Source organism: Patella vulgata, chromosome 3 (assembly GCF_932274485.2).
Source record: "Patella vulgata chromosome 3, xgPatVulg1.2, whole genome shotgun sequence".
In the NCBI taxonomy this organism is placed as follows: Eukaryota; Metazoa; Mollusca; class Gastropoda; family Patellidae; genus Patella; species Patella vulgata.
The window spans coordinates 8595348-8840806 of NC_065881.2; the positions used below are offsets into that span (position 1 = coordinate 8595348).

General features: G+C 37.5%; 11 protein-coding genes and 1 non-coding gene across 14 annotated transcripts; 4 read left to right on the top strand and 8 right to left on the bottom strand.

Moving 5' to 3' along the window:
* Positions 1–24917: 24917 nt before the first annotated feature.
* Positions 24918–29682, bottom strand: LOC126815906 (uncharacterized). The gene is made up of 3 exons (XM_050542002.2): positions 29503–29682; positions 28713–28882; positions 24918–27488 (listed from the first exon to the last, which is right to left on the bottom strand). The coding sequence occupies exons 1-3, from the start codon at positions 29651–29653 to the stop codon at positions 26289–26291; spliced, it is 1521 nt and encodes a 506-aa protein (XP_050397959.2). The 5' UTR covers positions 29654–29682; the 3' UTR covers positions 24918–26288.
* Positions 29683–32595: 2913 nt separating this feature from the next.
* On the top strand, positions 32596–41907 carry LOC126815944 (poly [ADP-ribose] polymerase tankyrase-1). The gene is made up of 5 exons (XM_050542066.2): positions 32596–32802; positions 35833–36100; positions 36850–36964; positions 37744–37870; positions 39338–41907. Exons 2-5 carry the CDS (start codon positions 35870–35872, stop codon positions 39834–39836), a joined length of 972 nt encoding a protein of 323 aa, XP_050398023.1. The 5' UTR covers positions 32596–32802; positions 35833–35869; the 3' UTR covers positions 39837–41907.
* A 6198-nt stretch (positions 41908–48105) lies between these two features.
* On the bottom strand, positions 48106–54902 carry LOC126815946 (acyl-carrier-protein phosphodiesterase PptH). Its single transcript, XM_050542068.2, has 3 exons — positions 54730–54902; positions 50453–50682; positions 48106–49219 (listed from the first exon to the last, which is right to left on the bottom strand). Exons 2-3 carry the CDS (start codon positions 50670–50672, stop codon positions 48504–48506), a joined length of 936 nt encoding a protein of 311 aa, XP_050398025.2. The 5' UTR covers positions 50673–50682; positions 54730–54902; the 3' UTR covers positions 48106–48503.
* Positions 54903–66104: 11202 nt separating this feature from the next.
* On the bottom strand, positions 66105–94210 carry LOC126815893 (V-type proton ATPase subunit B). The gene is made up of 14 exons (XM_050541931.2): positions 94057–94210; positions 84471–84526; positions 83570–83668; positions 82069–82162; positions 81584–81661; positions 80426–80565; positions 79878–79982; positions 79347–79444; positions 78456–78579; positions 77673–77823; positions 77154–77236; positions 76707–76811; positions 75536–75665; positions 66105–75184 (listed from the first exon to the last, which is right to left on the bottom strand). Exons 1-14 carry the CDS (start codon positions 94175–94177, stop codon positions 75006–75008), a joined length of 1563 nt encoding a protein of 520 aa, XP_050397888.1. The 5' UTR covers positions 94178–94210; the 3' UTR covers positions 66105–75005.
* Positions 94211–107746: 13536 nt separating this feature from the next.
* LOC126815915 (uncharacterized) lies at positions 107747–115402 on the bottom strand. Of its 2 annotated transcripts, none has more exons than XM_050542015.2 (2): positions 115303–115402; positions 107747–109667 (listed from the first exon to the last, which is right to left on the bottom strand). In XM_050542015.2, exon 2 carries the CDS (start codon positions 109658–109660, stop codon positions 108239–108241), a length of 1422 nt encoding a protein of 473 aa, XP_050397972.2. In that variant the 5' UTR covers positions 109661–109667; positions 115303–115402; the 3' UTR covers positions 107747–108238. The 2 variants fall into 2 exon arrangements, with proteins under 2 accessions (XP_050397972.2, XP_050397974.2); XM_050542017.2 differs by lacking the exon at positions 115303–115402 and adding an exon at positions 110878–110958.
* A 4829-nt stretch (positions 115403–120231) lies between these two features.
* Positions 120232–134388, bottom strand: LOC126815949 (polycomb group RING finger protein 6). 2 transcript variants are annotated; one of them, XM_050542072.2, is made up of 10 exons: positions 134339–134388; positions 132377–132604; positions 131134–131230; positions 130338–130393; positions 129808–129861; positions 129127–129244; positions 126830–126854; positions 125979–126077; positions 124345–124437; positions 120232–123577 (listed from the first exon to the last, which is right to left on the bottom strand). In XM_050542072.2, exons 2-10 carry the CDS (start codon positions 132552–132554, stop codon positions 123530–123532), a joined length of 768 nt encoding a protein of 255 aa, XP_050398029.1. In that variant the 5' UTR covers positions 132555–132604; positions 134339–134388; the 3' UTR covers positions 120232–123529. The 2 variants fall into 2 exon arrangements, with proteins under 2 accessions (XP_050398029.1, XP_050398028.1); XM_050542071.2 differs by having other exon boundaries at positions 134252–134364.
* A 73-nt stretch (positions 134389–134461) lies between these two features.
* On the top strand, positions 134462–143981 carry LOC126815892 (nucleolar protein 56). The gene is made up of 10 exons (XM_050541930.2): positions 134462–134506; positions 135327–135534; positions 135873–136040; positions 136696–136894; positions 137943–138130; positions 138489–138640; positions 139084–139184; positions 139816–139964; positions 140733–140854; positions 141863–143981. Exons 1-10 carry the CDS (start codon positions 134504–134506, stop codon positions 142130–142132), a joined length of 1560 nt encoding a protein of 519 aa, XP_050397887.1. The 5' UTR covers positions 134462–134503; the 3' UTR covers positions 142133–143981.
* Positions 143982–145539: 1558 nt separating this feature from the next.
* On the bottom strand, positions 145540–150655 carry LOC126815957 (probable 28S ribosomal protein S26, mitochondrial). Its single transcript, XM_050542081.2, has 4 exons — positions 150318–150655; positions 148091–148234; positions 146796–146919; positions 145540–145757 (listed from the first exon to the last, which is right to left on the bottom strand). The coding sequence occupies exons 1-4, from the start codon at positions 150554–150556 to the stop codon at positions 145644–145646; spliced, it is 621 nt and encodes a 206-aa protein (XP_050398038.1). The 5' UTR covers positions 150557–150655; the 3' UTR covers positions 145540–145643.
* Positions 150656–150881: 226 nt separating this feature from the next.
* LOC126815358 (exonuclease 3'-5' domain-containing protein 2) lies at positions 150882–163628 on the top strand. Its single transcript, XM_056099962.1, has 11 exons — positions 150882–151011; positions 152028–152185; positions 153137–153303; positions 154375–154500; positions 155270–155381; positions 156543–156755; positions 158013–158181; positions 158943–159108; positions 160134–160331; positions 161722–161853; positions 162871–163628. Exons 1-11 carry the CDS (start codon positions 150960–150962, stop codon positions 163079–163081), a joined length of 1704 nt encoding a protein of 567 aa, XP_055955937.1. The 5' UTR covers positions 150882–150959; the 3' UTR covers positions 163082–163628.
* Positions 163629–166047: 2419 nt separating this feature from the next.
* LOC126815874 (pyruvate dehydrogenase phosphatase regulatory subunit, mitochondrial) lies at positions 166048–199618 on the bottom strand. The gene is made up of 18 exons (XM_056099602.1): positions 199312–199618; positions 190473–191154; positions 186291–186421; positions 185475–185556; positions 183951–184032; positions 182577–182658; positions 182035–182156; positions 180969–181083; positions 179929–180081; positions 178186–178310; positions 177251–177443; positions 176221–176376; positions 175378–175517; positions 173859–174007; positions 171832–172039; positions 171217–171306; positions 170311–170493; positions 166048–169723 (listed from the first exon to the last, which is right to left on the bottom strand). Exons 2-18 carry the CDS (start codon positions 190775–190777, stop codon positions 169325–169327), a joined length of 2715 nt encoding a protein of 904 aa, XP_055955577.1. The 5' UTR covers positions 190778–191154; positions 199312–199618; the 3' UTR covers positions 166048–169324.
* Positions 199619–202784: 3166 nt separating this feature from the next.
* On the bottom strand, positions 202785–205212 carry LOC126815966 (uncharacterized). Its single transcript, XM_050542091.2, has 2 exons — positions 204809–205212; positions 202785–203498 (listed from the first exon to the last, which is right to left on the bottom strand). The coding sequence occupies exons 1-2, from the start codon at positions 205008–205010 to the stop codon at positions 203086–203088; spliced, it is 615 nt and encodes a 204-aa protein (XP_050398048.1). The 5' UTR covers positions 205011–205212; the 3' UTR covers positions 202785–203085.
* Positions 205213–231471: 26259 nt separating this feature from the next.
* LOC126815952 (uncharacterized) lies at positions 231472–233983 on the top strand. Its single transcript, XR_008787743.1, has 2 exons — positions 231472–231706; positions 233551–233983. It is a non-coding gene; the product is annotated as an uncharacterized LOC126815952 (transcript).
* Positions 233984–245459: the final 11476 nt, after the last annotated feature.

Here is a 245459-nt window from a genome sequence, read left to right on the forward strand (position 1 = left end):
TTACACACAGGAATAACAATACCACAGTTCGTTTCTACATTTTATGTCACGCACTGGATACAAAGGTTACAAGCATAGATTAAAATAAAGTCATTCTCTACTCTCTCAACCCCACCATTTCGTAGAACGTGTTTACTGACGGATCCCACTGCATCAAATGGCTCTCCTACGACTTAACGGGGCATTCTGAATCTAGACGGTGTCTCTTTAACCTCAACAGTCTCTTGCAACGAGCCTACATAGTTTTTGTTTTCTCAAAATCTACATGGTGTCCGATAATCGCTCACGGCTCTGGTGGGTTTCTACCCCGGGTTTCGGCTTTCAATTATCTAATTGGTGAATTAATTATAATGATTGGTTACTAAGCCTAGTGGTATAATGACATTTTTTCTATCACGTGTTTTTAAACCATAGAATTGATCCTTGGCCTTGGGCCGCTTTTCCTGTTATTCTCACAATATTTTATAAACAATTTAATTTGCATTTTCAAATAAACTCATATCATAGCTAAAAATTTGACGATGGAGAAGACAGATAAATAATAATTATGTATCATATTATCACAGATTTCCGTTGTTTCACGTGCTGTTTTGTTTGACTCTGAATCTGTAAACAATAATTAGTCAAGGTCATAATTTTTTTTATTTTTTCTTTTCAATATGGCGCTTTGAGTGTGGCAGCCAGGTTTATCGTCTCTTTCGTAAAGCATTTCTTTAACGTTTGTGTAAGACTTTGTGAAGCGCCATTGAATGCATGGCAGTAATGTGCGCTATATCAAATGTAATATGTTATGTTATGTTATTATACATATGTGTCATTTTGCACAAATCCCGCCATCAATATTATTACAGGAGTCGCGGTGGCTCAGTGAGTAAGACATTGGCTCAATTAGATGGGGGCCGTGTTCGATCCCGGTGTTGGCCCAGAAAGTTAATTGGATTTTTCCGGCATGCTTCCACCTTGTCAGCGGTGCAGGACAGAGGATATGGCAAGGGGCAATGAAATGAAATGAAATGGGGTTTAACGTCCTACTGTTCTGCTCATATACTGGGCTAATGAAGACGGGCATACGCCATACAGTGTGCTATGAGGGGAAATTTTGCCCGGGCAGCGGCACTATCGCCTTCTCTTATATCGAATTCCAACTGCCAATGGATCTTTTACGTGCATTCCAATGTATACACGGGACCTCGGTTTTTCGTCTCATCCGAAGGACTAGACCCGTCCTGCATCACTGACAAGGGGGAACCACGCCGAAAAATCTGGATGAACTTTCTCGGCCAATGCAGGGATCGAACACCCGACCTCCAGGCTAGCGAGCCAGCGTCTTACCCACTTAGCCACGTGATCCCCTCAAGGGGCAATGTATATTCGTTCGGATGGTAAGAAAACCCACGGTTCCATGTACAGCACGTAAACAAAATCCCTTGGCAGTTTGAATTTGTTATAAGAGTAGGCTGTAGCCAAACTTTCCCTCATAGCACACTAAGACGTATGCCGATCTTTGTTAGCCCGGTCGGGGCAGAACAGTGGATCCTTAAAACCAATTTAATTTCATTTCATTTCTACTAACTCGGATCATGTATTGGCTGTAGACTATTGTCTTGTAATGAAAGATCGGATAGATACGACTCCCACGCCGTGGGTTAGTGCTAAATGATAAGGCCAGCTCAATTTTTCGTCATTGGTCACGAAATGTAAACAGGGCTAGAGCTAATCCCAACCCTAACCGTAACCCTGGACCTAGCCCAAATGCTTACCCTAACCCTAACCTACAATCTCGCGAACATTCACGTGCCCTAACCTCGTTTACATGACCTTGACAAAAATTGACCTGGCCTTAAATAGATTTAACCCACGCCGAGGTGAGCAGGGGCGAATCTATGAATTTTGAAAAGGGGGGGGGCGCCACAAAAGGAAGGCACTGGCCTCGGAGTGGGGGGGAGGGTCCCCCCAAGAAAATTATCCGGCATTTCCTTGCATATGTAGCCATTCCAAGAGCTATTTGGCTGATATTTTCGTCTAAGTAAACGTTCGCAAATCGTTGAAATAGAGCCTTAAAATCGAGCAAAAAAGCCATTTGAACATGCGACTCGAAAATTGTCAAGGCGAGCGAGGCATTATGATGGGAAAAAAGACGAATCTATTCCCTAGCCACTTCACTATTTAAGCCTTGTAACTTGTACTGTGTAGTGTCCACACATGAAACAATGCTACATCAAGTTGCACTCATGCGCATCGGTGATGGGCCTGAGTGTATACGCGCCGATTCCACAAGATGCTATCATTGATGTCTGTCTATAGTCACTCTATAGGATTAGGGCACCGTCACTTAAACAACAAGAATTCGTTTGAAAGTGGAAGCATTAATTAGACTGGTGTGTTTGAGTCGATGGTTTGAGTCATTTGGGAACGGACATATTTGGGTCTGAGAAAAGGCACTTTCAGCAGTAAAAAAGGGCATTGTCGAAAATTAGGGGGGGGGGCCCTCGCCCCCCCCCCTTGGATCCGCCTCTGGCAAGGACATTCAGCTATAAACCTGTCGCTAATCAAGCAGGTGTTTATTTCTGTTGTAATTGGGTATTCATTGGCGATAAAGATTTTTCCTGGAGTCGTTAATTGTAATGTATTAAGAGTGTTAATAATGAGACCAGACTTTGTAATGAGGGTATCACTGTAACTATTGATTTATCTGGCTATAATCAGAAGTAAATTATACGTGTACACGGTCAGTCGTGGGAGTCATTGGATTGTCAACTTCGCCATTATAACGAAATGAAATGGGGTTTAACGTCCTACTGTTTTGCTCCGAACTCGGCTAATGAAGACGGGCATACGCCACACAGTGTGCTATGAGGGAAATTTTGCCCGAACAGCGGCACTATGGTCTACACTTATTTCGAATTCCAACTGTTGAGGGATCTTTTACGTGCACGCCAATGTGTACACGGGGCCTCGATTTTTCGTATCATCCGAATGACTAGACAGCTGTCCTTGTCAGACCCTCTGTCGTACATCACTGACAATTAGGGGGAACCACGCCGGAAAATCTGGGTGAACTTTCTCGGCCAATGCAGAGATCGAACACCCGACCTCCAGGCTAGCGAGCCAGCGTCTTACCCACCGTGACCCTCGCTATTATAACGAAGAAATGAAATGAAGTGGGATTTTTAGTTCAACTTTTTTCTGCACAGACTAGAGCAGAACAGAAGTTCTTTAACACCCATTTTGTTCTCTATTTCAAAATGTTCTACTTGACCCTGGGCATCATAAAATGGGATCGCGCTCCATCCTTGTAACATCCATTTATGAAGCTCCCCTCCCACTAAAATTCTGCGGAGACCCCAGGGCTCACACTGCCGGTCGCCAAAGTCGCAATTTGCGATAAAAATATGAAAGTGGCGATTAAAATTACAATTTCATATTTTCTAAGAAAGTCTACTACTACTTGTTAGTTGTGTTTTACGTCCGCTTCCACCGAGGTGATATCGCAGACAATTAAGAAAGTCAAAACATAATTATTTTTATGTCTTTTGCTCAATAGGTTGTCAACTCACTATTATACGATCATAGGTGTCATTCTCACACTTAAAACTCATTTACACTGGAAATAATAACACAATTACCTCCCAATTACCTCCCTTGTTTTCTATTCTCCACCATGGAGTAGCTTTTTACAAACGTTTGAATTTGAAGAGGAAAATGATATTTTTGCCAATTTCTCAACTGGCAATAGTGAATTATAGGATTAATAGGATTATTCTTTAACAAGGAAGGACTGTTTATAGATACCATCTATTTTAAGGCTTTATTTTAATAAATTTTAAAAATATAACGTAAAAATATGAAATTGCAACTTTAAAATTTGATTTTGGCGACAATGTTTTGCGGTACTGGCGATTCTTTTTGAGAACTGGTGGAATTTTTGTTTAAAACTAATCGTATCCTAGATTAACCATTATGGCGGGATACTATAAATTAATCAACTGGCTAATAATCCGGATGGCATCAATGAGTAATAGAGAGAGAGAGAGAAATGGGGTTTAACGTCCACTCGACACAACTAGGTCATTTCGGGACTCAATGAGTAATACTAATCAGTTGTCTTAGATTAATGATTAGTTGATTGATAATTGCCAAAGCCTATCTCAAGTCAATAGATTGTAGTTAATATCATATTATAGTAATACTGTAATGTTTAATTCGTTTGTTTGCTCTCTATTCACTGTGTATATTGTATATATACTATTCAAAAAAAGTAGGGGATATTTGATTTTTAAGTGTTATTAAAGTCACCTAATGAAACTGACGAAGAAACAAATGACAAAATGAAATGAAGTTCACATTCATCGATTTATTCCAAATGATCGTTAGACTAAGTAAGGCACAGACTGACCATTATAAGGGTAAAATGATACCCGGGGTCAAACAGCAAAGTTACCACAGCATCACAACCAAGTCAGTAACGGGTAAATCCTCCTCTGTTTGCCAAACAAGCATTGATCCGACGTGGCATACTCCTAATGAGACGTCTAAGGTCATTTTGGTCCAGATTGTCCCATTCCTGTTGCAACGCAGCAGCAAGTTCTTGGACATTGGCAGGACGTTGTTGACGTTGACGTAACCTCTGTCCAAGCATGTCCCAGACATGCTCGATGGGGGAGAGGTCGGGACTCAGTGCTGGCCAAGGTAATGTGATGATGTTCTGTTGTTGGAGGTAACCTGTAACGATCCTGGCCCTGTGACATCTTGCGTTGTCATCCTGGAAGATGAAACGGCGGCCATGACGTCGTGCGAACGGCACAACATGGACTGCCAAGATGTTGTCCCGGTAGTACTGGCCTGTAACACGCCCTGCAACAACATGTAAAGCCGTTCTTCCAGCAACAGTGATGCCTCCCCACACCATAACAGAATCACCCCCAAATCGATCATGTCTGATGACGTTAACGTCTTGGAAGCGCTCGTTTCGACGACGCCACACCCTCCTACGTCTGTCCAAAAAATCAACAGTGAACCTTGACTCATCTGAAAATATCACATTGCTCCAGCGTCGATTATCCCAGTGTTGACGATCCCTACACCAACGACGTCTTGCCTGAATGTGATGATCGCTCAAACAAGGGATCACGCTAGGACGTCGGGCGCGAAGGTGACCCCTATGCAGTCGATTCCGAATCGTCTGGCCACTCACTCTCACACTAGTGTCTGTTTGAAGACGAGCGCTGATCTGATTTGCTGTGATGACACGATTTCTCAAGGCCAAGGTACGGATAAATCGATCCTGGGCTTGAGTTGTCGCCCTTGGTCGACCTGAGCGTGGTCTGTCCTGTACAGATTGTGTATCACGGTATCTGGACCATAGCCTGCTTATGACAGACTGAGAAACATTCATCGTCCGCGCCACAACCGCCTGTGTTGTGCCGATCTGTAGCATGCCAAGGGCACGTAACCTTTCATTTTGGGTAAGCCGACGCATATCAAAATTTGTTTTCTGGTCACTAAAACAATTAAACTGATGTTTCCACCCTGGAATTCAATGCCACAATGACTGTAACATTCAAAGTCAGAGTCGTGCAAATCTTGGGTTGGACCCCCATGATGATCCCAAGCATCACCTGCATTCCATGCGGTAGCTATTGGTGCGTTTGGGCGTCACATGTAACTGGAAATGTTTCTTCTGTTAGGTTCTATAGTGACTTTTTTCGTAGTCATTTGCATATTTTAGTATTATGCCCCCAAAATCAAATATCCCCTACTTTTTTTGAATAGTATAATTGCATTCTTATGTTACTATGTTTACCGATGAACCAGTGGTTCAAGGTTAATAAAGATTTGATTTGATTTTATTTACTCCTAATGATTAATCCAAGCGGTGATTATTTGATGCTTCGTTTCGTCTTTAACAAAAATGGTAATACATGTAATCAAAATGGCCGACAGTTCCTTTCGAAGAGAATTAAATATTTTGATAGCCGAATTCCGTTTACAGTGGCTTGATATACGGCATGTAAAATATACAAGCATGCCTATCGGATATCATTATTTCAAATTATATTATCACCACTGATCGATAATTGTGACGATTCTTGAGAGAGAAAAGTTCGCTATTTGTATAGACTAAAATCACCAAAAATAAAATCTGATCTTATGAAATCCAAACATTGCTAATCGATTTTGTAACGACATATTTTTAAAGTTGTTGTATATTGTATTGTATATATCGGTAATTGTTTTATAATCAACCTAGCTCAGACATAAAATTGTTAGATGTTGTCTTTTTATCACACATTTTTTGCAGATAAACTATTCCAGTTGGAGCAAAAAAGATATGAACATTTTTTTATATAAAAATTATCATCCAGTTTGGCGGAAAAAAAATTTGAAAGCCAGTGTGAGCCCTAGGAGGCCCCATACACTCACTACCCCTTCAGGAAAATCTTGGTGTATAGGGGTAGCTCATTTAAGTTTTGGATATGATGTACAGATATGTTGGTTACTTGGGGATCACGTGGCTAAGTGGGTAAGACGCTGGCTCGCTAGCCTGGAGGTCGGGTGTTCGATCTCTGCATTGGCCAAGAAAGTTCATCCAGATTTTCCGGCGTGGTTCCCCCTTGTCAGTGATGCAGGACGGAGAGCCTGACAAGGATGAGACGAAAAACCGTGTATACATTGGAATGCACGTAAAAGATCCCTTGGCAGTTGGAATTCGATATAAGAGTAGGCGATAGTGCCGCTGCCCGGGCAAAATGTCCCTCATAGCACACTGTATGGCGTATGCTCGTCTTCATTAGCCCAGCATAGGAGCAGAACAGTAGGACGTTAAACCCCATTTCATTTCATTTCATGTTGGTTACTTTTGGCGAGAGGGAGAAATGGGGTTTAACGTCCAGCATAGGAGCAGAACAGTAGGACGTTAAACCCCATTTCATTTCATTTCATGTTGGTTACTTTTGGCGAGAGGGAGAAATGGGGTTTAACGTCCAGCATAGGAGCAGAACAGTAGGACGTTAAACCCCATTTCATTTCATTTCATGTTGGTTACTTTTGGCGAGAGGGAGAAATGGGGTTTAACGTCCAGCATAGGAGCAGAACAGTAGGATGTTAAACCCCATTTCATTTCATTTCATGTTGGTTACTTTTGGCGAGAGGGAGAAATGGGGTTTAACGTCCAGCATAGGAGCAGAACAGTAGGACGTTAAACCCCATTTCATTTCATTTCATGTTGGTTACTTTTGGCGAGAGGGAGAAATGGGGTTTAACGTCCACTCGACTCAAACTAGGTCATTTCAGGACTAATGTATGGTTTAATTAGACCGGCGAACTTACTCCTTTTCATGTCGAACCGGGGAATCAAAACCAAGCCAGTTGACTCAATGACAGACCTTATGATACAACGCACACGTATAACCATTTAGTCATCCAACACTGCGATTACCCTTGGTAATACCTTGGGTACTATTGACCACACAGAAAGAAGGAGAGAGAGAGAGAAATGGGGTTTAACGTCCACTCGACACAAACTAGGTCATTTCGGGACTAACATATGGTTCAATTTTATTTCCATAATTCGCTTGCACGTAGGGGTCTTTATCTTTAGCAGTGGGAGGAAAACGGAGGGCCCGGAGAAAACCCAAGAGGTTGGACAGGCGACCCTACTCTTTGTCACGTACAACTCGGGAATCGAAACCACGCCAGTTGACTCAATGGCAGACCTTACGATACAATGCGCACACGATAACCATTCAACCATCCAACCCCCAGGTTACTTTTGGCAATACTTTGGGTACCATTGACCAAAAACAACTGGGGAATCGAAACCACGTCAATTGACTCAATGGCAGACCTTACGATAGATACAACGCGCACACGATAACCATTCAACCCCCCGGTTACTTTTGGTAATACCTTGGGTACCATTGACCAAAAACCGCTCTTGACGGTGATTAAAAGGACACATTTAAAACAGAGATAAATAAGCACATTTCACATGAGTTTCTTTAATGTCATCATCAATGAACAGATTACAATATAAATATATAGATGCAACAATGATATAAATAACAACTGGCATTATAATACATAATAATATACAGCATGGTATGGCATGCAGGCACATTCAATTATCAGAGACAATCGCAAAATTTCAACACTTCCGGCCAAACGAATAAGTCGAGCATAGATCTCGAACCACTAACTATCTTCAATAAAAGGCTTGGTCTCACTTTTAACTCCAGACATCTTAGATATTGTAAAACTGATTAAAATAATGATCTATATTTAGTTTCGGGTCAGGGGCCATAGGGCGGCTTTTGACCCTATGACGTCAGACATTGATTAATCAATCAGCGTTGACGTTTCTAGGGGTTTACCCACTGTTCCTTGGAGAGCCGGCCAAGACCTCGCCGTAACAGACTGTTTCACTGGCTAATTCCTCACATCAACTAGGCGACCCTACTCCCTGTCACGTATAACTGGGGATTAGAAACCCCGTCAGTTGACTCAATGACAGGCCTTATGATACAGCGCGCACGCTCTAACCATTCGGCCATCCAACCCCCTCTACGGGGGAGATTTTAGTAATCCCGTGTGTGACAACTGCGCGTAACTTGCGTGCATTCGGCACCCATTTTCTATCCGCTAAGTCTTTCAACCCACTCCCCCAATGCCGCGGGTAAATCGTTTGGACGCATGTGTTGAAAATTTGCGATGTACTCTTAAGCTTAGACTTTGGTCAAGGACAGTACGACAGTGCATTTGTACAAATAATAACACTTAAATATGCACATCAATATTAATTGGAAAATAAGTTTAAAAGAACATCTTAACAAAATAAACAACAGTTCTATGGAAAACAACTTGAATCAAGCTTGAAAACGACAAAAGAATCACTGTAGAAAAGTAAAGTCCCGCTTTAAATACAGTAATTGTTTTAAAAAAAAACTGTTACATTTATTTTAATGTGTCCAATTACTATGCAGTTTTAAACAGTCTAACATATCTTATGATTGCCCTAAATATCTAAAGACAGATTTCAGCAGTTTTAAACAGGAGTATAATTGTATTAATTCTATTTTGATCGTTTAACATAAAGTGACAACACTGAGCGGTATTTCTATTGTACCATTTCTGCCACCGCCACCCCACGAGAATTGACAAAAGACAACAGCTTGTGAGAGCCTGGCCATAACTCACTGGTGGTTGAAATTTGAAAGTCACTAATGAAAACATCATACGGGCATCTATAAATTTAAAAAAGATCTGATGATGAATGTAGTCTTTACAATGTACATACAAAATTGTGGACAGGGGTGGTCCCTTTACAATGATTTACTTTAATTTGTTAAAGAAAACATTCATTCAGGAAATGGTTGACACGATTATTAAACAGATTGTAGCAAGTAGTAGGTTTTACCAGCTATGATAGATCCTGAATAGTTAAAGATACATTATGTAAGATTTAGATAAAGAGCTAGCCATTCTTGCTATAATAGTTCAAAAATAGATAATGTAAAATGAATAATTCAAATTACTCTATTGCGAGTGAAGATGTTAGCCATTGCAGGTTTGACAAGACGTGCTATAATTTCAACCATCGTACTGGCTGTTCGAAGCTAAGTCTCGCTCCTCCATTTTTAAATTAAATCCAAATATGGCTGAACCGTTCTAATCTATTTAATATCGGTGAAATCCGATGCCATCGGGTGTTGATTATGGCCTGGATCAGTTAATTAATGTCTAATTAATAATTTAGAAAACATTTCAGGCCTAAAGAATGATCTACAATAGGCAGATTTAGCTCTTGCATAATGTATGTTTAATTAAACCATAATACCGATAGATTAGCTTAAAATTATGCATTAGACGCACCCTGTCTAAAAATCAAAATATTTAGTAGAAAAATGTGTGTATATTCCGCCGAAAAATCCCATTCGACTCTGTCTTTGTGACATCCGTTTATAGAACTCATCTCCTACTAAAATCTATCAATGACAAGTACACCTGTGGTCCTTTTGACGTAGCTTTTGTATAATCTATAGTCTATTTCTAGCTAGTTTATTATAGTTACTGTTGATCGATTGTCAAGTGATACAGATTGGTAAGGAGTAAAAACGGTGTGTGGAATTCGTTGTATTCGATTCTATAATTCAGCAAATGTTCTAATACATGAAGAAGACTTTTATTTATCTGTACGCTTTAAAGATGCATTATGTACGATCTTGATAAAAGTGTGATCGTGTTTAAATCCATTGAATATCGCGACCATCCAATTATGTACGATCTTGATAAAAGTGTGATCGTGTTTAAATCCATTGAAAATTGCAACCATCCAATTATGTGCGATCTTGATAAAAGTGTGATCGTGTTTAAATCCATTGAAAATCGCAACCATCCAATTATGTACGATCTTGATAAAAGTGTGATCGTGTTTAAATCCATTGAAAATCGCTACCATCCAATGGTCTAGAGAGTTAAATATGGGCTTGTCATGTGAATAAATGTCTAATTAATCATTTAGACATCATTTGAGGCCTAAATTAAGAACTACAAATAGGCAGATTTATCTGTTACATAATGCATCTTTAAAATATGTCAATGAACAAGAATGGGGGCTTACACGATTCCTTTTTTTTTTTTTACAATAACTTACAATAATTCCCTGAAACAGTTATATATAGGCTAAATCTATTTATTAAGGCCAGCTCAATTTTTGTCAAGGTCGTTGAGATGTAAATAAGGTTAGGGTACGTGATTATTGGCGAGATTCTAGGTCAGGGTTAGGGTAAGCATTGTGGCTAGGTTCATTGAGACTACATGAATTGGTACGCGGCCGAATGGTTAGCACGTGCGTGTTGTATCATAAGGTCTGTCATTGAGTAATTGAAACAGGAGAAAACCCAAGAGGTTGGACAGGCGACCCTACTCCTTGAGTCCTTGTCATGCAGGGAGTCGAAACCACGCCAGTTGACTCAATGCCAGACCTTATGATTTCATGCGTACACTTTAAACCATTCGGCCACCCAACACCGCCCCGCCCTCTTTGCACAAAGCAATGTTATCATTAATATCAACATTCTGTACAAAACATTAAAAGCAATACTGGAAGATTGAATTAAAAATAATATATTGAGCAATATGATCGGTATAGCAAGGAACATTAAATCTTTGCGATAAACCAGAGATTATGAGACAAAATAAAATAACAGGGCCCTGTTTCTCGAAATCTTAACTAAATATAAAATCCAAATTTTAGTAGATACTTCAATTTTGATTGGTTAAGCACTAAAATCAGTCTAACATTATCCAATCAAATTACTAAAATTTGGATTTTATCTTAGTTAAAATCTCGTGAAACAGGATCCAGTTCATTAACTAAAACAAAGTTACATCAAGAACTAAAATATTGTGGTCCATTTAACCAATCTGATTAAAAATACAGATCTATATTTCAGTTCAGATTTTTTTTTTATACTTTGAAATTCAAAGTATAAAAAAAAATCTACACTATGATGATCACGTCAGATGTCATATGAGCGCCTTTTGACCATATGACGTCAGACATTAATTAATCAATCAGCCTTGACGTTTCTAGTGGTTTACCTACAGTTCCGTGCATTGCACGCCAAGAAGTCAAACAAAATTTTGAACTATAAAAACGAAACAAAATAGGATTATGAGACTAAATAAAATAACAGTTTATTTACTAAAACAAAGTTAATTGGCCCATTTAACCAATCAATCTGATTAAAATACACATCTATATTTCGTTTCAGATTTTTTAAAATACTTTCAATGGCTACAATACATGCTGATCTGACTGGTTGTAGTGAAATATATCAGATTCGTCGATTCGCGAGAAACGTGACGATACAAGCATCTTTTGAACCTATGACGTCAGACATTGATTAATCAATCAGTGTTGACGTTTCTAGTGGTTTACCCACCAATCAGAACGCGGGTTATATAACAACTCTTCCAGATGCTAGTGTAGTAAAGACAAGTAAAACGAAATTTTGAACTATAAAAAACGAAACGAAATAGGATCTGTATTTTAATCAGATTGCCATTTAAAAAAAACAAAAGTTAGATTAACAAAAAGGTATATTAAAAAAAAAAAATAACAACAATGTCAAAATCTGTCTAGGAGACGACTAGCAGTGGGAGGAAACCGGAGGACCAGGCCCAGAGTTTATAAAGCATTCCCAGATTTAAGTTAAGAAAACTGTTTGACTTATTTTACGTAAAATATAGCCCTTTATAAAACTTTTGTTTTTTAATGTATTAAATACATCAATAAGAAACTATATGCAAAGTTCCGTGTTTCTGGATCAAAGATATTTCACATTAATTGTGATTGAAGTTGAGTAAATTCTTAACTTAAATAATTGGTGGAGATACCCTGGCCCCACCCCCACCTCTTCCTTAATCCTGGTGCCACCACTATGAGATATTTCTGCTTTCTAAAAAATACTTTTTGATCTTACAAAGACAAGTAGGTAATGCTGACGAGTTAACATCGCATATAAAACAATGACAATAATTGTGTATATAAAGCATAAAGTTCACACTAAAACAACTTACACTGCAACTCTGGGGCCTGTTTCACGAAATTTTAACTAAGATAAAATCTAAATTTTAGTAATTTGATTGGATAATATTAGATTGATTTTAGTGCTTAGCCAATCAAACTTGAAGTATCTACTAAAATTTAGATTTTATCTTTAGTTAAGATTTCGAGAAATGGGGCTCTGAGTTGTAGTGTTCGGTATACTAAGACAAAAACAGATGAAAATAGAATTAACATATATTCATTGATGATTCACCAGCAGTAAAATACAGATATAATTATCATTCTAATAGAATAGTTAACAAGATAATCAAACGCTCATACAACAAGTATTTTACAATGTAAATTACGAGGAGAAAAAAAACTCTGCCTCTTTGAGATTACAAACAGCCCTGGAAATAACGGTTTTAGATGTATCTGACAATTTCAACTTAGTGCCGGACATGTATTAATAATATCAATAAAAAAGACAAATCAGTGCAGGACAAAATGACAGGCACTAGAGGTTTTGTGCCTGACAAAGCCTGAATCTATGCCTGACATTGTCTGTGACAGGTGCCTTATTTCCAGGCTTGAATTACAAAGTTGAAAATTATGAATTTTCAGCAATCATGCTGTGTAAATACGAATAAACTATTTATATATAACAAGTGACGACAATGTCATAAACACGATATCGCAAGACGATTTACCCAATACGACCAAATACCACCTCGTTATTGTGAAAATCTAACAGAATGGTTGAAATGAAATGAAATGGGGTTTAACGTCCTACTGTTCTGCTCCAATTTGGCTAATGAAGATGGGAATACGCCATACAGTTTGCTATGAGGGCAATTTTGCCCAGATATTGGCACTATGGCCTACTCTTATATTGAATTCCAACTGCCAAGTGATCTTTTACGTGCACGCTAATGTGTACATGAGACCTTGTTTTTTTTGCCCATCTGAATGACTAGACAGATGTCCATGTCAGGTCCTTTGTCCTGCACCACTGACAAGGGGAAACCAAGCCGGAAAATCCAAGGATAGCGAGCCAGCGTCTTACTCACTTAGCCACTGTGGCTCCATATAGAATTGAAGTGTTCTGTTTATCACAATTTTGAGGTAGTATTGGGTGAGTACTGGGTGATATTTGGTAGTATTGGGTAAATCTGTCTCGAAATGAACGAAAAGCATCCTTTCATACAACTGAAATGATTTCTTGAAGTCAGAAATATGTTTTTGACCGACAAAAAAAAAAAAGTTACTGGACTGTTAAAAAAAATTATGATTTTTTGGGGGGGTTGTTAAAATACACTACATATTAATTAGAATGAATTTCTTATACATTTCTAACAATGATATGTAATTTGTCATAGCGATATTTACACTCATCGCTTTAGTGCCTAATACAGACACATGCTAAGGGGCTGTCACCAAATTTCAACACTTGCATCCAAACAAATAACAGATATATCTCGAGCCACCCACCCACCTGTCCATCCGCACCAACAGAGTAAGATACTGTTGATATAATTTCATTCATGATTCAATATATTAAATAACCGACATTAAATTTATCATTTTCTATCCGCGATGTCGTTCAACCCATCCACCCAGTTTTGCTGGTTATTTCTTTGTACTCAAGTGTTGAAATTTTGCGGCCACCCAGTCTTGCGGAGAATGCTAGATCGAAGACGGTCTAGCACAAATGACGTCATATGTGGATTTTGGGTTAGGGTAAGGGTATGGGCTAGGGTTAGGGTTAGCGCTAGCCCTGTTATATCTCAAGATCATAACGAAATCTGCAGTCATAATCCTTACCTTATCCCACACTCCACATATAACATAATGTGCTAGATCGTCTCCGATCTACCGTTCTCCCAGTCTTGCGGGTTATTCGTGTTGACATTTTGAGTTGGTCTCTCATAATAAACATTTATAGAAATAATCAATGAGGGGTTTTATTCATTAACAATACATCTTCTGCTGACACCTACTGGATTTTTAACAGTATATACAAGAATCTAGGTAGTCTCTATTAACAATATCAATGTGGATGGAGGGAAACTCACTTTTATAATTAGGCCTCACAGTTATTCCTAGAGAGATCACAGGCACTAGTAAAATGGAAAATTTCTTTGAAACCATTAGACGAAATCTCGGTAAAATAGCGTAATTGGCCAATGAGTGTTCCGTATGCAAAATGCACATGATGAACAATGTTAACGTATGTCATAGACATAATCAAGAAGATAGTATACGTGTCAATTAAATATATCTAGAATAATAGCTGAAAGAGACAATCAAGTCAATACGACGGCCATAAAACTTTTTGTTATTATTGTGGAAGAGATTCTCCATTTTACAAGTTCCTCTGGCACTGATGTCACCTGGAAGCCATTCAGTCATTGACGACTCTAATCAACATGATAAACTCAATATCATAAAAAATACATCCTTTTCTAATGTTAATAAAAAATATTCACTGGTCATACAATCTACTCTTCTTGTAAGTAAATCATGTATAAATTCTCATATATCACAAAAGGATATTGTGGACTTCAATACAACATAAATGCAATTGCCTGATCCCGTTGATCCATCCATTAAAAAATAACTTTTCTCTATAAACTGCTTACAAATAATGTCAACAGACTAATGGACATTGGGGATAACAATTATACACTAAAATATAGGTACATCAAATTGAATTTTATGTAAATGGTCCAAATGGGGTTTTGAATAACATCTAAAAATGAAATTTGCCATAAAACTTCATTAAAATACTAGCAGTTAAATAAAACTTTAGAATTATGATAAATGTATGTAAATATTTTAAAGACATAAAAAATCATTTTTTACACAAAAATAAAACAATCAAATACTGTATCAGTCCATGATGAGCAATAATTCTAATCAAAGAATAAAAAGAAATAAAATGTTCTTCATGAACAAAAAATACCTTATCACCAAAAAAAATAAAATTGGTTTAAAACAAAATCTATAGTAATATCTCCCGGTAGATATTAATAGTAATATCACCCGGTAAATATTATAGTAATATCACCCGGTAGATATTATAGTAATATCTCCCAGTAGATATTATAGTAATATCTCCTGGTAGATATTATAGTAATATCACTCGGTAGATATTATAGTAATATCTCCCAGTAGACATTATAGTAATATCTCCCGGTAGATATATAGTAATATCTCCCAGTAGATATTATAGTAATATCTCCCAGTAGATATTAATAGTAATATCGCCTGGTAGACATTATAGTAATATCTCCCAGTAGATATTTATAGTAATATCTCCCGGTAGATATTATAACTTGATTATATTTTTGATTGATCACTCTGACTCTGTTCTCTTTCTCCAATTCAAGAAAGATAAATAAAACATTTTGTTGATATCAATATCAATGTATGAGATTCTATGTATGATCATCTGTTTTAGTAATTCAAGTAAACATCTTGAACTTGTGTTGATATAGTACCCTTAAGTAAAATATCAAAGATGAATATATGAGATTCAATTTAATCATCTTTTTTGAAATCAAATACTGGTATATCATTCATAATGAATCAGGGGCGGATCCTGGAATTTTTGCAGGAGAGGGTTTGCCCAGCCAGTACCTGAGACAATATATCTTTTGTATTTTATTATGAATTAATACGATGACATTGTGATGCATTAATTTTGATATCACATATGCCTATATCACTATCTCGCATTTTAAATGCCCATCCCACCCCACCATCTGATGATAAAAGGATAAAGCACACAACTGTGACACTTTTCTCATAAAAAGTATTGTTTTACAAATTCTTTTGATGTAACTGAGCAGAGGAGTTTGAACCCCTCAAACCTCCCCGCCCTGGATCTGCCCCTGTTAATTAAATCATTCAAATAAACATCCTGAACATGATCGCCTTTTTTCCAGATCATTCAAGTAAACATCCTAAAGTTGTGTTGATATAGTATTTAATATCAAAATGAAATGAAATGGGGTTAAATGTCCTACTGTTCTGCAATATATTTAAAGGGACAATAACACTCTTGCTGGCTTGACAGCTCCAGAAAATAAAAAATAGCCTTATTCTAAGTACTAGATGTGTTAGTGTCCTACCTGTTGTGTAAATTATCCATTAAATCCTATTTTACATGTCCAGAGGTTTCAAAAATATTTTTAAATCCAAGTCACATTTGAAAAGCTTTATGTCAGGCTTTTCAAATCATTTAGTTGAATTTTTCCAATTTTCTAAATTAGGTGTGTTAAGATGAAATTTGTATCATCAATTAATTGGAATATTGTAAAATAGAACAATTTGTTGACCAGAATAAAGAGTGGGACATATTATTCAGTTACAACAAGAGTGGTATTGAGCCTTTAATATTAAAGATGATGAGTATGAGATTCCAGTTACAAGCCACACAATGTAAACCATAGCTAGTTGATCTATTGGCACTTAATGCGATGATACCCTGCTTAATCCAACCTCAAAATATATCTTAATTATTAATACAGGTGTGATCAAGAGCTTATAAATATATATGTCTACTAATGTATGTTTAATACAGGTGTGATCAAAAGCTTATAAATATATAATATACCTTGATTAATCATATCTACACCTGTACCATCTGTGTTCTTATTTACCCAATATACTATAGAAATAATTATGCATAAATTATTCTATTATCATTGTTCTTTTCTCTCAAACTTTTACATTAGGCCACACAAACATATGGTTCAAAAATGGGTCTTTAGCAGTGGGAGGAAATTGGGGGATCCGGGGAAAACCTACGAGGTTAGACAGGCGACCCTACTCCTTGTCACGTACAACCGGGTAATCATTATGCTAACACTGTAATCAGAGTATCATTTAATTTTGTGTATCTAGCACTAATTATTTTTACATTAGCCGAATGGGAGGACACACTAGGCAAATGCTTCGCCTGATTAAATATGGCGGTGACCATGTCTTCAAACAATCACATGACTTCTTGATAAGAGTGGATGATGAGTGGTGATTGGCTAATGAAATTTACATTCGGACGAATGCTATGGCAAAGCGGACACACTAGTCGAATATATCAAACATGTGGACACACTAGGCGAATTTCGATGCAGATTGATTCCGCAGAATCCTTCGGCTAGTGTGTCCACCACAGAATAACAATCATTGTGCTAATGAGAGGATAAATACATGATCATATTTCCATATACGCTCATCTATCTATAATGGCGTATTAATACCTCTATAATAATATGAAATCTACCATAATCCACTGTTGCTACGACAATACCCTGTCATAATTAATTATAATTAATATACATGTATCATTAAATCTACCATGATCCAGTTCCAAACTGATTCTATGTAATTACAGTATCTTTGGTAATAACAAGTAACTACTATTAGATAGGTTTACTAGAGATATGAATACGATAAACGAGACAAGTTTTTAACTGATCTATCAATCTGATTAAAATATATAGAGGATATTTGTCGTTTTGTCGTGAATAACATATTTTATTTCAAGAAGCAAGAAAACTTATATTTTCACGAATGCGTAGCATGAGTGAAAATATAAAGTTTTCTTGCTTAGAGATGAAATAATATATGTTATTCACGACAAAACGACAAATGTTCTATTTATTTTATGATTTTAAATCATTTTAGGTAAAAACAACATGGACTACTGCTAGCCAGTGGAATAACACTTTTATTTCACTGATAAAACGCGGTATTCCACTACTGATCATAAAATAAAGATTTATATTTTGTTTCTTTTTTTTATACTTTTGATGGCCTACACTACATGAAGATCTGACTGGTTGTACTGGAAGGTTGCGTCAGGGGTCATATGAGCAGTTTTTGACCCTATGACGTCAGCCATTGATTAATCAATCAGTGTTGACGTTTCTAGTGGTTTACCCACAGTTCCGTGCATCACACGCCAAGAAATCGCCGTAACAGACCGTTTCATTGGCTAATTCCTCACTTCAACTAGTACGCAGGTAATATAACAACTCTTCCAATTCCTGGGCCCTTATTCACGAAAACTTAAACTAAGATACAATCGAAATTTTAAGAAATACTGCAATTCGATTGGCTGACCAGTAAAATCAATTTGCATATATCCAATTTGCATATTGGTCAGCCAATCGAATTGCAGTATTTCTTAAAATTTCTATTGTTTCTTAGTTTAAGTTTTCGTGAATAAGGGCCCAGGTGTAGTAAAGACAAGTAAAACGAAATTTTAAACTATTAAAAACGAAACAAAATAGGATCTGTGTTTTGATCAGATTGCTGTTCTATTAAATATCTTCTTCTATCAGTCTCTTTCTTTGGTAAAGATTGTGCTGTACCTTCCATCTTCTATAGCTGACTAATGCTGTCAAACCGTAACAAAACATACAAACATAGCCCAGAATCTACAGACAGAAATTGTTACATTCATAATTCTTGTGTTCAGAAGAGAGAGAGAGAGGGGAGAAGAGAGAGAGAGAGGGGGAGAGAGAGAGAGAGAGAGAGATGAGGTTCAACTCCAATCGACAAAACTAGGTCATTTCGGGACTAAAATATGGTTCAATTTTATTTCAAGTAGGGGCCTTTAGCTGTGGCAGGAAACTGGAGAGGGGTTTAAGGTCTACTCGACACAAATTAGGTCATTTTGGGACTAACATATGGTTCAAAAAGGGATTTTTAGCAGTGGGAGGAAACCGGAAGATCCTGAGAAAACCCACGAGGTTGGACAGGCGACCCTACTCCTTGTCACGTACAACCAGGGAATCGAAACCACACCAGCTGACTCAATGACAGACCTTACGATACAACGCGCACACACTAACCAATCGACCATACTACGCCCCGTGTTCAGAATAGACCTGTATTTCAATGTCATAATTATTTAAATTACTATTTTATTTCTTTTAAGAAGAAGTTTAAATCTACTTACCACACATACAAGTAACTGATTAATGGTATCCTTGTCAACGTTTGAATTCATTTTCTCATAAAAATCAAATGCACTTGCTACAAGGGATGTTCCGACCAGATATAAGAAAGAAAATACTGAATAAAGCACCAAATCCTAAATAAAATGAAATGAAAATGAAATGAAATGGGAGTTTAACGTCCTACTGTTCTGCTCCTATACAGTGTGCTATGAGGGAAATTTTGCCCGAACAGCAACACTACGGCCTACTCTTATATCGAATTCCAACCGTCAAGGGATCTTTTACGTGCACGCCAATGTGTCCACAGGACCTCGGTTTTTCGTCCCATTCGATTAAAATCTTTGAAATTAGCCATTTATTGCTTTGCCTAGCCCAATTACAATAATTTACAATCAAATTTTTTCAAAAATCCCAATTTTTTCCCCCCAGACTTACCTATATTTAGTTTCATCTTATATGGCCGAGTTCGTAAATTTGTGTGTTACCCTATATTTAGATTTCAATGACGTCGATCAAGTCATATTGAAGACGGGGAAGTATTTTTTTACCAGCGTGTTGTGTGGCTCATACTGGTTCTATCGAGGTAAGCAAGGTGTTATTTTCTCACTAAGATGTTCATTTACATTGTTCAGGCATTCACAGGGACTGACACGCGACCGTTTAGCAGTGAAAAGTTGCCCAGTAAAATTGACTGGGAAGCGATATTATTTTCGACAATGATTCAGTAGGATGGTACCTGAATGTACAGGGCGAGTGTAATAAGACCTACGTTCAGAGCTGAACTAGCGCCTAAGTGTCTCTTGGTTTTGGTTGTGGGGGTAAACTAGAAGACCAGGTGAAAGCCCTCGATTCAGCACCCCCCACCCCCTTCTCAGATGCTAACAAAACAAAACTGGATAATTATACAGGTCTACAAAATAAAAGTTTTACTTACAAATACTATCCAATCTATAGGAAGCAGACTAACAATGTTAGTCAAGTGGGCAAGAAGTGATGTAATACTGGACAATATGGTTAAAATCAAAACAAACAACATAATGCGAAAATGCCAGTTTAAAGGCAGATGAAGGATACCACCATCTTTCTGTCCAGCTGTCGCTAATGAAATCAACATAACTAAGGACAGAATCTGAAAATAAAATTATAGATCTTTTTATTTTTTTTGCTTGAATCTTACACTGTAACCCGGGTATCATTTAATCTTGTGTATTTAGTAGGCTACTAATTTCTTTCACATTTGTTTAATATCAAATCTTTGTTTAAAAATTCGTAAAAATCATTTAAAATCACCCCAAATCATCTACATGTAATTTGTACTTGTGTCAAGTTTAAAGCCGACTGATTAATTTTGATAATTAGTGTTCAATTTACAAGTATTTAACTTCCTGACCACTGTTCAAAAATTAGTCATTATACGTCAATAATCAATTGGGTTGTTTATTTTTTAACAGTGATCGAGAAATTAAACACTTGTAAATTGGACACTCATCATCAAAATTGAATGGTCAGCTTTGAGCTGGCCACAAATACAATTTAGATGATTTTTGGTGAATTTAAACAATTTTTACGAATTTTTAAACAAAGATTTGATATTGAATGAATGTGAAAGAAATTAGTGCTAAATACACAAGATTAAATGATACCTGGGTTACAGTGTTATAAAAGATACATTATGTGAGAAGATTTAGATAAAGAGCTAACCATTCTTGCTATAATATTTAATAATAGCTCAAAAATAGATAATGTAAAATGAAAATATTGAAAATTTCATTCAAATTACTTCATTCTGAGCCAGGTTATCACTGTTTGTAGTTATGACAAGATGTGTGCATTTTGGTAACCAGGGCACTGGTATATTCGAGACTTAGCCTTGCCTTCCCATTTTCATATTAAATTTTTAGATGGAGAATCGTTCTAATCTAGTTAAAATCTTCAGTATCCGATGCCATCGAGAGTTGATTATGGTCTTGTTTTGTTAATAAATGTCTAATTAATAATTTATATAACATTTCAGGTCTAAAGTAAAACCTGCGATAGGAAGATTTAGTTCATAATGTACATGTAGGTTTAATTATACCCAAACCAAATATACATAAACAAATTAAAACAACAAAATTCCCATTAGAAAATAGTGTTGGATTTTTATAAATTTGTGGCAAATGTTGATAAATTATTCCCTTTGATGAACAAAGAAAAACTGTGAAAAATAGGCTGAGTTTTTTCACTTGTGTATCATGTATGATACCCATCATTACTTCACACAGGTAGCATGATTTTAATACCCAAATGCACCATTATTTCAACATGCATTATGCAAGAGGTAAATCTGCCTATCGCAGGTCTTTCTTTAGTCCTGAATTGTTATCTAAATTATTAATTAGACATTAATTAACTTGTCAAGACCATAATCAAATCTTGATGCCATCGTTACCCTGCAATATGTAGTGGATATGAATACCTTTTATGATGGATGATTTAACGTAAAAATGGATAAACGAGAACTTGTTTATTATTATACGGCAGTTATGATGTTTGAGGCGTACCTAAAATTGAATCGCTAATATCTCGGTTCAGAGTGAAGAAATTTGACTGAAATTTTCAGCATATTCTGTTTTCATTATCTATTTTCTAACTATTATAACGAGAACTGACAGCTCTTTATCTAATCTTCCATAATGCCCCTTTCAACATATAATAATCCATAAATTCATTATAGGCCTATATGTATAGAATATTTGATAAAATATACCAGTAGGCCTACTGGTCTTTATGCCTAATAATTGTCATTTATAACATGTAACGTTTCTGTGTCAAAATGATATTTCATAGCAAGTTTAAAAGTTGTAACCAAAACCACCATTATTTCAAAATTTTAAATCATATCGTAATACTTAAATCAAAATTTGATAATACACCATTTTTCTTATGCTAAATAGTCATTTTTAATTGAAAATCGTAGGCCTACAGTTATCGTTTTTCCATTAAAAATGCCTTTCAAAATGAAATTTTGAAGTAAGTATTGAAGTTATTACCAAGAGAAATAATTTGTGTATTTCACGAAACCGTTTGCCGGTGAATTGCATTTTGAGGGGATTTTTTAAAACAAAAACGTTACCTTTTTAAATTAAAAATGCCAATTTGGGTTAAATATACATGAAACTTCTGGCGCTGCCATGGTAATGTGCATACTATTATTTTACAATTATTATACTGTTACTTACTATTTGAATAATTTTAACAATCCCATCACACTTTTTTAAATAACTTGTATCAACTATAAAAATAAGTTCATCTTCATATTGTTTTTCTTTATCTTTCAACCTTGACTTCACATATAATTTACATTTTGGTGAGTTCCCTTCATTCAGTGGACATTCGGCATCATGACACAGGCTTTGCCTTTCACGCTGACCCTGTGAATCATTTTCGTTGGTTGGTCTTCTCGGGGACGTCGTCTGCTTGTTATATCCCTCGAAATCAAAATTTGGATTTGTTATGCTTGAACGACCTCTTTTCTGCGTAAAGTTAGGAGAGGTTTCTTCATGGTTTACATAATATTTTGCACCTTCTAAGCTTTCATTGACCTCTGGAATACCATCATAATCGTCCATGTTCTCTTTGCATGAAGTGTTGTCTAATTTCCTTCAAGTAATAGTGGTGTGAAATCACACTCGAGCAGAGTCTTTTGTTTATTTTCCATTTTTTCCCCAGGCCGACAAAACTGTACCGGAAGTAAGCATGGAGGCCAGATTCGGGCGGTCGCCTGAAAAAATCGATTGAGTGAAACGAACCGGTATCGGAAAGAATCTGATATTTTGAAGTGTTTAGACATTGCAAAGATGGAATAAGTCGGTCATACTTAGATAACATATGATATAAACACTGTCCAAAAATACAGACTGGTTTCAATCATATCAGATTACCTAACCACCTGTAATTAAAGAGAGAGAGAGAGAGAGAGAGAGAGAGAGAGAGGTTTAACATCCACTCGACACAAACTAGGTCATTTCGGGACAAAGTATGGTTCAAATCTTTTTCAATAATTCTCTTGCGTGTAGGGTCTTCAGCAGTGGGAGGAAACCTGAGAAAATCCACCAGGTTGGGCAGGCGACCCTACTCGACCCTTGTCACATATAACCGGTGAATCGAAACCACGCCAGTTGACTCAATGACAGACCGCATGATACAGCGCAGCGTGCACATACTAACCATTCGGCCATCCAACCCAAAGTATGGTTCAAATTTATTTCAATAATTCTCTTGCGCGTAGGGGTCTTCAGCAGTGGGAGGTTTAACGTCCACTCGACACAAAATAGGTCATTTCAGGACTAACGTATGATTCAATTTTATTTCAATAATTCTCTTGCGCATAGGGGTCTTCAGCAGTGAGAGAAAACTGGAGAACCCAGAGAAACCCACAAAGTTGGACAGGCGACCCTACTCCTTGTCACATATAAGCGGGGAATCGAAACCACGCCAGTTGAATCAATGACAGACTTTATGATACAACGCACACATGCTAACCATTCGGCCATCCACTTCCCCTGGAATTAAAGAGAAAGAAATAGTTTGGGTGTATGGCATGGGATGTCTAAGGCCGATTTATACTCCACAAGGCGAAGAGAGGAATTTTCTTCGCACTTCAAAACACACCGCTGCCAAACAGCCAATCAGCAACAAGACGCCTGCTGCTGCAATCATGTGATCCATCTAAGACCAGCTTACCTTTGCTTACAGTACAAGTAATCGACAGCTTTTGAATTTTTTCCCTTAGCTTAGCAAGTAAAGCTGCACTTGGCGGCTTAGCTTAGCATGCAAAGCTAGCTGTACTTGGCAGCTTAGTTTACCAAGTAAAGTTGTACTTGGTGGCTTAGCTTAGATGCTGTGTCTTATGGGTCTTAAAGGTCTATTATCAGGACCATCTTAACAGTATTTGTGCCCCCAGGCAAAGCAGTGCACTGGAGTTTCGACCACTCACATGAATAAAAATATAAATGGTTACTAAACATATATTTATTGTATTGGTGCGTATGGGAAACTGCCCAGTTCATTGGGATTTTCCGAGGTTGTTTTCCCTTGTCAGTGGTGCAGGATGGAAGGCCTGACAAGGACAGCTGTCTAGTCGTTTGGATGGGACGCAAAACTGAGGTTCCATGTATACACTGGCCTGCATGTAAAGATCCATCAGCAGTTGGAATTCGATATAAAAGAAGGCTATAGTGCCACTGGCCGGGCAAAATTTTCCTCATAGCACACTGTATGTTGTATGCCCGTCTTCATTAGCCCAGTCCGAGCAGAACAGTATTTGCATCAGATTGTCGGAAAACAGATATAATTTATTATTTCAAATTGAATACATATACAAAATGTCTGCTTTTATAAAGTTTTTTAACTGAAAAGAACTGGGAAATGATCAACCAAAATGTATGGCACAAATGATTTTGTAACTATCAAAATATATCATATTTTTAATAATCTGTCAACAGATATGGCCAAACCCACCACAAATTGAAATGACACATTATATCAAACTGATCAACACTTTATTGTGATTATATCAAAACAACTTCTTCAGTCATATATTTCAATAATATATTTTGATCTACATCAAAGAAAACCAGTTTCCTCTGTACATGTACATATAAAATAATATATTATATATATAAAATTCAAAAAGTTAAATGCTTGTATATATATGGCATATAATTAAAATCAATATACTACCAGATATTGTATATAAATAAAACAAGCCAACTAAATCGCTTCAATACAGGGGAGAGAGAGAGAGAGAGAGGGGAAGAAGAGAAGAGAAGAGAGAGTTTAATGTCCGACAGACTAGGTCATTTCGGGACTAACATGTGGTTTTTAATTTTATTTCACTCAATTCGCTTGCGCGTAGGGATCAGGGGTCTTTAGCAGTGGGAGGACTGGGGGACCCGGAGAAAACCTAGGAGGTTGGACAGGCAACTCTACTCCTTGTCACGTACAACCGGGGATTCGAAACCACGCCAGTTGACTCGATGACAGGCCTTACGATACAGCGCGTGCACGTGCTAACCATTCGGCCATCCAACTCCCCAGGGGGAGAGAGAGAGAGAGAGAGACTTGGTAATTTTGCATTTTGCACTTATAATATAGCCTAAGCAGAAAATGCTCATCATCAAACTCAAGCAAGACCTTCTCCTAATAAACTCCTGAACAAAATTTGAACATTGTACCTCAATTAGAAACAGAGTCTCATTTTGTTACAAAAGATGTGTTTGACAGACAGGCTGACAAACCTATTGTAATAGTCCCCCCCTCCCCCTCCCCTCCCCATTCTTTAAAAGGTGTGAGAAAAATAAATAAGTTCAATCTACTCAAATTAAAGGAGCATTATGGAAGATTAGATAAAGAGCTGGAAGTTTTCACTATAATAGTTAAAAACTAGATAATGTAAAGGGAACATGCTGAAAGTTTCAGTCAAATTGCTCCACTCTGAACTGAGATATTAGCAATTGAATTTTAGGCCTAGCCTTGATCATCATTACTAATGTGAGTACAATAAAAAAGATAGTTTTGATTATCCATTTTTAGATTTAATCATCAATGAGCTTCGAGCAGCAGCTCGGATTCAAATCCAGTGAAAATTGATTAAGAGTTGATTAAGGTCTTTTCATTTTAATAAATTTCTAATTAATAGTTTGTATAACATTTCAGGGTAAAAGAAAGACCTGCAATAGACAGATTTAGCTCTTACATAATGCCAGTTTATATAAATCATGTTACAATATATTCCCATATATTGACAAATTTAGATTTTGTGCTTTGCTAAATTTTTTGAATTGATCAAGATTTTGTCGAGTTATTTCATGGCAGCCAGTTAGGGTTAACTGTTTTAAAGGACTTTGGCAAGCTATCAGCTGCCAGACAGAATCTTCAGTAATATGATGGCATGTCTCTAGTTCTATTTGATCGATGTGGACGAGAGGATTTAATAATAATATTCTCTTTAATAAATTATCCGTTAAACACTGCGTATTAATCAAATGCAACTTCTCCAATTTCAAAGCATTCTCTAAAACAAAATAAAGATCAGACGACTTTAAAATGGCGTCATCTTCTCCTATCACTAGCATAAATTCTTTTAAATGTCTAAATGCACCAGATTTGGGGTTAGTTATATAGTTTGTGGAAGAATTAAATTTAACAGGATTAAACATCGGCATAAATATCTTCAGACGCTCTAAGTTCGAACAATAAAATCCTAATTTACATAAATCTATATCGTCTATATCATATAATCCTAAATATTTGAGATTATCTCCCTTGGATTTTAAAACAGGAAGTAGTCCATCATCAAATGTTACATCGCCAGCTTTATCACTGGTAATTTTTAAATTTCTTAAAAACTTTAAATTTAATAAATATTGCACGTTTTCGTTCGTTGCACCCCGATAAAGAGTCAGGTCTGTTACAAACGGACAACACAGGACAGACATGACGATACTCTCTGAGCTAATTCCACGACATTTTACACCGGTAGCTGACAAATAACACAGTTTTAATGCATTTTCACCATTTTTAGTTTGATTATTGTTACTTTCGACTATCTGTTTCACAGCTTCGACAACATCCGCAAATTTAAACATCTGCAATTTTTCAAAAGTCTTGATAATCATCATAGCCCCATTTATTCCAATTTTTGTAGCTTTGACGTCCAGTTTCACTAAAGATTTACATTTTGGTCCGTTTGCTAATTTCCCACCACATAAACTTTGAGCACCATTGTCGGTGATTTGGCATGCTGAAATTTCTAAATTAATCAGATGACTGCAAGACTCGGCAATAGCGGACATAACAAGGTCATTTGATTTTGTTCGTTGTAGGCCGAGGTGTTTTAATAAAGGCAAGTTTCTGATGACATCGGCAATGGAAGCAGCAGGAATCCAAGAACAATTTGAAATATTCAACGCTGTCAATTTCTGAAAATAATACAATATGATATCAGTAAAATTATAATAAGAATGATAAAACTTTTATTTAGTGTGTTTACATTGAACTTTTCTGATTGTCTCCCTTACTTTTCTTCATCAATGGGGTTAATGAAGATGGAAACACCAGAGAGAGAGAGAGAGAGAGAGAGAGAGAGGGGGAGGCTTAACTAGGTCATTTCGGGACTAACATATGCTTCAATTTTTTTTCCATAATTCGCTTGCGCGTAGGGGTCTTTAGCAGTGGGAGGAAACCGGAGGACACGGAGAAAACCCACGAGGTTGCACATGCAACTCTACTCCTTGTCATGTACAAACAGGGAATCTAAACCCTGCTAACTGACTCAATGACAGACCTTATGATACAACTCGCACCTGCTAACCATTCTGGCTTCCAACCCCCCCATTTGGGACTAACATGGTTCAAATTTTATTTCAAGTATTCGCTTGTGCGTATGTTTCTTTAGCAGTAGGATGATAACAGGAGGATTCGGAGAAAACTCACGAGGTTGGACAGGCAAATCTACTCCTTGTCACGTTTAAACAGGGAATTGAAACCACACCACTTGACTCAATGACAGATCATTCGACGACCCAACCGCACAAAAGTAGCAAGGCTTGTCCGAGATAAATGAAAATACGCCTTGCAGTGTACTATGAGGGACATTTTGCCCCAAAAGCTGTGGTACGCAGCCTACGACCAATTATGATTTCTATTGCCAACTGTCAAGGGATCTTTAAAGAGGCTATTTAAACCTCTCTAGCTCAGTATTTTCCATACAATTCAAAATTAAAATCATGAATTAGAATTCAATCTTGGTCCATTTCAATCAATGTCGATATTATCTTGCCGTGATATTCAATATTAAATACACAATGAACATTTTAATGTCCACTCAACACAAACTAGGTCATTTCGGGACTAACATATGGTTCAATTTTTATTTCAATAATTCGCATGCGCGTAGGGGTCTTTTGCAGTGGGAGTAAACCGGAGGACCCAGAGAAAACTCACAAGATTGGACAGGTGACCCTACTCCTTGTCATGTACAACCGGGGATATCAAACTACATTTGTGACTCAATGTCAGACCTTATATATAACGCGTACATGCTAACCATTCGGACATCCAACCCCCGTCCAAAAAATGGGGTCGGTCAGGTAACTGTAAAGACAGGTAATTTTATTTTGGCCTAAAAGACAAGTTTGTTTTACCTTACAGCGATAACCAATTGATTTTAAGATGAGTCCATTGTTGGCAATGATGACTGACTGGCTGAGGTCCAATGATCTTAAGTTCTGGGAAATAAGAACGTGAAGATGTTGTCGTCGTAATAGTTTAAATGATGATAAGATGTAAATCAGTTGCTGTATTTGTTCACCAGCTGAAATACAAAGTGAAATGAAATGAGGTTTGATGTTCTAATTTACTGAACCTACTGGGGTAATGAATGAAGACAGGCATATGCCATACAGTGTGCTATAAGTATGAGAAAGATTTTGTTCTACGGCCTACTCAACTGCTAAGGGATCTTTTACGTGCACACCAATGTATATCGAATTCCAGCTGTCAAGGGTTCTTTTAGGTGTATGCCAATGTGTACACTTGGCCTTAATTTGTCGTCCCATCCAAACAACTAGACAGCTGTCCTTGTCAGGCCAATGTGTACACAGGGCCATGATTTTTCGTTCCATGAAGCTTTTTTCATGCCAGTATCTCTGTATGCACAACTGACATGGGAGAAATCATGCTGACAATTCTGACAAACTTTCTCTGTCTCTATACCAGGATCAAACTCGAAATCTCTTGATTTGTCAAATACGTTGTGGACGGACAGAAGAACAGACTATCCTTATTATGACATAATTACAATGTTGGCGTATAAAATACACCTCTCAATACCTCAATGATTTTCTATAGAATGGTTTAGAATAGTAGAAAGGCTAATAAATAATACATTACATACAGACAATACATCATAGCCTACAGTACATGTATACTCACACAGGCACTCAAACGGGCCAACTATATATAAAAAATGTGGATTTTCTCCAAAATCTCGGTCCACATCAGCAAACCAATATTTGTCGATGTTCTTGGCAATATTTTTCAAGCAAATCGTAGTAAGACAGTCGGTTGATTTGGTCCGAGGCATTCTCTACTCGATAAAAATTGCACCATCGTTGGGTCATTGAGAGTTGTGTCCCTTGGGAGACGTTTCGTCCATTTAAAAAAATTGATAGTTCATTATGATTACCATTTCGTTCCATCACAGGTCTTGCTCTTATAAATAAGAAAGAGAGAGAGAGAGAAATGGGGTTTAACGTCCACTCGACACAAACTAGGTCATTTCGGGACTAACATATGGTTTAATTTTATTTCAATAATTCGCTTGCGCGTAAGGGTCTTTAGCAGTGGGAGGAAACCGGAGGACCCAGAGAAAACCCACGAGGTTGGACAGGCGACCCCACTCCTTGTCACATACAACCGGGGATTCGAAACCACGCCAGTTGACTCAATGACAGACTTTATGATACAGCGCGCGCCTGCTAACCATTCAGCCATCCACACCCCCTAAAATAAGAAACGTGAAAGGTGTTTTGGTAGTTGTTAAACAGAACATAACAGTTTCAGAAACATAAATTTTCGGTACAAAAAAAGAATGAACATTTAATTTGTTGTTTTATTCGGTCGTGGAGAGAGCTTATAACATCTGCTTATTAACAAGGCCAAATGCATATTTCCCCAAGGTCACAAGATGTAAACAGGGTTAAGGTACGTGATTGTTACCGAGGCGTAGGGCTGGGTCAGGGTTAGGGTAAAGCACTAGCCTTGTTTGTGACCTCGAGGAAAGTAGGTGTTTAGCCTTTTCAAATAGATATAACCGATCTACAATAGCACCATTAGCTGTGTAACCATGAAGGTCCAGGTTCGTGTAGAAATATTGTCGTTGCGATATTGCTTTTAAATTTATAGACAAGGAATAGAGAAAAATGATGGCATTATATTCTATTAATCAATGTCTTTGGCAAGTTGTGGGATTGAAAGATATTGTCTAATATGTACTTAAATCAAATTAGTGAATGAGTGACAGATTGGTATATAAAAAAGAGTTATAATTTGGTAAACATTAGCTGGTTCCGTGGGAATGAGAATATCATGTCTAACACGTGATAGGAAAATTACGATTGCATCATTTGGCTTAATTAACCAATCTCTATAATTATTTACATCATATTTGACCAATTAGATAATTGAAGGTCCAAAACCAAAAGCTACAAAACTATCATATTTGTGAGAATTCGTCAGACAGCAGACAGATTCTAGAAGAGAAAAGATGTAGCAATTTCTATCAGCAGACTTGTTCCAGCTTGTCTGGCTGGATGGGGTTTGAGTGAATGACTTTATTCTATTATGCATTGTATCATATGTAAGCCGCTTGATATATAAAATTTAAAAGGGAACTGTTGCATTGTTATTCCTGGTAAGACAAACGTCTTAACTAACTGAGATAAATAAGAAAAAGAATACAATACACAACGTGAAGTGGAAGCAAAGGCGACAAGTGAAAATGCTAGACGGTCACAAGGCTATTAAGATATGTAGTAAGAAAAGATGCATGGGTCATATGTAGGATGTGGCGACCGGTTTGGCGTGGTCCGCTCTCCAATGGTACTACATTCCATCGGCCTGGTGCAGAACGGAGTACGTGGCATTTTTTCGTTCAGTTAGGACGACAAACCGATGTCGCGTACCCCCTGACAGTTGGAAATCTGAATCCCAATTCGTGCCGGAAAGTAAGACGTTTAATTTGTATGATGGCTGATTATAGAATTAAATTAAACAGTAATACTAACGCGTTTTATTGTAAATATAATATATAAGAGCAGACCGAGAGAAAGAAGAAAGGGTATCTATTACGTAGTTTTATATAGTAGAAAATGTGGTTTTATAAATATTGTTAAATATATGATGACATTTGTAAACTTACCATAATTACAAATGTATTTAGAAACTCTCTATTATAAATAAATTAAAGAGACCTAGGCTGCTTCTGTTCACGACAAAATAAGAATAATAGCCTGCATAACATGTCATTATTTTTTCTCTCTCTCTTTATCTCTCTCTCTCTCTCTCTCACACACACACACACACACACACACACACACATTTTCATTTACAAAAGAGAACAACTCTGTCTCTGAGTCTTACAGTGCTCGAGATAGAAAGAAGGGAGAGAACAAGTGGATGAAGGTGAACCACATAGTGATAATTTAGACCACACAGTGGTAGTTTCCAGTTTCCATAGATGTTAACTCACTCACTAATCAAGACGTCCCAAGCTCAATTCGAGGAATTTCTTCGGAGTTTTCCGAGGTGGTATCTCCTTAGCAGTGGTGAATACGGAACAGCGTCTAGTTATTCGGATAATACGTTAGCGTGTATTAAAATACATTTTACTCCTAGCACACCGCATGGCGTGCGTCCGGATACCGCAGAAAAGTAGGTCGTTAAACAACATAATTCATTCTTTTTATTATTATTTTCAACAACAAAAATCTTTCAAAGGTTCGAAATGTCTTATCGTATTGGCGCAATTGGTATGAAACGTCTTCCATGCACTAAATGACCTTTGGTAGTCTCGATTAGTTCAGTACACAGAATGCTGTATTTGATTTTAAAAAAATACTTCTAGATTTAATATTTACAAATGCTAGGCATCATTCATCAACATTAATACCCAATTTGGTATATCATAATTGAATTGTTTTCATGTGCCGACTGGTAGCTGAAAAACGGCAAGACAAAAACGGGCACTTGCAAGATTGTACGTCACGTGTTTGTCTTTTTTATTTTGACAGATGTGACAAAATACCCGGGAGTGCTTATTATTTTCATATTTTCATACTGTTTATTGATTAGTCGGTCTTTGAAGTGACTGCTACATTTGTGATTTGTTGTGAGTCTTGTGTACTACATATTATAACAAAATATAAGACTGCCGTGAAAAGTCAAATATTATCATTTGAAGTCAATTGTATCTATGAATTACGGCCATGCTCTGGAAAATTAACTTAATGCTCCTTTCATCCGGGACATCATTTGCATATGAAAAGGGAAAATCGCCTGAATCGTAAAATTATTACGACGATATTATTTACATATTTCACCAACAAAATTGAAATTGAAACAGGATTTGAACAAACACTCATTATTCAGAAACAACTGCCCCCAAATAATTTGTTTTCCTGGAGTTGAAGGGCACAAAAAGTGGAACAGACTGGAGTCGTTACAGGTCTGCATGTAAGTCGTGTATGTTGTTAAGCCGTAAATTAAGGAAATGAAATGAAATGGTGTTTAACGTCCTACTGTTCTGCTCCGAACTGGGCTAATGAAGACGGAGACATACGCCATACAGTGTGCTATGAGGGAAATTTTGCCCGGACAGTGGCAGTATGGACTACTTTTATATCAAATTCCAACTGTCAAGGGATCTTTTACATGCACGCCAAATTTGTACACGGGACCTCAGTTTTCTGTCCCATCTGAATGACTAGACAGCTGTCCTTGTCAGGCGCTCCGTCCTGCATCACTGACAAGGGGGAACCATGCTGGAAAATCTGAATGAACTTTCTCGGCCAATGCCGGATCGAACACCCGACCTCCAGGCTAGCGAGACAGCGTCTTAGCTACTAACTAAGCCACTGTGACCGCCTGTAAATTAAGGGTTCTGTTTAAATTCCTGTAGTTCCTTTAGGAACAGTCTCTGAACGGACGATGTCAACTGTTGGTTTGTATTAATTATAAGCTGCAATATGAAAACACCACTTTATCCCCACCTCTGTTCCACCAAAGCTATTTTGGAACCATTACCTTTCACTGTGATTCTGTTTTGTTCGCCAAAAGGAATCATTTCTCGTCACAGACACAAATTTATAATAATTCAACATGTATTTTCCAGTAGAATTTTACGATTTATATGTTGAAATATATGTTCGCTTGTTTACCATTCTTTATTAGGACACAAGTTGCGATTGTCTTTTCAGAATATGCCAGGGTAAATCTATACGACAACTTTAAACTCAATTTTCACGTCAGTTACTGAGTTAGAAATCTCGCGTCAACAGTATGAGATTGAGAGTTTTTAATAATCGTGCCTATTGCGAGTGGTAAAGGAAATCATATTCATTTATAACAACATGAAATATAGTCATTTTCACAAATCTGACAGGCCAAGAGTTTACTGAACGGTCGATTGGTGAAATTTTTTTTTTTTTTTTTTTTACATTTCTTTCAACTCTATAAAAAAGATGTAAATAGTGTCGGGGTTTTGTGATGGGTTCCCGGAAACAGAACTCTTTTTTTTTCGCCTAAGTGGTAGGACTATGTGTCAATGAATTTTGAGTCCATATTTTAATACGTACTGGTAGACTTCAACCAGGTTATCAAACTCGAGATCGACATATTGCACTTTTACACTGTACAGAGTCACGTTTTCTCGGATGCATGGTAAGGATAGATTGGTGATAATTCGTCAACTTTTGTTTCTAACATTGCATCCAGTACTCAACAAATATCCAAATCACTAGTACAGTCTCCAATAGTTCCTTTCGAAGCTGTCTCTAATTATAAACAAACACAGTTCCTGTCCGCCATTCTAGGCACATAGAATGACTCAAACTAAATAAGAAAAACACAGATATGAACTTACTTTATTGCAGTGTTTCGAATTTTATCTGTCAAATAACTGGCTTCTTTAGTGAGAAATTTTCTTAGTGTGCCGTTCAAAATTTCGCGGCACACTTGACTTAGGAAGATCTCGTGGCACACTGATCTTAGTGTTAAAATTATATTTGGAATATGTTTAACCAGTACTGTCACATGGTATCACGTCATTTGGGACTCACGTCATTTGGGACTCAACATAAACGACATTTGGGACTCAGTTGACGACGTTTGGGACTTGATTGGCGTCAATTGGGACAGTCGGACTCAACACAAACGACATTTGGGACTCAATATAAACGACAGTTGGGACTATTTATTTATGTACTTGTCTGCGATATCACCTCGGTGGAAGCGGACGTAAAATACAACTAACTAACAACAACAACTATTTATTTATGAGATATACATGTATAGTAACAGCTGTCTTAGTTGTCTTTCGTTTTATTTAGTTGATCGGCGATTGTTGAGACCGCGATTAACACTGCTAGTTCTCCTTTGTTTTGTTTTATCTGCGAGTATAAAACTTCTCCTTTGTTTTGTTTTATCTGCGAGTATAAAACTTGACAATAATATATTGTTGAAAATTTGTGTATATTTAGTAATACTTTGTTGGGGTTTTTTTATCAAATAGTAAACGAGCTTGATTGACCGACTACTGCTCATGTTTTTTTCGTGAAACGGTATAACTGCAATCAACACACGGACGCCATTCTCGATGATTGACAACTCACGCTTTTCCTCATCCACCAAAGAACCATTAGGTTTCTTTGAACATACTGCAATAACATCGGGATTATCAGTTAATCAGCTTTAATTATCCCGCTTTGATCGTTGCCATTTCTTATATTTTCCACAAAAAAACTTTGCCTTGTACGCACTAATTTATCGATTGGTATTGCCATCTACGACAAGCATGTCAACGTGCAGCTCACGGATTATCGTTAACAATTTCTAGGGGCTTGTAAAAAGATTGCATGTCGTGTAAATATTTATATTGTTTTTTTTTGTGTAGGTCATTTTCAAATAAATTCATCAGCATATTATTAGTTTTAAATAAATATATAACTTTTATGAGAATCGATGATTATCAAAGAACCGTAAGTGCAACTAATGTTTTATCGTTTGGTTTAGCCTTTTACTAACCACGTGTTTCATGTTAATAAATATTTTCTTTCATGTTTTGAATTGGCCTATTTCTAATAAATTATCCCGATACGAGTCCCAAACGTCGTATACCCGAGTCCCAAACGACGTATACCAAAGTCCCAAACGTCGTATACCCGAGTCCCAAATGTCGTGGTCATATTTTTTTGAGTCTCAAATGACACGAGTCCCAAATGACATGTAATCCTGTCACATATACATGTATAATAATGGCTGACACCAATATTGTCCTTTAAACTTGGTGTAACTTCGTACATGTAATTATTGAAATAAAATTGAACCATGTGTTAGTCCCGAATCTCTCATATAATTTATGGCCAAATTTCCCTATTGCCTGTGACATTAAGTGTCATTGAATTGGCCTTTTGGGGATTTTGACCAATAAGGATAGCCCCTCTTTTAAATTAATTTGCAATTTCTTATCTCAGTTCTTATTTTCAGGAAAGCATGTAAAGTCCTGTGGTAGACCATTGGTGCTATGGGTAACTCAAAATCAACCCGGGCAGAATGTCACTCCCTGGGTATGCCCCAGAGGGAAAGGGATCTGCATTTAGCGGTGATGGCTAATGATAAGGAGAGTGTCCGACAGATGATTTCTCAGGGTGCTGATATCAATTATCCATGGAATAATCCTGCTGTACCTAGTGTGAAAGATAGCACCACTCCACTGTTAGCTGCTGTCTCTCTTAATCATGTAGAAATTACAAAGGTAGCTTTTTGAATATTAGTAATTGAACACATTAAATTAAATGCAAGAGTTCTATGGAAAACGGAGGGGGTTGGATGGCCGAATGGTTACAACATGCAGGTTGTATCATAAGGTCTTGTCATTGAGTCAATTGGCGAGGTTTCTATTCCCCAGTTGTACATGACAAGGAGTAGGATCGCCTGTCCAACCTTATAGGATATACTGTTTAAACAACATTTAATTTATTAATTTAACAAATAAATTAAACGCAAGAGTTCTATGCAAAACAGGGCGGTTGGATGGCCGAATGGTTAGCACGTGCAGGTTGTATCATAAGGTCTTGTCATTGAGTCAACTGAGGTGGTTTCGATTCCTCGGTAGGGTTGCATGTCCAACCTCGTGGGTTTTCTCCCGGTCCTCCGGTTTCCTTCCACTGCTAAAGACCCCTACGCGAAAGCGAATTATTGAAATAAAATTAAACCATATGTTAGTCCCGAAATGAGCTAGTTTGTGTTGAGTGGACGTTAAACCCCATTTCTCTCTATAGAAAACAATTACTAATTGGAGCTACATGTAGGTTTCTACAATGAATGAATGAATCCTACCGATATGACTTGTATTTGTGTGGAGTTGAGTGGGAGTGGAGTGAAGGTTAAATTTTGCTACTTATTTCCTCCCTCTCTCTCTTTCTCTCTCTCCCTCTCTCACCTGAGCCATGTCCCCTCCCCCTAAATGGCAAATGTAATTTGTATATTTTATTTATTATTCAGATGTTGATCCGAGCTGGAGCTTCTGTTAATTTAACGGATCGTAATGGTTGTTCACCGTTATATAAAGCTGCTTATCATGGTCGGCCGGTTCTTATAGATATTCTAGTTAAAGAAGGTGATATTTAAAACATCTTTTCTTACATATCATTAATTTTGCTCAAATTGCTAAACAGTCTTGGTAAACCATTTTACCGATTAATTATCCAATCCATTATTCAATATCTAAGCCATCCGATGATCTAGAGAGTTGATTGTGAGCTTGTCATGTCAATGAATGTCTCAATAATGATTTATATAACGTTTAAAACTAGAAAAAGACCTGAAATAAGCAGATTTAGCTCTTACAATATGCATCTTTAAAAGAAATTCTCCGGGTCGTCCGGTTTCCTCCCACTGTTAAAGACACCTACGTGTGAAACCAATTATTAATTATTATTAATGACTATTGATAATAATTTTAAACAACTGTCTCAATCTCTATTATTGATTATTAATGACTATTGATGATGATTTTAAAAAACTATCTCTATTTTTGATTATTAATGATTATTGATGATGATTTTAAACAACTATCTGTATTATTGATTATTGATGACTATTGATTAACAACTATCTGTATTATTGATTATAAATGACTATTGATTAACAACTATATCTATTATTAATGACTATTGATTAACAACTATATCTATTATTGATGACTATTGATTAACAACTATCGCTATTATTAATTATTGATGACTATTGATTAACAACTATCTCTATTATTGATTATTAATGACTATTGATTAACAACTATATCTATTATTGATGACTATTGATTATTGATGACTATTGATTAACAACTATCTCTATTATTATTTATTGACTTTTTGACTTTATATACTAATACAGATGCTGATGTAAATTTAGCCAACAAGGAAGACCAGACACCACTATATATCTGTGTACAAAATGCAATTGTTCATTCTAATTTCAATGCTGTGGTTCGAATACTAGATGCAGGAGCCTCCGTTGATTTGTAAGTAAATATAGAAATATGGACATGTTCGTGGGAGGGGTTAGTGACGGAATGGTTTTAAGCGAGTGCTTTAGTAGATCATAAAGTCTGTGGCTTGGTTTCAATTCCTCGATTGTACACGACAGACCATGCTAAATATGGACAATTTAAAGGGTGGAGGGGGTAGACAAGTGCTTTAGATCATAAGAGTTTTTTTAAGAGACCCATTTCCTGTTTCTCTTCTACGCCCACATTTTCATGTAGACAAATATTGTTGTCGCCTCTATCCGTCCATCCGCCCGTCCGTCCACAATTTGTTTGTGAACACTTTACAGGTCACAATTCTTATCCGATTTTGACGAAACTGGAAGTATAGGTTTATCTCCCAAAGATCTTGGTTCATATCGATATTCGCACATATCGGGCCACAACTTCCTGGATTTTGGCCCCTGATTGTCTGAAAAATCACGTTTTTAGGTTGTGGTCGGCCTAGAGGTCACTGTTACACCATAATGATGATTGTGTTTGAATTTCGTGTATAGTGTTAAAGTATGTAGTACCAAGGTTTTGGACCCACTAGCGGTCACAATTTTTGTCCGATTTTTATGAAACTTTAAATATATGCTTATATCCCAAAGATCTCGGTTCCTTTCGATATTTGAGGGATCGCGTGGCTAAGTGGGTAAGACACTGGCTCGCTAGCCTGGAGGTCGGCTGTTCGATCCCTGCATTGGCCGAGAAAGTTCATCAAGATTTTCCGGCGTGGTTCCCCCTTGTCAGCGATGCAGGACGGAGGGCCTGACAAGGACAGCTGTCTAGTCCTTCGGATGTGACGAAAAACCGAGGTCCCGTGACACATTGGCGTGCACGTAAAAGATCCCTTGACAGTTGGAATTCGATATAAGAGAAGTCCGTAGTGCCGCTGTCCGGTCAAAATTTCCCTCATAGCACACTGTATGGCGTATGCCAGTCTTCATTAGCCCAGTTCGGAGCAGAACAGTAGGACGTTAAACTCCATTTCATTTCATTTATTTCCACTGTCTAGCCAAAGTTTCCCTCATAGCACACTGTATGGCATATGACAGTCTTTATTAGTCCAGTCTGAGTAGGACAATAAACCCCATCTCATTTTATGGGGGGTTGGATGGCTGAATGGTTAGCGTGCGCGCGCTGTATCATAAAGTCTGTCATTGAGTCGACTGGCGTGGTTTCAAATCCCCGGTTGTACGTGGCAAGGAGTAGGGTCGCCTGTTCAACCTCGTGGGTTTTCTCCGGGAACTCTGGTTTCCACCCACTGCTAAAGACCCCTACGCGCAAGCGAATTATGTAAATAAAATTAAACCATATTTTAGTCCCGAAATGACCTAGTTTGTGTCGAGTGGACGTTAAACCCCATTTCTCTCTCTCTCTCTCTCTCATTTTATGAACTGCTTGGGCCTATGTTTTGTTACACTCGCCCTAATCTATATTCATATTTTATCGTTACAGCCGGGATAAGTCAGGAAAAGCACCTATTCATATCGCAGCTCACTGGAAACTGAAGGACATGATTAGTTTATTGATTCGAGCTAAAACTGACATCAATATTATAGATCACAAGGGGAGAACACCCCTGTATGTGTGTGTTAGCTCCCTTTCCACTGGTCTCTACAAAGAAGATTTAAAATACCAGGTCCCATGTATTAAAGTTTTATTCGCAGCTGGCTGCGATATGATGAACCTCTCCGATTGGCTAAAATGGAAAGGGCCTGGAATTCCACAAGAACTATTGGAGGATGACGAACAGTTCTATCATTGGTACAATAACAACATCAAATCCCCGCACTCCTTGATGAATTTGTGTCGGAAAGTCATCCAACACAATATATGTGATAGAGACATTTTGAAAATAGTTCCGAGATTACCTGTTCCACCTAAACTCAAAATCTACTTATCACGTAAAGTGTTTCACCTTCCTTCTCCACTCTTCACTATATATCCATGTTGAGCATGGTGTTTGTTTTATTGTTTTAGTTATTATTATTATTATTATTTCTAGTTATTATTATTATTATTATTATTCATTCTCACTTATTGCTGGTCAAACAAATGTTATATGATACGTAATTACATATTCTTTGAATGATATTTAGATTAACAGATTATTTATGGATAACAATTACTGTGGTCTATTACTCTGCAACATTTCAAAGTGGGGATGGATGGCTGAAGGGTTAGTGCGTGCTCGTTGTGTCATAAGGTCTGTCATTGAGCATTGAGTCAGCTGGTGTGGTTTCGATTCCCCCAGTTGTACGTGACAACCTCGTGTGGGTTTTTCTTTGGGTTCTCCGGTTTTCTCCCACTGCTAAAATTGAACCATATATTAGTCCCAAAATGACCTGGTTTGTGTAGAATGAACCTCTCTCTCTCTCTCTCTCTCTCTCTCTCCTTGCAGTGTAATAAAGGATAGTAATTGTTATTCCATAAATATTGTTTTATTTGTTTGTATGAAAAATGTTTCTGTAATGAAACAACTCTTGAAGCTTTGTTATAACTAGTCATCTTTACTGCCTTTTCATAAAATAATATACAAGTTGGGTTAGATATCCTTACATGTATATAGCTTGTTGATTTCACAGACTACAGAGACACATAATACATAGGCCAGGGCACTCCTTTCGCAGACTACAGAGACACATAATACATAGGCCAGGGCACACCTTTCACTCACTACAGAGACACGTAATACATAGGCCAGGGCTCTCCTTTAACTCACTACAGAGACACGTAATACATAGGCCAGGGCTCTCCACGGAGACACATAATACATAGGGCTCTCCTTTCATAAACTGCAGGGACATGTAATACATAGGCCAGGGCTTGCCTTTCACTCACAACAGAGACATGTAATACATAGGCCAGGGCTCTCCTTTCACTCACCACAGGGAGACATAATACATAGGGCTCTCCTTTCACATACTGCAGGGACACGTAATACATAGGCCAGGGCTCGCCTTTCACTCACTACAGAGACATGTAATACATAGGCCAGGGCTCTCCTTCCACAAAGTATAGAGACACGTAATACATAGGCCAGGTCTCTCATTTCCCTCGACTAACTGGCACTGAAATTGACTAGCTGGAGAACTTGCCAATTAGACAATTTATATGCAATAAAATCAGAATTCTACTAAATTGTACCTTCGTACACAATAAATACAGTGAAATTTATAGTTCTTCTTTCAAAATATATTTTTAAAAAACTTTGGATTATGTTAAAAAATTGTGTTATACATGTACTTTGGAAAAAAGTCTTGTTAATCCGAGGTAAACAATATACGTGGACCACCTGACAAAATTTAGAAAACCCTGATTTAGTTATTATCAAATACTTGTTTTCTACTTATGTTCGTAATGCCCTTAACATGTATAATAATAATAATATCATTAAAGGAGAAGTCACCAATTTCATAGGGTACGCGATGACACATTGACAAAATATATTTAAAAACATAAAAGTTTTGAAAAAAAAAATCTCTGAAAATTTAGCTCAATTTAAGAAGTGATTTCTAGATTCCCTTTAAATAGAAATTGAAGAATAGCATAGCAGCACATTGTATATTGAGATTTGCAGGATTTGATTTTGAGACTAAAAGGTTTAATCATTGTGTGCTTCTGAGTGAAATTGACGAAAATATTAAAGATACATTATCATAAAAGGTAAATCTGTATATTGCTGGCTTCAAATGTTCAAATATTATATAAATTATTAAACATTTCTTAACATAACGACCCTATAATCAATTCTCTAGACCATTAGATGGCCAAGATATTAAATGGATTAGAGATAAATCTGCCTATTGCAGGTGTTCTTTTGCTGGCTTCGATATGTTACGGTATATAAATTACTATTTAAAGTGATAATTTCATATTTTCTAAGAAAGTCAAAACAATTATTTCTATGTCTTTTGCTCAATAGGTTGTCAACTCACTATTATACGATTATAGGTATTATTCTCCCTCTTAAAAATCCTTTGACCCCGGAAATAATAACACAATTACCTCCCTTGTTTTTCTCTTCCCCCCCCCCCCCCCCCCCCCCCATGGAATGGCTATCTTCAAACGTTTGAATTTAAAGTTGATAATGATATTTTTGCCAATTTCTCAACTGGCAATAGTGAATTATAGGATTAATAGGATTATACTTTAACAAGGTAGGACTGTTTATAGATACCATCTATTTAAAGGCTTTATTTTAATAAATTTTAAAAATATAACTTAAAAATATGAAATTGCAGCTTTAAACATTTTTTAACATGAGGAGCCTATAATCAATTCTCTAGACCATTGAATGGCCAGAATATTAAATGGATTAGATCATAAAAATCAAGACTCGAGGCTAAATCTTGTCAAAACTTCAAACATTCATAACTTCATTCAGAATAAAGTAATTTGGATGAAATTTTCAATATATTCATTTTTTATTATCTATTTTTAAAATTTTATAACAAGGAATGTCTGCACTTTATCTAAATCTTACGTAATGCATCTAGGGGGTTGGATGGCTGAATGGTTAGCGTGCGCGCGCTGTATCATAAAATCTGTCTTTGAGTCTACTGGCGTGGTTTGAATCCCCGGTTGTATGTGACAAGGAGTAGGGATCGCCTGTCCAACCTCGTGGGTTTTCTCCGGGTCCCTCCACTGCTAAAGACCCTATGCGCAAGCGAATTATTGAAATAAAATTAAACCATATGTTTGTCCCGAAATGGCCTAGTTTGTGTCGAGTGGACGTTAAACCCCATTTCTCTCTCCCTAATGCATCTTTAAACCTGTAGAATGATTTGTTTTAAAGGCTCAATACCACTCTTGTTGTAACTGAATAATATGTCCCAATCTTTATTCTGGCCAACAAATTGTACTATTTTACAATATTCCAATTAATTGGTGATATAAATTTCATTTTAACACGCCTAATTTAAAAAATTGGAAAAATTCAACTAAATGATTTGAAAAGCCTGACGTAAAGCTTTTCAAATGTGACTTGGATTTAAAAATATTTTTGAACCCTCTGGACAGGTAAGACACTAACACATCTAGTACTTAGAATAAGGCTATTTTTTAATTTTCTGGAGCTGTCAAGCCAGCCAGAGTGTAATTGTCCCTTTAAATTAAAAAGATATATTTCAGGCCTGTAGTCGGCAAGGGGGGGGGGCAATAACCCCTGATAAAATGTTTTGCCCCCCCCCACCCGAAAAAAAAAGTTGCTGACCATAGCTCTAAAATACCTACTGTAGACTGTGCCCCCCCCCCCACACACACAAACCTAAAAACTTCACTACCCCTCCGCAGCCAACTAGCTGGCTACAGGCCTGATATATTTGAAATAGATATATATGAGGGCATATTATATTTATTAATAGTATCAGCATTGTTGTTCATTTTTTAATCAATGCAAAGTTGCAAATTATACCTTTATCTGTTATTGTATATGTATGACTATTAGCACTCTTAGTTATATTGTTTCAAGGATATTACTACTTCCGCGAACCTGCTTATCATTAACTGTTTTGGGTAAAGCGGTGGACACATTAGTCGAATCATTTGGAAGGATCAATCGGTGCTGAATTTTATTCGGTCAAATGGGTGGACACAGTAGGTGAATCCTTCACCCCATTCACCAGGCGATTGCATCACCTTTCATATCACATGATTAAACATGGCGGCGACCATGTCTTCAAACAATCATATGACTTCTCGATATGAGTGGATGATGAGTAGGCTTAGTGATTGGCTAATGAAGTCTACAATCGGGCGTATGCTACGCCAAAGCGGACACACTAGGCAAAGGTATCAAACCTGTTTGATTTGAGCGAACATTCGGCCAGTTTTGATTGATTCGTCCGATTCATTTGACTAGTGTGTCCACCGCTTTAGGGAATTCCTGCACTTTTCTTTAAAATCAAAATTGTTGTGTATTCACATTTTTATTCTCTTTTTATTGTTGAATAACTTGTTGACCTTATTCTAAAATATTGTTATATGGTAACCGATAGCGATGAACAGATCGTGGATTGCGCTATCGATCCTTATTCCCTACCTGCCTTTAATTTCTTGTTTAAGTGACATTTAGTAACTGAATGAGACGTGGATACAATTATGTGGAATACAAGTTACTTAAAAGCAGGCCTGGAAATAACGGTTTTAGATGTACACGACAAAATGTCAGTCACTAATGAAATAGTACCTGACATTTTCAACTTAGTGCCCGACATGTATTAATAATATCAATAATAAAAGACAAATCAATACCGGACAAAATGACAGGCACCAGAGGTTTTGTGCCTGACATTGTCTGTGACAGGTGCCTTATTTCCAGGCTTGCTTAAAAGGTTTATTTCTGGGAATGGTTCATTGCTTAATTAAAGGCAAGAGAACCCTCCTCGAAACGTTGGTAGAAGTAAACTTTAAAGTATCATGTACTTCATATAATTGTGTCCATGTGTTGGTTTCCAGACAGGCATGCTGGAAACTTACAGCTTTGTGCCATATCTCAGGTAAGAGGTCTTTGGCACCTAGCAAGAGCTGGCAACAAATATATGGACGTCCAAATTAACCTATACCAATATCTTACTAGTATTTAAATATCTTTATAATTTCTCCTTTTCACTTTGAAAAGCCTATAGGGGGGGGGGGGGGGGCGGGCGATCGGATGGCCAAATGGTTAGCACATACGCATTGTATCATAAGGTCTGTTATTGAGTCAACTGGCGCGGTTTCACTTCCCCAGTTGTACGTGACAAGGGAGTAGGGTCGCCTGTCCGTCCTCGTGGGTTTTCTCCTGTTTCTTCCCACAGCTAAAGACCCCTACGCGCAAGAGAATTATTGAAATAAAAATTGAACCATGTTAGTCCCGAAATGACCTAGTTTGTGTTGTGTGGACGTTAAACCACATTTCTCTCTCTCCCTTTCTTTAGGCCTGAAATGTTATGTAAACTGTAAACTTTTATTAACATGACAAGACCATAATCAACTCTCAATGTCATCGGATATCTCCGATATTAAGTAGACATTAAGCTAGTATCTTCGCTTGCAATAAATTCATTTTGTATTATCTATTTTCGATCTATTATAGTAAAAATGGCCAGCTCTTTATCTAAATCTTATATAATGTATCTTTAAATACTAGTAAGTTACTATTAAGTTATTGGGATAGTTAATTTTGGACCTACATATATTAGCGATCAACACTTGCTAGTTGTCTCAGGCCCCTTACCTGATATATGGCACGAGATTGTGATTTCCCAGCATACCTTTCTTCAAAATGGCTATTTTTAAGTCTCCAGCGGCCATAGGCAAAAACTTTTAAAAGTTGCACAAAATTTGTTGTTTTGGTTGTTAATCAGCTTTGTTAGTTTTAGCCATTTTCAATGGCTTTTTTCTGTGTTACTCAAACTAAATTTCTCAGCTATTCATTAAAATGAAATGGGATTGAATGTCCTACTGTTCTGCTCCGACTGGGCTAATGAAGACGGGACAATTTAAATACAAAAATGAAATTTATGCATAGCTGTGTTTTGATTTTTCTGACCCATGTGTCTCATTTATTCAGAGCCAGTCATATTTATACTCTCAGAGCCAGTCATATATAAACTCTGGCTCAAGGTTAAATTCATCAGCAAGCTGACTTGTCCCCACGACTGATCTCATGCAGCAGGCGGACAAAATCCATTTAAAATTATAACCTAATATGGTTCTCATTTTCGTATATCTTTTTCCAGACATGATGATGTGAATTCAAATCAGGAATTTTTTTTTTTTTTTTCTCATTTACAGAGAATGACTATATGCTGTATGTATTAATCTGTTGTTTATAAGGTTACCCACCTAGAGCTGTATGGATCACTCTAATTTTAGCTGAAGTTCGACATCGTAATTTTTAAGCTGCAATATTTCAGAATGAACGACAAATATAGAATTTCAGACCAGGCCTATATGGCAGCCATTTTTATCATCTTAGATGCAACATTGAAAAAATGAAGGATAATTGATTTTGATGTATAAACAGGCCAGGAAATAACGGTTTTAGATGTACCTGACAAAATGTCAGACATTAATGAAATAGTAACTGACATTTTCAACTTAGTGCCGGACATGTATTGATAATATCAATAAAAAAGACAAGTCAGTGCCGGACAAAATGACAGGCACCAGAGGGGTTGACCGGGTTGTGCCTGACAAAGCCTGAATCTGTGCCTGACATTGTCTATGACAGGTACCTTATTTCCAGGCTTGTCTTTGAATATGAAGCTCGTTAGAATTTAATCTAGGGTGTTTGTTTTCATCATCTTAAATTAGGCTGGGGGGATTGGCTGAATGGTAAAATGCACGTGGTTTAGATCATTAGGTCTGTCATTCAGTTAACTCCCATCATTGTATATGGCAAGGAGATGACTCGTCTGTCCAAACTCGTGGGTTTTGTCCGGTTCCTCAAGTTTCCTCCCTCAGTCAAAGACCCCTACATGCAAACCCCATTTCTCTCTCTCTTTCACAAAATGATTTTGAACCTTGCTGCTTTAATTTAGTCTGTGATATTTCTGTTCAAACCAAAAGTCATATTATACTAAAATACAGAGGTCTTCAGCTACAAAATGAAATGAAATGGGGTTTAACGTCCTACTGTTCTGCTCCGACTGGGCTAATGAAGACGGCAGCTACAATTAGAGCAATGAATACAGCAGTCCTTTGATATTAAAAAGAAAGTCTTCAGCTTAAATTAGAGTGTTGAATTACAGTTCTTTGATAATAAAGTTGTTGAAATGACGTTTTAAATTTTAGGATGTTTTATAATGTTACTTATTTATCTAGTTCTCAGTTGGTGCCAAAGAGAAATATTTACGATGCATTATGAAAGATCTAAATCTGTCTATTGCAGGTCTTTTTTTTTGGCTTTAAATCTTATATAGGCCTAAACTATATTTTAAACATTTATTCTCATGACAAGCCTATTATCAACTCTCTAGACCATCAGAGATTTAAAGAAATTGCCATTTAATGATTTAATTTAAAAATGACGTTTTGAGGCTACGTCTCGATTAAGAAGTTCCATTGTTACGATAATAAACAATCCATGCCACATCTTGTCAAAACTTCAAATCGTGATAACTTGACTCAGAATAAAGTAACATGAATGAAATTTTAAATATATTAAAGTAGCTAAGTCCGTAACTTAATATCATCCAAAATCTTCAACATTGAAAACACGATTTTTTTTGTAATTTAAATCAGCATTGGTGTTGTGATCTTACCTGGAAAAGATGGGCTTCTGATATCCAATATTTAACACAAAATAAACATTTTACCATTGGTACACGAATCGTGTATCATAATGCGTTTCAGCGCCATTTGTAACAAGGTGCTCAAAGAATGAGGCTAGACATATTCCACAAGTCATGTCAAACGGTGATATCATATTCTTATTTGGAAAGCATGCGCAGTAAATAATATCGGCGTTGACTGGAATAACCAGACGCTAGAAACTGACTTGCGGTTTAGACTTCTGGCGTATTTCGCCGAACATAACTGATGACAATTCACAGTAAAACGGACACAACTGAATGTAAAACAGTTTATATAAATTCATATTACATTATTATATGTGTTGCGACCCATTTGTGCCAATTTCTAGGTCCAAAATATTAGCGATTTAGCTCCTTTAAGTTGTCATTATAGCAAGAGTGACCAGCTGTTTATCTAATCTTCGTTGATTATCATATGGCCGAATGGTGTGCATGTTGCATCATAAGGTCTGACATTGAGTCAACTGACATGGTTTCAGTTCCCCAATTGGACGTGACAAGGAGTAGGGTTATTTGTCCAACCTCGTGAGTTTTCTCTGGGTCCTCCATTTCCTCCCACTGCTAAAGATACCTATGCGCCAGCAAATTATTGAAATAAAATTGAACCATATGTTAGTCCCAAAATGACCTAGTTTGTGTGGAGTGGACATTAAACCCCATTTCTCTCTCCCTCGCTATCTATTATCGTAACAATGGCAGCAATGACAATCAAGGCTATACTGTTCTCCATACGGAAACAACTTCGCTCAGAATAAAGTAATATAAATGAAATTTTAAATATATTTATTGTTTGTTAACTATTTTTGAACTGTTATAGGAAGAATGGTCAGCTGTCTATATAAATCTTACATAATGCATCTGTAAGATATTATTATTAAACTGTAGTTATTAATGAAATGTGTTTGTTAAGGAGGCTGGAACTCGATTTTAAATATTTTATTGAAATTGATCGTCACTTTATGAATTATTATAACATATATAAATATAAATATATATATATATATATAGAAATAAAGCAAATTTCTCTTCATTTCTCATTTTTTTTTCTAGGGGGGTTCGATGGCCAAAAAGTTAGCATGTCCACGCTGTCATCGAGTCGACTGGTGTGGTTACATTTCCCTGGTTATACGTGACAAGGAGTAGGGGTGCCTGTCTAAAATTGTGGGATTTCTCCGGGTCCTCCAGTTTCCTCCTACTGCTAAAGACCCCAACACGCAAGCCAATTATTGAAATAAAATTGAGCCATGTGTTAGCCCTGACATGACTTAGTTTGAGTTGAGTGGATGTTAAACCCCAATTCTCTCTCTCTGGTTTTTTTTTTAAGCTGATGATGGCGGCCATATTAATTTTGGACCATTCCATTCATCTATTCCCCACATAAAACCTGCATCTCTCTCTTTTTTATATCCCAAACAATGTGATATATAATTAACTCCATCGATATTTCTATCTCTCTGTCGATGCTGATGGCCATACACATGTATAACTGGATTAATCTCCCTTATTTGTTTTTCGATTCGTTTGCACCCCGCATACATAGAAAAATTAAAGTTAACTTTTGAGTTTTCATTCTTTTTTACCGCCAGTCCTAATCTCTCGCACTCTGCATTAAGCTTTTCTTTCTCTTTCTCATTTGGTAGAATGAGATCCTGCCGAGGGACAAAATGGCTGAAAGATATCACAGGAGAATCCATTGTGGGAGGTATTTGTTTTGAATTATATTTCTCAAAATATTCTGATCGGGTTGACGGAAGTTTTGACCAAATACACAAATGATTGTCCATCCACATATCTCTAGCATTTTTATCGGATTCAGGATTTGTAGCTGTGATATATAGAGAATTGTCCGAATCGTCATCGGGTGTTGAGTACCAAGAAAAGAGAGGACACACCCACACAGAATCACTGTCTGTCACTTGTATCTTTTCTGGTCTTGTGCAGATGCCAATAGAATCACAAAGGGAGATAATTTCATGAAATTTGACAATAGAATCGGCAACTTCTTCTGGTCTTCGTATCCATAATTCATGGTTGCCTAGAACGAAAATTAAAAAGATGTATTTGGTTAGAATAAGTAAAACCTATTTTCGACCTACCATCATCCCTCAAATACAAACCTGAACATAAGGCGCCTGTCACAGACTTTAGCAGACACAAATTATGGCACACCGTATATATTTTGTCTAGCCTTGATTATATATGAAGAACGATCAAAGTCAATTTGTCAACGAACCCCAGTTAATGGCGCCATCTGGTAGCAAATTGGATAAGCTTTCTGTGGAACAATCAATTTCTGGTAAAAACAATCGGAGTCACATCGAACCAAGGCCCTTCTGAAATGGCCTACCGGACAAATAAGAGTCCATCATATTTATTTCACCTTCATTTTGCTGAAACGTGGAAGTCAGTTGTTGTACTGGTAATTATGATTCGTATTAAACATCATTTTGAAGTTGTAATTAAACCCACTCGTTGTTCTGTTCGCGGCAAGCATTCTCCTCCCTAAGTCTGTTTTGCCTTTTATGCGAAACGAAAAAAATGTGACTTAGATCGTTCTTCCCCTAGACTCTTCATATACATTGTTTGATAATTTGTGTCCACCCTTCTTCAACTACTGGTTCGCCGTGGGTTTTCTCTGGGTCATCCGGTTTCCTCCCACAGCTAAACACCCCTACGCGCAAGCAAATTATTGAAATAAAATTGAACCATGTGTTAGTCCCGAAATGACCAAGTTTGTGTTGAATGGATGTTAAACCTCTCTCCCTTTCTTTAGGCCTGAAATGTTATGTAAACTGTAAACTTTTATTAACATGACAAGACCATAATCAAATACATCAATATGAAATAATGTGCAGATTTTTGTGTTTCTGAATCAAAGATATTTCTTATAAACAGTGATTAAAGGCTCAATACCACTCTTGTTGTAACTGAATAATATGTCCCAATCTTTATTTTAGTCAACAAATTGTACTATTTTACAATATTCCAATTAATTGATGATACAAATTTCATCTTAACACTCCTAATTTAAAAAATTGGAAAAATTCAACTAAATGATTTGAAAAGCCTAACGTAAACCTTTTCAAATGTGACTTGGATTTAAAAATATTTTCGAAACCTCTGGACAAGTAAAATAGGATGTAATGGATAATTCACACAACAGGTAGGACACTTAAACATCTAGTACTTAGATAGAGATATTATTTATTTTCTGGAGCTTTCAAGCCAGCAAGAGTGTTATTGTCCCTTTAAATAACAGATAACCTACCACTGACATAAAAGACTTTGTAAAATGTTTTACTCAAATGTTGAAGGGTTTCTTTCAGTAAGCTCGTAAGATCTGTGACATCACCAGCTAGAATTAAAACATCTTCTCCATATCTGTCATGTGACCAACTATTCACATATTCGCGATTTTCTTTAAAATCAACATGGATATCCGATATTGCAAATATTCTCCTCATTTTACTGATCAGGCTTCGGGACATTATTTAATTTCTGGAAATAATAAAACACATCGTTATCTTTAAAGATACGTCCCCAGAAAAGTATTTATCGGGTGGTTATTTCCAATAAAAGTATAGCAATTTTGTTATATATGGTAAGTAGAGATATCCAATCTTACTAGAAAAATACTGGATTCCCTGAAAAAAACCATGGAGCGTATACAGGACAAAAATGTCAGGGTTCCCCTAATCGCCAGCCAGACGATTAGGAATTTCTGCACGCATGACGTCAAAGGTTGCACACAGAGATTGAGCGCTTGATGTACATGTTGATAAACTTTATGAAGAGTTAGACGTACAACACTTTCTGAGATAAAAATCACGGAAAAAGACGCGGGCAGTGGATAATCCTAGAATTTAATTAGGTTTCGATATTTGTAATTAATAGTCAGCGATTAAAGACAACATCGTCTTGTGTATGCAATGAATTTTCCTCAAACTTCGCACCCGTAAGTCACTTGACATAAACATGACCTCTTTTGATCGATTTTTTATAGCAAGAGTATTCCTTGACAATTAAAATGTTTTGAGAAGGATTTGAAGCAAATTTATGATAAATTAATTGGTTTGAATATGTTTTTAGGCCAAATTAACACAAGAACAGGCTTCAGTTACAAGAAAATTAGAGACCCATTTCTTATAACAGAACTGAAATGAAATGTAACGGCATTAAACGTCCCACTTTTCTGCAAAATGAAATTAAAATGAAATTAAATGGGTTTAACGTCCTACTGTTCTGCTCCTAAACTGGGCTAATGAAGACGGGCATACGCCATACAGTGTGCTATGGGGGAAATTTTGCCCGGGCAGCGGCGCTACGGCCTACTCTTATATCAAATTTCAACTGCCAAGGGATCTTTTACGTGCACGCCAATATGTACACGGGACCTCGGTTTTTCATCCCATCTCAACGACTAGATAGCTGTCCTTGTCAGGCCCTCCGTCCTGCATCACTGTCAAGGGGAAACCACGCCGGAAAATCTGGATGAACTTTCTCGGCCAATGCAGGGATCGAACACCCGACCTCCAGGCTAGCGAGCCAGCGCCTTACCCACTTAGCCGCGTGATCCCCCCCACTTTTCTGCACCTACTGGGCTAATGAAGATGACGGGCATATGTCAGTGTGCTATGAGAGAAATCTTGCCCGAACGGCGGCAGTACAATCTACTCTTGTATAGAATTCCAACTGTCAAGGGATCTTTTACTATACTTATGAAATGAAGTGAAATGAAATGGGGTTTAACATCCTACTTTTCTGCTCCTAACCTGGGCTAATGAAGACAGGCATACACCATACAGTGTGCTATGGGGTAAATTTTGCCTGGGCAGCGACGCTATGGCCTACTCTTATATCGAATTCCAACTGCCAAGGGATCTTTTACGTGCACGCCAATGTGTACACGGGACCTTGATTTTTCGTCCCATCCGATTGACTAAACAGCTGTCCTTGTCAGGCCCTTCATCCTGCATGACTGACAAGGGGAAACCACGCCGTAAAATCTGAAAAACTTTCTCGGCCAATGCAGGGATCGAACACCCGACCTCCAGGCTAGCGAGCCAGGGTCTTACCCACTTAGCCACGTGATCCCCCCCCCACCCCGTATACATATGAAGACAGGTTATAAGAGATGAATGGGAAGAGAAGTGTATGAACAGTTGTCTGAAACTGGGTTCAATCAAATCATCCAGTTTGAAAGAGTAATAGTAATTCTTTTTGTTTACTACTCGGGGGGGGGGGATGGCTGATTGGCTCTCATGTGCGTGTTGTATCATAAAGTCTATCATTGAGTCAACAGGCGTGGCGTCAATTCTCTGGTTGTACGTGACAAGGAGTATAGGGTCACCTGTCCATCCTCGTGGGTTTTCTCCGTGTCCTCCGGTTTCCTGCCACTGCTAAAGATGCCTACGCGCAAGCAAATTATGAAAATAAAATTTAACCATGTGTAAGTTCCAAAATGACCTAGTTTGTGTAGAGTGGACGTTAAACCACTGGTATCCCCAGAAAATTAATCAGTCTTAAAATACAGATGTGATGTCATCCTTTGATGTTGGCGTACCATTATTTCAACTAATCGTATAAGCAACTTGCCAATCGTACATTATTTATACTAGTGAAATATTGGACTCGCGTGACGTATTTCACTGTAAAAGCACTTGCGGAGTGTCTGTATTTTAAGTTATTTAATGGTTTCGAGCTTAAGACATTGCATAATTCTAAAAACACTCGGACCTACGGCCCTCTTGTTGTTACAATATATTACTTAAAGTAGCCAAGTCTCTAACTCAATATCATCCAAATTCTTCAACATTGAAAACACAAATTATTTGTCGATTTAAATCAACATTAATGTTGTGATCTTACCGGGAAAATATGGGCTTCTGATATCCAATATTCAAGATAAAATAAACATTTTACCATTGGTAGACGAATCATGTACCACAATGCTTTTCAGCGTCATTTGTAACAAGGGACTCGAAAAACGAGGCTAGGCATATTCCACAAGTCATGTCAAATGGTGACGTCATATTCTTATCTGGAGAGCATGCGCAATAAATACTATCGGTGAAGAATGGAATAACAAGACGCTAGAGATTGCCATTTGATCAATACTTCTTGCGGATTTCGCTGAATATAACTGATTAGAAATTACAGTAAAAACAGAAACGATTGAATGTAAATCAGTTTATATACATTCATATTACATTATTATATGCGTTGTGGCCCATTTGTGTCAATTTCTAGATCGCAACAATGGGCGACTTAGTTCTTTTATTGTCTTGCTCTCGACCATTAATTAACGATACATATATTATGCACGCCTTGATAACTGTTTGTGTCATTGTTTATTTATAGTAGGGAGCAGCGGTGACTCACTGGCTTGCTATCAGGGAAGTCTTGGATTCTCTCCCATGCACTGTTGGCCGAGAAACTTCCCAAGGATTTTTGGGCATGGGTGGGAGCAGAACAGACGATCTGGCAAGCAACAAAGCATAGTCGTTCGTGTAGGCCTACACAAGCATTGGCTGTTGGAATTCGATATAAGAATAGAGCGCTGCTGTCCCGGCAAAATCATACCACACTTATATTAATATCGGTATAACTGTCTTCATTAGCCCAGTCCAAGCAGAATAGAATTTTTAAGAGAGAGAGAGAGAAATGGGGTTTAACGTCCACTCGACACAAACTAGGTCATTCAGGGAGTAACACATGGTTTAATTTTTTATTTCCATAATCAACCTGTGCGTAGGGGTCTTTAGCAGTGGGAGGAAACCGGAGGACCCGAAGAAAACCCACGAGGTTGGACAGGCAACCCTACTTCTTGTCACGTACAACCAGGGATTCGAAACCACACCAGTTGACTCAATGACAGGCCTTATGATACAGCGCCCAAGTGCTAACTATTGGGCCATCCAACCCCCCTGATGTTAAATCTAAAGTAGCTAAGTCTCTTAACTCAGTATCATCCAACCAAAGTCTTCGACATTGACAACACCAATTATATGTCAATTTAAATCAACAATCAACATTGATGTTGTGATTTTTATTTACCGGGAAAAGATGGGCATACTGATCATCCAATATTTAAGACAAAATAAACATTTTACCATTGGTAAACAAATCTTGTATGGCATGACTCGAGTCATGTCAAACGTTGACGCAATATTCTTATCTTTACAGCATTCGCAATAAATACTATCGGTGTAGACTGGCATAACCAGACGCTAGAGTCTGAATCTGAAGGGTTACGTTGAAGCGACCAATTCTGGCTTTCATTCAACGGGAGATTGCCATTCGACTGAGTAGACTTCGCCATGGCATATTTCGACGAACATAACTGGTTAGAAATTACCGTAAAACAGAAACGATTTTAATGTAAATCAGTTTATATACATTCACATTACATTATTATATGCGTAGCGACCCATTTCATTTCCCAATCTGCTGTTTAATCACGTGAGTAATATATCAGGGTTGATTTCGGTGTTGCACCACAACACAAGCATTGAATTTTATACAGTGAAAAAATGAACAACTTACAATGGCCTGTGTTATAAAACTTCAGTTCTGTCTGAACTACATCAACATAACCGTTATTACTTGAACTTTCTCAAACTTATAAATACTAACTGACATCACCTCAACTGTAATCACCTGGCCCTCTTTCATAATATCCGTTAGAAGAGTTCACGAACTCGTTGTCAATGCCATGAATTGTGTTGTAAGGGAGACAAATCCAATTTTATAAGTGCATGGATGCAGACCACCAAACTTTTCCTAACGGGCGGGGGTTTAGCATGGAAAAACGTCTAGTAGTTTGGGTGGGACAAAAAACCGAGGCCTGTGTTCACGTTAGCGTGCGTGTGAAGGAACCCTTGGCAGTTGGAATTCAATGGAAAAACGTCTAGTCGTTTGGATGGGACAAAAAACCGAGGCCCGTGTTCGCGTTAGCGTGCGTGTGAAGGAACCCTTGGCAGTTGGAATTCAATGAAAGTGGGTGGAAACGCCCCTGTGTATGCACAATCTCATTCTTGAATGTCATTAGATAAGAGAACACGAGAAAAATAGAAATAGTCCGTACATTTCCTTGTTTTTATTCATTCTATACCTTATAAAAACATGGTAATGCACGGACTTTTTCTGTTTTTCTTTCGTGTTCTTATATCTAGTGGCAGTCAATTCTTTTTATGGATTGTCAGATATCCTCTCACAGTCTCACACAACAACTTTTGGTCTTGGAATGAATTATTAGTGAGCAGAAATTCGGCCGTAACTTCAGTCAGTTATACAGGAGGATAACTCGTGTTTTCCTTTGGCGTTCGTCATTTCCGATTCATGACACTTGTATTACTCATCTATCGTAGCAATGATCTCTGTGTTAAAATTATATTTGGAATGTGTTTAAACAGTTCTATCACATATGTGATAATGACTGGCACCAATATTGTCCTTTAAACCCTAGAAATGGTTCCACTACTGATGTCTTCCGTCTTGCTCCAGCCACAGTAGTGGACCGCCCTAAGGCCTGCCTTTGAGGAAGTTTTGTAGTCATTTGACTCCAAAAAAAGTTACTGGCCTATAACTTCCTTAATTTCCAATTACATTGACCCCAAACTGTACTATACATAGCTTAACATAAAATAAACCAATTCCCATTGAAATTGCATGATTTGATTAACCCCAACCGCTATGCGAAATTTCTGTTCATTCTAAAATGGACGCCGAACCAGCGGAACCCGAATCACGTGATTTCATGTCACTCGAAAATATATAAAAATTGTTCGGTAAGATAAAATTAAGATTTCAGTGTTCCACTCTTCACTGTAACATAATTACTTATTTCCATGCAAACCGCGATGATATGTAATTTGCTATTGAACCTAATTTTACTCGCGCAAAGCCTCGAATAGTGTATCGGATAAGACAGAACGCGGGTACAATATTTTACAGTGCCGGGCTGGGCCCACCTGTCCACCTGTTCATGGGCCTAAGAAGAAGAAAAAAGAAAAAAGAAAAAAAGAGAAAGAAAAAAGAAAAAAGAAAAAAAGAAAAGAGAAAGAAAGGAGAGGGGGAGGAAAAAAAAGAAAGAAGGAAGGAGAGGACAGTACAGGACAGGACACAGGACAGGAGAAAGAAAAGATAGGAAAAAAATGACTGACAAACAACACAAAAAAAGAAGTGTACTACAAGGAAAGAACTTTATGAGTTTGACCTCATTATACAGAGAACCGTGTAATTCATCTTTTAACCACTTTTGACACTAAAGAGAATTCTCAAATTCATCTAATGCTAGTGCTCTCATGTCATTCTGTTATCTAATTGTATCAGGAAATCAAAAATTTGCCTTCTTCTGCTTTGGTCTGAAATGCTTGGAAAATTTTCAAAATTTTCATGGGGGGAGACACCCCCCCCCCCCCAACCCCCCTCGGACGCTCGCGCGCCTTCGGCGCGTACTCGTGTGGGCCTTGGCCAATAACCTGACAGGTGGGCCTTCGGCGCACCAGTCCGGCAATGATATTGTAGCTAGTTAAACCCCATTTCTATTCATTTATTATTTACAATACGGGGTTAAAATGGCGAATAGGAGGAAAGGTTATAACTGTGAATCGGAAGAAACGTTAAAATGATGGATCGTGAACAGTGGGGAAAACAAATTGGTTGACAGAAGATCAAGATAGTGTAATGAGAGGGCGGTGGTTTACTATCGGGAAGATCAAGACAGTGTAATGAGAGGTTTACCATCGGGAAGATCAAGACAGTGTAATGAGAGGTTTACCATCGGGAAGATCAAGATAGTGTAATGAGAGGGCGGTGGTTTACCTTCCCCACGGTAAACCATCGTGTCTGCCCTCTCGTTCCCAACTGTAAACCATCGTGTCTTCTCCCTCGCCCCCTTTAGGAATAGAAAGGGCATCAAAAACGTACTCATATCTGTTCTCAATTCAGACTGCGTTTCATCTTATTTATTAGTGTACAGTATATATCATTTAGAATTTCATTGTTCCGATAAATAATTCGGTTTACGGCTTTGAAGGTATTTCGCTCAATGACATAAATGACTAATATATACAAGCGCAATGTTTTTGTGTACAGCGTATCTGCTTGTCCGGTTTCTAGTGTGTTCTCCAGATGGTCCAACAGGTGGTCCAACACTATCTACTCCGTCGTACTGAGAAATCTCCACTGGTCTACTTATCTGGTGACTAGCATGCCCCCCAGGTGGCCCAACACTATCTAATCCGTCGTATTTACAAGCCTTCGATGGTCTGCTTATTTGGTTTGTAGCGTACACCCCTGGTTGCCCTGGTGGCCCACCACTATATTGAGAATCTTTAGCTGGTCTGATTATCTGGTTTGTAGCGTACACCCCGGGTGATCCAGGTGGCGCACCACTATATTGAGAATCCTTAGATGGTCCGCTTATCTGGTTTGTAGCGTACACCCCGGGTGATCCAGGTGGCGCACCACTATATTGAGAATCTTTAGCTGGTCTGCTTATCTGGTTTGTAGCGTACACCCCGGGTGACCCAGGTGGAGCACCAATATATTGAGAATCCTTAGCTGGTCTGCTTACCTGGTTTGTAGCGTAAACTCCGGGTGATCCAGGTGGCGCACCACTATATTGAGAATCTTTACCTGGTCTGCTTATCTGGTTTGTAGCGTACACCCCGGGTGACCCAGGTGGAGCACCAATATATTGAGAATCCTTAGCTGGTCTGCTTATCTGGTTTGTAGCGTAAACTCCGGGTGATCCAGGTGGCGCACCACTATATTGAGCATCTTTAGCTGGTCTGCTTATCTGCTTTGTAGCGTACACCCCGGGTGATCCAGGTGGCGCACCAATATATTGAGAATCCTTAGCTGGTCTGCTTACCTGGTTTGTAGCGTAAACTCCGGGTGATCCAGGTGGCGCACCACTATATTGAGCATCTTTAGCTGGTCTGCTTATCTGCTTTGTAGCGTACACCCCGGGTGATCCAGGTGGCGCACCAATATATTGAGAATCCTTAGCTGGTCTGCTTACCTGGTTTGTAGCGTAAACTCCGGGAGATCCAGGTGGCGCACCACTATATCGAGAATCTTTAGCTGGTCTGCTTATCTGGTTTGTAGCGTACACCCCGGGTGATCCAGGTGGCGCAGCACTATATTGAGAATCTTTAGCTGGTCTGCTTATTTGGTTTGTAGCGTACACCCCTGGTGGCCCTGGTGGCCCACCACTAAATTGAGAATCTTTAGCTGGTCTGCTTATCTGGTTTGTAGCGTACACCCCGGGTGATCCAGGTGGCGCACCACTATATTGAGAATCCTTAGATGGTCCGCTTCTCTGGTTTGTAGCGTACACCCCGGGTGATCCAGGTGGCCCACCACTATATTGAGAATCTTTAGCGTAAACTCCGGGTGATCCAGGTGGCGCACCACTATATTGAGCATCTTTACCTGGTCTGCTTATCTGGTTTGTAGCGTACACCCCGGGTGACCCAGGTGGAGCACCAATATATTGAGAATCCTTAGCTGGTCTGCTTACCTGGTTTGTAGCGTAAACTCCGGGTGATCCAGGTGGCGCACCACTATATTGAGCATCTTTAGCTGGTCTGCTTATCTGCTTTGTAGCGTACACCCCGGGTGATCCAGGTGGCGCACCACTATATTGAGAATCCTTAGATGGTCCGCTTATCTGGTTTGTAGCGTACACCCCGGGTGATCCAGGTGGCGCACCACTATATTGAGAATCTTTAGCTGGTCTGCTTATCTGGTTTGTAGCGTACACCCCGGGTGACCCAGGTGGAGCACCAATATATTGAGAATCCTTAGCTGGTCTGCTTACCTGGTTTGTAGCGTAAACTCCGGGTGATCCAGGTGGCGCACCACTATATTGAGAATCTTTACCTGGTCTGCTTATCTGGTTTGTAGCGTACACCCCGGGTGACCCAGGTGGAGCACCAATATATTGAGAATCCTTAGCTGGTCTGCTTACCTGGTTTGTAGCGTAAACTCCGGGTGATCCAGGTGGCGCACCACTATATTGAGCATCTTTAGCTGGTCTGCTTATCTGCTTTGTAGCGTACACCCCGGGTGATCCAGGTGGCGCACCAATATATTGAGAATCCTTAGCTGGTCTGCTTACCTGGTTTGTAGCGTAAACTCCTGGAGATCCAGGTGGCGCACCACTATATCGAGAATCTTTAGCTGGTCTGCTTATCTGGTTTGTAGCGTACACCCCGGGTGATCCAGGTGGCGCAGCACTATATTGAGAATCTTTAGCTGGTCTGCTTATTTGGTTTGTAGCGTACACCCCTGGTGGCCCTGGTGGCCCACCACTAAATTGAGAATCTTTAGCTGGTCTGCTTATCTGGTTTGTAGCGTACACCCCGGGTGATCCAGGTGGCGCACCACTATATTGAGAATCCTTAGATGGTCCGCTTATCTGGTTTGTAGCGTACACCCCGGGTGATCCAGGTGGCCCACCACTATATTGAGAATCTTTAGCGTAAACTCCGGGTGATCCAGGTGGCGCACCACTATATTGAGAATCTTTACCTGGTCTGCTTATCTGGTTTGTAGCGTACACCCCGGGTGACCCAGGTGGAGCACCAATATATTGAGAATCCTTAGCTGGTCTGCTTACCTGGTTTGTAGCGTAAACTCCGGGTGATCCAGGTGGCGCACCACTATATTGAGCATCTTTAGCTGGTCTGCTTATCTGCTTTGTAGCGTACACCCCGGGTGATCCAGGTGGCGCACCAATATATTGAGAATCCTTAGCTGGTCTGCTTACCTGGTTTGTAGCGTAAACTCCGGGTGATCCAGGTGGTGCAGCACTATATTGAGAATCTTTAGCTGGTCTGCTTATTTGGTTTGTAGCGTACACCCCTGGTGGCCCTGGTGGCCCACCACTATATTGAGAATCTTTAGCTGGTCTGCTTATCTGGTTTGTAGCGTACACCCCGGGTGATCCAGGTGGCGCACCACTATATTGAGAATCCTTAGATGGTCCGCTTACCTGGTTTGTAGCGTAAACTCCGGGTGATCCAGGTGGCGCACCACTATATTGAGCATCTTTAGCTGGTCTGCTTATCTGCTTTGTAGCGTACACCCCGGGTGATCCAGGTGGCGCACCAATATATTGAGAATCCTTAGCTGGTCTGCTTACCTGGTTTGTAGCGTAAACTCCGGGTGATCCAGGTGGCGCACCACTATATTGAGCATCTTTAGCTGGTCTGCTTATCTGCTTTGTAGCGTACACCCCGGGTGATCCAGGTGGCGCACCAGTATATTGAGAATCTTTAGCTGGTCTGCTTATTTGGTTTGTAGCGTACACCCCTGGTGGCCCTGGTGGCCCACCACTATATTGAGAATCTTTAGCTGGTCTGCTTATCTGGTTTGTACCGTACACCCCGGGTGATCCAGGTGGCGCACCACTATATTGAGAATCCTTAGATGGTCCGCTTATCTGGTTTGTAGCGTACACCCCGGGTGATCCAGGTGGCGCACCACTATATTGAGAATCTTTAGCTGGTCTGCTTATCTGGTTTGTACCGTACACCCCGGGTGATCCAGGTGGCGCACCACTATATTGAGAATCCTTAGATAGTCCGCTTATCTGGTTTGTAGCGTACACCCCGGGTGATCCAGGTGGCCCACCACTATATTGAGAATCCTTAGCTGGTCTGCTTACCTGGTTTGTAGCGTAAACTCCGGGTGATCCAGGTGGCGCACCACTATATTGAGCATCTTTAGCTGGTCTGCTTATCTGCTTTGTAGCGTACACCCCGGGTGATCCAGGTGGCGCACCAATATATTGAGAATCCTTAGCTGGTCTGCTTACCTGGTTTGTAGCGTAAACTCCGGGAGATCCAGGTGGCGCACCACTATATCGAGAATCTTTAGCTGGTCTGCTTATCTGGTTTGTAGCGTACACCCCGGGTGATCCAGGTGGCGCAGCACTATATTGAGAATCTTTAGCTGGTCTGCTTATCTGGTTTGTACCGTACACCCCGGGTGATCCAGGTGGCGCACCACTATATTGAGAATCCTTAGATGGTCCGCTTATCTGGTTTGTAGCGTACACCCCGGGTGATCCAGGTGGCGCACCACTATATTGAGTATCTTTAGCTGGTCTGCTTATCTGGTTTGCAGCGTACACCCCGGGTGATCCAGGTGGCGCACCACTATATCGAGAATCTTTAGCTGGTCCGCTTATCTGGTTTGTAGTGTACACCCCGGGTGATCCTGGATTACCACCACCATCCACTCCATCGTACTGAGAATCCTTAGATGGTCCGCTCATTTGGTCTGTAGCGTACAGCCTGGGTGATCCAGGTGGCGGTGGTGCACCAGTATACTGAGAATCCTTAGCTTGTCTGCTTATCTGGTTTCTATCGTACACCTCGGGTGGTCCTGGATTCCCACCACCATCCACTCCGTCGTACCGAGAATCCTCAGATGGTCCGCTTATCTGGTCTATAGAAAACTTCGCCGGTCTGCTTATCTGGTTTCTAGCGTTTACCTCTGCGCCCAACTTGTCTCCTAATCTAGTTCTGATCTGGTGTTTTGGGTGCAATCCCGGTGGTGGCCCAGCATTATCCACTCCCTCATTCTGGGAAGAATTCGCCGGTCTGCTTATCTGGTTTCTGACGTATCTAATCTGTATCAAGTAAAGTAGATTATGTAAGAAATCTCGGATGTTGTCCACCATGTTCTCAATCTCGATGTCGATCTCTTCCTTTTCAGATATGTTATCATCTTGTCCCAGAAAATCATCTACCCCAGGGTACTGATCACCATCTGGAGCTTTTGGGCCCTGATAGTCGTCGTCCGGCGCTAACTTACTCAGACGTAGAAAAGGTTTATAGTCGATTGGTTTACTAACCAACTCATCTATCTTCGCAAACCGTAGATTTGACTTCAGACCACCTCCTAGACACTGTTGAAAGGCACTGAAATAGAAACAAAATATCAGAATTTTAAACATCCTGACTCTCGGTAGGATGAATATCTGCCCGAACAAGGGACTGAACTCGGTTTATATCATCTACTTTCTATCTGTTATCGGACAGGTAGCAGCAGGTGGCCATGGAGATAACTGACCATCCATATTCATTTGATTGGCATTTAGTAATCAACATATTAACCCAGGTTAGTATTAGTATTAACCTCAGTAATTGTGTATCCATAAAATTGTACCTTGTGATTTACATTACTATTCAAGTGGAGGATTAAAGTGAAGGTCCCTTATACATTCCACCGCGACGTAAATTCGACATCATTGATGTCACAAGTTTCTACCACGAACTTGCAATTCACGATATACCTCTTGCAGAACGGTTTAAATTTCAGCATTTGCTGTTTTCATTGTCTATTTCTTAAAGTAGCTAAGTCCGTAACTCAATATCATCCAAAATCTTCGACATTGGAACACGATTTTTTTGCAATTTAAATCAGCATTGGTGTTGTGATCTTACCTGGAAAATATGGGCTTCTGATATCCAATATTTAAGACAAAATAAACATTTTACCATTGGTACACGAATCGTGTACCATAATGCGTTTCAGCACCATTTGTAACAAGGTGCTCAAAGAATGAGGTTAGACATATTCCACAAGTCATGTCAAACGGTGATATCATGTTCTTATTTGGAGAGCATGCGCAATAAATAATATCGGTGTTGACTGGAATAACCAGACGCTAGAAACTGACTTGCTTTTCAGACTTCTGGCGTATTTCGCCGAACATAACTGATGACAATTCACAGTAAAACGGACACGATTGAATGTAAAACAGTTTATATAAATTCATATTACATTATTATGTGTTGCGACCCATTTGTGCCAATTTCTGGGGCCCAAAATATTAGCGATTTAGCTCCTTTAACTATAACTGTCAGCTCTTTATCTAATCTTACCTAATTCCCCTTTAATAATGCCGTGTTGAAATATCGGGAAGGAACTTTTTTAATGAAACAAACTGAGTTTATTGTATTTTTATACATGTGGACGTATATTGTCGTCGCCCCTGTCCATCTGGACGTCCGTTCAAAATTTGTTTGTGGACACTCTACTGGTCACAATTTTTATCCGATTTTGACGAATTTAAAATATAGGTTTATCCCCAAAGATCTCAGTTCCTTTCGAAACTAGCATGTACCAGACCGTAACGTCATGGTTTAGGGCCCTGGATTGTAGGAAAAGTCACGTTTTTAGCTTGTTGACATTCTAGAGGTCCGATTTTGATGAAACTTGAAATGTATGTTTATAACCCAAAGACCCTTCGACATTCGCGCATATCAGACTGTAACTTCCTGGGGCCTGTTTCACGAAATTTTAACTAAGATAAAATCCAAATTTTACTAATTTGATTGGATAATATTAGATTGATTTTAGTGCTTAGTCAATCAAAATTAAAGTATCTACTAAAATTGGATTTTATCTTTAGTTAAAATTTCGAGAAACAGGGCCCTGGATTATGGCCCCTGATTGTACCAATCGCTTTTTTATTATAATATAGCTTGTTCTATTGCAAAATGTGGGTATATCTTGCATGGCAACCACTTGTTTTTATCCAAATGAAATATGGTTTATCATTCTACTTGTCGATAATGAAGACAGAATTGTAGATTATACCTAAACATTCATATTTCTGAGAAGGCTTAAACATACACTATGTGTATTGCAGGTCTTTCTTTAGGCCTGAAATGTTATATAAACTATTAATTACACATTTATTAACAAAACAAGACCATAATCGACTCTCGATGGCATCGGATACTCGAGATTTTAACTAGATTAAAACGGTTCGCCATTTAAAAATTTAATTTAAAAGTGGGAAAGCGAGGCTAAGTCTCGAACATACCAGTGCCTTGGTTACCACTGTACATACATCTTGTCAAAACTACAAACAATGATAACTTGGCTGAGAATGAAGTTATTTGATCGAAATTTTCAATATTTTCTTTTTTCATCATCTATTTTTTAATTATTATAGCAAAAATGACAAACTCTTTATTAAACTCTTAACGGATGTATCTTTAAAAATTAAAATGAATTGAAATGGGGTTTATTGGTACCTCAAGCTGTAAACAAGGGAACAGCTTGTTATCAGTTAGACCACAGAAAAAATATACCAATATCTATATATATTTACGGTCCGGCAAGTCTATAAACTATTGTTTAAAAGAGTTTAATTTGAGTATAAAATGTTATCAGTTGTAGGTCAACCAACAAATAATCGATTATTCGGACTGAGTCGTGTCATACAATGTATATCCAAATTACACAAACTAAAAGTACAACCCAAACTGTCTTCTTAAACATACATTATGCAAGAGAAATTTCTGCCTATTGCAGGTCTTTCTTTAGGCCTGAAATGTTGTCTAAACTATTTAAACAAACATTATGTAAGAGCTAAATCTGCCTAATGCAACTCTCGCCAGCCTGCGATATTTACTGGATTATTATCCGATTTGCTGCTCAAGTTTTATTTATGATTTAATCATAAAATGGATAATCGAGCCTATTTTTTTTTTTATTGTACCGCCTTTAGCAATGATGATCGAGGCTAGACTGAAAATTCAATCGCTAAAATCTTGTTTCAGGGTGGATCCATTTGACAGAAATTTTCGGCAAATTCCCTTTACATTATCTAGTTTTTAACTATTATAGAACTGCCAGCTCGTTATCTAATCTTCCATTATGCCCCTGTAGTATTCCGGACCTAGGGGAGAGAGGGAGAGAAATGGGGTTTAACGTCCACTCGACACAAACTAGGTCATTTCGGGACTAACACATGGTTCAATTTTATTTCAATAATTCACTTGCGCACAGGGGTCTTTAGCAGTGGGAGGAAACCGGACGACCCGGAGAAAACCCGTGAGGTTGGACAGGTGACCTACCTCCTTGTCACGTACACCCAAGGAATCGAAACCCCGCCAGTTGACTCAATGACAGACCGTATGATACAGTGTGCACATGCTAACCATTCGGCCATCCAACCCCTCGGACCTAGGGTATGTAAGGATATTATACATTGATATTCAGTTGTCTAAATCCTATAAAACTTACCAAAAAGTTTTTTACCTTTATGTACTCAGAAGGTCGACTTTGGGTCAGCATTAGCTACGAGAACAACTAAAAACGCAGAGATATACTGATGTGCTTGTTTTTAGCTACGATTGGATGCCTTTAGTTCCAAGTAGCAAACTCAATTTCTTTATTAAGGCATGTAGGCCTACCATTTTTACAATTAGTAGTTATTACACATACGCAGTCCAATCTACTGAAACAACATTCATTTATCAGCAAATATTGACAATAAAGTAAATCAAGCGTTGTTTTTATCAAAATTGATTTGGACGTTCATAATTACGGCGTATTACTGCGCAACTCTGATCAGATTAATAGTTCTTTGATTGGATATTGCACACGAGGCCCCGCCTTTATGTGTTACAGACGTAAATTTAAAAGTTAGGATATGCTTAATTGTAGTTGGGTGTGGCAGAAATATTATAAATAACAATAATAAATCGTTGTTTTGATTAAAATATTACTCCGTGGCACTGGGAGGAAATGCAACCCCACCCACATATAAATATCGTTTTTTGGACAGCTAAGTCCTCAGACCTTTAACAGATATTAACTTTAGCCTCTACTGCGATCAAAAGCAATTGTGGATGACGGACGGACAGATGACAATATACCACCATATTTCAGTGTGGGCTAATAAAAAAAAAACACTAAGACTAATTCCTTCCGATAACAGCTAAGTCCTCGGACCTTTAAACACTGTGTATAAATTTAATCTCAATCAGACATTAACTATAGCCTCTACAGCGACCAAAAGCAATTGTGGATGATAGACGAACAGATGACAATATACCACCATATTTCAATGTGGGCTAATAAAAAAACACTAAGACTAATTCCTTCATATTATTTTATTATTCTAATGATCTAATGTAAATTTACATTGGACACAAGGTTATACACATATATCACACTTATTCTTAGGTCTATCTGATTTCAAAATGAATATAACATATAACTAGACACACTGTATACATCATTGGACAGAAGGTCATACATGTGAAGAGTCCATGGGAAGAACGATCCAAGTCACAGTTTTGTCTTTTCGCATAAAAGGCAAAACAGACTTTTGGACGAGAACTTGTCTGCGATATCACCTCGGTGGAAGCGGACGTAAAATACAACTAACTCATCATTTGGACGAGAATGCTTGACGCGAACAGAACAACGAGTGGGTTAAATTACAACTTCAAAATGATGTTTAATACGACTCATAATTACCAGTTCAACAACTGACTTCCACTTTTCAGCCAAATTAAGGTCAAATAAAGTGCACGATGGACCTATTTGTCCGGGGGCCATTTCAGAAAGGTCTTGGTTCGATGTGACTCCGATCGTTTTTACCTGAAATTGATTGTTCCACAGAAAGCTTATACAATTTGCTACCTGATGGTGCCATTACCTGGGGTTCGTTGAAAAAGTGACTTAGATCGTTCTTCTCCGGGGTCTTATTGTTAGATATATGTACTGTTTCAATAATCTACATCACGATTTGAATATAAATATAACTAAATATAGTGTATACATCATTAAAGGGAGACAATAACACTCTTGCTGGCTTGAAAGCTCCAGAAAATAAATATCTCTATCTAAGTACTAGATGTTTAAGTGTCCTACCTGTTGTGTAAATTATCCATTACATCCTATTTTACTTGTCCAGAGGGTTCGAAAATATTTTTAAATCGAAGTTTCATTTGAAAAGGTTTACGTTAGACGTTTCAAACCATTATGTTGAATTTTTCAAAAATTTTAAATAAGGTGTGTTAAGATGAAATTTGTATCATCAATTAATTGAAATATTCTAAAATAGTACAATTTGTTGACCAGAATAAAGATTGGGACATATTATTCAGTTACAACAAGAGTGGTATGGAGCCTTTAAATGTATAATATGAATCAAACAAACCATTATAAATAGACTACTATATATTAAGCCTAGAAATAGAGAACATGTCACAGACAATGTCAGACACAATTTCTCTAGTACCGGTCATTTATCTATTGTATAGGAGGCAGAGAGAGATGGGGTTTTCTGGACGCTTGTGCGTAGGGGTCTTTAGCAGTGGGAGGAAACTGGAGGGCCCGGAGAAAACCCACGAGGTTGGACAGGCGACCCTACTCCTTGTGACATACAACCCGGGAATCGAAACCAAGCCAGCTGACTCAATGACAGACCTTATGATACAATGCGCATTAGTATTTAACACGAAGATAAAAATATCAGGTACTAGTTCAGTGGTGCCTGACATTTTGACAGGTGCAACTAAAAGCCTTTATTTCAAGGCCTACCTACTGTTAATATTCATCAACTATAGAAAGTGACATTATTAGACCCACCCACATACCACAATCCAGGTCACTAATTTATATACAAGTAATAAGGAGTATAGAAAGTTTTATATATATATATATGATAAAGGCAAAAAAATATGGTTAGTGCTAAATGATAAGGCCAACTCAATTTTTTTCGTCATAGGTCACGCCCAACCCTCGCCCCAATGCTTACCCTAACCCACAATCTCGCCAACAATCACGTGCCCTAACCTTATTTACATCTTAAGGACCTTGACAAAAATTGAGCTGGCCTTAACAAATAGCTTTAGCCGAAAAATATGCTAAACAATTTACCCTCTAGTTTTTAGTAGTCGGATTCGAGCATGCGTGCAAAATCTGATGGTGTGTATATTTTAGTCCAACAACAATTATTGTCTATGCACAAGATATTTGTACAGATATTCCAATGAAATTGATTTATGATAATATTTTGGCACAGCCCATCTCAAATACCTTAAAAAAAACTGTACTGACAACTTAAAAACAGATCATGTGCCCCTTTTTAAACAATGTGGCCCTTTTTTACAATGTTGCCATTTTTAAAGTGACAGTATTTCGAAACCAGAATATTGTTTTTTTATGACCTAAAATTTTCTGTGAACATTAATTTTCTTTGTACGTGCATAGTGCAAAATGGGTATGCATCTGCATACCTGTACAGTTTAGAGGGAACAATGATGCTAAACTAAAGATAGAACTTTCCAGGGATCAAGAAACATTTGGTGGGATATATGTAGTTACTCTGATCTACAAATATAAGGTAATATGATTTATAAAACGATCCATCAACAAATCATTAGAAACATTCATTCATGATGCGAACCCCAATAATTTGATAAATGCAATATAAAACAAAAATTCTTAATTCAACAAATCAAGCACACGATAAATGGTAAGTGCTAAATGATAAGGCCAGCTCAATTTTTTGTCATAGGTCATGAGATGGAAACAGGGCTAGTGCTAATCCTAACCCTAACCGTGGACCTAGCTCCAATGCTTACCCTAACCAACATTCTCGCTAACAATCACGTGCCCTAACCTTATTTACAGCTCACCGACCTTGACAAAAATTAAGCTGGCCTTAACAAATAGATTTATCCCACGATAAATGCATTATTATGTAATACTCATCATCAGTGATGTGACACATATTTTCATTTGTTTATGTTTGTCTTCATGAGTCCAGGAAGCATTCTCAGACTTATGTTCAGAATTTACTCAAAATTGTTCACCTTATTTTAACTAAAATACAACCGGTTATAAAACTTTTGTTGTTTTAATGTATCAAATATATCAATAAGAAACCATGTGCAAAGTCTTGTGTTTCTGGATCAAAGATATTTCTCATAAACAGTGATTGAAATTTGAGTAAATTCTGAACTTATGTCTGTGTGTAGAACTGTAGAAGGTTAATCCCCATTCATTTATTCATTGTCGAGGTTGTGTTTGTTCAAATATTATTGAGGTAATTTATCAAGTAAATATGGACGAAAGCATTTTTGGCATTATCAATAACATAAGCATTTACCTATCATATACAATCTGATTAAAATACAGATCTATATTTTGTTTCGTTTTTTTATACTTTCGATGGCCTACACTACATGAAGATCTGACCAGTTGTAGTGGAAGGTCGCATCAGATGTACGAGCAGCTTTTGACCCTATGACATCAGACATTGATAAATCAATCAGTGTTGACGTTTCTAGTGGTTTACCCAAAGCTCCCTGCACCTCCCGCCACAAACTCACCATAACAGACCATTTCATTGGCCAATCCCTTATATCATCCAGAACGCAGGTTATTCTAGTGTAGTAAAGACAAGTTAAACGAAATATTGAACTATAAAAAAACAAAGTAAAATAGGATCTGTGTTTTAAACAGATTGTTATCTTATACCAAACAAAATATTATAATGCTAGGTTTCCACTGTCAAGAGAGAGAGAGAGTTTAACGTCCACTCGACACAAACTAGGTCATTTCGGGACTAACATATGGTTTTAATTTTATTTAAATAATTCGCTTGCGCGTAGAGGTCTTTAGCAGTGGGAGGAAACCGGAGGACCCAGAGAAAACCCACGAAGTTGGACAGGCGACCCTACTCCTTGTCACGTACAACTGGGGATTCAAAACCATGCAAGTTGACTCAATGACAGGCCTTATGATACAGCACGCGTGTGCTAATCATTCGCCCATCCAACCCCCCACGAATGACCTCGATATATGATAACACTTGATAGAATCTCCACGATTACTTCGCGACTAAAACCACAATTTCAATCGTAGCGCGAACAGTGCGAACCTAGCATAATGAAACAGTGTGTTCGAACAAGCAACATCATTTACACATAACTTAGCATAAAACAAAATATACATAATTTTAATAGATTTTTGATAGTTATGGGTATTTATTTTTACTAAGATGTTAAGAGATGAGAATAGCCAGATATAACTACCAGTTAGTCTTAATTTTTTGTTTACCTTTAGGTTTTTTTCCTGTCAACTCTATCGAACAATTAACATTTGCAGGCCTGTAAATAGCGAGGGGGTGGGGCAGCCCAACCAATGTCACTTGACATTATGCGGCGCCCATACTGATATGGGCACATTGGTCGTTGGCTTCATATTGCGTCTAATGGAAAGGGCGCAGTTCAGCACCCAGGGGGACAGGTGCCCCCCTTGCCTCCCCGCTAGCTTCGGGGTTGATTTGAAGCTCACAAAAATGGCCTGCTCAAGTCCTCAAAATTAAAACAACATAAATTGAAGACAGCTTTTACTCTCTTTATTTGACGACCAACTACCGTCGTCCCTTTTTCTATATTCTTGATTCAAACAAGTCAACTTTTTCTCTCTGTGTTTGCAGTAAATCGGCATGTTTAACTACTGGTTCATTAATCTCATTCAGACCATTTTGATAAAATCAGAATAATTTAACAAAATAACAAATTTAAATAAAATAAATTTAAAAAATAAAAATGGAGACAATATATGGGACTTATAATAATTTATTTGATACAAGAAAAAAAAATATACAGAAAAAAAAAAGTTTTTAAATTAAAATCTTAATGCATCTTTAAGAAAGACCAAGAGATACAAGTTAGAAGTCAATGTTATATAATTATGACTAGTTAATCAATTGAAAAAGAAACACTAAATTTGAAATGTTATAAACATATTGCAAGTCAGCCAAATGATTCACAAGATTTTTTGTTATAGCAAATAAAGCAATATTCAGGTAGTTTTCCTCTGTTATTGATTAACCTTGATACCATTACCATATAGATATGTTTTGTATGTATGTGTGTGAATAATCTTACAACAGTGGGAGGAAACTGGTGGACCCAGAGAAAACCCACGAGATTGGACAGGCGACCCTACTCCTTGTCAAGTACAACCACGCCACTTGTCTCATTAACTGACATTACAATACAACACGCACCCCATAACCATTCGGCCACCCAATCCCTGCAACAAGTGCTTGGAGTTCTGATGTTCTGAATGCAGTTTATATTCATTGAAATAACCGCCGACGCATTCCACTCTCTGTGTACCATGTGTATATGCACCAAAGTGCACAGGGGCCTGATTCACGAAATTTTAACTTACGATAAAATCCAAATTTTAGTAGATACCTCAATTTTGATTGGCTAAGCACTAAAATCAATCTAATATTATCCAATCAAATTACTAAAATTTGGATTTTATCTCAGTTAAGTTTTCGTGAATATGGGCCCAGAAATATTGTGTCAAATCGTCTGATATAGGGGATGCTCGATTCAAAGTCCAAAACGTCCCAAATTGACAGAATTGCAATCGAGTAACGCGGAATTCAGTTCTGTCATAATTCTGTCAGTCCCGACAACCTAGGTGGTGTGAGTAGAATCGTGACGTAATTAAATGGTTTCGGCTGCATGGATGGTTGAGATATTTACTTATTCAGTCGACGCATGCGTTGTAGCCCGAAATCCACCTTTTCACTCGATTGTCACTATTTTTGGGATTGAGAGAATTCAATTCCGGAACGTGCAATCGAGTACCCCCTTTATAAAACACCTTACGCCAAATTTGAAGTTGTCTCCCATACCTGAATGATATCACACGTTTTTTTTTTTTTAGATTGAGTCGATCCTACTGATAGATATGTAACATTTCTCATCTTATAAACCAAATCCTATTAATACTGTAATTATATACACCATAAATAGATATGCGACCCACGATGGCAAGATGAGTCGGAAGTCTCGACAAACCTCAGCGGATTTCGTTACTCTACATCTAGCCTCGACTGTATGGCGGTAAGTGATATGTACCTAAGCCTATACAATTGCGATGCGGCATCAGTTTACTTATTAGGAAAACTTGCCACTTTTAAAAAGAAGTTATCAAAATTGCGTCGTTCGAAGCGTGTGTAGAAATTTTAGTGCAAAGTTGTCCTTGTTTGAAGAAAATCGGATAACTTGAAAGAAAAACAGCTTCAGACTTTGAAATATTTGTATGATGAAACATTCTTCAAAGGCGTCATTATGAGCAAGGCCGTTGGTAATCCGTGAACTTGAAAGTAGTTCCAATAGCGGACTTCGTCATACAGTCGAGACTAGATGTAGGGTACTGGAATCTGCTGAGGTTTGCAGAGTGAAGTCTCAAGTCATTGTCCACGATATATGAATAAAACCATCGAAATAGACTAAAAATACGAAAAAAAATTAGTTTGCTTTATTTTTCAAATCTAAACTTTTACCTTTAGTCTTATATCAAAAAAAAGAAGATATTTTCAGACGATTTTTAACTTTTTTGCGACTTCCAACTCAATTTGTTATCACAGGTTACATATAGGTACCCAATTTACACACATAACATCTCTCACAGCCTCAATAACTATTTGATTATGTACATAACTTGTCATGACACATTATCTTATACAATTACAAAAAACAAAAACAAAACAAACAGAGAAAAAAAAAAAGGGAATGTTGTATTTGTTCCTTGTTGATCATATAGTCAGGCTTCATTTAGGGCAAACAGATCATCAACAAAGCATTTAATTAAACATACATTATGCAAGAGCTAAATCTACCTATTGCAGGTCTTTCTTTAGGACTGAAATGTTAGACATTTATTAACATGAAAAGAACATAATCAACTCTCAATGCCATCTCATGTGTCTGATTTTCATTGGATTTGAATCCGATCTGCTGTTTAACACCCATTGATAATTAACTGCAAAAATTATTGTGACAGTAGTGACAATTACAATGACAATTTGACTGAAGTTTTCAGCATATTCCCTTTACATTACCTAGTTTTTAACTGTTACAGTGAGAACTGTTAGCTCTTTATCTAATCTCCCATAACTCCCCTTTAAGTAGGCCTAAAATTTAATCGATAATATCTTGGTTCAGAGTGGATCAATTTGACTGAAATTTTCAGCATATTCCTTTTACATTATCTTGTTTTTAACTATTATAGTGAGAACTGCCAGCTCTTTATCTAATCTCCCATAATGTATCTTTAAGAATATTTTCAACTTTAATACCTTGACAGATGCCCGTAGTTGATCAATAAGATATTTAACGTGGTCAATGTCTTGATAGCATTTGAAAGATGCCAATCGTGGAACCGTAAGATATTTAAAGTAGGTCCAACCACAAATGGACCCAACCACTTCTGTTTCTTTGTTCTTGGTTAATGGATGTTTGTATTAGCAATATTAATAATGTGTGTCTATGTATATATAGATATATAACTATTTATAAATATTTCAAACACGATCACTACTTACTTATAGGCTCGATGGGTCATTTGCATTTTCACTAAAATATCAACTTTCTCACTGCTTAATACACACTAATATTTAATATTTAATTAAACATGCATTATGCAAGAGCTAAATCTGCCTCTTGTAGATCATTCTTTAAGTCTGAAATGTTTTCTAATCAAATATGGAGGACCGAGACTTAGCTTCGATCAATTTCAATCTATCAAAACTTTGTAAATACTAAGCAGAATTGAACCGTTTTTGGACTGATATTCACAATATTATAGCTTGCAAGGGATTCTTATAGCACTAAAATATGCATCAATATTGTTGTTTACAAAGGATTCTTATAGAGCTGAACAACACATCAATAATGTTGTTTACAAGGGATTCTTATAGCACTGAACAACGCATCGAGCCTTTAACATATATATAACTAATATAACAATCGTATGTTATTGTTATTCTTTTGATTGACACTTTAAGATTTTAATACTAAATCTACATAGCTAATTAATACTCAATTACAACTACAAATACAACGGTTAGATCTATTTGATAAGGCTAACTTCAGGTTTGGTCAAAGGTCACGAGATGTAAACAGGGCTAGAACTAATTCCAACCCTAACCCTGGACCTAGCTCGAATGTTTACCCGAATTCTTAAACCTAACCTACAATCTCACCAACAATCACGTGCCCTAACCTTATTTACGTCTCAGCGACAGTGACGAAAATTGAGCTGGCCATAACAAATAGATTCAGCCTCTTCCTAGATTACATCTTTGTCTATTTATAGGACTTGGAGTCTTCTATATGTCCAATGCAACAGCATTCTGTACAAGTTAGCGTAATTACCTCTTTAAAACTATCAACTAAAATATTGCAAATAGTGTTGTACAGAAACCAGTTCCTTACTTTTAACATTTTTATGTAGATATAAAATTATACAGAATCCTGAAACTTTCAAAGTTTCAAATATGTTTACATTTTCATACTTTTTCAATATTTTGTTTTGGCGAAATATTCGATTGTCAATTCAAATATAATACTACTAAGTACTTGTAGTAGTCATTAAAGCCAAATTCGCTTATTTATACTTTTTCAATAGATTTTTTGGCTAACAATAGGACTTGACATGATGAATTCTTCACATCAATACCATTATGGCACATAGAAATCTAAGTACTTGTAGTGAGAGAGAGAGAAATGGGGTTTAACGCCCTTGACACAAACTAGGTCATTTTGGGACTAACATATGGTTCAATTTTATTTCAATAATTCGTTTGCATGTAGGGGTCTTTAGCAGTGGGAGGAAACTGGAGGACCAGGAGAAAACCCACAAGGTTTTTGTTATGTTTTTTATTGTTTCTATTTTAAATTACATATATATATATATATATATATATATATATATATATATATATATGTGGGCACTAAAATCTTTAATGTGCTTAGGTTCTCTAAGGGCCTTAATCTGATCCTGCTCCAGGAAACCTAATCATACTGATAAAGCATATTGTCTGAATTGTACTGTACATTATAAAACAATGATCACCATGGTTACTTTATGTCTTTTTAAGCAATGAAACTGGTTTATGTATCAAGACATACGATTGGTTTATCTTATCGACTAATAAGGTAATGATTTTATAATGATGTCACTTCCTTTGCAGCTGCAGCTGCAGCTTGTGTTCTCTGGGCATCACGTGGATAGTATTTGGTTAAAGTACTCTGTGGAATTCTTTTCAACATTTCTTTAGGGAAAATTCGTAACAACTGCCAACCTTTATCCAGAGATTCAAAAATTGTTCGATTTTCGTAATGACCTTAAAAAAAGGATAAATCATCAATTAAACATACATTATTCAAGAGCTAAATCGGCCTGAAACGTTATCTAAATTATTAATTAGACATTAATTAACTTTCAGACCATAATCAACTCTCGATGTCATTGCTAGCCTGCAATATTTACTGGATTATGATCCCATTTGTTGCTCAACTTTCATTCATGATTTAATCATGAAATGGATAATCAAGACTATGTTTTTATCGTACCAACTTTAATAATGATGATCGAGGCTAGCGTCATTCCTCCCAACCACTAAATTCTGCAGATTATTGGTTTGGATGCAAGTGTTGAAAATTTATGAGGTCCCTAAATATAACTATAAACCCACCTTGTGAAATAAAGTTTTTCTCAAATTTAGTTAAAAATTCTAAGTATAGTAAATCTTCTGGTGTTAAAGCCTCTTCTCCTACTACAGCTTTCATAGCTTGTACATCTTTACCAATAGCATAACAAGCATACTGTAATAATAATATTACGGTTGTAATAAAATATGGCATGAAATGAAATGAAATGGGGTTTAATGTTCTACTCCGAGCAGGCTAATGAAGACGGAAATTATAGCATAACAATCATACTGTAACAATGAAATCAAATGAAATGGAGTTTAAAGTCCTACTGTTTTGCTCCTAAACTGGGCTAATGAAGACGGGCATATGCCATACAGTGTGCTATGAGGGAAATTTTGCCCCGGCAGCGGCGCTACAGCCTACTCATACATCGAATTCCAACTGCCAAGGGATCTTTTACGTGCCCGCCAATATGTACACGGGACCTCGGTTTTTCGTCCCATCCGAACAACTAGACAGCTGTCCTTGTCAGGCCCTCCGTCCTGCATCACTGACAAGGGGAAACCACAACGGAAAATCTGGATGAACTTTCGTGGCCAATGCCACTGTGATCCCCATATATAGCATAACAAGCATATTGTAACAATAATATTACAGTTGAAATAAACCAGTGGTTGCCAGACAATATACACCCACATTTTGCAAGAGATGGATAGAGAACAAGCTATAAAAAAAAAAGCGATATGTGCAAATATCGAAAGGAACCAAGATCTTTGGGTTATAAACATGCATTTCCAGTTTCATTAATTCTGATGAAAATAGTGACCTCTCGTGTGACCACAAGCTAAAAACTTGAGTTTTCACACAATTAGGAGCCATAATCCATGAAGTTACAGTCCGATACATGCCAAGATCTTTGGGAGATAGACCTTTATTTCAAGTTTCGGCAAAATCGGATAAAAATTGTGACCTGTAGAGTTTCCACAACGGACATCCAGATGGACAGGGGCAACAACAATATACGTCCACATGAAACTGTGGGCATATATAAATGGCAAGATTAACGGAAAAACCCATGAGGTTAGACAGATGGCCCTACTATACAGGTTGGGAATTGAAACTATGCGACTTGACTCAATGGCCGACTCCATATGATCTAAAGCACATGCCTTGGATCATTCGGCTCCCCCCCATTTAAAAAGATGTACTTACCAATTGATTAGAAACATCAGCATGATCTTCTCTTGTCATACCTTCACCAATAGCAGATTTCATCAATCGAGATAAAGATGGTAATACATTGATTGGTGGATAGATCTAAAATAAAACAATGTTTACAACCTATTTTAAACTCAACCTGTCAAAGGATCTCTTATTTATACATAAATGTGTACAGGGGACCTTGATTTATTGTCCCATCCTAATGACTAGACAATGTTATTGCCATGCCTTCTGTACTGCACCATTGACTAGGGGAAACTGAATCAGATACCTACTGGTTAGTGAGCCAGTGCCTTACGCATAAAGTTTGCTAGTATATATAGCCTCCCAATACAACGCGCACCTGCTAACCATTCGGCCAACCAACACCTTTTTTTACCAATGAATAAAGTTTGCTAGTATGTATAATCACCCCATGATTTTTCGTGATTTGCATACCTGTCTGTTGTGAAGTTGTCGATCAACATATATTTGACCCTCTGTGATATAACCTGTTAAATCAGGAATAGGATGTGTTATATCTGAAATAAATAACATACAAGATGTTACAATAAACTACACGACCCAAATAAAATACAGGATATATAGGATGTGTTATATTAGTCTCAAGTTATAGGAGTGGGGTGAGGGATATAGGAAATCTTCGGTTGGCCTGGCAATCCAATGAGAGTGAGAGAGAAGTGGGGTTTAATGTCCACTCGACATAAGCCAAGTCACTTTGGGACAAACATAAGGTTCAAATTTATTGTGCTTGTGCAAAGGGGTCTTTAGCAAGGTACTCCTCATCACGTACAAGCTGTTTTTTAAACCACAACTCAATGACATACCTCAATAATTTCACGTGCACGAGTTAACCATTACGCTCACCACCATGTAATACAAGAATTGGGAAGGATATAATAAAGATGGAAAGGAGGAGGCAACTCATCAATTCACAAGGTTTTATTTGTTACCTACCATCATTAGGCATAGTTAAAATAGGGATTTGTGTAATTGAGCCATTTCTTCCTTCAACCCGACCAGCTCTTTCATATATAGTAGCTAAATCAGTGTACATGTAACCTGGGAAACCACGACGACCAGGTACTTCCTCTCTAGCAGCTGATACCTATATAATTATATAAACATTCATAATAACAAACAGAAATACGAGGAATTACATACTATACCAATCTGATTAAAACACAGATCCTAATTTGTTTCTTTTTAATAGTTCAAAATTTCGTTTTATTTGTCTTTACTACACTAGGATCTGAAGAGTTGTTATATAACCCGTGTTCTGGATGATGTGAGGGATAAGACAATAAAACCAGCTGTTGCATGGAGTTTTTAGGGTGAGGTTCACAGAACATTAATCAATGTCTGATGTACGACTTAGTAATCGGATCAGTGACATAAATGGTTTCATTGGATGTTTGGATTGTACATAGTATATACATTTCGTACCTTCTGTCTGTATCAGTATTAAGCTACAGATAGAAGGTACGAAATATATATACTATGTACAATCCAAACATCACTGTCCCTGCATCTGATTGCTAAGTCGTACTGCCTCATCTCCATATTGATGTCTGATATATTGTTTGAATGGCTTGATAACGACAAGAGAATCATTGTTGAAATGTAGCTTTAATAGAAATACAGTAATTGTTAACCATAGAACTGTTGTGTTTATTTTTTAACTTCCTACCCGACTGGAATATTGTAAATGGTTGAATAACACAGTGAACCATGACTCACCTCTCTTAAAGCCTCAGCATAAGAACTCATATCAGTTAGAATAACCAGTACGTGTTTTTCACATTGATAAGCCATATATTCAGCTGTTGTCAGGGCAATACGTGGGGTAATAATTCTTTCAATACTGTAAAAATAAAATATTCAGTCAGTGAATTATCATCAATATTTTTTTTTACAAAATTTACCTATTTAATTCCACTATCCTCATTTATGGATCAGAGAGGGCGAGAAATGGGGTTTAACCCCCACTCAACACAAATCAGAAAGGGAGAAATATTGTGTTTGAAACAAACTAGGTCTTTTCAGGACTAAATAGAGGAGGAAAACCAGGTGATCCAAGAAAACCCACAGGGTTATACAGGCTACCCTACTCCTTGTCAAGTTTAAGCAGGAAATCGAGATCATGCCACTTGACTCAATGACAGAAATGATATCAAATGGGGTTTAATGTCCTACTGATCTGCTACAACTGGGCTAATGAAGACGGGCATATGCCATACAGTGTGCTATGAGGGCAATTTTGCCCGGGCAGTGGCCCTATCCCAGATTCTTATATCAAATTCCAACTGCAAAGGGATCTTTTATGTGCATGCTAATGTATACACAGGACATGGGTTTTTTGTCCCATCCAAATGACTAGGCAGCTGTCCTTGTAAGGCCCGTTGTCCTGCATCACTGACAAGGGGAATCCACGTCGGAAAATCCTGACAAACTTTCTCAGCCAATGCAGGGATCCAACACGCGACCTCAATGCTAGCAAGCCAGCATCTTACCCATCGTGGCTTCCAACTCAATGACAGGCCTTGTTATTTCACGCACACACGTTAAACCACCAGACCACCCAACCCCGCATGTATTTAGAAATGGATATGAAAACCAATTTCAGCTTACGTAGGATCATTGGCTAAATTCAAGAACAGACAGACATTTTCCATGGAACCATTTTCTTCAAAATCTTGTTTAAAGAATCTAGCTGTTTCCATATTAACCTGTAAAATAACATGACATGAAATATGTTAAAAAATTGAATGGGGTTTAGAGAGAGAGAGAGAGAAATGGGGTTTAACGTCCACCCGACACAAACTAGGTCATTTCAGGACTAACATATGGTTTAATTTTATTTCAATAAATCGCTTGCGCATAGGGGTCTTTAGCAGTGGGAGGATACCTGATGACCCGGAGACATCCCACGAGGTTGGACAGGCGACCCTACTGGTGTATCGAAACCACGCCAGTTGACTCAATGACAGACATTATGATACAACATGCTAACCATTCGGCCATCCAACCATCAGCAGTGGAAGGTGATTAGCTTGCATGTAGTGGCTTCTAGCAGTGGAAGGAAACCGGAGGATCTGTCATAGAAAATAGATTCTACAAATTTTAACCTGATCATTAAAATAAACATAATTGAAAACTTACTCCCATAGCAGCAAAAACAATAGCAAAGTTGTCTTCGTGATCATCCATGACACTTTTACCAGGTAATTTGACCAAACCAGCTTGTCTACAAATTTGAGCAGCAATCTGAAGAAAATAAGTTGGTAACATTTTCATAAACAAAACACAGGTAGTAATAACATGTCATCAAACGAAAGAAAAGAAAGAAATGGGGTTTACGTCCATTCAACACTAACTAGGTCATTTCGGGACTAACATATGGCTCAATTTTATTTCAACAATTTGCTGGCTCGTTGGGGTCTTTGTCTTTAGCAGTGGGGGGAAACAGGAGGACCCAGAGCAAGCCACGAGGATAGATAAATAGCCCTAATCCTTGTCACATTCAAACGGGGAGTCAAAACCAAGCCATTTGACTCAATGACAAACCCTATAATCTAACACGCACATGTTAATCATTCAGCCACGCCAGTTGACTCAATGACAGACCTTATGATACAGCGCACATGCTTACCATTCAGCCACCCACATCCCCCGTTCATTGAACAAGTGTTATTTATTTCTATACTTACTTCATTATGTGGTAAACCGGCAGCTGAGAATATAGGGATTTTTTGACCTCTAGCGATAGAGTTCATGGTATCTATAGCTGATATACCTGTCTGTATCATCTCTTCAGGATAAATACGAGACCACGGATTAATAGGTTGACCTACACGTAAAATAAAAAAATAATATTAAAATAAATCCTGTGCTAAACAACCTTATGAAAGTTTTACAATCTGGTTAAAATACAGATCCTATTTCGTTTCATTTTTATAGTTCAAAATTTCGTTTTACTTGTCTTTACTACACTAGGATCTGGAAGAGTTGTTATATAATCTGCATTCTGGATGATGTAAAGGATTAGCCAATGAAACGGTCAGTTACGGTGTGTGTTTGGAGTGAGGTGCACGGAACTGTGGATATCCCACTAGAAACATTAACGCTGATTGGTTAATCAAATGTCTGACTTCATACGGTCAAAAGCCGCTCGTATGACCCCTGACACGACTTTCCACTACAACCGGCCAGATCTTCGTGTAGTAGAGGCCACGAAAATATAAAAAACAAAACAAAATATAGATCTGTATTTTAATCAGATTGGAAAGAATATTGAAATGGTCTCCGTCCTTTAGTTCTGTTGGTCTACCAATTAAAGGGAAATTAGTTAAGATTAGATAAAGAGCTGACAGTTCTCGCTATAATAGTTAAAAATAAGATAACGTAAAAATAATATGCGGAAAATTTCAGTCAAATTGTATTACTCTGAACCGAGATATCGTCGATTCAATTTAAGACTAGCCTCGATCGTCATTACAAACATTGGTACGATAATAAACAAAGTCTCAATTATCCATTTTTACGTTAAAATTATCCATCACAAAATCTGTTCAAATCCAGTAAATATCGCAGGCTAACGATGGCATCGAGAGTTGATTATGGTCTGGATAAGTTAAATAATGTCTAATTATTAATTCAGATAACATTTTAGGCCTAAAGAAAGACCTGCAATAGGCAGATTTAGCTCTTGCATAATGTATGTTTAATACCAGTACGTAATTATCTTATTACACTGGGCAGCATTAAAACTTATTCAACGCAATTTCTACAAAATAGAACTAAAAGACAAAGCACTTACTTTGAAAGTCATTCAACTTAATTCTACAAACAGATTGTAAGTAACTTACCCTGAATATCTAAATAATCTTCAGCTAAAACTGATGGTCCTTTATCAATAGGTTTACCAGATCCATTAAATACTCGACCTGTACGTAAAATATAAATCAATTGAATAAATATAGTTCTTTTTGCAATTTTGGGACTAACATATGGCTCAATTTTTTTTAGCAGGGGGAGGAAACTGGAGCACCGGGAGAAAACCCACGAGGATGAACAGGTGACCATACTTCTTGTCACATACAATCGGGGAATCGAAACCATGCCAGTTGACTCAATGACAGACCTTATGATACAGCACACACGCGCCAACCACTCAGCCACAGCCCACCCCACCCCACCCCCAGTACCGGGAGTAAATCTACGAGGTAAAACAGATAGCCCGACTCCTTGTCACGATCAATGACAATTGACTCAACAACGCCCATTGACTCAAAGACAGACCTCGTTCGGCCTTCCATCCCCCAAGTGTTGTATAAAGAACAAGATAACTTACCCAACATGTCTTCTGAGACAGGCATTCTTAAAATATCGGCTGTAAATTCACATGTTGTATGTTTAGCATCAATACCTGATGTACCCTCAAATACCTACAACACAAAAACAATACTTAACATTTTATAAAAATAATAATTAATGATTACAACAATTAGTCTTAACCCCTTAACTGTGTAATTAATTTGACGTCAACTACCCCCTATTGCGTAATTGATTTGACAAAAAACGTCATATTTGGGCCTATTTTTTCCTGAATACAAATTTGAGTGGTCTTAAACCAAAAAAAAACTAACAGTAAATAGAGTTGTCTCCCTTAATTAGATTCATCGACCAGGCGTAATAATACGTCTTTTCCGCATGGTATGATTGTGTTCTAAGAATAGGTTGGGGAAAATACCTTCAGGGCGTTATATTACGTCCTACACACGGTGAGTGGCAGTTGTCCAGGACGTTATATAACGTCCTACGCAGTTAAGGGGTTAAAGACAATTAACAAATCAATATCTAAAATTAAGCTAAGGGCAGTATCAAATATCATTCAATTATGTGGAACACAACCTTGAAGAATTCATTTTATATGGACTAATTATTTATAATAAAATGCAAATCATTTATATGGATTATTTGCATTATATTATTTTCTAGCGTCGTTTCCCCTTGTCAGTGGTGCAGGATGGAGGGCCCGACAAGGACAGGTGTCTAGTCAATTGGATTGTACAAAAAAAAACAAGGTCCTATGTACACACTGGCGTGCATGTAAAAGACCCCTTGACAGTTGGAATTCGATATAAATAAGAGTGGGTCGTAGCGCAGCTGCCCTGGCAAAATTACCCTCATAGCACACTGCATGGCATTTGCCCATCTTCATTAGCCAATCGGAACAGAACAGTAGGACATTAAACCCTATTTCATTTCATTGCATTATTATTATGAAACAAAATGAAATGGGGTGTAACATCCTACTTTTTGGCACCTAATGGGTTAAAAGAGTGTACTATGAGGAAAAATTTGAGCTGACAGCATCACTACAGCCTACTCTTTATATTGATTGAATTCTAACTGTCAAGGGGTCTTTTACATGCACACAGGGCCTTGGTTATTCGTTCACCTCAAACGACTAGACAGTCTCCCTTTTTTTTTTTATTTATTTTCCAAGAAGCAGTCCTTTTGAGTTATAAGTATACACAATAATCTTCTGATCAATACATATATATATGATTTATAATAAATACCTCAACCAGGGGCGGATCCAGGATTTTCAGAAGGGGGGGGGGGGTGCTGCCACCACTTGGGAGTGCGAAGCCCGACTCTCTGTGGGCAGACTGACGGGCAATCAACCAAGTCACCAACTGGTTCGTTACGGAGTAAATTACGACGGTGATCACCACCGCCAAATATGGGGGGCGTGCACCGGATGTGCATCCCCCTCCCCCTGTACCCACACCTATGTACAACAGCCTTTGATCAATAAATATATATATATGATTTATAATATATACCTGTACAACAGCCTTTGAGCCACTAACTTCCAGTACCTGTCCACTTCGTTGACTTCCATCAGCTAACGTTAAGTTAACAATCTCAGCATATTTAGGGAACTAAAAGTAAAGAATTTATATCTATATATATTGCTTAAAGATATATTATGGAAGATTAGATAAAGAGCTGGTAGTTCTCACTATAATAGTTACAAACTAGATAATGTAAAGGGAATAAGCTGAAAATTTCAGTCAAATTGTTCCACCCTGTATTTAGCGATTGAGTTTTGGACCTAGCCTCGATCATCATTACTAAAGTCGGTACGATAAGAAACATAGTCTCGATTATCCATTTTTTTAAATTTAGTCAGAAGCAGCTGACCAGGTTCTAATCCAGTAAATATGGCAGGCTAACGATGCCATCTAGAGTTGATTATGGTCTTGATAAGTTAAATAATGTCTAATTAATAATTTAGATAACATTTCAGACATAAAGAAAGACCTTGCAACAGACAGATTTAGCTCCTGCATAATGTATGTTTAAATAATAGGCTGTCAAATCACCATTACACAATCATAGGAATCATTCTATAACAATCACAGAAAAAATTAAATATATTCTGGAAAACTAAGTATGAAGAAATTTTCTTGATTGTTATGGGTTGTGGTCAAACAGAAAAGGATAATGATGCCAGATTGACCGAGACAACCCACACAAGTCATATTGTTCTAATAATAACACTGCTCCATAGAATTGGCAAAACTTAATAAATGAAATTGAAGAAGATAAAAGTCAATTTTCGCAACTGGCAATAATGAAAAATATAGAATTAATAGGATTATCTTCTACTCCATTCATCAATCTCTCAATTAATTTAAATATTTTACAAATAATGTTGATAGAAAATCATTAAAATAATACCTTCACATCATCCAATATAACTAAAGGTCCATTCACACCAGACACTGTCTTATATGCTGAAATAAAAACACATCAAACAGATTAAAATCTAAACTATAAATCCAAACAAACATTCTATAAACAAATCTAAATTATCTATAAATCAAAACATAGTTTCTGTAAACATATTTAAATTATCTATAAATCAAAACATAGTTTCTGTAAGCAAATTTAAATTATCTATAAATCCAAACATAGATTCTGTAAACATCTAAATTATCTATAAATCAACACATAGTTTCCGTAAACAAATCTAAATTATCTATAAATCCAAACATAGTCTCTGTAAACAAATCCAAATTATCTATAAATCCAAACATAGATTCTGTAAACAAATCTAAATTATCTATAAATCCAAACAAAAATTCTGTAAACAAATTTAAGTTTTATCAAATATCAAGATTTGGATATTAGCCTTGAGGATTTCAAATCGCTTGCAAACTACAATATTATGAACTTCAAATGAATGCGGAACAGGTATATCCATTGAAATATGGTTCAATCATATTCAGTATTTACAAAGATATCATCAATTGAAAATTTAACAGCATGGTCTAAAGTGTGCGCTTTAGATAATAAGGTCTGTCATTGAATCAAGTAGTGTAGTTTCGATTCTACCCGACATAGAGTAGGATCACCTTTCCAGTCTCGCCGGTTACTACTGCTAAACACCTCTAAGCGCAAGCAAATATTGAAATAAAATTGAACCATTAGTTACACCTGAAATGACCTAGATGTCTCGAGTGGGCATTAAAACCCCATTTCTTTCTCTCTCTGTAATTGACACTGAATAACTAATTACAAAACAAAACAGCATCTTGATTATTAAATCTTATGAACACATCTAAATCATTTAAAAAAATAGCTCTTTTTTTGTGAATTGAAATGAAATGGGGTTTAACATCCTACTGCTCCAACTGGGCTAATGAAGACAGACATTTTTTTGTACTGTGCATGTAAATATCGTGTAACGCATGAATAAACTGAAAGAAATACTGAATAATGAAACAAAGTGTGACAGATGGTGAATTGAGTAGTTCAATATCTCGTACCCGCATAAAACAACATATATAATTATGGAAGCAGGTATGTTGTAGTACAATAAAACAAAAACTATTGAGAATTATGAATAAGAACAAAAGAGTTACATTAGTCCAAACGAATTCAATTTTCAGTTCCTCAGGGTACAGGAATCTGACCTGCTATCCATATAATATGCATACACCATGTCCAACCAGACAATATTTAATAAAAAAGAACTGGAATGCAATGCCTTTTGAAGCCTCGATTTTACCTGCTCTAGGCTCGGTTTTATTCAACAATTCGTAATGTCAGGCAATTTAACCTCTGTCGATTCACTCATATGTTTTTTCTTCAATCTAGTCATTTTGATTTGCATAAATGCTGCAAAAAATGGTATCAGAGCCACTTGTTTCCAATATTTACATTATTTTCACCCATTACCATTTTGTCATCGACACAAACTAGGTCATTTCAGTACTAAAATATGGTTTAAATTTACTTCAATATTTTGCTTGCGCATAGGTGTCTTTAGCAGTGGGATGAAAACAGAGGACCCAGAGGAAACCCACGAGGTTGAAAAGGCGACCCTACTGCTTGTCACGTACAACCGGGAATCGAAACCACGCTCGTTGGTATAAGTATATTGATGTCAATTGTAATTTGTTCTATAACAGAATCATACGAAAAAAGTCACTTGTGTCAAGAAAAGCCAAAGCCTAACTTTATTCAACACAAATTTAATAGACGAATTATTCAATTGGTATAATATGATGTCCCTTTCTCTCTGACAAGGTTAATTAATACAGTCCTATATTGAAGAGAAGTAAAGTGATCGCAGTCAGACTTGAAGCAAAACAGATCAATAATTCCTGAATTCTACACTAACCCAGCTACTGACATTATACCACAGAATATGTTCCCAGTTTTTATATGCCAAATCTAGTCATAGTTTTCAACTCTTTTGGTTTGAGTATTTATATGGCAAAAGTAATCATAGTGTTCAACTCTTTTTGTTTGAGTATTTATATGGCAAATCTAATCATAGAATTCAACCCTTTTGGTTTGAGTATTTATATGGCAAAAGTAATGATAGTGTTCAATTCTTCTTGTTTGAGTTTTTTTTATGGCATTGTATATTCACCCTTTCTGTATCAGTTTTTATATGACATCAATAATCTACCCTTTTTGCATGAGGTTTTATATGGTACCATTTTTTACTTTAAATATTTATATGATAAATGGAATTCACCATTTCTACTTTAGTTTTTATACTAATCAATCAACGTTTTTTGCTTTAGTTTTTATATGACATTAGTGATTCATCTTTTTAACTTTAGTTTTTATATATATTGTAACCGTAATTCATCTTTTTTCTTTAAGTTTTCAAGCAATATTCTATTTTTTGTCAAGCTTAAAGTTGCAATTTCATATTTTTAAGTTATAATTTTAAAATTTATTAAAATAAAGCCTTTAAATAGATGGTATCTATAACAGTCATACCATGTTAAATAATAATCCTAGTAATCCTATAATTCACTATTGCCAGTTGAGAAATTGGCAAAAATATCATTTTCAACTTCAAATTCAAACGTTTGAAGATAGCTATGCCATGGGGGGGGGGGGGGAAATAGGAAAACAAGGGAGGTAATTGTGTTATTATTTCCTGTGTCAATGATTTTTAAGTGTGGGAAATAATGCCTATGATCGTATAATAGTGAGTTGACAACCTATTGAGCAAAAGACATAGAAATAATTATGTTTTGACTTTCTTAGAAAATATGAAATTATCGCTTTAACATGGCACTGTGAATCCACTATTCTGGTTTGGGTTTTGTACGGTCATTAATATTAATCCACCCATTCTGCTTATAGTTTTCATATGGCACTAACAGTATTAAATACATTGTAGGTCTATATTAAAAATAGGTTCGTCTATTCTCTGTAGGAACCAAATGGCTGAACATATAAATTTAAAAATGAGTTCATAATAATAGTCAGTTCTATTTATTTTGTATTTGGTGTAGTATTTAATGACGAAATTGACAATTCGTTGTATTATGGATGTTACAAAAAATAGAGATAAACCCAACACATGCAACATCAGGTAACAGAGATAACACATAATCCACAGGTAAAAACAAGCAACTTAGGTCACTTAGGATACAATTTACCCAAATTTGCATAGTAGTAATTAAAGATGCATTATGTAAGAGCTAATATTCCTATTGCATGTCTTTATCTTGGCTTCAAATGTTATTTATATAAGAGAGAGAGAGAGAAATTGGGTTTAATGTCCGCTCGACACAAACTGGGTCCTTTCGGGACTAACATATGGTTTAATTTTATTTCAATAATTCGCGTAGGGGTCTTTTTTAGCAGTGGGAGGAAAACGGGAGGACCCGGAGAAAAGCCACAAGGTTGGACAGAGATTTACAAGAATTAGAATGCCCTTGAGATTTAAAAATTTTACAATACAATGGATAATTGAGTTTTAGTCTTGTTTGTGCTGTACCATTGCTACACTCTACATCTTCAAACACTCACCACTTCGCTCAGAACAAAATAATTTGAATCAAATTTTCAATATGTCCATTTTTCATTATTTATCTATTTTTGAACTATTACTATTATAGCCAGGGGCGTACATAACGATTTTGTTTGGGGGGGTGTTTAGCGAAAATGCGACCGACTGATGCCCATACCCCTAGTACGAGTGACGCAGTCAGGAACTGAGCACCACAGGTGCGAGTTTTGTAGGGGCCATGTGAAGTAGAGGATCTAGATAGGGGTGAGGGTGGGTTCCAAATCTAGGGCGCAACCTCAGCCACAATCCCACCCCACAATGAATGTCAACAAAATACTGGCTATAACATTAAGCGTCCCGGTAGAACATAGATGGTATTGTATAATTATATAGTTGTTTGCCGATCGTTGTCTCGCTGGAAAGCAGTTTTATTTAAGTTGACATAAAGTTTATGTCATATATGATTGTGCCTATAACACTGAGCAACCTGAGAAAATTTTGAAAAATTGAGTCAATATCTTGGCATTTGAGGTCATTGCTGGGAGAAATTCTTGTGGACGATGGGGCCAGAAATGTGAGTCAATTAGACAAAATCTCGAGATCTGCCCCCTGTCAATTCCGCCTGTTTTGCAAGAGTTGACAGAACTTTTGTATAGTCTGACGCCCCACACACCAGTGCCAGTGGTACTACTAACATAACTAGGCAGTTCAGTATAACCGTGAATATGATAGTGCCGAGACAGTACAAGACAACAGAGGAGTGGAAGAATGATGTTATAATGGAATCGAGCACCGCAGACGCGAAAAAATTTGAGATGTGTAACCGAGCTTTTAATTTTTGGGACTGGGCCTGACAATTTTAGTCAATGTCATGGCAAATGGATCCAAATTCTCGTTAACGAGAGGATAAGAAATGGGACAGAATCTTGAGGACTATCTGTCAATGTCGCCTGTTTTGTGAGAGTAGAACTAACAATTCTACAGTCTTTTGACCCACGACTCACTCACTAGTGTTACAACTAACTGGGCGATTCACTGTAACTGTGAATATGATAGTGAAGAGATAGTAAAAGTCAGAGAAGGAGTTGAAGAATGATGGCATAATGGAATTGAGACCGACTATTTTTTTGCCATGGGTTGAAAAACATTTTTTTCAAACATGATAAGTCGACAAGGTTATTTTATACTAAAGTTTTGCGTGAGTAGTGTGGCGTGTGCAGTGAGCATTTATTTTGATACCGGCTGCTCATATCTTACGACCGACTGCACTGATTTTGCGACCGACTAGTATTTGGGATCTATTCTGGCATTATTTGTTTACCTCATTAATTCATTAAGACGGCAATGCATAATTTTGAGACCGACTGCAGTGACTGCCTTATTTTGAGACCGACTATTTTTCTCCCTAAGGGAAATTTTGTTCTAAGACCTACATACTCACAACAGAATAAGAGTGAAACACATTAAGTTGACAAGGTTATTTTATACTAAAGTTTTGCGTGAGTAGCGTGACGTGTGCAGTCAGCACTTATTTTGATACCGACTGCTCTTATTTTGCGACCGACTGTACTGATTTTGCCACTGCTCTTATTTTGCGACCGACTGCACTGATTTTGCGACCGACTATTTTTTTTCCTACCCCCCCACATTTACGCCCCTGATTATAGCAAGAACAGTCTGCTCTTTATCTAAATCTTACAGAATGTATCGTTAACATGACAAGTCTATAATCAACACCATTGGTTGGCAAAGAATTACAAGAATTAGAATGCTCACGAGATTTAGAAATTTAACGATAGAACGGATAATCAAGTTTTAGTCTTGTTTGTCCAGTGCCTTCGCTATGATAATACACAATGTACGCTACATCTTGGGACCCTAATTACTTCGCTCAAAATAATGTAATTTGATAATATTCATTTTTTATTACCTAGTTTTGAGCTATTATAGCAAAAATGGCCAGCTCTTTATCTAAATCTTACATAGAGCATCTATAAAATAGTTCTATTGCGCCCTCACCCCACTATCAAACAATTCATAACTAAATAAAATAGTTCTATTGCACCCTCACCCCACTATCAAACAATTCATAACTAAATAAAATAGTTCTATTGCACCCTCATCCCATTATCAAATAATTCATAACTAAATAAAATAGTTCTATTGCACCCTCATCCCATTATCAAATAATTTATAACTAAATAAAATAGTTCTATTGCGCCCTCACCCCACTATCAAACAATTCATAACTAAATAAAATAGTTCTATTGCACCCTCACCCCACTATCAAACAATTCATAACTAAATAAAATAGTTCTATTGCACCCTCATCCCATTATCAAATAATTCATAACTAAATAAAATAGTTCTATTGCACCCTCATCCCACTATCAAATAATTCATAACTAAATAAAATAGTTCTATTGCACCCTCATCCCATTATCAAACAATTCATAACTAAATAAAATAATTCTATTGCACCCTCATCCCATTATCAAACAATTCATAACTAAATAAAATAGTTCTATTGCACCCTCATCCCATTATCAAACAATTCATAACTAAATAAAATAGTTCTATTGCACCCTCATCCCATTATCTAATAATTCATAACTAAATAAAATAGTTCTATTGCACCCTCATCCCATTATCAAATAATTCATAACTAAATAAAATAGTTCTATTGCACCCTCATCCCATTATCAAATAATTCATAACTAAATAAAATAGTTCTATTGCACCCTCATCCCATTATCAAATAATTCATAACTAAATAAAATAGTTCTATTGCACCCTCATCCCATTATCAAATAATTCATAACTAAATAAAATAGTTCTATTGCACCCTCATCCCATTATCTAATAATTCATAACTAAATAAAATAGTTCTATTGCACCCTCACCCCATTATCAAATAATTCATAACTAAATAAAATAGTTCTATTGCACCCTCATCCCATTATCAAATAATTTATAACTAAATAAAATAGTTCTATTGCGCCCTCACCCCACTATCAAACAATTCATAACTAAATAAAATAGTTCTATTGCACCCTCATCCCATTATCAAATAATTTATAACTTAATATAAACCTATATAGGTTATCTAACTGCAGTTATATCAGGATGAAATTCATTATCTAACATTGTATCATTGTATAAATGTGTTTTTTTACATATAATAAATACTTGAACTGCTGTTCCTTTGAAGTTTTTCACAGCTTAAAGATACATTATGAAAGGTTTACATATAGAGCTGACAGTTATTGCTATAAAAGTTCAAAATTAGATAATGACAAGGGAATATGTTGAAAATTTCAGACAAATTACTTCATTTTTTTGGCTATAAAATAAACGTGTAGCCTCGATTGTCATTGATGCCGCTGTTACGACAATAAACAAAGTCTTGATTTTCCATTTACGGCAAATCATCAACAGCAAATTGTATTTAAATCTACTTAATATCAGAGCTATCCGATGGCATCGAGAGTTGATTGATGATTATGGTCTTGGTATATTAATTTTAATTAAAATGTCTAATTTATAATTTATATAACATTTAAGGCCTAAAGTAAGACCTGCAAAAAGACAGATTTAGCTCTTACAAATGCCTGTTTAATTTCTGGTAAAATGTACTTAAAGATGCATTCCCACTAAAGTATCTATCTCGTAGTTATTGGTAATAGAAGTATGACAATTTCAGTATGGAAAATAGACACCTAATCTCACTAGAAAAATACTGGATTCCCTGAATTTCTTACAGACTATATACCTGTCACAATTCTATGGAATACAATTACTGCTTATTACTGAACGACGTTTCTACTAGGCTTCTCTAGTCATTATCAAGCAATGATAAAATATTGTCTTGTTATATTTACATATTTTATCATTGCTTGATAATGACTAGATAATCCTAGTGGAAACGTCGTTCAGTAATAAGCAGTAATTGTATTCCATAGAATTGTGACCTGTATATAGACTAACATTCATTTTTTTTTTTATTTCCAAAATATCCTCAAATCAAAAACCAAATAATTTTATTTTCAAAATTTTATTAAATCAAAAACCAGATATAGCATAAATAACTGTTAAAACTGCCCTTTAACTGACTGTAAGCCGATATCATATCTTGGTACATTCATCTGAAATGAATTGACAGACACATACATGCATCTGACCTATTTTGACCCACACATAATTATACTCATACTAGCATTGAGTAAAGACACTGTTCATGACAGAATGTAAGATAAATATTATTACTCTACATAAGTAAATAAATTAAACAAAAGAAAAAGTAAACAATATGAACACGGATGTCGAGAAAAAGCTCTCGTGCACACATGACAAATAGACTAATGAAGAGATTAAGCAATGACATCCAAGTTTTTAAAACAAGTTAAAATTAATATATTAATTACTACAACATTTTAAATTTGAATTACTTAGGCCTCACCAATTTGATTACAAATTCTGCCTCCAATTTCTTTGAGAGAAAAACTTATTTAAAGTTTAAAAGTACTGTATTTTGTTGTAGGGTTCTAAACCTTTTAGTTACAAAATTTAAGTCTTGAAATACATTTTTCACATGATTCAAGTGACTATATATTTATCAACTCGGGAGATTTGATGGCCGGATGGTTTGCATGTCCGTGTTGTATCATTGGGTGTCATTGAGTAAACTGGCAAGGTTTCGATCCCCCGGTTGTACGTGACAAGGAATAGGGTCACCTATCCAACCTTGTGGGTTTTCTCTGAGTCTTCAAGTTTCCACCCACTGCTAAAGACCCCTACGCGCAAGCCAATTATTGAAATAGAATTGAACCATATGTTAGTCCCGAAATGACCTTTTTTTGTGTCAAGTGGACATTAAACCCCATTTCCCTCTCTCTGCCTCAAGACAAAAGTCAGTGTTGAGACATTCAATATGAAACTAAAATTAGTAAACAAACCGAATTGTTATCAAAACAAAATTTTAATTGTATCTCCCTCCATTTATTATGAATTGTAATTAACACATCAGATCAGCCAATTGAATTATTCATTTTTACTTAAATCACAGAGGTTTAACTTGCTATTTAAAAAGATTGAATTAATGTCAAACTTACTCCACTTTTTAACAAATTTATTCAGTACCAGTAGACTTATTTATATTTAATATTAACTGATCAGTGATCACTACAACAGAGTTATGGCAAGTTTAGACCTAGTGGTGGGCTAATTCAATCGAGTAACTTCACTTGTCTTTACCTATAGACCATGAGTGTCAAAAATACAAAGTATACCTAAACGTTATCAAATGATGTCTCTTGCCTAGATACCCTGGTATTCCAGCACAAGAATACCTCTCTTAAATGTACAATGAATCTAAATAAAGGTTATCTCAAGGTGGATTGGCTGAATTTTACCCTGGTCAAAATTAATTAAATCAATATTAATAATAAACGAAACACACAATTAAATAAAGACGCTCAAGAAAAACGTTTATGTACAAATATAACACTATTAAAGCTAAAATGCTGCATTTACTATAAGTATGTTATAAATATTTTTGGGGGAATTATTACTTGTAGGTCCACTCATTGATAAGCAGAAAAAAACCTCAAAATAAGCAATTTTTCCATTTAGAATCAAGCTCCAACCGAATATTTATTTATTTATCACCAATGTCATCAATGACATTGTTATTGATTACCTCGTATTCCAGTCTACTCAACACAAGTTCAACATCTCAAATCAAATTTGGGCTATCTGTAGCCATATAGCGTACGACATCCTCGCAGATAATCATATATTCATACACGAGGCGTGACTTTACATTCAGGTAAGTATTCTGCACTGAACCCGGATTGTCCTAAAAACGTAACCGGCACCAAAACCTTTTAGTAACATGACATGCCAAAATTTATTCAATTTTTTTCAAGTGCTGCTATTCGTTGTTTATTTTTAAGTCTAGCGGCGATGTCAAATTCAATGGAACCTTCGAAGTTTACTTACTGATACGGGGTTGTGATATATAATCTCTGGTGATTGCCAACTTTTGTATATTTCGGCCGGCAACATCATTTAACGGACCATTAAGCGAGTTCATGTCCATTCTTCCTCCAGTTTTCGCCATCTTGCTGTCAGCGTGTCATGTGACTTCAGTGTCACGAGTTCACACCAAGTTAGATAACTCTTTAGATCTTTCCATAAAGTTTCCGGTAATTATTGCCGAGCAAAGTGATAATCGCATAAAGTTAGACTTATCAGTTAAATTAAGGTCCATTATTTAGAATCTACATTTACAAAAAATAAAGTTTTAAGGTCTTTTGTTTTCGGCTATTGGGACAAGAGCGTTTTATTAACTATAATAGCGCCCAAAGTATTGGACAAAAAAAAAACGTGACGACACGTCATATCCAAAATTAAATGATTTTCTAAAAAAATAAATAATATATGCAGTTTAAGCCTCAGCTCCTCCTTGTTAGAATTACGTTGCTTTGTCAAAATTTCAGATATATATATATATTTTTTTTTTTTTTATAAAATCATAAAAAAATCCACAGGCACAGGGGCTAATTGTGAAATGGACACACTTCCCATAATGCGCTTAGGGTTTTTGCGCGCCTTTGTTGCTCTTCCTTTGGATTTTTTGACAATATCCTCCATGCTCAGATTCTGATCTCAATTGGGTTATTTAATACATACTTCTTGGCAAGATATGCTACTATACACACTAGCATGTTTCACCCAGCACAGTTACATATAATTTCCATATGGCATGCAAGTAAATGGATGGACATATCGTATTAATCAGAGTGGGTGGGGGGTGAACGTGTGTGTTTTAGATCATCAGGTCTGTCATTGAGTCAAGTGCATGCATAGTTTCGATTCCCCACTAGTACGTGACGTGACAATGAGTAGGGTCGCCTGTCCAACCCCCCCACGTAGGTTTAATGAGTAGGGTCGCCTGTCCAAACCCGTGGGTTTTCTCCGGGTCTTCCGATTTCCTCTGCTAAAGACCCCTAAGCACAAGCGATTTATTGAAATAAAATTGAACTATATGTTAGTTCCGAAATGGCATATATTGTGTCAAAAGGACATTACCCAATTTCTCTCTCTCCTGTCCCGGTTTCATAAAACATTCTCAGACTTACGGTAAGAATTTACTCAACTTTCAATCACTGTTTATGAGAAATGTCTTTGATCCAGAAACACAAAAATTGCATATAGTTTCTTATTGATGTATTTGATATGTTAAGACAACAAAAGATTTACAAAGGGCTATATTTTAGTTAAAATAAGACGACCAGAGAGAGAGAGAGAGGGGGGGGGGGGTTAACGTCCACTCGACACAAACTAGGTCATTTCTGGACTAACATATGGTTTAATTTTATTTCAATAATTCGCTTGCGCGTAGGGGTCTTTAGCAGTGGGAGGAAACCGGAGGACCCGGAGAAAACCCACGAGGTTGGACAGGCGACCCTACTCCTTGTCACGTACAACCGGGGATTCGAAACCATGCCGGTCGACTCAATGACAGGCATAAGGCAACCAATTTTGCGTAAATTCTTATTTAAAATCAGAGAATGTTTTGTGAAAACGCATGTTCCTAAAGCAACGACTGCGAGTTCTACAACACCTGTACGTTGTTATAGATTACTTTGCAATTTTGAACTTATAGCTACGTTTTCTCTCTTTTCTGCAAACACGTGAACAGTAGCGTCCAATCAGAAGTTGTGACACTAAGACAATTAAATCAACTATAGCGACCTCCAAGGAAACATTGACATTGAACGAACTTTGAACTTTGCAACTCGATCATCACAGGGAGACATTTTAGCTGGAAAGCGCGAGACCCGGTATTCGCGATGATCGAGGAATCTGATTGGCCCACAAGCTGGGTGAATACCAAATCGAAATTAGTGCCGAAATATGCAGGGTATTACGGAGTTTAGCTCTGTACACACTGTCAACATTTCCGGTAACATCTCGGCAACACACCTGTTCTTTTTTCTGTGTGAAATCCAATCTTTTGTCGAACATAAAGTCAGTAGATAAGACTTAAAAAAAGTTTTTTCGGAAAACAAATATTATGTGAAATGGACAGGAGGTGGAGACAACCCTAATATATACCCAGGGGAGTGTCGGGGGTATTTTACGTACACGCCACTGTGTACACAAGACCTCGGTTTTTCGTCTCATCCGAACGACTATACGTTGTCCCTTGTCAGACCCTCTGCCCTACTCACTGAACCACCGTGGCTCCGGTCGGCACAGAACAATAGGACGTTAAACCCAGGCCCGTAACTAAAGGGGGCGCCCCCCCCCCCCCTGCAAAAAAATTCACCCCACCCCACCCTGTGAAAATAGTGTCGACCAATAAAAAAAAACTCTACATATACAGTGTCCGTCAATTTTACAGCACCCCTGGGAACACTTACCGCACCCCCCCCCCCCCCTCTCGTTGCTCTGAGCTAGTTACGGCCCTGGTTAAACCCCATTTCATCTCATTTCTAATTAGGTGCACGCTAATAAGTACTATCAGTTTTTTCTCCCATCCGAAGGACTAGATTATGATCCTCCTTTTTTACCCGTAATAAATCTGTTTGAATGATTGACACAGGGGACCTCGCCGGAAAATTCCGATAAACTTTCTTGGCCAACGCAGGGATCGAACACGGGGCTCTCGTCTTCATTAGCTTTCTTTTTACACGCGTTATAATTCTGGTTGAATGCATAACCATAATCCTTGCTTGGTGTAAAAAAAAACAACAAACAAAGCTAATAAAAAAGAATAAATACAGTTTTAATTTCATAAAATATAACAAAAATAATCTTTTTGTTGTTGACATTTTTTCATCGGTCAATTATTCTTTGCCCACGAAAAATATTCCCACATTTCGGCAGACCGTTTCATTTGTTTGGGGGTTTTATCGTGACGTTCTTTTCGTTTATTTCTACGATATTTCTTGAAGACATTTCCGCACAAAATATATAAAATATCGAAAATTCGGTCGTTTCTGAATATCCCTGAATATTAATTAAGCTTCCCAAATATTTTTGGAGATGTTGTTTCGGGGCCATAGAAGGGTCCAGATATACCATGGGAGAATGCTGCATCGGAGACGGTCCTGCGCATTTTAGGGTAAGGGTTAGGGTTGGCCCAGGGTTAGGGTTAGGGTTAGCCCTGTCTACATCTCGAGACTCTGACGAAATCTGCTGATCCTAGCCCTTACCCTAACCCTTATCCTAACACACAATCCACATATGACGTCATAAAATGCGCAGGACCGTCTCCGATCTAGCCTTCTCCCATACCATGATCCTATGATAATGTCCTTTTCCACATTCTCTACGCCAGGAAGACATATGTCACCAGGGGGCGGGGAAAATATACTTTGTGTACAATCTGATTAAAACACAGATCCTATTTCGTTTCGTTTTTTATAGTTCAAAATTTCGTTTTACTTTTCATTACTACACCAGGATCTGGAAGAGTGTTATCATTGACGTGTTCTGAATGATGTGAGAGATTAGTCAATGAAATGGTCTGTTACGGCGAGTTCTTGGCCTTTTAATGCACGGTACTGAGGGTAAACCACTAGAAACGTCAACGCTGATTGATTAATCAATGTCTGACGTCATAGGGTCAAAAGTCGCTCGTTTGACCCCTGACGTGAACTCCCACTATAACTTGTCAGATCTTCATGTAGTGTAGGGCATCGAAAGTATAAAAAAACGAAACGAAACATAGATCTGTATATTAATCAGATTGCTTTTTTTGTGTATTTATTAGCGTGTTATGGTGAACCTGACATCTTCATGTCTAAAAGTACCAAGCCGCCAGTAGCTATATATAGAATACCACTAAATGTAGTTAAGCCGAAGGAATATCCATAATTTACTGATGCATTATTTCCACTATATTTAGAAGTCATTGATTTGTAGTGATCCAAATACGTACTGTAAATTATAACTGCTATAAATACAAGAACACCTGAAAAAGAAAACTGATTTTGAGAAAAAGTGAGTTAATTCAAGTAGCATTCGACAAAACTCTGTAGATTCTGTAGGGAACAGGAATCTGACGAGGTTTGCCGAGTGATTCAAGTAGTAGACCACTAAGACCAGGGAACGGTTCCTAGAAAATTCTTAAAGTAAGCACAAAGTCATGCTTCACTTTTGCTTACGTAAGAAACTTATAAAAAATACCGTCCCTAGAAAATTCTCAAGACCATCTTACGAAAGCATAAGTCAAGTATAAGTCTAAGCACATTGTGACAGGTAAAGTTTACCATAAACTTTGGTATGCGAATTACGTCTTAAATTTGTCGTCTGCTTCATTGACGTCATATATAATGGTTCATTTCGATGCATTTGGCATACCACGAGATAAAAAAACGCAGACACATACAAACTAACTGAATAATTGTGAGAGCGTCTGATCTTAAAGTAGCCTGTGTGTTTGTAGCCTATTGTTTACTAATTGGCAAATAAATAAAATGGTTTCAGGGTAGGCCTAGAACTAGAAGCGAAATTTTCTATAGGCCTAGCATTCTTAATTTGAAATTTCTTCTGACTTCTGGAGAAGGATTTCTCTGCCTTGTAATTGTCTCTTTGATATCAAAAGGTGTCTGAATTGCCGTCGAATAACTCTACGGTCAGCCATCTTTTTGAAGCAGAAACAGACTTAAGGTTGGTAAGCCAAACGATTTTAGTGAAATAAATCAAATTCTCTTTATGTTGATATTTTTGTATATCCCCCGCCCACTTGATGTAAAAAAATTTAGTTCATGTAGCCCGTGAATCGAAATGAGTTTGACACCCCTGTCGTAGACCATTGTCGCAGATTTTAGAATGAAATAATTTATTGTCCAGGTAGCAACTAACAGTTCGAGATGTTATAAGGCCACGAGAAACGCCCACCAAACCATTTTGGTTATGGACGACTTTTTTTTTAGATCTATATCGAATTATTGGTAGTTGGTGGGGTGTGGGACAAAGGCCTTGTAGCGTAGAGTGAGGAGAGATTTTGGATTCGATTATCTCCCTTATATAAAAATGAAATGAAATGGAATGGGGTTTAACGTCCTATTGTTCTGCTCCGAACTGGGCTAATCAAGACGGGATACGACGGACAGTGTGCTATGGGGGAAATTCTGCCCATGCAGCGGCGCTACTGCTCACCCTTACACCGAATTCCAACTTCCAAGGGATCTTTTTAATGCACGCCAATATATGTACACGGGCCTCGGCTTTTCGTACCAGCCGAACGACAGCTGTCCTGTACCACTGACAAGGGGAAACCACGCCAGAAAATCTCGTGGAGCTTTGTCGGCCAACACTGGAAATCGAACCCGCGACCTCAAGGCTAGCGAGCTAATGTCTAACTCTCTTAGCCACCGTGGCTCCTCTCTTCTGACTGTCCCTGATTGTTCCTATTCGGAAGTAATTTGAAAATTATGAAAATAACGCCCTGTTTCACTTCTGTATAATGGTCATAATTCTTCTTTGTTTGCCAAAAGAAATCATTTCTCGCTCGCCCCATCTAACACAAATTTATAATAATCCAACTCTATTTTGAAGTAAAGAATTTCAATTCAAGCGTTATTTCCATATTACTAGTTATTAGGAACGGTCAGGAACGGTCACAGAACTACACTATGAACCGTCGCAAATTTTTAAACGGATTATGAACAAACTACTTAATTATGGTTACTAAATACTTGCCCGTTTGTTGAAATCACCTCCGGTTAAATTAAATCCAAAGTACAATTAAATATCCCAAGTTCGTGGTGCTAACGCATTCGTGCAATATCAATATATTACTTAATGTCTCGCACTCGACCATTAAACTACAAACACTGACCAAATCTCCCAAACAGAGTTGTCTTCCCTTGCAGTCGAATGCTGTTTAGCGAGACTTGTGTGGAGAGTGATACTGACCGGCTGACCGGCGTCCATACGGCACAAACGATCTAATTCATTCAATATCCCAGCCATCTGATGGTCTAGAGAGTTAATTTGGGGTTTGTTATGTAAATAAATGTTAAAATGATAATTTATATAACATTTAAAGTCCGGAAAAGTACTTGCAGTAGGCAGATTTAGTTCTTAAACCATGTATCTTTCAACTATATTTACAATCTGATTAAAACACTGATCCTATTTCGTTTCGTTTTTATAGTTCAAAATTTCGTATTTTTTGTCTGTACTACGGTAGGATCGGGAAGAGTTGTTAATTGGCGTGTTCTAAATGATGTGAGCTATTAGCTAATGAAATGGTCTGTTACGGCGAGCTTTAGGTGTGTTTTGCACGGAACTGTGGGTAATCCACTAGGAACACCAATGCTGATTGGTTAATCAAATGCCTGACGTCATAGGGTCAAAAGCCACTGGTATGACCTCTGACGCGACCTATCGCTACAACCGGTCAGATCTTCATGTAGTGCAGGCCATCGAAAGAATAAAAAAACGAAACTAAATATAGATCAGGGCCCTTATTCACGAAAACTTAAACTAAGATACAATCGAAATTTTAAGAAATACTGCAATTCGAATGGCTGACCAATATGCAAATTGGATATATGCAAATTGATTTTACTGGTCAGCCAATCGAATTGCAGTATTTCTTAAAATTTCGATTGTATCTTAGTTTAAGTTTTCGTGAATAAGGGCCCAGGATTTTAATCAGATTGCTAGATTTAACACCAAGTAACATACCAGCTCCAACACCAGTGGCGGCCCCCAATATTCTTATCAAAGATAACTGTTTAACAAACAGGAATAGTACAATTAAAGCAGTACATGCCATGCCTGCTAACATTCCCAATGCACCAAATGCTCTGGTTGCCTTTAGTTTACCATCTGAAAAAACAAACCAACAGAATCTGAGATAGTCAATTGTTACTTGATTCCACCAATAGAAAGTCGAATGCCGAAAAGTAGGGAAAATATTACTTGATGATCGGGAAATGATAATGAAATGGGGTTTAACCTCCTACTGGGCTAACGAAGACGGGCACAAGTCACACAGTGTGATATGAGGGAAATTTTACCTGGACAGCGGCACTACAGCCCACTCTTATACTGAGTTCCAACAGTCAAATGTTCATTTACGTGCACACCAACGTGTACACGGAACCTCCGAACGACTATACTTTGTCAATTACCAGGTCCTCTGTCCTGCACGAGTGACAACGGGAATCAGGTCGGAAAGTCCCGAAGAACTTTCTGGGCTAACACTTGGAGCGAATCCGTGACCTCCTGGTCATCGAGCCTACGTCTAACTCACTAAGCCACCGCGGCTTCCCCGGATGAAGGCAAACGCTTTATGTTAGAAAATAGTTACGTAACAAATCGTGAATCGTCGTGTACCGGTGGTGGATTGGGGATGACAAATACAATGTAATTCTTAAAGTAGCTAAGTCTCTAACTCAGTATCATCCAAAATCTTCAACATTGAAAACACGAATTATTTGTCAATTTAAATCAACATTGATGTTGTGATCTTACTGGGAAAATATGGGCTTCTGATATCCAATATTTAAGACAAAATGAACATTTTACCATTGGTACACGAATCGTGTACCGTAATGCGTTTCAGTGCCTTTTGTAACAAGGGACTCGAAGAACGAGGCTAGACATATTCCACAAGTCATGTCAAACGGTGACGCTATATTTTCATCTGGAAAGCATGCGCAATAAATACTATCGGTGTAGATTGGAATAACCAGACGCTAGAGATTGCCATTCGATTGAGACTTCTGGTATATATCTCCGAAAATAACTGATTAGAAATTACAGTAAAACAGAAACGATTGAATGTAAATCAGTTTATATACATTCATATTACATTATTATATGCGTTGCGAGCCATTTGTGTCAATTTCTAGGTCCCAAATATTAGCGATTTAGCTCCTTTAAAGTCAATCCATAATCCATCTATATAAATAAAATCAAAGATATTTGTATGTGTGTATGTTCGCCCACCACGCTTCATCGCCACGCACCAACCCTACAAATGTGGTATCAAATTAACCAACATAGCCCCGTGAACGTTTTAAGCCAACGAAATTGGACCACGGGCGAATTGGGCCTGAGCCTCAAGCGAACTATCCTTCGTCGCCGCGTTATACATGTGGTATCAAATAAACCAGCATGATCCCGTGAGTGTTTTAGGCCATCGAAATTGGGCCCGGACGAATTTAGGCCCCGGGCGAATCCGGATATCCTGCTAGTTCATAATTAAAGTGAAACATGTTTGACGGACCCCTTGTTCAAATGAACAACCAAACTTATATATTGTCTTAGCATAAATGTTTGATGTGACTCCCATTTTTGTATCTCAATATTCCATTGTTGTTGAAGATTTTGTCTTACTCATTGGTTTTAATCTTAACCCCCCAACCCTGAATTTATAGGTTTTAATCTTAAATATTTGACCCTAACCCTAACCCTAACCCTAAAATGTAAAAGTGATGGAATGTAAAAGTGATGGGAAATAGAAAAGGGAGAATGAACAAACATGATCGCCATTGTTTTCAAAATTACAAGACAAGAGAACATACCGATTAAGTCATCTGTAAGATCGCCATCAGTGGCTAAATGCATCTTCCACAGACCAATGTGATAAGAATAGTCAACTCCTGATATGTCTATTGTAATCCAATAACTGGTACCATATCCCACAACAAAAAACAGAAAGGCCAAACCAGAAATCAGCAAGGCAATTTTGAGAAATTTAGAAGTATCAAGCAGCCCCATGTCTATTGTCTAAGATTTAGATGTAGCGCTTGATTCCCTTCTCACAGTATCATGTGCAAGTTGAAATTGTGGGGTGTTGTTTTGTCAAAGTCGTATTTATACCATGTGAATTAGATGATTAAATTGTGAAATTTGACGGCGGAGTCGTTTGTTTTCGTTCAGGGGAGTCGCCAAGTAGCAGTGGTTTGTAAGTCGATATAAATCGTGAATCGAGCTTATCGCGCATTTGGACTTGATAGCGTGTGTGTTTTCCCAATCTGATTAAAATACAGATCTATATTTCGTTTCGTTTTTTTATACTTTCGATCTGACCAGTCGTACTGTGAGATCGCGTCAGGAGTTATATGAGCGGCTTTTGAACCTATGACCTCAGGCATTGATTAATCAATCAGCGTTGACGTTTCTAGGGATTTACCCACAGTTCCGTGCAGAGCACACCAAGAACTCACCGTAACAGACCGTTTCATTGGCTAATTCCACAAATCAACTAGAACGCCTGTTATGTAACAACCCTTCAAGATCCTAGTGTTATAAAACAAGTAAAACGAAATTTAGAATTATAAAAATAACGGAATAGGGTCTGTGTTTTAACCGGATTGGTGTTTTCCCAACCGAAGGCACCGGGGCATATTCTAACAGGAGATATCTATACCTACCACGGTAGTATTCCATTGCATGAAGTCACCCTCTCCCTACCCCCAACATCACAACTCGCCTTTCACAAACACACCCAACTCCCTTCCCGCCACCCCGGTTGTACGTGACAAGGAGTAGGGTCGCCTGTCCAACCTCGTGGGTTTTCTCCGGGTCCTCCGGTTCCCTCCCACTGCTAAAGACCCCTATGCGCAAGCGAATTATTGAAATAAAATTGAACCATGTTAGTCCCGAAATGACCTAGTTTGTGTCGAGTGGACGTTAAACCCCATTTCTCTCTCTCTCTCTCTCTCTCTCTCTCTCTCTCTCCCTTCCTTCCCGCCCTTTGACTCCCCATCAGTAATTTGATCGGGCGATGTTGAAATAAGTGATCGTTATACTTCGACCAGTTTCGAAATCTATATGATAACCTATGACCTTTAATCGGTGATCAGCGATGTTGCAATAATCCCTGAACACGAATTCTGCATAATAATATTCAACTTTCCCAAGTAGCCATTTGGTTAATCGCATATCAAAGATCAAACGAAATCCAATTTCATATTGTCTTCTTTTGAGACACTCGACTAAGATCTGTTTAAATATTGTTTTGAAATTTGCATGGATAACGAATTGAAACAATCTGATTAAAACACAGATCCAATTTCGTTTCGTTTTTATAGTTCAAAATTTCGATTTTACTTGTCTTTACTCATGTAGTGTAGGCCATCGAAAGTATAAAAAACGAAACGAAATATAGATCTATATTTTAATTAGATTGGAATTGAAATTAAATGAAATTGGATTTAAAGTCCCTCTTTCCTGCGCCGCCATGGCCCAATAAGGGAATTTTGCCCGGACAGCGCCGCTCCGGCCTGCTCCTATATTGAATTCCAACTGTCAAGGATTCTCTTACGTTCAAACCAATGTGTACATACGACCTCGGCTTTTTGTCCCACCCAAACGACTAGATACTCTTTTGTATTTCCATGGATCGCTGAAAAGTTTGAGAAATCACACGTAAATGACGTCATAAGAAGTGTACACGCGTAAATGAAAAACAAGCCTAAGACTGCCAAAGATTAAAGGTGAAGCCCCAGCCTTATAACGACTACACCCTACTTCGAATGGAGGTGCCCACTTACTGTAATATTTGTTGTTTAACTACATCCCTTATTTCGAGCGGAAGTGTTCTCTTATGCAATGATCAGCTTTCGAGCACAAGTGCTCGCTTTATGCAATTCCCTGTTTTCGAGCGGAGGTGCCAACCTAGTGCTACGCCCCTGTATTCGAGTGAAATTTTGATGGAACCTACAAATGGATATTCGTTGTCAGTGTAATGTACTGAACATCCTACCGTTCCGACTGGGCTAATGAAGACGAGCATACGCCATACAGTGTGCTTATAATATGAGGGAAATTTGCCCGGGCGCAGCGGCACTATGGCCTACTCTTATATTAAATTCCAACTGCCAAGGGATCTTTTACGTGCACGCCAATCTGTACACGGGACCTCGGCTTTTCGTAACCATCCGAACGACTAAACAGTTGTCCTTGTCAGCCCCTCCTTCCTGCACCACTGTCAAGGGGAAACCACGTCGGCAATGTATTAAACCATTAACACTTGGTTGTTTTAACTAAAATATTAACTTTGTTGTTTATACAAAAGATCAAGAGAGAGAGAGAGAGAGAAATGGGGGTTAACGTCCACTCGACACAAACTAGGTCATTTCGGGACTAACATATGGTAATTTTATTTCAATAATTCGCTTGCGCGAAGGGGTCTTTAGAAGTGGGAGGAAACCGGAGGACCCGGAGAAAACCCACGAGGTTGGACAGGCGACCCTACTCCTTGTCACGTACAACCGGGGATTCGAAACCACACAAAAGATCAATACAATGCAATTTGATCAAATACAGATCTATATTTCGTTTCGTATCTTATACTTTCGATGACCTACACTACATGAAGATCTGACCAGTTGTACTACAAGGTCGTGTCAGGGGTCGTACGAGCGGCTTTTGACGCTATGAAGTCAGACATCGATTAATCAATCAGCGTTGACGTTTAAAGTGGTTTACCCACAGTTCCGTGCATGGCACGCCAAGAAGTCGCCGTAACAGACCGTTTCATTGGTTTATCCCTCACTTCAACCAAAACGCCGGTAATATAACAACTCTTCCAGATCCTAGTAAGACAAGTAAAACGAAATTTTTGAACTATAAAAAACGAAACGAAATAGGATCTGTGTTTTAATCAGACTGAATACAAAGAAAATATGGAGATAGAAAAAGCAGGTGATACGTAAATGTAGTGATCCGAATAACATAATCTCAATTGCTCCATTTCCATGTTGGTTTTCTTGATACACAATAACCGTGGTCTGTCTGATCCATACAAATTATAGAAGAGTTATGTCCCTTCCGTAGGGCTATCGGGTGAGAGCGATGTAAGTCCGATTTTGTCATAAATGAAATGAAATGAAATGGGGTTTAACGTCCTACTGTTCTGCTCCTAAACTGGGCTAATGAAAACGGGCATACGCCATATAGTGTGCTATGAGGGAAATTTTGCCCGGGCAGCGGCGCTACGGCCTACTCTTATATCAAATTCCAGCTGGCAAGGGATCTTTTACGTGCACGCCAATATGTACACGGTTTTTCGTCCCATCCGAACGGCTAAACAGCTGTTCTTGTCAGGCCCTCCTGATTTTGTCATAAACAAAAACATCTAATTCAACCGAAAGTGACATATTTGGCATCAGGAATGTTGAAATTTGAAATAAGGAAAAATGGTAATAATAAATGTGACATAAAATGAAATATGGATGGATCGGGGTAAAACGTGATACCTAATTAGGTGCTCTTGTTCTTTTAAAAGAATTTGACTGGCCAAGTGTTTAATTGAAACCCAGGAACTCGGCTAAATCTATTTGTTAAGGCGAGTTCAATTTTTGTCAAAGTTGCTGAGGTGTAAATAAGGTTAGGGCACGTGATTGTTGGTGAGATTGTAGGTTAGGGTTAGGGTAAGCATTTGGGCTAGGTCCAGGGTTAGGGTTAGGGTTGGGATTAGCGCTTACCCTGTTTCCATCTCGTGATCTTTGACCAAACTTGAAGCCGGCCTTATCAATAAAAAATTAGATCTGTATGATTATCACGGTAAGAGATTGTAGGTTAGGGTTAGGGTTGGGATTAGCGATAGCCATGTTTACATCTCGTCACCTATGACGAAAACTTCAGTTGGCCTTATCATTTAGCACTAACCGCCGCAGATAGAAAATGATAAATTAAGTGTTGAATCACGAACGGAGATCCATCCACAGGTTATTAGCGCGACCTTGACAAAAATTGAGCTGGTCTTAACAAATAGATTAACCATCTGCGGCGTTGTTCAACAAACCCATCCCGTGCTGCGGGTTATTCATTTGGACGCTCGTCTTCTTCATCCGCCCATTCAGTGCATAAAAGTAGGACGTTAAACCCAATTTAATTTCATTTGGAAGCAAGTGTTGAAATTTCCAGTGGTCCCTTACACCTGTATTGTTTAATCGATATAGACCTACATGGATGTATAATCTTACAGATTTGGTATTTATGAACGACATAATCTCTCATTCAATTCTCTTATTTCACGACATTGCTTTCAACACACTTTGTTTTTTCCTGTTGGTTCACACCAACGTCATCACCACGAGGTGATTGCTCAAATCGGACGTAATACGCCACCATAACAAATCAATCATTAAATACAGATCTATTCGTTTCGTGTTTTAATACTCTCGTTGGCGGTCTGGTTCGTTCTAAATATTAAGGCCATCTGCAGATTTAGTCAAGTTTGACGAGAGGTCTGGGGGATTAACCGAGAATTTTATAAAATCAGTATATATTATTTCTACTCATTGAGCGAGGCCGACACGGCGGCAATGGCTACGCACGTTTGTTTGTTTGACTTCATATCGATAAATGTCTAGGAGAATAAAAATGCTCTGCGCTAGCAAGGGAGGGTCCAGACTCCCCAGACCCCCATCAGAACACGCGCCTGATACGATAACTACCCAATCCTTTTAAAGGCATTATTTGTACACACAGTTTCAGTATTATAAATACAGCTTGTATATGTCTCGAACAAGCACTCATATCGGCGTCGCCTTAACGCATGGAGGAGTCCGGGGTCCCACAAGCATATGGTCCCTATGCTAATCTATATATTATATATATGTTGTGACTTGCTGTTCAAACACTGATTTTATTGGAAGTATATATACCAATACAATAAAAAATATATGTTTAATTTCATCGACCATTTACATTTTTATTCATTTAGGTAAGGGCCCAAGTGCACCGCTTTGCTCGGGGCCTATATTGCTGTAAAGGCGGCCCTGACTCACACATTTTCCAACTTTAAAATGCAGTATGCTCTCTTCGTTGTGCAATCTGATTAAAACGCAGATCCTATTTCGTTTCGTTTCTTATAGTTCAAAATTTCGTTTTACTTGTCTTCACAATACTAGGATCTGGAAGAGTTGTTATATTATAACATGCGTTCTGGTTGAAGTGAGGGATCAGCCAATGAAATGGTCTGTTACGGCGAGTTCTTGGCGTGCGATGCACTGAACTGCGGGTAAACCACTCGAAACGTCAACGCTGATTGATCAATCAATGTCTGACGTCATAGGATCAAAAGCCGCTGGTGCGACCCCTGACGCGACCTTCCACTAGAACCGGTCAGATCTTCATGTAGTGTAGGCAATCGAAAGTATAAAAAAACGAAAAGAAATATAGATCTGTATTTTATTCAGATTGTTCGTTGTGCTGAAAGTGGTTTAAATGCTGGCTCATCTACAGAGTCGACATGGACAAAACCACAACCGTCTGAATTTGGTGTGGACAAATCATCTCTGACGCCAGATTCTATATCGGAGTCAAATTTATCTTCTTGTAGACTGTGTAACCAATTAAATACTTTTAAATTTCGATGGGAACGATTTAACTGTTGACCGCGATCCCATATTTGGACATCTTGTTTTCGGATTTCATGATAACGCGGTCTGCCCATGCGCATTCGAATATCTTGTTGGATGACGCTACTCAATTCAGGAGATATTCGAATGTTTTGGGGATGGTTGATGATTGTACGCTTGTTAGTGAGGGTGGTGTTCGGTCGAGTTCCTGTCACGCGACTGACTCTTTCCAGAGCGATGTTCGTTGATGCAATTCGTTTTTTGACTTTATCAGACACGCCCCCTTTCAGATCGACGTCCATTATCTGTTCATCAACTTGCCACATTCTAACTTTCTCCTTAAACGGCGGAGTGACCGTTCTTATGGTCGGTGTGTTGAAGGTTGGAATATCTCTACCAGCAGACGTAACGGATTGTTTCGAGTGATTGGAGGCGTTCAGGGACCTATTACTGCCTGGTGAACTTTTCTTCGCCAGCAAAATGTTATTTTGACGTGCGGCTTGTTTCTGGAGTTCCTTAAAGTCAGATTTCTTGCCATAAGTGGGCACAACATCAAAGTGAGAAAACCTTCTGATCTCAGCTTGGCTAATTCTATTGATATTGGTACTGCTATCGCTTTTCTTTAATCCTGGGGCCATATTGAGTCCGGCCTCCAACCCACATCGAAACAAAAGCTTCTTTTCATCTTCGTCCATCATATCAAAAGCGATATTGTGTCCGTCTCCTAGCCCCGGTGCCGCAGCATGAGAGGTTTGCTGCCTTAGCATTTTATCGAACATGCCTTGTCTTCGATTGGCAAGTGCAATCCACTTACTTCCCGAGGAGTTGCAAGTTACGGGTCGACTTCCTTTGCTCTTTCTTTTTCGCCGCTTCCTTTCATTAGAGTGGTCATTTTTACCGTAAGTCGAACAACTTAGGAGAGACAACTGAGTAACGATTGATTCACAACTAGGAATTCTTTTGACACGCGGCTCTTTGCCCAATTTAGCACTATATAGAGGTTCTTTTTCTGAGCGAGCATGTGGTTCGATTGGGGTGACAGTATAGTCTGGCATCCAGCCCTGGAGGATATGCGAGAGCCGATCTCCCTCAGTGAAAAATACCTCCTCATCCTCAGCTTCGAATGTCTTGGAGATTTCAGATTCACTTTCGGAGTCTGCTAGGTCATCTGTTCCGTCTGTTTCTCCATCAGAAGTATCTTGCCACTGAACTTGGTAACGGTCGTCCTCACCGGTGTCGTTGTTTGCTTCATTCATAGTTAATCTGAAATACACAATTTAAAAACAATATGAACGTTGTGGCTTTTTTCAAATTTCTGATCGAAGTACCAGTTTTAAAGGGGGGGGGGGGAAGGCTGGATATTGTTACCTTTTTTGTGCCCAGGTGATGGGTTTTGGTTTTGTAATGTGCCAAGTATCGCGTAATTGTGGATTACTACTTTGTAGTGTTCAATTTGGGTGTTTTGGCGCGGTGTTGCTATTCTAAACCAAAAGGTAATGTGTTTACTCCAGTACTATGTCATTTCGAGACTAACATATGGTTCAATTTTATTTCAATAATTGGCTTGAGCGTAGGGGTCTTTAGTAGTAGGGGGGAACCGGAGGACCCACAGAAAACCCACGAGGCTACCTAATCACCCTTATTCTATACCACACACATCATCAGATGATTCAACAAGTGGTGTCATCACACCATTCAATATATAACTGGGGGCGTGTCATCACATCCTTCAATATACCACTGGTATCATCAGACTATTCAATATGATACTGGTAGCAATATACCATTCAATATACCACTGGTATCATCACAACATTCAATATACCACTAATATCACCACACCATTCAATATACCACCGATATCATCACAGCATTCAATATACCACTGGTATCATCACATTCAATATACCAACGATATCATCACATCATTCAATATACCACTGGTATCATCACAACATTCAATATACCAACGATATCATCACATCATTCAATATACCACTGATATCATCACATCATTCAATATACCACTGATATCATCACATCATTCAATATACCACTGATATCATCACATCATTCATATACACTGGTATCATCACATCATTCAATATACAACTGGTATCATCACACCATTCAATATACCAACGATATCATCACATCATTCATATACACTGGTATCATCACATCATTCAATATACAACTGGTATCATCACACCATTCAATATAAGACTAATCGTCAAACCATCAAATATAGGCATATCATTGACATCACATATCAATATACATGTACCACGTACATCATCAATATAGGAATATCATTGAAATCGTCACATCATTCAATATACCACGTACATCATCAAACCATTCAATAAAGGAATATCATTGAAATCATCACCATTTAATATACCACGTACATCACACCATTCAATATAGGAATATCATTGAAATCATCACATAGTTCAATATTACCACGTACATCACACCATTCAATAACGGAATATCATTGAAATCGTCACATCATTCAATATACCACGTGCATCACACCATTCAATATAGGAATATCATTGAAATCGTCTCATCATTCAATATATCACGTACATCACGCCATTCTATGTATAACTTACATCAATCATTCCACATACTCCTACAAGTTATAGCTGTAATAATAAGACTTAACGTGAGTCGCATTATGACGTATACATCGAGGTAACAAGCCGTTTATATAGCCCTCCTTTGATGTATGAATTATTTAATCATTACATAATATTATATACGTGTACAAGTAAGATCAGAGGACTGTTAACAGGGCGGTAATCATATGGATTACGGCCCTGGATGAATTTCAGCACAACATAATGAATTGAGCAGAATATAGCACCAGCAATCCTAAACGGCAACCAAATTTCACTATAGAATAGATTTTCTTTAAAGAACTAAAGTCTCGGAAACAATTATAAGAGTAAGGATAATTGTAAAGAAAGGCTCGCTTGTCAGTGATGCAGGACGTGGGGGGTGGGCGGTGGTACGGAATATGTCCTTATCTGGATAAGAAACCCTGATAGAGGCAATTCACTGAAGAAGGCTCGGAAAAGCCGCTGTCCAAGCAAAGTTTCCCAATAGCACAGCACGGCTAAATCTATTTGTTAAGGCCAGCTGAATTTTCGTCAAGGTCGCTGCGATGTAAATAAGGTTAGGGCCCGTGATTGTTGGCGAGATTGTAGGTAAGGTTAGGGTAAGCATTGGGGCTAGGTTCAAACTTGAAGTTGGCCTTATCAAATAGATCTAATCCCTATAGCACAGAACATGGTGTATATCCATTTTCATTAGCCCGACTAGTGCATCCTGACAAGAACAGCTGTCTAGTCGTTCGGATGGTACGGAAAACCGAGGTCTCGTGTATACATTGACTTGCACGTAAAAGATCTCTTGACAGTTGGAATTCGATATAAGAGTGGGTCCTAGTGCCGCTGTACGGGCAAAATTTTCCTCGTAGCATATGGTGTATGCCCCGGAGCACAACAGTATGACGTTAAACCCCATTTCATGACCCATTAGTGCAGAATGGTAGGATGTTAAATTCATTTCATTCTGTAGACAAAGATATCGATAATCTAGAATCTTGATTGGCCTGTTAGGCCCAGTCATCATATAATAAATAAATATATTGCCATATCATGTACCAATCTGTAAAAGTCAATCAGCCGGATCAATAAATCAATATCTGTTTGTTATCATTAGACAATACAGATCCATTAACAGTACTATACAGGTCTAAATTTTTATTAATTATTTATTTAAAGATAAATTATGGGAGATTAGTTAAAGAGCGGGCAGTTCTCACTATAATTGTTAAAAACTAGATAATGTAAAGGGAATAAGCTGAAGATTTCAGTCGAATTGCTCCAATCTGAACCGAGATATTAGTGATTGATTTCTTAGGCCTAGCAACGATCATCTTTACTAAAGTCTCGATTATCGGCTTTTGGATATAATTATCAATGACCGTTGAGCAGTGATCCAGTGGCAATCCGACGCATAAGATGGCATTGAGAGTTGACTAAGGTCTTTTCATGTTAATAAATGTCTTATTAATAGTCTATATAACATTTCGGGCCTAAAGAAAGACCTGCAATAGGCAGATTTACCTCTTGCATAATGTATGTTTAACCTCAACAGTCTCGGGAAGCCGCGGTGGCTCAGCGAGTTATACGCTGGCTCGCTAACTAAGAAGTCTCGGCCGCGCACACCGTGTTCCTCGAAATTGTTGGGTGTGGTTTCCCCTTGTCTATGATGAAGGAGGTAATGCCTGGCACAAACAGTGTCTACTCGCTCAGACGGAACGATAAGTCTCATGTACACGTTGTCATGCACGTTAAAGAACCTCTATACAGTTTGAATTAGAAATGGCCTGTAGTGCCGCTGTCCGGGTAATATTTCCCCCATGACATATGTCCGTCTTCATTATGGCGAAATCTATTTGTTAAGGCCAACTCAATTTTCGCACGTGATTGTTGGCGAGATTGTAGGTTAGGGCTATGTAAGCATTAGGGCTAGGTCAAGGGATGGGATTAGCGCTAGCCCTGTTTACATTTCGTGACCTTTGACCAAACTTGAAGTTGGCGTTAAGCGGCCCATACACATTCAATTAATATCAATTAATTGTCGAAATTGACCTTGCCCACACACGATCAATGTTTTAGCGTCAGTTTTCATTCTGATCGAAAACTTCGAGATGAAAGCATCTCTGGCACTAGTACACACGGTATATTTAATTGACGAGCCATCAATAAATACCAAAGGAATTTCGATCCGTCAATTAATTGATTCGATTAAATTGTTTTATTTTATGATCAGTAGTGGAATACCGCGTTTTATCAGTGAAATAAAAGTGTTATTCCACTGGCTAGCAGTAGTCCGTGTTGTTTTTACCTAAAATCAAAAAATAAATAGACCATTTGTCGTTTTGTCGTGAATAACATATTTTATTTCATCTCTAAGCAAGAAAACGTTTATATTTTCATTCATGCTACGCATTCGTGAAAATATAAGTTTTCTTGCTTCTCGATGAAATAAAATATGTTATTCACTCTAAAACGACAAATATCCTCTATTTAATTAATTCGCCGTCAATGCCCTCCATACGCGAAAAAATTGAACGTGTATATATGGCGGCTTTACCGATTAGATCTAAGGCCTTATCAATTATCCCGGTAAGTGCAGAAAATCAAGACGTTAAACTCCATTTCATTTGGCTTCGTATTACTCAACATGTTTTAAAGTTACAGTTTCATATTTTCTAAGAAAGTCAAAACATAATTATTTCTATGTCTTTTGCTCAATAGGTTGTCAACTCACTATTATACGATCATAGGTATCATTCACACACTTAAAAATCATTCACCCCAGAAATAATAACACCATTACCTCCCTTGTTTTTCTATTCCCCCCATGGAATAGCTATCTTCAAACGTTTGAATTTGAAGTTGAAAATGATATTTTTGCCAATTTCTCAACTGGCAATAGTGAATTATAGGATTATTCTTTAACAAGGTAGGACTGTTTATGGATACCATCTATTTTAGGGCTTTATTTTAATACATTTTAAAAATATAAGTTAAAAATATGAAATTGTAACTTTAATGTAATTGATATTTAAATATATCAAAGGGTTTAGCACTTTAATATGCGTGATGGTTTCAATTGTTAAATAGTATTATCTATGTCGTAAATTTGTTTATTTAGAAGTTACCTTGGAGCGAGGTAAAATATACTTATATTTAACACTTGACATGGATCGCATACCTGTTCAAATCTACTTATCTTAATTCAAATACAGGTGTCTTACGTTGTATTATTTACAATGTCGCGTATAAGTATCCGGAGGTGGAGGGGAAGGGGTACACAAAGCATTTAGACGTCCTGATAGAATAGGCGCGAACCATCAATTTCATGAGCAATGTATTTCCGTTTTTCGGGCACAAACATTAGAGAATGGGGAACATTGATTTGTTTTTTTTTTTTGCTTTATATTGTTGTGTAATTAATTTAAAATAAACGACCATCTCAGCTTTGTGGAAAATTCGTTTTGTTTAATGATTGATTCCTTCTGAAAATTCGTGTGACAAAGAAAATTTTCGGGTAAATAGCCCCAGCCTCCCCCATTCCCAACTGAGATTTGCCTCCTATGCCAATACCCATCATAGCAGTGCTTTATTAATAAACTTTATTAATTCTTTCTGGAAATCCACATATTAACAACTGAAAAACGGCAGACTAACTGAACGCCAAGCGCGGCGAGGCACAAATTTTATTAGATCTCCCCCTCCCCCTCTTTAAAACGCATGGGAAAACACAGTTTGCCCGTCTTTCCGCTATTTCTTCTTTTTTTTTTTAAAGTGTTGCGTTACTTTTGTTTTTAGAATACGGGATAGTAAAAAAATAGTCCACGACTTGTGCCCCCCCCCCCTCAGTCTCTAGGACCGTCTCAACGCATGGACGCGCTGGTCTATAGTTGCCGGGCGGGTTCACGTGAACTGCTTTGTCTAGGGGCCTATAATGCTGCATTAAAGCGGTCTAGTCTAGTCCAAGACTCAAGCAAGAAGTCTAAGCAGAACAACCTGGTCCAAGTTCATCAAGATATTACTATCGGCATATTTCAGTTCTAAAGATACCTTGCATTTAAAAATTTTGTACGTCTAGGCTACATTATTTTCAGCTATTGATATCATGGGTATATCTAAATAATCAAAAAAAAAAACCACAAAAAAAATACTTACTGTACGTGAATTTCGTTTTAGATATCGGGGAGTTAATAAACTTGGTAATTAGCCTATTGCTTACTCATATTAGAACCAGTCCTCGTCAATATAATAATTTAAAAAAAAAAAAAAAAAATACTTACTTTAAGTGGATTTTGTTTTAGATAGCCATATGCTAATAAACTTGGTAATTATTCCCTGCTCAAATTAGCTCTTATAACCGGCAATAAACACTGACATATATCCCTCCGTATATAGCGATATAAATTTTATGGTATCGTTTTACATATCTTAAGAGTCAGAAAATTATAGGTTTGATTTGAACAAACAATGAGGTTGTACGATCCGTGATATAAAAGAGCGGCGGTATACACAGTGGAAACTATAAATCCTGCTGGTTCAACTATAGGCCTAATAGCTTAAGTGGTAACATAATCTACCTTACGTGACTTCTGCCAAGAGTCAATCAATCGGAACTATTCAATATTTATCGCTGTGGAGTAATCCCAGACCAATTGTTGAGCTTCGTTGAGTAAATAAAATAGACTAATATTAATTATTTATTGACTAGCTATTGTACTCAAACCAAATCCTGCTGCTCGTTAACTATTGTGCAAGGTCGAGGAAACTGATCTCCTTGAAGTGGCCTACAAACTTTACAATCAGACCCAAGGAGAGGGGGTCGAATCGGTACATGTTTCCGGGGCTCATGATTATTGGATGGCTAGATCTATTTGATAAGGCCAACATCAAGTTTGGTCAAAGGTCACGGGATGAAAACAGGGCTAGTGATAATCCCAACCCTAACCCTAACCCTGGACCTAGCCCTAATGCTTAGCCTACCCTAACCCTAGTCTACAATCTTGCCAACAATCACATGCCCGAACTGTATTTACATATCAGCAACCTTGTCTAAAATTGAGCTGACTTAACAAATAGATTTAGACCCCGCCCTCCCCCCAGCCCCCATGATGAAATTTAACATATACAATGTAAGGATCTAAAGATCTTGGAGGAGTTAGATTTTTGTGCATCGCAGCTTCTTGGGTCAGGGCATTCTCTTTTTCGCAAAATCTGAATTGTATAGAAATTGTGGACCCTCTAGAGTCCACCATCTTTGGTGAGATTCGGGTGAAACTTCACATTAAGGATCAACAGATCTTGGGGGAGTGGTTATGGCCCTTGCTGTTTGTGCAAAATGTGAATTGCACAAGGTGCGTGAACCCTCTCAAGATCATAATAATTGTCCAATTTAGATGAACATGTGTTAAGGATTAATAAAATAGGTATTTCGTTGCCCGAAAATCGACCATCTTTAAAATTGTCGCCATCTTGGATTTTTGAATGGCTAATGGACCTTTTCAAGAGTAGTCCCCAAGGAATATTTGTGCCAATTTTGATGTAGGCATGCTGTTAATTTTGTCTATTTTTTGATGGTGAAAGGACGCCCTTCTTATCAATCTGATTATAATACAGATCTATATTTCGTTTTTTATACTTTCGATGGCCTACACTACATAAAGATCTGACCTGTTGCAGTAGAAGGTTGCGCCAGGTGTCATACAAACGGCTTTTGACCTTATGACATCAGACATTGATTAATCAATCAGCGTTGACGTTTCTAGTGGTTTACCCAGTTCCGTGCACCTCATGCCAAAAACTCGCCGTAACAGACCATTTCATTGGCTAATCCCTCACATCATCCAGAACACGGAACACAGGTTATGGTTATATAACAACTCCTCCAGATCCTAGTGTAGTAAAGAAAAGTAAAACGAAATTTTGAACTATAAAATACGAAACGAAATAGGATCTGTGCTTTACCCACAGTTCTGTGCACCTCACTCCAAAAACTCGCCGTAACAGACCGTTTCATTGGCTAGTCCCTCACATCAATCAGAACGTGGGTTATATAACAACTCATCCAGATCCTAGTGTAGTAAAGACAAGTAAAACGTAACTTTGAACAATAAAAAATCAAACGAAATAGGATTTGTGTTTTAATCAGATTGCTCTTCTTTTCACATCATATCCGATTTTAGAAAATCCAAGTAAAGGACGATAAAAACCCCACACCCGAAAAAAAGGAGGGCGGAAGATTCCCTAATACAGTGCAGGCAAGCCTGGATCTCAGTGATACATCCAGGGATAAGCAGGAACCGATCCGTGAAAAATATCAAAAATAGAGTATCCCCGGCAACAAACTTCACAACACTGTGTAGATGGTTTAAAAAATTATAATCTAGGTCTGATTTTATTCAACTTCCACCTGTGAATATCAACATGTCACATACATTTGTTTTAAATATTTATTTCATAACAAAATATTAATTCAATTAAAATCAATTCACCTGTTGAAAACAATATACAACAAATCGGATTAACGACAAATCTGACAAATAAAACATGGGTACTGTATTACATGTAGTATTAACTTAGGTACTAAGTCAATCTGATTACAACACAGACCCTATTTCATTTCGTTTTTTATAGTTCAAAATTTCGTTTTACTTGTACTACACTACAGAGAACGCTAGGTCAGAGACGGTCCTGCATATTTTAGCACATATGACGTCATGTGTGGATTGTGGGTAAGGGTTAGGACCTGCAGATTTCTTCAAAGACTCGAGATGTAAACAGGGCTAGCGCTAACCCAAACCCTGGACCAAGCCTATCCTTTATGACGTCATATGTGCAGGACCGTCTCTGATGTAGCGTTCCCCCTTTTCTACATGTAGGATAGGCCATCGAAAGTATAAAAAAAAAACGAAACGAAATCTAGATTTGTATTTTAGTCAGATTAGGTACTGAGTACAATAAAGATATGATTTGACTGTTTACAACAAACCCAGATCCAATCAAACCTATAAAACATTGGTTTCCAAGGCAACAAATTTATATTCACCAGCAGATAAATTGCTAAACAGAAATTTCAAAAGGATCAGATCATTATTTAAAGCCCATAAGGTGCTAAAAAAAGAGAAAGAGAGAGAGAGAAAGAGGGTTTAACGTCCACTCGACACAAACTAGGACATTTTGGGACTAACATATGCTTCAATTTTATTTAAATAATTTGCTTGGGCATAGGGGTCTTTATCAGTGGGAGGAAACCGGACTACCCGGAGAAAACCCTCAAGGTTGGAGAGGTGACCCTACTCCTTGTCACGTACAACCGAGGAATTGAAACCACGCCAGTTGACTCAATGACAGACCATATGATACAACGCGCATGCGCTAACCATTCGGCCATCCAACCCCCAGTGACCCTACTCCTTGAGATGTTCACCAAGGGAATAGAAACCAGGGTGGACTGGGTAGACGGCAATATACGACCACCTTAAAAAAGAAGCATCTAAAAATTGATTTAAATCCTTCATGGGAATACCATTCCTGAAATACAATTTGTAATTGCTGTTTCCGATGTGCTTTCTCCTCAGTGGTGCAGAAAGGAGGGCCCTGACAAGGACAGCTGTCTAGTTGTTCGGATGGGACGAAAAAAACAAAGTCCCATGTACACATTGGCGTGCATGTAAAAGATCCCTTAGCAGTTGGAATGTGATGCAAGAGAAGGCCATAGTGCAGCTACCCAGGAAAAATTTCCCTCATAGCACATTGTATGGCGTACGCCCGTCTTCATTAGCCCAGTTGAAGCAGAACAGTAGGACGATAAACCCAATTTCATTTCATTTTTGTAATTGCTGGCATTTATTGTAAAATTGTACTTCCATTTTTAAAACTGAAAACTATAAACAACATTTTAATATCAAACAAAAATAAAATAATAAACATATTTAGGCCCTATAATGCATCTAGGTAATTTATTCAGAATGGACTGAGAATTAAACCCCAAATTGATAATCATTCAATTACAATGAATGTTTTTTTCTCTATTTTTAAAATAGTATTTGCTAAATGAATTATGTCCGTCTATAATTCAGTGGAGCCACGGTAGCTAAGTGGGTAAGACGCTGGGTCGCTAGTCTGGAGGTCGCGTGTTCGATCCCTGCATTGGCAGAGAAAGTTCATCAGGATTTCCTGGCGTGGTTTTCCCCTTGTCAGTGGTGCAGGATGGAGGACCTGACAAGGACAGCTATCTAGTAGTTCAGATAGGATGAAAAACAGAGGACACATGTATACATTTACATGCACATAAAAGATCCCCTGGCAGTTGGAATTCGATATTGTGCTCCTGCCCGGGCAAAATTTCTCTCATAGCGCACTGTATGGCAAACGCCCGTCTTCATTAGCGCAGTCGAAGCAGAACAGTAGGACGTTAAACCTTATTTCATTTCATTTCTATACCGTAATTCAGTGTAAACTATCCATAAATTTATTATCTATTAATAAAATAATATTCCTTGGATAATACTACTTTGTCCTTATATAATAATTTACATTAAATTATACATAAATGACTGTCTATTATCTGTTAATGAAGAGTCAATTAAACATTGTTCTTACATAGATAATAACTTTAATTAAATTAAACATAAATGACTGTTTATTATCTGTTAACAAAATGATATTCTTTATATAATTAAACATTGTCCTTATGTAATAACCTTAATTAAATTAAATTATACATAAATAACTGTTTATTATTTGTTAATAAAATAGTCTTCTTTAGATAATTAAACATTGTTCTTATGTAATTTATTAAATTATACATAAATGGCTGTTTATTGATAATTAAACATTGTCATTATGTAATAACTATAATTAGATTATACATAAATGGCTGTTTATTGATAATTAAACATTGTCATTATGTAATAACTGTAATTAAATTATACATAAATGGCTGTTTATTGATATTTAAACATTGTCATTACGTAATAACTGTAATTAAATTATACATAAATGACTTACTGACCAATGATTGTTTGTGTACTAAAATACAATTCTTAAATAAATATTTATTTATAAAATAATGTCTTCATTTATGTAATTAAAATTATGTATATGCATAAATGACTGTTTATTTACTAAAATATACATACTGCTGTACAATTAGGTCCAAAAAACTGTGTTTACAGTTAACGCCAACTGACCCTATTTTCTTTTGCTCAACCTCCTGTCCTATAAATCCGTATTGCGGCATTGGCAAGGTTTTCTGCACACACTGGAATTTTGGTATTTATTACGGCCGAAATCAGCATTATTTTAAAGAACCTTACTCAGTAATTAAGCTAGAAAATAATTCAAAATGACATCACAACGGCTATAGACTGCAAGCATTGATGAGAGAGTGAGAGAGATGGGGTTTAATGTCCACTCGACACAAACTAGGTCATTTCGGGACAAACATATAGTTTAATTTTATTTCAATAATTCGCTTGCGCGTAGGGGTCTTTAGCAGTGGGAGGAAACCGGAGGACCCGGAGAAAACCCACGAGGTTGGACAGGCGACTCTACTCCTTGTCACGTACAACCGGGGAATCGAAACCACCCTAGTTGACTCAAAGACAGACCTTATGATACAGCGCGCACATTCTAACCATTCGGCCATCCACCCCCCACCTTCAAGCATTGATGGGGGTTATTAAAAGATATATTCCATCTGATCCCACAAAGCCAACGAAAAAAAAGGGGGCAATAAGATTCTCTGATCGACCCTATTTTTGTTACCAAGTAACCGTAAACAAAGGTATTTGTTTATTTGGCCTAAAGAAAAAAAAAGAAAAGTGAAACTACAATTATGTAAACCAACATGTTATAATATAAACACAAAATAATCAGTTAAAAACAAATTTTAAGATTAAACAACAATAACCAACTGATACAAACATTAACAATAACATAACAAGATAAGAATATTTATTTGGGAGATTCTTATTGCAGGCTGGTCAGGGAGGTTCGAGTGTTTCTGGAGATCAAAATGGCCGCTTTATATAAATGAGAATTATGGGGTAATATTAGGCCTAACCCTAACCCTTTTTAGAAGACTGAACTTGGATCCAATTTATCTTTTATCCCTCTTAAAAGGGTTAGGGTTAGGGTTAGTATTCCCCAAAATACTCATTTATATAAAGCGGCCATTTTGGACTCCCGGAAATACCCGAACCTCCCCAACCGGCCTACAATTAGAATCTCCCTATTTATTTAAACATTTTAGTAACTTAAAAACAATAATAAACAATATATATTATTACTCTAATATCAGCTGGAATTATCTGCCCTTGTTTTAACCAAACATCTATTACAGCCTGAGGCCTGTTTCATGTAATTTTAACTAAGAAAATCCAAATTTTAGTAAATGTGATTGGATAATATTAGACTGATTTAAGTGCTTAGCCAATCAAAATTTTGGATTTTATCTTTAGTTAAGATTTCAAGAAACAGGACCCTGTACAGATATTGGGTTTTTCTATTAAAGGGTCCAATCATATAAAATCAACGTCAAACAAAGTGGTAATAATAATGAAATAAAAAGCATGGTTTACCATAGTAACCAACTACTTTGTACTTTTAAATACAATTTAAAGGCTTGATGCATCACTAGCACTTTTGCTAAAATATCAAATTTCTCACCATTAAACATACATTATGCAAGAGCTAAATCTGCCTATTGTGGGTCTTTCTTTAAGCCTAAAATGTTATATAAACTATCAGTCAGACATTAATTATTAATATGAAAAGACTATAATCAACTCTTGATGCCGTCTTATCTGTCTGATTTTCATTGGATTTGAATCTGATCTGCTGTTTAACGCCCTTAGATGATTAACGTAACAACGGATAATCAAGACTTTGTTAATTATCGTGACTCGGTAACAATGACAATCAAGTCTACAGTGATTTTAAAATAAGGTTTTCTTGGCTTAGTGAAGCAATTTGACTGAAATTTTCAGCATATTCCCTTTACATTATCTAGTTATTAACTATTATAGTGAGAACTGTCAGCTCTTTATATAAACTTCCATAATACCCCTTTAAGCAAACCTAAAATTTAATCGATAAAATCTGGGTTCAGAGTGGATCAATTTGACTGAAATTTTCAGCATATTCCCTTTACATTATCTAGTTTCTAACTATTATATTGAGAACTGCCAGCTCTTTATCTAATCTTCCATAATGCATGTTTAAACAAAATCATATAACAATACTAGATAATTTCCCAAATTGGATTCAATCAGATTTAAACTAGACCCATTCGGTTTCTCCGCTACCGTCAAATGGCGACGTCTTGTTATGCTCCAGCAGCATAGATTGATTAAATTCCAGTTCTTCATAACTCGTAAATACTGAACGGACTTGAACCATTTTGGACTGATATTGAACTTTCACAATATTGTAGTTAGCAAGGAATTCTTCTAGAGCTAAATATATCAATGAAATTTCAACTTATCATAACTTTGTAAATATTGAACAGAATTGAACCATTTTTGGACTAATATTCCTATTAGAGATTTAACTTTTACAATATCTGTCGTTTGAAAGGAATTCTTATAGAGCTAAATTTATCAATGTAATTTCAATTCCACATGATACCTTTGTACATATTGAATTGAATTGAGCCATTTTTGGATTGATATTCACAATATTGTAGCTTGCCAGGGAATCTTATAGCACTAAATGGCGCATCAATATTGTTTACAAGGGATCTTTATAGAGCTAAATATATTAATTTATCATATCTTTGTAAATACTGAATGGAACTGAACAATTTTTAGTCTAATATTCTTATAAGTGATTGAACTTTTACAATATTGTAGATTTCAAGGGATTCCTAAAGCTCCAAATGATGCATCGAGCCTTTAAAATGTGTTTTAAATACTATTCAACAGAAAAACTTGAATATTTCATTAAACACCTTCATGGTCAATTGAAATGTACAGTTCAAACCACGTTTACTTAAACCTATCTAATATTTACTGGAATTGTTAACTTAGCAGGTGCTTTAAATATTCGCCTTGTAGAAACCTTGAACACCTTTAATGCCCAATAACCGGTAAAATATACAGTTTGATTGATTAATGTACAATATAACATATCTGTTGGATGATTGTCTTTTTATCCTAGACTACAGGATATATAATTGTCTTTTTATCTTAAGACTGTTGGATAATTGTCTTTTTATCCTAGACTGTAGGATGAATGTCTCTTTTTATCCTAGACTGTAGGATGATTGTCTTTCTTTATTTTAGACTGTAGGATGATTGTCTTTTTATCCTAGACTGTAGGATAATTGTCTTTTTATCCTAGACTGCTGGATGATTGTCTTTTCATCCTAGACTTTAGGATGATTGTCTTAATATCCTAGACTATAGAATGATTGTCTTTTTATCCTGTCTTTTTATCTTACGACTATTGGATAATTGTTTTTTTATCGTAGACTGTAGGATATTTTTATATCCAAGATAACAATGTCTACATCACACAGGTAGATAAAACATGATACTCAAGCTCCAAAATATCCTACAAATAAAAAAATTTGACAAGACTGTATTGTAAAGTTAGTTGACTGGGGAATTTTACCTATACTTTATTAATATGCATGGTGCAGGGATTCTTCTACCCATTGGCAGTAGTTTCAGTGACGAGGAGCCATAGTGGCTAAGTGAGTAACACACTGGCTCGCTAGCCTGGACGTCGCAGGATCGATCCCAGTGTTGGCCGAGAAAGTTCATCAGGATTTTCCAGCATGGTTTCTCCTTGTCAGTGGTTCAGATGGAGGGCCTGACAATGACAGCTGTCTAGTCATTTGGATGGGACGAAAAACCAAGGTCCCATGTACATATTGGCATGCACATAAAAGATCCCTTGGCCGTTGGAATACAATATAAAAGTAGGCCGTAGTGCCGCTGTCTGGGCAAAATTTCTCTTATAGCACACTGTATGGCATATGCCCATCTTCATTAGCCCAGTCGGAGTAAAACAGTAGGACATTAAACCCCATTACATTACATAACATTACATTACATTACATTACATTACATTACATTACATTACATTACATTACATTACATTACATTACATTACATTACATTACATTACATTACATTACAGTAACAAGTTATATTGTCTTTGATTTTATTTTTTACTTTTGTTATGTGTAACTTTAAAGCCGTGTAACTTCTTCTGGCGATAAACTTACAACACTACATTTTTCAGAACCATACTAATATAACCAGCGGTTACCAGGCAAGATATGCCCACATACTAATATAAAATTAAACTCTAACCTTTGTACTTGAATAGAGATCTTTAACAGCTTGTAATGTTCTAGTACCGTCTAAACATATATTACTCGAACCACAACTACAGTATAAATTTACCTACAAATATATATTAACTTGATCAAGTCTAACAAAATCAAATAATCAGTAATCTCAGTCGACTGTATCGTATCTGGCTTCTGTGAAATCCTTCATAATTTTCATGTCCCGATTTATTTCCTTATTACTTCAACAAAAAAGTTTTGAGTAATCTGAATATTACGGATTATGACATCACATGGTTTGCATTAAATTAACATTGTATAATCCAGCCTTCAATCAGTTGGTTTTCACTCCCAAAAATTAACAAGCAATCACCAATCATTATCTGTGAGATTAATGCTAGTGTCGGTTATTGTTGATTATTACCTTGAGATCAACAGAATAATGCACAAGTGGTTTCAACATCAAAGCCTTTAAACATTTGGCACACCTCGGCCGATTCAACGAATCTAGAGTACCGGAGTCTGCAGAGGTTTGTGACATCATAGGGCCAAAAGCCGCTTGTATGACCCCTGACACGACCTTCCACTACAACCGGTCAAATCTTCATGTAGTAGAGGCCATCGAAAGTATAAACAAGCCAAAAGTGAGGCTGATGTCCCCCTGTCGAAATTCCAAAATAAATAGATGACACATATTAATTAATCGCACATTTATTTTTTTCAAAAGTATCGAGCAATCGAACCATACACTAAGTTTCATCACTCTTTATCAGATAGAATCAAGATTATCTTGTCCCAAACCATTGACAAATGAAATCGATTAGCTCTGCTTAGCTTCAGCTCGAAATGTTAATCATTGAACTCAGTCAAGACATTCACCTAATGTACATCTACATCAAGTTTAAACATTCACCTAATAGACACCTATGCCAAGTTTAAACATTCTACCTCAATTAGAGAGAGAGAGAGAGAGAGAGAGATGGAGTTTAACGTCCACTCGACACAGGCTAGGTCATTTCGGGACTAACATATGGTTTAATTATATTTCAATAATTCGCTTTTCGTAGCAGTGGGAGGAAACCGGAGGACCCAGAGAAAACCCACGAGGTTGGACAGGCAACCCTACTCCTTGTCACGTACAACCGGGGATTCGAAACCACGCCAGTTGACTCAATGACAGGCCTTATGATATAGCGCGCGAGTGCTAACCATTCGGCCATTCAACCCCCCACCTCAATTAGAAGGAGAGTTATTGTGTTCCAAAGTCTCGACCAATCAAATTGCTTATCACCCTGCTTACCCTGAGCAGAAAATGCTCATTATTGAACTTAGTCAAGGTATTGATGTAATGAAACTATACACAAAGTTTCATCACTCTCATTTAATTAGAATTAAAGTTATCGTGTCCCAAAGCATTAACCAATCAAATTGCTTATCTCTGCTTACCCTAAGCAAAAAATGCTCATCTTCGAGATCTCCATCAAGGCATCGACCTAATAAACACCTACACCAAGTTTGAACATTCTAGCTCAATTAGAAATAGAGTTATTGTGTCCCAAAAAGTGTGACGGACAGACAGACAGACGAACGAAACCATTTTGATAGTCCCCTGCTTTCTTCGAAAGGCGGGGGACAAAAAAACAAAATGAAATATACCTGGTGATAGTCTTTCAGGGTTAATTTCTTTCTTAAAAACTGTACCACATGACAAATGGTAGCACCACCAGTCACCCGTAAATATCTTTTTTCTAAGGCCTGAAAATAAAAACAAAATGAAATAAAATGGGGTTTAATGTCCTGGGGCTAATGAAAACAGGCATACTTAATACAGTGTGTTAAAGAGGGAAATTTTGCCCTGACAACGGTGCTACAGCCTAATCTTGTATCAAATTCCAACTTCCAAGGGATCTTTAACATGCACGCTACAGCCTACTCTTACTTTTTGAATTCCATCTGTCAAGGGTTCGTTTATGGGCACGCCAATATGTAGTCAAACCACTAGTCACTGTTTCTTGTAAGTATCTCCTTCCGACACCACTGACAAGAGGGAACCACGCCAGAAAATCATGACGAACATTCTCGACTAACACCTAGGTAGAACCCAAGACGTGTGTCTTAAAGCAAATGACCGACAGAACACATGCTATCTATTACCATGCTCTAACAAATGTTAGTTTAATTAGTCGCAAAACTACTTATATTTGTAAGCAGTTGACTCCACTTTGTTTTAATAATGTTCAAGATGGGAAGAGCCTAAAAATTAGCCAATTTTCACAAGAACTATGGAATGTAATATTTGAATCTTGAACAATTTAGTTGGAATTTTGAACATTTGCTAAAATATTTAATAATCTTAAAGAGTTATAACCATCGTTTAAAAACTGTGTCATATTGCTGTTTCTGGGGCTGTGGCTGCCCTTAGTCAGTCCAGTTTGGCTGTAAATGTTTAAATCAATATTGTGCAGAATTTATCAAATCTGTGAGATAAAGAGACACTGATGACTTACCTTCAAAATGATACCAGAAGAACATCTGCAAGAAAAAAAAAAGTAAAATAAAGGTTGTTAGCGGATTTATTTTCCGGTGTGGTTCTCCCTTGTCAGTGATGCAGGACGGAGGGGCTGACAAGGAAAGCTGTCTAGTCGTTCGGATGGGACGGAAAACCGAGGTCCCGTGTACACATTGGCGTGCACGTAAAAAATCCCTTGGCAGTTGGAATTCGATATAAGAGTAGGTCGTAGTGCCGCTGTCCGGGCAAAATTTCCCTCATAGCACACTGTATGGCGTATGCCCGTCTTCATTAGCCCGGGTTAGGAGCAGAACAGTAGGACGTTAAACCCCATTTCATTTCATTTCATTTTGAAGAACCTGGTAATTTTAAGTTCATTGACTGGAATCACTTAAGACTTGTAAACTACCTTCATTAGCCCAGTTCGGAGCAAAACAGTAGGATGTTAAACCCCATTTCATTTCATTTCATGTTAGCGGATTTGTGGTGATCAAAGATTTATATTACCAGGTGTGTGTGAGAGAGAGATAGAGAGAGAGAGAGAGAGAGAGGCCCACTAGACACAAACTAGGTCATTTCGGGACTAACATACGGTTCAATTTTATTTCAATAATTTGCTTGCGAGTAGGGGTGTTTAGCAGTGGGAGGGAACTAGAGGACCCACGAGGTTGGATAAGCGACCCTACTCCTTGTCATATACAACAGGGGAATACAAACCACGCCAGTTGACTGAATGACAGACATTATGATACAACATGCACACGCTAACCATTCGGCCATCCAACCCCCTTACCAGTTGAAATAACATAGGAAAAAACAGTCATGCATAGCGTTGCCACCGTTTTTGGCCTCACTACACTCCAATCCTATACAAGTACGTATATAAATTAGTATAAATATTGTCTTAGTTTATAAAATTGTCCCCATCTTGGATCCCCAACCGCTGCTAAAATTCCTATACATGTATACTCTTATTACTGACAGACTTGTATTACACTAAAGGGCTTGGCCAGCTTTATTTTAATATAAATGTTAGATTATGATTGTGTATTGTAGAGATAGCTATATGATGTGTATTGTAGAGGTGCTATTTGATGTGTATTGTAGTGATAGCTATATGATGTGTATTGTAGAGGTGCTATATGATGTGTATTGTAGAGATAGAGGAGCTATATGATGTGTATTGTAGAGGTGCTATATGATGTGTATTGTAGAGATAGCTATATGATGTGTATTGTAGAGGTGCTATATGATGTGTATTGTAGAGATACAGGTGCTATATGATGTGTATTTTAGAGGTGCTATATGATGTGTATTGTAGAGGTGCTATATGATGTGTATTGTAGAGGTGCTATATGATGTGTATTGTAGAGATAGAGGAGCTATATGATGTGTATTGTAGAGGTGCTATATGATGTGTATTGTAGAGGTGCTATTTGATGTGTATTGTAGAGATAGCTATATGATGTGTATTGTAGAGGTGCTATATGATGTGTATTGTAGAGATACAGGTGCTATATGATGTGTATTTTAGAGGTGCTATATGATGTGTATTGTAGAGGTGCTATGTGATGTGTATTGTAGAGATAGAGGAGCTATATGATGTGTATTGTAGAGGTGCTATATGATGTGTATTGTAGAGGTGCTATTTGATGTGTATTGTAGAGATAGCTATATGATGTGTATTGTAGAGGTGCTATATGATGTGTATTGTAGAGGTGCTATATGATGTGTATTTTAGAGGTGCTATATGATGTGTATTTTAGAGGTGCTATATGATGTGTATTGTAGAGATAGAGGAGCTATATGATGTGTATTGTAGAGGTGCTATATGATGTGTATTGTAGAGGTGCTATATGATGTGTATTGTAGAGGTGCTATTTGATGTGTATTGTAGAGATAGCTATATGATGTGTATTGTAGAGATAGCTATATGATGTGTATTGTAGAGGTGCTATTTGATGTGTATTGTAGAGATAGCTATATGATGTGTATTGTAGAGGTGCTATATGATGTGTATTGTAGTGATAGCTATATGATGTGTATTGTAGTGATAGCTATATGATGTGTATTGTAGAGGTGCTATTTGATGTGTATTGTAGAGATAGCTATATGATGTGTATTGTAGAGGTGCTATATGATGTGTATTGTAGAGATACAGGTGCTATATGATGTGTATTGTAGAGGTGCTATATGATGTGTATTGTAGAGGTGCTATATGATGTGTATTGTAGAGATAGAGGAGCTATATGATGTGTATTGTAATCTAAAAGAGTGAATATATTGAATACAAACCCTCCATAATTTAAAAGAAGAGAAACTGGGGGGATAACTTCTGGTTTTACATCAAACTTATGTTCAACATCGTGTTTTATAGTTGGTTTAATACATGGAGTGATGTAGGCAGGAACATCTAGACAAAAACATGAATATATCGTTAAATACACCTGATTGATGGACCTGTAGACAGGAACATCTAGACAAAAACATGAATATATATCATTAAATATGCCTGATTGATGGACCTGTAGACAGGAACATCTAGACAAAATACGAAACTATCATTAAATACTCTATGCCTGATTTTAGCGCTATGTAACAAAAAGTCCTACTTTTCTGCACCAACTGGGCTAATGAAGACAATCATATGCCATACAGCATACCTATGCGGCGAATTTTGCTCGGACAGCAGTACAGCAGACTACTTTTATTTTGAATTCCAACTGTTAAGGGTTTTTTTTACATGCACTCCAATGTGTAAATGACACTTCATTTTTTTTTTGTCCCATCCGAACAACTAGACACTGTCCTTGCCAGGCCCTCCATTCTGCACCAGTGAAAAGGGTCATATATCCTGAGGAAATTTTCGGAGCCAACACCATGAGCGAACCGAAGACCCTCCTGCGTAGTGAGCCAGAGTCTTACGCACTGAACCATCGCGGCTCCTTCAAAGATAAAGAAGTAATGTACACCTACATTTTTTTTCTATACCATGTATTTCATAGAATTTTTTCTCTCTTTCTTGTTCCTCTGAAAAACCCAAAAAAATTATTGAAAATCATTTTGTAATGCGAGTCTCATTAAAACCCTGAAAATGGAAACTGGAAACTCAAAGTTCCTAAAACATAGAGAGACAGATTTTCATCTAGGCTCTGGCCTATAATACCAATTAATCAATAATTCTGTGGTCCCACTTTTTTTCTGGTCTATATTTCTTGCTCAAATATATACAGTAGAGAGAGAGAGAAAGAGAGAGGTTTAAGGTCTACTTGACACAAACTAGATCATTTTGGGACTAAGATAAAGTTAATTTTTTTCTTCAATAAATTGCTTGAGCGTAAGGGGGTCTTTAGCAGTGGGAGGTTTCCAGAGCATAAAATTTCTCGGCCAATGCAGGGATTAAACACATGACTTCCACACTAGCGAGCCTGCGTCTTACCCACTTAGCCACTGTGGCTCCCTTATCAAAATAACCATGGTAACTAATTTGTTTCCACTGATCTTACCTTGAGCAACATGTGGTAAAAGACTGTATAAAATATCTTGTAATGTTCTATCTAACCTGAAACAAAGACCATATATCTCATTCCATCTAATATTCTACATGACAACCACACCACACACAAACAATTACACAAGACAAACCTATGGACACAATATACCCTCATTTCAAATAACAACAATTTGATTAAAATACAGATCTATATTTCGTTTTGATTTTTTAAATCTGTCGATGGCCTACACTACATGAAGATCTGACCGGTTGTAGTGGAAGGTCACGTCAGGGGTCATACGAACGGCGTTTGACCCTATGATGTCAGACATTTGATTAACCAATCAGCGTTGATGTTTCTAGTGGGTTACCCACAGTTCCAAAACCTTGCCGTAACAGACTGTTTCATTAGCTAATTTCTCACATCATTCAGAACGTGGGTTATATAACAACTCTTCAAGATCCTAGTGTAGTAAAGACAAGTAAAACGAAATTTTGAACTATAAAAAACGAAACGAAATAGGATCTTTGTTTTAATCACATTGAAATAACACACCTATATTTCAAAATCAAGTCCCAGACCAGTAATGATAAAGGCTTGACTTCAAATGGAAAACAAAACAATGATTGACAAGAAAATACTGAGAAACATTCTCCCATCAACACAGGGGACAAACCCGAGATCTCCAGCATCTTACTCACTGAGCCACCACGGCTCTGTATAAAAGGAAAGAATAAAGTCAAAACATTCTGTCAGAGGAGCAAGTGTATGGGAGCTTGGCCCCTCAAAAATTGAATCCAAAACTTACTTTATATTTATGAGAGGTTCTGTTGGGTGAATGACTATATTACAGGTTGGACAGTGGACATTCTTCTCTGTAAACTTGACTATACAGCTTTTACAGACTGAAATACAGCAATTTACACAATAATTCAAGTCAAAATACATCTAAATTACATCAATTTACATAATAATTCAAGTCAATATACATCAATTTACACAATAATTCAAGTCCAAATACATCAATTTACACAATAATTCAAGTCAAAATACATCAATTACACATTAATTCAAGTCAAAATACATCAATTAACACAATAATTCAAGTCAAAATACATTAATTTACTCAATAAAGTCAAAATACATGTTCAATTCAACTGATCTGATGGGACAAGCACTATATTATTACATATTTTTCATAAGTGACAGTCAATTTGTTTGACAATTTTAGTTTCACTTTTGGCTTAAACTATCAACTGGTGAACTTTTTAAAATACAGGTAATGTTTGCTCGGACAGTGGGGCTATGGCCAATTCTTCTTCTTGTATATCGAATTCCAACTGTCAAGGGATCTTTTACGCGCACACCAATGTGTACAAGGGACCTCAGTTTTTTGTCTCATCCAAACGACTAGACAGCTGCCCTTGTCAGGCAATCCGTCCTGCATCACTAACAAGGGAGATCCAACACAGCTCACAATTTTAAATGTAGACAGGTAACAACTTTGCTAAAGAAATAAGAGGGGTTGAATGGTCTAGTGGGGTATAATGTCTGCTCGACACAGACTAGGTCATTACGGGACTAAAATATGATTCAATTTTATTTCAATAATTCACTTGCAGTTGCACGTTGGGGTCTTTAACAGTGGCAGGAAACCTGAGGACAATGAGAGGTTGAACTGGTGACTCCATTCCTTGTCATGTACAACCGGGGAATCGAAACCACGCAAGTTGACTCAATGACGGCCCTTATGATACAGCACACACATTTTAAACCACTAGACCACCAATCCCCCCTCGCTAGTCTGGAGGGGGGATGGTTAGCACGTGCATATTGCATCATAAGGTCTGTCATTGCATGGTTTCGATTCCCCGGTTGTACGTGTTTTTTCTCCTGGTCCTTCGGTTTCCTCCCACTGCTAAAGACACCTATGCACAAGCGAATCATTAAAATAAAATTGAACCATATGTTAGTCCTGATATGACCTAGCGGACATTAAATCCCAATTCTCTCTTTTTAAGCAACTGGTACCAAATAAAAAAAAATCTTACATGTATGCATACAATCTGTAATAGTTGATGCCTCATATAAATATCCTTTACAAATTCCACACGTTAAATAACAGTTTATATTCGCAATGGGAACCAGGACATTATTTTTAGACTCTGGATCTTCATCCACTGATGAGTTCAGTTTCTGTTTCACATTGATTCTGTTGGTTTCCTCCATTATCGGTTGATCTACACGATCATCCCCTCTTTCTCTTCATTTTTCACATTCTACAATTTAAACATACATTATGTAAGAGTAAAGTCTGCCTATTACAGGTCTTTCTTTAGGCCTGAAATGTTATATTTATAAACTATTAATTAGACATTTATTAAACATACATCATGCAAGAGCTAAATCTACCTATTACAGGTCTTTCTTTAGGCCTGAAATGTTATCTAAATTATTAATTAGACATTAATTAACTTGTGCAGACCGTAATCAACCCTCGATGCCACCTTATCTGTCCGATTTTCAAGGATTTGAATCCGATCTGCTTTTCAACATCCATTGATGATTAAATGCAAAAATGGATAATCAAGACTTTGTTACGGTACTTATCGTGACAGTGCTAACAGTGACAATCAAGGCTACAAAGATTTTAAAATAAGTTTTTTTTCGGCTCAGGTATCACACTGAAATTGTCAGCATATTCCCTTTATATCATCTAGTTCTTAACTATTATAATGAGAACTGCCAGCTCTTTATCTAACCTCCCATAATGTGTCTTTAAAAATAACCATGGTTAAAATCAGTACAATTTTATGGATACACAATTACTGAGTTCAATACTCTTCAGCATTTTGATAAGAATTTAATCAAAGGTATTAAGTTTTAATTGTATTTGATTGCTATTTTTGTTGCATATTCGGTAGGTATTTGTCCACTATTCACATACCTGTATCATTTGCTTGATAAAGGGAGAGTATCCTAGTCGAAATCTCGCATAGTATTAAACTCAGTAATTGTGTATCCATAAAATTGTACTTTATGTTAATTAAACCTATTAGAGAAGTTATTTGGTTAAAATCATCTAAATGATAATGGCATTATATAGGTCTATTATCCCGACCTATACAGTTTAGTTAATGGAAATCTTATTAATCTATCTATTTAATAAACTGTTGAATCGGATTATGAAACTTATGCCTTACAAGTTAGTACAAGTGTAAAATCATTAATATTGGTTTTAACAGATTTTGTGCTTTAAAAATAGGCTTAATTGGCTCTCCCTTGATAGAATTACTGTTCCACAAAAGATTTTGATTCCTGAAAAGCAACAAAGTTTTTACAAAAACTAAATTTTTAAGCTTGTTCTAATTCAAAAAGGGCATGTGTAGTCTAGCCAGTGAATGTTAAAACATTATGTAGCCAATATGTAGGCCTTGTGTTTTCTATTTCATTTAAAAAAAAATGCATAAGCTTTTTCTAAAATTAACTTAATAAGAATATAAATGGTTAATTTTAGTTCATAAACCTCCAAAAAAGCACACAGATTCCGAATATGGTTATAAATGAAATAGTTTCCCTGGCTAACAACATAAAACTCTACTTTCAATTTCCAACATCTTCTTATTAGCAAACATTTAGCCGTCCTGAATAATTCTATGTTTTGAAGAAAGAAAATGGTTTTCATGGAAAATACACTTGTATTATCTTAAAATTCACAAACATGTTTTCATCCTGAGGTTTTTCTTCACAAAACAACCTAAAAAACGAGGCTCTTCGAAAACAAGGAACTATTCCTTTCCAAGAAAGATCAACATGGCATGAATTGAATGACGAATTTACGTTTCACATCTATAAAATTTCAATGTCAAATATTTATACAAGTATTGAATTGTTCACAATAAATGACACCGTGATGAAAAGCTTACACAAAATTGTATCAAAGTAACCCATAAATTAGAAATAAAAACTTCACAATATACTGTTATCTCAGTAAATACATTTATCACTTTTACCGACTTAATCGTGGGTATGATTGACTCCCGCCACAGCCATTACATTGCCGATACATATCTAAAAATAGTAACATAACTGTTTCCTACGTTAGATTTGATTGGTTCATTTTATAATTCACACCAATCAGATGAGTTGTACATAAACAGTATTGTGAAGAATTAAACATGGTTGGTACACGTGGTTTTGTATTTTTACGAAAACATTAACTTTTGATGATATAACGGGTGTTTTAAGTTAATAGAGTTTGTTGAATATGTATGCAAATTAAACATAACACCGTTATGGAACAAAATGTTTCAAACTCTGCTTAAATTAATTCTATTTTAACCAAAAGCACAACGAAATATACCAGTGCCTGTGTGTGTGTTCATTTTCTCATTCTACTACTCACTGACCTCAGACTCCCAACCAAGTCCCCGCGTTAAACTTAAAGATGAAAGGCTTCAGAAACCCCAATGTACATCAAATATAATTGTGGAATTCCTTGTATTTTTAACAATTGACAAGTTACCCGTACATTATTTAATGTCAGTGATGAATAACACCTCTTTATATAGCCACAATATTTTGTGTTTTTTTGTACTGCAGCCCTGTAGGCCTATCAATTTTGTATCATAACTTAGGTTATACTTTATTTCCTGGGCTGCAAACGGAGTTGGGTGGCCGAATGGATCAATCATGCACTTTAAGGTTATAAGGTCTGTCAGTGAGTCAAGTAGCATGGTTTTGATTCCCCGGTTGTACATGACAAGGAGTAGGGTCGCCTGTCCAACCGCATGGGTTTTCTCTGATTCCTTCGGTTTCTTCCCACTGCTAAAGACCCCTACGTGCCAGCAAATTATTGAAATAAGTTTGAACCATATGTTAGTCCCAAAATAACCTAGTTTATGTTGAGTGGCATGTAATGTCAGATGAACATACTGTGGTAGCAACAATATTTTGTGTTTTTTATATCTCATAACCTAAACATTTTATTTTATTTCCCAGGCTGCGAGTTTATATGTTCTGTATGAACATGCCTCTGGTTATGGATTATTCCGAGTCAAAGAGTTTGAAGAAGTGGCAATGTTACAACCACAGGTGGAAGCCAGTGTTACTGATGTCAGTAAATTTAACTCTGTTGTTAAACTGATTGCCTTTTCACCATTTAAAAGTGGTACTAATGCTTTAGATAATATGAATAGCGTATCGGAAGGTGAGTAAACCCTAAATGACCCATATCTTGTCCGAATGGTTAGCGTGTGTGCACTGTCATAAGGTCTGTCATTGAGTCAACTGGCGTGGTTTCGATTCCCCAGTTGTACGTGACAAGGAGTAGGGTCGTCTGTCCAACCTCGGGGGGGGGGGGGGGGGGGGGTCTCCGGGCCCTCTAGTTTCCTCCCACCGCTAAAGACCTTTACTCGCAAGCGAATTATTGACACAAAATTGAACCATATGTTAGTCCCGATTGGACGTCAAATTCCATCTCTCTCTCTCTATCTCATCTCCCATTATACCCCGTTAATATTGTAAATGTATAATTTGTTTATTCAGGAATACTTCACGATGATTTACGAGTGTTTTTAGAAACCAATGTACCTAAATCTACTAAGAAGGAGAAGGTATTGCTAGGTGTTGGTGATCCTAGAATAGGTGCTGCTTCTTCTGAAGAACTTGGTATTAAATGTCAACATGTAGGAGTTGTACAAGAAATAATAAGAGGTTAGTTTGTCCTTCACCCTTCATTCCAGTGCTAGGTTTAGTTAAAGAGAGGCCCTAGAGGCTATTTCACTTATGAATCATATCCATATTCACCACCCGTGTGGTCAGAGGAAGATAAAAGTGAAAATTCTCCCATGGCACATGGCGTATTCAGGAGGGTATATCGAAAATTTTGAGAGGTTTTGATCCCAAATTATTAAGTCCTAGCTGCTTGAGTGGGGGACCGGAGGCCGCAGGTCGATGGAGCACTTTGGGTTGCAAAATCGCAAACGATTTAAGGCATAGTATTGTGTGTTTAAATGAGATTTGAGGCAGACTTGAACCCTGTTGCTGTCATTTCTTATAAAAGCAAATTTTGGTAATAAATAAAGAATAGACATCTCTATTCTTGACTTTAGTCAGCATAGAATTTGGGCAAAAAATAATTTGGATGCCCATATATTTTACGAAAGCAAATTGACCCAAGATACTCCCGATATTATGCCCATCTTTATTAACAAGTTGTTAATAAAGCAAGTTGTTCAACATCCATTGAGAGTACCTGAAGTTTAGAATTCTGCAGTGGAGAATCATAATCTCGATACAACTCTTGACGTGAGATCAGCCATTTTTGAGCAAACTTGATATTAGATTTGTTGATTTATTTGAATTTCAGGCATAAGAGTCCATTTTGCAAAATTGGTAAAAGGATTAACAGAGAAATCAGCTGGTAAAGCCCAGCTTGGATTAGGACACAGTTATTCTCGTGCTAAAGTCAAGTTTAACGTAAATCGAGTAGATAATATGATCATACAGAGTATCAGTTTATTGGATCAGTTAGATAAAGATGTCAACACTTTCTCCATGAGAATCAGGTACGAATATAACTAGATACAAATAAATCATCCTGGTCCCGATCTTCACAAAACATTCTCAGATTTGAGTTAAGAATTTACTCGACTTTCAATCACTGTTTATGAGAAATATCTTTGATCCAGAAACACAAACCATCTACGTGCAAGCGAATTATTGAAATAAAATTGAACCATATGTTAGTCCCAAAATGACCTAGTTTGTGTGAAGTGGACATTAATCTCTCTCTCTCTCTCTCAGATAAGTAACTTAAGCCTGATAATGCTTTGTGAACTCTGGGCATGTACACCATCTGAAAGGGCATTAGCTGGAACCAGGGTGACTCAGTAAGAAAGCTGCTGGCTCACAAACCAGGCAGTCAGGGTTCGAACCTAATGTTGACCAAAAAAAGTTTCCAATGATTTTTAGTGTGGTTTCTCCTAGTCAGTGGTGCAGGACAAAATCCATGGCTAAAGACCCCTATATGCATGCAAATTATTGAAATAAAATTGTATCTTATGTTAATCCGAAATGAGTAGTGTGGGTGTTAAACTCTCCAACACTCATGTCAATTATTTTGATATAAATGTAGGCAAAAATTACCTTGATATTTAAATTTACGAGAACTAAATTGACACATTGCATGATATGTTTTAAATCAGGGATCACGATGGCTAAGTGGGTAGGATGCTGGCTCGCTAGTCTGGAGGTCGGGTGTTTGATTCCTGCATTGGCCGAGAAAGTTCATCCAGATTTTCCGGCGTGGTTCCCCCTTGTCAGTGATGCAGGACGGGGGGCCTGACAAGGACAACTGTCTAGTCGTTCGGATGGGATGAAATACCAAGGTCCCGTGTACACATTGGCGTGCACGTAAAAGGTCCCTTGACAGTTGGAATTCGATATAAGAGTAGGCCGTAGTGCCGCTGTCCGGGCAAAATTTCAGCCCAGTTCAGAGCAGAACAGTAGGACGTTAAACCCCATTTCATTTCATTTCTGTTTTAAATCGTAAAGTTTTCCAAATGTTGTCCTTGATTTGATATGTATAGAGTATAATTTTATATTTTGTTTTAGAGAGTGGTATTCCTATCATTTCCCAGAATTGGCCAGAATTGTTTCAGATCATTTCAAATATGCCAAACTTGCTAAACTTATCCGAAATAGAAAAGAAATGACACAAGAAATGGAAGACGAAATTGAAGAAATTACGATGGACAGTTCTGTTACTCAAGCTATTTTTGATGCAGCCAAATCATCCATGGGTACAAAAATTATATATAGTTCTTTGTTGGGGAGGGAAAGGGAATAGTCAAGCTGTCATATATAGTTAGTGGGGTTGGTTGGCCGAATGGTTAGCGTGTGCACTGTATCATAAGGTATGTCATTGAGTCAACTGGTGGGTTTTGACTCCCCGGTTGTACGTGACAAGGAGCAGGGTCGCCTGTCAAGCCTCTTGGGTTTTCTCCGGGTCCTCCAGTTTCCTCCCACTGCTAAAGACCATATGTTAGTCCCAAATTGACTTGGTTTGTGTCGAATGGACGCTAAACCCTCACTCTCTCTCTCTCTCTCTCTCTCTCTCATTCAAGTGTTGAATTATAAATAGAACTATTGTTGTTACAGGAATGGATATATCACCGATAGATCTATTAAATATAGAGATGTTTGCTACTCGTGTTATTGGTTTATCAGAATACAGGAAGAAATTAACCGAATATTTACAGGTTAAAATGCAGCAAGTTGCTCCTAACTTAGCTACATTAATTGGTGATCAGGTAACCATGACTTATAATATTACTTAGTTGTAATAGCTAGCATCATTTCTCTGGAGCCGCAGTGGCTAAATTAATAAAGCGCTGACTCGCTTCCTAGGTCACAGGTTTGATCCCAGTGTTTGCAGAAAAAAATTCTCAGATTTTGCGTTGTGCTTTTTATTAAAGGACAATATTGGTGTCAGTCATTATCACATATGTGATAGAACTGGTTAAACACGTTCCAAATATAATTTTAACACAGAGATCATTGCTACGATAGATGCGTAATGAAGGTTTCAAGAAACAAGTGTCGAAGGCAAAAGGAAAACACAAGTTGTTATATGAGACTGTGGGAGGATAACTGACAATTCAAAAAAAATTAATTTGATATTGAACCTCTAGTTTTCTGAGTAGCCCATTGTCTTTGAAGTGTAAACTGATTAATAATTTAAACTTTATTTTAGATTGGTGCTCGTCTCATAGCTCATTCTGGAAGTTTGACAAATTTAGCTAAATATCCAGCTTCTACAGTACAGATTCTTGGAGCAGAAAAAGCTTTATTCAGGTATATATTGTATTCAGTAGAAATCAAATTACATGGTAACTGGCCATATTAAAGTTAGAACCACGAAATGTTATTCTTCTAAAAATAATGGGGGGTTGGATGGCTGAATGGTTAGCATATGCGCGCTGTATCATAAGGTCAACTGGCGTGGTTTCGATTCCCCGCTTGTATGTGACAAGGAGTAGGGTCGCCTGTCCAACCTCGTGGGTTTTCTCTGGGTCCTCCCACTGCGAAGGACCCCTACGCACAAGCAAATTATTGAACCATATGTTAGTCCTGAATTGACCTAGTTTGTGTTGAATGGACTTCAACCCCATCTCTGTCTGTCTGTCTGTTCAGGGTTGGCGGTTACACTAATGATTCTCGTCTTCCATACTTCTGGCTTTAAATTCACATATTTGATAGATATTCAACTTTTAAGTATCGTTAATTATGTTATGTTACTTATTACGGAAACAGTTTTATATGCCGCAATCATTTTATGGTTGTTAATGTTTACTATTCAGTTATATTTTCAATTAAATTATAAATATTAATCTTCTTGAAAAAAACAAGTGGATAAGCTACAGGGACATCGTTGTCGTAGGGTTTAATAAAATAATATCTGTTTAATGTGGAATTTGTATTTCAGGGCTTTAAAGACAAAAGGAAATACACCCAAATATGGTCTTATATTTCATTCCACATTTATTGGTCGAGCTCTAGCCAGGAATAAAGGAAGGATTTCACGTTATTTAGCTAATAAATGTTCTATTGCATCAAGAATTGATTGCTTTGCAGGTTAGTCAAATGTCTTCTGTTAGTTTTATTCATTAACGTAATGAAATGGCGTTTAACGTCCTGCTGTTCTGCTTCGACTGGGATAATAATACGGGTGTACAAAGTATAGTGTGCTATGAGGGAAATTTTGCCCGGTCAGCGGAACTCTTATATTGAATTCCAACTGTCAAGGGATCTTTTACATGCATGCCAATGTGTACACATGACCTCGGTTTTACATCCCATCCAAACAACTAGACAGCTGTTCTTGTCAGGCCCTCCTTCCTGCACCACTGTCAAGGGGAAAACACTGCTAAAGACCCTAAGCGCAAGCGAATTATTGAAATAAAATTGAACCATATGTTAGTCCCAAAATGACCTAGTTTGTGTTTAGTTGAGGTTAAACCCTTGACATGAATTCAAAATAATAGTATACTGTAGCCACAGGGTATGGCATTAGCCTGCTTCATTCACCAAGTCAGTGCAGGAAAGTAGGATGTTAAACCTCATTTCATTAGCCCTGGGGGGTGTTGGATGGTCGAATGGTTAGCACATGCGTGCTGTATCATAAGGCCTGTCATTGAGTCAACTGGCGTGGTTTCGAATCCCCGGTTGTATGTGACAAGGAGTAGGGTCGCCTGTCTAACCTTGTGGGTTTTCTCCGGGCTCTCCAGTTTCCTCCCACTGCTAAAGACTCCTATGCACAAGCGAATTACTGAAATAGAATTGAACCATATGTTAGTCCCAAAATGACCTAGATTTTTGTTTACCAATATTATCTTTTTGCAGAATATCCGACAACTGTTTTTGGAGAACACTTAAAGACACAGGTTGAAGATCGATTAAAATTCTATGAAAGCGGAGATGTACCAACTAAAAATGTTGATGTTATGAAAGTAGCTGTAGATGAGGTAATTCATTATTTAATGTTGGTCAGTTTTATACAATAAGAAATTTGCATTTTGAAATTAGAATTCTGTGAAATTTTTTTGCTAAAGGGGTATTTTTTAAGATTTAGATAAAGATCTGTCCGTTCTTGCTATAATATTTCAAAACTAGAAAATGCAAAATGAATTTTGGAAATTTCATTCAAATTACGTTATTCTGAGCAAAGTTATCAATGGTTGTAGTTTTGACATGATATGTGCATTGATCGTAACCACTGTACTGGTCATTCAAGTCTTAGCCTCACTTATCCATTCTTGAATTAAATCATTAAATGGCCGAACCATTCTAATCTACTTAAAATTGGAGCCAAAGATCTGCAATAATAAAAGTATTATAAATCCTTTGTGGTTACGGTGAGGGGGGCGCTGGGTCACTAACCTTGATATACCATATTTTTACGCTATTTGAGAACGAACGGCGGCCATTTTGTCTGTCAAGAGGCACCTTGTCGTAGGACAAAAAATCAAATGCTAGGGATCCTCTGACTGCACATGCTACAGATCCTCTGATAGTGCGGAATAGATCACAAGATCTGTCATTGAGTCAAATGACATGGTTTTGATTCCCTGCTTGTACGTGACAAGGAATAGGGTCGCCTGTCCAACCTTGTGGGTTTTTTCTGGGTCTACCGGTTTCCTCCCACTGCTGGGGGGTTGGATGGCCGAATGGTTAGGACGCGCGGGCTGTATCATGAGGCCTGTCATTGAGTCGACTGGCGTGGTTTCGAATCCCCGGTTGTACGTGGCAAAGAGTAGGGTCGCCTGTCCAACCTCGTGGGTTTTCTCCGGGGCCTCCGGTTTCCTCCCACTGCTAAAGACCCCTACGCGCAAGCGAATTATGTAAATAAAATTAAACCATATGTTAGTCCCGAAATGACCTAGTTTGTGTCGAGCGTACGTTAAACCCCATTTCTCTCTTTCTCTCATTTCATTTGTGTATTTAGTGTCATAATGTTTAATATTTGTTGATAGGCTGTTATTGTTCAAAAGAAACTTGCTAAGAAAGAACGAAAGAGAAGGAGAAGTGAAGCTGCCATGGAAACGACCCTGAATACAACAATGGAAACAACCGTGGAAGAGGAAGAACCAACTAAAAAGAAGAAGAAGAAAAAGAAGAAGAAGGCTGATGATGAAGAAGAGATGGAGACTAGTGTTGCTATGGATACCACAGCTGACCTTGAGGAAGAAACACCATCTAAAAAACCCAAAAAGAAGAAGAAAAAGAAGCAGTCTGATGATTAGAAAAAGCCAAGATTGAAAATAAACTTTAAAGCCTTCTAATTCTATATTATTGTTTTATGAGGGACGATTTATTTCATTAATGCATGTTTACATGCTAAACTGTATGTAGGGCCATATAAGAAGAATGATAGGGGTCTGACATAGACATTTTACCTGTTCCCCAATCTCCCATTCATTTATAGTGAATAAAATATGTATTAATTAAAAAAAATAAGAAAAATATTATGGCTCTCAGGCAATCGTCAAAAAAAAAATTGATGCAGAAGGGAGGTTTTTATTTTTGTTTTGTTAAATATTTGTGTTACTAAATGACTTATCACAAACATCATATTTAACCAGAGTCAACTTTAGAGGGTTTTTTTTTTTAAACAATTGTGTTACTAAATGATTTATTACAAACATCACATTTAAGCAGAGAGATGGAGACAAGGTTAGATTGTCTGGTGCCATTTATGATTGCCAATAACATTTATTAGGTGTGTGTAACACCTGAGAAATATTAAAGCATGGCAACCAGAATATTTTTTTATATGGCCTAGAATAAATTATTAGAGAAATTGTATCAGTCTTGATTAAAACGCAGATCCTATGTAATATTTTATAGTTGAAAGCCTGGCCCCCGAGTTCACAAAGCATTCTCAGACTGAAGTTAAAAATTTACTCAAAATTCTAAGCCTTTTTTTAACTAAAAAATAGTCCTGATATATAGTCCTTTATAAAACATTTGTTGTTTTAATGTATCAAATACATCAATAAGAAAGTATGTGCAAAGATTTTTCTCATAAACAGTCTGAGAATGTCTTCTTTGATTGGCATTTAGTAATTGAACATATTAACACACGGTACAATTTTATGGATACACAATTACAGAGTTTAATATCATTTGCTTGATAAAGACGAGAGTATCCTCCCTTAAACATCTCTTAATATTAAATTCAGTAATTGTGTATCCATAAAATTGTACCTTGTGTTAGTCTGAGAATGCTTTGTGAACTCCGGGGACCTGATTGATAAAAGAAAAAAAGTGTTGTATGAAAATAGTGCTTTATATTTGTTAATAGAAACTAGCGAAGAAAAAAACCCAGCAATTATGAAGCAAAGATAAGAAAACAGATTTGTATGGTAGTTTGATCAGACTGTATTTGTATGTGAAAAGATTTTATTCCGAAAAGTGGAATATGAAATCTGTAAATAATAATAATGCATTTTATAGTTTAAACATACATTATGTAAGAGATAAATCTGCCTATTGCAGGTCTTTCTTTAGGCCTGAAATGTTATCTAAATTATTTATTAGACATTAATTAACTTATCCAGACCATAATCAACTCTCGATGGCATCAGATTTCTCCGATATTAAATAAATGAGAACAGTTCAGCCATATTTTGATTTAAGATAAAAATGGAGAAGTGCGGCTTAGCTCCGAACAACTAGTATGGTGGTTGAAATTATTGCACACATCTTGTCAAGGCTAATATCTTCGCTCGCAATAAAGTAATTTGATTGAAATTTTCAAATTATTCATTTTACATTATTTATTTTCAAACTATTATAAAAAGAATGGCTAGCCTCTATCTAAATCTTACATAATGTATCTTATTAAAAATCCAGTAGAGGATTTTGATATTGTTTTAGATGATGAAACAATAATTTAATAATTCATACAAATGAATTAATTTTATAACTGGTAGAAATTGTATTCTTTCAAAATTTGACTACTAGTTAAATTTTAAAAATGTACATTATTTCATCAGACACATTAATGTCATGTAGTCAAGAGATATCATCAAAGAATCATACCGTCAAAATGTATATGACAAAAATAGTGACAATAAATTATAATGTCAATTATGATTGTTAAGGATCTTTAATTTATTAAAGAGTTTTGAGTTTTCCTAGTAGAATGGACAATATACCTCAGTTCCTCACAGGTGTCAGATTGCAACCAATCTGATTAAAACCCAGATCATATTTGGTTTAGACTAGTCAAAAATTATTACACTACATATATGTTATAATATTTATATATGTTGTGTGATAATTTCATTTTGATTAAAACACAGATCCTATTTCGTTTCGTTAAAATTGCATTTTACTTGTTTTTACTACACTAGGATCTGAAAGAGTTGTTATATAACCCGTGTTCTGGATGATGTGAGGGATTAGCCGATTAGCCAATGAAACGGTCTGTTACGGGAAGTTCTTGGCGTGCGATGTATGGAACTGGGTAAACCACTAGAAATGCCAACGCTGATTGATTAATCGATGTCTGATGTCATAGACTCAAAAGCCATTTGTATGACCCCTGACGCAACCCTCCACTACAACCGGTCAGATTTTCATATAGTAGAGACCATCGAAAGTATAAAAAAAACGAAGCGAAAAATCTCCCTCATAGCACACTGTATGCCGTATGCCTGTCTTCATAAGCCCAGCGGAAGCAGAACAGTAGGACGTTAAACACCATTTCATTTTCCAGGCCGTTTGTACTTTCTCAACCAACAAACGGGTTGAACCCAATACCTCGAGTGACAATGGGAATTTGTGCTAGAACGCATGCTCCTACTGCATGAGAAAATATCTCAACCAACCATGACAGCTGAAACATATTCATTAGGTTTAATTACGTCACGATTCTACTCACACCACTTCCGTTGTCGGGATGGACAGAACTGTGCCAGGACTGAAACATATTCATTAGGTTTAATTACGATTCTACTCACACCACTTCCGTTGTCGGGATGGACAGAACTGTGCCAGGACTGAATTCTGCGTCACTCGATTGCAATTCCGTCAATTCGGACTGACAATCGAGCATCCCTAGATCTCTGCCCTAAATGGCCGCATATCCAATAATTACCGTTTTGTTATGCGGTCCTACTCCAGTTAACATCTGTTATACACATAAAGACTAATTAAACTTTTCTAATTTTATTAAATAAAAGTGGAATATATTATTCTCAAGATTCTTGAAATATACTTAAGTGTTTTCGACTAAAATTGTCGAATTAGGACTTAAAATGTAGTCAACTAGTTTAGTGTCTTTTCTCAAGTGGAGCTAACAAGTTTAGTATGACTGCACCAGTGCCATATTCACTCATCTTGGCTCCGGGTTAGCACACAAAGGGATAGGCTAAAACGTGTAAGTGCATTGTAGCGTATAATGGCTATGGAAACAACAGGCACTTGAACCATAGCTAAATGACAGGGCTATTTGGCAGACTGGCCGTCTCCTGCACCCTTGACAAGGGCAAAACACCACAGAAAACCCTGTGAACTTTCTCCATCAACACCATTATCGAACCCCTGACCTTATATTTACTGAGCATGCACCTTACCCACTGAGCCACCGCATGTCCCTGCAAGAAAAGGGGAGTTAACACAGTTAAAAGACTTGAAGAATTAGTTTCTGTAGTTTAAGAAAACTAAATACATATTTATTTCCAATAATGTCACATGATCACACTGCTAAGGAAAGACAACCAATAACTACACTTCTATCACAAGCAGTTATCGTTTTTGATTTTTATTCCTGAATCCAATATTATAGTCACTTTTAGAGTTCAATAATTTCTCAATCTCTTCATCTAAATTCTCCATTGTAATAAACTTTTCCGATGATTCCTAAAAAAATAAAAAATAGTAAATAGATTTATATTTCTTTCTTCATCAAAGAAGTATATCAATATCCAACATAAATGAGAGCTTACATTAGGCCATGCATATAAAAAAAAATATTCTAGTTCAAAGATAATCCATGGTCACTGAAATGAAAATGAAATGGGGTTTAACGTCCTACTGTTCTGCTCCGAACTGGGCTAATGAAGACGGGCATACGCCATATAATGTGCTATGAGGGAAATTTTGCCCAGACAGCGGCACTATGGCCTACTCAAATATAGAATTCCAACTGTCGAGGGATCTTTTACATGCACACCAATGTGTACACGGGACCTCGGTTTTATGTACCATCAGAACGACTAGACAGCTGTCCTTGTCAGGCCCTCTTTTCTGCATCACTGACAAATGCCAGTTGACTCAATGACAGACCTTATGATACAGCGTACACAGGCTAACCATTCGGCCATCCAACCCCCCACTTACTAATGACGGCGTAACAAAGGCATCAAGAATGTGTGTTGATTAATTAATATTGTATATGCAACCAATACTTACTAATTACTGAGCAATAAAAACGTCAAGAATGTGTGTTTATTTATGAAAATAATGTATATTCAGCCAATACCTAGGCCTAATAATGACTGCACAAAGCAATCTGATTAAAATATAGATCTATATTTCGTTTCATTTTTTTATACTTCCGATGGCCTACACTACACGAAGATCTGATCGGTCGTAGTAAAAGGTCGCGTCAGAGGTTGTACGTACGGCTATTGACCCTATGACGTCAGACATTGATTAATCAATCAGTGTTGACTTTTCTAGTGGCTTACCCACAGTTCTGTGCATCTCACGCCAAGAAGTCGCCGTAATAATAGATGATTTCATTGGCTAATCCAGAACGCAAGTTATATAACAACCCTTCTAGATCCTAGTGTAGTACAGACAAATAAAACGAAAGTTTGAACTATAAAAAATGAAACGAAATAGGATCTGTGTTTTAATCAGACTGTGAATATTGTATATTCAGCCAGAACTTACTAGTGACTGTGCAACAAAAGATTCGGTTTCAGTTTTTATTTTTTGATCTTCTTGTTGTTTCTTTAGCTGTTTGTGATATTCAATTTCTTCCCGTTTCTCTCGTTCTTTTTGGAGTCTTTCCTCTCTGAAATTCAATATATCAACATTTGAAAATTAAATAAGGCCAAATAAAAAAATATTTCTGCTTCTTCGATACTACTGCGTCACTTTAAAAAGAGCTTTTTTTTATGGCTAAATCTATTTGTTAAGGCCAGCTCAATTTTTGTCAAGGTTGCCGAGATGTAAACAAGGTTAGGGCACGTGACTGTTGGCGAGATTGTGGGTTACGGTTAGGGTAAGCATTGGAGCTAGGTCCAGGGTTAGGGATAGGGTTTAGATTAGTGCTAGCCCTGTTTACATCTCGTGACCTATGATGGAAAATTGAGCTGGCCTTATCATTTAGTACTAACCCTGCATGACCTGTTTTTATTTCAAAAAATAAAAATCGGTCTCATTAATTACCGCATGTAAATATTTTCCCTGATTTACAGGAAGTAACTCTATAAAAGAATTCAAATGAATACAGAAATGTACTGTAAGCTCTGAGACAATATTTCTGTTCATTTAGGTGCATACATGCATAGTATTAGATTTAGAGTGGTGAGGCCAAAACGGCGGCAATGCTTCCCATGTTAGTTTGTTTTTTTTTGTCGAAGAACGATGGAGGAAAAAAATATGCTCTGCACTTGCAGTGGAGGGTCTGGCATATGCTTTTAAAAGGAGATGTCCATGGGCTGCAAATCATTTACCGGTATATGTAATCTATTAGTATTATCTAGTATTAAAATAATATTCTCTATGTAAGGACTGTGTCTAGTCTTTTGGATAGGATGGCAAACCAAGGTCCTGTGTACACATTGGCATGACAGATAGAATTCGAAATAAGAGCAGACTTTAGCACTGCTGTCTAGACAAAATTTTCCTCATACATGTAGCACACTGTATGACATATATGTCCTTCTTCAACAGACCTGTCGATCCAGAGAGAGAGAGAAACATATGGTTCAATTTTATTTCAATAATTCGCTTGCATGTAGGGTCTTTAGCAGTGGGAGGAAACCGGAGGACACAGAGAAAAAAAAGAGGATGGACAGGAGACCCTACTCCTTGTCATGTACAACCGGGGGAATCGAAACCACGCCAGTTGACTCAATGACAGACCTTATGATACAGTGTGCACGTGCTAACCATTCGGCCATCCAACAGCCCTGTTAATGCAGAAAAGTAGAATGTTAAACCCATTAATTTAACATTACCTGAGTCTGGCACATTCTTCATTCCAACGCCTGTTTATTTCTAATGCTTTTCTATGTTGAACTTCATCTTTTTTCGCATCAATACCTTCTGTGCGAGCAATCTCTTGCTGCCGTTCTGCTTTATTGGCTTGTTGGAAAAAATATCTGAAAGTACATGTATTCTTCATGTAACTATGAATCACTACTCTTTAATCATGAAACATGGACTAAAAACATAACAAATCAAACACTGGTCTGTGCATTGGTTTAAAAATATGAGAAGTTCAGAATTTTTTAGCCCAATGCCATAACTTTCAGTGACGGTCCACTGTCCTCAGTGTTATCAATTATACATTTTTGACTTCTTTGGAACATCTAATGATTTTGACAAAATCTCAGATGTCGGTAGGCTAATAGTTTCTATTTTTCAAGTAGAATTTTGAGATTCACAGGACTTCATTCATTTAGAGACTGCTCCGAATAGTACTGATGTCAATATAGCTGTATTTCTCATTTCATTGTGATCTGATGTATTTACATGCATCCCTAAAGGTTTTTTTTTATGTATCTTGTAATATCTTATCAGTGGATAAAATATGAATCCTTCACTAGAGGGGGGGATTGAATGGTGGCTAAGTGGGTAAGACGCTGGCTCGTTAGCCTGGAGGTCGGGTGTTTGATCCCTGCATTGGCCGAGAAAGTTCATCCAGATTTTCCGGCATGGTTCTCCCTTGTCAGTGATGCAGAATGGAGGGCCTGACAGCTGTCTAGTCGTTCAGATGGGATGAAAAACCGAGGTCCTGTGTACACATTGGCGTGCACGTAAAAGATCCCTTAACAGTTGGAATTCGATATAAGAGTAGGCCGTAGTGCCGCTGTTCGGGCAAAATTTCCCTCATAGCACACTGTATGGCGTATACCTGTCTTCATTAGCCCAGTTCAGAACAGAAAAGTAGAACGATAAACCCCATTTCATTTCATTTCCTTTACTAGAGACAGGGAGAGTTGTGACTACAGTACAGGTATGTACTCTCGTTTTCCCCTATATGTCACTCATACAAATGGCAATAAAATAAGTCATGCACAAATACGTTCAGCACAATCAGCATAATGCAGGACAGAGTATCATCAGGGGTGCCAGTGAAGTCGTCCACAAGCAAAGTCGTCCACAGTGAAGTCGTCCACACCCATTGGTGGAGTCGTCCACAAGGCATTTGTGATGTCGTCCACAACTATTGGTGATGTCGTCCACAACTAAGAATAAGACTCGTACACAATTTACTCGTACTCAAAACGCTGATGTTATTGTTTGTTTTGTTAGTTTGTTGTTCACCGATGTTTTTGCAATGAAGTATACTTGTATTTTGTATTGTTTGTTAATTGGCGTTATGGTTTTAGCATTTTTGATTGATTGATTAGTATTAACAATGTTTTTTTAATAAAGTATATTCATTTTTAATTGATGTTATGATTGTAACATTTTTGATTAGTATTAACAATGTTTTTGTAATAAAGTTTATTGTATTGTTTGTTAATTGGCATTATGATTTTAGCATTTTTGTTTGTTTGATTAGTATTATCAATGTTTTTGTAATAAAGTATTGATTATTATTTGGTGTTATGATTATAGCCACGATTTGTCTGAAGTTTAAACACGCCGCCCATTGAAGATTAGCTAACTGCAACTCACTGTCATAATAATTGTAAAACGGCTTTATCAGAAGTTGGGTCTATATTGACCGTAAAATTTAACATTCATTACCTTCATTAGTTCTTACTGATTTATATCATAAGCTCTAATTATTTACTATGGCTAGTTTCTGTGTAGTATGCTCCAAGGACGTGCGTCCCCGACAAGAGGCATTGCAATGCGATAGTTGTGATCGCTGGCAACATCGCATTTGCAATACGGCCATGAGTCGGGAGGCGTATCGTCAGATCGTTCGTGGATTACTAAATCCAGAAATTATAGTTTTGCCGGGAGAAAGGGTGACCACGCAGAAAAACTATACTAATTAAAAATACATTATGTGTCCCGAAAGTCGTGTGGACGACTCCACTAACGTATTACTATATCCAGAAATTATACTAAGTCGTGTGGACGACTCCACCAACGGGTGTAGACGACTTAACCAGATTTTTCGTGTGGACGACTTTGCTTGTGGACGACTTGACTGGCATTTATCATCAGTATGCTTTGATATCTTTAATTATCTTTATCTATTTAATGTATGATAATACTGTTAACCTCAATGCTTTCATTTCTGTTCTGTATGCGTCGTATTTTGGTTTCAACAGTTCATATTCTTCGGGTAATATCTCTGTGGGTTCCCGAACATAAAAGAGTTTACTTTGTGATTTTGGAACCCATCTCGGTTTCCGCCATCGTATGGACAAAACCGTTACATTATGCAATTTTAAGCACGGTGGAAATTCTGTGATTAGAAATTTTACTGCTTTAGACGCTCTTACTAGTTGAGAAGACATTGTAAATGTTATTTGATCAAGTTTGTTTCTTCTACAAGGGTGACATTGTTTTTATTTGCAAGATAGAGATAAAAACCAGTCACTTGTCGGCCATGCTGCTTCCGGTGTAGCAGGTTTGGATTAGCCAGGAGTTGAGATTACAACATTGTAATATATTTGCTTCATTTTTGGATGATACTGTAAGATAAAACATTTTAAAGACTTTATTTTATACGAAGGATATCATTTTCTGCTAAAATACACTTGAGCCCAAGAGACATTTTTTTTTATCGAACGGGGTGGTGCTATCTCAAATACTATACAGCATTAAACCGCTACACATCATCCAAAACTGGTTGCACCACGAAACGTCAACATGAACGTGGTACAATAACCGAAGATACATTCAATATATTATTAAAAGATGAGTCTTAGAAATCGTGTTGCAATGGCAGTACCAATGGCTGTGATAGGAGGTAATACAAAGATTCTTTTTAATATGAAGTTTAACGTGCCACGGTGTTTTCTGATCCAACCGGGCTAAAAAAAAATCATATTCATTGAAGACACATGCAGTGTAGTATTATGAAGGAAATTTTGGCGACACTTATTTCGAATTCGAAATGTCAAGGGTTCTTTTACGTGTAGTCCAACATATTGATGGTCATCACTATTTTCGTCCTATCCGAATTACAAGATGCTGTGAGTTCTTAAGCCAGGACTCCAAGCTGTAGGCCTATGTCACTGTGTAATGACAAGGGGAAGTAGGCCAGAGGAACTTTCTCGATCAACACAGCCCTTCTGGTTAGCGATCTGATTATGTTCGGTATGTCTAGGTCTAGGCCTACATCCAATTAATTACAAGTGGGATGGGGGGGGATCCTATATATATAATATAATCCTGTCTGTATATTTTCCCTGTTTCACAAGAGGTTCCAATTCCAAATATGTCGTTTTTGGTTTTGGGACAAGTCTAAGCACAGACATTCATGGGTATTTCATGTTTCATTTTCGTGTTTCATCACCTAGAATGTATTGAACTGTAACTATATGAAGAACTAGCCCATTAATGCTAATAAAAATTGTCGTAAACATTCCGTAGTTTCTTCTCTTTAAAGTGTGGCACATACACTCTACAGTTACAACCTCGTGGGTTTTCTCCGGGTCCTCCGGCTTCTTCCCACTGCTAAAGACCCCTACGCACAAGCCCCTATGCACAAGCAAATTATTGAAATAAAAATGAACCATATGCTTGTCCCGAAATTACCTAGTTTGTGTCAAGAGGACGTTAAACCACATTTCTCTCGCTCGCTCTCTAAAATAATTCTAGTCTAAATGTCACTCAATAATAAATTTTATTTCATTGAACTTTGACCAGGCCCTGTATATTATCAGTTCAATTACTAAATGCCATTGAATTATGACCCTGAGTATACCAGTTCAATTACTAAATGCCTTTGAAACAATTTAATGTAATATTTCATTATTTCAGGATATGCCGTTTGGCAATTATGTAGTTCTATTAAACATGAAATAACTAAAAGAAAACTAAAATCTGGTAGACAACCAGATAAAATACATATTGTGACAACAGCTGCTGAATGGGAAGAAATCTGTCCTATAATACTTGACCACACAACATATACAAAGGTAAGGCTGTAACACTTTTATTTTCTGTTCTACTAGAATATCTGTTAAAATTTGCTTCTTATTTCTAATTTAAAAAAACAAAAGTACTTGGTTGTACTGCTTAAAGGTCACCGGAAAAGCTTCATAATTTTTTTTAAATAATGCAAGTAATTATGTCAACATATCCTTTCCATAAATATAACATGGTCCCGAATGTCAATGTTACCTGCTACAGTTAAGTTTCAATGTGAGTGGTTGTAACTTTCCGTCAATACACAAGCCGTGATGTCATTTTAGTCCTGCTGTTCTTCTCCTATACTGGGGGGTTGGATGGTCGAATAGTTAACATGTGCATGCTGTATCACAAGGCCTGTCATTGAGTCAATTGGCGTGGTTTCGAATCCCTGGTTGTACGTGACAAGGAGAAGGGTCGCCTGTCCAACCTCGTGGGTTTTCTCTGGGTCCTCCGGTTTCCTCCCACTGCTAAAGACCCCTATGCGCAAGCGAATTATTGAAATAAAATTAAACCATATGTTAGTCCCGAAAAGCCTAGTTTGTGTCGAGTGGACGTTAAACCCAATCTCTCTCTCTCTCTTTCTCCTATACTGGGCTAGTGAAGACGAGCATACTCCATACAGTGTGCTAAAAGGAAAATTTTGCCTGGGCAGCAGCACTATTGCCTACTCTTATATCGAATTCCAACTGCCAAGGGATCTTTTGTGTGCACGCCAATGTATACATGGGACTTCAGTTTTTTGTCCCCTCCTAACAACTAGACAGCTGTCCTTGTCAGGCCCGCCGTCCTGCGCCATTGACAAGGGGAAACCACGTCGGAAAATCCTGATGAACTGTCTTGGCCAATGGAGGGATCAAACACGCCACCTCCAGACTAGCAAGCCAGCATCTTACTCACTTAGCCACCGTGACTCCAGAAAACTAAGATTTATAATATTGTTATTTTTATTATTCTAGATTATTGGTTTAGATTGTGAATGGGTAATAGATAAAGCCAAGGGTATAGTTCATCCAGTAGCTTTACTTCAACTTGCTACATATAAAGGATTATGTGTACTGGTGAGATTGTGCTGTATGAAATCAAGTATTCCAAAATCTTTATTAAAACTTCTTTCTGATAGAAGGTAAGATATATAACAGTACGAATTTAGACGACATATTATAGTGCCGGGAGGGGGGATGGTCAAATTGTCTAACACTTGCCATTTAGATCATACGGTCTGTCATTGTAATAAACTGGCGTGGTTTGATCCCAGCGTGTATGTGACAAGGAGAAGTGTCGCCTGTCCAACTTCGTGAGTTTCCTTTCCCTGCTAAAAACACCTACGTGCAATTGAATTATGGTATTAGAATAAAATTGACTATTATCTTAGTCTCAAATTGACTGCTAGTAAGACTTAACTGCTGTGGCCGTATGATTTGTAGCCGGGAAACCTATCTTATCTATACCAGTACATATTTTTGTATATTACCAGTACATATTTTTGTATATTATCAGTACATATTCTTGTATATTACAACCAGTACATATTTTTGTGTATTACAACAAGCATATACTTTTGTATATTACAACCAGTACATATTTTTGTATATTACAACCAGTACATATTTGTATGAAATGAAATGAAATGAAATGGGGTTTAACGTCCTACTGTTCTGCTCCTATGCTGGGCTAATGAAGACGGGCATACGCCATACAGTACAGTACATATTTGTATGAAATGAAATGAAATGAAATGGGGTTTAACGTCCTACTGTTCTGCTCCTATGCTGGGCTAATGAAGACGGGCATACGCCATACAGTGCACTATGAGGGAAATTTTGCCCGGGCAGCAGCACTATCGCCTACTCTTATATCGAATTCCAACTGCCAAGGGATCTTTTACGTGCATTCCAATGTATACACGGGACCTCGGTTTTTCGTCTCATCCGAAGGACTAGACGACTGTCCTTGTCAGGCCCTCCGTCCTGCATCACTGACAAGGGGGAACCATGCCGGAAAATCTGGATGAACTTTCTCGGCCAATGTAGGGATCGAACACCCGACCTCCAGGCTAGCGAGCCAGCGTCTTACCCACTTAGCCACGTGATCCCCCACATATTTTTGTATATGGTAACCAGTATATATTTTTGTATATGACAATCAGTACATATTTTTGTATATTACAACCGGTATATATTTTTGTATATTACAGTATATTAAAGGTAGGAGTAGCAGTAAAAGATGATGGAAAGAAATTATTAAATGATTATAGAATACCTGTACAAGGATGTGTTGATCTTCGTCATGTCTTATCACGGGTTAGAGGATACTATCACTGGTAATCATATATCTCTTCATAAAAGGGGAGGGGGGAGGGGGGAGGGGGGTCACAGTAGCCCAATGAGTAAGATGTTGGCTTGCTGACTTGAAGGTTCCATGTTCCATACTTTTGTTGGCTGAGAAAGTTTATCATGATTTTCCAGTGGTAGGGCTGTGTATTTTGGCCAAAAATCATATTGCAATATATTGCGATACTTGACAAAAAGTATTGCGATATATTACAGTATTGTAATACTTCAATAAAGTCAGTGCAAAACCTATAATATGACTGATTACGTGAATACACATTTCACTTTATTTGTTTTTACAACTTTACACTTGTCTTTGGACAATTATTCTTTACTGCAAATCCTAAATAATATGACTGATTATGTAATCGAGTGCCCGGTGAATATAAAACAAAAGTAGAACAATATTGATACAGCAAAAATGTTTCCATAAAGTGTATCGCGGACGATCATATTGCAATATATCGATATATAGCAGTATTTTTTGACAGCCCTATGCAGTAGTGTAGGACGGAGGACCAGGCAGTGGACGACGTATAGTCGTTCAGATGGGATGAAAACCTGAGGTCCTGTGTACAGATTGGCATGTCCGTAAAATATCCCCTGACAATAGGAATTCAAAAAAAGAGTAGACCGTAGCGCTGCTATCCGAGCAAAATTACCCTCATAGCATACTAAATGCTGTATGCCCGTCTCCATTAGCTAAGCCGTTTCAGAAAAGTAGGACATTAACCACATTCCATTCATTTGATTTTCTAGTAAAACAAGGGGGTTAAAAGGATTAGCTGAGGGTGTGTTAGGTTTTACTCTTCAAAAAGATTCATTAATAAGATGTGGTAACTGGGAAGCAGACGTGTTATCAGATAAACAGGTAGGAACTGAATAACCATCTCTTAAATTAAAGCACCTGTCTTCGGTTTCCTCCCACTGCTAAAGACCCCTATGCGCAAGTGAATTATTGAAATAAAATTAAACCATATGTTATTCCTGAAATGACCTAGTTTGTGTGTCGAGTGGACGTTAAACCCCATTGCTCTCTCTCGCTCTTAAATTAAAGTAAATTCCACTCTAATATGTACTGAGATTGATTATTTAAAATTTATTTGGTATACACGTAAAACAAGTCTTGACAGTTGGAATTTGAATTAAGGATAGGGCCATTGCCAGGGAAAAATTTGTCTCAGCATATTGCATGGCCTGTGCCCATCTTCGCTATCCCAGTTGGTCCAGAAATATATTCAGAATATATTCCTGCTTTTATATGCTTGCTGAGTTAAACGTATAATGTTGTGAAGTACTGTAATTATAGGCACAGATGCTTGATGTCCGCCCTCGTCCCTTCCTACTCAAGCTCAAGCCAGAGATAGTCAAAAATGGCATCTACAGTGTTGGATTTTTTGTAAATTTTCGGGGGGGGTAGGCTGTTGTGTGCTTTTCACACCTTTAGCGCTCGCAAATTGTAACTACAATACTTCAATATAGAGTTCTACTATTGCTGGACACTCTCGCCCCACCACAACCCCCACGCCCCCACGCCCCCAACCCCCTGCTAAAAATCATGAAGTAGTCTCAAAAGGGGAATTTTAATTCATTTGCAAGTTGTTAGAATATATTCCTGTTGTTATATTACGGGGGGTTGGATGGCTGAATGGTTAGCATGTGCGCGCTGTGTCATAAAGTCTGTCATTGAGTCAACTGGCGTTGTTTCGATTCCCCGGCTGTACGTGACAAGGAGTAGGTTCGCCTGTCGGACCTCGTGAGTTTACTCCGGGTCCTCCGGGTTTCCTCCCACTGCTAAAGACCCTTATGCGCAAACCAATTATGGGAATAAAATTGAACCATATGTTAGTCCCGAAATGACCTAGTTTGTGTCGAGTGGACGTTAAACCCCATTTCTCTCTTTCTCTGGTGTTATATTACAGATAGAATGTATTCCTCTTGTTATATATATAATATATTCCACTTGTTATATTACAGATAGAATGTATTCCTCTTGTTATATATATAATATATTCCACTTGTTATATTACAGATAGAATATGCTGCATTAGACGCTTTAGTTGGAATAGATATTTATACCAAGCTTGTTATAACCAAATTATTAGGTTATATACCTAGTAGAACAGAACTGGATAAACCAATCTACTCACAAGCTGATTTTAACAGGGTATCAACATCATTATGTCAGGGACTGGTTGATATTGCCTATAAAAGAAATGTGGATGATACTTCTAATAGTAAACAGGTAAGGAGCCATCTTCGATAAAAACATCTTCAGATATCCCAGATTCCAGATGCTCACTATAATTAATAATTAGAGGCAGTCCTGATTATGAGGGGAAGTCCTAATTGTAAGCGGGGCTGGGTTGCCTGTCCAACCTCGTGGGTTTTCTCTGGGTCCTCTTGTTTCCTCCCCCCTGCTAAAGACCCCTACGTGCCCGAAATGACCTGGTTTGTGTTGAGTGGATGTTTAACCCCATTTCTCTCTCTCTCTTTGGAGTAGGGTCGCCTGTCCAACCTCGTGGGTTTTCTCTGGGTTCTACGGTTTCCTCCCACTGCTAAAGACCCCTACGCGCAAGCGAATTATTGAAAGAAAATTTAACTATATGTTAGTCCCAAAATGACCTAGTTTGTGTCGAGTGGAGGTTAAACCCCATCTCTATCTCTCTCTCTCTCTCTCTCTCTCTCTCTCTTTTTATACAACTGAATAAAATTTCTGGATGTTTAACCTAGCAGCAGATATCCTTTGACTAAGTCATGGATCTTATTGAATTAGGACTTAAAGGGATATTATTGGAGATTAGATAAAGAGTTGACAGTTCTTGCTATAATTATTAATAGTTATAAAATAGTTAACGTAAATAGAATATGCTGAAAATTTTAGTCAAATTGCTCCACTCTGTACCAAGATATTAGCTTTTGAATTTTAGGCTAGCCTCAATCATCATTATTAAAGTCTTGATTAGCCATTTTCACGTTTAATTACTTTTCTGAAAAAATATTCCAATCCCCTAAATATCGCCGGCTAGTGATGGCATCTAGAGTTGATTATGGTCTGGATAAGTTAATTAATGTCTAATAAATAATTTAGATAACATTTCAGGAAAAAATAAAGCGAGAGAGAGAAATATGGGATTTAATGTCCACTCGACACAAACCAGGTCATTTCGGGACTAACATATGTTTCAATTTTATTTCAATAATTCGCTTGCGTGTAGGGGTCTTCAGCAGTGGGAGGAAACCAGAGGACCCATAGAAAACCCACGAGGTTGGGCAGGCGACCCTACTCCTTGTCACTTACAACCAGGGAATCGAAACCACGCCAGTTGACTCAATGACAGACCTTATGATACAACACGCACATGCTAACCATTCAGCCATCCAACCCCCCCCCCCCCCCCCCCCCGGCCTAAATAAAGATCTGCAGTAGGCAGACTTACCTCTTGCATAATGTATGTTTAAATCTAGTATTTTTTATCAATAAATGTGATGTTTTTTCCAGTCAGTAAATGGTGTAAGTAATAAGAAAAATAAAACGAGCATGGTACGAGCGTATTCATCACGGATTCGTCCATTATATCATAATTGTCATCTAGAAGCACCTGATGGTCAGATGTTATGTACATGTGATTTAAGTAAAGCTAGATGGTATTTACAGAAAGGTTTGGGAGGTAAGTTATATTGATAGGCCCGGTGGGACGATTTACCCAATACTACCCAATACCACCCAATACCACCACACCAATCAGTATCACCACTATTGAAGCGAAATTGATATTTAAAACATAGGGCTTGGCAAGGAAATGTGTTTAGTCGATTAGAAGGGATAATTATACCATTAGCTTAACATCCACTTGACACAAACTAGGTCATTTAGGGACTAATATATGGTTCAATTTTATTTCAATAATTCACTTGTACGTAGGGGTCTTTAGCAGTGGTAGGAAACTGTAAGACCCGGAGAAAACACATGACGCTGGATAGACAACCCTACTCCTTGTCACGTACACCTTGCATTGCACTTATAACAATAGACAATAGATTTTAGTATTTTGTTTATGTGCTCTTTGCACCAATGGTATAAAATATTACTATTATATAAAATATTACTTTATGTATAATATTACTTGTATAAAATGTTATTTGTATAAAATATTATTTGTATAAAATATTATTTGTATAAAATATTATTTGTATAAAATATTATTTGTATAAAATAGTTATTACTTGTATAAAATATTACTTTCATAAAATATTACTTTATGTATAAAATATTACTTTATGTATAATATTACTTTATGTATAATATTACTTGTATGAAATATTACTTTATGTATAATATTACTTTATGTATGAAATATTACTTGATTAAAATATTACTTTATGTATATTACTTGTATAAAATTAATAATGATTTTCTTCTATTTTCTAGACAAAGTAAATGATGATCCATTAACAATAAGATTAAGATTTGAACCATCCGGCCGACCAGAAACAGAAGAGAATTATTATTTACAATATAAAGATAATGTGTGTGTTGTTTGTGGCAAATCAGAATCATATATCAGGAAATTTATTGTACCTCAAGAATACAGAAAGTACGTTGTTTTTTTGTGCTAAAATTTACAAGAATAGAATACAAATAATTTCATTTATGAACATTGGTCCAGTCGGAGCAGAACATTACTGTAATCTGGGTATCATTTAATCTTGTATATTTAGCTAAATTTCTTTTACATTCATTCAATTCATTCTCGATCACTGTTAAGAAATAAACAACCCAATTGATTATTAAATTAAATGCTTGTAAATTAGACACTCATTATCAAAATTAAATGGTCAGCTTTAAACTGGACACAAGTACAATTTAGATGATTTGGGGTGATTTTAAATGATTTTTAATGGAGTTTTAAACAAGGTTTGATATTGAATGAATGTAAATGAAATTAGTGACCCTGGTTACAGTGACAGAAGGACGATAAACTCCATTTCATTTTCATTTCTATTGTTTGGAATGATCTTTTAATTTTGTATAATTTTTTTGTTTTCTAGATATTTTCCGTAATTTGATGAAAGCTCATACATCCCACAATGTGTTACTATTATTTTTTTTTCTAGATATTTTCTGTATTTGATGAAAGTTCATACATCTCACAATGTGTTACTATTATTTTATTTTTCTAGATATTTTCCGTTCTTGATGAAAGTTCATTTTTTTCTAGATATTTTCCGTATTTGAAAGCTCATACATTTCTCGATGTGTTACTATTATTTTATTTTTCTAGATATTTTCCGTTCTTGATGAAAGTTCATTTTTTTTCTAGATATTTTCCGTATCTGATGAAAGCTCATACATCTCACAATGTGTTACTATTATTTTATTTTTCTAGATATTTTCCGTATTTGAAAGCTCATACATTTCTCGATGTGTTACTATTATTTTATTTTTCTAGATATTTTCCATTCTTGATGAAAGTTCTTTTTTTTTTCTAGATATTTTCCGTATCTGATGAAAGCTCATACATCTCACAATGTGTTACTATTATTTTATTTTTCTAGATATTTTCCGTATTTGAAAGCTCATACATTTCTCGATGTGTTACTATTATTTTATTTTTTCTAGATATTTTCCGTATTTGATGAAAGCTCATACATCTCACGATGTGTTATTATTATGTCCACCTTGTCATCAGATTAGTTCCCAGTACGATACCGATGTTAGATTACAACTAGCAGCTGAATGTGACGCACCATTAGAGTCGGGGATTTCTTCAAAATCGATACAAGATCAGGGTTTACAGAAAATAAAAGCAGCTGCAAGGTAAATCTGAGAGAGAGAGAAATAGGGTTTAACGTCCACTCGACACAACTAGGTCATTTCGGGACTATCATATGGTTTAATTTTATTTCAATAATTCGCTTGCGCATAGGGGTCTTTAGCAGTGGGAGGAAACCGGAGGACCCGGAGAAAACCCACGAGGTTGGACAGGCGACCCTACTCCTTGTCACATACAACTGGGGATTCGAAACCACGCCAGTCGACTCAATGACAGACCTTATGATACAGCGCGCGCACGCTAACCATTCAGCCATCCAACCCCCCCTGCAAGGTAAATCTATTCTGTTACTTTAACATTTTGTTCTTCTCTGGGGGGTTGGATGGCTGAATGGTTAGCGTGCGCGCGCTGTATCATAAAGTCTGTCATTGAGTCGACTGGCTTGGTTTCGAATCCCTGGTTGTACGTGGCAAGGAGTAGGATCGCCTGTCCAACCTCGTGGGTTTTCTCTGGGTCCTCCGGTATCCTCCCACTTCTAAAGACCCCTACGCGCAAGCGAAATATGAAAATAAAATTAAACCACATGTTAGTCCCGAAATGACCTAGTTTGTGTCGAGTGGACGTTAAACCCCATTTCTCTCTCTCTCTCTCTTGTTCTTCTCTGTTTTTATATGCCCATATTTTCATGTGGACGTATGTTGTCGTTTCCCCTGTGGAACTGTGGAATTTTAATGATTTTCCTAGCACTGTGCATCAATTGACAGTTTTAAAAGGAATCTTAAAACCCATCTTTTTAGAAACGTTTTCTTTTAACTGTTGATAGCGTACTCCTTTTAACTAGTGTTTTTCTTTTAATTTACCATAATGTTACCAAACAGCAACTTTGGTTGGATTTGAGGACATCTATCTATACTAATATTTGTTTGTCTGTCTGTCTGTCTGTTCGGGTTTGGAGGCTACACTAGGTCTGCCCCGAGTCTGAAATTTGGGGTATAGGGGTAGCTCGGACCGGGGAGTAACATAGACCAGGTGGCGTTAGTCTACCACTTCCGGTTTCGGAATTATGACCCCCTTGCGAAGCCGATCTGTTCGGGGTTGGCGGCTACACTATGTCTGCCCCGAGTCTGAAATTTGGGGTATAGGGGTAGCTCGGACCGGGGAGTAACATAGGCCAGGTGGCGTTAGTCTACCACTTCCGGTTTCGGAGTTATGACCCCCGTGCGAAGCCGGGTATCCTGCTAGTTATTATTATTAGTTGTAATCTATTTCTGTTACTATAATGTTTTGTTCTTTTCTGATATGAATTTGTTTCTTTTACTTTTATAATTTATGGACAGGCTTTAAGATGTTTAAAAAGGAGTTGTTCAGTAATATTTATATTTTAATTTCCCCAAATTGTGGAATATATATTTGAATATTATTTTTCTCTTTCAGGGCACTAACTTTAAGTAGAGCTAAAATACCCGAGAAAAGATTAAAAGAATTAGAAGAAACAGTTATGACATATTTTGGTGTTGATGTTTTAACGGATGAATTAATACAAGAAGTTCTAGATATGGATATTAGGTATAACTTCTCTTCCTATATTCGGGTGGTTGAATGGCCAAGTGGTTAGCGTGTGCGCGTTCTATCATGAGGTCTGTCATTGAGTCAACTGGCGTGGTTTCGATTTTCCAGTTGTACGTGACAACAAGTAGGGTCGACTGTCCAACCTTGTGGGTTTTATCCAGGTCCTCCCACTGCTAAAGACCCCTACGTGCAAGCAAATTATTGAAATAAAATTGAACACTGTGTTAGTCTGGAAATGACCTAGTTTGTGTCGAGTGGACGTTAAACCCCATCTCTCTCTCTCTATCTCTCTCTCTCTACCTATATTCACTGGCTCACTGAGTAATATGCTGGCTGGATAACTGTGGACAGTTTCTACTTGAAATGAAATGAAATGGGGTTTAGCCTCCTACTGTTCTGCTCCGACCGGGCTAATGAAGACGGGGCGTACGCCATACAGTGTGCTATGAGATACATTTTGCCCAGACAGCGGCACTATGGCCTACTCTTATATCGTATTCCAACTGCCAAGGAATCTTTTACGTGCCCGCCAATGTGTACATGTGACCTCATTTCGAGACTAACATATGGTTCAATTTTATTTCAGTAATTCGCTTGCGCGTAGGGGTTTTTAGCAGTGGGAGGAAACCGGAGGACCCATAGAAAAGCCACGAGGTTGGACAGGTGACCCTACTCCTTGTCACTTACAACCGGGGAATCGAAAACCATGCCAGTTGATTCAATGACAGACCTTATGATACAATGTGCATGCGCTAACCATTCGGTCATCCAAACCCCTTATAAAAAAACGAGTGGGGTTGTATGGCCGAATTATTGACATGAAACTGAAACATGTGACCTAGTTTGTGTCGAGTGGACGTTAAACGCCATTTCTCTCTCTCTATAAAAAACGAAACGAAATAGGATCTGTGTTTTAAACAGATTGTGTCATAACCAGTGGCAAAGACACTTTTGGCACATAGTCAGAATTTCAGCCAATTTTTACAAATTTTGTTATATATTTTTATCTTTCAGGGTATATAATTCCGAATACATTCCACATGCTCAAAAAGTTGTAAATTATAAAAATAAACATGGTGGATTACTGGCCTTTGAGCGAATGTGGCGTAAACATTTTGTAGATATGATGAATCCCGAGTTTCTACCTCCACTTTGGTCTGTTGATCACACCCATCAACAAATCGCTAAACTTAATAAAACTTCGGGAGAACCTCACTACACGTAAAACATAACCATCAAGACAAACCCGCGGACAAGACAAACTTCTAGAGAACGTCACTACACGTGAAACAAAACCGATAAGACCAACCAGCGGACAAGATAAACTTCAGGAGAACATCACTACACGTGAAACAAAACCGATAAGACCAACCAGTGGACAAGATAAACTTCAGGAGAACCTCATGATCACTACACGTAAAACAAAACCCACAAGACTAACCCGCGGACAAGACAAACTACACACACATTGCAAGAAATAAACAATAACTATCAAATCATATTAGGAAGCTAGTATGAATGCCTTCTGATAGCTATCTGTCTTTCTGCAAGTGCAGGAGAACCACACTAAACTACACAAAACTGACAAGACCAACCTGTGGACATGATAAACTGGTTGAGACATTATAAGAAATAAACAACGGATATCAAATCAAGTGAATGGATCCACTGCGCTGTACAATCCTGGCCTGTAATGATACCAGCTTTACTCAGAATTATAAAAAAATCCATGATTTATGTTGACGCAAAAATATAAAAGCTTATTGTGATAATTTTGTATTTATTAACAATCTCATTTGTTATTTGGGGGGGGGGGGGGGGTCACGGTGGGTAAGATGCTGGCTCGCTAGCCTGGAGGTCGGGTGTTCGATCCCTGCATTGGCTGAGAAAGTTCATTCAGATTTTCAGATTGTCAGTGATGCAGGACGGAGGGCCTGACAAGGACAGCTGTCTAGTCCTTTGGATGATACAAAAAACCGAGGTCCCGTGTATACATTGGAATGCACGTAAAAGATCCCTTGACAGTTGGAATTCGATATAAGAGTAAGCCGTAGTGCCACTGTCTGGGCAAAATTTCCCTCATGTCACACTGTATGGCGTATACCCTTCTTCATTAGCCCAGTATAGGAGCAGAACAGTAGGATGTTAAACCCCATTTCATTTCATTTCATTTCATTTGTTATTTATTAGGCCACATCAATTTGGTTTTCTGTTCTTTGGGATCTTGATAAATAAATAACCACTTGAATCATGTGAAAGATGTTTAGTTTATAATTTCACAACTTAATAATTTAGAACTAAAAGTTTTTAAACAGCACAACCAAGTACTTTTGGTTTTTAAATTAGTCCTTCGCCTCAACGGGGGTTGGATACGCCAAATTTTTAGCGCTGTATCATAAGGTCTGTCATTGACTCAACTGGCGTGGTTGTATGAGACAAGGAGTATATGGTCGCCTGTCAAACCTCTGGGGTTTCCTCCCACTGCTAAAGACTAGAAACTGTCCTTGCTAGGATAAAAGATATTGCATAGAGAATATTATTTTAATACTAGATAATGGATGTCTCCTTTTAAAAGCATATGCCAGGCCCTCCTCTGCTTGCACATTAGGGGGTGGATGGCCGAATGGTTAGCGTGTGGGCATTGTATCGTAAGGTCTGTCATTGAGTCAACTGGCGTGGTTTCGAATCCCCAGTTTATGTGACAAGGAGTAGGGTCGCCTGTGCAACCTTGGGGTTTTTTCCGAATCCTTCGGTTTTCTACCACTGCTAAAGAACCCTATGCACAAGCAAATTATTGAAATAAAATTGAACCATGTGTTAGTCCCGAACTGACCTAGTTTATGTGGAGTGGACTTGAAACCCAATTCTTGGGGGGTTGGATGGCTGAATGGTTAGCGTATGCGCGCTGTATCATAAAGTCTGTCATTGAGTCGACTGGCCTGGTTTCGAATCCCCGGTTGTACGTGACAAGGAGTAGGGTCGTCTGTCCAACCTCGTGGGTTTTCTCCGGGTCCTCCGGTTTCCTCCCACTGCTAAAGACCACTACGCGCAAGCGAATTATGTAAATAAAATTAAACCATGTGTTAGTCCCGAAATGACCTAGTTTATGTGGAGTGGACTTGAAACCCAATTTCTCTCTCTTACTCTCTCCTTTGTCTCAAGAAATAAGAAGCAAAATTTAAACAGGTGTTTCCATAGAACCAAAAATTTAAATTAGTGTTGCCTTAATTTGCTTCTAAGCTTTTGACAACCTTCATTATCATTTGTGGGTTATTACTCCATCAGTGGAAAAAGATTAAATTCAACACAATCTTTCTACATGTATCAAGCGAAAAACACAAAACAAGAATCCATGTTGCTTTTATATGGTGGTTGTTTTTGGGAGTCATGGTGGCCTGGAGAGCATGGCGCTTGCTTACTAACCAGGAGGTCCAGGTGTTGGTCACAAAAGTTCCTCTGGATTCCTGAAGGAAATTCATCTTGTGATTTGAATGTCACAAAAAACTGTGTATATCACTGGCAGAAATGAAAAGGGGTTTAAAGTCCTACTGTTCTGCTCCGACTGGGTTAATGAAGACGGGCATAAGCCATACAGTGTGCTATGAGAGAAGTTTTGCCTGGACAGCAGCGTTACAGCCTACTCTTATATCGAATTCCAACTGCCAAGGGATCTTTAACATGAACGCCAATGTGTACATAGGACCTCAGTTTTTTGTGCCATCCGAACGACTATACGACTATACGTTGTCTGTTGAAATTTGGTGTATGTCATGTTAGCCAAGTAAATACACAAAATAAAAAACTTTTTCTGTAAGGATTGTCTGAGAAGCTGCTTTTTTGTATGGCCTTAATTTCAGAGAGAGAAATGGGGTTTAAAGTTCACTCGACACAAACTAGGCCATTTCAGGACTAACATATGGTTCAATTTTATTTCAATAATTCGCTAGCACATTGGGGTCTTTAGCATACGGAGAAAAACGGAGGGCCTGGAGAAAACTCACAAGGTTGGACAGGCGACCCTACTCCTTGTCATGTACAAGTGGGGAATTGAAACCAATCCACTTGACTCAATGACAGACCTTATAATACAATGCACATGCGCTAACCATTTGGCCATCCAACCCCCTCCCCTGCTTAATTTCAGTGAACAGTGTGCTAACAAGAGAAAGGATCAACAAATAAAAACTCGTGTTACAGAAAATCAACAATTTATTCAAAGTTAATACAGTTATTAATTAAATTAGAAAATCAGAAAACCAAGCAAATCTTTTGACACGTTATAAAATTCATACAAACATTAAAGATAGGTTGCCAGGCAACGAAACATACGCCCACAGCAACTAAATCGTCCGGGCAGTCAACAAGGGTTGTCGCATATTTTTACTTTTTTCGGTAATGAAACATTTATAATACACTAAAATCTGATTAAGAGCAACAATTCACGAAGTAATTATCAGAAAACTATTAGAATTTGTTTGCCCCATGCTAACGTTTTGTATGCAAAGCTTTTAATATCATAGATTTAACTGTTCAAGTCATAAAAATTCATTGAAAATCAATATACTTGTTCGTCTCAAGATCTTAAACTCTGTATATCAATCTGAAGTCAATCGGATGATAACTTAAGGGCCATAACTTTGGCAGTAATTATCGGAAATCGATGAAAATCAATAGGAATCTTTGTCTCATGACCTCAAACACTGTGTATAAATTTAAACTCAATCGGATATGAACTTTAGCCTCTAGAGCATCCACAAGATTTTTTGAAGTGATCAAGGGCCATAACTCTGGCAGTAATTTAATGGAAATCATTGAAAATCAATAGGTTTCTTCGTCTCATGACCTTAAACATTGTGTATAAATTTAACGTCAATCGGATATTAACTTTGGCCATTAGAGCATCCACAAGATTTTTTTGAAGTGATCAAGGGCCATAACTCTGGCAGTAATTATCGGAAATCGCTGAAAATCAGTAGGCTTCTTTGTCTCATGACCTCAAACACTGTGTATAAATTTAAGGTCAATTGGATATTCACTTTGGCCTCTAGAGCGTCCACAAGATTTTTCAAAGTGATCAAGGGCCATAACTCTGGCAGTAATTATTGGAAATCGCTGAAAATCAATAGGCTTCTTCATCTCAAGACCTTAAACACGGTGTATAAATTTAAAGTCAACCAGATATTAACTTTAGCCTCTAGAGCGTCCGCAAGCAATTGTGGACGCCGGACCGCCAGACCAACGGACGGACGGGGGCGACGACAATATACGACCACATTTCAATGTGGGCGTATAAAAAGAATTTTACATTCATGTCACATAGATTAACTCTCACAATTTAAATACAAACACATCACCGTATTTATACAAATCGAAAACATCTTCAATCATATCGACTTTCACATGTCCAGGCATTATGCACACAGAGAACTACTACTTCGAGAAAAAATCTCTGCCCTGAATGGCTGCCATAACCAAAAATTAGTATCATATTTTGTAATTCGGTCCTATTCCGTTTCACATCTGTCATACACACATATAAACATTTAAACTATCTATAAACTATCTACTTCGAGAAAAGATCTCTGCCATGAATGGCCGACATATCCCAAAATTAGTATCCTAATTTGTAATGTGGTCCTATTCCGTTTCACATCTGTCATACACACAAATATTAAATAAACATTTAAACTATCTACTTCGAGAAAAGATCTCTGTCCAGAATGGCCGCCATATCCAAAAATTAGTACCCTATTTTGTAATTCGGTCCTATTCCGTTTTACACCCGTTATACACACAAAGACCAATCTGGTTAAAACATAGGATCTATTTCGTTTCGCTTTGTCTGTACTACACAGTAGATCAGTATTTTAATCAGAATGCACAAAAACTAAACATTTTCAATTTTATTAAATAGAAAAAGAATAAATACTTAGTGTTTTTGACTTCTATCGTAGATGTAGGAATTAAAATGTCGGTCAATTAGCTTAAACATGCATTATGCAAGAGCGAAATCTGCCTATTGCAGGTCTTTCTTTAGGCCTGAAATGTTTTCTAAATTATTAATTAGACATTTATTAACATAACAAGATCATAATCAACTCTCGATGCCATCAGATTTCTCCGATATTAAATAGATTAGAACAGTTCAGCCATATTTTGATTTAATCTAAAAATGGAGGAGCAAGACTTAGCTTCGAACAACCAGTACGGTGATTGAAATTATTGCACACATATTGTCAAACCTTCAAAGGCTAATATCTTCGCTCTCAATAGAGTAATTTGAATGAAATTTATAAAATTATTCATTTTACATGATCTATTTTCGAACTATTATAGCAAGAATGTTTAGCTCTTTATCTAAATCTTACATAATGTATCTTTAATGTCTGTTCTCAAGCAGAGCTAATTGTAGACAGACAGTGTTAGTTTAGTATGATGGTGAATGGGGCAGAAAACCATCTGTGTACATATTTGCATGCACATGAATGAGGTGTTTAAAACCTCAGTTGGATGAAAATTCTTTCACATGTAAGCATAGAGAGAAATATGGGGATTAACGTCCACTCGACACAAACTATGTCATTTTGGGACTAACATGGTTCAATTTTATTTCAATAATTTGCTTGCGTATAGGGGTCTTTAGCAGTGGGAGAAAACCAGAGGACCCGGAGAAAACCCACGATTCATGTAAATGTAAATGAAATGAAATGGGGTTTAAACGTCCTACTGTTCTGCTCCGACTGGGCTAATGAAGATGGGTTTACACCATACAGTGTGCTATGAGGGAATTTTGCCCGGACAACGGCACTATGGCGTACTCTTATATCGAATTCTAACTGTCAAGGGATCTTTTACATGTACGTCCATGTATACAGCTGTCCACTGACAAGGGGAAACCACGTCGGAAAATCCTGATGAACTTTCTCGGCCAATGCAGGGATCGAACATGTGACCTTGAGGCTAGCGAGCCAGCGTCTTACCCACTCAGTCACTGTAGCTCCCCCAATTGAAAAAGGTGAACTATGTGAAATATAATTTCTAATCAGTTATGTTCGGTGAAATATGCCAGAAGTCTCAATCGAATGGTACTCTCTAGTGTCTGATTATTCCAGTCTACACCGATAGTATTTATTGCTCATACTCTACAGATAAGAATATGTCTAGCCTCATTCTTCGAGTCGCTTGTTACAAATGGCACTGAAACGCATTATGATATACGATTCGTGTACCAATGGTAAACATAACAAAATCAATGCCCATCCTTACCAACATTCAAAACCATATTGAAGACATATTTATTTAGATGTTATCTTTAGTAGTTCCTTTGAGTTGGAACTTTTATTGTACAGAACTGAATCACAAGCGCTTTGAACATACTCTCTGTGTGGAATAGCGCTATATAAATGACATTATTATTATTATTTATTATTGAAGAACAAAAATCAAATTATTGGTCTATGAAACTATTTTATCTGTGTAAAGAAGCTAATAAAGAAGGATCAACACTAGACAACGCCAATTTAGGCGTATGAATACCCGGCTTGGCGGAATATTTTGTACCCGCGATATCTATTTCATAAATAGCGTTTTTATCCATCACATAATCGTTCATATTTGGGTTAATTTTTGGTTGTCCATTTTCATCATAGTCACTGATGAAACCTAGACATATCATTCTGTCTAGGGTAAAGCCGTATCCACAGGTAGAGGTATTACCAACATATCGGCCATTTCTAAATATAGGTTCTTCACCCCATGGCCATACGTCATTATCAACATCAAAGTTTTCTAGCATAAACTGAACAAACTTTTGACTGACACCTTCCTTTCGCTGTTTAATCAGAGCGTCTTTACCGATAAAATCTTTCTGTAAAAATAAAAAAAATTCAAAATCAATTAAACTTCATGAAATGTAATAAAATGGGGTTTAATGTCCTACTGTTGAGCACAGACTGGGTCACACTGTTCAGCAGTGAATATTCGCTAGGCCGCGACAATCACTGCTGCGACTTAATGAGTCCCAAATATTAACTTTTTTCCTTCGACAAATTAAATTCTAAAACATTTTTTTTTGATGTATTAGAAAAATAAATAAAGACGTTTGAAGTATTTGTAGGTAAAAATTATTTCCTATTTTAGTGTAAATGGGTATTTAAATGAATAAAAGACACCATTCTGCTCGAATCAGTAACGTCTTATGTAGACAATGCACGCGCCATTGAGCCAATGATTGACGCCGCGTAATATGACGTCGTGTGTTGAGGGCAGTATTATTAATACATACCTTATCAAATTTAACTATTCATATATACATATAGATTATGAATATTCATATATACATATAGGTCATGAATATTCATATATACTAGGTCATGAATATTCATATATACATATAGGTCATGAATATTCATGTTTGGTTGATTATACAGAGATTATAATGTGAATAATACATACCCCATCAAATTTAACTCGGAATTCACGGCCACACTCTAGAGGAGTTGTATGTGCATCAAGATCTAATCCCCAATAGGCAAATGATTTCTCTATACGGAGATGTCGTATAGCATAATATCCAGCGTTTCTAATTCCATAATCTTTACCTGCATTCATCAAGGTGTCATACACATGAAGAGCATACTGAAAATAAAATCCATTAAAATTCTTAAAGCATTTATCTAGAACATCCTCAGTATCCCCAGTGGTCTCATTCCATTCTACTCAACTATACCCTGGGTTATCTGCCCTTGATCGTAGCTTGATTCTACAAACTAATCAAGAAACAGTTTACAAACCAGTCTTAGCCTCAATGTTTACGTTCACAACAATATGGTGGCTTAATATAAAAGAAGTGACAAGCACACAAAAAGATGTCCTAAAACATCTTTTTGATGGAAACGATGATTTTAGTGGCAAGTATTGGTTGACAAAATTAGCATAATCATCAAGGGTAGATAACTTGTATACATGTCTCCCCCATGGATGGACCCAGGGTATAATGGAGTGGAATGGATACATAGTTTATTGTGCTAATGAGAAATTATTTACGACAGACAAAGGGAAGGGGACAGACGTGATGGCAATATATGGACGGCAAAGGGACGTACAGAGGTGATCTTTAAGTGCCATTTAGAGATTGGGAAACACATTAACAGAACACAATTTTTATGGGAAACAGAACACAATTTTTATGAGAAACCAAGACGGGTGATTTCAACAACACAACATTAGAATGTGAGCGTATAATAAAATTACGTTTACCTCTGATGGAATATAAAGAATAAATCCATCTTCTCCTGCTTGTGGATGGACAGGGGTGAATGTGCGTGTATAATAAAGACAATATGATAAACTGAAACTTACCTCGGATGGAATATAAAGAATAAATCCATCTTCTCCTGCATGAGTTAATCTCATAGCTGTTATACCACCAGCATGGCCGACATCTATTATCTAATAATTATAAATAATTTCATTTTAACAATTTCTCCATGTGTTGCATTTATACTAAATAGAAAGAGAGAAATGGGGTTTAATGTCCACTCAACACAAACTAGGTCATTTCGGTACCAACATATGGTTCAATTTTATTTCAATAATTCACTTGCGTGTAGGGATCTTTAATGGTGGGAGGAAACCAGAGGACCCAGAGAAAACCCACGAGGTTGGACAGGCGACCCTACTCCTTGCCACGTACAACCAGGGATTCGAAACCACGCCAGTTGCAGTTAAGCCAGCACGACGAAAAAAGATGATTATCGGCGACCCCAGACTTTCACAACATGACAGTTGCCGTTAAGCTGATTACTAACTTTCAACTTCTGAGACGATAGTCGCCATTAAGCCAGCACAACAAATAAGGCGACGTTCGGCGGCTTTTTCATCATATTGGCTTGTCAGCGACCCTCCAATTTCAAAACACAAGAGTCACGGTTAAGCCAGAGCATTTAAATCAAAACATAATTTGAAATATCTTACTTTACAAGTCATGACATTGAAATCTTTTTTCGTTGTTGAAACATCCGTAACATCTGCTAATAGTTGTTGAGCATGTGGACCAATGACATTTATTCCTGAATACATGGAGGTAACATCTCGAACCTGAACGGATCCATCAGCAGGTAGATTACGTTGTAACCATGACAACGCTCTTGTCTGTTGTGTGGCTGGACATATCATGAAAAAGCTGTCAATAATAGAGGGAATATTTGTATCAGATTTTAAAACAGGTTTTGAGGGTACATACTCTGATAAGGCTCAATTGAGGAGGGGGAAGGAGGGTTTAACACAAACTAGGTCATTTTGGGACTATGAAATGAAATGGGGTTTAACGTCCTACTGTTCTGCTCCTATACTGGGCTAATGAAGACTGACATACGCCATACAGTGTGCTATGAGGGAAATTTGGCCCGGGCAGCGGCACTATCGCCTACTCTTATATCGAATTCCAACTGCCAAGGAATCTTTTACATGCATTCCAATGTATACACGGGACCTCGGTTTTTCGTCTCATCCGAAAGACTAGACAGCTGTCCTTGTCAGGCCCTCCGTTCTGCACCACTGACAAGGGGAAACCACGTCGGAAAATCCAGATGAACTTTCTATGCCAATGCAGGGATCGAACACTTGACCTCCAGGCTAGCGAGCCAGCATCTTAACCACCCAGCCACCGTGGCTCCCCATTTTGGGACTAACATAGGGTTCAATTTTATTTCAAATAGCATTGGGATGGAAACCGGAGCACCCGGAGGAAACTCACTATTTGGACAGGCAACCCTACTCCTTGTCACGTACAACCGGAGAATCGAAACCACACAACTTGACTCAATGACAGACCTTATGATCAAACACACACAAGCTAACCATTCGGCCATCCAACCCCCTTCATCTATATTAAAATATTCGCTTGCGCGCAGCTATCATTAGCTGTGAGAGGAAATTGGAGGAACCAGAAAAAACCCACAAGGACTTTCTAGTCAAGAGTCCAATGTCCATACTACCATGATCACTGCACTATCCCCAATTATCAACGTGTCGTCAGCTGAGAATTAACTAGTTCTATTTAAAGGCTCAGTACCACTCTTGTTGTAACTGAATAATATGTCCCAATCTTTATTCTGGTCAACAAATTGTACTATTTTAGAATATTTCAATTAATTGATGATATAAATTTCATCTTAACACACTTATTTAAAAATTTTGAAAAATTCAACATAATGGTTTGAAACGTCTAACGTAAACCATTTCAAATGAAACTTCGATTTAAAAATATTTTCGAACCCTCTGGACAAGTAAAATAGGATGTAATGGATAATTTACACAACAGGTAGGACACTTAAACATCTAGTACTTAGATAGAGATATTATTTATTTTCTGGAGCTTTCAAGCCAGCAAGAGTGTTATTGTCCCTTTAACATTTTTTCTAGTTCTGATGAAAATGAGTTTTAAGAATCAGGATTCTATAATTGTGTCAGTTAGTATCAATCCATTATAGCTACATGTAAATAACCAGACTAAAATCTCTAAATGTAACAGAAATATAGACCCTAAAACTTTAAACTCATTTTCCTCAGAAATTAATAAACTTTCAGAAAATGTTATGTTTTAATTAAGAATATATTGCAATACCATTTCTGGCCACAATACACAGCTCTAATATCTTGAAAAAAGAGAGAGGGAGAGAGGGAGAGAGAGAGAGGGAGAGAGAGAGAAATAGGGTTCAACATCCACTCGACACAACACAAACCATTTTGGGACCAACATATGGTTCAATTTTATTTCAATAATTCGTTTGTGCGCGGGGTCTGTAGCAGTGGGAGGAAACCGGAGAACCCCGGATAAAACCCACGAGGTTGGACAGGCGACAGGGGAATCGAAACCACGCCAGTTGACTCAATGACAGACCTTATGATACAACGTGCACATGCTAACCATTCGGCCATCCAACACCCCGCAATATCTTAAAAGAATATCATTAGCCACAACAATATCTATATATACTCACAAGTTTTTACCAATTCTTGCTATACTACAATCATTTTCGAATCCACCGAGTACATTCTGCATACCAGTATGTATAATACTTCCTGGTTCTAGAGCTATATTATTAGAACATAAATACTGTAAATAGTCCAACGCTTCTTTACCAGACGACTGAAACATGAAATTAAATTCGGCTTAACGTTCTACTTTTCACTTTAGGGGGGGGGGGGGGAGAGAGTCAGAACGGTTAACACAAAATCAAATGTTATTGTTAGTTAGTTGTATTTTACGTCCGCTTCCACCGAGGTGATATTGCAGACAACAAAATTGCTCCACTCTGAATTTAAGTCGGTACGATAAGAAACATGATCTCAATTATCCAGTTTTGGATTTAACCATCAAGTAACTTACCCAGACCAAAATCAACTCTTGATGTCATCGTTACCCTGCAATATCTAATTCAACGTAAAAATGGATAATCACACCAAAGTTAGTAATGACATTCAAGGCTAGCCTAAAATTGAATCATTAATTTCTTGGTTCAGAGTGAAGCAATTTGACTGAAATTTGCAGCATATTCTGTTTTGATTATCTATTTTTGAACTATTATAGCAAGAACTGTCAGTTCTTTACAAGTTGATTTTAAGTGGTTAAATTACCTCCCTTGACACACTTAAGGGAGATAATTCAAAACAATCAACAAACACCCTATCATTTGTTACAATCTTCGGTTTCTGGTTATGTCAGTTATGTTCGGAATTCTGATTCATCGAAATGAAATGTTGTTGTTCAAAATCAGATGTTAACTATTGTCGATAGAGCACTGACAAGATTCTACAAAATAATCAAGGGCTAAAACCCTGGATGTTATTATCAGAAATCATTTCAGGTCTACAGGATTCTTGTCATGTGTGTGTACAAAAAACACAACAGTACATAACATCGATTGTTAACACAAGGGCTATAACTCTGGATGTTATTATCAAAAATCATTTGAGGTCAACACCACATCACATTCATCGTTAACACAAACAAACAGGCCTGGAAATAACGGTTTTAGAGAGAAAGAGAGAAATGGGGTTTAACGTGCACTCAACACAAACTAGGTCATTTCGGGACCAACATATGATTTAATTTTATTTCAATAATTCACTTGCGCGTAGGAAACCGGAGGACCCGGAGAAAACCCACGAGGTTGGACGGGCGACCCTACTCCTGGTCACATACAACCAGGAATTCGAAACAACGCCAGTTGACTTAATGACAGGCCTTTTGATACAGCGCGCACGTGCTAACCATTCGGCCATCCAACCCCCCTTAACAGTTTTAGATGTACCTTACAAAATGTCAGGCACTAATAATGAAATAGTACCTGACATTTTAAACTTAGTGCCAGACATGTATTTATAATATCAATAAAAAAGACAAATCAGTGCCAGACAAAATGACAGACACCAGAGGTTTTGTGTCTGACAAAGCCTGAATCTGTGCTTGACATTGTCTGTGACAGGTGCCTTATTTCCAGGCTTGCTGAAACATACCTTTATTTCAAACTTGGCAAACGAAGACATATCAATTAAACAAACTCTTTCTTTACAAGCCATATATTCTTCTTGAGCAATTTCAAACCAATCAGGTTTTTTAAATGAACCTTGATGGATATATACATCTTCACCACGTTCTGTAATATTGTCATAAAATTATAACAAGGGCCATAACTCTGACAACAAATATCGGAAATAGATAGGCTTCAAATGATCTAATAATAGATGAAATGAAATGAAATGGGGTTTAACGTCCCACTGTTCTGCTCCAACTGGGCTAATGAAGACAGGCAAACACCAAACAGTGTGTTATGATGGAAATTTTGCACGGGCAGCGGCACAATGGCCTACTCTTACATCAAATTCTAACTGCCAAGGGATACCAATGTATACACGGGACCTCAGTTTTTGGTTCCATCCGAACGACTAGACGGCTGTCCTGGGGGGTCCTGCACCACAGCAAGAAAAAAACATGCCATAGAAATTTGTAATAATGAGTTTGAGGTGGAAGGAAATGAAATAAAATGGGGTTTAACGTCCTACTGTTTTGCTCTGAACTGGGCTAATGAAGACGGGAATACGCCATACAGTGTGCTATGATGGAAATTTGACTGGACAGCGGCACTACGCCCTACTCTTCAAAAGGGCAATGGATTTTTACGTGCACGCCAATGTACACACGGGACCTAGGTTTGTTGTTCCATCCGAATAACTAGACAGCTGTCCTTGTCAGGCCGTCCATCCAGCACCACTGACAAGGGGAATCCTACTAGGGTAAGACAGGACCTAGAATACATGAAGAGATAATTACTGGTCTGAATCCACATATAATGGAATTACCTCTCTTATCAGGATCAAACCACATGGGTCTTTCATACGCCATTGTTTCACCGAAACAAGCACCAGCTACCTCAAGTCTTGTATGTAATGGTGATGTACGTAATTTACGACCCGTCTTATAATCATCTCTAGGATAACGTAAAATATACTGTGTTCCTACAATAAATAACATATTCATTAGTTACATGAAAGTTTCATTTTGTTATTTTAGCACCATAGTATTCCCTTACAAACTACAATATTGTAATAGGAATCTCTGATAGGAATATCGGCATAAAAATGATTCAATTGCAAAGATACAGCTGTATGTGGAATTGAGATTTCATCAATAAGCATGCTGCCCGTTCGAACAGAATAGTTAAGCCTATTTTAAATCTGATGAAATCCAAGCTGGGAGGTTATCTAGCTTTGTTATTTTGTTTTCTTAATTAAATGTCAAATATTCAATCTGAGTACATGTACAAGATTCTATAGTGTGATCAAGGGCAATAACCCAGGAAGTTACCATCAAAAATCACAGAAATTCAATAGGATCTGTGTAAACTTTAAAATGATCTAATAATAAATGTAGTCTGTCAAGTGTTCACAAGAAATTGTGGACTACAGACTATGACCTGACAGCTATATACAAGCACTATATCAAAAGGGGGCGTATAATAAAATTGCGTTGGCCTTACCCAAGACCTCTTATGGATGGACCAACTTATGGACGAACAACAGCAACAGTTGAGTGTATAATAAAATTGTGTTGGCCTTATCTAAGACCACGAGGAGGTGCTCGATTCTCAGTCCGGAACGTCCCGAATTGACAGAATTGCAATCAAGAGATACGGAATTCGGCCCTGTCACAGTTCTGTCAGTCCCAACACCTGAGGTGGTGTGAATAGAATCGTGACGTATTTTAAGTAACAGATATGTTACAGCTGTCATGATTGGTTGAGATATCAATCGAGTATCCCCAGACTGTTCATAAGATGGACCAACTTGTGGATGAACAGTTTGGTGAATAATAAAATTGCTTTGGCCTTACCTAAGACCTCCCTCATTCTATCTTGTAAGAACTGTCTATTATTATGATGATCGACATAACGTCTGACGTCATACTGCCATAAATCAATACTAGGTTCACCATCTATAATCCACTCGGCCATATATTTACCTATACCACCACTACCTACAATACCTCTAGAATTCATACCTGCCGCTACATAATAATTATCTACCTGTAATTAATAATAACATGTCCATTGATATATTCACTAAACATACTCATGGCGAGGAATACACTAATAATATAACTAGTCATTTCAAGGAATAACATATGGTTTAATTTTATAAAGCCCCAAATTCACAAAACTTATTCATGGTGAAGAATACACTAGTGTCTTTAATATAACTCAAAACGAGAGAGAGAGAGAAATGAGGCTTAACGTCCACTCGACACAAACCACGTCATTTTAGGTCTAACATATGGTTCAAATTTAGTTCAATAATTTGTTTGAGTGTAGGGGTCTTTAGAAGTAGGAGGAAACCAGGGAACCCCAAGAAAACCCATGAGGTCGAACATACAACCTGTCTCCTTGAAACATACTAGCCACATGACTTAATGACAGACCCCTTTGATCTTACCTGTGCACCTTAAATCATTCCACCAAGTTCAAGAGAGAAATATTCAAAATGAAATTTTGTTTGTATTACATTGATCAGTGAGTCAATTTAAACAATAAGTTTTATTTTCTGGTTGTGGCTAAGTGGGTAAAACGCTGGCTTGCTAGCCTGGAGGTCTCGTGTTCGATCCCTGCATTGGCTGAGAAAGCTCATCAGGATTTTCCCACCTGGTGTCCCCTTGTCAGTGGTACAGGATGGAGGCCTTGACAAGGACAGCTGTCTAGTCGTTCGGGTGGGACGAAAAACCGAGGACCCGTGTATACACTGGTACAAAAGAATCCATTAAAAAAAACTTACTTCGGCCGATTCTCCGAGTATCCAATTTGAATCTGGAGTAAAACTCTCTGGTCCGTTAATCAGTTGACGAATTTCAGCATCTTCCAAAAATGGAAAGCGATGCAGAATTTGTTCCAAAAGAATTTCTAAAGAAATACAGAGAGAAAAAAATATTTTGTTTAACAAAGTTCTAAACATAGCAGACATCAAATTCAACGATCATTTGCATAGAACTTATTGACCTTCAGCTGGTTTTGATAATATAATATATTGACTTTTCAACTCTGTATATACTTCTGCTAGTCATGAACTGGCTGTGTTGTAATTAAACATTTAATTAAAGATACATTATGGGTGATTCGATAACGAGTTGGCATTTCTCACTATAATAGTTAAAAACTAGATAACTTAAAGGCAATTTGCTGAAAATTTCATTCAAATTGATCCACTATGAACCGAAAAGTAAGCGAATGAAATTTCTGCCTAGCCTCGGTCATCATTACTAAAGTCAGTACGATAAACAGCATAGTCTCGATTATCTATTTAATCTTTTAATCGAGAAGGAAAGTTATGCAGTAAATCGGCTCACAATCAACTGAAGATCGCAGGCTAGCGATGCCATCTAGAGTTGATTATGGTCTGGATAAGTTAATTAATGTCTAATTAATAATTTAGATAACATTTCAGGCATAAAGAACAGGGGCGGATCTAGGAATTTTGAAAAGAGGGGGCGCTGCAAAATGAAGGCATTGACCGCGGAGACGGGACACGCCGCTGTGGGGGGGGGGGGGTCCCCAAGAAAATTATTCGTCATTTCCTTGCATCTGTAGCCATTCCAAGAGCTATTTCCCAGACTGGTGTGTTTGAGTCGATGGTTTGAGTCATTTGGGATCCCTACAAGGGGTTGGGAACGGACATATTTGAGTCTGAGAAAAGGCAGTAAAAAAGGGCACTGTCGAAAATTAGGGGGGGCGCGCAGCCCTCGCGCCCCCCATTGAATCCGCCTCTGAAGAAAGACCTGCAATAGACAGATTTAGCTCTTGCATATTGTATGTTTAATTCCATTTGTTATTTACAAGCTACATATGATCTGTGTACAAGCTCTGCATGACTTCAAAGGAAATACGCATCTAGTCAGTTACTCATACTGTGACGTGATAAATAGACAGTTCCATTATGACCATGACTCTTATCCATTTTCACTATTGTCAGAGGCTATATAACAAGGAGTTTGCCCACAGTTAGACAGACAAGTAGGGAGGAGAAGAGACGCAGACGAGATATGAGAGAGACAGAGAGATGGGAGGAAGAGATGTGCAGAGACCGGCATATAGACAGCTGCCGGGGCAAAAGTAAGATTGTCTTAATGTACCATATTAATGTTATCGTTTATGTTCCCGATGTAGTTTAGTTCCGGTTGTATTTATGTAACTGTTTTATATACCTGATGTAAATAAATCATATATTCACTAAACTGATCTCTGTTATCACTAAAATAGTGTTACATGTACATTATGTACATGTACAATATTCTCTCAATGTTATCAAGCTAATATAGCATACTCTTCAAAACATCGCCTAAATAAATCAGTAGCCTTTTTTCCATAAGTATGTGTTTTGATTTATTATTCTACCCAGTTACTAAATAAATCAGTAGCTGTTTTCCATAGGTATGTGTTATAATTTATTATTCTACCCCGTTACTAAATGCCTCTAAAAGATCAAAGGATAATATAAAACTATGTTATTTAATATGGTACTCACGGAAATGGTCCCAATCTTCTTGTAAAAGTTGGAATTCAAATTTATCGGGAACACCAGTATGGAAAACTGGTTTAGACACAGGTTCAAATCCACCAGCAAGAATTCCACCATTCCATTCACGAGAATAAATATAACCATCTTGATCCCTTATAACTGAAAAAGAGAGACAGAGAAATGGGGTTTACCGTTTACCGTCCACTTGACACAAACTAGGTCATTTTGGGACTAACAAATGGTTCAATCTTATTTCGCAAATTCACTTCAAGTAGGGGTCTTTAGCAGTGAGAGGAAACCGGAGGACCCTGAGAAAACCAACAAGATTGAACAGGTGACCATACTCCTTGTCTCATACAAGGTGGAAATCGAAACCATGCCATTTGACTCAATAATAGACCTTATGATCCAAAGGGCATATGTAAAAATATTCGACCCCCCCCCCCCCATCTTCTTAATAATTGTACTGTTATGAGTAATCATTTTTGGGCATACGGGCATACACCATACAGTGTGCTCTGAGGGAAATTTTCCCCAGGGCAGCGGCACTATGGCTTACTCTTATATCGAATTTCAACTGTCAAGGGACCTTTTACGTGCAAGCCAATGCATACACAAGACCTCAGTTTTTCATTCCATCCGAACGACTAGACAGCTGTCATTGTCAGGCCCTCCTTCCTGCATCACTGAAAAGGAGAAACCACGTCGGCCAATGCAGGGAATGAACATGCGACATCCAGACTAGCGAGACAGCGTCTTACCCTCGTAGGCACCGTGGCTCCCCTCAATGACAGACCTTACGATCTAAAGCGAACACATTAGACCATTTAATCCACCAACCCCCAACCGGAAATGAAATGAAATGTGGTTTAACGTCCTACTGTTCTGCTCTGACTGGGCTAATGAAGACGGGCTTACACCATACTGTGTGCTATGAGGGAAAAATTTTGCATAGGCAGCAGCACTATGGCTTACTCTTATATCGAATTCCAACTGTCAAGGGAACTTTTACGTGCACAGAAAATAAAAGTAGATTAATATAGTACCTGGCATCATTCTGTCCACTTTCTCTAATGGTTTAGTGACCAGATAATAATGTTCACAAGAATGTAAAGGTACACGAACTTTAGGTACACTTCGTTTACCAACTTCACGAGCCCACTATAATAAATATTTATGGTAATAATATTTTAAAATGAAAGATTATTTTTTATTTAAAAAGTAGAGAAATTTAGCCAGACATAGTTGTATGTGTGTAACTTCAATTGAAAAAAATGTCATTTATTTTCATTTAAAGCAAGCCTTGATCCACTCTGAACCGAGAAATTAGCAATTCAATTTTGGGCCTAGCCTCGATCATCATTACTAAAGTCAGTGCGATAAAAAAAAACATAGTCTTGATTACCTATTTTTAGATTTAATTATGAATGAGCGAGGAGAAGCAGATCGGATTATAATCCAGTACATATCGCAGGCTAGCGATGATATCGAGAGTTGATTATGGTCTGGATTAATGTCTAATTAATAATTTAGATAACATTTCAGGCCTAAAAAAAGACCTGCAATTGGCAGATTTACCTCTTGCATAATGTATGTTTAAATGCTAACAGAAAATAAAAGATCCAGTCATCAACATCCCGTGTGCCGTTGGTGTTCGAAATGGGATGTAGTCAAAATGGAATTAGTAAAAAATGGGACGTAGTCAAAATGAGACGTAGTCAAAATGGGATGTAGTCGAATGGGGTAGTAGTCAAAATGGGATGTAGTCGAATGGGGTCATAGTTAAAATGGGATGTAGTCGAAATGGGATGTAGTGGCAATAGGATGCAGTCAAAATGGGATCTAGTAAAAATGGGATATAGTCAAAATGGGATCTACTCAAAAAGAAATGTAGTCAAAATGGGATGTAATCAAATGAGGGTGTTGTCTAAATGGGATGTAGTCAAAATGGGATCTAGCCAAATGGAATATAGTCAAAATGGAATACAGACAAAATGAGATGTAATCAAAATGGGATGTAGTCAAATGAGGGTGTAGTCAAAATGGGGTGTAGTCAAAATGGGGTTTAGTTTCAATAGGATGTACTCAACCATTTTACAAATTCTACATTACCTGACCAGCACAATTCACAAAATATTCACAATTTATTGTTCCTGCTGATGTCTTTACTCCTTTCACAACATCATTCTGGATTTGAATCTTTTCTACCATTACACCTTCTAAAATCTTTACACCTGAAACAAACATTAAACATACATTATGCAAGAGCTAAATCTGCCAATTGCCCGGTCTTTCTGTAGGCCTGAATTGTTATATAAATTATTAATTAGACATTAATTAACTTATTCAGGTCATAAACAACTCTCGATGGCATCAAATTTCTCCGATATTAAATAGATTAGAACAGTTCAGCCATATTTTGATTTAAGCTAAAAATGGAGGAGCGAGACTTAGCTTCAAACAACCAGTACAGTAGTTGAAATTATTGCACACGTCTGTGAAACCTTAAAGGTTAATATCTTCACTCACAATAGAGTAATTTAAATGAAATTTCCAAATTATATATTTTACATTAACTATTTTCGAACTATTATAGCAAGAATGGCTAGCTCTTTATCTAAATCTTACATAATGTATCTTCAATTAAACTTTACCTTTATCTTTGGCAAGCTTGGAAAATACCATAGCAACATCAGGAGCTGTAACTGCTCCATCAGATGGTATCCAAATTCCACCCTAATAAACAAAAAATCCAACATTCAAGGAATGAGATAAAAAGAAATCGTTGGTGAAGTGTCAAAAGGGTGTATCTCGGGAAATTAGTCAAATATACTTTTTTGCATTTTTAAAATCTCCCAATTAATAATAACCACATTTCTTTCTAAGCTGTGTATCTCTACGCCAATTAGAACTGTTCTGGGTATCATGTGTCCAAATGTTGTATCTTGATTTGTGGAAATTTTGAAATGAAAATGGTTCTATTTCTTAATCTTTAGAAATTCTTAGATACACCCTTTTGACACTTCACCGACGAAATGAAATGTAATGAAACATGGATGCCTGAGATAAAAGAGAGAACAAAAATATTTCAATTATCTTCCCAAAATTTCTCGTTAGTATATTTAAATCACAAAGTAAATTATTTCATGCGGTAATTAACAAGAGAGAAATGGGGTTTAACGTGCCACCGACACAAACTAGGTCATTTCAGGACTAACATCTGGTTTAATTTTATTTACATAATTCGCTTGCGCATAGGGGTCTTTCGCAGTGGGAGGAAACCGGATGGCCTGGAGAAACCCCACGAGGTTGGACAGGCGACCCTACTCTTTGTCACGTACAACTGGGGATTCGAAACCATGCCAGTTGACTCAATGACAGACTTTATGATACAGCGCGCACTTGCTAACCATTCGGCCATCCAACCCCCCTTAGGAGCAGGACAGTGTCTAGTCTTTTGGTGCCGTGCACGTAAAAGAGCACTTGACAGTTAGAATTCGAAATAAGAGTAGGCTGTAGCACGACGCTATCCGGGCAAAAATTTCCCTCATAGCACACTGCATGCCTATGCCCATCTTCATTAGCCCAGTCCATGCTGAAAAGTAGGACACTTAACCCCATTCATTTCCTTTCACTATCATACTAGTACCTCTAAATTAGGGGCCACGGTGGCTAAGTGGGTAAGATGCCGGCTCACTAGTCTGGAGGACACGTGTTCGATCCCTGCATTGGGCGAAAAAGTTCATCAGGATTTTCCGACATGGTTTCCCCTTGTCAGTGGTGCAGGATGGAGGGCCTGACAAGGACAGCTGTCTAGTTGTTCAGATAGGACAAAAAAAAATGAGGTCCTGTGTATACATTGGCATGCACGTAAAAGATCCCTTGGCAATTGGAATTTGATATGAGTAGGCTATAGTGCTGCTGCCCGGGCAAAATTTCCCTCACAGCACACTATATGGCGCATGCCCATCTTCATTAGCCCAGTCGGAGAAGAAAAGTAGGACGTTAAACCCCATATCATTTCATACCTCTAAATCATCAGATTTTAACAACGGGCACATCTGTTTAATCTCGTGTGGCGTCAGCATATGTACTTCTAAACCAGTGGCACTGTAAAGTAACAATATCTCAATAGATCAATTCATCCAGCAGGAGTTCATTTTAACGACGGCATGTTTAAAGCACCAAGTTATAGATCAATTCATTCAGCAGGAGTTCCTTCTAACAAGCACATGTTTAAAAGCACCAAGTTATACTCATCATAGACCAAAACTTCTCTTCTATTGGTTGAAGGTGTTATGATGTCATACTCTGTCCTTCCAACAGACGTGACCAATGAACATCATTATAATAATGCCTTTAAGATAGACACAGAAATTTCGTTCTATAATCTTTTTTTGATGAATGTATCGAAAAGAGAGAGAGAGAGAGAAATGATGTTTAATGTCCACTTGACACAAACTAGGTCATTTCGGGACTAACATATGGTTCAATTTTTTAATTCAATAATTTGGTTGCACGTAGGGGTTTTTAGCAGTGGAAGGAAGCCGGAGGACCCGGAGAAAACCCACATGGTTGGACAGGCAAACCTACTCCTTGTCACGTACAACCGTATGGTTTTTTTTTTTGTACTTTCGATGGCCTCTACTACATGAAGATCTGACCAGTTGTAGTGGGAGGTTGCATCACAGGTCATACCAGCGGCTTTTGACCCTATGACGTCAGACTTTTAATTAGCTAATCAGCATTGATGTTTCTACTCGGATATCCACCATTTCGTGCAACGTTTCATTGGTTTATCCCTCACATCAATTAGAACGCGGTTATATAACAAATCCTCCAGATCCTAGTGTAGTAAAGACAAGTAAAACAAAATTTTGACCTATAAAAAAATCAGCAGTGAACAGTCGCTAGGCCGCGACAATCACTGATAAGGATGACATGATGCGACTTAATGAGCCACAAATATTAACTTTTTTCCTCCGACAAATTAAATTCTAAAACATTTTTTTATGTATTAGAAAAATAAATAAAGACGTTTGACGTATTTGTAGGTAAAAATTATTTCCTATTTAGTGTAAATGGGTATTAAAATGAGTAAAAGGTTCCATTCCGCCCGAACCAGTAACGTCTTATATAAACAATGATTGACGCCACGTGATGAGACGTCTCGTGTTGAAGGTAGTCATCTTTTACAGAGATATTAGAAGACTTGCGTAATCCTCTGTGAAACAGATTGGTAGCTATGTAGTATAGTAGTACGACGTTTCGGCCCCACGACCATTCAGACTCCACACAAACCACCGTTCAGACTTAGTTACACAACTTTTTGGACTTCCTTAACCCCAAAGGCTGTTCGGATATCATCATAATAAACAAGTTACCGACAATAATAAATGACGAATAAATAAAACATTGCTGAAAATTTGTGTTGGCTATATTTAGTAATACTTTGTCGTTTTGGTTGACCGATCACAGCCAGTGTTTTTGTAAAATTTGTGAAAGAATGCCTTTTATGTGAAACCGAAAAATTGCAAATAAAATGTGTATACCTAGCAAGAGCATGTTTTCTTCTGAAGTCAATCATTCTATCATGAGTTCTAGCAAGATTAACACTACCACATTCCTTCCAGCCTAAAAAAAATAGTTTATAAATGTGCATATAGCCAATTCTTACATTAGCAAGGTTAAAAAATTTACTGGATAATCAAGACTTAGTCTCAATTGTCAAGTATCATTGCTATGATAATGAACAATCTTCGCTGCCTCTTCAAAAACTCATAACTTTGCTCTGAATAAAGTCATTTGAATGAAATTTTCAGTATATTCATTTTTCATTATCTATTTGTATATGTATTACAGCAAGGACGGCAAACTCTTTATCTAAATCTTAAATAATAAATCTGTAACAGGAAATATATATCCTCAAACAATCATAACTTCGCACATAATAAAGTAATTAACAATAGAACGGTCAGCTCTTTATCTAATGTATCTAAATCATACATAATACATCTCTTTAAAGATACATTATGCAAGAGCTAAATCTGCCTATTGCAGGTCTTTCTTTAGGCCTGAAATGTTATCTAAATTATTAATTAGACATTAATTAACTTATCCAAACCATAATCCAAAAATGGATAATTGCGACTATGTTTTTTTTATCGAACTGACTTTAGTAATGATGATCAAGGCTAGGCTTAAAATTCAAAAGCTAATTTCTCAAAGTGGAGCAATTTGACTGAAATTTTCAACATTTTCTATTTACGTTAATTTTTTTTTTAACTGTTATAGCGAGAACGGTCAACTCTTTATCTAATCTCCCATACTACATCTCGTTAATGGGAAATATATTGTATATAACATACCTAGTCCATGTCCTTCTTCCTCCAAACGTTTGTAAAGATTACGACTATAGCGAACCATTTCCATCTCTATAGTATTGCCACGAAGTTGTCCTATCATACCAGCTGAATGCCATGTTGTACCACAAGTTAAACTAAAATTAACAATTTCAATAAACAACGTCAAATTATATGGATACACAATTACTGAGTTTAATACAAAGCGACGTTTCGATGAAGATACTCTCAAAAATTGTACCTCGTGTTACCGTACTATGTTCAACAAGCCAACAGTGAGGCTGATGTCCCCCGCCGAAATCCCAAAATAAATAGACGACACATTTTAATTTATCGCACATTCATTTTTTTCAAAAGTATCAACACAAACTAGATCATTTCGGGACTAACATATGGTTCAATTTCATTTCAATAATTTGCTTGCGCTTAGGGATCTTTAGCAGCTGGAGGAAACCAGGGGACCAGGAAAAACTCATGAGGTTGGACATGTGACCCTACACCAGCTGTCTCAATGACGGACCTTATGATACAACGCGCACACGCTAACAATTCGGCCATCGAACATCCCCTTTAACTATTATAGCAAGAACTGTCAGCTCTTTACCTAATCACCCATAATGGCCCTTTAACTAATGGATGATATTAATATTAACTCAGATAACAATCTTTTTTTATGATACGTGACAATATGATGCGATAAATGATTGTGTCAATTTGATAAGTTCTTTTGTTATCTTTTGTTTATATATCACATGTCTAATAATCGTGTATCAAGTTAAAACTAGTTCTTATCATTGTCCAGATTGAGTTCAGTTTTTAAATAACTTTGCTGTATCTATACTTAAAACTTTCAATTTGCTCTAGATATCAGGGGACACAAGTCCTTAAAGGGACAATAACACTCTTGCTGGCTTGACAGCTCCAGAAAATAAATAATAGCCTTATTCTAAGTACTAGATGTGTTAGTGTCCTACCTGTTGTGTAAATTATCCATTACATCCTATTTTACTTGTCCAGAGGGTTCGAAAATATTTTTAAATCCAAGTCAAATTTGAAAAGGTTTACGTTGGGCTTTTCAAATCATTTAGTTGAATTTTTCCAATTTTTTTAAATTAGGTGTGTTAAGATGAAATTTATATCACCAGTTAATTGGAATATTGTAAAATAGTACAATTTGTTGACCAGAATAAAGATTGGGACATATTATTCAGTTACAACAAGAGTGGTATTGAGCCTTTAAAGATAAGCTGCCAGGTATGGATGAAATGAAATGTGTCTTAACGTCCTACTGTTCTGAAATGAAATGGGGTTTAACGTCCTACTCTTCTGAAATGAAATGGGGTTTAACGTCCTACTGTTCTGAAATGAAATGGGGTTTAACGTCCTACTGTTCTGAAATGAAATGGGGTTTAACGTCCTACTGTTCTGAAATGAAATGGGGTTTAACGTCCTACTCTTCTGCTCCTACTGGGCTAACGAAGACGGACATATACGCCATGTAGTGTGCTATGGACAGTGGCACTTCAGCCTACTCTTGTTTCGAATTCCAAATGTCAAGGGATCTCTTACGTGTACGCCAATGAGTACAACACGGGACCACGGTTTTTCATCCCATCCGAATGATTATACATTGTCCCTTGCCAGGCCCTTGGTCCTACATCACAGACAACACACTAACTATTCGGCCATCCCACCCACCTGGTCCTCAGGTTTACTCCAGCATCGTGGGTTTACTCCTGGTCCTCCGGTTTCCTCCCACTGCTAAAGACCCCTAGGTAGAAGCAAATTATTGAAATAAAATTTAACCATATGTTAGTCCCGAAATGACCTAGTTTGTGTCTAGTGGACTGCTGAAGAACCTTACGTGCAGGGGGGTTAGATGGCCGAATGGTTAGTGTGTGTGCACTGTGTCATAAGGTCTGTCATTGAGTCAACTGGCGGGGTTTCGATTCCCCGGTTGAGCGTGACAAGGAGTAGGGTCACCTGTCCAACCTCGTGGGTTTTCTCCGGGTCCTCCGGTTTCGTTCCACTGCTAAAGACACCTACGTGCAAGCGAATTATTCAAATAGAGTTGAACCGTATGTTAGTCCCGAAATGGCCCAGTTTGTGTCGAGTGGACATTAAACTCTCTCTCTCGCTCTCTCTCTCTCTCTCTCTCTCTTTTACCAAGCTTAAACATGCATTATCCAATTTATTAATTCTTTAAATAGGCATTATTCAAGAGAGAGAGAGAGAAATAGGGTTTAACGTCCACTCGACACAAACTAGGTCATTTTGGGACTAACATACGGTTTAATTTTATTTACATAATTCGCTTCCGCGTAGGGGTCTTTAGCAGTGGGAGGAAACCGGAGGACCCGGAGAAAACCCACGAGGTTGGACAGGCGACCCTACTCCTTGTCACGTACAACCGGAGATTCGAAACCACGCCAGTCGACTCAATGACAGACTTTATGATACAGCGCGCACACGCTAACCATTCAGCTATCCAACCCCCCATTATTCAAGAGCTAAATCTGCCTCTTGCTTGTCTTTCTTTAGGCCTTAAATGTTATATAAATTATTATTTTAACATTTATTAACATGACAAGACTATAATCAACTTTTTAGGTCATCAAATGGTCTAGATTTTCAATGGACAGCAATGATAATCAAGTCTTCGCTATTCTCCAAACTGCCTTAACGTCGCTAAGATTGAAGTAATTTGACTGAAATTTTCAACATATTCCCTTTTCATTATCTACTTTATAACTACTATAGCGAGAACTGTCATCTTTATGTAAATCATACATGATGTGTCTTTAAACTATCCATGGTGCCTGGTTAATAGAGTCTTATTTTAGTATTAGAACAGCATCTTTTAAAGTTACAATTTCATATTTTTAAGTTATATTTTTAAAATGTATTAAAATAAAGCCCTAACATAGATGGTATCTATAGAGAGAGAGAGAGAGAGAGAGAGAGAAATGGGGTTTAACGTCCACTCGACACAAACTAGGTCATTTCAGGACTAACATATGGTTTAATTTTATTTACATAATTCGCTTGCGCGTAGGGGTCTTTAGCAAGATGGTATCTATAAACAGTCCTACCTTGTTAAAAAATAATCCAATTTATCCTATAATTCACTATTGCCAGTTGAGAAATTGGCAAAAATATAATTTTCAACTTCAAATTCCAACGTTTAAAGATAGCTATTCAATGGTGGAGAATAGGTAAACAAGGGAGGTAATTGTGTTACTATTTCCGGCGTGAAGATTTTTAAGTGTGAGAAAGATAACCTATGATCGTATAATAGTGAGTTGACAACCTATTGAGCAAAAGACATAGAAATAATTATGTTTTGACTATCTTAGAAAATATGAAATTGTAACTTTAAACTATCCGCTGAAGAGCCTGGTTAATAGAGTCTTATTTTAGAGTTAGAACAGCCTAAAATAGAAATGGACACAGGCAGCTGGTTAAAAGCAGCAGCAAAAGAGAGACATTGGTTTAACGTCCACTAGACACAAACTAGGTCATTTTGGGACTAACATACAGTTCAATTTTATTCCAAATGATCCCGAGAAACCCCACAAGGTTGGACATTATTAATTCGGGACTAGCATATGGTTTAATTTTATTATTTTATTTCAATAATTCGCTTGCATGTAAGGGAGAGAAAGAAAGAGAAATGGGGTTTAACGTCCACTCGACACAAACCAGGTCATCCTGGGACCAACACATGGTTCAATTTTTATTTCAATAATTCGCTTGCACGTAGGGGTCTTTAGAAGTCGGAGAAAACCCATGAGGTTGGACAGGCGACCCCGCTGCTTGTCACGTATAACCAGGGAATCGAAACCACGCCAGTTAACTCAATGAGAGACCTTATGACACAGTGCACACACGCTAACCATTCGGCCATCCAATCCCCCTGCACGTAAGGGTCTTCCGCAGCCCACTAGACACAAACTATGTCATTTCGGCACTAACATATGGTTAAATTTTATTTTAATAATTCGCTTCTACCTAGTGGTCTTTAGCAGTGGGAGGAAACCGGAGGACCAGGAGGTAACCCACAATGTTGGAGTAAACCTGAGGACCAGGAGGAAACCCACGATGCTGGAATAAACCGGAGGACCAGGAGAAAATCCATGATGTTGGAGAGGCAACAGCAGCAAAAGAGTTAAATAAGTTTATACACACCTTCCCTGCTCTAATAATACTATATCTGTCCACCCTCTCTCTGTTAAATGGTAGGCAACACTGGATCCTAGAATACCTCCACCACATATAACAACTCGTGCTTCTTTAGGTAGGGGAATAGCCTCTCTTTCCAGCGACGACACTGTACCAGTAGAATACCGTCTGCTATTCTGTAAACGATGAACGGCACCCAATCCACTTCCATTGAATAGAATTTCTTGAAACCTGCTCCGACTTCCAAAACCAGGGTACGCACACTTTTTGTGAATATTAAGACACTGACGAAAGATGTGCTTCACCTCCATGATGACGATGATGACGACTTTACAATAAAATTTCTACAAACCTTCGACCACTATATGCTTTTTCTACACCTTCTTAAACATTGATGTGCATAAATACACCAAGTCAGGTTACTCTGTACTTCTTTGTCAAGTGCAGCATTTTGAAGTTTAAGCTTGTTGTTAAAATCCCTTGAATTTATATGCAGAGAAATGAACCAGTTTTATCCAGATGTTACATAAATCGTTTATTGGCTGGTAAATTAATAAACCATATATATATATATATATATCTAGATAACAACAATATCACATTTATAGTTATACGATATACCATGTACATGTACGACTGATGAACTTTTTAAAGTGGCGTTCTGTGGCTGATAAACATAACTATATACCTGTTGAAAAGAAATATATATTTAAACACACATTATGCAAGAGCTAAATCTGCCTTTAGGCCTGAAATGTTCTATAAACTATTAATTAGACATTTATTAACATGAAAAGACCTTAATCAACTCTCAATACCATTGCTAGCCTGCGATATTGACTGGATTGGAATACATTTTGTGATGGATGATTTAACGTCAAAATGGATAATGGAGACTTTGTTTTTTATCGTACCGACTTTAGTAACGATGGACGAGAATAGGGCTAAAATCCAATTGTTAAATTCTCAGTTCAGAGGGGATCAATTTGACTGACATTTTCAGCAAATTCCCCTTACATTATCTATTTTTTAACTATTATAGCGAGAACTGTCAGCTCTTTATCTAATCTTACCTTATGCCCCTTCGACTTTTGACTGTTGATCATAAAATTAGTTTTAAGAGGGAAAATTTGCTTTGACAGCCATGGGCCTAGATTTAGGGGGAGGGGGAGGGACGGGGGGATGAAGAAGGTCCCTTCTCCCATGATTTTGACCGCCAGGACAGATTTTCAGGTTTATATCCATATGATTGTCCCATTCTGAAATTCATAGAGAACAGTCCTGATCGTAGAAAGAACGTCTTTGGACGATTCACTTAACTTCATCAACAATTAATATTTATGCAGCTTTTCCATATCGTCATCATATTACCCCTAGTTACAGCTTTCATCGAAATAACACTGGTACTGGTTCGTCCATCCTCCCCCCTCCCCGCCCCAAAAGTTATGACAAATCCACGTCCTTGTTGACAGCTACGCTACAGCCTACTCTTATTCGGAATTCCTTTACATGCACGCCAATGTGTTTCTTGTACCATCTGAATAACTAGACATCACCCTAGTGGATGGCCGAGTGGTTAGCACATGCGCGTTGTATCATAAGGTCTATCATTGAGTCAACTGGCTCGGTTTCGATTCCCTGGTTGTACGTGACAAGGAGTAGGGTTGTGTGTCCAACCTCGTGTGTTTTCTCCAGCGAATAATTGAAATAAAAATTGAACCATATGTTAGTCCCGAAATGACCTAAAGTAAAGGTCTAAAACTTAATTAATCTATATGAAAATGAAACTAACACAAAAAAAAACAATCAGCTACTTGGAATAAATTTATCGCATCAGTTATATTTTATTTTAATATCTTTCGTGAAGATCTTCTCTGGTTGGTTGTCTTTTACTATACATGTTGTTCAGCCATGTTCATTTTATTTCTATCTCTAGGATAAATCAGTTAATTAATGCTGCCAACTGTCTTTCTTCAGTCAATCGTACTGTATGATGAATGCGGTATAATCATATTAGTGACAAACTGTTAACGCCACGAACAACATTCAATTATCAACATGAAGACTCATGCATCAACATCCCTTTCGCATGGAAACACAAAAATTGTTAAATTGGATTGAGTAATTTCGACATACATGTACACTATAGAGTGTGATACAAAGGAAATTTTGCCAGGACAGGGAGTAGGGACGCCTGTCCAACCTTTTGGGTTTTCTACCAGTCCTCCCACTGCTAAAGACCCCCTACATGCATCGGTTACCTCCCTTTACCCCTGAGGTCCTTAAATCTTAAGAGCTGTAAATAGTGGAGAAAGGAATCGAAACCACGCCAGTTGACATAATGACAGACCTTATGATACAATGCACACAGTCTCACACGCTAACCAATCGGCCATCCAACTTCCCTCTAGACTGCTAATGTTAAAAGAAAATAACGATGTATATAATATGTTTCTTTGTACTTGTACTATTTTTGTATATTTGATATAAAAAAAGGTAGCTGATGAATTTATCTGAAATAGGCTAATTCAAAACACAAAAGAAAATATCAAAGCGAGAATTTCATAATTATTTCTATGTCTTTTGCTCAATAGATTGTCAACTCACTATTATACGATCATAGGTATCATTCTCACACTTATAAATCCTTGACCCCGGAAATAATAACACAATTACCTCCCTTGTTTTTCTATTTCCCCCATGGAATAGCTATCTTCAAACGTTTGAATTTGAAGTTGAAAATGATATTTTTGCCAATTTCTCAACTGGCAATAGTGAATTATAGGATTAATAGGATTATTCTTTAACAAGGTAGGACTGTTTATAGATACCATCTATTTTAAGACTTTATTTTAATACATTTTAAAAATATAACTTAAAAATATGAAATTGCAACTTTAACATGAATCTATTATAGCGAGAACTGCCAACTCTTTAATCTTCCATAATAGTCCTGGATCTGACTATGGTTCTGTAGGAAAGTTTGAGTATGGAGAATCTTTTTGAAGAAATGTTTTAAGGGTGCCGAAGTAGGTATTTTGGACTTGGGTGGACGTACACTCACCACGTGGTAGGTTATTCCCTATGACATCATCAAAGATGGCCGCCGACGTTATTTCAATTTCATCCTACGAGGGGTGATTGATAAGTAGTGAGTCTAACACAGAAAGAAACAAGAAATTCAAATCAAATGCATTTATTTTTCAACATAGTCCCCCTTCAATGTAATACACTTCTGCCATCGGTGTTGCAGAGCCTTTATTCCAGTTCTGTAGAAGTCTTTGTCTTGGGTGTGCAGAAAATCATCCACAGCGGCAATGACGTCATCGTCAGACAGGAAATGCCTACGGGAAAGACATTTCTTCAGAGCAGGAAACAAATAAAAGTCTGAGGGAGCTAAATCAGGAGAGTAGGGTGGATGCTGGAGAAGTTGAAAACCACAGTCATGGATTGCTGACATGGCAACAGCTGATTTGTGCACTGGCGCATTGTCCTGGTGGAAAATCACACCTTTGGTCAGCTTTCCTTGTCTTTTGGTCTTAATTTCATGCCTCAACGGCAGAGTATCTACCGTTAATTGTTTCACCCTTTTGGAGGTAATCCACCATGAGAACACCCTCAGAATCCCAGAATACTGAGGCCATCACCTTTCCTGCCGATGAAACAGTCTTTGCCTTTTTTGGGGTCGGTGACGTCACATGTTTCCACTGTTTTGACTGCTCTTTTGTTTATGGCTGAAAGTGTTGGACCCAAGTTTCATCCATTTAAACAATTTGTTTTAGGAAGCGGTTAGGATCGGTTTCAAATAAGGCTAGATTCTCTTCTGACATGATGTGTCTTGAACGCTTTTGATCAGGCGTCAAAAGCTTTGGCACCCATCGTGCTGAAATCTTTGTCATTTCCAAAGTTTCATTGATAATAGAATGAACTCTCTCCTGGCTAATATCAACTACCCCAGCTATGAATCGTTCAGTAACTCACGGGTCATTCATTATCAGATCATGGATTTTTTGTACCATTTCAGGTGTTGACACAGTTTTTGGTCGACCAGGGCGTGGTTCATCTTCAATGCTGTCTCAAATTCAGCTGACCACCTTATAATTGTGGCATATGAAGGAGCATCATCTCCTAATGTCTCAACCATATCATCATGTATGGCTTTCGGTGTTAGACCCTTTTTATGCAGATACTTAATCATAGCTCTCGCCTCGATATGGTCCATTTTTTGATAACAACAGACCCTAATTGATTGTTATGACCTGTCACAACCAAACAGTTTAACCGAATGTGATGAAAGTTGGTGACAGAGCCCGAGGAACATAATAGTGCATGTGCAAAACGTGGTATCATTGTGTTGCACGGTTTTCCAATCAAGGCTCACTACTTATCAATCACCCCTCGTACCTGCTCTAGTTTTCTGTCCAGTTCTATGAAATAAAGGCCAAAATGAAGCTGTTTATGTGAACTTATTTGAAGAACATATTTTTTGGTAATTTTTTTTCAAGAAAACACATTATACCTAATTTTGAAGTGAAAACATGGAAAAAGTTCAAAAATATAATCCTATTGATTTTCAACAAATTCTGATAATTACTGCCAGAGTTCTGGCCCTTGATCACTTTGAAAATTCTTGTGGTCGCTCTAGGGGCTACAGTTAATGTCCGTTTGACTTTGAATTTATAGGTCACGAGATGAAGAAACCTATTGATTTTCAACAATTTCCAATAATTACTGCTGGAGTTATGGCTTTTGATCACTTTGAAAAATCTTGTAGGTGCTCTAGAGGCAAAAGTTACTATTTAAATTTCTTGTTCACAATAAAGTATTTATGAATATTACTCTAGTTTTCTTAAACATACATTATGCAAGAGCTAAATAACTTATCCAGACCATAATTAACTCCCGATGGCATCGCTAGCCTGCGATCTTTAGTGGATTATGACCCAATTAACTGCATAACTTTCATTCACGATTTAACGATTAAATGGATAATTGAGACTGTGCTGTTTACCGTACTGACTTTAGTAAACATACTAAAATATCGCAAACTGAGCACACAGAAAAGAGTATGTTCATTTTGCATCAAACAGTATTTTAACCAGCTTTGGTGGAAAAATGTTCTTTATTTCACAGAATCAAGGGATGAAAAAACTACTAGACTGTAAAATTTTATAAGGCTCCTATGTTGCATTGTATTCATGACGCCTATTTCATACAAAATCGTATTTTATATCCAAGTGGACCTTCCGTATAAACATTATCAGCATAATTAGTTTATGAAAATACACATTTAAATATTATCTACCACCTGTAGCGATTTCCACTCAAACTAAAAATAAATTGTTAATTAGAATTTTCAATTAAACGGAAACGATCTTGTTGCTGTATAATATTCAATCAAAATACCAAGTGTTAATTCATATGATGATTTAAAGATACATTATGGAAGAAAAGATAAAGAGGTGGCAGTTCTCACTATAATAGTTCAAAACTAGATATTGGAAAGGGAATTTGTTGAAATTTCAGTCAAATTGATCCACTATGAACCGAAATTTTAGTGATTGAGTTTTCGGCCTAGCCTCGATCATCATTACTGAACTCTGTACGATAAAAACATGGTTTTCGATTATCTATTTCATGATTAAATTATGAATGGAAGTCGTACAGTAAATCGGAACCTAATCCAATAAACATCGCAGGCTAGCGATGCCATCGAGAGTTGATTGTGCTCTTTATAATTAATAATTTTGATAACATTTCAGGCCTAAAGAAAGACTTGCAATAGGTAGACTTAGCTCTTGCATAATGTATGTTTAAGGTCTATCCCTATCATGTAAATACAAAAACATGCGTATCTTTCTGCATGAAACGACAACAAATTGTTTATTGGATAAATGGAAACAAATCTTTTTTTCTATTTTATACCTGTAAAATAATATATGATTTATCATTTTATATAGCATATCACTTCTGATGATTAATTAAGTAATGCGGGAATTTGCAACACGTTTTAACATCCTATCTTTCCCCTCCCTGCTAGGGATGAGCTGAACGGGAGTATGGTAGTTTCAGGGGTCCCAAAAGTAGTTAATGTTCATGAATTTACGTGGTTTTTGATGAATTACTAAGGTTGCCGCAAGTTAAATATGTGCAGCAGCTAGAAACACCAAGATATACTCTAAAAAGCACAATTTACAGTCAGCTTTTCTAAAGAAATTTTGCGCCTGTTCAGAGAGAACCCCACACTTACGGAGCAAGGTTCACTACGCTCCTGGGATATCATTAGGTGCATTTTTGCCCATTTGTCTAATGTCCATTGCTGATGAAAAACAGTATTGTTGTGGCAATCACAAGAACTTGTGAAATGCATAACAGACAATCTTATCGGAAATTAATTTTTGAACCCCATATTGAATTCAGTAATTCTAGACCAAAAAATCAACAAAAATGGGCATGCAAATGGGGAAAACAGACAGAGAGAGAATTGCTATAAATAGAGGAACTAGTACAATCTGTGGGTACCGAGATGGTGAAATTTAATGGTGGTCTGCCCCCCTCTAGTGGATACATGGAGGCAGACAAATTGTAGTTTGTCTATTTATAGCAATTCTCTCTCTGTCTCTTTTCTCCCCTTTTGCATGCCCATTTTTGTTGATTTTTTGGTCTAGAATGGACGAAGAGGGTTTGAATTAACATTTTCTGCCAGGTTTTGGTAAATATTCATGATTTTGAGGCGGAAAGGATAACAGGGTTATCAGGTTGGCTACGGCGATATCAACGGCGATATGTACGGCAACTAGTTACATGTTTTTAGTATGCTTCTTCAAGTTTGTGTATCTCAAAATTTTGGAGGTCAACCTCATACAAATTTTAGTGCAAAGACATGACCATTTGTTCCTCTCTCTGTAGTGAAAAATATTCAGCCAAATGAAAATTTGGGGAAAAGTTGGAGGTGGGCAAAGAGGCCAGAATTAACATTGAAGTCAATGGGGAAATTAATGGTGGTCTGCCTCCACATCTAAAGGCTGGTTACCTCCCTTTACCTCTGAGCTTCTTAAATCTTAAAGAGCTGTAATTAGTGGAGAAATACCACCCAAAGCTCAACAGTTTGGTTTTTTTGAGAGAGAGAGAGAGAGAGAGAGGGTTAAGGTTCACTGGTCACAAACTAGGTCTAGGTCATTTTTGGACTAACATATGGTTTAATTTTATTTCAATAATTCAACTTGCGCGTATGGGTCTTTAGCAGTGGGAGGAAACTGGAGGGCCCGGAGAAAACCCACGAGGTTGGACAGGCGACCCTAGTCCTTGTAAAACCAGTGAATTGAAACCATGTCAGTTGACTTAAATGACCGACCTTATGATACAATGCGCACACGCTAACCATTCAGCCATCAAACCTCCAAAGACCTCTAAAGGAACAGCAATATTTCCATTTTGAATGTTAAAGAAAATAAAGTTGCAATGTATATAATATGTGTTTCTTTGTATTTGTACTATTTTTGTATATTTGATACCAAAAAAAAGGTGAATTTATCCGCAATAGGCTAATTCAAAACACAAAAAAAAATATTAACATGAAACTATTATAGTGAAAACTGCCAACTCTTTATTAAATCTCCAATAATGTCCCTTTAACATGAAACATGTGGTTATTAAAAGGCTTAACCCAATGATAAAACTCATCCCAATTTTCCGACGTGGTTTCCCCTTGTCAGTGATGCAGGACGGAGGGCCTGACAAGGACGGCTGTCTAGTCCTTCGGATGAGACGAAAAACCGAGGTCCCATGTATACATTAGAATGCACGTAAAAGATCCCTTGGCAGTTGGAATTCGATATAAGAGTAGGCGATAGTGCCGCTGCCCGGGCAAAATTTCCCTCATAGCACACTGTATGGCGTATGCCCGTCTTCATTAGCACAGCATAGGAGCAGAACAGTAGGACGTTAAAACTCCATTTCATTTCATTTCCAGTAAAGGTAATATATTTTCTTAAAATAAGAATAATATGCTGATGAATTTATTTGAAAATACCTACTCAAACACAAACGAAAATATTTACATGACATGCACATTTTTTCCTAGAAATTTGCAATTATTCGGTTTCACATAAAAGGCATGGTACTCTTTCACAAAGTTTTTAAAAACATCAGCTGTAATTGGTCAATCAAGCTCGTTTACTATTTGATAAAAGAAAAACAACAAAATATTACTAAATATACCCTACACAAATTTTCAGAAATGTTTTATTTATTCGTAATTTATTATTGTCCGTAACTTGTTTATTATGATGATGTTCGAACAGCCGTTTGGGTTAAGGAAGTCCAAAAAGTTGTGAGACCGAGTCCAAACCGTCGTTTGTGTGGAGTCCGAATGGTCCTGGGAACTTAGTTGTTCTTAGTGTTTAACGTCCGCATCCACTTAAGGTGATATCGCAGACAGGTCTTATTTCTTTTTTTTTATTATCTTAGCGCACGCACAGGGGTCTTTCCTGTGGGAGGAAACCGGAGTATCCGGAGTAAACCCACAAGGTATGAGAAGGCGCCCCTATCTCCAAGTCACATATGCTTACACCTGGGATCAAAACCACAGCCGCAAGCCAGAGGTGACTGGCCAGCTAGAGGTCGAAGCGAGGCACTCTACAACACTAGGCCATCCCAACCCCCCTGGCACGAAACGTTGTATACTAGTACTAGTACTACGCAACTGTCAATGATCATGCCCCATGCTATGTGGGTGAGACAATGTATGCCCTACTGGCTGTAACTTTGCTGCACTAAATAGAATGGTTTGACCATAATTTATCTCCCTATCTCACTTCTCATACTGTGGTATATGACTACTTACCTGAAATTCTTTTTTCAAAAAGTCAATTCTTCACTGTAACTCACTGACAACCTGTCATTGTCGGTCAATCGGCTAGTTCAGTCTCAGACCATAGTATAGAATTCTCAATTCTGCATGACTAGCAAACTGATCTTATTCAACCGAAGTTATTGTGTAAACTTTCAACATTGCACCGATCAGTACGTCACTGGGGCCGATTACATTCTATTGATCGCATGTTTCAACCTTGCTCCCCTCGAGTTGCCTAGGAAGTTAAAATTGTAAACATTAATAATATTGTCAAACGGTGAGTAAAATTCTGTTTGACCTTGACCCGTCGTGACCTTTCTGTTGACTAATCACATTCAACTAGATCTGGCTCATCGAGACTACATTAATAGAACTACACAACAAGTTGTACTGATTCTTTCGATAATAAGTTATAACTTTATGATTGATATCAAACGAAAACTGAAAGATTCTGGACAGACAGAAACTTATTCTAATACTTTGAATAGGCCTATTTAAGAAGCATTATTCATGAGCTAAATCCGCCAAAATTGCAGGTTAATTAGACATTTATTAACAAGACAAGACCATATCAACTCTTCTTGATGCCATCGCATGGCTCCGATTTTAAGTAGATTAGAACGTATCGGCCATTTAATATTTTAATTTAAAAATGGAAAAGCCAGGTTAAGCCTCGAATAACCAACCCCGTGTTTACGATTATAAACAATCAATGCACACGCCTTGTCAAAACTACAAACTTTGATAACTTCGCTCAGAATAAAGCAATTTGAATGAATTTTTCAATATATTCATTTTGCATTATCTATATTTGAATTATTATCGCAAGAACGATCAAATCTTTATCTAAATCTTACATAATGCATCTTTAATCTCAAGGAGATCCACACTCAAATCGCAAAATTAATGAGAGAGAGAGGGGCGGGGGGGGGGGGGGGGGGGGGTTAACGTCCACTCGACACAAACTAGGTCATTTCGGGACTAACACATGGTTCAACCTTATTTCAACAATTCGTGTGTGTGTAGGGGTCTTTAGTGGTGGGAGAAAACCGGAAGACCCGGAGAAAACCCATAAGGGCAGGCGACCCTACTCCTTGCTACGTACAACCAGTAAGGTCTTATGTAAAACAATGCATGCGCCATTGAGCCAATGATTGACGCCGCGTCATGAAACGTCACGTGTTGAATGTAGTCATCTTTTACAGAGATATTAGAAACACAGATTGGTGCTAACCCTTCGGCCATTCAACCCCCCAGCTGTATTGGAAAGTTATTTATTCATACTATTCGTAGAGATCAACTCGGTTCCCGGTTCTTAAATATTGTTAATGACATTTAGTACAAAAAAAATTCAGAACCATTTTTTTTCCTTTGACAGTACTGTAATTACCATAAGATTACAGTAACTAGATTTTTTACTTTTTTTGTGGCCTGGATATTTGGATGGCCCTAAGGCACGTGCAGTTAATCCGGCACTCGTGAGCCGTCCATTTTTTGGGCAAATGTATTCTCTTTTTTCGCACTCGGCAAACCTCAGCAGATTCCGTTACTCTACATGACGGTAAGTGATATGTATCTACGCCTACAATTGCGATGCGGCACCGGTTTACTTATTAGGAAAATTTGTCGCTTCTTAAACCAAGTTCTCAAAATTGCGTCGTTCGCAGAGTGTGTAGAATTTTCAGTGCAAAGTTGTCCTTGTTTGAAGAAAATCGGATAAACTTGAAAGTAAAACCGCTTCAGACATCGAAATGAAACATTCCTCAAAGGCGTCGTCATGGGCAACGCCGTTGGTAATCTGGGAACTTGAATCCGCCAAGGTTTGCCGAATGCGTTTTTTCGGGCACAAACAGGTAAGCGTTTTTTTCCATCCACTGGAGCCAGGTGTTATGACGTCATATGTGGATTGTGGGTTAGGAATGGTCCAGGGTTAGGGTAAGAGCTGTGGCCTGCAGATTTCGATGTAGACAGGGCTAGCCCTAACCCTAACCCTGGACCATTCCTAACCCTTACCCTAACCCATAATCCACATATGACGTCATAACACCTGGCTCCAGTGGATGGAAAAAAACGCTTACCGCACAAACATCAGAGAATGGGGAGCATTTTTGCTTAACATGTTGTTAATTTATGTTGTTGTGTAATTAATTAAAAATAAACATCCGTCACATATCTTTGTGGAAAATTTGTTTTACCGGGTAGTTAATGACTGATTCATTCTGAAAATTCGGGTGATAAAGAAAATGTTCGTGCAAATAACTTGCATTGGCTCCCTATGCCTATAACTTCCAGTGTAGCTAAACCTCTCTTCTTTGGCAACCGGAAATTGACACCCATGGATTACAACGCATATAATAATGTAATATAAATGTATATAAACGGATTTAGATTCAATTGTTTCTGTTTTTACTCTAATTTCTAATCAGTTCTGTTGGCGAAATACGCAAAGAGACCAAATTGAATGGCAGTCTTTGGCGTCTGGTTATTCCAGTCTTCATCGGTAGTATTCTCCTGTGGGATATGTTTAGCCTCATTGCAAATGGCGCTCGAAAGCATTTTAAATTTTTCATTTTGTATTAAATATTGGATATCTTTTCATCAATGTTGATTTAAATTGACCAATAAGTCGTGTTTGCAATGTGGATGATATTGAGTTAGCGACCTGCCTCCTTTAAACCACTATAGTCACACGGGACTGATCATGAAATGAAATGAAATGGGGTTTAACGTCCTACTGTTCTGCTCCTAACCTGGGCTAATGAAGACGGGCATATCAGGCCAAGTTAGATAATGGCAACAAAACTAATAAAGAAAACATAATTAGCCATTTTCTCTTAACAACACCCCAAATGTTATGGCTCAGTAAGTAAGACGTTGGCTGGGGATCCCGCATGTTGGCTGAGAAAGTTCATTTTACGGCGTGGCCCCCCCCACCCCCCGTTGTCATGGAACAGGAATATGTATAGTCATCCGTCCGGGGCGAAAAAAAACAAGGTCCCGTGTGACTTAGACATTGACGTCCACGTAATACATCCCCTGGCAGTTGGAATTCGATATAAGAGTAGGCGGTGGCACCAATGTCCAGGCCAAAAAAAAATTCATAGCAGAACAGGAAGTACTCATTTCATTTCGTTTAAATAATTATAGTAAAAAATGACAACCATAGCTTTCAAAATTTATTAACAAAAGGCTTCAAAATAAATCATTTAACAAATATAAAAATTATTTAAATTGTAAATATTTATAAAACAATAATACTATACAAAGCATTTAAATTGTAAATATTTATAAAATAATAATACTATACAAAGCATTTAAATTGTAATTATTTATAAAACAATAATACTATACAAAGCATTTAAATTGTAATTATTTATAAAACAATAATACTATACAAAGCATTTAAATTGTAATTATTTATAAAACAATAATACTATACAAAGCATTTAAATTGTAAGTATTTATAAAATAATAATAATATAAAAATGATTTAAATTGTAAGTATTTATAAAATAATAATACTTTATATTCCTGTATATTTTGACACAAAACGATTGATACCTAATGCAAAACAGTAATACATATTTTAATTATTCTACCATAGAACTGTACTGATTATATACGATCCATGATTCTACTACAAAACAAATTTGATTAAAATACAGATTATATTTCGTTCCGTTTTTTTTTTAACTTTCGATGGCCTCTGCTACATGCAGTAAAACAAAATTTTGAACTATAATACAAGGTCCATGGTTAAAGATTTTAATCGAATCTGAATTTTCTGACGAGGTCCCCACCTTTGCTAGAGACACTGAGAGTTGGTGATCCATTGGCGCCACTGGTTCCTTTGCTTCCACTTCTGACAGTAACACGATAATTTCCACTAGTTCCGGTCCAACCATTGAATTTGGATCCACCAATACGTTTAACACCAGTTGGATTCAATTTCTTGAATTCTCGGAGTCCGGTGAAATAGTTGCCTGGTCTGGAATAATGTTTGGTAATTCTGGCACCACTTCTAGTTATTCCATTTCTAGCATAGCGACTTAAGAAAGCTCGTCCAGCTGAAAAGGCAAGACGTCCACCAGCAATGGCCAGAGGAACCCATCTTTTTGGTCGAAGTCCCTTCTTGTCAGCGTATTTTTCATTTAACTCATTGGCACCGATGTAAACGTCTGAAAATAAAAATTATAATTAAATGCATGTAGTAAGCGTAAATGCTATAAAATAAATAGGTGAGGGGGGGGGGGTAGATGGCCGAATGTTTTGCCCGTGCTCGTTGTATCATAAGGTCTGTCATTGATTCAGTTGGCGTGGTTTCGATTCCCAGGTTGTAAGTGACAAGGAGTATGGTCGGCTGTCCAACCTTATGGGTTTTCTCCGGGTCCTCCGATTCCTCCCACTGCTAAAAGGGGGGTTGGATGGCTGAATGGTTAGCGTGCGCGCGCTGTATCATAAAGTCTGTCATTGAGTCGACTGGCGTGGTTTCGAATCCCCGGTTGTACGTGACAAGGAGTAGGATCGCCTGTCCAACCTCGTGGGTTTTCTCCGGGGCCTCCGGTTTCCTCCCACTGCTAAAGACCCCTACTCACAATCGAATTATGTAAATAAAATTACACCATGTTAGTCCCGAAATGACCTAGTTTGTGTCGAGTGGACGTTAAACCCCATTTCTCTCTCTCTCTCTCTCTCCCACTGCTAAATTAAATTGACCCCGAAATGACCTAGTTTGTGTCGAGTGGACGTTAAACTCCACTTTTCTCTCTATATATAAAAAAAATTGTTTCAGAATTTAAAGATACAAATTGCAAATTGTTGGGAAAATGCAAGACTTCAGTTCGTAAAAGTCACCTTGGGAAACCTGCTAGATCTGTAAAAGTTTGATATATATATATATATACACATGTAAAACCATTAGCGGACTGGGTTTCTTGCCACAAAATAAGACAAAAATAAAGAAAAGGGGGCGCTATAATCTTTCCTAAAATAATCGTCGGTCGTTAATAAAATACAGTTACGTAAACTATTCACTTCTTATAGAACAGAATCTATTAAAATTTGTTTAATATTTGGATAGATTTGATAAATCACGGAATAAGACAATATAATCACAATGTGTGACTTTGTTTATGTGGACAACTTAAAATTATTGTATAGAAACCATGAACTTTGACCGTGTGATAATCAAAAATGTCATATTACGTAATAAAAATGTCAACATTTTATAATTACTGCTGTAATCTTTTTCCGAGTCAGATATCATTTTGCTGTTAACTACTTGTATTGTTTGCATACCCTGTTGTGTCAAATCGCACGTGAGCCAGCGTAATTACCCCTTGTCACTGAGTTAGATCTATTTGATAAGGCCATATCATTATAAACTGAAAATCATAGACGTGATAGGCCTATTTTTTTTCAGTTGTCTATAATAATGGCAGCCAAAAATCTACTCATGGTAGGCCTACACTAAAATATGTCTACTCACCGAGTTCACCTGCAAATTTTTTATCTTCTGCCTCCATCAGCGCCTCTAATTCTTCTTCTGTAAGAAGATCGAGATCAATGCCATCGAATTTTCTAGGAGTATTATTAACAACATCATCATCAACAATTTCTGGCGGTACAGGTGAAAGAGCAGACGACAGGGCCAGAACTGCAGCAACCGCAAACAAAACAACAAGCTTCATGGTGGATATATATTCTTAGCAGCTTTTTCTTCCTTCTGGTTTGAAGTTGGAAATGAATGAAATTTCCCATTTTCAAAGACATATATATATACCGATGTTATATCCGGAAGTATATGTTTCTGCGAATAACGGATTCTTGGGTGTCGTTGAGATGTTTTATGACTTCTTTAAGCTTCACGGATGTTCGAGGTGTATAAAATTCCGTATGTATATAGTATGTATGTAAACAATGAAGTTCATGACCCAGTTCACCGCTAGTTCGGATAATATATCAACAACCAAGCCCATGTCATACCAAATATTAGGTCAGCACTTGAAATAAATTTTGTTTTTAATAGCCATTGGCGTCTTTGTCTTAAAACGTATTGAAAAATATCGTAGAGAGAGAGATAGAGAGAATTTAACGCCAATTCGACACAAACTAGGTCTTTTCGGGACTAACATATGGTTCAAGCTTATTTCAATAATTCGCTTGCGCGTAGAGGTCTTTAGCAGTCGGGGGAAACCGGAGGACCCGGAGAAAACCCACGAGGCTGCGGAAGGCGACCCACTCCTTGCCACGCAAAAGCGGGGAATCGAAGCCACGCCATTTGATTCAATGACAGACCTTGTGATTTCATGCGCACGCGTTAAACCACTAGACCATCCAAACCCCCTTGAAAAATATCAAGAAATTATATAGAATACAACGGGGTTTCACGTATCGTCCATACAATACTTCGGTTATTTTGAGACTATTATATGGTCATTTAAATCGTGTGTGCTGTGCGAAAGAGAGGATTTGGCCTGGGCAGCGACATTTTCATCTCTATTCTTTCAATTCCAACTGTAGACGCATATGAACTGGGCCTTTTATACCATCTGAAAGACAGGGCACACTCTCCTTGTGGTGCCCGATTTGAAGCCGAGAAATTCTAGTCACAGCTAGGACCGGTGCCATATACCTCTCTAAAGAAATGGGCTATGTATAGATTTTATTATTTAAATATCGTTGTCTTAAAGCAGACCCGCGGCTAAAGTATCTCTAGATCTGCAATATTCAATAAAACCAGCTATCAAATAGATTCTAAGATGGGGGTTGGATGGCCGAATGGTTAGCGCGTGTGCGCTGTATCATAAGGTCTATCATTGAGTCAACTGGCGTGGTTTCGATTCCCTGGTTATACGTGACAAGGAGTAGGGTCGCCTGTCCAATCTCGTGGGTTTTCTCCCACTGCTAAAGAAACCTGCGCGCAAGCGAATTATTAAAATAAAATTAAACCACACGTTAGTCCCGAAATGACCTAGTTTGTGTCGAGTTGACGTTAAACCTCATCCCGCTCCGTCTCGCTTCCAAAATATGTTATTGACCTCAATTTAAAAGCTGTTTATGGTTGAAGTTTTCTAATTTAGAAAAATAAAACACTGCAATGCACGTATCTCCAAAAATCTAACAGGATTAACAATGAAAAAGTTTTCGAATCCGGTTCTAAAAGTATGTGTAACTGGGCTGATGAAGACGAGCGTGCGCCATTAAGTGTGCTGTGAGGGAAATTTGCCCGGGCAGCGGCGCTACGGCCTACTCTTATTTCGAAGTCCAACTGTAAATGGTTCTTTTACGTGCACGTCAATGTGTACACGCGACCTCGGTTTTTTGTTCCATCCGAAGGACTATACCTTGTCCCTTACCTGACCCTCTTTCCTACAACACTGACATGGGGGTGGGGTGTAGGGCTACGCGGACACGGGACATCCAGGTTAGCGAGCCAACGTCTCACCCACTGAGCCACCGCGTCTCCACCAAGGTACGTAATATCTTCATACTTTCAATATCTATATATTTACTTTTCTTTAATGACAATTCGGGAACGGAATGCGATTTAACGCCGCGTCAACATATTAGAGACTAACATATGAAATGAAATGGGGTTTAACGTCCTACTGTTCTGCTCCGAACTGGGCTAATGAAGACGGGCATATGCCATACAGTGTGCTATGAGGGAAATTTTGTCCGGGCAGCGGCACTATCGCCTACTCTTATGTGTATTCTAATGTATACACGGGACCTCGCTTTTTTGTCTCATCCGAAGGACTAGACAGCTGTCCTTGTCAGGCCCTCCGACCTGCATCACTGAAAAGGGGGAACCACGCCGGAAAATCTGGATGAACTTTCTCGGCCAATGCAGGGATCGAACACCCGACCTCCAGGCTAGCGAGCCAGCGTCTTACCCACTTAGCCACGTGATCCCCCTAACATGATATGGTAATTTGTTTATGGTTACGTTTGGAATGCGAGACGGGGAATTTAATCTGGGAAGCGACGGTTTCGCCTCTCGATTGAATTTTTAATGCCAAGAGATCAAGTAGAACACGGAAACTCTCTCGGTTTTTGTCTCTTACTAACAACTAGTCATATTTCCCTTATCATTAAAAAGCCCATCAGACACCTGTCCTGACAAGTGAAAACAAATCTTGGAAATTAGGGAAGATTCTTCTCGACCCTCGCCGTTAATAATTCAGGGAAAAGTGTCAATTAAACGTCTTAAGCGCATGCCTCACCCGTGCCTCAGGCAAATCAGTCTAAGTGTGATAGGCATAGATGTGACAAATATTTTTCAATTGCTGGGTTTTTTTGTCTTTTTTTTTTAATATGTGTCAAGCATGTGGAAATTATGGACTGTTATATTACGTACAACATGACTAATGTAAAGGGTGCAGCGTATAAATTTTCTTGAAATAATGTATTCCCTTTCAAACGATGTCCGTTACAAAGGGATGGGGAGGGGCTGATGGGATTTTTTTTTATTCTAAGACCCCACTGCATCAGCATTAAAGATACATTATGGGAGATTCGATAACGAGTTGGCAGTTCTCACTATAATAGTTAAAAACTAGATAATGTCAATTTCGTGAAAATTTCATTCAAATTGATCCACTATGAACCGAGAAATAAGCGGTTGAAATTTCCGGCTAGCCTTGATCATCATTACTAAAGTCAGTACGATAAACAGCATAGTCCCGATTATCCATTTAATCGTTAAATCGTGAAGGAAAGTTATGCAGTAAATCGGCTCATACTCCACTAAAGTTCACAGTCTGGATATGTTAATTAATGTCTAATTAATAGTTTATATAACATTTCAGGCCTATAGAAAGACCTGCAATAGATAGATTTAGCTCTTGCATAATGTATGTTTAACTAATGTTTGTAAATTTTAATACAAACCAATATTATGACCCTTTGTTTTTGAACATGACATAATATGAAATATATTGAAAACATTTCTCGCTTCGCTCTGCAGTAAAATGAAATGAAACGTCCTACTGTTCTGCTCCGACTGGGCTCTGCAGTATCAAGTTCCTCAGCCCCGAAAAACGACTATCTTAAATCTCTCAGCACACCAAAACAACTATCTTTCATCTCTCAGCCCCCGAAAACAACTATCTTAAACCCCCCAGGTCGTAAAAAGCCCCAGCGCCTGTGTTTGAGTGGAGTAGGCCGATCGTGAAATCTTTATTTATTAATTTTTTTTATTTCTTTTTTCGTGGGGTTTCTTTTAGGGCCTATCCACTTTTTATCATTTCTAGGTAAATTACTGAGTAGGGTTCTTGAAAATTAATTCCAAATTTTCAATGTTGGAGTAATATAGGGAAATGAAAAACAAATTTATACTTGTCGGTGATTTTGGCTCCAAATAATAGGGTCGATCGGAAAATCACATTTTATTTATTTTTTATTAACTTTTTTTTAGGGGGGGGGGGGCGCTTAAACATGCCTCATAATGCAAGAGCTAAATCTGCCTATTGCAGTTCTTTCTTTGGGCCTGAAATGTTATCTAAATTATTAATTAGACATTAATTGACTGATCCAGGCCATAATCATCTCTCGATGCCATCGGTAGCCTGCGATCTTTAATGGATTTCAATACATTTTGCGATGGATAATATCTTGGTTAAGAGTGAAGCAATTTGGCTGAAATTTTTAGAATTTTCGGTTTTCATTATCCATTTTTTAAGTAGTATAGCGAGAACTCTCAGCTCTTTATCTAATCTTACCTGAAATGAAATGGGGTTTAACGTCCTACTGTTCTGCTCCTAAACTGGGCTAATGAAGACGGGCATACGCCATACAGTGTGCTATGAGGGACATTTTGCCCGGACAGTGGCACTACGGCCTACTCTTATATCGATTTCCAACTGTCAAGGGATCCTTTACGTGCACGCCAATGTGTACACGGGACCTCCCGTCATGCATCACTGACAAGGGGAAACCACGCCGGAAAATCTGGATGAAATTTCTTGGCCAAAGGGATCGAATATCCGACCTCCAGGCTGGCGATCCTGCGTCTTACCCACTTAGCCACCGTGACCCCCAATGCCCCTGTAATGATGAATAAATTAAATATAACGATAGACATCTGTAACCAGGAGAAGTCCAAGTAATTTTGTCGGAAAAAGTTAAAACGAATTTGCATTTTTTATTCGTACGTCATAGAATAGAAACTTTATTGCATAATAACAAGGATATAATAAATGAAATGAAATGGGGTTTAACGTCCTACTGTTCTGTGTGGGGGGGGGGGGTATGGCCGAATGGTCCACAAGGTCTGTCATTGAGTCAACTGGCGTGGTTTCGATTACCTGGTTGTACGTGACAAGGAGTAGGGTCTCCTGTCCAACCTCGTGGATTTTCGCGGTGTCCTACGCGCAAGCGAATTATTGAAATAAAATTGAACCATGTAAGTCCCGAAATTGTCGAGTGGACATTAAACCTCATTTCTCTCTCTATAATAAATAAAAATGAAATGAAATGGGGTTTAACGTCCTACTATTCTGCTCCGACTGAGCTAATGAAGACGGACATACGCCATACAGTGTGCTATAATGAGGGAAATTTTGTCCGGACAGCGGCGCTACGGCCTACTCTTATATCGAATTCCAACTGCCACGGGATCTTTTACGTGCATCCCAGGGACGTCGATTTTCTATCCCATCCGAACGACTAGACAGCTGACATGAATAATAAACTATAGCCTACTATAGAGTACGGCCCAAATCGACGAGAACACAGAACGTTGAACAGTATTTCATTTCATTTTAATTGTCAGGAATCGTTCAATTCATTCAAGTTTTGTTTCATAGTTTTGTCTTTATTTTTAATCTATAGAATCCGGACATTTTTGCCTTTGGAATTATGTTTATTTCCTAACAGGAAGTAGGTTAATTTGTTTTGGCTATTTCTACGTATGTTGCTATAGATTCTAGGAAACCAAATTTCTCCCAAAATGCTGACCTCTGAGTAATCCTTTGACCAAATATACTGTGTCGACATAATATTATGTAAACAACGATAGCATTCAACACGAGCAAGATGATTGGCTGGTTGCAAATTAATCCGACAACCTACTTCCTATTACGTTTTTGATTGGCTGCATCTTGAGGGTCAGAGTGATAGGAATCCAAACATCACAGAAAAAACACGTTTCTCTAAAAATAGACTTTTCTGGGATCCGGGATAAGATGTATAAAATGAGAGGTGTTCGTTAATCTCGAACATATCTTCGTTGACGTATCTCATCTGTACAACATAGTTAACTTGTTAGCAGGTTTTCAATTCGAGCCAAGATGAAACTGTTCGTGTTACTTTTGTCGGCTGCTGTTTTAGCCGTGTCGTCTGCTACAGTTATACCAACAACAGAAGTGCCTGTTGAAGTCACAACTCTCTCACAACAGAATGCCGGATCCAGCAAATTTGATGGCGTTGATCTTGATCTCCTCACGCAGGAAGAATTGGAAGCTTTGATGAAAGCTGAAGATGAAAAATTTACGGGTGAACTTGGTATGTAAAATTAATTATGATCTTATCATTGTGATCTAGTGCCAACAGTAGTAAAATTAAAAATGTTATCGGGGTTCACTTATTTTATTTTATCGACATAAGAAAAAAGGTAAAACTTTAAGAAAATAAATGCTATTATTATAGATACTAAATTGATCTAAAATCAGCGTAGGGTTGGATAGCCGAATGGTTAGCGCGTGCGCGCTGTATCATAAGATATGTGTCATTGAATCAACGACGTGGTTTCGATTCCCCGGTTGTACTTGACAACGAGTAGGGTCGCCTACCCAACCATATGTTAGTCCAGAAATGACCTAGTTTGTGTCGAGTGGACGTTAAACCTCATTTCTCTCTTTATAATAAATGGAATGAAATGGGGTTTAACGTTCTACTGTTCTGCTCCGACCGAGCTAATGAAGACGGGCATACGCCATACCGTGTGCCTGGACTTTATCTAGTGCTGGTATTTTGATTTTCTTATCTTAAATTAAAGGGTAAGTAATCAATCTAAGTGCATATTATTACGACGTCATCATATTTCTATGGATTAATCCGTGAGAAATTTGGTAATTAGCGAAAATTGTTCATGCCGTTAAGTTACTTGAATTGTTAGGCAATAAAAGTCATTTGTCAACCATTCTACGATGTAGCGGTGTTGGGGGTGTGCTTACTCACTTCAAAACATCTAGTGATATATAGCTCAAATTGATCATACCTCCAATGAATTCAGTATTTTTACTACCAACAAGGCTGGAATGTCATTCTTCGATGCTCGCATTAATTCATTTTCTCTGTAAAAAGGATTGGGTTATTTTCTCAGCCATAATGGGTTTTTTTTTATTGTAACATATAAATTATAAAAAAAAAACATTTTGTTTGACATTAAATGTTGTCTTCAGTTTATAAAATTGATATTAAAGACACCATATTTTAATACTTATATTTTTTTTTATTTGTAGACATATATCTTGGAGTCAATGAAATAAACAAGAGAACACGTGACAACTCTAAGGTAGCACGACCAAAAAGATGGGTTCCTCTGGCCATTGCTGGTGGACGTCTTGCCTTTGCAGCTGGACGAGCTTTCTTAAGTCGCTATGCTAGAAATGGAATAACTAGAAGTGGTGCCAGAATTACCAAACATTATTCCAGACCAGGCAACTATTTCACCGGACTCAGAGAATTCAAGAAATTGAATCCAACTGGTGTTAAACGTATTGGTGGATCCAAATTCAATGGTTGGACCGGAACTAGTGGAAATTATCGTGTTACTGTCAGAAGTGGAAGCAAAGGAACCAGTGGCGCCAATGGATCACCAACTCTCAGTGTCTCTAGCAAAGGTGGGGACCTCGTCAGAAAATTCAGATTCGATTAAACGCCATGCTAACTGTATACAACAAATACTTTGTTTAGGGTAACATTAAAGACGACTCATCCATTGACACTTTTGATATCTTCGCTGGTTTCGTAAATTGACGTCAATTTACAATTTGATTACAACGAGAATGTTCAGTGAAATTCAAGACGAACGCCGTTCCATTAAAAACGCCAAATTTTATTTTTGTTACAAAGATTGTAAAATATATCTTATAGTTTTTTTGTACATACATGTATAATACAAATGTGATATTTTGTGATTTTTTTTAAGGTGATTACCAAGTCACGTGATATTTGTATTTATAATAAAATTGATAACAAAACGGATTTCATGTTGTGTCTTTATATTAAACCAATCATGTGACATTAAAAATGGCGACTTCCATCAAAGTGACTTGATCATCTGAATTATTGAATTGAAATGGGGTTTAACGTCCTACTGTTCTGCTAATGAAGACGGGCATACGCCATACAGTGTGCTATGAGGGAAATTTTGCCCGGGTAGCGGCGCTACGACCTACTATTATATCGAATTCTAACTGCCAAGGGATCTTTTACGTGCACGCCAATGTGTACACGGGACCTCCTGAATTATTGATATATGCGCAGAAGGAAATAAAATGGGGTTTAACGTCCTACTTTTCTGGACCGACCTGGCTTGTGACGATTGGCGTACGCTATATACAGTGAGGGAAATTTTGCCTGGACAACGGCGCTATGACCTTCATGTAATCTTATTTCGATTTCCAACTGCCAAGGGTTCATTTACATGCATGCCAAAGGGGCCTGTTTCTTTTGTCCGGGGGGTTGGATGGCCGAATTGTTAGCACGACGTGCGCGCTGTATCATAAAGTCTGTTATTGAGTCAACTGGCGTGGTTTCGATTCCCCGGTTGTACGTGACAAGGAGTAGGGTCGCCTGTCCAACCTCGTGAGTTTTCTCCATGGGGATCCTGCATGTTGCCTGAGAAAGTTCATTTTCCGGCGTGGTTTCCCCCCGTTGTCAGTGGAACAGGAACAATGTATAGTCGTCCGGACGGGGCGAAAAAAATCCCCTGGCAATTGGAATTCGATGTAAGAGTAGGCCGTAGCACCGCTGTCTAGGCAAAAAAAATGTCATAGCATAACAGGAAGTTAAATCCATTTCATTGCACGTATCTCCAAAAATCTAAAAGGATTAACTATGAAAAGGTTTTCGAATTAGGTTCTAAAATTATGTGTAATCGTGCTAATGAAGAAAGACATACACCATACAGGGTGCTATGAGGGAAATTTGCCCGGACAGCGGCGCTACGGCCTACTCTTATTTCGAAGTCCAACTGTAAATGGTTCTTTTACGTGCACGTCAATGTGTACACGGGACCTCGGTTTTTTGTTCCATCCGAAGGACTACACCTTGTCCCCTACCTGGCCCTCTTTCCTACAACACTGACATGGGGAGGGGTTTGGGGCTACGCGGAAAATTCCATTGAGCTTTCTCAGCCAAACCGGCATCGAACACGGGATATTCAGGTTAGCGAGCCAACGTCTTACTCACTTGTGGGATTGGATGGCCGAATGGTTAGCACGTGCGCGTTGTATCATAATATCTGTCATTGAGTCAGCTGACGTGTTTCGATTCCCCGGTTGTACGTGACAAGGAGTAGGGTCGCCTGTCCAACCTCTTGGGTTTTCTCCGGGTCCTCCGGTTTCCTCCCACTACTATTAAGAAAATAAATTGAATCATATGTTAGTCCCGAAATGGTTTAATTTGTGTCGAGTGGAAATTAAACCCCATTTTCTCTTTTGGACGAGGATGCTTGACGCGAACAGAACAACGAGTGTGTTTAATTACAACTTCAAAATGATGTTTAATACGAATCATAATTACCAGTACAACAACTGACTTCCACTTTCCACAGAAAGGTCCTTGGTTCGATATGACTCCGATCGTTTTTTACCGGAAATTGATTGTTCCACAGAGAGAGAGAGAGAGAGAGAAATGGGGTTTAACGTCCACTCGACACAAACTAGGTCATTTCGGGACTAACATATGGTTTAATTTTATTTCAATAATTCGCTTGCGCATAGGGGTCTTTAGCAGTGGGAGGAAACCGGAGGACCCGGAGAAAACCCACGAGGTTGGACAGGCGCCCCTACTCCTTGTCACGTACAACCGGGGATTCGAAACCACGCCAGTCGACTCAATGACAGACTTTATGATACAGCGCGCGCACGCTAACCATTCAGCCATCCAACCCCCCGATTGTTCCACAGAAAGCTTATACAATTTGTTACCAGATGGCGCCATTAACTGGGGTTCATTGAAAAAGTGACTTAGATCGTTCTTCCCCTGGGCTCTTCATATATATATATTTACTTTTCTTTATTGTCTGGGACGCGACGGTTTGCCCACCTGTTTGAATTTTTAATGCCAAGAGATTAAGTAGAACAGGGAATCTCTCTCGTTTTTGTCCCTTACTAACAACTAGTCATATTTCTCAGTATCATTAAAAAAAAATACACATGGAAAATCCCGAAAGTTCTTAATGATCCTCGTCTTTATAATTCACAGAAACGTGTCAATTATGGGTGAGAATGCATCACCCGTGCCTCAGGCAAATCAGTCCAAGTTTGATAGGTAGATGTGACAGAAATGTTTTTCAATTGCTGGGGTTTTTGTCTTGTTTTTTTAATAACTGTATGTGTCAAGCATGTCGAAATCATGAACATGACATAATATGAAACATATTGAAAACATTTCTCGCTTCGCTCTGCAGTGAAATGAAATGAAACGTCCTACTGTTCTACTCTGACTGGGCTAGTGAAGACGGTCGCTCTGCAGTATCAAATTCCTCAGCCCCGAAAAACGGCTACATGTATGTTAAATCTCTCAGCTCCCCAAAACAACTATCTTTCATCTCCCAGCCTCCGAAAACAACTATCTTAAATCCCACAGGCCGTAAAAAGTGATTTTGGCTCCAAATAGTAGGATCGATCGGAAAATCACATTTTATTTATTTTTTATTAATTTTTTTTTTTGGGGGGGGGGGGGGGGCTTAAACATGCATTATGCAAAAGCTAAATCTGCCTATTGCAGTTCTTTCTTTGGGCCTGAAATGTTATCTAAATTATTAATTAGACATTAATTGACTGACCTAGGTCTTAATCAACTCTCGATGCCATCGTTAGCCTGCGATGGATAATATCTTGGTTCAGAGTGAAGCAATTTGTCTGAAATTTTCAGAATTTTCTGTTTTCATTATCTATTTTTTAACTATTATAGCGAGAACTGTCGGCTCTTTATCTAATCTTACCTAATGCCCCTGTAAATGATCGATAAATTAAATATAATTTTAGATTTGACATCAGTAACTATAAAATAGGGAAAGTTCAAGTAATTTTGTCGGAAAAAGTTGAGACGAAACTGCATTTTTCATTGATGTGTGTGTGTGAGAGAGAGAGAGAGAGAGAGAGAGAGAGAGAAATGGGTTTTAACGTCCACTCGACACAAACTAGGTCATTTCGGGACTAACATGTGGTTTTAATTTTATTTCAATAATTCGCTCGCGCGTAGGGGTCTTTAGCACTGGGAGGAAACCGGAGAACTCGGAGAAAACCCACGAGGTTGGACAGGCGACCCTACTCCTTGTCACGTACAACCGGGGAGTCGAAACCACACCAGTTGACTCAATGACAGACTTTATGGTACAGCGTGCACGTGCTAACCATTCAGCCCCCCCCCCCCCTTTCATTGATGTGATATAAACTGCACGCCGTACGTCATAATTATAAAATAGAAACTTTATTGCATAAGAAAACTAACAAGGATAATTATGTGCATACATGAATAATAAATGAAAATGAAATGGAGTTTAACGTCCTACTGTTCCGTGTGTGTGTGTTGGGGGGGGGGGGGGTATGGTAGAATGGTTAGCACAAGGTCTGTCATTGAGTCAATTGGCGTGGTTTAGTTTCACCGGTTGTACGTGACAAGGACTAGGGTCGCCTGTCCAACCTCGTGGTTTTTCTCGGGGTCTTCAATCTTCCTCCCACTGTATAAAGACCCCTACGCGCAATCGAATTATTGAAATAAAATTGAACCTTGTTAGTCCTAAAATGACATAGTTTGTGTCGAGTGGACATTAAACCCCAATTCTCTCTCTATAATAAATAAAAATGAAACGAAATGGGGTTTAACGTGTACTGTTCTTCTCCGTGTGCTATGAGGGAAGTTTTGTCCGGACAGCGGAGCCACGGCCTACTTTTATATCGAATTCTAACTGCAGGGATCTTTTACGTGCACGCCAATGTATACACGGGACCTCAATTTTTGATCCCATTCGAACGACTAGACAGCTGACATGAATAACAAACTATAGCCTACTATAGAGTACGGCCCAAATCGACGAGAACACAGAACGTTGAACAGTATTTCATTTCATTTTAATTGTCAGGAATCGTTCAATTCATTCAAGTTTTGTTTCATAGTTTTGTCTTTATTTTTAATCTATAGAATCCGGACATTTTTGCCTTTGGAATTATGTTTATTTCCTAACAGGAAGTAGGTTAATTTGTTTTGGCTATTTCTACGTATGTTGCTATAGATTCTAGGAAACCAAATTTCTCCCAAAATGATGACCGCTGAGTAATCCTTTGACCAAATATACTGTGTCGACATAATATAGTATAAACAATGATAGCATTCAACAAGAGCAAGATAAGATAAGATAAGATAAGATTTTATTGTATCAAGACATCCATTAAGGACAGCATACAATATGAACATGTATATAAAGATATAGTATAACAGATAATAGATATATACATGTATTTACAAACAAGACAAATGATAATTTTACATAATTACACATTTACTAACAGGACAAACAGTATGATAATCATCTCAGAATACATATTTACCACAAACTGGTCTGATATGATTGGCTGGTTGCAAATTAATCCGACAACCTACTTCCTATTACGTTTTTGATTGGCTGCATCTTGAGGGTCAGAGTGATAGGAATCCAAACATCACAGAAAAAAAAACAAGTTTCTCTAAAAATAGACTTTTCTGGGATCCGGGAAGAGGTGTATAAAATGAAAGCTATTCGTTAATGTGGAACATATCTTCAGTTGACGTATCTCATCTGTACAACATAGTTAACTTGTTAGCAGGTCTTCAATTCGACTCAAGATGAAACTGTTCGTGTTACTTTTGTCCGCTGCTGTTTTGGCCGTGTCGTCTGCTACAGTTATACCAACAACAGAAGTGCCTGTTGAAGTCACAACTCTCTCACAACAGAATGTCGGATCCAGTAAATTTGATGGCGTGGATCTTGATCTCCTCACGCAGGAAGAATTGGAAGGTTTGATGGAAGCTGAAGATGAAAAATTTACGGGTGAACTTGGTATGTAAAATTAATTATGATTTTAACATTCGGGCCTCATGCCAACAATTGTAAAATTTAAAATGTTATCGGTGTTCACTTATTTTATTTTATCTACACAGGAAAAAAACTAAAACTTTAAGAAAATAAATGCTATTATTATTATAGATACTAATGCACTTCTAAAGAAAGTTCTCATTGGTGCGCGGGGGGGGGGGGGGGTAGATGGCCGAATGGTTATCGCGTGCGCGTTGTATCATGAGGTCTATCATTGAGTCAACTGGCGCGGTTTCAATTACCCGGTTGTACGTGTTTTAACGTGCTAACTTTCTGCCCCCCTCCGGGATAATGAAGACGGGAAAAATAAAAAAAATGATGGTAAATTTTTCATTAAAAATATTTGTAGAGTGGTTAAAATATTTTACAGTAAAGATGTTTATTACGTACAGTTTAATGGTCGAGAGCGAGACATTAAATAATATATTAACTTAAAATACAGACACTGCCCCGGACGTGTTTTTCAATATTTCATCTAGTATAGATAATGTACGATTGGCAAGTTGCCCGTACATTATTGGAAATAATGGTACGCCAACGTCAAAGGATGGCGTCACATATTTTAATTTCTGTTACATCGTCTTACGTGCAATGAATGAAGATTAAAGTCTTACTGGGGCGTTTTAGCGTAATAAAATCCATTACAAACGGCAAATGTGTGAAAGACGAATCTCTAATATTCGTACAAAATAGTTCAATTCCGTTCAGTATTTACAAAGATATATTGAATTGTCAGTCAAAGGTTCGTCGATCTATGCTAATCGCTATGTAATAAGCCACCCACCATTTTGTCGTTGGTGAACAGAATTGACAGGCCTATTTTAAATCCGATTAAATCAAGCCAGGACATTATCTAGTGCTGGTATTTTTATTTTATTCATTTAAATTAAAGGTATAATAATTAATCTGAGTACATATTATTATGACGTAATCATATTTCTATGGATTAAGCCGTGAGAAATTTGGTATTTAGCGAAACGTGCACATGGCGTAAAAGTTACTTGAATTGTTAAAGGGCCAATCCCGATAATATTTTGGAGAATAAAACTTTGTGTTAAAAACACTTAAAATCCTTTACCTTGGGGCCGATCAACTAACTCAATATATGTGATACCTTTTTAAATAACTTAAACTAACCAGTCTTCATCTGGAAATGGAAATCGGTGTTTCAAGCTGTATTATGCGGTGTCTGGATAAAACCAGACTTTTATTTTATAAAAATAATGTGCAGGTGAAATTTACCTTTCGTTATCAAGTACAGCACGTTGTTCATTCACTGTATAGACCTCTAAAGGAACGGGAATCGATTATCAGGTCACCCAACGCAAAACTTGACCCGAAATCTTAAAAAGGTTACGTGTCCGGATAAGCAAACACCCAAACGACTGAATATTTGGAGCTTAAATTTTGAGACAAAGTAAATACACCATTCCTCTATATTTTGGCGCTTAAAATTCATACGTACTCGGACTTTTATTTTTGGAACTCTGTTCAAATCGAGATAGCCCCTTTAAGCAATAAAAGTCATTTGACAACCATCCTACGATGTAGCGGTGTTGGGGGTATGCTTACTCACTTCAAAACATCCCGTACGACATATTACTCAGTCTGATCATACCTTCAATGAATTTAGTATTTCTACTACCAACAAGGCTGGAATGTCATTCTTCGATGCTCGCATTAAATCATTTTCTCTATAAAGGATTGGGTTATTTTCTCAGTCATAATGGGTTTTTTTTTTATAGTAACATATAAATTATAAAAAAAACCCATTTTGTTTGACATTAAATGTTGTCTTGGGTTTATAAAATTGATATTAAAGACACCATATTTTAATACTTATATTTTTTATTTGTAGACATATATCTTGGAGTCAATGAAATAAACAAAAGAACACGTGACAACTCTAAGGTAGCACGACCAAAAAGATGGGTTCCTCTGGCCATTGCTGGTGGACGTCTTGCCTTTGCAGCTGGACGAGCTTTCTTAAGTCGCTATGCTAGAAATGGAATAACTAGAAGTGGTGCCAGAATTACCAAACATTATTCCAGACCAGGCAACTATTTCACCGGACTCAGGGAATTCAAGAAATTGAATCCAACTGGTGTTAAACGTATTGGTGGATCCAAATTCAATGGTTGGACCGGAACTAGTGGAAATTATCGTGTTACTGTCAGAAGTGGAAGCAAGGGAACCAGTGGCGCCAATGGATCACCAACTCTCAGTGTCTCTAGCAAAGGTGGGGACCTCGTCAGAAAATTCAGATTCGATTAAACGCCATGCTAACTGTATACAACAAAAACTTTGTTTAGGGTAACATTAAAGACTCATCCATTGACACTTTTGATATTTTCGCCGGTTTCGTAAATTGACGTGAATTTACAATTTGGTTACGAGAATGTTAAGTGAAATTCAAGACGAAGGCCCTTCCATTAAAAACACCAAATTTTAATTTTGTTACAGATAATGTACATATATCTTATAGTTTTTTTGTACATACATGTATAATACAAATGTGATATTTTGTGATTTTTTTTAAGGTGATTACCAAATCACGTGATATTTGTATTTATAATAAAATTTATAACAAAACGGATTTCATGTTATGCCTTTATATTAAACCAATCATGTGGCAGTAAAAATGGCGGCTTCCATTAACAAAGTGACTTGATCTTCTGAATTACTGAAGTAAGCGCCGAAGGAACATGGGATCTGTTTCTTTTGTACCATCCGAAGGACTCTTTGCCAGACCCCCCTCCACACACACACACATACACCATGCTCCCACTGACAAGGGAAGCCACTCTGGAAAATTTCGAGGAACTCACAGGCACTTAATAGTCAAGCAGTAGTAAGAAGTTAAATTTTAATCCCTTCCAGTGTCTGTGGACGACTTTCCTCCCCAAGGACCGGGTTGGTGAGCCAATGGCTTAGTCCGATCCCTGTCAGCCAGGGGCTAAGTGAGAGGGACGCAATGACCAGCTTTGCTTCATGGTTTTGAGTTCTTGCGGCCCCTTGAGTTTTTGTGCTCCCTGACAAATGACAAAAAAACACGCGGTTTCAATGCGGTTTTCAACATTATTATCATAATCATAATGCTTAACCAGTGTCAACCATATACCGTGGGTCAGATATGATAAAAATCGTTCCATACAGCCCAATATTACCCGGCGGCACTGGCAGGGATCCCCTTTCCAGTGGCACAGGATGGATGTGACGCGATGTACTTGGTACCCCGTAGAAGGCTTAATCTCGCTTTAACTCCGTACACCTTACAGATGTTGTAAAACTCGCGGCCATTGCGTCAGAAACATGGTGGTACCCTAATATTGATTTAGATGTGTTTAAATGTAGTTGCTATAAGGGAGCAACAGGGTAAATCAGGGGGCACATTGAAGGGGAAAGGGTAGACGTTTATGACTTCCTCCTCCATACAGCTACATTTAGATTATCAACCAATCTAATTAAAATACAATACAGATCTATATTTCATTTCGTTTTTTTATACTTCCGATGGCCTACACTGACCGGTTGTAGTGGGTGAGTCCCCCAGTCCATACGCCCGTATCCGCTCTCCATTGCGCCCCACTCTGTCCCGTCGTCAGCTAACTTATAGCTATATACAATAGGGAAAGTTGATACGAATGTCTTATATAAGGAAATGGGTCTCACAACACAAAGTCATCATCATAGATGGGGTTTACAAATTATCGTATTAAATTCCCTAATATATATATATCTACATTGTCAATTCATATAGAATTAATTAAGTCTTTAATTACAACACAGCACGTACATGTTTAGAAAAAAAGTGTATAGTTGAAAAGTCAATATCATACATTATCAAAACTACGAGTAGCTGGGGGTCAATAAGTTTATTGCATCTAAATAAAAGTTCATATTTTATAAGATAGAGGGGATCACGTGGCTAAGTGGGTAAGACGCTGGCTTGCTAGCCTGGAGGTCGGCTGTTCGATCCCTGCATTGGCCGAGAAAGTTCATCCAGATTTTCCGGCGTAGTTCCCCCGTGTCAGTGATGCAGGACGGAGGGCCTGACAAGGACAGCTGTCTAGTCCTTCGGATGAGACGAAAAATTCGATATAAGAGTAGGCGATAGTGCAGCTGCCCGGGCAAAATTTCCCTCATAGCACACCGTATGGCGTATGCCCGTCTTCATTAGCCCAGCATAGGATAACAGTAGGACGTTAAAACCCATTTCATTTCATTTTATAAGGTAGAAAACTATGAAAGTTATTGAGCATTTTGGCACAGTATTTAAAAACAAAATTTATTGATATTTTGGTGTTTGATACAGTCGCGGTCGGTTTTTGTATTTGTTTTTCTATTTTGCTTCCTTTAAGTGCCCTGTCAAAATCGTACAGAACTGATTTTATTGCACACCATTTAAACTGAAACGTAGCGTAGTAGGTACATGTATTTAGTATGTTTTTATGTAAACTTCCAGTGTCTGTGTTTTGTCAAAATGACTTCTGGTTACCCCAGATATACGCCAAAATAACAATAAAGACCATGCATTTCTCAAAGATTTTCAAAACCGGGGGGGAAAATTATCTAGTCTATAGGTAACATTTGAATTAATTAAGAGTTTTTGTTGACGATAAAGACCATGCATTTCTCAAAGATTTTCAGTTTTGTCAAAATTAAGCTTTAGAAAGTTCGCTGCCATCCATGATTTAATTTCTAATATACAATTTTCGACGCCATCTTTTGTATGAACGAAGTTGATATCTAGAGGTTTAAAAGAATAGTGCAACTGTGTATCATCTGCATACAAGTGGAATTGAAGTCATATTTCCTTACAATAGAACCAAGCGGTTTTGTATACGGACTAAACAGTATTGGTCCTAAGGCAGAACCCTGTGGTACTCCTTGAATTATTTCAGTCTTGTCAGACATGACGTCATGTATGGCTACATATTGACTGCGATTTCTTAGATATGATTTTAGCAACTTCAAAACAGAATCGACTATGCCAAATTCCGTAGAGAGTCGGGGCTAAGAAGCAGCTTTTTTTACCTTCGTCCTGTTAACTCAAGGCCGGACGAAGACTCGATGGATCGAGATTAGAACCATTAATGCGGTTTCTTAACTTCGTCTACGCATTTGCGATGGCAAGCAGGAGCGAAAGGGTACTTCTTCAATTGAAACCAAAATAAAACAACTCACTGGACTGGATTGACATAATTTTATTATTATTTTCATCCAAAACGAATTTCGCCAGTAGATATTCTTCTATAAACCTGGAGATGTTAAGAAGGCAAGAACATATCACGCCGCCTCTCAGCTTCGCTTCGCTCCGTGTTATTAATTTCTTGCCTTCTTTCCTTCGCGCTGTTATAGCGAAACGACGCCGAGTGGCAGCGAGATTTATTGACTTATTAAAGATGCATTATGTAAGAAATAAATCTGCTTGTAACATGGACGGGAAATCTTCCTTTGTTCTTTTCGTTGAATAAGCAGATTGTTTTCCCTCGAGTAGATTGGGTGGAGCTTAACCGTGCAATAACTAGACGTGTTCAATGTTATTGCACACGTAGAAATCGTATAGAGAAGTGGGGTGGGTTTTCTGTGCAATAACAACAAGCATGCAGAGCAGTTGTCAGTGTTACAAGTCATTCATAGCACGCTTCATTCGTTAACAGGTTTAACTCATGAAAGCCGTGCTATAAATATAACTTAATCCTGGGGCCTGTTTCACGAAATTTTAACTTAGATAAAATACAAATTTTAGTAATTTGATTGGACAATATTAGATTGATTTTAGTGCTTAGCCAATCAAAGTTGAAGTATCTACTAAAATTTGGATTTTATCTTTAGTTAAAATTTCGTGAAACAGGCCCCAGATCTTTCGTTTGGCCCCAAATGTTATATAAATCATTAATTAGACATTATTATTCACATTCCAAGCCAATAATCAACTCTCTAGGGCATCGGGTGATTTAGATTTTCAACGGATTGAAACACGATTGCAAGTTAATTATTTAATTAAAAATGGATAATCGAGACTTTTTATTGTCGTAATAACGATAGCAGTGACAATTGAGACTACACTGTTCTTCACTGTTCAGAATGAAATAATTTGACTGAAATTTTCAACATATTCCCTTTTCATTATCTATTTTTTAGCTGTTGTAGCTGGTACTGTCGGCTCTTTTTCTAAATCTTACATATCGAAGCGACAATTCTTCTTTCGCTTGAACCCAAGAAAAGATTATTTTTTATGCAGCAAGCATAGTGTTTACTTGAATCGAAATTTTCTAGAGATACTGATAATTGTTGGGTGATCCATTATTACCAGTGGTTCCTTTGCTTCCACTTCTGTGTGTGAAATAGCTTTATTTAACGTCCGCTTCCACTGAGGTGATATCGCAGACAGTGACACGATACTTATAGTTCCGGTCCAATTTTTAAATCTAGATAGTTTAGGTGTAAATTTAGTTGGGTTCAATTGTCTGAGTGTGGTGAAATAGTTGCCAGGTCTGGAATAATGTTTGGTGATTTTTAAAACCCTTCTGTAACGATTTCTGGTTATTCCTTTACTCGCACAGCGATTCAAGAAGAAAGCTCGCCTAGCTACAAAAGCTAGACGTCCACCAGCAATGGCCAAGGGAACCCATCTTTTTGGTCGTGCTACCTTATAGCAGTCATGTGATCTCTTGTTTACTTCATTGACTCCAAGATGTATGTCTACAAATAAAATAATATAAGTATTAATACATGGTGTCTTTAATATCAATCTGATTATAATACAAATCCATATTTCGTTTCGTTTTTTTTTATACTTTCGATGGCCTACACTACATGAAGATCGGCGGTTGTAGTAAAAGGTCGCGTCAAAGGTCTACGAACGTCCTTCGACCCTATGACGCCAGACATTGATTAATCAATCAGCGTTAACGTTTCTAGTGATTTACAGAAGTCGCCGTAACAGATGGTTTCATTAGCCAGCCCCTCACCTCGGCCAGAACGCCGGTTATATAACAACTCTTCCAGATCCTAGTGTAGTGCAGACAAATAAAACGAAATTTTGAACTATAAAAAACGAAACGAAGTAGGATCTGTGTTTTAATCAACTTGTCTTTATAATATCAAGTTTATAATATCAAGGGTATAATAAATGTCAAATAAAAATATAAGACAGCACCCTTCACATGAAACATCATACTAAACTTACGCTGTCTGTCTACAGTTAGCGCCGCTTGAGAACAGACACTAAGCTAGTTGACCGACATGTTTTAGTCGAAAACACTAAGTATATTTCGAGAATTTTAGGGAGCCACGGTGGCTAGGTGGGTTAGACGCTGGTTCGCTAGCCTGGAGGTCGGGTGTTCGATCTCTGCTTGTCAGTGGTGCAGAACGGAGGGCCTGACAAGGACAGTTGTCTAGTCCTTCGGATGAGACGAAAGACCGAGGTCCTGTGTATACATTGGAATGCACGTAAAAGATCCCTTGGCAGTTGGAAATCGATATAAGAGTAGGCGATAGTGCCGCTGTCCGGGCAAAATTTCCCTCTTAGCACTGTATGGCGTATGCCGGTCTTCATTAGCCCAGTATAGGAGCAGAACAGTAGGACGTTAAACACCATTTCATTTCATTTCGAGAATTTTGGGAAGTACACACCCTGCTTTCATTTAATCATAGGCGTAGGAGCCGGGGGGGGGGCAGGAGGGGGCATTTGCCCCCCAAAAAATTTATTTTCGGGCAATGAAAAATTTGACGACCTTTTTTTTCTATTAACGTTTAGAGAAAAACTATAACACTGCCCGAAAAGTATTTTCTCGTCTTTTTCTTGTCCACTGCATGCCCGAAAATATGCCCGAAGCTCTCTTATGATATGTATGCCCGAAAAACCGGTATTGATTTAGGGCAATTTTCTCTTATGCCCCCCTGAATTACTTTGAGATCCTACGCCTATGCATTTAATAATGTGCTGAAAGAAACAACCCAGGTGGTGAAACAGATAACTTCATAAAGTCAGAGAAAGGGGTTCAGTGAAAACGACGGTCATTTTGAAAATTCCAGTGGCTAACATGACTTTCTTAATAAATGAGCCTAAACGGATACCTATGGAAGGATTGTTACAGTTATCTGCCTCACTAAGTGGTTGAGTGTGAAAATGATTTTATAAGTAGCCTATATTAAAGTAATCTTATTAATCATCAATAAGTGCCCAAAGTATTACAAAAAATTTGAAACGATATCATTTCCTTAAGTTTTTCAAAACGCATCCGTAAACAGTTACCGTCATAAATTACATATCCGGTATATTTTTTTCTCAATCTGATTAAAATACAATCTATATTTCGTTTCATTTTTTTAAATACTTTATACATGGAGATCTGACCGACTGTAGTGGAAGGTCGCGTCAGAGGTCATACGAGTGGCTTTTGACCCTATGACATCAGACATTTAATTAACCAATCAGCGTCGATGTTTCTAGTGAGTTTACCCACAGTTCCGTGCACCTCACGTCCAAAACTCGCCGTAACAGACTGCTTCATTGGCTAATCCCTAACCTAGAATCTCGCCAACAATCACGTGCCCTAACCTTAATAATATCTCTGCGACCGTGACAGCCCCTAGGTGCAGTAAAGGCAAGTAAAACGAAATTTTGAAATAGGATCTGTGTTTTAAATCAGATTGACTTCTTTCTATGACCCATGGGGATGAAATTTCTTGTTAATTTGGCATTTCCAAACTACACAAAAAATCGAATTTAGATAGTCACTTTGTTTAATGTTCGCACTAATAAATGAAATGAAATGAAATGGGGTTTAACGTCCTACTGTTCTGCTCCTATACTGGGCTAATGAAGACGGGCATACGCCATACAGTGTGCTATGAGGGAAATTTTGCCCGGGCAGCGGCACTATCCCCTCTCTTATATCGAATTCCAACTGCCAGGGGAATTTTTACGTGCATTCCAATATATACACGGGACCTCTCGCACTAATAAAATTTATGTTAAAGGGATATTATGGAAGATTAGATAAAGAGCCGAACCGAGATACTAACGATTTAATTTTAGGCTAGCCTCGATCATATTTACTAATTATTCATTTTTACGTTAAATTATTCATCACAAAATGTATTCAAATCAAGGCTAACGATGACATCGAGATTTGATTATGGCCTTGATCAGAAAATTAATGTCTAATTAATAATTTAGATAACATTTCACGCACAAAGAAAGACATGCAATAGGCAGATTTAGCGCTTGCATAATGTTTGTTTAAATCATAATTAATTTTACATACTAAGTTCTCCGGTAAATGATTCCGTTGTACGTGACAAGGAGTAGGGTCGCCTGTCCTCCGGTTTCCTCCCACAGCTAAAGACCCCTACGCGCAAGCGAATTATTGAAATAAGACTGAACCATATGTTAGTACCGAAATGACCTAGTGGACTTTAAACTCCATTTCTAAAAGATTTTCTCACCCGTAAATTTTTCATCTTCAATTTCAAATTCTTCTTTCGTAAGGAGATCAAGATCCACGCCATCAAATGTACGGGAAACAACATTGTGTTGTAGGGCAGGTGTGACTTCAACGGACGCCTCAGTTGTTGGTATGACTGTAGCAGACGACATGACAAAAATAATACCAACAGTTTCATCTCGGCTAGTCTTGAAGACCTGCTACAAAAGTAACCGTGTTGCCATAGGAGATACGTCAACCGAAGATATGTTCCAAACTAATGAATACCTTTCATTTTATACATCTCTTCCCGAATTTAATTTTAGACCAACTTTTTTTGTACTTGATATTTGGTCTTTGGATTCCAAAGAAACCGTCTCTCATGCGGCAGTTAATCAAAAAATGAAATAGGAAGAAGTGGGTTGTCCAACCTAACCTCGTGAGTTTTTCTCCGGGTCCTCCGGTTTCCTCCCACAGCTAAAGACCCCTACGCGCAAGCGAATTATTGAAATAAGACTGAACCATATGTTAGTACCGAAATGACCTAGTGGACTTTAAACTCCATTTCTAAAAGATTTTCTCACCCGTAAATTTTTCATCTTCAATTTCAAATTCTTCTTTCGTAAGGAGATCAAGATCCACGCCATCAAATGTACGGGAAACAACATTGTGTTGTAGGGCAGGTGTGACTTCAACGGACGCCTCAGTTGTTGGTATGACTGTAGCAGACGACATGACAAAAATAATACCAACAGTTTCATCTCGGCTAGTCTTGAAGACCTGCTACAAAAGTAACCGTGTTGCCATAGGAGATACGTCAACCGAAGATATGTTCCAAACTAATGAATACCTTTCATTTTATACATCTCTTCCCGAATTTAATTTTAGACCAACTTTTTTTGTACTTGATATTTGGTCTTTGGATTCCAAAGAAACCGTCTCTCATATATACGGCAGTTAATCAAAAAATGAAATAGGAAGAAGTGGGTTGTCAAATTATTGTGCAACGAGTCAATCATCTTCATCGTGTTGAAAGCGACTTTAATTGTTTATTTGTAAATACAGTGATAAAATTTCCATGGAATTTTTCGGCCTGGTTTTTACCATCCCAAACTTAGGCTCCCTGTCTACAGCTAGCTCCGCCTGGGAAGTATGACGTAGATGGATTGCTGCGTGCAGTATTGGTTTTTACGTGTCTGTCTTGCAGGACAAAAATATGAAATGAAATGAAATTATTGGGGTTTAACGTCCTATTATTCTGCTAACTGGGCTAATGAAGACGGGCATACGCCATACGGTGTGCTATGAGTGAAATTTTGCCCGGACAGCGGCACTACGCCCTACTCTTCTATCGAATTCTAACTGTCAAGGGATCTTTTATGTGCACGCCAATGTGTACACGGGGCCTTGGTTTTTCATGCCATCCGAACGGCTAGACAGCTGTCCTTGTCAGGCCCTCCGTCCTGCATCACTGACAAGGGGGAAACACGTCGGAAAAACTGGATGAACTTACTCGGCCAATGCAGGGATCGAACACCTGACCTCCAGTCTACTGGAGGGTATATAAGTAAGTGCAGGAGGACCGCACTACAAACAAACAAAGCCTACAAGACACACATGTGGACTATATACAAACTACATTGAATGAATATCAGATCAAGAAATCAATTCAGGGAGAGAGTTGGTCATTTCGGGACTAACATATACTTCAATTTTATTCAGTAATTCGCTTGCGCGTAGGGGTCTTTAGCAGTAGGAGGAAACCAGGAGACCCAGAGAAAAGCCACGAGGTTGGACAGGCGACCCTACTCCTTGTCACGTACAACCGGGATGCGAAACCGGCGATACAGCGCGCACGTGCTAACCATTCGGCCATCCAACCCCCCACTTACATGACATAGGAAGCAGTGTGAGGAATGACGTTTAGAAGAATATATTATTGAAAAATTAGAATGTACGCATCCTTGTCTTGATATTGTGTAATATTGAGTATAATTCCCCCCACAATATCTTGTAACCTTGCACACTCTTGTGACTGTTCGCCTTTAAAAACATCATTGAATAAAATTTAAATTCCCCGTCAAATATCTGTCAACTTTTCAAATAAATTGACGTTTTCGTGTAAAGCTGTTTTGCTTCAGGCATACATCTGTTTAAGACTCGCATTTTCCCTTGGTCATTAAAGATGCATTATCTTTGTGATTTTGAACGGATTTGAACACGATCTCCGTGTGATCATTTTATTTAAAAATGGATAATCGCGACTTTATTAACGTAACAACGGTATCAGTGAAAATCGAGACTACGCTATTTTTCAAACAGCCATAACTTCGCTCAGAATGAAGTAATTTGACTGAAATTTTAATATATTTTCTTTGTCATTATCTGTCTTTAACTGTTATAGCGAGAACGACCTGCGACGGGTTGTTCAAAACTCAGTTATTTTAAAGGGACTGTCCCGATTTGAACAGAGTCTCAAAAATAAAAGTCTGAGTACGTATGAAATTTAACCACCAAAATGTAGAGGAATGAATGGTGTATTTACATTGTCTCAAATTTTCAGCTCAAAATATTGAGTCGTTTGGGCGTGAACGTCAAAACTGCTTATCCGGACTCGTAACCCTTTTAAGATTTCGGGTCAATTTTTTCGTTGGATGACCTGATAATCGATTCCCGTTCCATCAGAGGTCTATACAATGAATGACCCATGTGCTGTACTTGATAACGAAAGGTAAATTTCACCTACACATTATTTTTATGAAATAAAAGTCTGGTTTTATCCAGACACCGCATAATACAGCTTGGGACACCGGTCTCCATTTCCAGATGAAGACTGACGGGGTTAAGTTGTTTGAAAACGTATCTCATATATTGAGTTACTTGCTCAGTCCTAAGTTAGAGGATTTTAAGGGCAAAATTAAGCAGTTTTATTCTCCAAAATATTATCGGGATTGGCCCTTTGACGATCCGTTAAACTCTAACAGATCGTTATCTTGTTAACGGTCCGTTAAATTTCTGTTGCTGGAAAGTCAATTTCATTATCCATTAGTACAAACAAGGGCCATAATCCACGAAGTTTCGATCCGATACATGCCAATATCGAAAGCAGCCGAGATCTTTTGGAGATAAACCTATATTTCAAGTTTCGTCAAAATCGGATAAGAATTGTGACCTGTATAGAGTGTCCACAAACAATTGTGGACGGACGGACGGACAGGGGCGACGACAATATACGACCACATGAAAATGTGGGCGTATAAAAATCTATAGAATATCATAGTATTTTACCTAATTTTATCATAAATCTACAGGAAAAACAATACGATTTACACTACAGAAACTGAAAAATTTCTCGCCTCGCTTCTTTTGGTACTATCAAGTTCCTGTAACGGACAATATGCCATGCCAAATATTTACCTGTTTGAATACAGGTGAATAAAACAGGTATAAAGCAATAATCTTTTTCTATCGACACAGTGGTGGAATGAAATGAAAACGAAATGGGGTTTAACTGCCTTTCTTTTCTGCACCAACCTCGATGATTATGTTTGACTTTGTTCTTCATCGTTTTCCAACCGTAATGGGTTCTTTTACGTGAACGTCAACTTTTATACTTGACCTGACAAGGACAGCTATCTAGTCGTTCGAAGTTTCCGTGTACACGAAATGAAATGAAATGGGGTTTAACGTCCTACTGTTCTGCTCCTAAACTGGGCTAATGAAGACGGGCATACGCCATACAGTGTGCTATGAGGAAAATTTTGCCCGGGCAGCGGCACTATCGCCTACTCTTATATCGAATTCCAACTGCCAAGGGATCTTTTACGTGCATTCCAATGTATACACGGGACCTCGGTTTTTCGTCTCATCCGAAGGACTAGACAGCTGTCCTTCGGCCAATGCAGGGATCGAACACCCGACCTCCAGGCTAGCGAGCCAGCGTCTTACCCACTTAACCACGTGATCCCATTGGCGTGCACGTAAAAGATCCCTTGCCAGTTGGAATTCGATATAACAGTAGGCCATAGTGCCGTTGTCCGTGCAGAACAGTAGGACGTTAAACCCCATTCCATTTCATTTCATTTCATTTGTTCCATGCGAAGGACTATGCTGCTGTCCCGCAACCCCGACAAGGAAAAACCAGGCTTAAAATCCCCAAGGAAATTTTATCACCGTGTTTACAAATAAACAATATAAGTCACTTTCAACACGATGAAGATGATTGACAGTTGCAAATTAATTTGACAACATACTTCTTCCTATTTCAATTTTTGATTAACTGCAGTGGCAGAGACGGTTTATTTGGAATCAAAACATCAATCATAAAAAAACGTTCATCTAAAAAATACTATTTCTGGGCAATATCCGGGAAGAGATGTATAAAATGAGAGGCATTCGTTAAGCAGGTCTTCAATTCGAGTCAAGATGAAACTGTTCGTGTTACTTTTGTCGGCTACTGTTTTGGCCGTGTCGTCTGCTACAGTTATACCAACAACAGAAGTGCCTGTTGAAGTCACAACACTCTCACAACAGAATGTCGGATCCAGCAAATTTGATGGCGTGGATCTTGATCTCCTCACGCAGGAAGAATTGGAAGCTTTGATGGAAGCTGAAGATGAAAGATTTACGGGTGAACTTGGTATGTAAAATTAATTATGATCTTATGTGATCTAGTGGCAACAGTAGTAAAAGTAAAAATGTTATCGGTGGTTCACTTATTTTATTTGCAAAATTAAACATGCATTATGCAAGAGCAAAATCTGCTTATTACAAGTCTTTCTTTAGGCCTGAAATGTTATCTAAATTATCAATTAGACATTAATTAACTTATCCAGACCATAATAAACTCTCGATGTCAAGGCTAGCCTTCGATGTTGGCTGGATTAGATTCCTATATGCCGCTAACGGCCGTTGATAATTAAATCAGAAAAAGTGGATAATCGAGACTAAGCTGTTTATATTAATGATTTTAGTAATGATGACCGAGACTATGCCAAAATTTCACCCGCTTCTTTCTCGGCTCATAGTGGATCAATTTGACTGAAATTTTCCGCAAATTACCTTTACACTATCTAGTTTTTAACTATTATAGCGAGAACTGCCATCTCTTTATCTTATCTCCCATAATGTATCTTTAAGGCTAAAACTTAAAGAAAAATTTATTAGATAATGCATTTTATCCACACAGTAAAGATGTTAAAACTGTTAGAAAATACGTGCGTGCTATTATAATATACTGTATTTCTAATAAAACTTGGCATGAATTTGGTTGGTGCAATAATTAAATAAAACGACTATCCCAATTCGATTTTTTGTGTAGTTTGGAAATGCAAATAAAAGAGTTTTCAATGTTGAAGATTTTGGATGATATTGAGTTAGAGACTTAGCTACTTTAAGGAAATAATTTGATTTCACTGTCGGTCACATTGCCTCAATATAGGCTATTTATTCAAGTTACAATTCAGACTAAGCCACTTAGTGAGGCAGATAACCGTAACAATCGTTTAGATCTGAATACAAAACTTGCACAGGTATCTGCTTAAGGTCATTTATTATTAAAACCCCTTTTGCCACTTGAATATTCAAAATGTCCGTCCTTTTCCAAGATGGCTGACGAAATGAAATGGGGTTTAACGTCATATACTGGTGGGCTAATGAAGACGGGTATACGCCATAGAGTGTGTTATGAGGGAAATTTTGCCCGGGCAGTGGCACAATGGCCTACTCTAATATCGAATTCCAACTGCCAAGGGATCTTTTACATGCAATGCTCGGTTTTCCGTTCCATCCGAACGACTAGACAGCCGACCTTGTTAGGCCCTCCGTCCTGCACCACTGAAGGGTAAACAAACAAAAGATGGCTGACATTTTCGGCTTTGCTTTGACAGAATGTTAGTAGAGGATTTTTACACGCTCACTATTCCATGTGGACTCATCGTGTTTTCGTTGCCTATATCCGTCCGTCCGACGGTCATAATTTCTGGACGACCAGACGTCCGTTCACAGTTGTTTGTAAAAACTTGAGATTTCCCAGTTTTGATCCGATTTTGATGAAATTTAAAACATGTGTATTATGTTTCTGATTGGTTCGGATCGGACAAAACTTCTTGGGTTACGGTGAACCCTTCCTTGTACGTAAAACTGTGAATTACGTAAAACTGGATCAATGAAATAGGACATGTTGGCGTGATTTTATTGCACCCCCCCCCCCCGATATTTCATTATCCAAAAGTCAAAAATCTTTAAATGACAATTTTCGAATGACTAATGAGCTTTTTCAAAAGAATACTCCCAAAGGATTAGCCAATTTGTGTGCCTTCCCTAATTTTATGCGGTTATCTGCTGCAATAGCCTAACTGGGTTGCTGACGCTGTCTTACATTTTTACTTGACATTAAATGTTGTCTTGGGTTTATAAAATTGATATTAAAGATGTCATATTTCAATACCTATATTATTTTATTTGTAGACATATATCTTTGAGTCAATGAAATAAACAAGAGATCACGTCACGACTCTAATGTAGCACGACCAAATAGAGCGGTTCCCCTGGTTCCTCTGGCCATTGCTGGTGGACGTATTGCCTTTGCCGCTGGACGAGCTTTCTTAAGTCGCTATGCCAGAGGAAGAATAACCAGAAGTGGTCCCAGACTTACCAAACAATATTCAAGACGAGGCAACTATTTCACCGGACTGAGAGAATTCTAGAAATTGAATCCAACTGGTGTTAACCCGATTAGAGGTTCCAAATTTAGAGGTTGGACCGGAACTATAAATGGAAAGTATAATGTTACTGTCAGGAGTGGAAGCAGAGGAAGCAATGGTTACAATGGACCACCAACCCTCGACATCATTAGCAAAGGTGGGGACCTCGTCAGAAAATTCAGATACAAATAAATAGTGTAGTCTCTTTTGTCGCCGCTAACGTTGTTACGATAATAAAGTCTTGATTAAATTTCAATTGTGTTTAAATCCTTTGAAAAGCTAAACCACCCAATGTTCTAGATTGTTGGTTATGGGCTTGGCTAGCTACGAGATCGTAACTAAAAACGCTGAGATATACTACGATTGGATGCCTTCCAAGGGGCAAACTCAATTTCTTTATTAATGTATGTACCATCTTAAAAATAAGTTAATTTTATACTATTAGTACTTATAACACATACGCAATCCAATCTACTGAAACAACATTCATTTATCAGCAAATATTTACAATAAAGTAAATCAAGCGTTGTTTTTATCAATTATGCCGTATTACTACTGCGCAACTCTGACCAGATGGGTACTTTGATTGGCTATTGCATACAAGGCCCCGCCTTTATGTGTTACAGACGTAAATTTAAAATGTCGGAAAAAGCAATCTACTGTCGCTTTGATTTAAAAAGAGGGGATTTGTACCCGTTTCAGGTAGGATTATATGCTTAAAGGAGCTAAATCGCTAATATTTGGGACCTAGAAATGGACACAAATGAGTCGCAACTCATATAATAATGTAATATGAATGTATATAAACTGATTTACATTCATTCGTTTCCGTTTTACTCTAATTCCAAATCAGTTATGTTCGGCGAAATACACCAGAAGTCTGAATCGAATGGCAACATGTAGTGTCTGGTTATTCCAGTCTACACCGATAGTATTTATTGTGCATGCTCTCCAGAAAAGAATATGACGTTACCGTTTGACAGGACTTGTCGAATATATCTAGCCTCGTTATTCGAGTCCCTTGTTACAAATGGCGCTAAAACGCATTATGGTACATGATTCGTGTACCAATGGTAAAATAAGTTTTTTTTGTCTTAAATATTGGATATCAGAAGCCCATCTTTCCCCCGGTAAGATAGAAACATCAGTTTTGATCTAAACTGACAAACATGTTTTCAATGTCGCAGACAGTGGATGATATTGAGTTAGAGACTTAGATACTTTAATTGTAGTTGGGTGTGGCAGAAATATTATAAATAACAATAACCAATCGTTGTTTTGATTAAAAATATTGTCAATTTTGTTTACAAATGCCGGGTGCCAATCGCTCCCGCATGTACTACATTGAAGGTAATAGCATCATCTCTTATCTCGAAACACAGAGGGTTGAGATTGTTATCTAGGGCTTGGCAAGTGGATAAATGTCTAATTAATGATTGATATAAAGTTTGGGGCCAAAAGAAAGTTCTGCATCTTTAATAAGGCAATAAATCTCGCCCCCAAGCGGCGGCGTTTCGCCATGGACCTTATTATAATACATTATAAGGTCCATGGTTTCGCTATATAAGAAGGAAAGAACTGAATAACACAACTTTTTTTTTTGGCTTTGCACTGATTATTTCTGCTGGTTATATCTGCCGGCGAAATTCGTCTGGGTTGAATTTCATTAAAATTCGTCTGGGTTGAATTTCATTAAAATAACGCCAGTCGATAAGAAACAACCACAACGAGACGACACTTGGTTAGTTTAATATGGCAAAACTCACAATGGCGAGATAAACACTATTTATTTAAGGAAAACTCTCGAAATTGCTTAAGGGAGATAACTACATATTAATATGTTTTGACTTTGTTTAAAATGGAAGCCAATAAGTACCCCTTTGCTCCGACTTGCCTTCACAAGTACGTAGAAGAAGTCAAATGGTCCCAATCTCGCTCCATTCGAGGCTTCGCTCAGTCTTGAGACAACCGGACGAAGGTAAAAAAGCAAGAACTAATCAGGGCAAAGCTGCTTGTTAGCTTCTCCTTGTTCATTTCGTACCTTCTCACCTTAATTTCTGTCACATTCGTGTTCAACCCTGAGCCCCTACCCATTTTATATATTAGATCAACTCTAAGGCAGAGTCATCTTACCGCATGGGCATGATTTTAATGGAAATGAAATGGGCTTTAACGTACTACTTTTCTTTTCGACAGGCATATACGCCATACAGTGTGCGACGGGGAAAATTTTGCGCGGACAGCGGAGCTACGACATACTCTTGCATCAAATTCCAATACCCAATGGTTCCTTTATGTTGACTCCAATGTGTACACGGGACTGCGGTGTACTGCCCCATCCAAATAACGATATGTCGTCATTTGGAAGGCCCTATGTCCAGCACCGCTGACAAAGGGGGACCACACCAGAAATCCTGATGAACTTACTCAGCTAACACTGGGATCGAAAATAACATCTTACTCACTGAATCTCCATGGCTCCCTAATGCTTACCCTAACCAACAATCTCGCCAACAATCACGTGCCCTAACCTTATTTACATCACAGCAACCTTGAAAAAAATTGAGCTGGCCTTAACAAATAGATTTAGCCAAGTGTGACTCATGCATTATATAGAGACAGATCTTGTATACAAACATGAGTAGAGGATCACGTGGGTAAAACGCTGGCTCGCTAGCCTGGAGGTCGGGTGTTCAATCCCTGCATTGGCTGAGAAAGTTCATCCAGATTTTCCGGCGTGGTTCCCCCTTGTCAGTGGTGCAGAACGGAGGACCTGACAAGGACAGCTGTCTTGTCGTTTGGATGGGACGAAAAACCGCGGTCCCGTGTACACATTGGCGTGCATGTAAAAGATCCCTTGGCAGTTGGAATTCGATATAAGAGTAAGCCGTAGTGCCACTGCCAAGGCAAAATTTCCCTCATAGCACACTGTATGGCGTCTGCTCGTCTTCATTAGCCGAGATTAGAAGCAGAACAGTAGGACGTTAAATCCCATTTCATTTCATTTCATTTCACAAACACGAGTAGGATAGAGTATTATATATGTGCGGTCAGCTCATTGAGTAGTTCGAAAAGTCATATTTGGTCTCCAAAATAAGGCATAGCTTATAAATCAACCAACACTAGTTTTGGTTTATCCAATTCGTTTTGGACATGGAACAGGTGATTATGAAGTGTTTAATATCCCCGACTCAGGGGACACTAATTTAAATGTTGTGAATCGTGTAATAACCAAGACCCTAGTATAAATATTATTAGATTTATCGTGTATTAGATATTTGAAACCCTACTCTTTGCCACGTACAAGCAGGGGGTCAAAACAAAAACACTTGACGCAATGACAGACCTTGTGATCAAAAGCGCATGCGTTTAGAGAGAGAGAGAAATGGGGTTTAACGTCCACTCGACACAAACTAGGTCATTTCGGGACTAACATATGGTTTAATTTTATTTCAATAATTCGCTTGCGCATAGGGGTCTTTAGCAGTGGGAGGAAACCGAAGGACCCAGAGAAAACCCACGAGGTTGGACAGGCGACCCTACTCCTTGTCACGTACAACCAGGGATTCGAAAAACCATGCCAGTCGACTCAATGACAGACTTTATGCTTTATGATACAGCGCGCACACGCTAACCATTCAGCCATCCCCCCCCCCCCCCCCCATATCTATGTCGGTCTCATAAAGAATGCAACACAGAATTTGACAGAAAACATTTTAATACACAAATTATTTTCACATAGCACCGCTTGCTGGGTTTCTCAAAGAGGATAAAAAGCCTCAGATTGTTATAGCATGATATAAATACATTTGAACAAATACACAGAAAGCTTACCTAAATTATTCAATAAAACCAAAAATAAATGCATTAAAACAAAACCACGGAGGTCTACTGTTAGAAACCATCATAAAAATAGAACCTTAACATGTTACTGTGTTGTACATATAAATTGAAGAGAGGTGCCGACGATCATAAAAATAGAAACTTTACATATGACTGTATAGTACATATAAATTGAACAGAGGTCCTGACCATATCGAAGGATCTATTACATAAATATAATTTTCATAATTGCAATTATAAGAGGTGCATGTTTAGGACTAATGGTGCACAAATTATTTAGTAATTTCGATATTCAGCAAATAGCTTTTGAGTAGGTTTAATTAGTTCTCACTGCTGTCCCGTGGGCACACTATCTAATATGATTAAAATTAACTAATTGCTGTCATCTAGTCACAATTTGTATTATAAGGTCCATGTTAAAGGAACTAAATCGCTAACATTTGGGACCTAGAAATTGACAAAAGTGGGTCGCAACGCATATAATACTGTAATATGAATGTATATAAACTGTATATATTGGATATCAAAAGCCCATCTTTTTCTGGTAAGATCACAACATGAATGTTGATTTAATTTGACAAATAAATCGTGTTTTCAATGTTGAAGATTTTGGATGATATTGAGTTAGAGACTTAGCTCCTTTAAGATCATCTCCGTAATTGCTGTCATGTAGTCACAAATTATTTAAGATAATTTTACTAATTACTGTCAGGTCACAATTTATTTTATTAAGATCATCTCTGTAATTGCCGGTCATGTAGTTCCTGTAGTCGCGAATTATTTAAGATCATCTTACTATTTCTGTCCAGTAGTCACAAATTATTTATGATGTCACTAATTACTGTCCTGTTGTCACAAATTAATTAAGCTCACGTCCCAAATTTCTGTCACAAATCACTTAAGATCATGTTACTAATTACTGTCCTGTGATGTCACAAATTTATTCAGATCAGATCACGATTCGTGTACCAGTGATAAAATGTTTATTCTGTCTTAAATATAAGATATCAGAAGCCCATCTTTTCCCAGTAAGATCACAAAATCAATGTTGATTTAAATTGACAAATAATTTGTTTTCAATATCGACCACTTTGGATGATACTGAATTAGAGACTTAGCTCCCATAATATAATGTAAACACAGTAATGTTTCAGAATTCTATTTTCAGTCATATGGTTTAACGTAGACGTTTTAATAATAACATTTACATCAACTAGGTTTTTTTGACTATGACGGTTTCTTTGGTGTAAGTGTGTCATTTCCTTACCAACAATATCCAATATATTTTGTCCTCGTATATTTAAGACTACAAATAATTAAGCCTACAACATGAAAGAATGGTTGAACGAACGATTAAAAAATGATGACGGTTTCTGAGACGATTACCTACAATGCTCCCGTCAAAAGGCAACACCTAGTAACTCATGTTTTTCTTATTTTGAGAAAACATAATGAATGAATATTAAACCCTAGCTCATTCATTGATTGGACTACTAGGCAAATAAAGGAAGTTGCTAGGTTGTGTCATGGGTGTAACTGCTTACAAAATCAAAAGATTGGAATATCTAGTACAACAACTGGAAGCACATACCCTAGTAACTACAAATTTGGTCCTAACTTAGTTTTGATGAAATAGCGAGTTACTAGGTTTTGACTTTCGATGGGAAAATATTTACTATGGTATTATTGAATGATGAACTTTTAACCGAAGAAAATAAAACTATCGTATATACATGTACATTTATAATCTGTGGAGAGAAGACGACGAGATAAATATTATTATTATACAAAACAACGGGAAAATTTCATTAATATTCTGTAAATATAAAATGTTGTCATTTGCAAATACATCCATCTTAAAGGATGTGATCTTTATTTGAGGGATTTGAAAGAAAAATCAGTACCAAAAATGGGTTCAATTTCTTGCAGTATTTACCAAGATATGTTGAATTAAGAATATCCCAACTTTCATCGGTCTCTGCAGATAGTATCACCAAGAGAGAGAGAGAGAGATAGGGTTTAACGTCCACTTGACACAAACTAGGTAATTTCGGGTCTAACATGTGGTTCAATTTTATTTCAATAATTTTCTAGCTTGTAGGGGTCATTAGCAGATAGGGTTTAACGCCCACTTGACACAAACTAGGTAATTTCGGGTCTAACATATGGTTCAATTTTATTTCAATAATTTTCTAGCTTGTAGGGGTCATTAGCAGTGGGAGGACCTGGAGAAAACCAACTGAGGTTGGACAGGCGACCCAATCGATACCACGCCAGTTGACTCAATGACAGACCTTATGATGCAACGAGAACGCGCCAACCATTCGGCCATCCAACCCCCTAGGTATAAATAAAGGCCGTAAAGTTGAAAAAAGGGTAAATTGCATGTCCATCAGAAGATAAGTAGAGAATTAGCCCTACCATATTTCACCGGAGTTTAGTAATCTGATACTAGATGAGTATTTGGCTGAGTAGACATACTTCAATATTCTATCATATATTATTATGCTGAGATGAACATGTAATTAATTACACTAACACTGTACCGAGGGACCGTCTCAAAATTCCAACAACGCGATGGATTCAATCAAACTCAAAAGCATATGATTTCATGAGCGTGAACTCTACACATTTTGGACTTGTTTTCTTAATTAAATTAATTACAATAACACTCTACTGAGAGACATCACAAACTTCCAACAACGTGATGGAATCAAACTCAAAAGCATATCATTTCATGAGCGTGAACTCCATACATATTGGACTTGTTTTCTTAATTAAATTAATTACAATAACACTGTACTGAGGGACCATCTCAAAATTCCAACAATGTGATGGATTCAAACTCATATCATTTCATGAACCTGAACTCGACACATTTTGGACTTGTTTTCTTAATTAAATTTTAAATAATCTATTAAAGTACATGGCCTGCACATAAGGCACCTGTCACAGACTTTGTCAAGTTCCAATGACGTATATATATCAATCTGATTAAAACACAGATCGTATTTCGTTTGTTTTTTATAGTTCAAAATTTCATTTTATCTTTCTTTACTACACTAGGATCTGGAAGAGTTGTTATATAACCCGCGTTCTGATTGAAGTGACAAATTAGTCAATGAAACGGTCTGTTACGGCGAGTTCTTCGCATGCTGTGCATGGTACTGTGGGTATTCCACTAGAAACATCAACGCTGATTGGTTAATCAAATTTTTGACGTCATAGGTTCAAAAGACGCTCGTATGACCCCCAACGCGACTTTCCACTACAACCGGTCAGGTCTTCATGTAGTGTAGGCCATCGAAAGTATAAAAAAACGCAACGAAATATAGATCTGTATTTTAATCAGATTGTTTATACACAAGCCTGGACATATACAGGCACCTGTTACTGACTTCAGACATAAATTATCACTCAACTTATAGAGAGAGAAATGGGGTTTAACGTTCACTCGACACAAACTAAGTCATTTTGGGGCTAACACATGGTTCAATTTTATTTCAATAATTCGCTAGCGTGTAGGGGTCTTTAGCAGTGGGAGGAAACCGGAGTAAACCCACAAGGTTGGACAGACGACCCTACTCCTTGTCACGTACCAGGGAATCGAAATCACACCAGTTGACTCAATGACAGACTTTGATACAACGCGCACACACTATCTATTTGGCAATCCAACCCCCCACTCAACTGTATATAGGTTATATGATAATTTGTGTCTGACAAATTCTATAACATGTGCCTGTACATGTCCACGCCCCAACTTCACAAAGCATTCTCAGACTTAAGAATTTACTCAAAATTCTTTGTCTTGTTTTAACTAAAATATAGCCCATTATAAAATTTTTGTTGTTTTAATGTATCAAATACATTCACTAAGAAACTATGTTCAAAGTTTTGTGTTTCTGGATCAAAGATATTTCTCATAAACAGTGATTGAAAGTTGAGTAAATTCTTAACTTAAAGCTGAGAATGCTTTGTGAACTTGAAGCCTGACTTGTATATGATCCTTGGAAATTCATATATTGGTGCAAAAAACTCCTATTCTTCATTACTTTTCACTTTGTGCGTTTTAAATATGACAATAACTATACTATATATCTACATGGAATAAAATATTACACTGTGTTAACTAGTTGATTGCACTTTTTATCATATGGCTAATATGAGACTAATAATTAATATCATGTTTATTTTTTAAGTGTTTTACAGCACTATTGACAACATTGAAAAATCTTAGGAGATTCTTTTAGAGAACTAAAGATCTACTAGTAAATAATAAAACACAAAAACACATTCTTATGGAAAATAGCCACAAGTATGTAGCCACCTGTGATGTTTCAAACAGTATTCTCTCAATGTAACCAAGCTAATAACAAGAGACAGAGAGTTTAAAGTCCACTAGACACAAACAAGGTTATTTTGGGACTAACATATGGTCAATTTTATTTCAATAATTTGATTACGCTTAGGGGTCTTTAGCAGTGGGACGAAACTGGAGGACCTGAAGAAAACCCATGAGGTTAGACAGGTGAAACCTACCCCTTGTCACGTACAACCAGGGGAATCAAAACCACGGCAGTTGATTCAATGACAGACCTAATGATGCAACTCGCACATGCTAACCATTCAGCCATCCAACCACCCAATAACATTATGAGAATACTCTTTGAAAGGTCACCTTAAATATACAAGTAGCTGTTTTTCCATAAGTATGTGTTTTTGTTTTTTTACTCTATCCAGTTACTAAATGCCATTTACAGATAACTATCAGTAAAAAAAACCCACAGTAACCTGTTTAATTTTGAGACTCAATGATCTACTGGTCAATAGGTACCGTGAAGGTTAAAACTGTGCGGTGAAACAAACTTCAACATAAAAGGAAATTGATAATTGTGTTCAAATAAAAAAAGTGAGTTAAAAATTAAAGCATCAACGGCACAAATTAATTTTAGGGGAGGACAATTCATCATTTGGTTTTGCATTTATCTGTCAAATTAGTTTTAGAAACAGATACAATTATACATTATAACTAGACCTGCGATGCAGTTATAAAAGGTTTCACTGATGTTATTTTTACCTTTAACCACAAGGCCTCAATTGGTGATTTTTCTTGTAAACGAATTCAGGGGGAAGGCAGTTAATCAACTAAGAAAAGAGAATTTACGGGTAAGGGAGTTAACTTAACCAACTAAGCAAAGCGGCAACAATATTTGAAATCTGACATAGTGTGTGCAAATTAGAGCAGTGTGAAATCCTAATTAAATTTGGCACTTCAATACAAATTAAAAAAGAAAACAAATTTAAATTATTAATGAAGTCTATTAAGAAGCCACACTGTTTTAAGGCCCAATTTTGAGCTTGATTTTACAAAAAGAAAAATCTCAGAATCACCCCCACCCCCAAACACTTCGAAAACCCAAAACAATATACTATCGGACATTTCTTTTATATCTTTAAATAGGTAGATCTTATTTCAAACCAGTTTGTGTGCTAAATTTGAGAAAAATCTGCCTAACCATGTCTAAGATAAAGCTCTTTTCAACTTTATGAGAAACCGAAATTGTCTTCTTTTCTTTGTGCAGACAAGAAATAAAATTTGCTATATTTTGATATTTCTAAAAACTCATTACAATTATTGCCATTCATTATGATGCTTTTTCTTTTTCAGCATATTTTTAGAATTCAGCATAATATATTTTTAGAAAATCAAACACAATAAGTGGGCCTTTAATCTACAAATCATCTTGCCTGATTTTTACTGCTGTTCTCAGAAGCGGGCTACAAAAGTAAAAATATTCCATAATAATAATTATAATACTTAACATCAACAACTGCATTCAATTTAAAAAAAACCCATCAAATCAATTACCTCGGAACATAAATTTTTTCCAACAACTAACATACATTAATATATGGCAACTTTTAACAAATTTGTAATTAAAACACATTCACTGAAGCACTTGATTATTCGATACAAAATAAGTACAAATATTAATTAACTAGAATAACACATTATCGTTTTAGCTTAAATAATAATAATAATATATAAAGATAAGTTAATAATAAGGATCTTATTTCATTTCTAAAACAATCAAATTAAATTTAGATCATATTTCGTTCTGACTTTTGTTTTTACACTATATAAAATCAGATCTTATTTCATTCTGACTTGGATATATTGTTGGTCTATGTCTACACTATATAAAATCTGATCTTATTTCATTCTGACTTAGTCTACACTATATAAAATCAGATTTTATTTCATTCCAACCTTGTCTAGGTCTACACTATATAAAATCAGATCTTATTTCATTCTGATTTAGTCTACACTATATAAAATCAGATCTTATTTCATTCTGACTTGGTCTAGGTCTACACTATACAAAATTAGATCTTATTTCATTCTGACTTGGTCTACACTATATAAAATTAGATCTTATTTCATTCTGACTTGGTCTAGGTCTACACTACATAAAATCAGATCCAATTTCATTCTGACAGATACATTGTTGGTCTAGGTCTACACTATATAAAATCAGATCTTATTTCATTCTGACTTGGTCTAAATCTACACTACATAAAATCAGATCTAATTTCATTCTGACTTTAGACATATTGTTTTGTCTAGATCTACTGGTATATAAAATCAGATCTAATTTCATTTTGACTTGGTCTAGATCTACACTATATAAAATCAGATCTTATTTCATTCTGACTTGATCTACACTACATAAAATCAGATCTAATTTCATTCTGACTTTAGTCATAATTTTGTCTAGATCTACTGGCATATAAAATCAGATCTAATTTCATTTTGACTTGGTCTAGATCTACACTATATAAAATCAGATCTAATTTCATTCTGACTTGGTCTAGATCTACACTACATAAAATCAGATCTTATTTCATTCTGACTTTAGTCATAATTTTGTCTAGATCTACTGGTATATAAAATCTAACTACTTCTTTACCAGTTATCTCTTGTCTTTTGAAATCTGATACAAGACACTGTGATTGGCTAAAACCATTATTGCTTTAATGGCCGTCAAGTCAGATCAGTCAAACACAAACTTCGTACAGATGTAGTCAGACCTGAATGTAATGTAAAGATAAACGACATACAAACGAAAAATGAACGAATGTATGATCTAATTTTAATTTGACTTTCTCAATATGGCCAAATCAATTTGATTTCAGTTCTTCAGAGAGAGAGAGAGAGAGAGAGAGAGGGAGGGAGGGTTTAACGTCCACTCAACACAAACTAGGTCATTTCGGGACTAACATATGGTTCAATTTTATTTCAATAATTCACTTGCGCATAGGGGTCTTTAGCAGTGGGAGGAAACCCGAGAACCTGGAGAAAACCCACAAGGTTAGACAGGCGACGCTGCTACTTGCCACGTACAACCAGAGAATCAAAACCACGCCAGTTAACTCAATGACAGATCTCATGATATAGCGCACACCATTCGGCCAATCGAACCCCGATTAAAATTTGGAACTAGAAGTTGTTTTCCCGATGAAATAAGAATAAAAATTTTGAAAGATGTTCGTTCCCGAAGAACAAAAAAACAAATTGTTTTGGCCTATGTTTGTATGACTAGGTTCCTACTGTCCTGCGGTGCGTTGCGACAGGATTGTCCCTTTTGAGTCCATGAATTGGTACGTGCAGATATGTTTCGATATACAATCAACACAATTGCTACAACTGACCTCAATACATGATAAGACCTGATAGGATCCCCACGATTACTCCACGATTAAAACCACGATTTCAATCGTAGCACGAATCGTGATAGTGTAAACCTGATAGGATCCCCACGCTTACTCCCTGATTAAAAC

What these genes read in the sequence shown, in the direction of transcription:
- LOC126815915 (XM_050542015.2), bottom strand. Translation starts at nt 109,660, where the DNA reads ATGAATGAAGCAAACAACGACACCGGTGAGGACGACCGTTACCAAGTT.
- LOC126815906 (XM_050542002.2), bottom strand. Translation starts at nt 29,653, where the DNA reads ATGCCTCGGACCAAATCAACCGACTGTCTTACTACGATTTGCTTGAAA. An exon ending in TGGCCCGTTTGAGTGCCTGT is followed by an intron (nt 28,883 to 29,502) that starts GTGAGTATACAT and finishes TTTGTATTTCAG; the next exon opens with CTGGTGAACAAATACAGCAA. An exon ending in CAATTGGTTATCGCTGTAAG is followed by an intron (nt 27,489 to 28,712) that starts GTAAAACAAACT and finishes TATTATTTTCAG; the next exon opens with AAATTGACAGCGTTGAATAT.
- LOC126815946 (XM_050542068.2), bottom strand. Translation starts at nt 50,672, where the DNA reads ATGTCCCGAAGCCTGATCAGTAAAATGAGGAGAATATTTGCAATATCG. An exon ending in CAAAGTCTTTTATGTCAGTG is followed by an intron (nt 49,220 to 50,452) that starts GTAGGTTATCTG and finishes TTTTCGTTCTAG; the next exon opens with GCAACCATGAATTATGGATA.
- LOC126815957 (XM_050542081.2), bottom strand. Translation starts at nt 150,556, where the DNA reads ATGTCTTCTCAACTAGTAAGAGCGTCTAAAGCAGTAAAATTTCTAATC. An exon ending in ACAGAAATGAAAGCATTGAG is followed by an intron (nt 148,235 to 150,317) that starts GTTAACAGTATT and finishes ATGTACTTTCAG; the next exon opens with ATATTTTTTCCAACAAGCCA. An exon ending in CTTTTGTTGCACAGTCACTA is followed by an intron (nt 145,758 to 146,795) that starts GTAAGTTCTGGC and finishes TTATTTTTTTAG; the next exon opens with GAATCATCGGAAAAGTTTAT.
- LOC126815949 (XM_050542072.2), bottom strand. Translation starts at nt 132,554, where the DNA reads ATGGAGGAAACCAACAGAATCAATGTGAAACAGAAACTGAACTCATCA. An exon ending in TTTACCACATGTTGCTCAAG is followed by an intron (nt 129,862 to 130,337) that starts GTAAGATCAGTG and finishes TGGGTTTTTCAG; the next exon opens with AGGAACAAGAAAGAGAGAAA. An exon ending in CCCTGAAAGACTATCACCAG is followed by an intron (nt 124,438 to 125,978) that starts GTATATTTCATT and finishes ATATATTTGTAG; the next exon opens with GTAAATTTATACTGTAGTTG.
- LOC126815966 (XM_050542091.2), bottom strand. Translation starts at nt 205,010, where the DNA reads ATGAAGCTTGTTGTTTTGTTTGCGGTTGCTGCAGTTCTGGCCCTGTCG. An exon ending in AAAATTTGCAGGTGAACTCG is followed by an intron (nt 203,499 to 204,808) that starts GTGAGTAGACAT and finishes TTTTATTTTCAG; the next exon opens with ACGTTTACATCGGTGCCAAT.
- LOC126815874 (XM_056099602.1), bottom strand. Translation starts at nt 190,777, where the DNA reads ATGGAGGTGAAGCACATCTTTCGTCAGTGTCTTAATATTCACAAAAAG. An exon ending in AGAAGATTGGGACCATTTCC is followed by an intron (nt 178,311 to 179,928) that starts GTGAGTACCATA and finishes GTATTTCTTTAG; the next exon opens with AAATTCTTTTGGAACAAATT. An exon ending in GTTTGATCCTGATAAGAGAG is followed by an intron (nt 175,518 to 176,220) that starts GTAATTCCATTA and finishes ACAATATTACAG; the next exon opens with AACGTGGTGAAGATGTATAT.
- LOC126815358 (XM_056099962.1), top strand. Translation starts at nt 150,960, where the DNA reads ATGAGTCTTAGAAATCGTGTTGCAATGGCAGTACCAATGGCTGTGATA. An exon ending in GTTAGAGGATACTATCACTG is followed by an intron (nt 154,501 to 155,269) that starts GTAATCATATAT and finishes TTGATTTTCTAG; the next exon opens with TAAAACAAGGGGGTTAAAAG. An exon ending in ACGTGTTATCAGATAAACAG is followed by an intron (nt 155,382 to 156,542) that starts GTAGGAACTGAA and finishes GTTATATTACAG; the next exon opens with ATAGAATATGCTGCATTAGA.
- LOC126815944 (XM_050542066.2), top strand. Translation starts at nt 35,870, where the DNA reads ATGGGTAACTCAAAATCAACCCGGGCAGAATGTCACTCCCTGGGTATG. An exon ending in ATCATGTAGAAATTACAAAG is followed by an intron (nt 36,101 to 36,849) that starts GTAGCTTTTTGA and finishes TTTATTATTCAG; the next exon opens with ATGTTGATCCGAGCTGGAGC. An exon ending in AGATATTCTAGTTAAAGAAG is followed by an intron (nt 36,965 to 37,743) that starts GTGATATTTAAA and finishes ATACTAATACAG; the next exon opens with ATGCTGATGTAAATTTAGCC.
- LOC126815892 (XM_050541930.2), top strand. An exon ending in TATGAATAGCGTATCGGAAG is followed by an intron (nt 135,535 to 135,872) that starts GTGAGTAAACCC and finishes TTGTTTATTCAG; the next exon opens with GAATACTTCACGATGATTTA. An exon ending in TGAAAGTAGCTGTAGATGAG is followed by an intron (nt 140,855 to 141,862) that starts GTAATTCATTAT and finishes ATTTGTTGATAG; the next exon opens with GCTGTTATTGTTCAAAAGAA.
- LOC126815893 (XM_050541931.2), bottom strand. Translation starts at nt 94,177, where the DNA reads ATGGCGAAAACTGGAGGAAGAATGGACATGAACTCGCTTAATGGTCCG. An exon ending in AATTTAGCCAATGATCCTAC is followed by an intron (nt 78,580 to 79,346) that starts GTAAGCTGAAAT and finishes TTATTTTTACAG; the next exon opens with TATTGAAAGAATTATTACCC. An exon ending in ATGCTGAGGCTTTAAGAGAG is followed by an intron (nt 77,824 to 78,455) that starts GTGAGTCATGGT and finishes ATAATTATATAG; the next exon opens with GTATCAGCTGCTAGAGAGGA.